The sequence below is a fragment of the Musa acuminata genome, chromosome BXJ2-3 (genome assembly GCF_036884655.1).
Source record: "Musa acuminata AAA Group cultivar baxijiao chromosome BXJ2-3, Cavendish_Baxijiao_AAA, whole genome shotgun sequence".
Taxonomy (NCBI): Eukaryota; Viridiplantae; Streptophyta; class Magnoliopsida; order Zingiberales; family Musaceae; genus Musa; species Musa acuminata.
The window spans coordinates 10861664-11105456 of record NC_088340.1 but is presented as its reverse complement, the minus strand read 5'-3'; the positions used below and the strand labels follow the sequence as shown (position 1 = coordinate 11105456).

Here is a 243793-nt window from a genome sequence, read left to right as displayed (position 1 = left end):
GAAAGGAAACATATATAGATTTAGCATCCATTGCCGCGGTCAACCATCAAGGAAGAAGGCTGAAGCACCTAACCAGCTAGTTTAAGTCATATCTAACCTGTCAAATATCCCTCTCTTTACATCAACAAGTGTTATCAGAAAGTGTTTCGCATGGAGTCAACTTTCGTTCTTTCTTAAGAAAAATTGTGGTAGGATACAAAGGGAATTTAGTGTCGAGGAGATTTGGTTCCCATTGGAAGGTCACTCACTTGCAGAGTTTGTTTTCCGATGAGGAAAAGTATTAGACAGAGGTTTCTGTAGCACTTCCACTGCAACCATCACACTTAAATAAGCATTTGGATTCTTCTTTAGATTGATAAATAATTTCTTGAACTGGAGAGATGATGATGTTGATGGTGAATGCCTTACCAGAAGGCTTTGAATTATGTTCCATCATCTGACAGATTCAGTCCCTCTGTGGACATGGCAAAGTTCTTTTGTTCCCAATCCAAGAGCCAACCGAGATCACCTACCATGTTTGTGTTCTCTCCCAAAAAAAAGAGGCTAAAACATTCCACCTGATGGCTAAACCAATGTCTAGGTTTTCCAACCCAAATGCATGGATCAGTTCTTGCATCTGCTGGCACCTCCATCCACTACTTAGCTAAAAGTTGCCTTTGTTCTAGTGATTACCAATTACAAGTAGTGGAGCAAATTCTTAGGTAACTGCGAAGAGCAGACACAAACTGCGAGTGCGGTTGGTGGGCGACCGTAAACAAAATGGCCTCCCAGTCTCCTCCTCGTTGCCAACTCACTTCCTCTGTTCAGCCGTTCTCTACCATCTCCACTAGGGGGCTCGGTGGTCGCACCATGAATTCCAGCGGCGGTGGACCGTAGTTTGACCGGCGTCTCCTGTGACTTGGCTTTCCCACCTAAATGCTGCTGTGACTACTCTTCATCCAAGACTTTCAACCCACAGGAAGTCAAGCCGCTGCCTCCTCCAAAGCACCCAAATGCAACCTTCATCACTTAGCCCACCATTTAGCGGGCCTGTGAAGCTGCTCGAACCTGTGAAAGCCCACCTGCTTGCTTTCATGGGCAGATGTGCTTGCTTTGATGAATGATGTGATGATACGGTCTAAGAGAGGCCGCGTCGCCCATCAATGGTTACCGCGTCCCGGCTGATGTGTCACTCCTTTATTGAAAATGTACACAGTAGCTTTTGTGGGACCCCCACTTACAGGGTCCCTTCCGGTCTCTGCCAAATCTTCTGGATTCTCTCACACTACACACGCACACACGGATAAAGCCATTTGGAGGCCGGAGAAAGAGTGCGCCTCCTGCCGGCGAACGCAAGGCAGGGCCTTTCGACCAAGTCGGTAACCTCCAACTTCTCTACATGTTCTGGTCCGGCCGGGTTGCCTGTGCTGCTTCTTCTGCCTCCTCCCCTTGCACACCTGTCTTCCTTCTGCCGATTGGAAACGACCGCCTCCGGCCGAGTCCTGCTATTTTCTGGCGCAAGGGCCGATAAATCGGCCGAAATCTTCCGTCGTCCATCCCCGACCCCGTTCCACGGACACGACTCCGATGCTTATTTCTTCCCCTTTTCCTCTCAGACTCTACGGACTAGCAACATGGAGCAAGCCGCAATCATCCAGGCCCTGCCCATCACCCCTATGAAGGAGAAGGAATCCCAGCGCAGGAAGATGAGCACTGACGCCAGCATTAGTCCTCGGGGGCCGGCGAGTTCCTCTCGGTGCACTCGCTCGCAGGCCGCCGCCGACTGGACCACATACGAGTTGCTCGTCCTCGTGAACGAGACCGCCGCCATGGACGAGGACTGGCTCAGGGCCCTCTCCTCGTACCAGAAGTGGAAGATGATATCCGACAACTGCGTGGCCTTGGACGTCATCCGGTCCTCCTACCAGTGCAAGCGGCGGTGGGAGTCGCTGCTCGCCGGGTACAGGAAGATCAGGGTGTGGGAGTCCAGGCACGGGGAGGGCTCCTACTGGAGCTTGGACAGCGAGGAGAAGCAGCACCTGGGCCTCCCAACTTCGTTCGATCCGGAAATCTTTGGTTCCATGGGCACGATCATTAAGCCGCATGAGGACCAGGCTTGGTGGGGCGACGTCGACTCAGAGAACCTTATGGATACCGCTGGTGGTTCCGAAGACCTGATTGTGACCATGGAGGCAGCAATTCTGGATGCCAATGGTACTCAAGGTACGTTGACTACTTGGCTGTGACTCTCAAAGCTTTTCTTCTTGTTAGGGAAGCTAATGACTGTTGTTCTACATAAGCCATTATGCAGACATCATGCAAATAATTGGATGATACAAATGCATCATTAGTCAAACACTGTTGTTCTACACAAGTTGGATTTTACAATGTCATAAGGCACCAATCGATATCAATAACCTGCTCATACTTTTAATTATTGCCAAGGAAACTGCTTTTAGTTATAATTGATCCAAAATGTATGATGAAATTCAACATATACAAACGCAATTCCATCAATGGACATAATTGGGGAGTATTCCATACATATTATATGTTGATTCATCTTAAGTATGCATGGAAGTGTATAGTTAAAGAAGCATATGAAAACTCTATTCTTTGTGCTCGAAAATTTTTCTGTTGTCCAATTAGTATAGGATAAATATCATGTCATATGTTTCAGCTATGGAGTATATTTTAGCTTTAATCGCCTGTCAATATTGATTTGTCGAAGGGGAGATGCAAATATCCCTATGCAAAAATATGGAAGATGAACTTGTGAAAATTTACTAACAACTAAAGCAGCGCAAAATCCAATCTGATCTCGAGATTGCCATTGCAACATTTTTTTATGCTGAAAGTCAGCTTAACCAAAAATTGCAGGTAATTGCATTTTTAGGAACATTTCTGCTAGTCCGCCAATAATATAATAATATGTTGTGACAGCTTCTCATGCGATGCATGGTACAATGCTAGTATGTTTTGGTGTAGCAAAGTTTTAAGTGCTGTGTTCTATGCCTGATCAGATTGGCACAGGCACAGCAAGTGGCAATTTGCCCTGCTTATGCTGTGCCTTGTCATGATCATGGCTTTCGCATGCTTGTTCGTGTGCCTGAATTTATGTTTGGCCTCATGCCTTGTTCTGCTTCAGAATGGGTATGGCAACTGCATAATCCATGTTTATTTCTTTTTACTTCTTTGTGTATGTCCTGATAATTATACCTTGAGGTTTTTGCGTTTCTTGTGTCTTCCAAAAGGTTAGTCATTACACAAATGGAGTGTATCCTCTTGTTTCTCACATCTTCAGGTGTTGCGTCTTGCCGTCGTTTTTTATAAGATAATGAGAAATGTAGGGATTTTTTAGGATCGGCCTTTAATTGCAAATTTTGATATCTCAAATTTGTAACTTCAGAACATCCTGTTTTCCTATTCAAGTTTCTAAAACTAGCTACTCGGTTGGGTAAAAAAAGGAACATTTGCTAAAAATATATTGTCAATGAAAAGGAGGTTTTAAATTCAGGCAAAGTCATACGAAGTTTTCAACTGAATTACTTAGTCATCTGAGATGTCTGTCGAATGCCGGTAGGACTATTTTCGTGTATCGCTGTTGTTGTAGATAAGTTGTGAATTATGGTGTATCGAGAAACACTTGAATTTCCCAACTATTGTATATCTTTTTATCGACTTTCGACCTCTGCTTCAGCTGTTTGCTAGATATCATTGTTGGTCTTTACTCTGGTGGTGGAGAACAAACATGCAACCAGCTCAACTTGGATTTTGATGATTGCACTCCATGTACAAGGAGAATAACTTAGCCGATCACATCCCACCTTTTCAGGTTCCAAAGAGAATAATGCAGAGGATGAGACTCAGAAGAAGAGAGAAAAGGCAAGAGATATGGCGAGCAAGCTGCAAGACAATGCTCAACGGATACACGCCATACTCAGAGGAGAGCTGGAAGCTGCAGACATAGAGTTCACTAGGCGTCAAGCTGATCAGCTGATCGAAGCTTTGAGGGAGCTTGTTGGCCCTCTGAACCAGTTTACTGAGCTGATCAGGGCTGGCAATTTTGGAGGAATCAGACTCATCTGACTCGATGGCTATGTGATGCCCTTGTTTTCCCCATTTTTGGTTGCATCATCTCAGACGCTGTTAATGAAAAGAAATCCATCGTGTTAAGCATGCTTAGTAGTTTTGTACTGCGTTGCTACTGCTAACTATCAGAGACCTCATCTAAGCGTAGGAAGTACTGTAACTACCGGTTGTTGCGCCTCAGGCATTTGTGTCTCCTTTGCTGATGTGTGCGACGTTTGCCGCCTCGAAACCGCAGCTGTCGTGCCACCGTAAAAGAAAGCTTTTACGAGGAGCCAACTGACAGCGTTAGAGACCGTACCTGGTCAAGGTGTCAACAGAAAAACCACCACCGCCCCGCTATATCCGCGCCACGCCCCATCGACAGAAGAGACACAACATAAATGGGTGCATTCGTGGGAGGAGGACGACAGACCAAGACGAGGGGAGCTGCTGCCTGAGAAGAGAAGAGAAGAGGGGACGAGTACGTCACCTCCTCTCCTAATCCTATGACGCTTGTCTTCTTTTACCTGCTTTGCACGGAGAGTACTCTTCTAAGTTGCTGTATTTGTTTTCCTGTCGCTCGCTAGCAAGCTAGCCGGTCTTCTGGGAAACAATGGCGGAGACAACCAAAGATGCTGCGGCGTTCCCACTGGTCGCGGTGGCCGTCGACAAGGACAAGAGCAGTCAAGCGGCTCTGAAGTGGGCTCTCGACAATGTTGTCACCAAGAACCAGATCCTCATCCTCATCCACGTGAACACCAAGGCTTCACGTAAGACCGACTCTCTCTTTGCAGCAACAGTACTTGCGATCACCTGCTCACTCTCCTTCTGATGCCGTGCAGCGGGGAATCAAGAGGACGCGGCGGCTGCAGTCCATGAACTACTTGTTCCCTTCCGATGCTTCTGCCAGAGAAAAGATGTGGGTAATCGGAGATTGCCTAGTCCACGTGAACCGTCGAATGTTTCTGATACGAACATTTGAGCATTTGACAGGTTAACTGCGTGGATATGATACTGGACGACACCGACGTAACGAGGGCAGTCGTGGACTTCGTCGCACAGGCTGCAATCGAGAAGCTGGTGGTGGGAGCTTCCAGAAGCGGATTTATCAGGTGATCTTGTCATCCTCGGGCACTGGTTTATCCACGGGATAGAAGCATCTCTCATTCGATATCCGCACCATATCAGATCGTTTAGAGGCGCAGACATCAGCACCGGCATCTCTAAAAGCGTGCCTGATTTCTGTACCACGTACATCGTCACGAAAGGGAAGCTCTCCACTACGAGAAACGCTATCCGTGCGGCACCCACCGTTTCGCCTCTGCGGGCTAAACTCCAAAACCAGGCGAATCGACGAGCATCTAATTCCACGGATCATCGGCAGGGTTTGCAGAGCGCAAAAGGTCTCTTTCGTAGTGAACATCGTTGCTGTTGTTCCCTTGCCTTGCCTTTTGCCTCGAGCTATAATCTTCCTTGTTGCCAGGTGATGCTGCATTTGGGACTCACAAACTACGTAAACAGACACAGGCAATCGAGTAGGAGTTCCCACGACAAACATGTTTCCAACCTTCTTTGTGCTCCCAGCTCATCATTTTGCCTTGATGCCTTCAAACAGGTCGCCAATTAACAGGAAAACACGCCTCGGGACCGCAAGATTTAGCGGAGACAGCGACGCGTCGTTTGCGAGTAGCAGCAGAACGAGCACCGATCGATCCTTAGCTCAGAGGTTCTCCTACATGTCAGATGGCACCGATCGCAGCTCTGAGTCGGTGCAGTCGCCAACCAAGTCCTTCGGTGCTTATTCATATGGGACCGGCTTCTCTTCTCTGTCTCACGACAGCTCGTCATCCGAGGCTTCGGTACGTGCATTTTGCCCTCCATTAGCAAAGGAACGATGACATTATTAGCTCAAGAACATATGTATATTTCAAGGATATTTATGAGCCCTCACGTACGTATCTTGGGGACTTGCAGGATTACGTGGAAGCAGAGATGAATAGGCTGAGATTAGAACTCCAGCAGACAATGGATATGTACAGCTCGGCCTGTAAAGAAGCCATCGTAGCTAAACAGAAGGTGATGTTTCCGCGGTTATTACCACCAAAAGTAGAATTCGTTTCCTGATGATTCATCGTGCTACAGGCAATGGAGCTTCATCTTTGGAACATGGGGGAACAGCAGAGACTGGAAGAAGCTCGAGTAGCAGAAGAAGCTGCCTTCGCTATGGTAGGGAAGCAGAAGGCAAAGTGTAAGGCTGCACTGGAGGCAGCCGAGGTCGCCAAACTGATTGCGGATTCGGAAACACGGAAGAGAAGAGATGCAGAGATGAAGTTGGTCGGAGGTTATGAGGAGGATGAGGCCTTGGATTCTTGCTCTGCAGCCGACCTGAGATACAGAAAATACACGATAGATGAGATAGAAGCAGCCACAGATCGATTTGCCAAGAACCGGAAGATCGGAGAAGGTGGGTATGGTCCCGTCTTTAGATGCTATCTCGATCACACGGAAGTCGCCGTCAAGGTACTGCGACCAGACGCAGCCCAGGGGAGGTCACAGTTTCAGCAAGAGGTAATGGATCTTGGAATCATTCCGAACAAACCAAGAAGCGTGTTAACCTTTGTCTTGCGTCCACTGCGATTGGCAGGTGGAAATATTGAGCTGCATTCGGCATCCGAACATGGTCCTCCTCCTAGGCGCTTGCCCAGAGTATGGTTGCCTTGTGTACGAGTACATGGCGAACGGGAGCTTGGAGGACCGCTTGTTCCGGCGGGGGAACACGCCGCCCATGCCCTGGCAGTACCGGTTCCGCATTGCTGCGGAGATCGGCACAGGCCTGCTCTTCCTCCACCAAACCAAGCCAGAGCCACTGGTTCACAGAGACCTTAAGCCTGCGAACATCCTCCTCGACCAAAACTACGTGAGCAAGATCAGCGACGTCGGCCTGGCCCGCCTGGTTCCTCCGTCGGTGGCAGACAGTGTCACGCAGTATCGTATGACCTCCGCGGCCGGAACGTTCTGCTACATCGACCCCGAGTACCAGCAGACTGGCATGCTGGGCACCAAGTCTGACGTATACTCCCTCGGAGTGCTGCTGCTGCAGCTGATCACCGGAAGGCCGCCCATGGGGCTGACCCATCACGTCGAGCGTTCGATCGAGAGGGGAACATTTGCAGAAATGTTGGACCCCTCGGTCCGGGATTGGCCAGTCGAGGAAGCTTTGAGCTTGGCGAAGCTAGCACTCAGGTGCGTGGAGCTAAGACGAAGGGATCGGCCAGATCTCGCGACTATCATATTGCCAGAGCTTAACAGGTTGAGAGCTATTGGTGTAGACAATATGCGCCCGTTTGAGCTCGACAACAGCATCCTCTCCTCACCGGTACACAGTGAAGTTTCCGTGCAGGTAAGATTTTTGTTCTTCCTCTCTTCTTCTCCCTCTACTATGCAGGTTGGTTGGCATATGACAGACACATCAAGACTGGACTGGGTTACATACGGCGTCCAAATCGTGCATGCGGAGTCATTTTTCATCTCTTTCTGTTCGTTCAGGACTTGAGGAGCGGCCCTTTACATCTGCAGTCAGGATATGAGAGTCCAAGAAGCCAACGCGGTGAATTATCCATCTTTGGAAGACGATGAAGCTCCTCTTGGGATTTGGTAATGTCACTTTTGCCTTTGGTTGTTGAAGGCAGCTTCTGAGGATCGATTGATTAGCAATTTCCAGTGTTGATTAGCAATGGATTCCTTCATGTGGAGCGCCCATCGACTATGTTTCGATGCCAACGAACTAAAATGTGAAGCCTTGCAGAACGTGACCTTTGCAGTGTGGCAACAAGTTGTAATATACTGCTTCTGCTTCGTGACAGCAGCAAGAGCGCTTTAGTTAGTGAAAGCTGTATTTGAGCAAAATGCTTCAATGATTGTAGCACCTGCCAAACTGCAACATGGTCATTGTTAGTTTGGCAAGTCCCATAGTCCTACATCGGGAAAATCAGGCTTGTTATCTCCTATTGGAACTATAAATAAAGGCTTGAGCTTTGAAGTCAGATGCACCATAACAAAACCTAAGTATTTACTTTGGTTTAAGTCCATACTCAGTTAAATAGTTTGGACTTATACTTTGGGTTTTTCTTGTTTAGTATTTTCGGGTGTTTTATGGCCTAGGAACATCTTCCTAAGGCATTTGTAATAGTCCCTTTTTCATAATAGTGATTTGCTCCTCTTTCGTCCGTGGATATAGGTCAAAGTTAATTGACCGAACAACGTAAATCTGGTGTTCTTGTCGCTTTTATCTTTTCGCTTTATTGTCTTTGTTGTGTTGCCAAAATTACCTTGTGGTAAATTTCCTGGGGCTAGCTCTAACAAACTAGTATCAGAGCATGGTTCTGGGATCTTTTGGCAACGATGACAATAATAAAGATTGTTGTCGAGAAATTCGACAAAAATGTCAACTTCGGCTTGTGGCAACTCAAGATGGAGGCCATTCTGGTTCAAAACGGAGTTGATTTGATACTATAGGGAGCCGAGAGCATTCCAGATGATATGTCAAAAGTTGGCAACGATGACAATAACAAAGATTGTTGTCGAGAAATTCGACAGAAATGTCAACTTCGGCTTGTGGCAACTCAAGATGGAGGCCATTCTGGTTCAAGACGGAGTTGATTTGGTACTACAGGGAGCCGAGAGCATTCCAGATGATATGTCAAAAGAAGAGCTTGCGGGTATGAATAAGAAGGCCTGATCAAGCATCATTCTAAATCTCTCTGACGAGGTTTTACGGGAGGTAGCTACAGAGACTACGGCTAAGAGCATGTGGGACAAGCTTAAAGCCTTATACATGAAGAGGACAGTGGAGAATCGTCTCTACTTGAAGCAGAGTCTGTATATGCTTCGGATGATTGAAGGCACATCTATACTCTCGCATCTTGATAAGTTTGATTCTTTGGTTATGGATTTGGAGAATATAGATGCAAAAATTGATGATGAGGATAAGGCTTTGTTACTCTTGTGTTCTCTTCCCCAATCTTTTAAGCATTTTCGTGATACTTTGATTTATGGAAAAGAAACAGTTTTGTATCAAGAAATTAAATTTGTACTGAAATCTAAGGAGCAGATAGACAGGAATATCACTAGGGAAAGTAGAGAGAATCAGGCTGAGGGTCTGGTTGTCAGGGGTAGAATGGATAAAAGAGAATTTGACAGTAGTAGATCTAAATTTAGATCTAAATCCAAACATAGAAATTTGGAATGTAGATATTATCATAAAATGGGGCACATTAAGGCTGATTGCTTTAAATTGAAAAATAAATTAAAGCAAAAGGGAAAACTTGTTGAGAAAACTACTGAGTCAGCTGAAGCTAGTGTAGCATCTGATGAGAATGTTGAAAATATTTTCTTTGCTACTGATGACAGGACGATGTCTAAAAATGAATGGATTTTAGATTCGGGTTGTTTTTATCACATGTGTCCCAATAGGGATTTGTTTTCCACATATGAATCTTGTAATGGTGGAATTATTTTGATGGGCAATAATGCCGCATGTGATGTTGTTGGTAGAGGCACAATCCGAATTAAAATGCATGATGGTATTGTGAGGACGCTCACTAATGTTAGACATGTTCCTGATTTAAAAAAGAATCTCATCTCTTTAGGCACCCGAGAGGCCCTTAGGTGTAAATACACAGCTGAAGGTGGAGTTATGAAAGTTTCTAGAAGTGCTCTTATTGTTATGAAAGCTTGTAGGTCTGGTAGCTTGTATATTCTGCAGGGAACTACTGTCACAGGTTCGGTTGTAGTTTCGTCATCATCATTGTCTGATTCTGACATCACCAAATTATGGCATATGCGTTTGGGTCATATGAGCGAAAAAGGTTTGAGCATATTGAGCAAAAGAGGTCTACTTTGCGGACAGAGTATTGGGCCACTGGACTTTTGTGAACACTGCATTTTTGGAAAGCAGAAAAGAGTCAGCTTCACTTCTCTGGCAGTTCACAAAACGAAAGGTACTCTTGACTATATTCATTCAGACCATTGGGGTCCAGCTCATGTTCAGTCTAAGGGTGGTGATAGGTATATGTTGACTTTCATTGACGATTATTCTAGGAAAGTTTGAGTTTATTTTTTGAAGCATAAAAATGATGTTTTTCTAACATTTAAACAATGAAAGGCTTTGATTGAGAAGCAAACAGGTAAACAAATTAAGCGGCTTCGAACAGATAATGGCATGGAATTTTGTGAAGGTGATTTTGATGAATTCTGCAAAAATGAAGGAATCGTTCGACATCACACTGTTAGGATAACGCCTCAGCAAAATGGTGTGGCCGAACGTATGAACAGAACACTCTTAGAGAGAGCAAGGTGTATGATCTCAAATGCAGGGTTGACAAAGGATTTTTGGGCAAAGGCGATTAATATGACCTGTTACATTGTCAACCGCGCTCCTTCTGCAGCACTTAACTTTAAAACTCCAGAGGAAGTTTGGTCAGGTACTCCTGCTGATTACTCTGATTTAAAAATTTTTGAGTGTCCAGCATACATGCATATAAATGAAGGAAAATTAGAGCCTCGAGCTAAAAAATGTATTTTCCTTGGGTATGCTTCTGGGGTGAAAGGATACAGATTATGGTGTTCTGATCCTAAATCCCCAAAATTTATAATCAGTAGAGATGTTACTTTTGATGAATTGTTTATGTTATCTTCCAAAGAGGATTCTACTAGTTGTACAAATGATAGTGCGCAGAAGCAAGTGGAGCTTGAGATTGGTAGTTCAGATTCCTTTAAGTCGAACTCTTCTACTCAAAGAATGCCAGTAGGTGGTCCCGAGGCTACTGACGTAGATGATCCAGAGGAAGAGCAATATTCTATAGCCAAGGATAGACCACGGAGAAATATTCGACCACCACAAAGATATGCAAATTTGGTTGTATATGCTTTGAGCCTACTTCCTACTCAGATGCAGTTTCTTGTGATAATTCCGCTAAGTGGTTGATTGCAATGAATGAAGAAATTAAGTCTCTCCATCGGAATAGAACTTGGTATCTTGTGAAGCCGCCTTCTGGTAAGAAAATTGTTGGATGCAAATGAGTCTTCAAAAGGAAGGAAGGTATTCCAGGGGTTGAAGATGCAAGGTACAAAGCACGATTGGTTGCAAAGGGCTATAGTCAGGTACATGGTGTTGATTTTAATGACGTATTCTCACCTGTTGTTAAACATAGCTCTATTCGTGTTTTGCTTGTTTTAGTTGCCATGTATGATTTGGAATTGGAGCAACTTGATGTCAAGACAGCTTTCTTACATGGTGAACTTGAAGAACAAATTTATATGGAGCAACCTCATGGATTTGAAGTTGATGGTAAGGAAGACCATGTTTGCTTGTTAAAGAAATCCTTGTATGGATTGAAGCAGTCTCCGAGACAATGGTATAAGAGGTTTGATTCTTTTATGTTGGGTCATGGTTACACGAGGAGCATGTATGATAGTTGTGTTTACTTTCGAAAGTTAAATGATGGCTCTTTTATATATTTGTTGCTTTATGTTGATGACATGCTTATTGCAGCTAAGAATTTGTCAGAAATTCACACTTTGAAAATACAACTGAGTAGTGAATTTGAAATGAAAGATTTGAGAGGAGCTAAGAAAATTCTTGGCATGGAGATCAAAAGAGATCGAGAAGCTGGAAAATTATTTTTGACTCAGAAAAATTACCTCAAGAAAGTCTTGGAAAGGTTTGGCATGAAAAATGCTAAGCCAGTGAGTACTCCTCTTGCTAGCCATTTTCGGCTATATGCTGCTCAGTCACCACAGTCAGTTGAAGAGGAAGAATATATGGTGAAAGTTTCATATTCTAGTGCCATCGGCAGTATTATGTATGCAATGGTTTGTACTCGTCTAGATATTTCACAAGCAATCAGTGTGGTTAGTAGATATATGTCTCACCCGAGTAAAACACATTGGCAGGCTGTGAAGTGGATTCTCATATACTTGCAAGGGACTTCAGATGCTTGTTTGGAATTTGGGAAAAATCGTGACACTTTGGTTGGTTACGTCGACTCTGATTATGCTACGGATCTTGATAAACGAAGATCTTTGACAGGCTATGTATTTTACGTTGACAGTTGTGCAGTTAGTTGGAAAGCTTCCTTACAACCTAGCTTTATCTACTACAGAGGCAGAATATATGGCAGTGACAGAGGCGATCAAAGAAATTTTATGGTTAAGAGGATTGTTCAGCGAATTATGTCTGCATCAAAGTGTTACTACAATTTACTGTGATAGTTAAAGTGCTATTCATTTGACTAAAGACCAGATGTATCATGAGAGGACAAAACACATCGATGTGAAGTTTTATTTTATTCGGGATATCATTGCTGAGGGAAAAGTCCTTGTTCAGAAAATTTATACGAAGGACAATCCAACTGATATGCTTACGAAACCTCTTTCGGTTTACAAGTTCAAGCAGTGCTTGGACTTGGTTGGTGTTCATTGTTAGTGATTGCCCGTTGGGGCTGTTACGAAGAAGGTGGAGCAAGTTTTGTTGGGACATGCCAAGGTGGAGATTTGTTAGTTTAGCAAGTCCCATAGTCCCACATTGGGAAAATCAGGCTTGTTATCTCCTATTGGAACTATAAATAAAGACTTGAGCTTTGAAGTCAGATGCACCATAAGAAAACCTAAGTATTTACTTTGGTTTAAGTCCACACTCAATTAAATAGTTTGGACTTATACTTTGGGTTTTTCTTGTTTAGTATTTTCGGGTGTTTTATGGCCTAGGAACATCTTCCTAAGGCATTTGTAATAGTCCATTTTTCATAGTAGTGATTTGCTCCTCTTTCGTCCGTGGATGTAAGTTAAAGTTAATTGACCGAACCACGTAAATCTGGTGTTCTTGTCGTTTTTATCTTTTCGCTTTATTGTCTTTGTTGTGTTGCCAAAATTATTTTGTGGTAAATTTTCTAGAGCTAGCTCTAACGGTCATTGCTTCAATTTTCACTAGAATAGTATTTTAATTATTAGATTTTTTTCGAAAAAGATGAAGAACATAAATATATATATATATATATATATATATATATATATATATATATATATATATATATATATATATATATATATATATATAATAGTGACAGAATAGAGAAATACTTCAAAATTAATGATATGATAACTTATAGTCTCTAAGATCTGCCTCTAATCTTTCTATCTCTTGTGGCTCTACTTTTATCTCTCCTTGGTTTAAAAATATATTATACTAGATTTTATTTATAGATGGATAAACTTAAGATTTTGACTTTGACTATAACAGGAACTTCTATTTGGATTGAGATTGCTAGGCCAAAATTACATGTGATCACAATGTTTGATATAATATCCAAACATTCATAATCTCATTTCCTTACAGAATAAAAAGGAACTTAAACATATTTTAGGTTCAGAGATATGCCGATCAGTAGATGTGCACGTTCATTTAACTGTAATGTCTTATGGTTTCATTGACTCATGCAAATATGACACTTTTTTTTTTTGCTTATATATATATATATGTATATATATTTATATGAGAGAGAGAGAGATGATGTTTTATCTTATGCTTATATTTTTTATATTAAAAATAAGCTCATTAATGCCCTACAATTACGTATTATATAATTTTTCTGATTAATCACAGCGCACCTGCTCAGCTACCTGCTTTCTAATTCGAGGCAACGTGGGGCCCACAGGAAGGCGACTGGCATTGATAAGCCATTAATAAGGTAGGAGGAGGAGGAGTTAGATAGTCTATTAAATGAACGCGGGGTTGCGTTTACCGCCAGGAAAACGTGGCCCGCGCGGTCTCCGACGGCGGTTGGACGTCCGTCGCCGACTTCCAAAGGTAGGTCTGACCACGTCACACGGCGTATGACCACCCGCGGACTCGTCATATTTAAGGTTCCAAATACGTGCATCTCAGTCATAGGGCCATGTAGGATGAGAAAGAAACACACACCCACCCGACGAACCCGGTCCGGGTTCCCGGCGATGGGCCCCGCATCCGACTTCCTCGTCACGCGGTCGGCGCTTGCGGCACTTTAACGGAGTCCAGACTGTCGAAAAGGGTGGATCCAAACACCAACGCGCCGAATCGACGGGAACCCGGCCAGGTTCATTGTACCGGATGCACCGGAAGAATCGTGGACGCCATGACCAAGCTAATCTAGGGCAGCTTAGTAATTTCGAACAAGGCACGGCCGCTATAAACCGCAGCTCAACCCCGGCGTCGCTTCGTCACCGCTGAAACCATCGCATAGCCCACTGACGCCCTCAATCGAGCCCTCTGCTGTCTCCCGGTCGTTCTCCATTTCGGTTCTTATTCATCTGCGTGATCGAGGACTCGCTTGTGTGTCTCCATTCCAAGAGGAGGATCCAGCTCTGCTCCTCCTCCCGCCATATCCTTCTTCTTCTCATTCGCCTTGCCTCGGATCTCGTTCTAGGTGAGTCCGTTGTTGCTTCATTAATGCCGGCGTTTGGCTTTCGTGTTCCTTTTTATGTGTTTTTTGGCTCCAGGATTGACCTTTATTAAGAGTTTTTTTCTTTTTCCTGTCCGGAAGATTCATCGGATGTCGATAAGATGATGGTTCGCCATGAATAATGCAATCTTTGAGACTTTGCTTACTATTCTTTTGTGAAGACAGACGATTCCTTCTTCTTTTTGTTTTTGTTCGAATATGTTGATTCATAGAATTTTTCCTTTGATACTGCAAATACAAAGGCAGATCAATTTTGAAGTTCCCCCCTTTTGGTGAAGTAATTCGTGTTATATCCTAATCTTACCATTGTTCTACAAAAGGCTAATATAAAGCTAATATAATCTTTGGAATCGTGTTTTCGTCCGTTTTAATGGCTCTATCTCGCAGATCAATTTGTGATTTTTAGTAGACCATTTGTGAAACGGCCTATTCGTCATAAACACGATTTGCTTCTTGAAGCCATTAGCGAGTTGCTGCTAAAAAATATCTTGTATGGATCCAAAACGCAGGGGTTCGACGATGGTTCTCTGGGTTTTTGGCTATGGATCTCTGGTTTGGAATCCAGGGTTCGACTTTGATGAGAAGATAGTAGGCTTCATTAAGGGCTACAGGCGTGTGTTTGATTTAGGTAAGGTTTTTAAAGAGGATAGCCAGCTCTTCCATGTGCCAGTTTTGTGGGAGCAAATAGGTCAATGCCTTGTGACGTGAATCTAAATCAAATTTTTGGTTTGCCAGCGTGCATAGATCACAGGGGTACACCAGAGAATCCAGCAAGAACCTGCACATTACAACCTGAGGAGGGAGCAATTTGCGTAAGTAGATCCGATGTATTTAGTTCTTCCATATGTAGTCAATCAATCATGAATGTCTATTGCTTAAGCATAATCTACGTTCAAGCCACATTCTCCTAGTCGTCTTCATTTTGGGTGCATGGTGCAGTTATTCTTTAGATTATCATAATTACATTCTCTTGTTCATAAAAGATCCCCTGTTGCAAGAATGTAAAAATTTGTTAGGCATATGTTCAATTGACAATTACACTCTTTTGTTCTCATCAAGTGGCTAAATTTATTGCAGTGGGGTGCTGCTTATTGTGTTAGAGGAGGCATCAAAAAAGAAAGAGCTGCAATGAAGGTAGAATCAAGCATCGTAATTGAAACTTTGTTACCTTACATTGTTCGATCTCCTACTGAACCTTCATTTCTTTTTTCCAGTATTTAGAGAGAAGAGAATGTGAATATGACCAGAAAACTTCAGTTGACTTTTACAAGGTACATAAATACATTGCTGTTCTCATCTAGCCGAAATATCATCTTGAGTTATATTCTTTGGTTTTTGTTCCTTCTTCTCATTCCTCGTTTTTGGTACTTAATATTTTAGGAGGGGGAGACTTCTGAGCCAGCTGTAACAGGAGTATTAGTGTAAGATACCCAACCATTTGCCATATATGTTTCATATGTTTGGAGCATTTTATATTGGGGTTTGTTTTTTTTGAACTTCTTTAGTTTGACAATTTTTATTGGTGTGCAATTAACAAATATCTTAAATTTCAGATTCATATCAACAATGGACAAAGAAGCCAATAGGTATTACTTGGGCCCAGCTCCATTGGTTGAGATGGCAAGGTGACAGATGATCTTCATAGCTTTTCCTTTTCTTCCCTTCCCTTCCTGCCTGATGTCTTTATTGGTTATTAGTTTGTATGTGCTTGATGTTGAGTCAACCTCATCCTTCTTTTTCAGACAAATTGCTACAGCAAGCGGTCCCTGTGGGAACAATAGAGAGTATCTCTTTTTGTTGGAGAAAGCAATGTCAGATATAGGTAATCATACCTTGAGGACTTGCTTATTTAGATTATTTTTCATGGCCATTCTCTGCAAAGCTGATGCTCATATTTTTCTAAAATTAATCCGACTCGGTGACTCTGCATATAGTTTCTGTCTGAACAATTTGTTTCTCCTATTCATTAGAACAATCGGAAATCTCGAGTTGCTCATTTGGAGTATTTGCCAAATCTCACTTGTTGTGAGGAACTACTTGAAGTAATCTGTAGTTTAGGTCATCGAACTCCTGAATCTATAGGAAGAAACAAAGGCAAAGACATGTCATTCCAACTAGAAAATCAAATAGCTGACAATTTCCCTTATCGATTGCAGGGCACGAAGATGATTACGTGATCGAGCTTGCAAATGAAGTGAGGAAGGTGCTTGAAAGTTTGAAACAGAGGGCTCCTGTGATGCATCTGCCCCTGCAGTCCCACGCGCCGTTTCTGCATATCAAAACACTCCCAGAAACCACAGTTGCTGTTGACTCCTGACCTTAAAATCATCCCGAACAAGTAGAAGACAACAGTTGAAGCAATTGTCAACCCAATAATACACAAGGCAGAAGACATTTAAAGCATTTAAGAAAGGATTTTTTTTTCCCCACTGTCCCTTTAATTCATCTCTTTTGCATGTAGCACCACTAATTCGGAACCTAGGGTACCACCCTTGGATAAATCTCTGTTCTGTAGTTGAGAGGGTGAGAGATGGACGATATATACTTTTGACTCTATTTGTCATTGGAGTAAAAAGCAACATCTTTACATGATCTTCACATTCTTCTGCAAAATGATTACATTTACAACTGTGTGGCACTGCATGCCAATGAAAGACCTGCACAAAGAGAAAACCAAAGGATCATCTTTAGCATACCATTCTTGTCTCCTAAAACCAAAGGATGGTCAGATGTAATTGATAGCGTATAAAATAGGTCGATTCACGGCGTCCGGTTGGGCCGAGCACGAGGCAGAACTCTCCTTATCATCGAATAAGGACACCTAGCAATTGTTCCCTTTCCGTCTCTTTCCTTACTCTTTGTACAACCCTAACTTACACTGAGATCCTCTTTTTTGTTTTCATCAAAGTTTTCTTTTTTCTTTTCACTTTGTAGTATTTCTCTCTTTGCTGCTCGCACGTCTTTTGATCTAATTTTGCGATCTTTTTGACGTTAGAAATCATAATGAGAACATCATTCATCAAAAACAAAGGTTTATTCTTGAATTCCTCTTCCTCGAAGCACTTCTTTTTACATTACACTATTTCGGAAACCTAAGGACTCGACCGTATGGATATGTAAAATACAGGATTTCCAATCCTAACAAGAAAAGGAGGGAAACGGTATGTGAAAGAGCTTTCACCTTTACAAATCACCATATAGGGCATCGCTAGTCTAAAAAGAAAGGTTTGTTTTTGAGATCCTCCTCGATTTTTCTATATAAAAAAGGTCTTTAATTATTGTAAATCAATTTAACAAAAATATTTACAAAATCTTTATAAGGAAATCATTTATTTTTTATTTACACCTACTGTAATACCTATATAATAGCACTATGACTACCAATTTGACTTACAATTAATTATTATCGAGTTGTTTTAGTCTTTGAACTGTAAATCTAATGAACTCAATTGCCTCGTGAGTCCACTCGGTATAATCGATCGACTCATCTGAGTCGACTCGAGTGTTATATAAGAGAGATAAAAAAAAAGAAGAGCAAAGTAAAAGTTATGTGCATGGTTAATGAGGGCATGAATGTTTATTCCCTTTGTGTCTCTCTCCTTCTGGGTGGGGCTTAGTAGCTTTCATACAACTATTCCTTCCACTATGATCCTCCTCTGCTTTGCGTGTAGTTTTTTTCTTGATCTTGACTCTCTTTAATTTTGTTTCTTTTTTTTTCTCTTCAGCACTCGCTCTTCTATCATTAGTCAAAAAAAAAGAAAGGTTCATTCTAGAGTTTTTTTCATCTTTAGGAATCACTTTGAGAAATCATTAGTCTAAAAGAAATGTTCATTTTTAAAATCCTCCTCAATTTCTCTATATGAAAGGAGGTCTCAATTTTCATAAATCAGTTTAATAGGAATATTTATAAAAATCTCAATAGGGAATTGTCATAAAAGCTTCTTTTTCAAATTTTCATTAGTAAAAAAAAAATTTATTCTTGATTTATTCCTTATATGGTACATAATATATAATAACACTATGACTACCGATTTGATTCATAATATGAATCGATCTTACGAGACTATTAAGTTGACTTGGCCTTCTAAATATAAATCCAATAAGCTTAGATTGATTTACAAGTCCACTTGATCAATATGTCGACTCGTTCGAATCAATTCGAGTCTTATATAAAAGAAAAGAAAAAAAAACAAAAGTAATATTCATTTTGTTTCTTCTTAGTTTCTCCTATTCTTAATCTTCACATAAGTCTTCCTTACGCTATAATCCTCCTTTTTATTTGTTTTCATAGTTTTTCTTTTCTTGATTCTAACTCCCTCTAACTTATTAATTTTGTCTATTCATGGCTCCCTCATATTTTTAATTCCAATTTCGTGAACTTTTTTTATGTTAGAAATTACAATGAGCACATCGTTTGTTAAAAATAAAGGTTGGAATTCCTCTTTGCCTTATGTATGCGAAGGAGTTTTCATCTCTAAAATCATCATGAGAAATTACTAGTTTTTAGAGAGGTTTGTTTTTGAAATCCTCTTCGATGATGACTTTTTGAAATCCTCATTGATTTCTCAACCTTTGTGAATCAATTCAACAAGAATATTTATAAAAATCTCAATAGGAAATTATTAAGAAAGTTTTTTTCTTGAATTCCTTCTCGTTTGAAAGAGTCATCTTTAAAAAACAACGAAAAAATCTTTCATTAATAAGAAAGATTTCATTATAGATTTACTCCTTGCGTGTTATATATATATATATATATATATATATATATATATATATATATATATATATATATATATATATATATATATATATATATGTGACAGTCGATTTAACTAACTCACGATTTGGAGCATAGGATCGTACAATCTTACGGTCCGGAGTGAGATTATCGAGATGGAGATTACGGACCATAGGACTCGGGTTGACTCGCGAGTCGACTCGGTACAATTGGTCGACTCGTCCGAGTCTGACTCGAGAGAGCCCTAGCTTTTTGTCTGCTGTCGGTAGCCAGGGCAGGAAAGACGAGAGAGCCCTAGCTTTTTGTCTGCTGCCGCTGCCAACATCCCGGCCGAGCCACCTCCTCTCGGCCACTAACGCAAGGCGGCGCGACCTCCCGCTGCCGTTGTCGCAGGCCAAGATGTCTCCTCGCGTTGGTACTCCCTCTTTTGTCTCTTCTCCTTCCATCACCTCTTCTCTTCTCTCCTCCCCTATCGCCTCCTCTCCCTTCTCCTCCCTTCTTCTCCCTCTCCTTCCCTCTCTTGTCTCTTCGCCTCCCTTCTCTCGTCTCTTTTATTCCCCTCTCTTCTCATGTGATCTCCTCTCTTCCTCTTTTTCTTTTCTGTCATCTCCTCTTTTTAATTTATCTAATATCCATATTCAATTGTCACATGCCTTGCAATAGCGGTAACCCTTGTAGTGTCAGTTGTTCTTGATGCAAATTTTTGATATCATCATTCGTTTCCTTTCCTTTTTTTTTCTTTTCTTATGATGATGATTTGATGCAAGGGCTTCTGTTGGCCTATTTATTTCTTTTCTTACACGATGGTTGGAGGTCTGGTGCTGTAGTTGATTGATATGAACTTTCTTGTAGGACACAAGCGGCCAAAGACATTAGAGAAGTGCAAAATTATGAAGCATTCTAGAAAGAAGCTTCTTGGTGATAAACCAAAGGATGGTCCTTTGCCATCTTCCACAGGTCTGATTCTCTACTTTTTTATTTTTGTGTTTTCTCTGAATTTCTAACATTTGATTCAATTAGTCCGTTCGAGAAGTACAAATGACTCATCTATGCCTGTTAAATAATGTCTACAGGAGCAGACGATGTGGTACCTAAACTATTTGAGTTTGAGAATCTATTCTTAGTAGCACTTGTTTGATATTGTGAGCTGAACTCACCACATCTATGTCACACAATTCTAAATAAAGAACATCTGTGGGACCCTTTAACACTTGTAGAGGACATTTGTGTTTTCTCAATTATGGGTTTACCTTTTGAGCTAAACATCTCCTTTTAATCCTTTATCTTTATTTGATTTCAGGACATTCTCTTGACAAACCTTTAAGTGATGTTGGTCTAGAGGACGACACCAAGGATGCATCAGTATTTGACAACTTGTTGAAAATATTGGGATCCAATAGCAAGAAACTTGCCTCTATATACAGGAAGAGGTTAGTGGAAACTAACTATTTTTTGTTTGGTTACAATGGGATCAAAGCTAATGCAGATGTCATTCTTATTATACTCATTATTCTAGTAGTGTACTGCAATTTTTTCTAATTATAACTTCTGTTTTGAACTTGGTTATACACATTGTATCTTGTTCATCAAACTTAGATCAGATGATGACATGACCTTGTATATATTCAGTGAGATATAGAAATATGAGAGCAGCACAGACTACAAAACACTCTTTCTGGTGGCTAATAGCTGGAGTGCAATGAAAAAAGTAAATAGGACATTGGTCCCTCATATTTTTCAATAAACTATCATGGAAAATATATTTTATCTTTAGAGGAGCATCCATAACAATTTTCTTTTATAATTAACATTAATGTTATGATGGCTTCTTGGAGATAATGAACATTCAAGTTGAATATTTTTATGTTAAGAATCTTTTTAATTTAGTGCTCCAGAACTTTATAAATGGACATTGTATTATGATCCCCAATTAATATTAATTCATGTTCTCATTCTATTTAATTAATTCTATCCTTAATTAATGCATAAATGTTCTTAGTCTACTAGAGAATATACTAAACAATGCCAATTCTGGCTTAATGCTAGAAACCATGATGTGCCATCTGAAACATGTTACCATTTTAATGTGCAAAGATGGTGTTTCCCACAATTTCATGGTTTCCGAATGAACTAGACAATCAGTGCTATGGTAGCTACCACAACATAGCTCACTGGTCAACTATTGATACTGATTTTTCCATCAGGGAGCAATCTATCAAATACTCTTGTGCTTAAGTTGGACTGGTTCAATATTTGCATTACTTCTTAATGGTGGAATTTAGTGTGGTAGCTAGTTATAGTTTTCTTAAATCACCATGGAGCCTTTGAGTTAAAGTAATGGCCTCCATATCTATGGAAAGACATTTCAGAAAGGTTCGGTATCACAAAATTACATACATCATTTAGATGTGCAATACTTTAAGAACTACAATCAAAATGATCCTACCGGAGATAAAAAAAAGAGATACTTCATTTGTACGACAAGGGCATTCTAATTGTTTGGATTGAAATGAGATGCTTGACTGATGTGTTCAGAGTTCAGACATTCATTAATAATTAACTGTCATATTGATACAGGTACTTTTGTGATTATTTTTTCTCTTAATTTTTGGACTGCTATATATGTAGCATACTCATAACGGTACTTTCACTCTTCCTATTTTGTTATATTGTATGCTTTATGTAGGCAAAGAGAACAAGAGGGTAGAAGTGATACCGAGGAGGAAGATGATAGTGGATCTCAATCTTCTAGTTTACTTGATGGGGCGGATACTGGTGCAGGTTTCATTTACTTAACCAAACCATTTGCATTGTGCATCTTGCTCATCTACATTTTCCTACAATATAGTTTCTACTTTGTTTAGTTACTACCCTTTGGAATGATTATTATTTTGTCCTACTAGACAGGGTTTGGATTCACATACACATAGGCCTTCTGATTTTCTAATGCTGTAGATAACTTCCTACTACTTTGGCTTATCAGCCATTCTGATTTTCTTAAAGCTTGATATGATTGGCAGTTTGTGAACTTAGATGCAAGTAGGTTGATTCTTGTATCTGCTTGCTATCTCTTTGTAATTTATGCAAAATGTTCTGAATGAAGACATATTGTGGTTGTTCTCAATTGCATGCTGTAAGAGAACATGAGAAACTTTTGCTGGTGGTTTGAACATTTGAATAACATTGTAGTTTGCTTTTTTTTGTCCAGTGCTTATATGATGGCAAGTACCAAGAAAATTCTTTATTTTCAATGAGCAAGCTCTACTTAAGTGTCTTCATGATAGCTTTCTTCTAGAAGAATATATTATAATTATATATCGAAACAATGTCTGGCATTTGAAGTCTTTTGGGAGAAAAGAGAACCATGTCAATTATATTTCTATCTCACAATGTGAAAATTTCACTATATTTCTCCTTCACATTGGCCTTTCAACAACTTGTATTTGCACCTAATATTTGGATCCATATGAATAGAACATTAAATTCAAATCAAACTTTTAACTTGAATTATATATGTATTTAGGGAATAGAATTGTGAGATAAAAAATTTGAATCACTTTTATATGAGTTCATTAAGCATTTCTTTCCCAAGCAGAAAAGTGATCGGTTGTTTTTCTTCTGCTATTGATTCAGTTGTAGTAGTTTTGATGATATCTTATGAATCCATAGAGGCTATTCTGAAGTTCAAAACAATTTGTTTCTTACTCCTTTTGATTCAAAACCACCTTAAACCCTGACACACACATACAGAAGGCTTCAAAGCCCTTGAACCACTTTCCTTCTCCATGTGTGACTTGGGAATCAAAATCGGTTTATAAACTGGGTCTTTAGAATATTGTCAAATATTTGGAATTTCTTGATTCGTTAAAAAGTTTTCTGATAGAATTTAGTGCATATACATGGAAATTAATTTGTTGTGGATCAGAAATACTAGTACATTGTCTTCTTTGTGTGAACTGGGTCCTGACACAGATCAATTGCTTTTTGGCTTTGCTTTCTTTTTTTTTTTCTATGACTATACAAGTGAAAGCAGTCTTGACTTATTCTTCCTTTCATTTCCAGGATCTGGCACCGAGTCTAGTTCAGAGGCAGCTGAAGGAGATGATGTACAAGATGCTGTTGTCAATCACTATCATATAGATGAAGATGGAGATGAGGATGCAACATCTGATGCCAATGATTTTCAGGACATGGAAAATGAATACAGGATAGATGGTGAAGCGGCATGTACAAGGTTAATTTTACTTTGCACTTTAGTTGCTTCTCTCAGGTCTTGCTGTGCACCTACACAGCAATGAAAGATTCACCTACACAGTATTTACAATGAAAGATTGTTTAAAATGTCATCAGTTATGCTTCGTGCTTCCTTTGTATCATGTTTTAGGTGATCATAAGTCGAGGTGGTTGTAGGGACAATCCTTGATATTGTTGTCTTCATTACTACATGGCGTGGTTCACCTTATCATTATGTACCGGTGTACCGATCAGTTGTTGGTATGATATGTACTGAGCTGTATTGAGTCGTACCGAACGTACCGACACATGATACATGTGGACATACTGATGTATCGCACATACCGGTCCCCTATCAGGTCAATACGTACAGCTTGTACCGAGTGGTATGCCGTGGTATGACGAACTTTGCTACATGGTTGTTATGGGTTTGACACATAGGGACAGCTTAATTGCATACATGGGAACAAGACTACAAAGATAATAAGGATTTCTCCGTTTTTTATTTTTTGCTGCTTTATAGTCATTGACATTTGTTTATCTTTAAGTACCAATGATATTTCCAGCTAAAAGTAGCCGCATAGCACAGAGCAAAAATTGGATTGATATTAAACTTATGAATTCGCCTTAACTATTCTCAGCTCTTTTCATGGTCATTTGGGGCATGATCTTACAAATGAAGAGGTTGAGAAGTTGCTGAAAAAGCAGTGGAAATTTAAGTGGGAGATGCCTGCTACTGAGATGCCAATGTCCAAATGGGTTGGAACTGGAGACCCTATCACAATGGTACACATGCTTTCTTATAAAAAATTGAAATTTTGCTATCTTGACTCTTAGATTTTTGTTCGTGCTCATCATCTGTTACAAATTTAAAAAAGTAGTCATAACTGATTCTTTTCTGGTTTCTTTAAAGCTGGCATGTGCTATTGTCGTTGGTGGTGCGATTTTTTTGGTCTTGGAGTAGACAAATTCTAGATTTTAAGACCAAGGTTTAAACATCAAAATGATATCGGTATCAACAATCACTCGCACCAGTATGGTGACTAGATATTGAGCGATATACCAATTTGTACTATCTTGTGTCACTGAAAAATAGTTTGTAAGGTGATGTACTGAGTGCTGTAATGTTATTTGGTTCATTACTGGTGTTTGGTTAGACCTGAATATGCTGGTTGGTGTGTATTGCTTCAATTGATATTTTAAAGAATGATTCATAGTTCATACTTTTGTATCACTATAATGATGTTAAATTTTAGGACATTTTATATAGAGTTTGAGATGTGCATGTCATCCTATCAAAAGCTAATTTGGCTATCTACATTATTGCTGGAATGTGTGAGGTTGATAACTACTTAATGACTTGATGATCGTAACCTGTATTTGATTTATCTGTTGTAGGATACTAGCACCGATCTAGTTTATGGGCTTAAGCAGAAGCTGTATAACAATTGGCTGAGCATCTGTAAGAATTTTGGATCAAGTGACTTTGGTTCATCTAGGCAGAAATTCTTCTCCCTCTGTAAGTTTTGGTGCTATTCTTGTTGACATATGTCAAAACAATTATTTTCTTGTTATCTTTTCTGTTGAATAATTCACTATAAGTGTGGGTGATATTCTATCGTTGATTAAATGCTGATGAATTAGATCAACTAATTATAGTAGAACAGATATGTTAGAGGCTTAGAGCTTATGCATGAAAGAAATATGGAACTCAATGGCCTTTGCAGTTTTTAATTCACTATAAAGTTGAATCCATCATTTGGTAGGAACAAATTAATAAAAAAATGATTTGTATTTGCTGAGGGTCTACCAACTTTGGGCAAAATCTTAAAATGATTGTGCTTTGAGTGTCATGCTCTGTATTTTCTTTAAGGATCACAAGAGTTGTCTTGTCTTCCTGAACCTGTGCTTTGGCAAGCTGTCATATATCTGTTTTAAACATTTTCCTTCCATTTTATGTAATCTAGTGCTAAATCATTTTGATACAGCCATACAGGAAAGGTAGGTATGGCAAGGTAAGGCTAACTCAAAATGGTGAGATCAATGTGGAATCCTTCATTTTTGAAGTATTGGGTGTGAGGAATTTATACCAAAAGATAAAATTTTGATTTTTCTGTTGCTTAGAAGTTTACTGCAACTTGGAAACATTCATTACAGAATCTGGCATTTCTGGGATGTTCTGTTTCTTCTTTTCTGATTGTTTTTGACTATTATCATTTGGCTTTTATCCCATCTAGTGGGTAAATGCCTAGAAATTTGATTTTTTTTCTCATAAGTGATATGCCAGCTTTGTCAGTAAAACAATTCAGTATGCATTTGTGCCCTTCTCAAGGGCCAAAAAGAGGATAAGAGGTGAAAGCAATAAAATCAGATTAGATAATTTAGGTTCTTGAAAGTTAAAAAGTAGAAATATAATGTTCCTTAGATCGATCTCATTGGCAGATCTTTTACAGTCTTGATACAGTGGATGTACCCATTTTATTTGCAGTGTCTCCCACTACACTGTAATAGTGTATATAAGACCCATTTCATGAGCTTCATCATTGAATCTTGCTATTGATTATGTGCATGTCTCTTGTTGCAGGCCATACCTATCGAGATATACTGCACTGCAACAAGAAGCCATTTTATCTCAAAGGCAACGAAGAGGATTCAAGTATCATGGATGCATATATTATTCATGCTGTAAGTGCAGATATCTTGTGGTTGTATTGTTTTGTAGATACATTTTTCTGTACTACATAAGCCACCTTCGTTTGTGCTTTTTATATCATGATATTTGTTTTTCAGTTGAATCATGTTTATTGGACTAGAGATCTCGTCATTAAGAATGACGCAAAGCTGACCAAGCAACAGGAAGATAAGAAGGAAGAGATTCTTTCTAGTGGCACATACCTGGATCAAGGTTTCACTCGTCCTAAGGTAATTATGACTAACAATCAGGAAGCTTCTTGAATGTCTCTGTATCATAATTAATTTCTCATGTGAACTCCACTTGGCATAAGGATGGCATTTGCTAGGTATCCTGCTGTTGACTTTTTAAGGATATGTTGTTGACCAGAAAAGTTTAAGTGCACTTTTGATTAATTTAATTGTTCTTACCGAATAAAATTTCTGGAAATTTTACTTTCAGCCTGTGTAAATGTCATTTTTTTTGTTGATTCAACTCCGAAGAATCTAATGTTTCTTTGCAGTTGGTTTTAAGGTTGCTATGACTGACCTTTAATTTTGTACAGATAACTTATCTTTTGAGTACCTGGCATACTTATATTGTGTACTTATCTTATTTATAGTGTTTGAGATACAATTACAGATGTTTGTAACTTGTGTCTTTAACAGTTTAAATGTGGAGTGCGGTTGTATGGATGTGTGATGTCACAACCTGGCCTCTGATGGGATAACTAACCCATTAACTTTGTTGATGGGTTAATAGTAGCCTGAACTACCGGTTCAAAATGCTTAAGCTGAAGATAATAATAATATAGTTATCAGATCTTATAAGTAATTCTAAGTCTTAGCACGTGGGACTAAATTAGGATGTTACAATCTCACCCACTTAAGGGGCTTAAGATCCAACTTAACTTAGAATTAAACCTTAATATGGTGCATGTGAGGTATATCCCAATGATGGCTCCACGTCACATGCCCTCTAGTCCCATTCACGGTTAGTCCTTTTCTACTCGAGCCTCTCTCTATGCTTAATAATAGGTCGGCTCTTATATCAATTATCATGACCCAATTTAATATGATAGATCTGTTAATTTCGTTGAGCTTGAACCACTGATTCGAAATGCTTAAAACCAAGTTAACGGTAGTACACATATCAAATCTTTATAAGTTAATCTTAGTCTTAGTCAACTTCCGATGTGAAACTATTATCAGGGTGTTACATTATAGGTACACTTTGCAAAAGTCATTGTGGATTGATTAAGTCCTCTGATTTTGGGTGTGGGCGGATGTATGAAGAAAGTTTTAATGATCTTTTTAAATGTTTGAGAAAGTTCTTTAAGTACTGTTGAATGTTGGCATGGAATTGGTTCTTATTGTTGGATTTAGGAACATATATTCATTTTTGTTTGTGTTTGATTTTCCTGTATGTTTTGAAATATATTGTAGTACATGTGGTCTCATATGCATCATTTAGTTTCAAGGATGACACTAATTTTAATTTAGTGTACTTGCAATATATGCAAGGAAGGATTCAGCTATGTTATTGTTGATAAATGATTTCTATAAATGATGTTCTAGTTATTTTTAACTTAACAGTGTTCAAAGCTCTCTAGCTTACACTAAGTCTCATGAGCTTGTGCCAAATGTCAGTAACCTGCCAATGCAGTGCAGCATGCTTGGCTATAACTGTTGACCTTTGATTATAATTTTAACTATTTCATTTTTATTGCATCTGATGTGTCTTTTTCTAGTCATCATAATTTCTTATTAACTAATTTTTGACATGCAAAGGTTATGTTCTTACTGCCACTTGGGAGCATTGCGATGCGTGTTGTGAAGAGGTTAATTGAACTTACTCCACTAGCGAACAAAGTATGTATCAACTCTTTAGTTATATGTTGTCTTGTGTTCTGGTCAGGAACTTAGTAAATATAGAAAATTTGCTTCACTTAGATTCTGTTGTAGTTCATTCTCATGGTTATATAAACATATGAATTATTTCTTATTTTGATTGTTATGTTTTTGTCATGTGGTGAGTCAGCTTATAGTTGATGAGATATATGCTTATTATGTCTAAGGATCTTAAGTATGCAAGTATGAACAGTTCATTCAGTTGGTAATTTGGAGCATCTGAATGTTTGGATGGTTTTTATCAACTTGTGAGGATATTGATTTTGTCGAACTATGAACTATGCTGATTTTCATTTCATTTAGTTTCTTTTAGATGCATGAACATTGTCTCCAATGTGATAAACTAATTTCAGTTTCTCTATGTAGCATTAATTTCTTATCTTCTTTGTTTGCTGAAGATAATTATTAAAGTTATTGTTGTATTGGTTGGTGATCCCCGTTGCCAGACTATATAGGTCATTGCCAGTTGATATTTATTTATTTATTTTAATTCTTTATAACTGGGTGGTATAGATTTGTGTATCACCCAATATTGCACCAGTATGACCAATTGTCGGAACCAATATCTAATATGTGAGAATCGAGAATCATCTTTTAAGAAAATGTTGCTTTGTTATTTGAATGAACTGCCTTTATATGACTATAGTAGTTATCAAGGACTATCGTATCGTCCAAAGCGGTATGAAATGAGTAGTATGATCGGTCCGAGCATGGACTGGTTCATAGGCCGCTCCTGTTTCAGGTGGTCCGTTCCAACTCATATAAAAAAAAAACCTAAAATAGTGATTCGCAAGCCCTCTTCATACAATGTCAATTGTCATAGTTCGTGAGCCCTCTACTTGTTGTTGACCTCTTCGACAACGTCGCTATCGCAGTTTGTGAGCCCTCTTCTTGTGACACCATTCGCAAGCCCTCTTCTCGTCGTTGACCTTTTCTCACAACATTGCTGTTGCCATTCACAAGTCCTCTTCTCATGACGCCCTACCATTGTTCGTGAGTCCTCTTCTCGTGATGCTATTGCCTCTATCACCCTTGGAACACCCCTTCTCTTCTTCTTTGTCCTCCACCACCTTCTTTTCTGCCTTCCTCTTTCTCCACCGTCTCCTCTTCTTCCTTCTTCCTCCTTCCTCCTCCTCCACAATGCCTTGCCCTTTTGCTTCAGAACATTGATATGTACCTTGTTGGTACACTGGTACCGACCAGTACATACCAGTCCTCCAGTAATCAATATGGATCTGGTACATGATATGGCAGTTCTTGGTAGTTATCATACTAAATTACCTTTACTTTGTGAAGCTCATTAGATCCCTGCAGCTAATATTATTCCTGAAGATATGTTCTGTAACATATGAATAGGTTTTTGTGTACTTGGATATATGAGAATGCTTTTAGTCCAGTATGGATTTTTTTTGTTTTCTGCTTTTCTTATCTCACTCTTTTGTTCTTCTATAATGATTTTTTAGGCTAATGTGGAGCACATAAATCGTTTTACTGAAGAGTTTGGAACTGTTGATGAAGAAGATGAAGGGGAAGCTGCGAATTCAAAATCTCAGAAGCCTACAAAACCTTCAGACTTTCAAGCTTTGTTTGGTGGAAACAATAACGATCACTTTATGCTAGGCATCAAATTGACAAAGTACAGATTTTTCAGATCCTCCTACTAATTATAAAATTCCCTATGGATTTTTTTCTTGTTCAAGCTTTTGATTTGTGTGACTACTTAACATCATGGTCATTTTCTCTATGAAGCTTCTGATTTCCATTTGTTCCAAACTTTATTGTTTCAAGAAGCTGTGTTGCTTTAACTTATGAGACCCATTTTATTTGACATACTGGCAAAATTTTATTTAGAAACCTCAAAGGAAAAGATAATATTTGATATGAGAGAGATGAACTTTGAGATGAACTTTTTTTTTTCATCGCAATGGTCCATGTAGTGATATTAGTATTATTTGTTATGCATATGCCCTATATGATATCCTGGGATAATTATATGAAAATATTGGGGAAACAAGGAACGAAGTATTTTATCTAAAGTATTATGTAAGATAGTCTCTGACTGGCTCTGTAGTTGCCAACATATATTTAGTGTTGCATTTCAATCTTGATCTGGGATAATTGTGAAAGTTAGTTTGGATCATCTCCTTGAACATGGATTGGGCTCTGGAATAAGCATCTGGACTGGCTCTTGTAGTCTTATTCCTCCAAACATGGTTCTCTTTTGCAACTTATTCTGGGAATATAATAAGTGAAGATGCCTAATCTTTTATCAACCAATTGTATTATAACTCTAGAGTAACTTATATAATAGTTGCTATGTTTCTTATTCCTTTGTTTTGTAGAAAAAATAGATGATTTCCTTTTCTTCACTAGCGACAAGCTATTTTTTCTTACAAGATAATCACTTTATTATTTCAATATTTGAACCAAACAAGTCCTAAAAGATAACTTAATTGTTGATATTGCAAGTTAGATTGGATGACCAACACACCTTTATTTTCATTTGATGAAAGTTTGGCCTCTAATAAATTTTGTGCCCTTAGTCATTTGACTATTTGTGTTTCTTACAAGTCATGTCTGCATTAGGTATATGATAATTCTTTGTTTTTCTTGTAGGCGAACCATAAAATTGTACAGTGACTTCTATTCTTCAGATATCATTGTTGCATCTCCTCTGGGACTTATAACTGCAAGTTCTTTCTCATTATATTTTTCTTCTTTAAAATCCCCATTTATCATGGACACAGTAATCTTGTTTACTGGTAGTAACTTCAACAGTTGATTTCTTGATTCTTTTTCTCTCCTCAGAAAATTGGGGAGGCTGAGGTTGATAAAGAAAAGGATGTTGATTATTTGTCATCAATAGAGGTGTGTATATATCTTTTACTTTCATGATATTAATGATATTTTCATGCTGACTTTTCTTCATTTTGATGTGTATGTTTATGCTGTGATAACCTTTATCGCTAATTGTGCATGAACAGGTGTTGATCATTGATCATGCTGATGTGATATCAATGCAGGTCTAATCATTACACTAAAACCTGACCTATTTTGCTTGTTGTGGTATTCAAAACATTAACATACTAAGAATGACATGCAGAACTGGTCTCATGTGAATACTGCCGTGGAACAATTGAACCGTATACCTTCCAAGCAACACGGAACTGATATAATGCGTATAAGGCAGTGGTAGGCTTTATTTATAAGTCTGAATATTCCAAAATCATTGAACTTTTTTTCTTTTCTGTTATATGAGAGGCTTTAGGCTTGTTTGCAAGCTCCACAGGGTCAGCAGTTGGTAGTACTTGAAATAGACGTGCGTAGATATCTGTTTGTTCTGCTAAATATTTTTCTTATCCACCACAAGAGAAGGAATCTGTTTATTCTAGCCACCTTGATTCACTTCTGTGCAATTTTAAGTTATTGTTCAAGTTGTGTGAGCCTATGATTGTAGTACAGCACTACAGTTGTATTAATTCAATTGAAAATGTGCTTACAATTGTAATGAAGTTCACTTTGCTTGTCGGCCTCTCTTATATTTCGTCATTTCATTATCGTCTAGGTATCTGGATGGGCATGCACGCTTTTATCGACAAACAATACTCTTGACTTCTTTTGTTAATCCAGGTACTAGAACTCATGAGTTTTTAGCTCAATCACTATGGCCGAAGAAACCAACTATGCATTGCTTGTTATTAGGTTACAAGGTTCTACATTTTGTTTTGGAATTATGATAATCTGCCAAAGCTTGGTCCATATTCGGATTTGTTGTATGACTTAATAATTTCTTGTTAAGTTGTATCTTATGTAGAGTAAATGAAAGCTTTTTTTCCTTTCATTTCAACATTTATGCTTACAACTGTCATGTTAGTAACTTTATTGATTTGTTCTGAGAAATGGAACCTTCATACTTCTTATGTATATGTATAGTATGGAGCAAAGGATTATGTATGCTAACATTTTCTAGTTCTTTTTTGTTTTCAAGAAGAAGAGAACCTTTACACTAGTGATAGATGGGAAAGGAGGAATAAAATGCTGATTTTCTTTAGAAAATGGTTTTGTATATTTCCAGGACTTTACAAGTGTGACTTCTGTTGGGTATTCTTTTGTTTTGTATATTTGATATTAAATGAAGCTAAATTTTGGAAGGGTTTATCAATGAAATAATATTCTTTGGTTTATTTAGCTTTGCAAATCCATTATGTTACTGCACTGTACCTGCAAATGTAGTTCTACCAAGGACAAAGGGGAACTGTTCGTATGATTAAAAGTTTTTTCTTCTAGCTGCAGATATGATGTCTGTGCAGCCTTTTCTTCACTTTAAAATCACCTGCATAGTGTTTGTCAATGTTTACACCTTTTTATTTAAGTGGCTCAACTTTGTCTCAGAGGTTGCTTTTCTGGATAATGCACTGCATTTTTTTATTCTATCTCCTGTATACCTAGTTCTCTCTAATTTGCACATTTTTTTAATTTTAAAAATTTTGCAATCTAGTTACAACTTTCTTGGTTTGAGAAAATCAAAATACCTAATGATTAATGCTCATTTGTCTTTGTTTCAGAGATGAATGCTTTATTTAATCGATCTTGTCTGAATTACGAGGGGAAGGTAAATTGATGAATTAATTATTTTTTTATTATGTTTTGATGTTAAGGAGTTTTTGTTTCTTCTCCAGGTTAAGTTAATAAGCCAATACAAAGGTGTTCTTCCTAAGATATTGCTACCAGTACGGCAGGTGCGTTACTCCCTATACTACATCAAAATTGTAGATGCCTAAGTTCATTTCAACATAATGCTTCTGCTTATTCACTAGCAGATTAAGGATATGCCATAACTTGTGCAGACAAATTACTGAAGTGGCAATAAACTTTGTTAAAGTATTTTTTTCTCTACATCTAGATGGTCCACAGCATTAGTGGTGCCTAACGAAGATTTCTGCAGGTTTATGAACGATTTGATGCTAAGTCAGTTATGGATGCTGATGATGCTCGCCTTGATTATTTCTGTAAGAAGGTAAGTTTGTGTAACTTTTTTGCAGCTAATTTTTAGTCTATAGTTTGCAAAGGTATAAAAATGATGAAGTAAACCAATTTAAGTTATTCATAATTTGAGAGTGTTTGTGAGGCATAACTATGTCTAGTAGCAAGTGTTTGGTTAGATTTGTCTCTAAATAAATAAATCCTCTTTGTACTCTTAAATCTTAATGCAGTCTCAATGTAGGCTTTTGAATAAGTTACTAGTTCCAAATCGTGTAATATGACATATATGTGATGAAAATTGTCTCCTTTATATCTGAAGTTAAAATGAACATTGCTTGCAAAGGAAACAAAAACATTAGATGTTTATTTTTGACTGCCAGCATTTATTTTCTTGTGTCCCTTTATGAAATATGTCTCAGAATTCTAACTGGCACTGCATCTTTTTTGGCTAATGTTGTTTATTTCCTTTAATTTGAGCTGCATCATAACTAAAGACCAACTTATTAATTGTTCAGTGCCATCATTAATGGGTTAAATAAACTTGTCTAACATGGAAAACAATAATGAAAACTGTTCAATCCTTGTGAAGAAGCATAACTTGCACATTTTTGTTTATGAGACATGAGAAAAAAATTTGAACTGGCAGTTCATGTCTGCTACTATAGTAATTTGGATTTCTTCATTGTGACTTGGTACCATGGACCTAGTGTTTTTGCTGCCAACACTACTGAGTTTGCCTAGGAAGGCCGCTTGTTTGTCAATTTTTGCACCCTAGCATACATTACCGCTAAGTTTTATTTATTTTGATTGTATTTTTTTCTCTTTCTTCTGCTTAACTTTTTTTTTAAAAAATTGGTTGATGTAGTTGACTATCTTTTTCAGGTATTTCCTAAATTGAAGGATTCAATTGAGGTATGCTTTTATCCAACATCATGAGAGATTGCCTCCTAATTTGTTTCTTTCAAGCTTGTTGATTCTCTACGTAATTGCATAATTCATGAGGTTTTCAATGGCATATCAGCATCTGAAACTCATTCAGTATTAGATTGAAATATAATTTTGATGAAATATATTCCTTATATATATTTGTAAGTTCATGTTATAGCATTTGATCTTTGTAGTTTGATAGTCTATATGCATAGATTATCAGGTAGTTTTTAATTTGTGAAACGGGTTCTGTAAAGTTGATTTGACTCTCTATTTGCATATGGAATTAATATTTTAGTTTTCATGGTGATCCTGTTTGTGTGTTGCTATTAGTTTTATCTAAAACAAACCATTGTAACAACATTTTCTTTTTATTTTTTTATCATTTTTTTGCATGAGTCTATTGTGTTAAACTTTGATGACGAAGCATCCTATTTAAGGTGTGACTATATGTATGGTTTGCTGCATGCAAGCCCTTGAACTTTGCATATAGATTTATGTCAAATATGTTTAATGTATAATTTATTTTTCATGCAGGGTGGAACACTGCTATTCGTGAGTTCTTATTTTGAATTTGTGCGTATAAGGAACTTCTTAAAGTCTCAGAATGCTTCTTTCTGTTTACTTGGAGAGTAAGAGCACTTCTATCATTTTTACTGATATCTCGTGAGGTCTTATTTTGAATTTGTGTGTATATGGAACTTCTTAAAGTCTCAGAAGGCTTCTTTCTGTTTACTTGGAAAGTAAGAGCACTTCTATCATTTTTACTAATATCCTGAAAATTAATATGATTCACATAAACATTAGCATAGTTAATATTTTACGCATTTGGGTTTGCTGCTCTAAATATGTGTTATTTTATGTGATTTACAGTTGTAAATATTGTGTAGGTACACAAAGCCAAGTGATATATCCCGTGCACGGGTTTGGTTTTTTGAAGGCAAGCGGAAGATCATGCTTTATACTGAAAGGGCTCATTTTTATCACCGATATAAGGTTTTAACTGCTTAAGTTTCTAATCGTTTATTGTAGGCGCTTGATGGAAACCTGTAATAGGAAGAAGATTAGTTCTGATATTTGCAAATTTTACTATGTAGTTTCAGTTAAATCGCATCTCCTGTCACCGAGTATCCTGATGTCGATCTCTTCTGCTAACCTCTGTATATTATTGTAGATTCGTGGAATACAGAATATAATTATCTACTCTCTACCAGAAAGAAAGGAATTCTACCCTGAGGTAACCTTTAAAGTTTGTGAGTTCTCTGTTGATGCTGTGGTTCATTTTGTTGGGAATACAACAATTGTAACTCATGTGCTAGCGTTTCTGATTTTTGTGCCATACTTTTCAGATAATCAATATGCTGGATGAATCCAAGAACATGATGTGCAGCATACTTTTCTCTCGTTTTGATCAATTCAAGGTAAGTTAATGATTATTATTAAGTTGTTTTTTGATACTTCTTCTCAAGTTGTATGAAGTTAGCATGCCTGCAGAAGTAAATCACGGTGAGTTAGTAGCCTGTGTTGCAACTGTGTTAACTTTGAGTTAATTGTCAATTTAAGTGGGAAGCATAGGAGATGGAAATACGTAATTTATATGAAATATCTAGCGATTACTGCCACTGTATTCCATAAATTTACACTATTTGCATGAGTAACCTCATCTTCAAATAAGTTTTGATATTGATGTACTTTGTCGTCACATATGGGATGATCTTGTTTCCACACTCCGATTAGCAATAGTGATTCTCAAAACATGCAGGATGGGCTAAAATAACTAGTGAACATAAACATATCAATGTGTACATGACAAATTATCGATTCTGTTTACTGGTTCCATTTCACTCGTTGGCTTCCATCATCCATCCATCCATCCATCTGCATAACTAAGCTGTTACACCCTTTGTATTGCCATTTACTCCTTCCTACCACCATTAACTAAGATCCAAAGCTGTTTGATTGATTTGTTTGAATGGCTTGAAGTTTTCAGATCTCAAGATCTTCTGTTTTGGATGCTTTTAAGTTTTCGTGCCTCTTGATGGGTTCTTTGATGCATTTGGTCTGTTGTAGCATCGTAATCTACTACTGCCTTTTGTTTGCCCACATTTTCTAGTTGACTAACGTGCAGTATTGTCTCAGCTAGAAAGGACCGTGGGAACTGTTGCTGCGAAGAAGATGTCGTCTTCCGAGAAGGGCATCTTTGTCTTTTGCTGAACCATTGTTGCTGCTTAAGCGTTCTGTGGACTTACAGACATGCCTCTCCATATATAATTATGGGGTCCAGTTTTGGTAGCTGCATTATACATTGTGTAGGTTTCTTTTTCGCATAGCGTTGTTCAGCAACGGTTTGTGCGGGGAATGCAATTGGCTGGTTTTCATTATTGGATTTAAAGTTTAATTTGCATGCTCGTGTTATCTTCACAGGCACTGATCTTTCATCTCACCATCTTTCCCCTCCTATTCGACTGCTTTTAGGTGCCATATGCAAGTAGTAAAAGTGATAGGAGCATTTGATTTAGAGGAGAGGCACCACTCTACCAGCATACATTTCAATGCATCACGATGCTTAGTAACGATTCATCGAACGAATGCTTCTCTTCCCCATCAGCACTACAATTGATCGTGTAGGACATGCAAACCCCCTTTAAACCAAGTAACCCTTACATACGCTAGGCTCGTCCTATAGATACACATGACATCGTTCCCACATACAATATATAGAGCTAAGACATCGATCTACTTTTAGGAGCACTGACCTGTGTACATCAGTTCACTGCATTATAAGAGACGTTGGTTCCTTCTCATGAACCAGTGCACCAGCAGCAGCAGCGGCAGCTTATGGGGTTCATCTCAGGGATTCAGCAGCGTTGCCATGCAGCCAACTTTGCTTCACATTTCATGATTCTGAAAAATCTGGACCGGCCATAAAAGAGCAAATCACAAAAATGCCCAATACCAAAAACAAGATAACTGTGAATGCAGAAATGTTCTTTGAGATGACATCCTTTTCTTCATAATGAATAATTTCTACGACCTAGTGAGTTGAGCATGAGTCCACACCTTCACTGCATAACTGTTCAACTCGTGCAACGATATGTTTCCCGTAGGTGTATTTCTTCAAAGCCTGCAGATGAACTTTTATGCGATCGAGCAAGATTTGACGCTGATTATCAGTGCATGTTTCAAGACTCTTCTGAACCACATAATTTGCAAATTGATCCTTCATCATTACCTGAAAAAGGAGAAATGCCAAAGTGCAAACATCAAATTACGGGAGTGTATGCTAAAGACTGGTAAGTCAAATCCCCAGTATCCTCTAGACCCAAACTTCATGGATATCTTGTAGGGTATATATCACTCGGTCCAGAAAAATATAACCAAAAGAAAATTCTAAAGTAATATTCTGCCAAATTAACTGTAATGGAAACGAACTTGTATCAACCTCGATTGCTACTGCTAGGCTTCGTCAATATTTTTCATAATTCTTTAAAAATATTTAATTGCTCCAAAAAAATTTGACAACATCATAAAGGTTGAATGTTCTATCATACGCATGAGCCAAGAAAATACCATGTTGCCTCTGGTAAATGATTCACCAAGGATTATGTAAAACAGAATGCATTAAAAACACAATAGACCATAGAAAATGATATCGTATACATGCTAGACATGTTCAAATTTAGAAATATTATAGGATGAGCTCATGTTACTTAAACTGAGAATGAACAAAGGAGCAGATGTGACTACAAGCATGAACATTGTTTCTTGAACTCATGTTGAATAAAATACTTTGAAGTTCATAACAAGATCTTGCCAAAAAGCTTCGGAATGCCTACGGTACCATAAAAATAAGTTTCCTACTACTAGATGATAAGCTATTGAGCTATTGAGCATTAGCTTATCATCACGCAATAATGAAAAATCACCTAGAGTTCTAGCCCTAAATTAAGAAGATGCACAACCTATTTGATCTCTTCCCCTTTTTTTTTTTTTCGTCACAACATATGGCACACTACTGGTTTTCGTTTCCCAGTTATGGAACTAGGAATGACTTGAGCAACCAAACTACAAACGAAATTATGACAAAAAAGTCCACTCATCAATTATCACCAAAACAAGTCCTGATTTGGAGAATAAATCATCAAAAACTACTAAAGCATCTCATTTGATAATTTATTAAGGTTTTGCACAAACCAGTAAATTGTCATTTCCTTCAGTTTGTCCAAGTATTTCCTTGATCAAGTGATCTCTTTCTTCAGTATTGCCATACTCCAAACACTTCTCAATAACATTTGAGGCAAATTTGTGCTGGCTCATCTGTACAATCTGTCCAGATAATTTGCTGATGATCTGGCTTCTTTCATGTGGTTTTTCCCTCTCCAAAACATGCTAAAAACAATATTATTAAGTTAGATGTGACTGTAGGTAACAAATAATATCAACATGGAAAGTTTTACTAAGCAGAACACAAATCAATCACAACTGAAGATGTATAAGTGGTTCCCAGCGAAAAATATTGTCATAATATATAGCGTTCTAATTCCTCTACAACACTGCACTAAGATAAGATACAGTAATTCAAGATCAGGGCCTGTCTGGAATTAAGATACCCCCTTGATCATACAGTTACTACTTAAGAAACAGGGAGAAGTGAGAGAAACTTACTGCATAAAAATTCCCCATTTGAACTGGAGATCATCTATATAAGTGAAGTCAATTACCATGTACATTATTCAATCATGGGATCAAAGGCTCTAAAAAATGGTCCCTTATTCTTCTGCCTTGTCTCTAGTCAAGCATGTAAACCATGTGAAAAGTATAAAATGGGTAATCCATTGGCTGGTCGAAAAAGAATCCATCAGTGTGGTGGCCTTTCCCACTATCAGCCATGTAAACTGATGCACCTTCCAATCCATTTGCTGGTCAAAAACGAAATCATCAGTGTGCCGGCCTTTCCACTATTGGACATGTAAATTGATGCATTTACCAATAAATGAAGTATTGAGGGTCATCATGATGGAGCTATGCCTAACCCTAATTAGCTACGTGCAACTGAGCAGGAGGGGAACCACGTGGTTCTGCAGACTCGTCAAGAAAGAATCACAGGCCAAGCCAATACCCAACTTCATGATCAAGTGAATATATTTGCTCTACAAGAGATTATAACTTAAAGGGCATTAACATTTTCAATTGGACAAAAATACTTGTGCAATTAAAGCCTACTGCTCAGTGTGATGCTGTCATTCAAATAACACAGTACGGCACCACCGAGGTATTTGCACCATGCTGGCATGACAGATAAACACATGATTTGAAGTTAAGCATGACAACTCAACACATGAAATTGAAAACTAAGCATAAGGTGCTGAGTTTCCAATTACCTCAAGTGATAAATGATTATCAAATACATCACTCAAATAGAAGAATGAGATGAACCGTTGCGCAAGGTTGAATAACATACCTGTGTGACATAATTGCCATACTGATCTTGTGCAAGCAGGCAGGCTGACTGCAAAATCTCATCCACGATCCATTGACTTTGAGATTCATCTGTACAATGCTCCAAGACTCTCTACAGATAGGAGAGGATATGCTTTAGTTTAGAATATTAAAAGCAGATTGTATAACTGTTCTCAGAACCAAAATACCACCTAGAAAATAGCAATTTCTAACCTGAATTACTCGGCAACCATAAGGATGTGTAGAAAGTGTTGCAATTTGACCATGAAATGCAGATATTATAAATCCAATTTTTTCTGTTGGTATACACTCAATGCACTTTTGAATTACATGGTTCCCATTCTGATCTCGAACACACCTCATAACATTTCCATCAAGTTCTTGCACAAGCTGTGTTTTCTGATCAAGCTCAATAACCTCAAGTGCCTACAATCAGAAGAAAACAAGAATTAAAGGATCTGCAAGGAGATGAAGTCAAAGGGAACCAGAAAGCTTATAAAATGTCCCCACCTATTGAAAGTGTTACTTCTGGGAGCCTGAACATATGGCTCAATAACCTCAAGGGATTACAATTTTTAAAACAAAGACTTAGCCTAACTGCAAAAACTTTGTTAATTTTAACCATATATGCAGCAGGTATAAAATTTTAGGCACAATAATCTCTCGCTGAAAGTAAGTGAAAAGGATACATTAGTCTTTACATGTGCTAATTCGGTAACCTTCTACAAAGATAACTAGACAAGACTCAGACAAACTGCAAAAACTTGAGCATTAGATGTCTCAATGTCAATGAGTATCTACACTAACGCTTGAACACAAATTACATATATCTAAAATTGTGCATCAGATATGAACTTAAAAAGAATAACTGCACAAATTCATATGTGCAAATGATAAAATATTAAAATTTATCAATAATTGGAGATACATCATGTTTTTGGGACAAACACACAATATAAGCACCTAGAGGATGAGATTTAGCATCAATGCTCTTGGAAAATCATGCATGATGATGATGATGATGATAATTGTCCCTAGTAACAGATGAAAAGAATGGTTGGAAATGATCAAGAAGTTCGAGTTGACCAGAATGTAACTGGAATTGGAAAAATTGTACCAGATTCTGTAGTTAAAGGTTCCCAAACTGAAAAGAAGACAAGTGACTTTTCAGAATCAATCTGACAAAGTTCGCATTCTCGAAGCAGAATAAACTCGGCCATCTGTTGGCAGAAACATGTTCCATCTTTGCATCCAAACAACATCATGCTAAATCTAGTTAACACAATTCAACGCTGCTGACATAAAGGTCACACTGGCCATTTATGATATCTCACACGGAAATATGATAATTAGAATTTAAACTCCAACAAAGAAAATATATAAGATGGCGTAAAATGAACCTAAAGATAGCTAGAAGAAAGATATACCTTTTGAATTACACGACAGCCATACATCTGAAGGCTCAAAGGCAAAACATTGCCAACCAGCTTATTAGCAAGTTCTCTCCTCTGTTCAGGACTCCCATGCTCAAAAAACTGCAAGGACAGAGCAATTAATTGAAAAAAAATCCTCATCACATTAATGACAAGTCTCAAAACTAAAACAAAATTACAGATTACAATTTACAAGTTTATGATAAAATTGATCCCAGAAATAGAGAGTGACATGTTTAGATCACCATACCTTTTGAATTACATAATTCCCAAAAACATCAGTCATTAGTGAAGAAGCATGCGGAAGAACTTCCTTGAAAACTGATGCTTTTTCATCAACACTACAAGTCTCTAACTTTTGCTGAATAAATCGACTCCCATGTTGATCAGCGCTGATGCAAAAAAGTACAGCAATGATATCAATACATCATATAAAAGCTCCAGTACCACAATTAAAAAGGAGGCCAAAATCAGGAAAAAGAGGATTGACTTGCCTAAATTCAACAATACGGCCAGCAATATCAGATAACTCATATCTACGAGCTCTGTTGGACTTTAGCTCTTCAAGGAAAGAGTATGATTTTGGTTCATCAACCTTATCACGTCCTCTTTGGTTTTGCCACCCGGATAAAGAACCAGCATTTCTTTCAGAGCCGAATGGAAATTTAATATTGTCATTTTTCCTTCCTGAAAAGCTTGTTCCAGCAACTGTTGATCCTTGAAAAACAGGACTGGCAAGCGAGGAGCTAGGAAATTGCATCAGGACACTGTTGTTTGGAGAGCTCCCATAGTAACTGGGACTACCTGTGCCTCCTGTTATAGCATTGAGATTGAGAGTGTTGACACCACCAACTCTCATGACTTGGGGCCTCTGATCAGGTAAATGCACAGGACCTGGAGCTTTTTGTGGATCATAAGTACCTGGTGAGCTTCCCACAGAACCTCCCCTGGAGATTGTTGGATCATATTGACCTGCAGCAGCATATGCATCCAAAGAGGGATAATTATAAAAAGGCACATACAAAGGATCTGGAAAGGGAGGCTGGATAGCTAGACCCAGCTGCCCGTATATCTTATGCAAGTGCTGCATGTCGATTCCAGAAACATTTCCCCCATCAGAAACTCCAGAAGCCCTAGCACTGAAGTTTGGGCCCACAGCATTCTCAAAAGGCACTGGAATACCACTACGATGATGAGGATAAGCAGTAACAAGCGGAGGCACTAGTGAGGGATTCAACGCATATCCACTTATGCCAAACTGGGAAGGAAGTAGGCTAGAAGATTGCAAATTGTGGTAATATGGAGTTCCATATGCAGCTGCTGTGACATACAATGGAGCAATGCCAGAGGATTGCAACAAAGGCTGAACTTCAACCGAGGGTAACTTTGGTTGGCCATGAGAAAAACGATCCCCGGTACTTTGAGGATAATGTCCTTGGACAATAACCTGAGACTGACCAATCTGAGCATGAGAAGATGAGCTTTGTGGGTAAATGCCAACTTGCTGCATGTATTGCTGTGGTTGATGCCTTCTGTGGCCATCAGAAGACAACCTTAAGTTCTTCAAATCATCTTCAATATTACCACAACCTGAAAAAACCAAACTACCATGTAAAACACTGTTGTCTAAAGTAGTGTGCCACTGACTGATTCATTTTCACCTTGGTGTAGGTTCACTGTCTTGTCAGTGGATGCTGAGCATGTAACTGGCGTGCCACCAAGATTGTCATTCAACATTGATTGAACTGAATGGGAGCCTAGATGAGGAATACAAGCATTGGCAGCAATACTGGGTGATCTTGTCTCTGGGTCAGTAATGCCCATTGAAGATTCTTGTAGAGGGTTCAGAAAGGCACCTTGATTAGGTGCTTGTTCTAACATTATGTGACTCGAGGGATGAGAATGATCAGCATACACAGGAGATGAAGTCTGGGGAAAATCTTTCTGGAACATTACAAACCACCAAGTTTCAAGAGGGACAGTATCCACATATGACATATTAAATATCAAAAGAAATTTATGCACACCAATCATAAATCTCAGAATACTTCTGAGAGGACCTTATGTCCACTGGACTCAGACAAAAAGTAGTAATAAAATCACTTGTCACTATATGGATAGCTAATACAATATTTATTTTTGAGACCCTAACAGGACCAGAGTATTATCACCAAAGAGATGCTCTCTCACCCTACCAAACAGTTTCTATTGGGCTGAGGCGCCCATATATACTGTTTATCACATGCATGAGCACAAGACTGGATTAGGCACATTATATTGCGAAACAAGGCGCAAGTCACGTAGTTCCATTCTAGGATCAGTAAGCTCAATACCAGCAACAACAATCCACAATATATCACAATAAGTTCCAAAATCAGGCCTCCCAAGATGTAGCAATATTGTCCTACTTTAGTTTTTTCTTGATGCATCCTAATTTAGGAGTAAAGTATTTAGGTTATTTGAGTCTAGTTTTCAGTTTTTAAATTTTTATTTATCATAAAATATTTGTATTAAATTTTAGATGTTGGATTTGTGTAGGATAAATCTTACATTATCATTATCTTAGGCTTACATCTGAAACGATAAAAAGATAACATAATTTTAGGATGTAGTAGATGAGTTCAAACTGGAAGCAGATGAGGTAAAGATCTTACTAATCTTGATAGTGGTTGAATTGTTAATCTATAAATAGACTTTAATGCATAAACATGTGTGGCAATGATGTTAACATAAATTTTTGGATAAAAGAAACTATGCGTCTTTAGATCTTCTCGTCTAAGTAATGTTTCTTTTGGATAATATTTTTGATTTGATAAATAATTTCTTTCAGTTTGTAGTCTTCTACCAATCCACAGTCTCCTACCTTCTCGTCCTTTCACTCTGATGTTACAAATTTGGTTATCATTTAGTTATTTGTTGCTCTAGTTTGCTACCATAGTCTTGTGATGGTTGTTGCCATGCCATTCCATTGAGTGTCACCTCCAAAGGACAAGTCAAACAATTTCATGATCCATTATTGATCATAAGTGTTATACCAAGCATTATGATCCATTACTGACACCAGTCTGGACTTCCTATTCTGACCAGTATTTTAAACCATTGTTTAAGAGTCTTTAAGATTACATAACTAAGAAACAAACTCCAAGTTATGTAATCATAGACCAACAACAAATCATTGAGCAGGGGCCAGCTAGGAAATGCACCGAAAACAAAAGACAAGGTTCTATGAAAAGGGCAATATTGAGATGCAAATGCTCTTTCCCCACCTACAAACAGGAAAAAAAAAAGCCAACAAGCCATCAGTAAATTCAAACTATTTAAAACAATTACCTGAGCTAAATGTCCTGGTGAAGGAGTGAAATGCCCAGAAACAACATCAGCCTTCATCCAGTCAGTATGTTCCACTCTAGGTGACCTATCATCCTCAGGTTCCTCATCGTGAGTAGAGAGGGCAGGTCGAGAGACAAAGAAAGATGCCTTGTTGCTGTCATCAAATGAGGGCATTCTCCTATTGTCCTCAAATCCACTATTGTGTTGCATCAAATGCCGATTCTCCCGAGAGATAAGAGGTGGAGGAAGCCTCGGATTTAAATTCACATTTGAACAGTAGTATGCTAAGTAAGCTGGATGAGCACAGAGTTGCTCTTCAGAATTACAATTTTGAGCTGCATTGCTCAAGTTTTCCAAGCTGCCATCCAAGTCAGCAGTCCGGTCTTCCAGGATATCAAACGCTGCACGAGAGCCTTCCATGCTAGGAGGTGCACTTCCACTTCGACTGAGGCCAGTGATGCTATTGTTCCCATGGAACCTTTGCCCTTTTAGAAGCGATCCCAACTCTTCTGAAACTATATTGTCTGATGATGCAAATTGTGATGTGTCCTTATTAAGGGTCCAATTTCCAGCTCCATTATTCCCTATGAATCTCAAAGGATTCTCTGTGGCCATTTATTTGATAAGCTGCTTGTTTCTGCACAGGGCATTCGGACCCTAACACAATTCCATATCTCTGAAAGCAAGCATGTTATTTTCACCCTTCCAGAACGTACCAGATGGGAACTCCAACCGAAACTTTAGTTGGAAGGATATTGCAAAAGCAGATGCATAACTTCAGTGAAGCAGCTACATTTCAACTAACAAATTTAAAAACAAAAATCAGCTTTATGGTGAAATAAGAAAATACAAACAAGATGAAACAAACATAAAAATTCTATTCAAATAAGGTCAAGTATGGAACCAGCAAATTACGTACAAAGCAATACTGAAAATTGCTTCAACTTTACCTATTGATATTGTATTCAAAAGCATTCATTCAGAACATACATGTATGAACATAAGAAATAGGTAACTGCAGGTAGATAAGGGGAAAACACCTATAGAGAGAAATTTTCTTCCTTTCGCAAATGACAAGTACAGAGTCAAAATTTGTGCAGAATATAACTATCTACCAGACTTATTTATGTTAACTTACTGTGTTTTTTTTGACCTAAGTCAGATTGGTACAAAGCAAGTGACCAATCAATTTTACAAGTTAAAGCAGTTCAATCGATTCAATGACAGTTGGCACTATTGAGGATGAGGAACACATAGAGACATACGTATGATTATCTAGTATAACCGGATATTCTAAGACACAGAATCGGCAAGAACCTGCTTACAAGTTTAGCTCCAAATTTCACTAATATAATGAGCAAAAATGCAGGGAAAAAAAATACAATAGAAGAGTGAAAAACACTTGAAACATCAAAAAAAATCTAAAGAGGGAAACATCCATTTTATTTATATTATTAATTTAGCACCTGAATATCATTGCCCCGTGCTTAAGTAAACCAATAATATAAAGAAACAGAAGAAGCTGTAGCTACATCACGGAACATGGGCGATACCAAGATCCAAGCCACAAATTAACTTAGTCAGTCATGTGTCTCATAGTAAAGATAAAGCTTCAAGTAATAGGACCTTTTCGTTCTCGGTTCATTGTCAAGAAAACACGAAGGTTGCAACTTGCACAGTTATATTCCCAGTAAACTTAGAAGCCCATACCTTCAAACAGCTCCAAAATTGAAAAACCCAAATCCAAGAATCGAACCGAAATCCCACCGTCCTAAAAGTATCATAAAAGAAAGCATAAAGAAACCAATATCAGGGATGAAAGACCACAAAACTTAACCCTCCGATCACAGACATAACCCCGGAAGAGGCCATTAAGGCAGATCAAGATCCCAATTTTCCGGTTAGAACCAAAAAACGGTAAACCGAACAAGATCAGGAGATGGCCGTCAAACCCTAACGCAAGAACAACAAGGAGACGGGAACCACGACAGATGATTCTCACCTGCTTTCACACGTCACCAAACCTAGCTTTCCCGTACCACAATCCAAACCAAGAACCACGATTCCTCGGTTGTCTCGGCCCAATCAAGAGAGAAATCGTTCCGGAGGTAGAGAAGAAGGCGGCCTCAAGAACAACTCGTCTCTCTCTCTCTCTCGCCCTGTCCCCTAAAACCCACAAATGCCGGGCTTTTGGAAATTTCTTGCGACCGGGGAGGCTCCAAATGACCTAAATGGCCCTGCAGGCAAACCCTGACTCGGGGCCCTTGCTAGTACACCCGCCACTGTGGGTCCCGCTGATGCGGGCTGCGGCACGCTGACACGAGGGTACACAGCAGAAAGGGCATTTTGGGCATAACGTGGCGGAGTTTCCTCGTATTTGGGCGAGTGTTGTTATCTCCGAGCGAACAGATGCCGCTCAATTAATCGGGGAAGGTTGGACGCGCAGGAAAGATTCGAGTGCTCCGAGATGACCTTCAAACCGCCCCTATCTATCTATCGTGCTTTTTGAAAGAGATAAACGCAATACACGATCGAGCCTTTTTTATTTCGTGCTTTGATCAACATTCGCTGTGAAGTGAGGTCTCTGTGGACTTTGCATTAAGGTGAATCTGATGTCCGGTTATGAAAGAGGTTATCATATCACTCAAGTCCTCGGGCACTTACCTGCTCCGTCATCGACGACAGTGATGGGCCCACAAGACGGATCCTCGGAGATCAAGTAAATGAGCGGCAGTGGCATCCGAGGAGCAGGTGGTGGAGACGGGAAGGGGTGGGCGATTTGGTAGTTCTACGTGGCAGCGGTCTCCGCGTTGACAGGCAAAAGAGGGACGGCGGACCAGATCAAACTGTGACGTGGCGATGCAAAATCGCACGACGTGCCGCAGGCCATACGCTACCTCACGTTTCTTTTCCCCTTTTTTTTGCTTTGTTCCTCACTGTCGCGTAGACATGTCGCGGGACCCACTAGACGCAACGGAGAGTCCCCAGCGTCCCGTTGAGGCTCGATGCGGCTGACGGCTCGCGTCCCGCGAACGCGCCCCCCCCCCCCCGCACGTGCAAATGCGCGCTTATCGTGTCGTCTCCTCCGACGGAACGCGACGACGGCCGAGTCGCGGTCGGACGAAGGCTGCACGAAGTAAACAAGTGAGAAATCGGACGCGAGACACCAAAGTGTTGTTAGAAACCTCACTGCGAAGCTTCCTGTCTCCGTGAATCATGTGAACGTTCCTTCTGTTCATAGTGTGAAATGAGAGTGCTTTCTTTTTCTTTTCTTATACAGATTATACCGGGAGAAGGAAAAGTAGATTCCAAGCCACATTGTGGACGGGGTAACGCGTCAAAACGGAGGAGCTAGCGAAAGGGGAAAAGTGGCATCAGGCACGACCACACTTTAGGTTAAAGATTTCAAAAACCGCTTCGGATTAAAGTTCTCAAGAACCACTTTGGATTAAAGATTTCAAGAACCAATTCAGAGAACACATAGAGAAACGAAGAGATTATGAACTGCAAGAGTGAAGCACCGCAGGATGGAAAGACGCACTGGAAGGCAAAATGGTGCAAATAAAGTTCGTGAAGCATAGGAGATCAAAATTGTATGAAAGGGGATTTGGAATGCGAAAACCCACCTCGGCATCGTTGCCAGATCGAGCGCCCATTTCCGCCGGTTGACGAATTGAGGCCGTGAGGCCCGTAGTCGAGGCCGGAGAAGGATGAGGCGGACGGCGCTGGAGTGCTCCCGACCCAAGAACGTTCGGAGCCGCTCCCGCTTCTTGGCGATGGTGCGGTCGCGAAGCATCGCCCGTAGCAAACCTCGCGGCAGCGTCCGCCATCCCGATCGAAACCCGCAGGAGGAACAAGAATCTCCCTATCGGCCTTCTCTTGCTGCTCGATCGGAACCCGTCGCGTTGGCGGGATCTTCAAATGGGAGCGGATACCGCGTTGAAGTAACAGCGCAAGAAGGGTTTTCTCTTTATTTTATTTTATTTTATTTTCTTTTCTTTTCTTTTCCTCTATAAATCTTAAGTTAAATTTGATTAATTTGTTAAAATATAAAATGTCTAAAATAGTGCCTTTATTAAAGATTTATGATTTTACTAAAAAACAAAACAATCTGTTTTATTTTGTATGAATTATATATATGTATATATGTATATATATACATATATATACATATATACATATATATATACATATACATATGCATATAGATATATGTATATATGTATATATGTATATATATATATATATATATGTATATATGGAATGTAATAATTTCCAAGTGGAATATAATTTTCCAATATTGCTTAATGTACAAATGTCATATATATTCGAACCCGCATTCATTTGCTATTTTGCTAGGGTTTCCCCGGTGACGTTGTCTCCATCTCCTTCGAGTTTGCTCCATGGAGTCCCTCTGCGGCTCCGGTATCACCTCCGGGTGGATCGAAGCCTCTGTCGCTCACCTACCCGAGCGCTTGTCCCGCGTCGGAGCCCCGACCTTGCGTCTTGGGCTCCATGGGGACAGAGGAAAGTCCGCTTCTTTGATGCTCTGGAGCCCTCCGCCGAGCCCTCAGAAGTGGGGGAGAAGGTGGCGGGTCCTCGCACATGAAGCCTCCGGTGGTTGTGGGGAGAACAATGGTGTTCCGACGAACGGGTTTAATGTCCTGATCAACGATGGCCGGGCGTTTCCCGAGGTATTTTGCGACGACGGTCTCGATGACTGTAGTTTTGTTTCTGTGGCATGTGAGGTGGCCTTTTCTGCCATTTTTCCATCACAGATACAACTTAAATCTCTGATTAGATATTCAAAATCTGTGATTGAAAACCTTATATCAATAGAGCCAGATAATTACTGTGCATAATTTTATGTCCGTAGTCAACATATTGGTAGGTCTATATATCAACCAACAAAACAGAGGAACAGAAGCGAAGAATAGATTAAAAATTCTCCTTTTTTTTCTGTTAGGAGGATTGGTGGGGGCATTTTTGAACTCACGAGAGCGGTCCACAATCAGATTGGTGGAAATGTATCTGAGAATGCTACAGAAAATAGTATCACAAACTAATGTAAACGAGCAATCCTTACCACAATTTGAAGACCGTTATTTTATTTTAATCATTTGAAAGAAAGAACAAACTGAGAAACCTTGGAGTCAACGATTAGATTTTATGTTTTTGGTTTAGAGTGATCTTTATCGACATCAATCCCGGCAAGTTGTTATAATTAGTTGCATTGTCAGCTTTAAAAGCTAGTATGCCTAATTTCTGTCGTTAGCAGAATCATTTACTAAAAAGCAATTGTGATAGAAGACACAGCTTTCATGTCCATGCAGAAAATCACCGTACTTGATTCTTATTGGTCACCTTGCACATGGGTGTTTTCTTTTTTTATTTTCTTTCGCCCATGTTATTGATGATGGGATACGAAGAAACGTATTTCATGTTAAATTTTAATGCTAACCATGAGACTGAAAAAAAAAAAATAGCAGAAATAATTTTGATGTTTCTTTGGCCATTTTTAGAATGACTCAGTTCAAGATGGAAGCCATGAGAGTTGCATCAGCGAGAAAAAGGAGATGGTACAACCTGTTGCTGTTGGAAGTGGAACAACTGGATCCAAAGCTGGGCTTTTCAGGACACCAATTTCTGGTGGTGTTCAAAGTGCAACAACAGTCCATGGTTTACCTCCACCAGCCTTGGCTGTTCGCAATCTAATGGAGCAGGTATATTTAGCCAGAAATATAATAGTGAGGGATTATCGAAATATTTTTCTTCTTCCTTCTTTTCATGGTTTCCATCTGCATTTGGTTTTCTTGGGGATGTGTAGATCAATGCAGATGACATTCATTCTTTTTTCCTTTGCTCTTCATGTCAAAAAACCAAGGCCAAATTTGGACAACTATGCACTATAATGTCAGGGATGCATCATCACCGTGCTGGTTACCCAGTTGGTTCATTGGTTGATTTTGCACCTGATTCAATGGGGCGTAAGTATCATCGATATCTTAAAATTACATCCAACTGTACTACTTCAACGAAATTCAAAGCTTATTATATCTGTGTCATTGCACAGATCCTATTTTTTCATTCTCTCCATTAGCAATCCACACAAGGAATCTGTTGGCAAATTCAAAATGCTCGCTTGTAGTGCAGGTGCGCCTTAGCTTAATTGATATGGACATCTTTTAAAGACTTCTAACACAAGTGATGTTTTTATCTTTCCTGCTAAATGCAACTTTTGGCTGTAGATACCTGGATGGAGCTCTCTATCAAATGCACGTGTCACAATATTTGGTGATGTTTTCCCACTTGCAGCTGATGAGCAGGTTGTTGACAAGTTATATGAGTATTCTTTCTTTCCATTCTTTGCTAATTTTCAGAATAGTATGCAGATATGTTATTTTACAATATATGAATACTCATATTATTCGCGACAGAGATGGAGATACTGATGCAGCGTAATGTTCTTGGTTTTTATTCATGATAAAAAGAAGCCCTCTATGTTAGATGCACATTAGGAGGGATACTGATGCAGTATTATGGGAATTGGTATGACTAGTCAATTGGTATAGGTTTTGCTAGGAAAATAAGGACTTGAAGTAGTGACAGAGTTTTGTTGCTCACATAGGTAAGGGAAATTTTGTTCAGAGGGTATTATGGTAATTGGCATGACAAGTCAATTGGTATTGGTTTTGCTAGGAAAATAAGGACTTGAAGTAGTGATAGATTTTTGTTACTCACACAGGTAAGGGAAATTTTGTTACTGCTTGGACATGGAAATTTTGTTCAGAGGGAGGAATGTTGGTGTTTGATTCCTTTGATAATGCAGCCTCATTCGTGGTGGAATTTTCTTTCAGTTTTTCATGTATCTCATGGCTGCTTCCAAGCAATCCACTGCTGATGCTGTCAAATAATCTGAGGCTGCTGATGGGCATAAATATCTGCATTTTCAGCAGTAAAGGACCAAAGCCTAGGAGTGTAATCAGTCACATGAGACGGGCTTTTAGGCAAATCCTAAAACCATACTAATTGTAGATAATTGGTTCTCCCATTTATCATTCTTCCTTTGATTTACCAAATGAAAAGGTTAGTTGGAAGATTTTCTCTCCTTTTTTTTTTGATAGATAATTGGAAGGACTTTTGTGAATCAGTTTCCCTTTCTGTTTTGTTTTGTTTTTTGTGGCATTAGTGCTGCTGACACTGGTATTATGATGTCATTAATATTGCTAAATGGTTTTAAAAACCTTGAAAATTAGTATACTAATGAAAATTAATGATGAAAATTTTATTGTATATTTATGCAATCTTATGTTTTATCAATTCCTTTCCAATTGACTTGAGCAAGATGGAGGGTTCAGATCGATACTTACAATATATACATTTGAGTAGAGCCTAAAATATTTGATTTTTTGTGGCTTTCTCTCATACCGCCACAAATGATTCCTGACATATTTGACTGGTGTGAAATCTTCAGACAGAACATGCATACTCCCAATGGGAGCTCTTTTGGTTATAAATGTTACTCAGAAAATCCAGAAGTTTCTTGTGATTGCATCAAGTATATCCTGCAGAGTAAACTGGTTTGCTTGAAATCAGAAATTTACTACTTTGTTGTTGCATGGAATTTCTTTCTTACGTATTTTGTCGAAGTTCCACTGGTTACTCTACATTTTCATGCTTAATTTGACACAATGTAGCTTAGATTCCTCAAATATTCTGATGAAAAATACCTTTACCTTTGCATTTTAGATAAGTAAAAGTTTGTTCCTAAAAACCTCAGGTTTTCTTTTCTACCTCAGGAATGGGCTCGTCAGCAGTTTGTTGCAAAGCACCAACAATGGGCATCCCAACAATGGGGCAACTTCTATTATTACAGGATGCAGAATATTAGGTTAGGCTTCAAACATTTTTTTCCTGCTGTAGCTTGAGTTTCTATATATATATATATATATATATATACACACACACACACACACACACACACACAATCATATGTCAGTGTGTTCATTTATCAGGAAGCTCATGAATATAGTAGATAGTAGACAATATGCTCAGTGGCATACTACAAGGTTTGCAATTTCGGTTCGTATCGGCATACCGAGCTATATGCCTAAAATAGCTGAAAACACTAATACATATTGTATTAGTGTTTTCAGCTATTTTAACTTAATTAGCTAAAAGGTCGGTAATAGTCAAAATTGATCAGTAACGCTTGGTACAGGTTGGTAACGGTCGAAATTTCGACTGTTATCACTCGATACAATCCCGTATCATCCGATATGGGGCCAAAAATTTGGTATCGCCCGGTAACAGGCGGTCCGCGTGCCAAGACGCTCTCGAATTGGTACATACCTCTCGTACCGAGTGGTACACATCGAAATTATAAACCATGGCATACTAATAGGCTGGCTCCAACACAAGCAACTTCTATGATGTAATGGTTATTCTTGTAGTAGGAAAGTAGCGAGAACTTTTGGATCCAAGAAAACATCATAACATTTGCCGAACTTTTAGAGATGTTTGACATTGTTTAAAAAGCACTTCTGCAGTCTATAAATAAAAAGAAAGAGAAAACAGCTGTTTGTCATTTTTCAATTAAACTACTTATCAGCAAATATGTTGCTGCCCATTTTTATCAAGGAGAATATTTGCCGAACTTAAATTGTGAATAAGTTAATACCTTTTAGGAAGAGTCTTGTGACTTGTTTAAACACAGACGCAACATCAAACATACCCTTAAACCACACCTAAAATTCCAACGTACCTATTAATTGTTTTGCATTTTCAGATTTTAAATTCGGAGCATTTGTCTTGTCCAATGGCCCTTAAACCACACCTAAAATTCCAATGTACATATTGTTTTGCATTTTCAGATTTTAAATTCAGAACATTTGATTTGTCCGATGGACATTGTTATGTGAAGTTGTTCCAAACTGTAATGAGAATATATTAATTTTTAAGATTTTGTACCTTTAATATTTTTTGGTATTCTTAGCCTTTTCCCATCTAACAATGCAGGAACAGATGCAAAAATGCACCTGTTCTTTTTTTTTTCCTGAAACTTATATTCTTTTTCTGCTCTCTCACGCACACACATAAATTTTGGTGCTTTATTTCTTATTGTCTTCCCTCTATGCTTGCTAGATCAGTTCTTCACTTACGTGATATTCAACTGATGAATTACTTCTGCATGACTGACGTCACTTTTGACATGGCACAGTGACATATACTTCATTGGAGGATTTGGCACTGTTGCATGGGTAGATGTCAAGGAATATGAGGGCTTGAAACCCGATAAGATTGCTGCTGACAGTGGAGAACAAAATTTGAAGGTCAGCTTTACAAACTGCTGCATATTTTACACTAAATGGCTGAGTTTTAACTTTATTACCGGTTTGATCTTGAAAAAGGTTTCAGTAGTGATAAAAAAACCTGGCCCTCTTTTTGGCATTTGACTTAACATTTTCTTCATAGGAACTTAATGCAATCTTTTCAAAACCAATCAAGGATATCTTATCAACAGAAACTGAGATAGATGATGCTGCTTTTATATCTGTAGACAGCAAAGGTACTGATGTGCGGGTTAGGCAAGGTGCACAGGTAACTGCTGTTTCCCTTAAGTGTTGTTGAAGATATCTAATCCTTGTGATTGGCAGATCCAGTGTCAGTTTAACACCTTAACGTTTTATAACATTTAAATGCCTGTTTAACCAATATGGTGTAGAAGGTGGCTTTAAAGAATATATCCAGCTTTGCTTGTGCTTTTATTACAAGGCAACATTGAAGGGGAAACACATGCCTTGGTTTGTGGATGCATCATTTCGCCTGGAACTGTCCCTTCATTAATTTCTTTTTGTGCTCTTTAAATTTGTTAGATCGCTTTATTGCTGTTAGCATTATAGTGCTGACAATTGTTTTGCTTATTGCTTAGTCTCTCGAAGCCTCATCTCTGGAAAATATTATAAAAGCTTTAGTTGCTTGTAGTTTCAATTTTCACACATGCTCTTTGAGTTTCCTTACTCTCTTGATTGTCTGCATATGGTTGGACACGCGAATGATATAAAAGCAGCTCCCCTTTTCATAATATTCTAGTGGAAGCATCTTTCTTTCCTAGTTTTATCACTCTGCTTTTCTAGTTATAACAGACAGATGCTCTTACTGTTTCATGGACATTCAACCTTTCAACTATTTTTCCCTCCTATACGAGAAACCTGAAATAATGGTCATTTCTTATTTTGAATTTAGGTGGTCAGTAACTTATAAGGTCAGCAGGAAGCTAATCTTTTATAACAGTGTTTCATTATGTTTTAGTTTCGTTGTAGCTTCAGTTGTTTTTGATTGAGCTAATGTGCAAACCCTATCGCTTATGAGACCTTAGGTTTGTATATGGATGTTGTCGGTATTGAAGTGTGCTTGCTGAGGACATGTTTGTACTCCAATGCAGTTTAACATTCAAAGGATATCATTTGAAGTCGAACATGAAGTGCAGACACTGGATGAAGCAAAAGCAGCTCTTCAAAAGATAATAGACAGGTCTTGCAGTTCAATGTCACAAAAAGGGAACTGAACTATATCTTCGTCATTTACGACAGTAACATCAACTTGTCATGAATATTGAAATGATCCAGGGACAGGCCATGCAATTAAAGGATTCTCTGGAATGACTTGAATAAAAGAAAAAACAAATTTGTTCTTCTTTCTGCCCTTGTTTTCTTAACCTTCAAGGGGCCATGAAGATCTCCCTTTTCCTAGTCTTGAAAGTATGTGTTCATAATTGTGGGCATGTAAGGAGGCTGACTCTGCAAAAGTTGAACCAAACACTTGCTTTCATGAATTTGAATCTCTTGTGGGTAGTGACCCGAGACACAAAGAGCAGCTCATGTATCAAAAGTATAAATAAAATTTAAGCACCATACCAAAGCATGATGGTATGAATTCGATCGTTGTTACCTACTGTCATGAATCTGTCTTTTTGTAGTGTGGTTTATTGTGTCGTATGTTCCTGAAACATGCTTGTTGTATTGCTTGTTTACACTATTTGTGAATGTCCAATGATGTCTACGTTCCAATGGCGGAGACAATTAATGTACAGTCCCCTCGTACATGCTCTTGTTTTCTTGTTGTGTTCATGCATGCATGGATCTAAGAATTGCTAGTGATTTAACCTTTGAATGCATGTGGGAGATGAAATGGGAAGACGAGGAATCTGAGGAATTCCTACCACCACCAAGATTTTCTCATTTCCAAGCTTCTTAATTTTCTGTTCGCCTTTTCTCCAAGCTGACATTTTTTGCATCACATCCAGAAAGGAGTGGAATTTCAATGAGTTATATGCAAATTTAAGCTGAATTTGAAGTAAATTTGCTGAGCAATAAGATACAATTTTAAACAGAATTTTACGTGCAATCACGCTATGAACCGAAGATATGGAATCTAGTAATTGTCCGAAGAGTAAGCCCGGGAAAAAATAATAAACAACAAAAATTTTGGCATCCGACCTACAGGAAGATTTCTCAACATACAGGATTTGTCAAGTTTCTCTTCAAACATCATCATAGTGATCCTTTACACCATCTTTCTTACAAAATTATCCATTCTAAATTAACAAAAAGGGGGGAACACAAAGCTATACAGACTCAAGATACCAAGCCACCTCTTTAAATTGATAGATCACAATCTCTTCCAAGTAATACTGAAGCTAAAAACCAAACATGCAAATTCCAGAGAGGGCATAAGTAACAGCAAATATTTGGACATTAAACTTGTCCGTCACACCGGTATGACGTCAACATTTGAAGTGTCTTCACATCGTAAGACTATTCCGTTGAGGTTCGCTGGAGCTATGCACTTTGCCCACTGGCATCCTGTAGAAATGGGCTCAGACGGAGGAACTATCATCAAGACATTGTCGTTCTTTCGAACAACCCCCATTACACTTACAGTGCTGCCCTCTTTGACATAACTGCATCGAAAATGATCAAGTGATTAACCTAATGAATCCTGTAGAAAAAGATATGTAACATGGTAATCCCTTCGCTCATCAGTTCCTATGAATAGTTTAAAACATGGGTTTGTGAAAAGGGATTCTGATGAGAAGACAATACTCCAACCAGAAAAGGGAATTATTCACCTATCAGAACAAAAAAGATAATCCTAGCATCTTCCTTCTTTTTGTCTACCACAGAAAGACCATGCAAAGAGCCAAAACAATAACTATCTGGTGATATACTAGCAACTATAATTTCAGATTACCCTTCTTTCAGGCGCATCTCGCGGTCGTCACTAGAAAGGCTCCTCTCTTGCAACCACCTGAGAAATTCAGGAGACAAGTCCTTGTTGTTTGGGTTGATGTCGACAATGAGGGACTCATCAACATATGGGGTCACCTTAGAACCATAACCAGCTTTGACCAGAGCTCTTAATCCAGATTGAAAATCAGATATATAAAAGTCAACCACATGCCTCTGTATCACATAAGATGACTGAGAGGGTCAGAACAAAATAATAAAACTAGAGCAAACATGATTATTGTTTAGTGTAAAAATTTCCAAATTATGATGGTTAAAATTTTCTCTGTTTTCTTTATTTCATATATAATTTATCTCTAATAAGTTCAGTTATTTTAAAAGGTGGCATACCTCCACTGTTCTTAATCCCCAAGTAAAACGTCGATGCTGGGGATTGGCAGTCTTCGAGTTCCAGCCCCTGTATTCATATAGGCCAGTAGATGTGTACACACATCTTGGAACCTTATGGTATGATGACTCGAGAGGAAAATTCCCACATGTAACAACCTGCAATAAGCTTAAGTTAAATATATAGAATTGCACCAAAGAACCATAAACTAAGGCAGGTAGGCAAACAGACAGACAACAGATACGCACACAGAAAGGAGTACTGGAAGTACATAAGAAATGTATTTAACAATATGCAGATTGCATCTTGAACTGAGAATTGGTAAATGAAAGGAAGGTTATAACTTAAACAAAAAAGGCATGTTTAGCAATACTTCACATATTAGACCATCAATAAAAATTCCACAGAAAGACAAAAGAAATAGTAGTTAAAAATTTTCATGGCATCTGCACTAAAATAACAGAAAATCCAAACATGCTAGTGAGTTCATAGGCAGCCTAAAGGGCACTGCTTGCAAGAAACTGAGAGCAATTCTGATCATCATATGCAAACTTGAAAAGAATAAAGGTAATTACTGAATGCTCCCTTTCACGATTCTAGAGAACAATAAAAAAAAATATATTTTTCAACTTACATACCCCGGAGACCTTGACATATTGCCCATCTTTTGCAGTTCTCAAATCAGCATCAGGATATTGGGCAATGAATCCTATGATTGCTCTTCTTCCAAAACAAGTATTCCAAAAGGAAAGCATGACAACAACTCCAAGTATAGTTACAACAAGAAGAAGAAGAATGGGATTGTGAACAGCACCAAGAATAAAGCCACCTGCAATAAAACCCATCACAAACAACAAAATCACAGACCAAAGGATGGGCTTAGGAAAGCTCCCCTTGAACAACTGATCATTCTCTTGGCTGAGATTAGTGACGGCTTGGTTATGAACAATGGAGGCATTATGTAACTTCATCGATTTAGTGGATTCCAGAGGTCCTGATAGTTTCCGGGGGGCGCCAGATGAATTAAGCGGCCCAGAGGAAATTGGGCCAGAAGTGATGAGACCTGTAGTGGGAAGCAGAGGGCCAGAATTTTGGCGAGCCATTTGGGTGACACCTCCAGATTGAGGCCCAGATGACTTCTTAACTGAATCTCCATGTTTAAGTGGCCCAGAGTTGGATTTCTGTCTACCGGAACCGCCAGTGACTAGTGAAGAACCAGAACCTGGAGCTGCATAAGAAAGAGAACCAGGATAGCTAGACTGACCAGAGGCATTAGGCATAATGGGCCCCGAGTTGGAAGCAGCACCACCAAACGATCGATTTCGTGAAGGGGCATTAGCAAGGGGACCAGATTTTCTAGACTTTTCCACATGAAGTTCAAACATCTTCCCAATTTCTCCAGACTTTTTAATATCTCCACCTGTATATGGCATGGCTGTGGAGCAAATTGTTGGAGGTTTCTCCTTGGGTTGCTCAGGTCGGCCTGATACATAGAGGCCATTGCTGAGCTGGTGTGATGGGAATCTGGAACCCATCAGGCTTCAAATGACAATAGATCTCGGAAGGCAGATGGCAGATAGTTAGTGTAGTCCACAGGGATCAGCACTGAGATTTAATATTTGAATCATCATGAGGCTCAAATTGCAAGTTAAGCACAAATCCACAACTTAATCTTCAAGCACTCTGTTAAAGCACCAAGAAACCATGTCAGAGATGAAGAAAGCATGTCCAGGCACACTCTGACATTAATACTAATAAACCAACATGCTAATATGTTCAGGTTTCTTACATCAGTGGTGAAGAATACATGCAATGCAATTAGCCCATTAGGACATTATGAAGTGATTAGAATTTGAAAAGAACAAGCAACTTTTGTAAACAAAGCAAGGCGTCTCCAAGCCAGAAGAGAATTTCAACATTAAATACGAATTAGGAAAATGACAGCAGAGGATGATAAGTGATAACCTATTCGAGCAAGAAAATTGGGTTATATCCAAAAATTAGCATTAATTCCATTTTTAGCATTGCATCTAAAGACAAGCCGTTGCATGTGAATCATAAGCATAGGCAGGGAATTTTTCAGAAAGGAGAACAATTACAAAGCACAAGGGATGGAGATGACATAAAAAATTTTCAGAAAGTCCTTGTGCATCCGTCTCGTCTTCCAATAGAAACTGTATCTAAGCCCCGTACTTGCACAGTAATATCTTTCATACTATGAATGTCGTCCACTTCAAAAATTTCTTTCCATGTGAAGTTAATGGGAAAAGAATCCGCGGCCTAATAGCCTCGTTTTACCATAACTCCCTAGCCAGAGTTGATCTCTTTATTTCAGTAATATATCACCTTCGAGTAGAAAAAGGCATCTCAATAGATTGATTGCCTTTGATTCAGTTTTCAATCTTTCACACTGGTTTAACCATCCTTTTATAGCTACCTATGGGTCATCATTAGAGATCTTCAAATTTATGAGTTCACATTGAAACCAACATCTGCAGAAGAGAGTCAAGAAACAATTGAGGGTGGCCAGAGAAGTTCTACTGAGCTTCCTATATTGAATTGCAAACCCAAACTATGATTTTCTTGAAGTCAGGATGGAATATTTTTAATCATGACAACATTTTTTGCATCCGGAATACAAATGGAAGATTCAGGTTCCACATCCAGAATTGCAAACCCAAACTATGATTTTTTTGCATCCAGAATACAAATGCAGCGCTAAAAGTTCCACACATCCATTTAGTCAATCCCATGATGTTAAATTGCTCGGGTGGTAATAGTTGGAGACTGCTTACAAGGCTTAAGTGGAAGACCTAAAATTAATAGTCGACACCTAGAAAAGTTACCTTGAAAATGATATAGATTATATGTGCATATAAAAATTAGGTGCAAACTTTTTCAATACGCATATTTTTTTATAAAACACATGAACATCACATGCGGTCTTCTTAGAATCACTTTCTGAAGGTCAGGTATGTTCTGATTACCACCCATGCCGCATTACTTAAAACGATAAGTATTCTTGTGTTTTTACCCTTTTTGAACTAAATCCTATTGCCTATTACTAGTCATTATTTATGGCCACTTACATACTATTAGGTGCTCCGTCAATTACTTGGCTAGAAACCGAAAAGCAGTGAGGCTGAGTGGATGTCAAAAGAAAAGGTACAAAGAGTAACACTCGATGCTTGCTCTAAAATAAGCTATTAAGCCTTGCGAGGATTCAGATTCTTGACGAACCCATAGTTACCATTGCCTATGAACCAAATGCAGGATCAATTAGAAAAATGAACACATCTAGAATCGACCTAAGTCACCAAAAATTGGGAAAAACATGTACAAAAAAAGTAGCATCTTTTCAGCACAAGTCTCCAAAATCATAACCAGATGGATCACAGCGAAAATCCAAGATTCGAGCCTTTGCACCATTTCCAAGAATCAAGCTTTTGACAGATCGCAGTTATCATTTGCATCAATAATTTCTTCCCATTCCAAACCCCCCTCGAAATTGACCTCACGAGGCAACTAGAACTCATAACACCTCAATCAGCGCCTACCAATGAGACAAAAGAAACACTTTTACAGGGGTAATGAACTTAAACGAAAAAAAACCCTGCTCGCTTGATTCCCCTCTCTCCGCCTCCGAAGAACTCACACTCGGATCCATGTCTCGGAAGTCGCAAAGAAAGAAGACCAACAGTCTAGATCCAAAACTAGAGGGAGGAATCAAAACCCGCACTCCCCATACTAATTAGAACCTAACAAGCAATACCCAATTACAAGCGGGGACTCGAGATGCTGCTGTCAACGCCCCCAACAAACCACTCAAAAGGAAACCAAACAAGAGAGAGAAAGTCCCCTACCTCGACGAATTTCCGCGCGCGTTGGATGAACTTAAGAGCCTTCGGGCGGATCATAAGCAGGCGGAAAATGGAGCTAAACTGCTACAAAATCGCCGCAGAGAGATGTGGACTGACCCAAACAGAACCTCGACACAGAGAGAGAGAGAGAGAGAGAGAGAGAGCGTGGAGGCAGAGCAAGAAATAACAGGGGGGAGAGAGAGAGAGAGAGAGAGAGGAGTACAGCTTCCAGCTTCACTGTCTCACCTGGGTATTGGGCTGTAACTTTCTAATGGATACTCTTTTCATGAAATGACCATAATAGCCTTAGGGTTTTCCATCACACTCCTCTTCCTAATGTTTTCTAAGAAAAAAAATATTATTATTATTTTTTATGCCATTTGCTTTATGAAAATAAGTGAAAATGGATAAGAACATTTTAAGCCATTCTTAAAAAAAAACAATTTTGTAATTCCACAACTAAGGATGTGTGTACTTCCAAACAAATACCATTTAATAATACTAAGTAAGTGTCACCACTTTGTCTTTGTTTAATCTCAAACCATTTTAGTCATTTGGTCCTCAGAACTATTATTTTATATCATGGAGAGCGTGCATCTCTGTCGGCTGTCCACAAATTGCAATTTATATGTATCACTGTCATTTATTTTCCTTTATGTTTTTTTTTTCTTTTTCCCTAATGTATCTTTGGTTAAATTGTTATTTTTATTAATATTTCCTTGTCTTTTCCTATATAGTATAATAATAATAATAATAATAATAATAATAATAATAATAATAATAATTTGATGGTTTTCATTATATACACAGAGAGGAAGGAAAGTATAATTTTGTCCTTACGTTATCTCATCCATATAAACTTCAAACTGAAAACTTAGGCTTACTTATTCTATCACATCGAGTTCCGATCCGACCACAAATACAAGTCTCGTGTTAGGTGGCCGCATTCAGCTGCGGCGGACAGAGTTGATGGTGTTGGGTGGCGTTGCAATGAGAGCAATCACCACCTCCTTGCATGAGGACTTCTTTTTGGAATCATTGTGCGTGGTTGGGGATTAGAAAAGACTAAGGAGGTCAATCCAGCTAAGTATCTTTAATCTTTGTCGATCCAGCTAGCTAAGGAGATTAAATATAATGGGGTTAGAAGGAGGAGCTACTGATGTGGCTGGCTTTCAAGGAAGGAAGGAAGGAAGCAGCGAGCATGGTCCTGTAAAGCAAAGCAGCATGATGTGAGTCACATTATTTTGTGCCAATGGCTGCAGCTACTCCCAGCAGTTTGTACTGGCAGCAGTGTCGTCATCACATGGCCTCCTCATGGTTTTGGTGATACCATCACCTGGTTTGCCATCTGCAGGTTGCCCCCACCGAGAGACAAGCAGAACTGTGCTGCTCTGGTCTGCAACCAGAGCTCACAGTTTTGGGGGAGGGATCAGTTCATGTGGCATATGAGGGGTCGTGATGGCTTCGCTGACAGCAGGTGGATAAAAATCTTTTGAAGCTGAGGCTTACCCACCATGAGCTACAGTGTTTGACACCATCACTCGGGGGTTCAACTCATCAATGCATGCGTTGCACCGGTTTCTCTGCCACCTTGATGCATGATTGGACTGCAAAACAATTTGAGAAACACAACATCAGCAAAATCAAAGTCGGGATACTGTTGTGGTAGATGAGGAAATATAAGTTTCAGAGTCGATCAACCAGCTGGGGAGAACCGATGCAGGGGAGAAATGGATTAGGTAGAACCTTGTGGTCAACGAAATTATAAATTTCAAGAGAGACAAGTTTGATCTGTCGTTGCTCTCACAAAAAACATTACTTGCTCCATCTAGTCAAACATCCTGTCAAACAACCATTCACAAAATGATATTTAATAATTTGATCTCTAGATTCTTCCTTTAGAAAAAGGAAGGAAGAAAGAGAGGGAACAAGCATGTCTGCTATTGACAGAAGGGGAGGGGGAGGAGGTATCAGTCTAAGTTTAGACTGGGCCAAGGATGTCTGCATTCACAAAGTGTAAGCTTTGGGTAGAATCAAGTTTATTTATATACAAAAAGACTGTGTCATCTTGTATATACATATACAAGATTATGAAGTTTCTTTTTTACTAAGAATATTAGTTTGTACTAATATCAGTGACCAAAAAAAAAAAAGATACGCAGAGTGAAGTCCAAATAGTTGAGATATTGAAGTTTGTTGTTGAACAACTTGCATCTCATAAATATCCAAGATTGTTAATAATAATGAAGTTTTTCTTTTACTAAGAATATTACTTTAAACTAATATCAATTATGAAAAAAAGATTCATATAGTGAACTCCAAAATCCAAATAGTTGAGACATTATGGTTTGTTGTTGTGTTGCATACATAACAAGTGTTTTCCCATTATCAGCAGGCTTTCCTTGAAATTAATCTTGAATCAGTTGATGAAAAGCTATAATTGGATGGTGCACATTAATTTCTTGTTACCAACAGATGCAAAATGCAAGTGAATACAATGCCTTTAAACGCAAAAGCTAAGAGAACTCAGTTGTTTCTTTCATCTTGTAAGAGAGAGGAAGACCATTAATTAACCGATATGCTAACATAGTTTTATGAGGTCTCTGACATGTTTGCTTAAGATAGACTTTGTAAAGATTGTGTCTCAACTGACCTGATGTTTGCAAGTTTGGGTTCCAGAAATGTTCAGAGGACATTCTACCATCTTGGTGGTGATGTATGCCTTGCTCTGGAATTCCTTGTATTGTGTTTGAGTCTGCAAAGATGTCAATATACAACACAGAAATAGTACTAAGCAATAAGCATCCATTGCAATTTGATTAGTTTAGTTCCAAATAATTAAATCAAACTCATCCAGCAATCCCACCAAAAAAAAATAGTAAACACCTAGAGCTAGCAGAAGACAAGAAATATTAACCGAAACAGGAAAGACAGGATAAAAAAACAAGAAACAAAAATGAAGTTTTTTAATGTTTCTAAAATAATCATCCATGAACAACAGTTTTCATTGAGGAATGAGTGACAATAATTGGCTGCAAGAAACAGGCTATGGTTTGCAAAATAAATCTGGAACATTTTTTTCTCCTTTTGAATCTTCATCTAACATACCACAGGCAAAATGACTATATGGAGACTCAGCTGACCCCTCTTTGTAACCAGAGCATATCTTGTTCACTAAGCAGCTTGTTTTAGGTGAGGGGAAAAAATAAGAAAAATTCTTTTTTGCTCTAAACTTTCAACTTGATGAGACATCCTTCTCATCATGTTTATTGTCCTTAATCAAGGGAGTCTTGCAGATATGTCATGCCAGATTTCAATGCAACTAAAGCGTTATGTTGATCATAGTTGTCCTTGATGTAGTTTACTGCTTTTCATGTTTTAACATAAATCAAATGGATTGTAAGATTATTTGAAACTACTGAAAATATGCATTCCCTCTCTCGGCTTCCAGGGCAATATTACAGATATTGACTCTCTCCAAGTCCTACATCAGGAAAAGTACGACGTTGCTCGATCTTATCTTGCCTTCTCATTTGCACAAAGATTCGCCCATAAGTTGGAGACAAGCAGAGAATATATTCCTAGACCACTCTTCTTGGAAGCCATGTCCTTACCTCATAAGCATTTTATATTGTTCTTGTGAACTGTTTTCTTTTCCTCTAGTAAAATAACTTCCATATTCCAAAAAACACTTCAGGGAGATCCTGAGGTTAGATATCTGAAACCAATTTCTAAGATTTTAGAAATTCCTAAGAAACTAATCAGAAGATGCATGACTGCAAAACCATTCACCAGCTTCTCCATAACTCAAAAAACAAAGTTAGCTGCAAATTTCTTTGAGCAGGTGAAAGATCTATAAAATGAAAGTTGCAAAGAAAAGCAAACATAATTTGTCCTTGGTACAAAGGAAACATAAACATCGTTCATTGTGTTTCTGAATTTAGATCAATTGACATGCATATTTCTGGTGGAGCATGAATTCATTCACAAAATTGTATTATTAAAGTATCAAAATCTCCACAACTCTTTTTCTTCACCACCAGTCCTCAGCAGGTTGGTCGCAGAACAACCAATCAATGTAGCACTCTTTTTTATGTTTACTGAACTGCACATAATGGATGTTTGGACCTCTTCTGATGAAGACGAAACACTAACAAGTAATATACAAATTCTAATGAACCAAAGGACAAATTTCTCAGCTATCCTCGTCTCAGAAAGACAAAGAGTGAACCTCTTGATCCTAATCCAAGCCTTATTTTCTCATCAATATATGTTATTTGAAGCTTGACCTCGCTTTCACCACCGTACTGGAAGCCCAGTGATCCTACCTTCAGTTGAGGGGGTTCAAATATGACTTGAATCCATTTACCATCTAATACCTTCAGCTTACCTGGAAAACCATAAGGACTCCATATTATCTCGTGAATAGGACAAATTCTTCACAATATCCAATTTGCATATATTTATCATAAAAATGTTATCTTGGTTGTATTCCAGCAAAGTAGAGAGAAGTTTGAATCATCACAATAAGCAAGGTGAAAACAGAACAAAGTGGAAGACGGAGATATCAGTGCACAATTACCTTTCAAGGACACTTCTCCATCGAGGAAACCAAAAGCAGAGAAGGATACTTTATTCCTCACGATATCAGGGGCTTCCACGACCTGCACCATTTCATTTGTCTTGAAGACAAGTCGTCCAATTGCGCTCCTGTAACCTCCTCCAGGTGATGTCGGCACCGAGCAATAGACCACATCCCAATCTGAGTTATATGACAAGACATGAGCTTGCTAAACCAATGACCGCAAAGTTCAGGCGAGAACATGATGATTTCATCACTGCCAATTTTTTCTAACTGATGGTGTGTAAAGGAGAGCTGCCACAAATCTTACACGACAAACTGGAGTTTCTAATAGCTTACAGGCAAGTCTCAGCATCTGAAATCCACGAAGGAGAACGATGGTTCAAGAGTCAATTAAGAGTCCTTATCTTGGATTCGATGCATGATGGTTTGCTGAGAACTTTAGATATGTAACTGCTGGCTTAATTGGATCTTGGTCTTTACCTCCAAATATGAGAGGGCACTTAACAGGCTCATCGACGCAGTATCCTGCAAGCTGACTTGCCACACTGGCCACCTCTTTGTGCTCGTCCTTCGTAAGCGAAACTCCCCGATCAGTTCCCTTCACCTACAGCAAGATGTGATTTTTTTTTGCTACACACAACGATTGATCTGGAAATCGTACCTTAAAATGCAGATAATAATCATCAAACCTAACAGGGGAAATTTCAATCCAACTCCAAGCTCCCAACCAAAATGTTGTGGAGCTGATGCATATTCGATACTCTTCTTTCCTCCTAGATCTTCATTTCTTGCGCAAAAGGAAAAATATCTGAGATCGAGAAAGAGGACCGAACCTTGGAGAGGATGGAAGCAACGAGATCGTCCGGGGCCGCCACGAAGGGCTGCGCCGAGACAGAGGCGCGGACGATTGGGATCTTGCAGCGGTGCGTTTGCGGAAAGACGACGCGCTGATTGGAGAGCGCAGGACGGGAGACGAGGGTCGCGGGGGTGAAGAGAGCGACCGACGAAGCCATTGTCGTGCCCGCGTTAGCTCCTCGTCCCCCTTTGTGTCTCCTTATATATCTATTTTTTCTTCGTTTTGTGATTGGCTATATTTAGATTTTGGATAGGGGGCGTGGGGCCAGGAGCTGGGAACATGAGCCATGTGGCGAGATCTGTGGCCCCGATTGGACCATGTAATATTTGATTAGTGGCCATTGGATTGTAGGATGGACTGGCCTTGAACGTACCACGGCGTCGCTTAAGATTCGACTTAGGTTGCGACCTTGTATCTTGGATTTACAAGGCAGGAGCCGGAGGAGGGCGAGGCGAAGGGTGCGGCAGACGGAAGGAACGGACGGGTAGCCGGCGATGGGACGCAGCGGGCGGTCGAAGGCGTGGCACGCGTCGCAGTTGACGAGGCGGCCACGAGGAAGTTGGCGCCGTGGAAGGCGACGTCGAAGGCCTTGCAGAGGAACGCGTCGTCAGGCTCGCACTAGAGGGAGGCGGCGCCACCGCAGAGATCGCAACGCTTGTTCGTGTCCGGTGCACCTGCCAAGCGGCGACGACGGAGGGCGGGTTATCTTCGATTCGGAGGGGTCAAGGACATAAGAAGACATCAATCACACGGTGAGACCAAATCTTTTAATGTGAAAAACCCAGCGGAAAAAATCATGGGACCGTAGTCCACCTCAAACTTCCACTATGATAACAGGTTTACAGTAAATCTTCTCTAGAATAACCAAATGATCATAATAATATCAAAAACATAGATCTTAGTTCAAGAATAGCATATCATCATCACATAGGATGGATCTAAGAATTCTAGATCTCACAAAGTAGGTATAACAGAAAAGTACCTCAGAGATGGTAAACTGCAGATCAACACCTTTATGATTGTAAAGCTTCCTGCAAGGATTCTCTGTATAAAATTTGAGTCAAAACTGATAATGTTTGGCTATTGATCGTCAAGCAAAAAACTTAAGATCCTAATCTTTCTCTCTCCTTACGTCGTCGCTTGCTGCACGTATTCACTGTGCGCTCGTTGCCCTCTCTCTCTCACCCTTTGCTACCCTATATCTTTTTTACCTTTTAATTAATGATTTGGGCTCTAAAGGTCCAATTGTCCAAGCCCACATATGGGCTGGACCCAACAATTCTCCCCCTCCAGCTCATATGGTGGGTTGTACTATGCCCGCTCTTCGCCTACATGCTTCAAGCTTCTCTTTAGGCAAAGACTTTGTCAATCCATTCTCATTGGTATGTACTTTTTTCAATTATAATTCTTTCAACTTAAGCACATCATGAATCCAGTGATATCTCACATCAGTATGCTTGAATCTAGAATGGTATGTTGAATTCGTAGAGAGGTGAATGACGTTTTGACTATCACAGTAAACAGTATATCCTTCTTGTTTTAAGCTCAATTCCTGTAGAAACTTTTTCATCCATAAAGCTTTCTTACAGGCTTCAGTAAATGCAATGTATTCTGCTTCTGTGGTTGATAGAGCAACATAATTCTATAACTTAAACTGTCAAGAGACTGCTCCCCCTACAAATGTCATTAGGAACCTCGAAGTGGACTTCCTAGAATCAGTATCACCTGTCATGTCTACATCTATGTAGCCTTCTAACATAGGTTCATCATTGTCAAAATATAAACACAACCTAGAAGTACATCTTAGATATCTTAATATCCATTTCACTACTGCCAATGTTCCTTTCTAGGATTAGAGAGAAATCGGCTGACAATTCCAACTGTATGAGCTATATCTGGCCTAGTACAAACCATAGCATATATCAAACTGCCTACTGCAGATGAGTAAGACACTCTGGACATTTCTTCTTTTTCTTTCTCACTTGTAGGACATTGATTCAAACTAAGCTTGAAATGACTTACAAGTGGAAAACAAACTGCTTTGACTTTACTCATGTTGAAACTTTTACAAACCTTTTCAATGTAAGTCTCTTGAGATAGCCAAATCTTTCTTTTTTTCCTATCATAAAGAATCTTCATGCCAAGTATTTGTTTCACCGATCCCAAATCTTTCATGGCAAAAGACTTACTTAGCTCTCTTTTAAGCTTTTCAATTTTACCAACATCATGACCAACAATTAGCATATCATCAACATATAGCAGGAGAATAATGAAATCATCATCTGAAAATTTCTTAATAAACACACAATGATCAAATGTGGTTCTATCATACCCTTGGCTCATCGTAAAGGAATCAAACTTCTTGTACCACTATTTAGGTGCCTGTTTGAATCTATATAAGCTCTTCCTAAGCTTACACACCACAACTTTGAAACCTTTTGGTTGCTCCATATAAATTTCTTCTTCTAAGTTATCATGAAGAAATGTTGTTTTCACATCAAGTTGCTCAACTTCTAAATTCAAGCGGGTAGCCAAACCAAGAACAACTCGGATAGAGGACATTTTCACCATAAGAGAAAATATTTCTTCAAAGTCAATACCTTTCTTCTGACTGAATCATACCTGGTATCTTTGTTGTGAGCTATTATTTTCGGTCTTCAATTTGTAAACTCATTTGTTCTTGAGAGCTTTCTTCTCTTTAGACAATTTTACCAAGTCATTGTTGAATCTCGGATTTTGATGATGAAGTCAATTGTCATTTGTTGTCTAATCTATGTGTTGAGATAAGTGTGCAGGATTAACTACGATGAAAGTTAGACAAGCAGCAGGAGTTGCGCCGGAGTCAAGTTCATGATCACGTTGGGAGTTCGAGAGTTCGACGGAAGTTCGGACGGTCGTCGGAGGTTCTACGAGAACAGATCCGAGAAGTCCAGAAGCTTGCCAAGCGAAGCTCGTCGGAACTCGCCAAGTGGATCGTCGCAAAGTCCAGGAGTTTGCCGGAAGTCCGCAGAAGCATCACCGAGGGTTCATCGGATGATCGACGGAAGTTCGCCGGAAACTCGCCGGAAGAAGCGATTGACGCACCGAAGCAAAGCTGCAGAAATTATCTTAGATCTAATCGTAGTTAGCACATTGATTAAGTTGGAAAATGGGAGGTGATCCCATTAGCTTAATCTTGGGGCAATTGAGCCCCTGAAAGACTGAAATTGGGCCGAATCTAACCATTCGGACCCTGATTGCACCAGGAGGTGCAACCGCCTAGGCCAGGAGGTGGCACCGCCTGGGCTAAGCCTCCCAGCGAGACTGGGCGGTGCAACCTCCCCAGCCAGGAGGTGGCACCGCCTGAGCTCAGTCTTCGAGCAAGACTGGGCGGTGCAACCTCCATGACAGAGAGGTGGCACCGCCTGAGCTCAGTCTTCGAGCAAGACTGGGCGGTGCAACCTCCATGACAGAGAGGTGGCACCGCTTGAGCTCATTCTTCGAGCAAGACTGGGTGGTGCAACCTCCCTGACAGAGAGGTGGCACCGCCTGAGCTCGGTCTTCGAGCTCTGGCAAAGAGGTGCAACCGCCTCAGTCAAGAGGTGGCACCGCCTGGGCTCAGTCTTCGAGTTCTGCCAGGCGGTGCAACCTCTCCAGTCAGGAGGTACAACCGCCTGATCCCGGAATTCCGGGATTTGATCGTTTTGAGCTCCAAATTTGAATTGGGTTGGGGCCTATAAATACCCCACCCATTCAGCACTAAAAAGATATAGACCTACACCGAATTCTTGATCTTTTCTGTGATTCTAAGAGCTCAAATTTGTGTAAAGTCCTAAAGCTCTCCTCTTTCTGTTCTTCAAGTCTTGAGTTGTAAAGAGAGGAGAGAAAGGTCCTGTAAGGGTTGTCTCCTGAGCCCATCAAAAGGAGTGAATCTGTAAAAGGGCAGTTGGCCTTCGCCTATTGAAGGAAGGCCTCTAGTTGACGTCGGTGACCTCGTCGGTGGAGGAAGCCAAAAGTGGAGTAGGTCAAGACTGACCGAACCACTCTAAATCTCTGGTTTGCGTTTATTTTGAGCACTTTATCATTACTGCAAACCTCCTACATAGCTACTGCTCTCTGCGCCTTTACGAACAAGTTTCTAAGTGCTGATCTTTCCGAATCTGCATTCAGACGTAAATCGTATTTTCATACATTACAGTTTACGATTACGTTTTGTAACTGCAAACTGTCTTCTGCGCTTTTACGAACGAGTTTCTTTGAAGTTTACATTTACGTTTTGATTCTATTTATAACTGCAAACTGTCTTCTGCAATTTTACGAACGAGTTTCAAGGTTTAGACGAAAATCTGCATTCAGACATAAAACTGCATTTAGACGTAAATCGGCTTTCCTCGTATAATCATCAGATTTCATATTACGTTTACGTCTTGAACTGCATATTGCCTTCTGCGAGTCTACAAACGAGTTTCAAAGTTCAGACGTAAATCTGCGTTTAGACGTAAATCTGCTTTTTGCAGATTACTTTTTGGGCTGTACAATAGCAGAACACTGTCTTTATACTTTTGCTTAAACTGCTTTTGATCTAAACAAGTGATTTACGCAATCTGAGCTTAGACGTAAACTGCGCTTAGACGCAAACTGTGTTTAAATGCAAACTGCGTTTAGACGCAAACTGTGTTTAGACGTAAACTGCACTTAATCATAAGTAATCGGCTTTTGCATCAAAATAGTTTTTATCGAACGAACGCAGCTTTCATTTTTAATCGCTGAAAGATTTTCGCTGCACTAATTCACCCCCCCCCTCTTAGTGCTCTCGATCCTAACAATTGGTATCAGAGCCCGGTTAACTCTCACACGAATTAAAATCCAAGAGAGATGGCTTACGCCGGAAACCAAGAGGGCCATTCCATTACACGTCCACCCATATTTAATGGGACGGACTACACCTATTGGAAGACCCGAATGAGGATCTTCCTTATTTCTATGGACATAGAACTCTGGAATCTTGTTGAGAATGGTTTTTCAAAGTCTTCTCTTCCAATGATCGATTGGAACGATTCGGATAAGAAGGCTTTCGCTCTTAATGCAAAGGCTATGAATGCCTTATTTTGTGCACTTGATAAAAACGAGTTTAACCGTGTTTCAACTTGTGAGACTGCATTTGATATTTGGCACACACTCGAAGTGACCCATGAAGGCACAAGTAGAGTAAAAGAGTCAAAAATCAATTTGCTGTTACATTCTTTCGAACTTTTCCGGATGAAACCGAGTGAAACCATTGGCGACATGTTTACCCGTTTCACGGATGTCGTCAACGGTCTAAAAGGACTCGGAAAGAGCTTTTCGGATTTTGAGCTTGTTAATAAGATACTAAGATCCCTTCCTAAGAGTTGGGATCCTAAAGTCACGGCTATTCAAGAGGCAAAAGATCTGCGAAATTTCCCTCTTGAAGAACTAATCGGGTCATTAATGACCTACGAAATGACTTGCAAAGCTCATGAAGAGCAAGAAGACATCCTTCCAAAGAACAGGAAGGATATGGCACTTAGAACTTTGGAAGATCACTTGAGAGAAAACTCAAGTGATGAGGACTGTGACGATGACTTGGCACTTCTAACTAGAAAATTTAAAAAATTCATTAAAAGAAACAAGTTTAAGAATGATACTAAAAATAAACTTGAACTCAAGAAGGATCAAGTTATTTGCTATGAGTGCAAAAAGCCGGGACACTACAAGAGTGATTGTCCCTAAGCCAAAAAGATAACAACAAAGAAGAAGGCGCTCAAAGCAACATGGGATGATTCGAGCGCATCTGAGGAAGAGGAGTCTAACACCGAGCAAGTTGCTCATTACGCCTTAATGGCCATCGGAGAGGAGGTAACGAATTCATTAAATGCTGATTTATCCTTCGATGAATTATTAAATGCTTTCAATGACTTATTTGATGAATGCAAGAGTATCAGTAGAAAATACAAATTGCTGAAAAAGGTGCATGATAGTCTTACCTGTGATTTTGACAAGTTAAAAATTGAACATCATGATAGTTTAAATTCATGTATCAAATGTCATGATTTAGAAACTTTCCAAAAAGAAAACCTGCTACTCAAGGACACCTTGAAGAAATTCGAGGTTGGTAGCAAGTCATTGAACATGATCCTTGCAAACAAGGGTCACGTTCCAAAAAGAAGTGGAATTGGATTTGTGAGAAGTCCTCACCTAAATCCAACCACTTTTATAAAAGGCTCCATCTTACATGTTCAACACCAAGCAAAATGCAACTTTTGTTGCAAAATTGGACACAGGACACATTATTGTCCATTCAAGAAAATTAGTCCAAACAAATTGATTTGGGTTCCTAAAGGAACCATGATAAACTCTATGCAACATGATAAACAATGTAGATCTATCTTTGAGGCACCCAAAAGCAAATGGGTACCTAAAAATTATCCTTTCTTGTAGAAACCCACACCATCCCAAGCTAGGAGCAAGAGATGGTACCTTGATAGTGGATGCTCAAGGCATATGACCGGAGATCCATCTCAATTCTCTAAGCTCACTAGCATAGATGAAGGCTATGTTACCTTCGGAGACAACAACAAGGGTAAAATAATTGGCAAAGGAACCATAGGTAACAAATCCAACTTCTTTATTGAAGATGTTTTGTTAGTTGATGGTTTAAAACATAACCTCTTGAGCATTAGTCAATTATGTGATAAAGGATACATTGTTAAATTCGAATCCAGTGCTTGTATCATTGAAAAACCCCATAAAAACATGTCTATGATTGCATTAAAACAAAATAACGTATATACTATTGACATCAATGATTTGTGTAATGAAATGTATTTTTCAGTTTTAAACGAGGATGCTTGGCTATGGCATAGAAGATTAGGTCATGCTAGCATGAAACTAATCACTCAAATATCATCTAAAGAACTTGTAAGAGGAATTCCTCATATCAAGTTCATCAAAGATAATGTATGTGATGCTTGCCAATTAGGTAAACAGATTAAGGGTAGTTTCAAAACTAAAAATCAAATAAGCACCTCTAGGCCCTTACAATTGATCCATATGGATTTGTTCGGACCAATCTCTTCATCAAGTCTAGGAGGTAGCAAATATGCCTTTGTCATTGTTGATGACTATAGCAGATATACATGGACCTACTTCTTAAAACAAAAAAATGAATGCTTTAGATATTTTACCAAGTTCTGTAAACTTGTTCAAAATGAGAAGGGTTCTATGATTTCGTCAATAAGAAGCGATCATGGTGGAGAATTTTAAAACCACGATTTCCAAGAATTCCGTGAACTCAATGGATATAATCATAATTTCTCTACTCCAAGAAATCCTCAACAAAATGGGGTAGTAGAAAGAAAAAATCGAAATCTACAAGAAATGGCAAGAACCATGTTGAATGAACACAGCCTACCCAAATACTTTTGGGCCAAAGCCGTAAACACTGCATGCTATATTTTGAATAGAGTACTAGTAAGACCCTTACTCACCAAAACTCCTTATGAGTTATGGAATAACAAAAAACCCAATGTTTCATATTTTAAAGTCTTTGGGTGTAAGTGTTTTATCTTAAATGAAAAAGATAACTTAGGAAAATTTGATGCTAAATCCGATGAAGGAATCTTTCTTGGTTATTATTCGGTTTCTAAAGCTTTTTGTATCTTCAATAAAAGAACTTTAATTATTGAAGAATCCATTCATGTTGTTTTTAATGAGATTTCTGAAATTAAGAAAAATGATCTTGATGATGATGTTAATTTTGATTCCTTAAATTTAAATGAAACCCCTTCTCCATCTAGCAACTTGGATGCATCCACTTCCGAAACATCCTTACCCAAGGATTGAAAGTATGTAGATGCTCATCCTAAGGAGCTAATATTAGGAGGCACATCAAAGGGGGTTCAAACACGATCTTCTTTTAAAAGTTTTTGTGCCAACGCCGCCTTTCTCTCCCAAATTGAACCCAAATGTGTTGATGAAGCCATGAAAGATGATTCATGGATTATCGCAATGCAAGATGAATTGAATCAATTTGAGAGAAATGAGGTGTGGACGCTTGTTCCTAGGCCAAATGACCATTTAGTAATTGGTACTAAATGGGTTTTCAGAAATAAGCAAGATGAAAATGGTATTGTGGTTAGAAACAAGGCTAGATTAGTGGCCAAAGGTTTCAACCAAGAAGAAGGTATCGATTACGAAGAAACCTTCGCACCTGTGGCTCGATTGGAAGCCATAAGGATGCTCCTTGCCTACGCTAGTAGTAATAATTTTAAGTTATTTCAAATGGATGTTAAAAACGCTTTTTTAAATGGCTTTATTTCCGAAGAAGTTTATGTTGAACAACCTCCTGGATTTGAAAATAATAGCCTCCCTAATCATGTGTTTAGATTAACTAAAGCTCTCTATGGTTTAAAACAAGCCCCAAGGGCTTGGTATGAGAGACTTAGTTCTTTTCTTATCAAAAATAACTTTACAAAAGGCAAAGTTGATACTACATTATTTATCAAAAATTTTGAAAATAATTTTCTCATTGTTCAGATTTATGTTGATGATATCATCTTTGGCTCTACAAATGAATCTCTTTGTGAATCTTTTGCTAAAACTATGAGTCTTGAATTCGAAATGAGCTTAATGGGAGAATTAACATTCTTCTTAAGTTTATAAATCAAACAACTAAGCAATGGCATCTTTATTAGTCAAACTAAATATATCATGAATTTATTAAAAAGGTTTAATATGAACAACTCAAAGGCTAGTAACACTCCTATGAGCACCTCCACTAAGTTAGAAATTGATGAAAGTGGAGAAAGCTTTGATCAAAAAACTTATAGGGGGATGATAGGAAGTTTACTTTACCTCACTGCCACCAGACCAGACATCATGTTCAGTGTAGGACTTTGTGCTAGATTTCAATCTAACCCTAAGATATCTCATCTCAAAGCAGTTAAAAGAATACTTAGATATCTTAATGGAACCACAAATCTAGGATTATGGTACCCAAAATCAGAAAATTTTGAGTTAATAGCTTATGCTGATGCGGACTTCGCTGGCTGTAGACTAGATAGAAAAAGCACATCAGGATCATGTCAATTTTTAGGACATGCCCTTGTTTCCTGGTCATCTAAGAAACAAAGCTCGGTTGCTCTATCAACAACCGAAGCTGAATATATTGCAGCAAGTGCATGCTGTGCACAAGTTGTATGGATGAAAAACACTTTAGAAGATTACAAAGTTAATCTTAAAGATATTCCCATTAAATGTGATAACACGAGTGCAATATGCTTAACTAAGAATCCTATACAACACTCAAGAACAAAACATATTGATATTAGACATCACTTTATACGAGATCATGTCACTAATCATGACGTAACCATAGAGTTCATTGATACTAAACATCAACTAGCTGACATTTTTACAAAACCTCTAAGTGAAGAACAATTTGATTTCATTCGAAGAGAATTAGGAATGTTGATGTGTCCGAATAGATAAATTTGTTAAAATTATTTTTCGGACTATATTGACAGATCAAATCACTTGATTGCCATGTTTCTATATGTGAAAATCTGCAACAAAATTTTGTCCGAATGCATCTTATTTATTCGAATGCTATAAAACAGATTTTCTCGTACACTTTCATGAAAAATAAGTTTCTCAAATAGATTTGATGAAGTGATTCATGTGTATGTATTCCATTCTGCAAAATATTTACATAGACAATGAATTATAACAAAAAGGGGAAGAAGTATTTAAAGCAATCTGTGTAAAATTCCTCTATAAGCTTGCTATTATTATTTTCCTAGCATCATAATTATTATGCTTTTTGTTGATGACAAAGGGGGAGATATATGAATTGATAAACACTGCTATGATTATGCCATCCTTGCAACACAAGAGATATATGAACATGTGCTAAAGTTTGCATTATGTTTGCATTATGCCCTGAGTTGATATCTTATCATGTGAAGAAAATGCAAAACTTGCTAGAATATTTCAAATGTGTGCATCATGTAATAGTGCTTCACAGCTTTATATGATAATACATGATGAATAGTTACAATCACAATCATACAAACTTGATGATGTATGTCAAGCCTTGACATCATCTTTGAAGAGATACCTCATGATGAGTATCATGATGGGAGTATTGATAAGTTTAACTGATCTAACTTATCAATACGTCACTTGAATTCTTAGGTCTTGAATTCAAGGTTGACTTATCTCAACTATGGCATATAGACAGGGGGAGTTAAGGATAACTCAATTATCAATTGATTGTCATCATCAAAAAGGGGGAGATTGTTGAATCTCGGATTTTGATGATGAAGTCAATTGTCATTTGTTGTCTAATCTATGTGTTGAGATAAGTGTGCAGGATTAACTACGATGAAAGTTAGACAAGCAGCAGGAGTTGCGCCGGAGTCAAGTTCATGATCACGTTGGGAGTTCGAGAGTTCGACGGAAGTTCGGATGGTCGTCGGAGGTTCTGCGAGAACAGATCCGAGAAGTCCAGAAGCTTGCCAAGCGAAGCTCGTCGGAACTCGCCAAGTGGATCGTCGCAAAGTCCAGGAGTTTGCCGGAAGTCCGCAGAAGCATCACCGAGGGTTCATCGGATGATCGACGGAAGTTCGCTGGAAACTCGCCGGAAGAAGCGATTGACGCACCGAAGCAAAGCTGCAGAAATTGTCTTAGATCTAATCGTAGTTAGCACATTGATTAAGTTGGAAAATGGGAGGTGATCCCATTAGCTTAATCTTGGGGCAATTGGGCCCCTGAAAGACTGAAATTGGGCCGAATTGAGCTAACCATTCGGACCCTGATTGCACCAGGAGGTGCAACTGCCTAGGCCAGGAGGTGGCACCGCCTGGGCTAAGCCTCCCAGCGAGACTGGGTGGTGCAACCTCCCCAGCCAGGAGGTGGCACCGCCTGAGCTCAGTCTTCGAGCAAGACTAGGCGGTGCAACCTCCATGACAGAGAGGTGGCACCGCCTGAGCTCAATCTTCGAGCAAGACTGGGCGGTGCAACCTCCATGACAGAGAGGTGGCACCGCCTGAGCTCAGTCTTCGAGCAAGACTGGGCGGTGCAACCTCCCTGACAGAGAGGTGGCACCACCTGAGCTCGGTCTTCGAGCTCTGGCAGAGAGGTGCAACCGCCTCAGTCAAGAGGTGGCACCGCCTGGGCTCAGTCTTCGAGTTCTGCCAGGCGGTGCAACCTCTCTAGTCAGGAGGTACAACCGCCTGATCCCGGAATTCCGGGATTTGATCGTTTTGAGCTCTAAATTTGAATTGGGTTGGGGCCTATAAATACCCCACCCATTCAGCACTAAAAAGATATAGACCTACACCGAATTCTTGATCTTTTCTGTGATTCTAAGAGCTCAAATTTGTGTAAAGTCCTAAAGCTCTCCTCTTTCTGTTCTTCAAGTCTTGAGTTGTAAAGAGAGGAGAGAAAGGTCCTGTAAGGGTTGTCTCCTGAGCCTATCAAAAGGAGTGAATCTGTAAAAGGGCAGTTGGCCTTCGCCTATTGAAGAAAGGCCTCTAGTTGACGTCGGTGACCTCGTCGGTGGAGGAAGCCAAAAGTGGAGTAGGTCAAGACTGACCGAACCACTCTAAATCTCTGGTTTGCGTTTATTTTGAGCACTTTATCATTACTGCAAACCTCCTACATAGCTACTGCTCTCTGCGCCTTTACGAACAAGTTTCTAAGTGCTGATCTTTCCGAATCTGCATTCAGACGTAAATCGTATTTTCATACATTACAGTTTACGATTACGTTTTGTAACTGCAAACTGTCTTCTGCGCTTTTACGAACGAGTTTCTTTGAAGTTTACATTTACGTTTTGATTCTATTTATAACTGCAAACTGTCTTCTGCAATTTTACGAACGAGTTTCAAGGTTTAGACGAAAATCTGCATTTAGACGTAAAACTGCATTTAGACGTAAATCGGCTTTCCTCGTATAATCATCAGATTTCAGTTTACATTTACGTCTTGAACTACTTATTGCCTTCTGCGAGTCTACAAACGAGTTTCAAAGTTCAGACGTAAATCTGCGTTTAGATGTAAATCTGTGTTTAGACGTAAATCTGCGTTTAGACGTAAATCTGCTTTTTGCATATTACTTTTTGGGCTATACAATAGCAGCACACTGTCTTTATACTTCTGCTTAAACTGCTTTTGATCTAAACAAGTGATTTACGCAATCTGAGCTTAGACGTAAACTGCGCTTAGACGCAAACTGTGTTTAAACGCAAACTGCGTTTAGACGCAAACTGTGTTTAGACGTAAACTGCACTTAATCATAAGTAATCGGCTTTTGCATCAAAATAGTTTTTATCGAACGAACGCAGCTTTCGTTTTTAATCGCTGAAAGATTTCCGCTGCACTAATTCACCCCCCCCCCCTCTTAGTGCTCTCGATCCTAACAGTCATAAGTGTGGTTATCATACAAAGATATCATCTCTTCTTGCATGGCTTTAACCCACTCATTCTTATGATCATGTTGAATAGCTTTTTGGTAAGTTTCTGACTCTCCCCCATCAGTAAGTATAACATACTCATGTTGAGGATATCTGGTAGATGGTTGTCGCTCTCTAATGGATCTTCTCAATATAATCTCAACTGGTGGTGGAGGTGCTTGTTTAGTTGGTTCAACATCATCAAATGTAGGAGTATCATCACTGGCATTCTCACCACAATCTTCTTGTTCATCTCCCCCATGATCATCATGAACTACAGATGAAGGAACTAAACCCAAACTCCAAGAAATATAAACAGAGATTTTTGGCTTCTTAACATTATCACCATCATCAAACAATTGGTCTTCAAGAAATACAACATCTTTGCTTCTAATAATCTTCTTATTCACTGGATCTCATAATCTGTAACTAAACTCTTCATGACAATATCCTAAGAAGATACATGCTTTTACCTTATTATCAAGCTTGGACCTCTTATCTTTGGGAATATGAACAAATGCTTTACACTCAAAGACTCTCAAGTGATTATAAGATATATATTTTCCTTTCCATATTCTCTCTAGAACATCACCTTTTAGAGGAACTAATGGAGAAAGATTTATGAGATCAACTGTAGTTCTCATAGCCTCCCCCAAAATAACTTCGGTAACTTGGCGTGAGAAAACATATACCTAATCTTTTCTTCAATAGTTCTATTCATCCTTTCTACCACACCATTCTGCTGAGGAGATATAGGAACTATTTTCTCAAGGTTGATACCATGGAACCTACAATAATTCTCAAAAGGACCCCTGTACTCACCAGCATTATCTGATCGAACACACTTTAGCTTTCTACTAGTTTCTCTTTCAACACTACCATGAAACTCCTTGAAAACATTAAATACATGGTCTTTAGATTTCAAAGCAAAAGCTCGTACTTTTCTAGAATGGTCATAAGTAAAAGTAACAAAATAAAGAGCACCTCCAAGAGTTCTAGTTTGCATAGTACAAATATCAATATGAACTAAATCAATAACATCTGATCTTCTGGATGATGGATATGTATGAAATGCAACTCTATGTGTTTTTCCAGCTAAACAATGAGATTTAAGAGATATACCTTGCAACTCTGGTAAGAATTGCTCTCTAGCAAGAGTTTGAAGTCCCTTCTCGCTGATATGACCAAGCCTATTATACCAAAGATCTATACTTTCACCCTTCTGAATTACATTAATCTCTCCTTTTTGTAGCTTAGCTTCTATGACATAAAAAGAGTTAAGCTTCTTTCCTCTTGCCATAATTAAAGAACCTTTAGTGAGTTTTCATTTGCTTTCACCAAAATAATATGCAAAGCCCTCATCATCAAGTCTGCCTATAGATATTAAGTTAAGACGAATATCTGGAACATGCCTTATATCTTTGAGTATCAATTTGCTCCCAATACTAGTCTCCAAGCAAATATCTCCAATACCTACAATCTTAGATGTACCACTGTTTCCCATTCTGACATTACCAAAATCACCAGCAGTGTAAGATATGAAGAAATCAACATGAGAAGTGACATGAAATGAAGCATCGGAGTCAATTATCCAGTTACTATCCTGAGCTACAAGACTGAAACAATCGTCATCACAAACAATAGTGATATTACCTTCAGTAGCAACTGTATTGGTCTATTTCTTATTTTTCTTCATTTCATTCTGATCTCACTTCCAAAACCTATACTCTTTCTTCATGTGACCTGGTCTGTTACAATGGAAACATTTGATATCTCTTCTAGACTTGGATCTTCCTCTATAACCATGTAGATTTCTATTATGACTTTTTCCACGTCTTTCTTGTTTTTTAGTAACAAATGTAATAGAAGAAGATTCATCATGTTCTTTCCTTCTAGCATCTTCATTTAGCATCTTATATCTCTTTATGAATATTCATCATGCTAGAAGAAGATTCATCATGCTTTACACTCAAAGACTCTCAAGTTGGGAAACTGTGGCTCGCTGCTCTCTCTCTGACCCTTTGTCGAGCTATATCTCTTTTGTAATGATTTGAACTATATCTATTTTGCATTTTAACTAATGATTTGCACTTAAAGGTCCAATTGTCCAAGCTGGACCCAACAAATTGAACCAAGGATGATCGAGTATATGGTTCACAACATCAATTTGTCGATCAAAGAATGAGTCATGAAAGAGAAACACAACTATGATGAGAAAAATAAGATTTCAAGACGAAGAACGGGTACACCCTCCGTTAAATTTCAGTGGAGTATGTTGCTGCATGAAGAATTACATTAAATATGCAGCATATTCTATCTTTTCTCTCTCTACCTCAGTTCAACTGATATTTAATCTTTTTCTGTTTCGACAGACCAATCGATAATTGATTCCTCAAGCTCTTCTTTTCCTTTTTCCTGCACATTTATAATCTCTTCAAGCTCTTCTTCCTTGCATCTGTCTTCCTCTTATCCGTCTGCACTTTTGCAGCGACTATGCCTTCCTTCTTTGGAATTGCGTGCGCTCCAGCAGCTCCTTCCGCAGGAGGGGGAAGGACATTCTGATCTTGACCCTTCGGTCCTGGAATCTTGGAAGGTGGAGTTGATGGCGCGGAAAGCAGAGGCATTTTACCACCGGAAACCATGTTCGACTGATCCACATTCAGAGCCGTCGTGGATTCGGAGATGCCTGCCTGGCACTTGGGTTTAGGTTTAAGTGCATGAATTACCGTGTACAACCTGCATTGATGATCATATAAGGAGCCCATTTTCTCTCGAGGCAAAAGGAGATCATACTCGTACATATTTGTCTACCACATTGCGGATGCAAAAGATAATTTTGAATTGCAGCCGAGGTGCCCACTCAATTAGTAGACAAAGCATCGGGGAGAGTGGGAACGAAAAAGAACTTTACCTTGCATGCCTTGCATACTCGTCATAATTTTCAAGAAGCATCTTGCCTGCCTGTTCATTCAGGGCAGACTCAGGGAATGGCTCTATCAGCAGGCATCTGATAACCTGTCATGCAAAATTAACAGGCAAGGAACTTGATTAGCCCGAGAGAACTTTTTCTTTTTGTTGCCTCTTCAAGAATTCATTAAATGATCATTTCATATTAGCACAAGACCATAAGAGGTACCCCGATTAAAAAAAAGATGTCATCGGTGACGATGATACCTAGTTGCTCATGGAAAACGAAAAACAACAACAAGGTCTTAACCCAGTAGGTTAGTGCCATGATAATGCGCTCAAGAGTGTGAAGGAAAAAAAAGACAAGAATCGTTGGTTGTCATGACCCCTAAAAGATACCGGCCTATGAGTTGGTGTTTTACGTATTCGGTGGAAACATTTGAACTTACAAGTAGAACATGTCTTAGTCCAAGACTCGGATTCCAATCCTTCTTCAGTGTGTTGACACAGATTTCACCATTCGTTGCAATATTTGGATGAAATATTTTTGTCAGGAAGTAACCTGTGGAAAACAGAAGAATGTTAATACTTAGCAAGTATTCAACCCGAACCAAGTATTTTTGGAGATGGAAGAAAGAAGAAAAAGACACTGCAGCTTAGTCTTTAGTGGATTACCCTTCGGTGGCAACTGAGGAAAGTCATGAGATAATAACAGCTTCATGTGGAATACACCATTCTCATACGGTGTTCCAGCTGCAAAAAATATGTAGCATAAACTTGTCAAGAATTAGATGCATTGTTCAAGTGAAATAACACTGTATTTTCACAATCACCTACCAGGACCCTCAATATAAGCAAAAATAGTAGAAAAGTCATCATCATTTAGGACCACTTTTATTCCTTCTGGAGGTGTTTCATCTAGGTTCTTCAGTTCCTTTGCTAGTTGTTTGATGACATTTGGTGGCAGATTCTCATTTGTTGCCTGCTCACAGTAACAAACATGCAAGCAGCAGTGACTTCATCACAAGAACGTATTAACAAAAAAAATAGTCTCGAAAATTTAAAACTGAAACTGTATTTACCATTGTTGGAGAAGAAGCCTTCACAGTCAAAACTATGTAGGGATCTTTTTTTCCTCACTTCGAAGTATACTTGCACCCAGTTTACTCTTTATCCAGGCAGTGTTTGTGACTTCAACTCAGATGCAGTTCCAGAATTATATTATGACCAAAATATTCAAATTTGCGAAAGACAAACCTGCAGAAACACTCTATAAGCATTAACTTGACTACTCTTATGAGCATACAGAGATTATTCTTCTTATGATACAGCAGGCACTTAGTAGGAAATGATGTATGGTCTTGAGCTGCAGCAGTTTTTCATAACAACTTACGATCAAAATTAAATGGCAAAAAAACACTCTTCACATTGTTTCTTGCTAGACATAAATCCAACTAATTTTATAAGAGCCACAAACTGAAATTCTTACAGAAAACATCCACAGCTTCTGATACTAGATACTATTTAGACTACCAGTACTAGCAAGAATTTTTGTAGACTCATCAAATTGGGCTATGTTGCAGAACCCTTAATTTCAACAAACAGGAATGCAAGACCAACCCATTCTCTTATTTATGTGGAAGAGCTATAAAATTATAAAACTCATTCTCTATATGTCATACTGCTGCCTTGACTTCTCAATGAAACATCAGAGACACAATGTTGCAGGAAGCAACAACATCGTCTATGCAAATTTACAGTATCCAACAGTTCTTCTGAAAATTATCATTTTTAGTGGTTCTGAAGGTACCAGTATTTCTTTTCCAAATACTGTGATAACCAGCATCAAACTGACTACTCAATCTCGAACCACGAGATTACCAGAGCTCACCCCATATTCCAAAGTAATTAACAGCCAAATCTTTGTATAACAAAAAGGGTCAAAATGTCCTAAATTTTAAAACACAGTATGAGCCCCAATTTCCGATGAGGTCTGCCAAGTGCATTTTCATGACTAGCGCGAGAGAATCATGATCCTCCGAAGCACAAGAGAAAAGAAAATATGTACCCACAAAGGAACCTTCTATTAGAAAGTTGAATGCTTATGACTTCAAGTGCTTCAAACTTGAGAAAATATCTCAACAATTAGTTAAATGAAAGATTCAGCAATAACTAGCAAATCAAGATTTAATGCTAACTGGTCTACGTTTTACTATAGTTTCTTTAACATGCACAAAACTTCTTTGCAATTTCCAAACAGATATAAGGGCATTTACCATTAGCCTCCTTCACAGACACTTCACTTGATCAAATAAATGATTAAGCCAGTCATCTCATCGAAAATCTTTCCCTCCCAAGAACAGCATTCCACGTTTTCCTACGGCCTTCAAACCCTTTACTGCGAAATACAACAATCCAGATACTTCTTGGGAGTCTGAATAGCCTAACTAAATAAAGCCCTAATTTGCTGTGAGATCCATCTCTCTGAACTACCCCAGTTTAAGAAAAGCAATCCAAAGACAAGCGCCTAACTTGCTCGTGATACAAGAAACAAAAACCATAAATCGAGGAAGGTATCGCCCTGAATCACAAAGAACCAAAAAGAAACCCAAATCCTAACGAGAATCGCACCTTCCACGTACGCATCACAATAAGAACCGCAAGATTGTCGCTTTGGTCACTGAAAAGGGGAAAAAATCCATCAAGAAAGCTTTTCTTTTTGGGCGTCGCAACAACAAGAATGCACATATCGTTCTTCAAATCGCACATGAAAGGGTAGAGACATGATGGAGAGTCAGACTCGGAATGCTTAGAGTAACAATTAGAGGAGAAGGAGACGAGATCGCTCACCCGAGGGGATCGAAGTTGGGATTTCTTGAGACCAAGAATGCTCAAGATCCCGAATCGAAAGACGTTTGGATGAGGTAATACGTGGCCCCATCGCTGGTGGCACATTTATTCGTTGTGGATGTGTCGGCATCGGACATCGGATCTGATCTCCTCCTCTATGACAATACTACCCCTTACTCTTACCAATATACTACCCTACTCTTACAAATATTCTTTCTATTGACTATAATACCCTTATTTTGCGATGTGATCGCACGTAGATAGCAGTGAAAGGTCGATAAATTTAAAGAAGAAGGGTGGTTTGTTCGGCATAGAAATCGATTGACGAGAATAACCTTCCAGATGGACCGTTGGGGCGCGTTCTTGGCTAGCCGTTTACAATTTTGTTCTCTGGATTTGGACATCTTTCATGATGCTGTTTGACTTCGGACTAGTCAACGCGTAGATTCAAACTGCCATAAATAGGAATTTGTTCAATTTTTTTTTCCGACTTACTATTTTTTGTTTGTAATACTTAACCAAGTGTGAGTTGTTCATCATCTAATAATCCCTGTAATTTTATTTTCCTCTTCAACCAAGTGATAATAAAAAATATGACAATAGTCTCTACTAATCAAGACTATCATACATCTTATTTTTATCATTTTTATTCAAAAAATTATTTTCAAAAAATTCCCCTCGTCTAATATCAACTGACCATTAAAAAGGTTTCATCGGTTATGTTTTTGATACAAAATTTTTTTTATATATTGATGATGAGATTCGCTAAGTAAGAGTTTTCACATCAAGATTTACACTGCAAATTTAAATGTTAAGCGAGACAATATTTAGAAAATAATAAGTTTTATAAAAAAATTTAATTTTTTTACTTTATTCTCTTTTCATTTATTTTCGTAAAGTATTTTTTATTTTTATAATATAAAATTATCTTTTCATCCCATCGTGATCACATTGGTGGTCGATGTGATCGTCTCGAGAATAAAATAAAATAAAAAGTATTTTATAAAAAAATAAAGATTTTTTTCTTTTAAAAAAAAAATTGTCTTGAAAAAAAGGATATCATATTAGATAATAAAATTAAAGTGCCACATCCCACTCACTCCCAATGTGATGGTCTCTTTATCATCGTCCTATGACCGTGACACCAACGCATTGCCCTCCCCATCTCACGCCCTTTTGGCACGGCGGTCGGCGATGGCTTACGAGGCGCCATGCAAAGCTTGCAGGCAAATCTTAAAATTTTAATTGAATCATATCGCTCATGTCAAGATCACGCAGCCATTGATGACTCACTTTGGATTCACCCTCGCTCGGTATCATTTTGATTACCGAGTACGCAACATTTTATGATGGCACCGTCATCACGTTAGCAATTAATTGATAGGACACTGTCACATATAATAATAATATGTTGCAAAGATGCTTCACGTCTGGAGTTGGTAATTAGCTGAAGTTGACACAAGTTTTCTTATCATCTGATGCTGTCTTCACACAAGCAGAACTTGCAATGTCATATGCGTGTCTCGCTCATCTTTCTCTATGTTAGCTGAATGGTATGGTGTTCGGTCAACCTTCTCGGAGCAACAAGTGTAGGAAGTCTCCCAGGAAAGCAAAAGAAGACATCTTGACAACCAGCACCTCGTTGGCCTCGTGAAGGCCTAGTGTAGTTTCCGTGAATCCAGCTTCGTCTTCCGACGACGAAGCTTTTGGACGGGGGAGAGATGACTCGGGCCTGTGAGCACAAGTATTTTGATCAGAATATTGATGATGTTTCTTGTATGATTATACGTGCATGTACGTGTATATAGACAGACATCCAATGGGACAGGCGTCATCATCCCTGCGGATGTACCATGCATGCGTTGGAAGCTCGCTCCTGTAATAATGGCCGCGGTGGGGAGGAGGAGGAGGAGGCAGCGTGTGATGCTCGTGTCCGAGTGTCATATTCTGAGGACGCATCACTTTGGGTCCCAACTCCGCTGGATCCTATGTCGCAAAAGTTGGACGTCGACAAGGCTCTTTCGGTAAGAAATCGACACGCTATTTCTTATCGCCTTCCGCTCCTTTTGCCTTTTTGACTTCTTTCCCTTCCTTCACGGTAAAACATTCTCCCTAGTAATGTCATGTCACTCCGGTGAAGAACGGTGCGTTTGCTTTGCACTATATAAAGTGAAGCAAACGAAGCGGACTTGCTCCGGTAAAGAACCGAGGTTTGTGAGATCTTTCCGCTTGCTAACGCTGCCGCTGCCGACGAGGTACGGCCTCCATCTTTCTCCTCCCGCATGATATATATATATACCATCGACGCCTGCTACTCCTCTGTTGTACTACGTATGTGGCCGATCTATATTTCCATGATTTAAAAGTAGATAAATGTTGTTATTTGGGTTCTCAAAGCGCATATTATAGTGGGATGCTGTCATGTATATTTCCATCATTAAATGTATCATATAAAATGCATTATGCAACAGGATACAGTTTTTCTATTTTAACTTTTTTTACATATATTTCAAAAAAAAAAATTTTAAGCTGCACTTTTAGAATTCAGAAAAATTACTTATAAGATCGTACAAAAATAAACTTCTTGGAGGCAAATGTAATGTGGCGAGTCCATCACTAACCGCTCTAACCGGTTGATCGGCATCTCCTAAAGAACATAATGTGCTCCTCTGTTGGTCCGCAGGCTTGACGAAGCAGAGGTTGGGGACGCCGCAGCAGTCTCCACCTCACTCTCCTCAACTTCTCCGGCCAGTCACCGGCATCGAGGCAGTGGAAGCCAAGAAAAGATACATATCCACGTAAATTAAACAACAGAGAAAAGGAAGCGAGGAAGCGGCCGGAAATCCCCTTCGGTGCTTCTACTAGTGGCTGACGGTATCCGACATGACAAGTATAAAGACAAAGCCTCCACTTCCCTACTGCTTTTCTGCTCGCTTCTTGTTCTTGAGATCTCTCTCTCTTACTTGAGACCCTCGCTTCTTTGTCTGTTAACAGCCCGGCGTCATCTATCCGGCGGCAGCATGACCCCCTCGCCCACCCCGCACGTCCGGCAGCGGGACGAGGAGCGCGGCAGCGCCGATGACGGCAGCGGCTCGCCCGGCGATTGGTTCGACATCCCTCCCAAGAACGCGCCGGTGGAGCGCCTCAGGCGGTGGAGGGTACGCTTCTCTCGCCCTACAGCCCGCGTTCTCGATGGTCCTTTTAAGTCTCCGTTTGCCGCACGGAGTTGGCACGCCATGACTAGGAGAGCTTCAAGATTGTTAGTTCGTAAATGCTATGAGAAATTATTGAAATGGGGATATCAGCAGCCAAGAAAGTACATAGAAAGAAATGGCAGATTTGTTGTGCATGAATTGAGGTGAAAAGAAATCCCTGGTTTTCCAATTTTCTATATGTCTTAACAATCTAAGAATCCAAGTGCATTATCAGGTAGGCACCTTGAAAGTTTAGAGGTTGGAAGGAGCAACCAAGGGAAATGACAGCTAAAACTTAAAGACACCCTTGAATGAAAAGGTGAAACAACCAAATGATAAATTAGACAAGATGTATAAGTATTCCTTATCTGATATTAATTCTTTAAGCAATTTGGTACCCATAATCGTTGAAACCCAAGCAATTTGGTCTTCAAACCTATATAACTTATAATGTTGATGTTGTTCAGTAGTTCTAACACATAAACATGGACTTAAATAGCATACAATGACTGCTATTTACCATTCTACCCTGTACTGTTATGTGATCAACTGATCGTACCAAGTAATACAAACACTTTTGTTTCTTTTTTTGTATACTTTTCTTAGCAGCACCATGGTATGGCATACTGTATTGATCTCTGACAGTGGCCTGATACTGGACTAGTATATGATACAGAACAGTTTTTAGATTTGCACACAAGCACCCTAATTAATCTACATATTAAACTATTATGTGAAGTGAACGCTTACTGCAGTTATAGATATTGTTGAAGAAAACTTTACTGTAGATTCTTTTTTGTGTGTGCTACCATAATGCTGTGATTATGTATAACTTGTTCCTTTAACTGATTGTGGTTTTGATTTTATTTTGATTTTAACAGCAAGCAGCACTAGTGCTGAACGCTTCTCGTAGGTTTAGATATACGTTGGACTTGAAGAAGGAAAAAGAAAAGGAGCAGGCGAGGAGTAGGATCCGCGCACATGCTCAAGTCATTCGGGTATAGCTTTGGCTGTATTTAGGCTTAGTTCTTGCATAAATAAGCTTTTCCCATATGCTAATTGACTTTTGACTTATCAGGCAGCACTTCTGTTTAAAGCAGCAGTGGAGAGGGCGAAACCAGGTACTTTTGCCGCAATCCGTTTGTAACATCTTTGCTTTACAACCAGTTAAAAGATAGTATGTGGTTTACATGGATTTTCCTTGACTATAGTATTGTTCCGATTATCAATTTGTGCTTCAGAAAAAAAACACACTCTTGAATGTATGCCTTTGACTATGTTTCTTTTACCTCAAATTTATCAGGGAATCTCTTCTTTTTTGTCCATGAATTTTGCTAGTTCTGGTTGTTATTTTTTGTATCTGATACATTGGAATTTGGATTTTCCAAGTTTCTGATCATTTTTTATATTTTAAATTTATATTTAGTTTTTTCATCTATTTTTCGAAGTGTTCTCATTTCTGCTGATCAAATATCCTTTTTTCATCTGTAATACAGGTACTCCCACTATACCAGTACTTCCTTCTTGTGGTTTTGGAATTGGAGAGGAACAGCTTACTAAAATGACGAGGGATCATGATTTCTCTGCTCTACAAAATTATGGGGAGGTAGGTAAACCTTTTGAATTGTTTTTTGTTGATGTGTATCTTTTTCTTCGATAATTCATCATTTGGCTATTGCTTTAGGTCAAAGGTCTCTCCAATTTGCTAAACACAGATTTAGATAGAGGAATAAGTGCAGATGATGTTGACATATTGCATAGGAGGAACATGTTTGGGGCAAACACTTATCCTCAAAAAAAAGGAAGGAGTTTTTGGGTAAGTTGTGTTCTGATCAATCAACTGATTGCATGAGTCTTCCAAGCCTTTGTATTTATTTCTATATTTACCTTTTTCCTTTAGGTTTTCCTTTGGGAAGCTTGCCAAGACTTAACTCTTGTCATGCTTATGGTAGCAGCGGTATTATCATTGGTCCTGGGTATAAAGACAGAGGTAAGATTGACTTTGTCATATGCGGAGCTGGTAGTTTGGAGGTTTCCCCTAAGTTTTCATCCACTAATATAGTATCTGAATAAAGCCTTTTTTTGCATACTTCTTTCCTCGGTTATTTTTGTTACAATTTTTTGCTGCTATGGTATGGCACCATGAACTATAATATAGCCTGGTCTAAATTCATTCAAGTACCAACTTCAGCAGGAAGATATAAACTCTAGATATTAGGTGTCAATCTAAAGATATATGCATTAGTTGCCCTTTCTTCTGCTTAAACCTGTTTTAGTAGGTCTTAGTATACTAATTGCACTTCAAAGAATTTCTGATGAGTATACATTAATGAACATATGTGGGTTGAGTTTGTTTGTCACTCATTTATTTATGTTCTATTTATGACACTTAATTCAGGGTATTAAAGAAGGTTGGTATGATGGTGGTAGCATTGCCTTTGCTGTTATTCTTGTTATCGTGGTAACAGGTAAATCCTTGCACTTTTAGATAATTTTTTGTCTTATTTGTTTGGTCTGGTCGTATTCATGGATTACTGTTTTCTACCATGTGTCGATTGCTTATTAACATGGCATAGTATCATGCTGTGTATTGGTCAGTATGCTGCTTCACTAGCCAGCACTTATCGAAAATTGCCTTAGCCATGGGTTGTCACTGCTGGTACGGCTAAGACAGCATGTCTTGCTACCTTTCTAGCAAGACACATGTCAATCGCCATGCCAACCGGCTTAGCGATCTTTGACGGTAAATAGCTAGCAGTAAGGCTGCCGCAAAAAATTACATGTCATAATCTTCTAAGGTTGCAGCTTGTTCATATATTTTCTTATATACATGTTTGTAAGGCAATGATTTTCTAGATTCTATCTGTTCTTTTAAGACAAAAGTAGTTTGTTTTTTGTAACGATGGTGTTTTTTTTTTTTTTTGGACAACAGCATCTATTGGCATCTCTTAAGCTTTTTTTTTCTTTTGCATTCTTTCATCTTCTCTAGCTGTCAGTGACTATAGACAGTCACTACAATTCCAGAATCTCAATGAGGAGAAGCGAAACATACAATTAGAGGTTAGTTGGTTTTACTGTACAGTAAAAATGTTCAGGATTTTTTTTCCTTTTCATCTACTTTAATGTTTTACTGCATGATTTCAGGTGACTAGGAGCAGTAGAAGAATTAAAGTGTCCATTTTTGATCTTGTAGTTGGTGATGTTGTTCCTCTCAAGATTGGTGATCAGGTAGCCATGCAGCAATTACTCCTCTTTTCGTCATGTTTTTCCTTCATCTTCATTGTTAAAGGGCATTATGAATGCCTATTAGGTCCCTGCTGATGGGGTTCTAATAACTGGTCATTCTCTTGCTATTGATGAGTCAAGTATGACAGGGGAAAGCAAAATTGTAAGTATCTCCGTATTGTCTTCATTGTGACGATCATTCAATTGTAGCATGCAAAACCTCCTGTTCCATATATCATTTTGTTCCAAGCTTTTTGAAGTTATCCAAATTCATAGAGAAGGTATTATATTCTTTTTGTTGTCAAAAGAATGTTCCCGTAGGACTTCACAAAAGTAAAACATTATAAGCTCAATGCCCAACTCCCAAAACAGAGACAAGCAATTGATATAATATAGTAAGAAATCATTCAAAGTTAGATTTTTTGGCTTATAATTTTGATATATAAATGTATTGCCACTTTTTTTACACTTTTGGATATTTCAATATAACTTTCTTGAAAAGCTTAACATGTACAATTTTAAAAATTATTGAATGTATTTACCTTTTTATTTTGTTTGGGATGGTTCCTCAATGTTTTAGCTTGTTAGAATATTTCAATGCTCTGTTGCAGGTCCTCAAAGATAAAAAAACTCCATTTTTGATGTCTGGATGCAAGGTTGCTGATGGTTATGGTACTATGTTGGTATGTATTTTCTGTGCTGGCACCTTCCTTTTGGATTTTTCATCTCTTTTCTGATCACTATATTGTCTATGATGAGTTATTGTTGGTGCTACATGATAAAAATCACATAACTTGTACTTTCTGTGCTTTTAGAAACATAACTTGTTTCAACTAACTTCAACAACTACATACCTAAAGATAAACAGATGCATAAATTGTCAAATGGCTTCTTAAATTAACGAGTTACTGCAACACAGTTTACCTTCTGGCTTATATGAAGATGCATTTATGAAGGGACAGATAAGCCTCTTGATGAATCTCAAGTTTTTCCCTTCTTGTTCCCACTTGATAACAGGGCACCTTATTTTATTTCCTCTTCCATCGATTTATATGCCAAAATCAAATTTTGAGTCACAGAATGGGTAGCTTTTATATAGATTGAAATCCTGATTGGTGGTCTTTCATAGACAGACACCTGAAAAAGGTTCTGATATATTCTTGAGTATCTTAGGTGGCATCAACACTAAAGGGAGATAAATGGACAAGTAGGAGAGAAAATTTTGATAAGTGAAATAGATACTTGTTGCGACTTTTGAGAACGAAGTGTCTCAGAAGTTATGTTAATCTTTTTGTAACAAGCCTCATTAAGTCCTAAAGGTTCAATATCACTGTCACCATTTCAGTTCATATTTAGATCATTAACCTGAGTTATGGAGATGCCTAATGATACATGACCAGCACACAGGTAGATGAGCTTTTAATCTTTTATTGACTGGTAATAATAAACTTGTGTTGGGAAATTTTTGAACTCATAATATTTCAACTGTGGTCGATATATCTAAGTAGTCAAATTCAACATATATCAGAATTTTATAACATTAACATGGTACCCGCAGTATGATCTTATTCATATTGCATTCAGGTAACTGCAGTTGGGATAAATACTGAATGGGGTTTGTTAATGGCCAGTATTTCAGAGGATGCTGGTGAAGAAACTCCACTGCAGGTTTTCTTTCCTAAAGTATTTTATATCCTGTTTTCTTGTCATTCAAAACTGTGATTTTTTATTGTTTAATGTTGTTTATTTGTGAATAGGTACGCTTGAATGGAGTAGCTACTTTCATTGGCATAGTAGGGCTAACCATAGCTGCTGCCGTTCTTGTGGTCCTATTAGCCAGGCAAGAAGACAGTTTATTCTCTGTTTGCCTACAATATTTTCAAATTCTTATAAAGTGTGTTGGGAACTTTTCAGATACTTTACTGGACATACAAAAAACCCTGATGGATCAGTTCAATTTATAAAGGGACAAACGGGTACAAAGACTGCTATAAATGGAGTCATTAAGATCTTGACGGTTGCAGTATGTTTAAATATTACCACCTTTTATTTAAACCCCTTTTGTTTTTCCTTCCTCTCCTTTTCTTCATTTCTTTGCTTTCATGAGCTATATTATCCTTTTCGATTGAACTTGAGTAGGTGATAATTGTGGTTGTTGCGGTACCCGAAGGGCTTCCTTTGGCTGTTACGTTGACGTAAATATGCATAACCTTATTTCATCTTACATAAAAAGAGCTTGTATTTTCTGCATTCTATATTTTTCTTATTTCTTTAAACATATCAGTCTGGCTTACTCAATGCGAAAGATGATGGCAGACAAGGCTTTGGTAAGTGTTTGTGTTATGTTGTATTGCAATTTTTTTATTGTTCTCTAAATAATTCTAAGGTGACAATTCACAGGTGCGTAGGCTTTCAGCATGTGAAACTATGGGTTCAGCTACAACTATTTGCAGTGACAAGACTGGAACCTTGACCTTGAATCAGGTCTGTTAATTTTATCATGGATTCAGTCTTTCCATTTGTAGCAGTGGTGATTGCACATAGTGATTAAGGTAGTATGTGCTTTTCAATTCTGAAAATAATTTTAACTTCTTAGATGACTGTTGTTGAGGCATATGTTGGTGGAAGGAAGATAAATCCTCCAGATAATGCTGAATTGTTATCTTCCACCGCATCGTCTCTTCTAATTGAGGGAATTGCTCAGAATACTACCGGCAGTGTTTTTAAGGCAGAGGTAAACTTCACTGTCTTAGTATGATGAAGTGTATTGTCCTTATTTGTGTGCTCAGACTTTCAAAATGGAGTTTTATATTGAGATTCATTAGTGTCAAATTATGTTTTTTTTGTTTTCCTTGTCATTATTTGATGTCATTTGACTTGTGGATATTAACTGAAAGTAGAAGGATACTGCTATGAAGGTCTTGCTGAAATATTTGCTGTCATTTAGGTGACTAGCTGAAGGGATAAAGAAGCAGGGCAAAATTGAGATCTCAGATCTTATTATGAATACTGGAACCTAAGTAAATTTGTAGATTTGAGGTGGCAAATAAAGGAACAAGCAATAAATTTTCAAGGTGACTAGCGAATTTTAATGTATTAGGTTCCTGGTGTGGGAACCTTGCAGGAAAGACAAGCAGTACCAATTATATCAGTATTGGAAATTGATGGCGGGTCTTTAGCTGCATGATTTCTCTCTCGATGAATTTTGTTGGTACATAAATAGATTAAGGATAGTCTTTGGTAAGGATTGCTTGTTGTTTAAAATCAACTTAGCAAGTGGAACCCTACTATCTAATGGCTTAGAACAAGTACAGGAGGCTAAAGTAAACATAATTGATTCTGATGGTGAAGAGGGTACAGGAGCAAATTCTTCTGTCAAATCTGATGAATAATGGAAACTAATTGGTTCAGGTGTTCTTGTATTGTCGGCATTCCTTTTGCAGACATGGGAGTTCTAGGGAGTCCCCCTATTATTTGTTATGATTGTTATATATACATATATATTTAAATTCACACCGTGCAGAATTTATTCCTCAAGTTGTTGCTTTGTTGTGCCAGAAAAATATTGAACTTTTTGCCCTTAAATTTCTCTCATTTTGCAGTAATATTGCTTTCTTTATTCTGATGAATGCGAATGATCACCTGAGTTGGAAGGTATTGGCACATACTGTCAGTGTACTTTTGCACGGGAAGTTCTTGACTTCTTGTATTTATTTTTATGAAGATAAAGAGAACATTTTAGGGGAAAAATGCTAGGAAAATATACAATAGTTAATATACAGTTTCAGGGAGGTTTTTTTGTGGGTGGTAACACAAGGTGAACCAATATATTTTAGGCATCTTGATGACTGAGAGAGGAAGATTGAGTGGGATATCATTTTTAGATGAACCTCATAATTTATATTTGTTGTGAATAGCTTACTTTTTGTTGGAGGGTGGCATTCCTTTCTTAAGCTTCTTTGTCCTTAAGCTATCTTCCGCAATTCTATAACTTTATAGATACCAACTTTTTCCTAGAAAATTAGATGTTTGGTCTCTTTATGGGCTTTTTCTGACACTTCTGTTGGATATTGCAACATTTTGATGAAAAAATTGCTTTATAACATGCAAGTTTCCAATTGATAGACTGGAGCTTTTGAGGTCACTGGCTCACCCACGGAAAAGGCCATCCTATCTTGGGGTGTTAAGGTATCTTAATAAGTGTATCTGCTATCACTTTTGGCTTTAGATTTTTTTTTATCGTTTGTTGACTTGTTGCTCATCATCGAAAGCTGGGAATGACGTTCAATGATGCAAGATCAGAATCTTCGATTATTCATGTCTTTCCTTTCAACTCTGATAAGAAACGAGGTGGTGTAGCGGTACATCAGGTATTGATGGTTATCACCAATACAAATGTGGAATTGGTAATACACCTGTTAAATGTGATTTATGATTTCTTCTCTTTATACCAGAAAGCCTGAGACGTTTTCTCTCTCTTTTTGTATGGATTTGTCTGTTTTGTTTGGTTTGCAAATATTTTGAATAGTTTTGAGGAAAGTATTTTAAATATCAGATGGACCAAGGTTTTTTTCTTTTCACGCAATCATATATGTTAAGAGTTAGGACTTAGGAGACTAACAAATAAGTGAATAACAATTATATGCTATATGTTCACTGGCCTTCATACTCATCACAGGCAGGTGATGACATTCATGTCCACTGGAAAGGTGCTGCTGAGATTGTCCTGGCCTCGTGTACCAGTTGGCTTGATGCGAATGGCTCCAAGCAACCATTGACAGCAAATAAGGTTAGACTAAAGTTCTGGCCTCTTACAAGTGAAGCAGATTCTGACTCATCCTGTCATTACAGGTTACTGGATTCAAGAAATTAATTGAAGACATGGCAGCAGCTAGCCTTCGTTGCGTTGCTTTTGCATACAGGTTTTATGATTTGGAGAGAGTCCGAAATGAGGAACAGAGAGAGAGCTGGCAGTTGCCTGAGGATGACTTGGTTCTGCTTGCCATTGTGGGGATTAAGGTGCTTGTTGTGAATTGCAAGTGACAGTAATTTAGATATCCTGGAAGATGCCACTTGCTGATGTTAGCAAATACCTGTAGATAATTTTTTGTCATTTATTTAGGTTATATGCTTATATAGAAGGGCGAAGTATAAATAAATACAAAAATAATTTTTAAAATGAACCAGAGACATAATAACATGGAATGCCTAACATGAGTAATGATCTTTTATGTGGTCTTGAAATTCTGTATAAATGTCATGTGATTTTCTTCTTTTTTTTTCTTTTTTTGTTTGTTTCTCTCTGGTATGTCTCACATTGACAACATTCTTCTGGAGCCTTTCAATGTTGGTTGTAGGCCATCCAGTAAATAATGCATCCCTTGTATCATCCTCATCCAAATTTTATTCCAAATGAAGACCTCTGCTAATTAATGAGCCGGTTATATTCATGTCCTGACTCTATAGTGAATCAATTGGTGATTGTGACAAAGCTATTATTCATTTACCCTCTCACAATCATTATATCCTGAGTCTTAGCATATTGCAGCAGTAATACATCTTGGATGACAGAGAATCTGATGACATGCATTTACCTCTCATCTCATTTATTTTTATAGAAACTGATTATAACCTCCTTTGTTCTTTTAATTTGATGACTTCAGGATCCTTGTCGACCTGGTGTAAAAGAGGCTGTAGACTTGTGTACTCATGCGGGTGTCAAGGTACTTCCAATGATCCTTTTGATGGCTTAATGCAATTTAATCAAGGTTTAAGGGTGGCATGATATGCTCATGCCAGTCTGCTATTGACATGGTATACAAGGGCGTGCATCACACTTTGTGATTTCTAATACCAGACGCAAACTTAGTGCTGGCTCTATAACTGGTGCTTCCTGCCATTTTTGACCTTAGTGGATATCAGTCATAATATCATATTGGTTTCTTATGATAATGGGTTTTATATGTAACTGACATTGACTGGGTAGCTCTTTGCACTGACAGCATTTGGTCTTCTTCTTAATAATCTTATCTAAATTAACTATGAAGATAGTCTTTAATCATCCAGAATGGATGTGATCGTATTAGAAAAAGCCTGGTTTTGACATCAAATTGTCATGCTTGGGTGTGGTTAACTTGAAGTTGCTGTTCATGATGACAGGTTCGCATGGTCACCGGAGATAACCTTCAGACTGCCAAAGCCATAGCCTTAGAGTGTGCGATACTTGAGGATGCCAATGCACGAGAGCCAACTATTATCGAGGGAAAAACATTTCGCACCAAGACTGATGCAGAAAGAGATGCAATTGCTGAGAAAATAACTGTAAGTTGAAAATATCCTTTCTTTATATTCATGACAATCTGCTTTAGTTTTCTCAGAGATGATAGAAGTAACAAAATAGATAAATTGTTTTATTAGACCTTTCAAAATAGGATTCATTGTTAATAATATAAGGCATTAATTAACATTTTTATTGTTATGTCACTTGATATGTAAATGGAGTACATAGCAGATATCACAATAGTTTATTTTGCAATTCTTGATGTTTTTTCAATGTAGTTATTATATTATTTTTAAGATGCTTCCTAGATCCTAATACACGTTACTGTCCTTCTATGCCTTTCTTGTAATTTCTTGCTAGTGTGCCTTTGTTTTTCTACATTTTTTTTCGTTTGATAGAAACAATATGATTCTTACCCAACTTATTCCGATGTTAAAATTATTTACTTTCTATTCTATTTTCACATTTCATGAGCCTTTTCTTTGATTGTTGACTTGGCAAATGTGTGATGCTAGATGTGTGCTAATACACAGGATTTGTTAAAAACTTTTAAGGATTTTCTGCTTTAGTTATGTAGGATGTTTTCTGAAATTGTATATAAATATAATTTTTTATAAAAAATTCACCAGAAGCGGTTTGGTCATTAAAAACAACTATTTGTTAGTATATTCTTCTATGCTTATTTATATAAAGCACATCTTTTCGTATTGTGACTGTTTTGTGCTGCCAACCATGACTTCCAAGTCCTAAGATGTTTATGCTTTATGTATTATGGTTATTATATGAAAATAACTAAGAATGTGAATTTTTTTAGCATGTATCTCACTTTTAACTTTTACTACTAAACTAGAACTGTAGAACTCATACTGTAATCTAATGATCATAAGATGTGTTAATCTTCTCAATCTTTACTAGGTTTTTTCATTAGTTATGCTGCAATATCTCGGTTATTTTTTCTCCTTAAATCATTCCCTGGTCTATTTCAGTTCCCAATGGTGCTTTGAAGTTGATTTAGTGTGCCTCTCAATGCTGTTTCTTCTGGGCGTGCACCTTTACTATCATTACATGACCTGTAGAATGGATATTTATTTAAATGTCCTTGTGTAGGTGATGGGGAGGTCTTCCCCCAGTGACAAGCTGCTGCTTGTTCAAGCATTAAGGAGAAGAGGTCATGTGGTTGCTGTAACTGGTGATGGCACCAATGATGCCCCTGCATTGCATGAGGTCTGCATTTGTCTTTGAGGTGCTGAGGTTGTCTTAAATGACCACTGATTTTCTCGATAATTTTGGTGTTCAGGCAGATATTGGTCTTTCTATGGGCATTCAAGGTACAGAGGTAGCTAAAGAGAGCTCAGATATCATTATTCTTGATGACAATTTTGCATCAGTTGTAAAGGTACTTGTGGTTAATCTTGACAGCAAGGCGAAATCAAGAGAAGTTCTGCTTCAACTTATGTTGAAGCTTACGTTATCCCATTTTAATCATTTTTTTTTCACCTTCTCCTTTTCTTTCACCCGTTCTAGGTTGTCCGTTGGGGCCGCTCTGTGTATGCAAATATCCAGAAATTTATCCAGTTCCAGCTCACTGTCAATGTTGCAGCAATTGTTATTAATGTCATTGCTGCTGTCTCCTCTGGCAATGTTCCCTTGAATGCTGTCCAGGTTGGCTAATTTTCGGCTTCTTGCATTTAGATTGTTTAAATAATGCAAAGTGCATGGTCAATTAAAATTAACCAAAATAATGCCAACTTGTGTAGGGCATTTAAGCTTCTAATTTGATATAAAAAAATGTTGCCATTTAGTTGCAAGTTTTACTATTGTTAAAACGAGAGACAATTCTGACTTATATTGCAATTCCTACTTTTTCACCTTTTTTCCCCTAAAAGTTTGATCGAGTCGGATTCCATCTTCCTTAGTGTTGTCATTATTACAGACAGCATAACTGCTTATTTTGCCTAAACAGCTACTGTGGGTCAACCTCATCATGGACACACTTGGAGCGCTGGCATTGGCAACAGAACAACCAACAGACCACCTAATGGATAGACCTCCAGTGGGGCGGTGGTCAGCATTATCTTTTTAATCTGCACAACACTTGGTTCTCTATATGTCTATCGTAAATAGTATTTGTTTTATTTCTCGTTTCTATCCATCTGTTCTTGAATTCATGCTTTGGTTTTTCTTAGATGGAAACTTTTTAGGATGATGCTGCTAACTTGGCGCATATCAGTTTGGTACTTTGGTTTGTAAGAAGGATGTGAATTTATATTCACATGAATGCATATAACAATTTTCTACAAGGTAGGTGACATGCAAGATGGCTGCGGCTAGCATGACACCAATATTCAGGGTGGTTCACATCCTAAGAGCACCTTTAAAACAACTAAATTTAAAATTTGTGAAGGTAAATAGGTAAAAGCAAACAAAGCAAGCATAGAATTTCATGCTTGTTAAGGATTTACAGTAACTGTGTAAGACGAAGAGATGTGTGATCTGATTGGATGAAAGCATGATAGAGAATGAAGTTCAAATTATTTTTATCCGTTTATTCTTAATTTGTTGATTGAATCCTTTATCATATTTCCACTGCCACTGCTACAGATTTTGTGACCGCTATTCTTCATTCAAATTTATCTTTGATTTTTTACTCCTAATTATCAGATATTGCTTATTTATTCACTTCTACTAAAGATTATTTCTTTCTCTTCCAAGTTGTAGTTTAGCTTATTAATACTATTCAGTATTCACACATATTTATAAATTTAATTCACTTGAAACACTCTACCATGATTTTGTGAAATTCTTCAAATTCTTGTTCTCTTCTTGATAGTCATATTTGCTGTGGCTGTCATCATGCTCAACTTACTTTGTTTATGCTATTTCATGTACCAAATATTATTTTTATTTCTGAATCTTCCACCTGTTTCTCAGGGAACCTCTTATTACAAATGTCATGTGGAGAAATCTCATATTTCAGGTGATGGATGTTCACTTATATTGATTTTTATCTAATACTTGCACATTTCTTCCAAGTAGATCCTTACATTTGTTTTTATGTGATTAATTGCAGGCTTTGTATCAAGTCACAATTCTTCTTGTGCTTAACTTTGGTGGCAGAAGTATTCTGGATTTGAAGAACGACAACCGTGCGCATGCAGACCAAGTGAAAAACACATTGATATTTAATACCTTTGTCCTATGTCAGGTAAATTAGTTCAGACTTCTTATGCAGTTTGACGATGTATATTGTCAACCAAACATGAAATGCCAAATTCATTTCGATCTATTCAAACATTGGTTGGTGTATCTCTAGTTCAAATGATTGGAATTCTCCTTTCAGATATTCAATGAGTTCAATGCTCGAAAACCAGATGAATTCAATGTATTCAGCGGAGTCACTAGAAATCAATTCTTTATGGGAATAGTAGGCATAACCATTGTGCTTCAGGTAATTTGGGTATCAAAAACATTTTGGAGTCGTACATCCAGAGTGCTTCTGTATACATGTTTATATAATGTCATCTGCTGAGTAATGGGTTTTCTTTGGTAGGTTTTGATCATCGAGTTTCTTGGGAAGTTTACTTCTACTGTCAGGCTCAGTTGGAAATTGTGGCTAGTTTCAATTGCGATTGCGTTTGTAAGGTAAGTTGCGCTTATGCCGGAGACCAAGTTTAGTTCCTTTTGTTTGTAGCTCAGACGTAATTTTCTTTCACATGGAGATTGGTCCAATTCATAATGCCAAGCTCGCTATTGCTTTTCCTCTGTGCTATGTTTTCTGGTACAATCCGCGGTGTAGTAGTTTATCTATCCAGAAAGTTTTTATGGAAGACATGATGCCTAATGATTTCTGTACTCATCTACTTCTCAGTTGGCCTTTGGCACTCGTCGGAAAGCTTCTTCCTGTACCCACGACACCTCTGCGGGAGTATTTTGGCCGATGCTTTCGGCGTAGCAGGAAAGAAGGTAAACAAACACGTGTCTGTCAGTACCATACGTTGGCTTTCCCCACGGCTGACCCATGATCTTTGTGTCGGTCTTGCAGATGATGCGGGCTCCGGTGCTCGCCCTCCGATGAATGGTTCCTAGGTGTAACTTGTATCTTCTTTGCCATTATCAAGATTCCCATGCTGGATCAAACCATATATATATATATATATATATATATATATATATATATATATATATATATATATATATATATATATATATATATACACCATAAAGGATAATGTTGATTATTGTGTAGTCTGTGCTTCGGGATGGGTGGTTATGCCATCGTTGTAGTTGGACATTATGATTGTCATCTTTGGTGTCAGGACGACTCAGTCAATCTCAAGCTGTTAGATATCGGGTTGATATTTTAGAAGTCCAAGTGTTATCCTTGCTTGTATAATACATGAGAATTATTCAGTGGTTCTTTCTTCAAGTTTCAAAGATTTGGTTATATATATATATATATATATATATATATATATATATATGAAATGTTTGTGTGTTGTGTCTCTGGTTCAGTCTTTGTCTAGCAAAACTCTACCCTCTCTCGGTCCAACCCCGTCTCTTTCAGGCGTAGCCCATCATCGTGGTTCATACCGAGGCGCGCAGCACGACGCCCATTAAGAAACTAAAAGAGGACGCCCTCCTGAGGGTACGGTACAATTTGGAGATCATCACGGACGATGGTGCATTATCGGGAGACTGATTCATCCTCCTCCTCCTACTTTCCACAAAAGCATCACCCTTCTCTCTCTCTCTCTCCTCTCTCTGCATAAGCGGACACTAAAAATGACCCAAACGTTGCTATCCATCCACGCATGCATCAGAAGTAGGCCTCAATCGATCCAAGTCCCGACGATGCTAATGAGATCACAAACACGCTTTGGTAGAAGCCGAGCATCTGAAGCTTTTTGCGCCCAAAGACGTAGTTGATTAGCCGACCCCCCCCACCCCGCCTTTATTTCTACTTCGCATCAGAAGGCCAGTTTCGGTCGTTGGAGTAAAACGACGAGCGCCTCGAAGACTTGACATGTCGAATCCAAACACTCGCCAATAATAGCGAAACCATCAAGCGAATGTAGTTGCCTTCACCGCAGAGATTTCCAACCAAATCCAACAGCTGCAACATCACAACACGTCCCCTTTCCTTGCACCTTACGACAACCTCTTTTCTCCTCCATCTGGATAAGACAAGCAGTGACGAGGATGCGAGCAGCAGTACAGCTAGAGAACAGGGGCAAAGCATGGCCACGTGGAAACGTAGAAGAGCAAGCCAACTTCGTCTCCTGATCGATCGAGGTTGCCGTTTTGACTAAACCAACGTGATAAGACATGGCTTCAATTTTCTCTCATGTCATCCTGTGTCTTTCAAGTTCTTCCTTCCTCCCTCCCTCCCTCCCCTTTCATACATGAACCGCTCATCCATGCGTCTTATCCTTATCTCAGACTCTTAGCGAAGCGCTGCATTGCGACTACTTTTGTCTTCTTCTTCTGATTTCTTATTCCGAACCGATATTATTATTATCAGAAACAAAAAAAAAAAATAAAGGAAAGAAATGGAACATCCATCCCTCATCCTGTGATCGTCAGAGGGGTTTGATTATTCATAACCGCACACTTTCAGCATTATTGAATTCGTTTTTAAAGATCAAGTGGCGTGCGTCAGCAACGTTCGTTGACTCGCTCGATCATGATGAAAGGACGGAGAAATATAGCAGCATGAACTCCAGAAAATTCTCACCAGAAAAAGAAATAATAGTAGGAAACACACCCCCATGTGTTCTGGTTTCAGACGCTGCACTTTGTTTCCTTGTCCGGCTCGCAAGTCAACCGTCCTCCTCGGCTGCACGAAACCATCGGTACCATTTCTCCGAGCAGGTACGTACGCGGGCGATGGCCCGCCGCCACCTTCGTACGTGGACTTACTGAGCACTCCTTTCGAACATGTCATGCTGTCCTACGCTGCACCACCCCTCGTTATGATTGCCCAAATAATGTAGTTAATGTCCTCGTCGCGCCACTCGAGGTTTTTCTATGCTACAGCGGCGATGGTGGGAGGACCCATCATGAGAAGCTAAAAATCTTGGAGGAGAAGAAGAAGAAGATGATGGTGATGGTGGTGGCACATGCAGGCAGTCTAATAATTCTCGATCCACCTTTTCCTTCTTTTTTTTCTTCTTCTCCGCCATGTGCTTTGCGAAGGAAGCTTCGTTATTTTTCGCTTTCCATTGGCTACCTACCGATTCATGCTAGTTTGCCGTGACTTTTGATTTCCAATCATTACGTGCGATCAACAACAACGAAAGCAAATAAATTCAATTCTGATTCCTGTTTAAGAATTTTAATATATTCAATTTGTGTAAATCTCAGCTATCCATCCAAGTTGAGGTCCGAAATCCCATTCGATTATCTATTTCTCTAATGTACTCGATCTAAACTCGATAAAAATGTAGTATTCTTTTGATCCTACATTGGACTTTGCTTTCATCACATTAACATAATTGATTAGTTGCCTCGAGGACTTCCTTTGGTGTTGATCATGCCGTCCTGAAACCATCATAATTACGTAACTCATGCACATGAATTGTGTTTGGTTAATGCAAGAATACGTAGGCATCCACTGATGTCGCCGTTGGTAGGCAAAGAACTCCATCACCGGATGAACAAAAGGACAGTGGGCACCACCGTCACCCTAGCAATCCGTACTCCTATAAAGAGAGTTGACATGAGCAGTAGTTGACTCGAGAAGCACTAGAGATAACCTTTGGTGATGGCATTGCTTTCATGGCTATTCTCCTTATCTTTTTTTCTTTTTCATCTTGAGCTATATGCAGCACATCTGAATGGCTAAAAAGTCGCGTCAAAATGATGCTTGCTTTGCGAGTTGCTGTGCAGCAAGCAGTGTGTAAGGCAGCCCCATCTTTCGTGGGCAAGAAAGCTCAGTAGCACCACCACCCTCCCTACAAGCGTATGCATTGACCACCCTAACCTAATACCAAAGAAGAAGAAGGAGAAGAAGATGAAGAAGTCATGCCAAGTGACAAGGATTGCCGACTCCGGACGTCCAATCCATCTTCTCCTCCCGCATAAACTATTCAAACATGTTTTGCTGCCCACAAACGTGACCTTGTAATGGTCTTCACATGAAGTCGCTGCATCGAAGGAGGCTATTGAATCTTCCCAGTTATTCCACGGTTCCAAAGAACTCTTCGTTTGCAGACGCATGCAGTAAGCTAATCAAAGCGGACTCGTTAAAGCCAAATCCTAAGAGCTGCTAATGTCAAACAACAAGCACAAAATGAAAGCATATATGTATCAAGACACCTTCTTTCGTTGTAAAGAAACAATTACACAAAGAAAAAGAAAACCTATTGTTGGATCGTAATAGATGATTAATTTTAGACTTCACAGGAGCATGCATGAAGCTTATTTTCTACCTTTAGGAGGATGACTCTAAATTATCTTAATATATGCAGATTTATGAATGAAATTTTTTCTCCAAAAACGCATTTCCTGAACTAAGAAATACTTTACCTTTTAGTGTGTGTATATATATATATATATAGATAGAGAGAGAGAGAGAGTAAAAAACCAGCGGTAGCCGTTCACTTTTCAACGAAAAAGGGACGGGGGCCGTCCCGTTGACTTTTCAACGAAGAGACGGTGGCCAGCCAGTCTGATGTCATGCACGCGTGACACGGGACACGGTACATCCGTACGTACCCGGTGGCAGAGTGGGCCCGGTCGATTTCCCTCACTGCCCTCGGCCGTTGGACCTTTCTCCCTCCCCAGCATTTATTGCGCGCCCCTCTGACGCCATTTATATCACCCTTCCTGGTTTCGCTCACTGCATTCCAAGGCTCCAGTTGGATACCGGCAATCCCTCGGTAGGTTTCCAAACGCCTCTTCCTTTGGTCATCTGTTTTACGTTTGCTAGTTGTCCTAGGATCGATCGACCGATTTGATCTCTCTGTGTTGTTTTTGTTTGACTTGTTGGATGAAGGGAAGGGAAGGGAAGGGAAGGGAAGAGATGAGGATGGAAGCGAAGACGAGCGAGAGAGCGGAGTCCGAGTCGGATGGTGTCAAGAAGGAACAGGAGTTGGACTTGAGTGGGATGTCGTTGGACTCGCTGCCGAATCCTTCCATCAATCTCGGCATCATCACCAAGCTTGATCTCTCAAATAATGACCTTCAGGTCAGTTCTTCGTGCACGCACAGAACTGCTCTTCATCTTACCAAGTCGATCGTATTCCTTGTTTCTGAAGCGCGATACATTAGGAAGCTTTTTCTTTTTCCGATCAATTTTGTTTTGGGCTTCAGATTCGAGTGCATGCGTCAACATTTTTGGTAGTATTCCTTTTTCCCGTTTCCCGAGTTCATCAATCGGTTCGGCAGAAAGTAATTTCTAGTTAGCAGAAAAGAACAACATTGGGACATTGACGCTTGTTGGGAACAGCCAAATCTGCTTGGTTAATGCGTTATTCTTGATGGCATGCCATTTTTGCTCTTCTCTATTCTCTTCGGTTTCTGCTGGTGGAAGGAAGGAAGGATAATTAGCTGATGGCTCTCTGTTTCCGTTTTCTGTCTTCTTTGTGCTGATGGGCTGGAGAACAGAGCATTCCGGAGTCGTTGACGGCGAGGCTGCTGAACTTGGTGGTGCTGGATGTGCACTCCAACCAGCTGAGGGCGCTGCCCAACTCCATAGGCTGCCTCTCCAAGCTGAAGGCCTTGAACGTCTCCGGCAACCTTATGGAGTCCCTTCCGAAGACCATCGAGGACTGCCGGTAAGCCTTCTACTCGCAGCATGTCACTACTCCACTTGGTGGATTCTCGAATAAGTGTGTGCAAGCGCAAAGGAGTCGTCTTTGGCCAAAAGGCACAGACGAGAGCCTCGTGGAAGAATCCCCAGGGAATACGTTCTCTCTCTTGAGCGAAGGAAACATTACCATCCGATGCATGTTCGATATGGTAGAGAAGAGAAGTGCGATACCGAGTAGTAGAGCTTCGATTCTTCTCATGTCTCTGAACAGGGCTTTGCAGGAGCTGATTGCCAACTTCAACCAGCTCACCAAGCTCCCAGACACCATGGGTTTCGAGCTCACCAACCTCCAAAAGCTGGCCGTCAACACCAACAAGCTCGCTTTCCTCCCCTACTCCACCTCGCACATGACTTCCCTCCGAGTCCTGGACGCCCGCCTCAACTGCCTGCGCGCACTTCCCGACGGCCTCGAGAACCTCATCCGGCTTCAAGTCCTCAACGTCGGCCAGAACTTCCAGTACTTGCAGTCTCTTCCCTACGCCATCGGCCTCCTCGTCTCCCTAGTCGAGCTCGATATCAGCTACAACAGCATCACCGTCCTCCCCAACTCCATGGGGTGCCTGACCAAGCTTCGGAAGTTCCAAGTCGAAGGCAACCCCCTGGTGTGCCCGCCCACGGACGTGGTCGAGCAAGGCATCGACGTCACGCGGGAGTACCTCAGCGCGAGGATGAACGGGAGCGAGACGGGTCCCTCGTCGAGTAAGCAGTCGTGGATCAAGAATCTGGTCAAGTGCGGCACCTTCAGCGGCCGCATGATGTCGAGCAACATCAGCGTCAGGGATGAGAAGGACGGGCTTTTGATGTCAGACTATCGTTCCATCGATGGGCTTGCTTCGCCGAGGTACGTTGGCATCTTCTCGCCTCGACGACTGTTCTCGCCCCGAAGGGCTTCGCCGCGGAAGTAGCAGGAAGAGTTCAACAACAGTCGCAGCAGCTTGTTGGGGTTCAGCGTCGAGTTGATCATACATGACAAATAACGAGTTCTCCGTCTATAGAATAGCTGTTTAGAAGCGCATCTGTAAGATACCACGGACTCAAAAACTTCCTCTCCGACATGTAAGTCACTGTGCAGTCCGGTCGTGATCGATACGATCGTAATGCATGAGCGAAGGAGATGTTCTCCGGCCGCCTCAATTCGTAGCTTCTACACCAGCGGTGAAGCGAACATGCCAACGGAGAGAAAAGACGAGACAGCGGGCGGCCAAATACCTCATCGAGGCATTTAGTCGAACGGACCGTGCTCAAGTTATGTGGGCTTGGGTTTCCCAAAACCATGGTCCATTCGGCCCGATTTAGAGCTTGTCAACAAGTATTAGGATCCCTTTTATAACCGATGGAAATCAGTCATCGATCATTTCAAAAATGAATATTAAATATTGCTAAAAATATTAAGATAAATGTTTTTTGTTTGTGATATAAAAAATATAGATATTTAATGACCTCTAATATATTCCATACTGGAAATTAAGAATGTGATTCCAAGTCAAACAAAATTTTGGAGGCAGTAAGGGGGAATGTTGATATACGAGGCATGCACCTTCTCCTTCTCGTGTAGGCTCGAAGGAGGAAGCGTCAAGTACTTCTTCCTGTCAGTCGAATCATTCTTCGTTATAAATGCGAGATTCCGAAGCTCACAAATGCTCACCGACCGAGGGCAACTTTTATTGGAACCCAACCAATACGCAAGGACGAATCGAGCGTCAAATATGAGATCCAGCATCGATCGATCACGTAACAAGTTCGACTCAAAACAATTACTCTCTCAGATCGATGACCGACGCATGACGAGCGGGAGACCGCGATTCTCATGAGGTCTGAAACCTTCTCCTCTATCGGACGAGTCCCGTCGATCGATCACAACAGAGGAAAAGAGCAAACACTATGCTGAGTAGTTGCTGTACTCGTTTCATAATTGAACAAACCTCTCGGGTGCTACGTATCAAAGAAATCTGTAAGTTGACCGTCGAGTTCTACGTGCAGTTGAAGTTTAGATGTTGCATTCGACCGAGGGGAGTAAGTGAGGTGTCAGATCCAATCAACCTAAGGTGTTTATAGATCAACGCCTTTGGGGCGCAAAAGCTGAGTGATATGATACGTTGACACTGACCTAATCATCATTATTTTACGACTCCTCCCTCTTCACATGCATGTCTCGATGATGCTGAGCTCCAGGAGAAATAGTTTAGCTGGTGATGCCTTTTTTCTATGAAGATTCCCTCTTCCTCGTGTTGTTTGTCTGCACGCACGCAGAGAGCTACCGGAGGAGGAGGAGGAGGAGGAGGGGATGGAATAAGCGGCTTCTGTAACAAGCTCGGGTGTTGTATATATGTACACGCTAGTGCTTTTTGCGACCCCATGTGCGTCATGACGTTGAGCATGTGGAGGAGGAGCTCCGGTTGCTTCTCCGAGGGTGGAAGGACGGAGTGCCTCACCTGCCATGAAGGCACGAGGCAAAGGAAAAAAGAGAGGCAAGAAGGCGACAGCGATGCTCGTCTTTCTTCCTGACCTAAAGGCTGTGCTGTGCAAATATTTATATGAAGTCAGGCAGTCAGATCAGAGGGCGCATGCAGAGAGCGAGAGAGAGAGAGAGAGAGAGAGGGTCACATTTTAGGGCGTTCACTTTTTCTTTTCTTTTGTGATCAAGGACTTGGTTCTGCTATTTGGGGGGGTACTGAAGCCACCTCTCACAAGGCTCGAGTGGGGGCTCCTTTCGCTGCACACTTTCTCTGTCTTGTCTTGCTCCTCCCACACCCTCCACATGCCTCTTGTACCATATCCAAGCCATCTCTGAATATTACAAGGGATACGCACAAAAGAGATTGGATCGAAGCTAAATTCTATTTACCTGAACACGAGAAACTAATCCGGTTGGACTGATGCATGATCACAGCGATCAAGGACTGATGCATGGTAGCGTCGCTTAGAACAGCCCTTCTCTTCCGACGTTGCCTTTGCATGCGGTGCTCGTCCCATGTGCTTCCTTCCTTGCCCTGCACTCGTCCGTTACTCCTCCTCCTCCTCGCATGCAGTAGCATTCATGCATCAGCTCTGAACACAATGAATCCTTCACCTTTCACAGCATTGATTGCTCATTCCTGCCTGGCGCTCGTGGAGAACGCTTGCCGCGATCCTGCTTGCGAAGACACTATCACTGGAAAGTTCTCCACCGAGTTACGGCTGATAATTAACGAAGACATCTGAGGAACAATTCAGGTCAGAGATCACAACATGTACGTATATTTATATTACTTTTTTTTTTCTTTCCGTTTTGAGTAACGATGACTCATCGCAATTACTTCTGCAGAGTATGCCGCTATTCTATTTAGTCTTTGTACAAATCTCGTAATATAATCACATCATATGATCAGGCGGATCACGTAGGCGCTGAAACTGATATATAGCCTATAAGCCTTGTGGCTGCCATTACTCTTTTCTCGAATCTGGAGCTTACCTTCGTGCCTTCCAAGCGTTGACTCTGTGCAGGGTGATCGATCCTCTTCTCTCTTTGTCTTCATGGTTTCATTTGAGGTCTGAGCTTTCCTCGTCTCTATTTGGACAGGGTGCAGATGCATGCTCTGGGGAGGGGTTATTCCAGCTACGATCTTTAGAAAGTGGTCCTCGGATCACCCAACATATTGGTACTTCCTTAAGCAACCACCATAAAATAATAATTTGGCACCGTGAAATAATGTGGCCAGTGATCAGATGCCTTTGCAACTCATTCATTGCGGTCTCTGCATCCCACTGAGATTTATACATCTCCGGAATGTTATGTGCCATTCCTGGCTTTCTCGTAATCTTACAAGGGAAGTTAACCCCTGCAAGCCCAAGAAATGCCGTGAGTTAAGTAATGGCTTCTGCCATTGGAGTCAACCAGACTGCAGCATGTGTCATGCAGGAGATGACAAGAAGAAAAACAAGGGAAAAGAGAGATATGGAATTAATTAGAACAAAACTGAGAGGACTTTGATGTGATGTGGTAGATCACGGTGACATATCAAGAGTTTTCGATATGCCATTTGTGATCTAGCCAGCCAACGGGGCTTCATGGGCTGGTGAGGGAGGTGATAAGGTAAAGAGATGGACAGCTGAGATTTATAGCGACAGGACAATGTGTGGTCGACAAGGGCCCCTGTTCTGTATACCACACGAAACAGCTATGGTTTAGATCCTCTCTCTCTCTCTCTCTCTCTATCTATCTATCTATCTACATTCCATTGACTATTTAACAGCTTTGCATTGCCTTCCCCTGTAATTTTGTTATGCTTTTCTTTCATCATCACCACCATCTCATGCGTCTCCCCGCCAGCCCCATCTCTCCTCCTCCTCGAGAGCTCTTAACTCAAGGCTGAATTCTGGTGATCTCCTCCCCCTCTTCGGTCACCGAGTAATGGGATGGGAGCTCGTCAACCGGGAACTGCCATCTCTTCCTCCAATTCGGACTTCCGGGATCGACGCCAACGCTCGCGAAGAAGATCCGTCGGAGTCCACAGGCAATGAAGAAATAGGCTGTTGTGTTACGCCCAAGTCGGAGGAGACTGTGCTGAAGCCTGCGTTAGTGTGCCCGCCGGCGCCAAGGAAGCCTCGGCCACCTAAGAGAAGGTACGGCTCTTCGCCGAAAGGCTACTTTCCGGTCCCCGATGACCTCACCCTGGTCTTCACCCCGGTCTCCCGCCTGGTGATAAAAAAACTTAGAGTGGATTGATTGGATTTTTCTTCATCTCTTGTAACTTTCTTCTTTGTATGTGTGTGTGTGCTTTGTATGATATATATTGAGATTCTAAGTCATCTGTAACTCGGTGAGCTTGAAAAGTGTCATGCCATAATTCACGGCTTATATGTTGGTCTTTCATATTGATTTATGTCACCTTATTCCACAAATTCTCTTGAATTTAAGGCCCAAATATGGCAAGCTTGTTTCTTTCGATTGCTTAGAATTTGATTTTCCATGCTAATAGTTACATACCTTGGAATTGGAACCTGCATTCATCTTTCATACTCCCTCTCTCCCCAAAAGCTGTCCTCTTCCACCCATGATCAACGTGTCTTATAATACAGTTAAGTCGTGTAAGGTTCCACCCGGAGGTGTGTCATGGAAACTCAGCGAATTCTTCCATCCGAAGGGAAGGGGATGGGGATGGGGATGGGGACAAGGGAAGGGAAGGGTGTTGGTAAAGATGGTGGAAGGCGAACGATCTGAGAAAACGCAAGAAAGCAGATTGAACACTTACCTGCACTTCACGCTGGCACATATGACTTTATTGACTGCAAGTCGACAAGAATGACTGCATCCATCCAGAGAATTACCGTCAGAGAATCTCAAGTTAGGCTGTCTGAATTATGCCACCGAATGGTATAGCATATGATAGTCATGTCATCCTCCTTTTCTAAGAAGAAACAAAATGGAGAAATCTCCATTGCTGTTCTCGCTACACACTTCTCAGAGTCTCAGACCAAAGTTGATGGACATTAAATATCATAGATCTGGGCATAATATCACATGGTTGGAGTAGTTAATACGGTAGACAGTGTGCATATGCTGTGGGGAATAAACACACATACATATGACCCACGTTGTCTTCTTCAGCTCACTCATTACTGCTGCGGTGTTTCCCCGGTAAAACTCATTCATCCAAGCTAGTGATCATCTATCTAAGACTTCGTTCGAAACCTCTCCGAATAGTTGCTGGGTAGCAAACAAAACTTCCTTTGAACACGTGGGATGGTTGCGTGGTGCCAACTAATGGCGTAGCTCCGAAGTGTGTCCAAAGAGAATTTAATGTCCTCTGAGCAAAGGCCAGAACGCAGTGACTCGACAGCTTCAGCTTGCAGTCCAAAGTTACTCGGCGGGGTGGTGTTTGGATTGGAAGAGGGCTGATGATCCATGTTGCCGTGGGATAGATAAATACGTTACATGGGTTTCGAGATCTAATGCATGCTTACCTGTTACTGCGAGACTCAGCGGTGTGAATGTGGCGTCTGCAGCTGTGACAGAGAGAGGTCGGAGGCGATTCGATTGGAGACCGAGGCATGTGGTGGTGATGGTCGAAGGATGCAATGATAACATCGCAGCACTGGCCGTGGTTACTTTGGTGGTGGCTCGATCAGTGATGAAGCAGAGAGAGGGTGACAAAGTGATGATGATGATGTTGTTGTTTAGAGAATACATACCATGTGATGATCACTCGACTAACTAAGTTAGCATCGGACCTAAATATATCAGTCCACATGTGGAATTCGAATCATCTTTTTTAGAGATCACAGACAACAACAAGATACTATTCATTAGCATGAAATAACAATATAGTTCCAAAGATGTTGGAACAACAAGATGTGCAATAAAATGCATTGTGTTCTTTGCAATTTTTCTAACAAAAATTCAATTGTCAAAAGAACCAAGTAAATACACACTTCACTCATCTATGTGTCAGTACTTCTCTTGTCCCATCTGACTCCTCCAATGCTTTCTCATTTTCACCGTCTGAGTCCTTTTGTATTATTGCATTTCTCTGGTGATAGCCAATGATAAAGTCACAGTACCATTTTCTTGACATTATTTATTGGGCAATCGATGGTGAGTGAAAAGGACATCCTTTGAAATAGACAGATCACCACCACAAATTAACATGAAATGTTCATACATGATTGATAGTTTGAATCGCACAGGAGGAGGGAGAGGTAAAACAAACAAATAAATAAATAAATAAATAAAATTAATGGCGGTAAAAGATTAATGTACGTGTTTCTTAGTGTACTTGTGGACAATGTCTTAGGATTCCCTTCTCCCCATGCAAGTGCAGCCAAAAGAGAAGATAGCAACAAAAAAGTTTGACCTTAACCAACAACTCTGCAACTTTGTGTGACAAGAACTGGACGCATGCATTGCCAAGATCCAAATTACAGTGAAGTTTTCCTGTTCTATCTCTTTGATATCAATTTTTTGTTTTACTTTTCTTAATATCAATTGATGTACCGACACTCCAAGGCAGTATGATCCGTCGATTTCGACGCATGTGAATCGTAGAATACGACAGCACGACGGGGTTGACTACAGGACATTCCACGAATCGACGTGACATGTAGATGGTCCTATTTGGACCCGATATGTGTTGCTAAGATGGATTTGGGATCGATTAGATCGTGTTCGACCACAGTAATTCGAGCTTGGCCGTGCGAATGATGGGCAAAGCAACAAAATGTGCGACGATTCACCCACGTCGTTGCTTCTCCTTCCATTCCCTCGCCCTTGCATCCGTGTATCGCTCTCGAGCCGAAGACAACGTGTGCATTAGATGGGCCGGATCTGAAGAAGGCCCATTCCTCGAGGATCACATGTGTATCACATCACCAAGGCTGGGGTTCATACAGGGTGGCTTCGGACCAACCGAGATTGGATGGACTTGTACCAGACCACGTTATGGTGGGTTAGGTCGCGGCCAATTTGAAATAGCTTCGGGTCAAGCTGACTTCGAGTCGAATCAATTGAAGGTTGAGCTTAATCGGTCGTGACAATGCTCAGATCGAGTTTATGCGCCCAGACAACCGCTCCAGTCACGGTTTTGGCAGTAGCGTTCGCTCGGCGACCGAGCCCACCTCCTGCGGAGGCGTGACCACTGACTGTCACTGAGAGCCAATCCAGACCGAAGCAGTGTCCGGTTCCCGTCACCCTTCCTTCCCCGGAATCCCGTCTCTGTTGGCTGCTTCTTCCTCCGTTCTAGGGTTTCCCTACGTCTTCTCTTGCTTCCCCTTCTCTTCTCATTCCGAACCGTTCTCGATCAAAGAAGACAGAACACAGTCTCTCGGCCTCCGATGGCGTACGTCGACCACGCCTTCTCCATCTCCGACGAGGACATCATGATGGGCGACTCCAGCCACGCCATCCAGAACCGTCCGCCCGTCAAGGAGATCGCCTTCGCGGTGTCCCTCCTCGTCTTCGGCTCCCTCGCAATCGTCGTCGGTTCCGTCATGGCCGCCAACCGCGTCGGCGGCGATCGAGCCCATGGTAACTAGTTTCTCTCTCGGATTTTCGTGAACGACTATTTAGGCTTTCTTTTCCCCCTTGTATCAATTTAATATTTCGGTGGTTTTGAATGGATTAGGGGTTTTCTTTGCGGTCTTGGGGTCGGTGTTGTTCCTGCCGGGTTTCTACTACACGAGGATAGCTTATTATGCGTATAAGGGGTACAAAGGCTTCTCCTTTGACAATATTCCCTCGGTCTGAGGGCGGTTTCAAATTTTCCAAGATGCGTTATTCGGCTTTCCAGTGCCTCTGCTGTATAGATTTGTTTGGTGAGACTTCTCCTAGGGTTCTTTTTTTTTTTTTGTCTTGATCCTTTTGTTCTTCTTGAACAGCTTGCTATGTATACATGCTATTGAGTTATGATGGTCGTGTTATTGAAATACCGTGTAGCTTGTTAGGTTTTTGAGTTGGTCAGACTATTACTGGATTGATAAAACTGGATCAAACTTTTTGAGGATTTTGTTGAGAAGTAGAAATAAAAGGGTGATCGTTCTTCTTTGAGCGTGAAATCAACTATAAACTATAAAGTACAAATATGCTTCACAAACTGTTGTTAGATCTGACTTGGATTTTGTTCAATCATTCTATAAGATATCTTTCTTTATTTGTGATTTGTCTTTTGAGAATCCTTCTCAACTGATCTTGCAATCTACAATTGACTTGATATTTTATTGTCAATTAATTTGCATCATTTGAATGTTCTTAGAAACAAAATATATGATAAGCCCACCCGGTGACTGAATATATATGTTTCTGAAAGAAGCCCCAACTCGGGAAACCGCAGTAGATCCTTGGCAGGGAAAAAATCTTGACGAAGAACTCAGCCTATTTTTAACGAATATATCTTGCTGAATTTCAAGTTCCTGACAAGTATCTGCAATATAAAATGAAAGTTATCAGGTTGCATGAGACTCCATATTCTTGTGCATCATTAGTGCATACTCGATATGCCTATAATTATTGTACTGCACAAACCTAATCTCTTCTTGTTACAAGTGGCATTTGTTGGAGGGAGCAAAACATTTCTTGATACTTTTTTCTGTGCCACACATTGTTTCGATGCTTCAAGTTCAATCTTATGTTCTAGTAATGCACTCAATTATTCTGGTGGTTTCACTGTTAGCAGATTGTTGATTAATCACTTTGATTCAGTATTCTCTCAGCTGCCCAACTCAATGCTCTTGTTTTGTTCTTCTCATGGATCCCTTGATTTCGTAAAAATGTACATGTAACCAATTTGTTATTCAGAGTTCTAAAACATTCAATGCAACAAATGAATCTTCAAGTTCAGAGTTCATTAAAACCCTACATGTATTTGTTCCTTTCAATTAGGTTGTTTACACAAGACTTCTGTGTTCGGTTGGATCTAAAGTTTTCTTTGGTGAAGTTGCTGACGAAATAAGATGCCACGTACAAAATTTTAGGAATATATCGTAATTTCAACTGATGATTCTCCAACAAAATGAACCCAATTCGACCATTTCTTACACCTGCCACCATGCTAAGTTGTTACTAGGCCACCTTATTGTTCACCAATATCTCTTTATAACTGTAATTTCAAAGAGATGTGTCTTCCATCCACACCAATCTAGATGATAACAAGGCACATGCACCACATATAATTATAAGAAACTTTGGAGTATTGTTTCGAGGTATTCCAACGTCCACTATCCTTTCAGAAGATATGATAATCGGCATATGTTACTGCACAACTGCATGTAATTCTTATTCAAGTATTGATTATATCTTTCCACAAATCAATGGGATTTGTCTCTGGGATCTTCACTTTGGAAATCCATGCTTTTATTTTGACTATAGTAGTCAAGCCAATGAATGGTTTCCTGGTTCTATCTACCAGGAGGAGGCAACCATGAATTTGAGCTTGTTGTATTAGCTCCTAGATTAGACTAATAACTCCTCATATAGCAACATTTAGTATAGATTGAGAAAGATGCAAATCAGTTCTCTTTAGAAAATTATCAGGTGGTAACCTTTTGAGTGAACTTGAAGTTAGTGCTTGTGTCACTTTCTAGGAGTTAAGCTCTTCAGATTTCCGACCTGTACATAATTGAATTTTTTTCCTAGTAATTTTGTATTACCGTACCATTCATTAGCTATCCTTGCTCTGTATTTTTCTCAAAGTACTTCAATATTTGCTTTATACATTTGGCGATGTGCAGAAAGTTTATCATGTGGTAGCTATTCTTGCTTTTAAATCAGAGGGGCATTGTGGTTCTTTAGAAAGGCTACATTGCTCATGGCAAGGATGCAAATTTAGATTGTTGTTCTCACATTTGAATCAGTTTTAGTTCTGCTGATCCTGCAGGCTTGCTGATAAAAAATTGCATACTTTTTTCAATTCAAACCGTAAACCTTATTTGATGACCACACCTTCATGGGCTTTTTCTCTTGTTTTACCACATCAAAATCATTATTTGTGTCTCATTGGTACTTGTTATGTTTAAATTGCCTGCAAAATCTCACAATTAAAATTTTGGATAATAAAGACTAGCAACAAGGAAGTGAAGTAGTTTCTAGTTTGCCAGAGCAATTTTTTTCAGCTAAACAATGCATGTACTTGCAACAAAATAGAAATGCAGGCTCTGGAAGAATCTTAAGATGTCAAATGCAGATACTCGAAGTTGGTTGTGCCTAAAAACCATGTCGAACATTGCATACCGTCTAGTTTGTGGGTGGATCATAATGAAATGGTGAGAGACATCTTCAGGGATCATGCTCTTTCTTTCTTGTGATAATGATGGAAGGAGATTGCTTCAAAATTCCCAAGCTGTAATCTGTTCTTTCTTGCTGTGATAAATAGACACTGATACTTATTGCAATAATGTGTGCTTGGGGGAGGATTTGAGAATATCTTACCAGATACCATGATGACTAAAAACCATCCTTGGAGATTATGTGAAGGCAATTCTTTTTAATCATCTTAATCTCTTCAGTGGTCACTGTGCCATTACCACAAATTACTATTTGAAGAGCATTCTTGCAGGTGAAAATATTAGAAGCTCAAGTTCCTCTATATGACTTGGTCTGGTCCCTGATGATGTGGTTGTGGTTCCAAGCAAACTCAAAAGAGGAAAACCACTGATGTGTTCTTTTGAAGAGCCTTGTATGTGTAGAACTAAAATATCATTTCGTTGGTTCGAGTCCATTGGATTTCAATGGGAGAAAAATAGAAGCAAAATTGTGGATGTTGGTATTTATTATATTTAACTGATTTGTCTCCATAATCTATTGGACACAAAGCAGCCGTACCAAGCAGACCTCCCCTCAGCAAGACGACAAGTCTTCCATTAACGTTAACAAAGAGCGGAGAAGCCAAGCCTACTGTACATGCCGAAGTCACGGAAGCTGAAGCGCTTCGGTCGACGCCACCAAAGAGCTAAACCAGAGAAGGTAAACAACTCCCGAGTGCTCTGAGGAGATCGCAGCGCTCGCAGGCCCGGACGGTGCCTCTAAGAAGCCAAGAACGGGAGAGAAATCGATGTCCATGAGCTCCATCGATGTGGCTGCAGGTCCAAGGAAACAAAAACTGGCCGGCCACGGAGGCAAGGAGCAGGTGGCGGGCGAGCGGCTGGAGTACAAGAAGAGGGAGGGAAAGGCGGTTGACGAGGGTCGCCGCCCGCTTTCAGCGGCGTCGCAGACGTGGCGGCCAGGAGGAGCAAGATGAAAGCGGTGGTGGGGGCGTTCTATACCGTTCATCGCGTCGCAGAGCAGCGGAGGGAGCCCGTTGACCGACGTAAACCATACCCATGTGGACGCCGCGTGCAGCAGCCACGTGCACTTATTCGCGGGTGTAGACGACGCCACTTTCTTTGCTAATAGGAATGGGACCCACTCGGATATCACTAAGATTTAAACTTATCCCAGTCCTTTAAGTTCACAATAAGATGTATAATACTGTCTGTGCACACAGGCCTTTCTTTTCATTCTCTTTTCACTTTAATATCACCCACACAATGGAACCTTTCATCTTACAATATATCATAGTGGCAGGCAAATCTAAATACATAATGTGGGATTTAGCGGGAACACTTTAGCAGCGTGAGGAACTTAATTACGCCTACATACAGTGTATATGGTGGCTATGGTTAGAAAGGTGACGTTTGACCGCCATCGCACCCTATATAAGAGCTTCGCGTGGGTGACAATACCACCCTTTAAAGAAAGACGCGGGCGGAAAGAGGAGGAGGAGAGGAGGGTGTGGCGATCAGATCAGCGGAGGAGGAGAACCGGCCGGAGGGAGGTCCTGGTGCTGCGGCGGAAGGGAGGAGGAGCGAAGGTGATGGCTTGGTGGAACAAGAAGGTGGTGTTCCCGGTGAAGCGCGCCTGGGTGGCCGTCACCGCCCGGGTGAAGTCCCGGAAGCACGGTAAAAAGTGGTTTGATCCGTTGATCTTCCTATCGCTCTGTTCTTGGTTTACTGAACTCAGCTCTGGCCTTGTGATACTTCTCTCCCTCTGAGTGACAAATATGATTATATATTCAGATTGAATAGCAGATGGAAGCCACCATTTAGGATAGCTTGACATCTTTTGTTTCTCATTTTAAGAACAAAAAAGTCGGGAGGAGATGGCAGAAGATTCTGCTGCATGCATGGGCAACTGCAAAGTGTGTGCAGGGTGGCCGTATCGGAGGGTGCATGAAGGTTCAGGCTGTGGGCAGGCCACTTTGTGCTCCTTTAGATTATGACCATGGCTTTTGGGCATCTCACGTACCCATGCTTTTAGATTGTGGACCACTCGACATTTGTGCGTGAGAGTGAGAGAGAGAGAGAGAGAGAGAGAGAGAGGAGGACGAGGTTTCCTTTTACCATTTTTCCTATGCGTGAATCCTTCTCATGCCTCAATTATCACCTGGATATGCTGTCCCCACTCGGACATGTCGTCTTTGACTGCTTTACGGTGCCTCGTGACCGTAAGCAGACAACGGAGTCGATGAACAGCATGCGTCTTAGCAAAGAAGAATACCTTCGTAGGGGTGTGAATCCATCAAACTCTGGTTGCACCTGCAGGTGATGGAATCCTGAAGCTCCGCGACGACGTCCAAATGTGTGGCTATCAAGATGTGCAGGTGATGTGGGAGATGGTGAGGAGGTCGGAGACGGAGGTGTCGCAGGCCACCAAGCGACACAAGCGCCAGTTCTGGAGGCCATCGGCCTGCTCTTCACGAACATCCGCTTGTGATGATCCGACGGAGCCTTCTCATCACCATTGAAGACACACATGTCTATTTATCGTCGGCTCTCCCTATCTTGTGGTTCTAATGTACATTATAGTGCCTTCAAGAACCTCTTCCTCGGTTGACGGTGGTGGATCATCTTATGCTCTGTTTTGGATTTGTCACAGCCATTATTGCTTCTCGGTGCAATTACTTGAAACAACTCGATCGGCCCAATCTTTTTTGCTCGCTCCATCGTCGGAGCTCTTTCGACTCAAGATTGGGCTCGAGTTGCCTTCGAAATGGCCCATACATCCAAACCTTAGTTCGCATAGATATAGATTCGAACAGTAATATTTCCTCCCCATGGGATTGACGATCAAAATAATGATAAACATTCTTATCCATCCATGTTTCGATGCTAAGATCATTTGATGTTGATGGAATCTGTAAAGATGCATTCTGACCAGTCTACGTGCTTGTAGCTATTGATCAAATAATTCGGGTCACAAAGAAGCCATCAACTTCTACTGCTACTGCAGCAGCATCGTTCAGGAGATAAGGAACCAATCATACGTTCTCACAGGTGGCAGCTATAAGCTATCCATTCCGACTCGTTAACATCGGCAACTTGGCGAGAGGGAGAACGAAGCCATCAACATGGCGACGTTGATGTCTTGATACCGACAAACGAAACGGGGACAAAGGAAGCATCAGATAAATCCTTTGCGTCCGGCAAGCTGAGATGAAGATGATGATGCTGTATCCACTGGCTACGTGTCCTTCATGGAGCACGAGCACTTTTGGTGGTGGACAACAACAACTGCTCGCCACAGTTTCGAGTGTCCGTGATTTTATTTGGGAAGAAGATGAGTCTGAGGCCACCAACAGAGAGCAACTCTGGAGGAGGATAAAGAAAGGGACGGTAGAAGACGGTGCATGCCTTCCAACCACAGACACCAACCTATGGGCACCACAAACATGATTAGTGCACGACTTCTAGCCACCGTAAGGCAGTGTATTATTATTCTACTTGAGCAATGCCTAAAAGAAAGGTATGTCGAGCTGGATCGAAGCTAATGGTTTCTTCAACTTCATAGTCGCTTCACGAGAACAGAGTCGTGAAGGGTCTGCAAGCCAACATGCACTATTCCATCTTCTCCGGCACTTAATTCTGCCACGAAACCATGTGAGGTTGTGCATGCAGCACGTCATGTCTCACACACACGCATATTTCCAGGAAAAGAAAAACAAGAAAAAAGGGTTTTTGGAACGGGGAATAACCAGAGTAAATGTTAAGTGTTGGTGCAACCAACCTGCGAGCCGTGGCCTCGGGGCCGATGCGGCTCGGTTCAGGTCCGGATGACGGGGATCTCCCGGGGCGTCCCTCGAGCCCGCGGGGTCGGTCCGGTGCGATGGTCCGATCGGGACGGGGTCGCCGTTTCCTCCGGACAGGGACTCGTCATCCGCGCGTCCGACGGGGACCCTCGGCTTCGCACCTGCACAAAGGTCGGGTCGGGTCGGGTCGGGAAGCTCGACCCGACCCCTCCGACGATCAAGTTAGAAGATGTGGAGGGGGTTTCAGATGAGGAAGTGTTTTAGAGTGTCTCTCCCCCCAGTTCTGTTCAGAATGCGAGGGTATTTGTAGGGAAGCTTACTGTTGTTTGATATGCCCGCCTGCAGGAGGCAGGCTGGTAGCGTCTGACATGGGCATTGGCGTGACGTGAAGAACCGAGCCTGAGTAGGCGTTAATGCGCCTAGGCTGGTGTTCCGGTTCGGTTGACCGAGTGCAGTCGCGTCGATCGAGGCATGAGGCGTCGGCTGACGTCAGCCGAGTCTTATCATAATTACTATCCTCATCATATTCCCCCTCGGAAAGAAGTTATGTGTCGGACGTTGTAACGGGAGTCCAAGGCATGGCTTTAGCCTTCAAACGGGCTGGCCGCGCAGGCGCGGTCTCAGGGAAAATGGAGCCGAGGAGCATGACGCAGGCGGGCTAGTCGCGCGGGTGTGATCTCGGGAAGCATGGAGCCGAGGAGCACGACGCAGGCGGGCTGGCCGCGCAGGTGTGTCTCGGGGAGCATGGAGCCGAGGAGCACGACGCAGGCAGACTAACCGCGCAGGTGTGTCTCGGGGAGAATAGAGTCGAGGAACACGGCGCAGGCAGGCTGCAGGCGTGTCTCGGGTCAAAGGGCCGAGGAGCCGAGGAGCACGACGCAGGCGGGATGGCCGTGCAGATTTGTCTTGGGGAGCATGGAGCCGAGGAGCACGACGCAGGCGGGCTAGCTGCGCAGGTGTGTCTCGGGGAACATGGAGCCGAAGAGCACGACGCAGACAGGCAGGCCGCGCAGGTGTGTCTCGGGGATATGGAGTCGAGGAGCACGACGCAGGCGGGCTGGCCGCGCAGGTGTGTCTCGGGAACATGGAGTCGAGGAGCACGACGTAGGCTGGCTGGCCACGCAGGTGTGTCTCGGGGAGTATGGGGTCGAGGAGCACGACGTAGGCTGGCTACCCGCGCAGGTGTGTCCGGGGAAGCATGGAGCCGAGGAGCACGACGAAGGCGGGTTGGCTGCGCAGGTGTGTCCCGGAAAGCATGGAGCCGAGGAGCACGACGCAGGCAGGCTGGCCGCGCAGGTGTGTCTCGGGGGGCATGGAACCGAGGAGCACGACATAGGCGGGCAGGCCGTGTAGGTGTGTCTCGGGAAAAATAGGGCCGAGGAGCCGAGGAGCATGACGCAGGCGGGCAGGCCGCGCAGGTGTATCTCGGGGAAAATGGCGCCGAGGAGCATGACGCAAGCGGGCAGGCCGCGCAGGCGTGTATCGGGGATCATGGAACCGAGGAGCACGACGCAAGCGGGCTGGCCGCGCAGGTGTGCCTCGGGAACATGGAGCCGAGGAGCACGACGTAGGCGGGCTGGCTGCACAGGTGTGTCTCGGGGAGCATGGGGTCGAGGAGCACGACACAGGCGGGCAAGCCGCGCAGGTGTGGTCTCGGGCATCATGCGGCCGAGGAGCACGACGCAGGCGGGCAGATCGTGCAGGCGTGGTCTCGAGCGCCATGCTGCCGAGTAGCACGACGCAGGCGGGCAGACCTCGCAGGCGTGGTCTCGGGCAGCAGGCCACCCTAAGGGGGGCTCAACAGTCTACGGTCGAGGGATGTAGTTCGGACGGGAAGGCCGCCCTGAGGGGAGCTCGGCAGTCTACGGCCGAGGGATATGGCAAAGGCCGGGGGACTCGACTCAGGCAGGCAGGCCGCGTTGAGGTGGACTCGGGCAATCTATGTCCGAGGGTTCTAGCAAAGGCCAAAGGATGTGACTCAGGCGGGCAGGCCATGTTGAGGTGGACTCGGGCAGTCTATGTCCGAGGGATCTGGCAAAGGCCGAAGGAGGTGACTCAGGCGGGCAGGCCGCACTGAGGTGGACTCGGGCAGTCTATGTCCGAGGGATCTGGCAAAGGCCGAAGGATGTGACTCAGGTGGGCAGGCAGTGCTGAGGTGGACTCGGGTAATCTATGACCGAGGGACACGGCTCAGGCGGGCAAGCCGTCCTGAGGTGGGCTCGGCAATCTATGGCCGAGGGGCGTGGCTCGGGCCGAGAGACACGACTCAGGCAAGCAAGCCGCCTTGAGGTGGGCTCGACAGTCTAAGTCGTTCGGGTGATCACACGACATTCCGAGCCCTCCTTCTAGTGCCAAAATATTGGTGTAACCAACCTGGGAGCCGTGGCCTCGGGGCCGACGCGGCTCAGTTCGCGTCCGGACGACGGGTATCTCCCGGGGCGTCCCTCGAGCCCGCGGGGTCGGTTCGGTGCGATGGTCCGATCGGGACGGGGTCGCCATTTCCTCCGGGCAGGGATTCGTCGTTCGCGCATCCGACGGGGACCCTCGGCTTCGCACCTGCACAAAGGTCGGGTCGAGCTTCCCTCGGCTTCGCACCTGCACAAAGGTTGGGTCGAGAAGCTCGACCCGACCCCCTTCCCGACCTGACCCCTCCGACGATCAAGTTAGAAGATGTGGAGGGGGTTTCAGATGAGGAAGTGTTTTAGAGTGTCTCGCCCCCCACTTCCGTTCAGAATGCGAGGGTATTTATAGGGAAGCTTATTGTTGTTTGATGTGCCCACTTACAGGAGGTAGGCTGGTAGCGTCTGACATGGGCATTGGCGTGGCGTGAAGAACCGAGCCTGAGTAGGCGTTAATGCGCTTAGGCTGGTGTTCCGGTTCGGTTGATCGAGTATAATCACGTCGATCGAGACGTGAGGCGTCGGCTGACGTCAGCCGAGTCTTATCATAATTACTATCCTCGTCATTAGGTCTTTTGGATTCGGTGAATCGAGGGAGGCAAAGGAGGTGAGGATTCGGCTTGATCGACGGGGAACCGCTGCATGTCCCTTTATTTTGGGAACATGGGTCGGACCCCGTCGATAGGATCAGCGGAGGAGGAGATGCAGCAGTTCCTCATCAACGGCCAATCGGCATCGGGTCACCGTCCGATCCGGTCTTCGCGCGCCATGGGTCGGACCCCGACGGCCGAGATCCGGTCTCGATGCCGAACCGGGAGGCGTTCGGCCGGCTCTTTGACCACTGTTCCTTTCTGGTGCCCATCGGCTGGTTTGCCTTTTGGGTATTAAAGCTTCGCTCCCCGCCGTGTCTCAACTCGATGCCGAACGATTTCTTCGGTCGCCGAGGAAAACACGAGGTTCTCTTTCTCTTCTTCCCTCTTTCGGTTCTCAAATTTGTAAACGATCAAGTTCTTGCGATAAAACTACGATCTTGTCCTCCCAACTAGAGAAAGAATTGATCTTGAAGCATAAGAAGTTGCCTGTTTTTTGGGGTTTTGAGCGTCTTCTCGGCCAAGAAGGGCGGATTGTTGTTGCTTCTTGTGTTTTCATGGATTGGCGTGTGCTCATGCAAGCTTTTATTTGCTTTAATCTCCTCTATACCCAGGAGTTTTGCCTTCTGTGATAATGACCTGATTCTTGGTTATCGGTGTATCTACCTTATATCTGTATCTTGATTCTTGGATATCTTTTAGTTGCCGTAGCAATTTCTTCTTGCGTTTGTTGCTGCTTTTGGTGAATCTTGAATCTTCTGTTCTGCGCTTGTTGGTCGTGATGAATTTGGATTAGATGGAAGATGAAGATGCTCCTTTTCGCGTCGAAGAAGAACAGAACGATTCCTTTGAACACCAAAATAGAAAGATCTATCCACGATGGCCTTTGGCTTCTAATTCTGCTCTAATGTTACCATCATCGTTTTTCTTTTTTTTTGATGTCCTGTTTGATGTCTTTTACTAAAAGAATTGATTTGATGGTTGAATTTGAATCCTCGGAGCTGTGTTATGCTACTTGCTGATCTGTATTTCCATCCATGTCCTTACCTGCTATATCTGGTTTGCTTATGGCCTTAAAACAACCATAGTGCATGCATTCTTTTCTCCCAATCAGTGTTTATTGGGAATATGATTTCTCTGGATTTTTGTTTATTATTAGCTCTACATATCAGAAATTTAATCTTTATTTATAGTCTTTTCATCGATTTCAGAAATTTTTTGAAGGTTCCTCCTTCCAAATGGGCTCTGGAAGTCGTAAAGCAGGGCCCTATCTTGCCTAACTTTGCTATGGCATTGGTTATTAGTGAGTTGTTGATAGGCTGATATCTTGGTTACTTGGATTCCGTTGATCTTTTTTGAGTTAAAAGTTATTCTTTAGGTGACTACACTTGGTAAGAAAGGCTACAGCCATGATGACAATATGTTTCTAGGGGTAGTTTTTGTTCTTCCTGCCTAGAAAATTTTCATTCCCATGTCATGCTGAGAATTTAATTTGTTACTCTTTATACAGAAAATTTGTGATGCTGATGGATTAAAGTAACTTGTTTTTTTGTTTTCGTTTCCTACAGGTGTTTTCGCTGTGGCATGGATGGTTCCAAGGGTAGAAGGACCGCTACCGGAATAAGTTTTTCCAGAGGTGGTTGCATTATTACTCTTAGAGAACAAAACTACCATGATAGAAGTGTCCGATGCTGTAGCCGGTTGGGATGTAGTGCTAGTCTCTATGCCATGAAAGGCACCCAGGTAGGAAAACAGGACAGAGCTTCCTTCCACTCAGGACCGTGTCAATCATTATCTGCTAATGGTTTTAGAAAGCCTCAACGAGGACAAAGATCCAGTTGTTCTCGTGAAGAAGCAAATGTTGCAGAAAGCCGTAATACCCGAAGAGATAGTGATAAACCCAAAAGTGGTAGAAGATTCACAGGTATAAAAGATTCAGACTCCAACCGAAGAGTAGAGAATAAAAAAGACTTGCACTCTGTCCCGTTAAGTCCATTAGTTGGATCTGCAAAGCTTCCCTGCTCATCAGATAGTGCAACTGGAGGAGTGGGGTCCAGCAGGATGAAATTGAGATCAATAACATCTAAGGAAGCCGCTAGACAGTCTAGATATCGTTATATAGAAAATTCGAGTGCATCTGGTAGCACCAGCATGACTCATGGGGATGCTTCACATGATATGGCATCCAGGTCAGAGGTCTTTGGTGTGGAAAATCCTAGAGGAACAGACATATCCAATGTTCTTGCACCAGAGTGTAGCTCTGCTGATTCCAGAAGTAGCAGAGCAGATAATAATTTAAGAATGAGATCCCTCAAAAGGGGAAGTTCATCTTTCAGAGGCAGAGGCCGAATCCCATCCTCAAATGGATCAAATCCAGGTACTTCAGACCTGAGTGTATCTCTTCCGGAGCATTTAATATCTTATCAAGCTACAAGAGGATCCAGAAACCAATCTACCAATAAGGTTGTTGTCTCAGTCAGAACAAGGCAGCCACCTAGGGGTGATACTAGAATAAGACCAGTAGGACAAGTAGATGAGTCCATTTTGGCACCAATGCCTCTAACTGTTACCCAACAGTCACAATGTGAATCAGGAGCTATTCCTCAAAGTTCATCGAGATCATCCGCAGATTTTCATCGTTTTTACCAGAATATACATGGAGATCCTGGAACCAGCACTCAGATTGCTCCTAGGAGACAAATTCATGAATCTGCAGCCAATCGCCTGCATATATTTGATGCTCTTTTACAAGATAGAGATGGCTATCCACACTTAAACATGGGAGGAGTTGCTGAGGTATTACTGACTTCTACATCGTAATGCTTCTCCTTTATAAACTTAGTCTACATAATTTATACATTGAACACTGGGTGCGTACAGTTGCAATGCAAGCAATGTGTGGAACAAGCAAAATCCTTTTGGGCATTATGATGTATAAATGCAGCTGTTTCTATTCATCTCAGTTTCTTCTTCTTAATTTATTTTGGATCACAAAATATTTTATTTGAGGATGTACTTAGTTTCTTCTGTTTTCTTTTTATGGTTTTTTGAAAATGCCTGGTGTAGAATTACCTCTAATAATTTGAAAGTTACTCAGATGTCTTTTGACATGCAGGTGTTATTGGCAATTGAGAGGATTGAACAAGATGAAGGGTTAACACACGAGGTTGTTATCTGCGTTCAGCTCCACAGATAGCATGCTTTTAATTATAAGAGCTATTTTATAAATCCAAAAATGCATGAAAAATCAAATTGGACTTTCTGGCAAAGTATTTATTTTATTCTTATTATATTATGCCATTAACAGCTGTGACATTATCCTTGCAGCAATTATTGGCCCTTGGCAATCATTTGTCTTTGGATAGCCGAAGTTTCCATGACCAGTACAGAGACATGAGAATGGACATAGATAATATGTCATATGAGGTTTGTTCTACCTTTGAGCCATGTGTAGTATCATGAAACTTGCTGATGAATATTTTCTTGAGTTCTCATCGACGGAAGAGAAATTTTTTTAACTTTCATCCGTAAGTCCTAAATATGTTTAATGTTGGGTGTTCACGATTCAAATTACAGTGGTTTGGTGATTCCTTTGGGAATAACTATTATGAGAATGTCATTCATTCTTCTGTTGTATCTGCATTTCTTTGCTAGTACCAAAGTGATTCAAATGAAAAAGTTGCTCGAACAAAGTGTGATCCACTAGTTCTTTACATTGCACCGATAGTACTCTCTTATCTGCAATCAACAACAAGATGGTTTATTGCACTACATTAATTCAAATGTAGCTGTTTAAGGTCAAGCAGCTCCATATTTTTATTGTCATCTCATCTGTGATAAAAAATAGAGCAGTTAGTGGCCCAGAAATATCATTGTTTTCATTCTTATTAGTCTCCATTTTTCTGGGAATTTTTGAGGTATCAGAGTTTGTTATGAATTTACAGCCAAGCATATCTAGTAACTCTACTTCCTTGAGCAGGACTTGTTAGCCCTGGAAGAGAAGATGGGTACTGTGAGCACAGCTCTCACAGAGGAAGCTTTATCAAGGTGCTTGAAGAGAAGTCCCTACATGTCTGCCTCTTTGATCTCCGGGATCTCTGGACGTGACGAGGATGAAGTCAAATGCAGCATATGCCAGGTACAGTCAGTCCTCTTGGCCAGACTTTCAAGATAGTTCATATCGAATTTTATTTGCACCATCAAAATTGTTTTTTTGCCGCGGAATGCACAATCGCTTGCTCTTGAGCTTTTCGTTTCTTGTCGTAGACAAGACACTTGTTTTTCTACAGTCCGGTAATACCATAACAAGAATAAACTGTAGAGTTCTAATTATTAGATCCATAATTTTACTCGAGAGTTACAAGTATTTAAATTTTTATTTATAATTTTTAAGTAAGATATTTCTTTATCTCTTCTGGTACTATTGACACTAAATGGATTTTTGTGGCTCTCCAATACGTTATATCCATCTCAGCCACAGCAATCAATCAAACTGAAATCCTAAGTTTTCCCAGGAGGAATTTGTTATGGAAGACGAGGTGGGGGAGTTGGTGTGCAAGCATACGTACCATGCAGCATGCATCCGCCGATGGCTTCAGCTAAAGAACTGGTGCCCTATCTGCAAAGCCTCCCTCTTGTAATAAAGCCTGCCCTCAAGAAAAGATGTGGTATTTATTCTTATGCATTGGCCAACGAAAGCTTGCATTTCTTCAGCTTTCAATGGGGACACAATAAACCTTGTGTGTGTGCGTGTGTGTGTTATGGCCTTCTTCACCAATCCGTTCCTTTCTTGGTTGGCTGGAAAACCATACTTACCGAACAGAGTATATTGCAACTTTCTTTTTTTATATTAGAAGTTTATGTGTCATTGGGACTGCTCGTTACAAAGGTTAATATCAAATTATCTCAATATAAAATTTCCACGAGTCAAACAAATACCGGATATTTTATTTGGGATCAAAGCTTGCTTATCGTGAAAGAAACGTAAGACAATCTGATCGTGGATTGCCACCTGGATGATAACATCTGCGGTAGAACCTATGCCTCTCTCTTGCGGTTGTCAGCAGGAGCATGGTCCTTTAACCCTTGCTCACCTCGATCTTCGAGAGGGTTTATAACGAGCTAGTCATAGGGTGTATTAATCTCCGGTAGTGAGATTCATTCTTTGTGAGTGCTTTTATTTTTTTGTTTTGGTCACCTAATGCAAGTAGCATGTCACCCTTGTCAATCATGATTTTGGGAAGACTTACACATTCGATTGCAAAGGGTATTAAACCCTGTGGTCCAGTTCATCTTTTCGAATGCCTGGTACAAGGGATCATCCCCTGTTCATCCTAAATAAGCTTCGGTCTTGATAAACAATACTCTTGCAATTGTCCTTTCTTGGTACCACCCTCAAAGAGATGAGCTCATCAATTGTCGACATAAATGAACCTTTGGACGATACGAAGGGCACCCTAACGAGCTATTGGCTACATTTTATCGATCGCTCAAGTATAAAAGTCAACTCCAAAGCCTAAAAAAACAAGCTATCTCAATTATTTTTACTTCTCAACTAACTTAACTAATGGAAGGGTCGGATTAAGAATATTCCCCAACGTTGGCCACTTATATAGGATCATCGACGAGGCTAAGGTGTATCTTTAAGAAGCAGCTACTCCAAATCCGCCTCCGACAAAGAAGCAGCTACTCCACGGTCTAATCTCATCCCTTGTAGGCCCTGAATTAGCTTGCACTTCTAGGACTGACCCAAACTGTGACTACTCCACGGTCTAACAGCATCCAGGCAATAACAAAACACAAGATGGCACATCGATTCCACAAACAGTATCGGATCGCAGTTAAAGATCCGCATCCGGGGCTACGCTTCGGATTCAGATTCGAATTCGGGTTTTGGAGCCCCGCCCCGTTGCCGTTTTCTAGCGAATGGAACAGAGAGAGAGAGGAATAGGGAATCCGACCCGTTTAGCATTTCCAAGGGCCTCTTATACCGACGCTGCGCACGCCGACGATTCCATCGCTTCCCGTCGCCTTCTCCCTCTCCCTCGCGAGTCGGGCTTCTTAGGGTTTGGGTCCTTGGAACTACTTCTTCGGTGGCCTGATCTATTCCACTACGATAGCAATCTCCCCAGAGGACACGGTTAGGTTTTTCTTGCTCTATTGGGATTTCGATCTATTATGATCTCTTTTTTCGCATCTTTTGTGGAATTTCTAGTTAATTGCTTGACTTAGGGCCTCTCGTTTCGTCCGGATGATTCGTTGCTGACGATGATGATGAATAACGATGATAATTGTTTAGGGTTTGGGTTTTCTTGCGCTTGTGATTGTGGGTTCCGGGATCATTTAAGTCGGAATGAGTTAATTTGGGTTGGCGCTATATCTGTTGGACTGATTTTCCTGCAACTTGGTTCTGTTTGGTATAAAAGAGTCAATTTTGCACTCATCGGAGTTAACAACCACATCTTGTCTTTATTGACAAGTGTTTTGTCGTTTGATAACCAAGTGGGTCTTGGAACCGAGGAAGCTGACGGGTTCTTTTGATGCTGCGAATTAGGCTTGTGATTGTGTTTTCTGTTAATAGAAGGCCTATCATCACAAGATGTGTGACGTTTGGCTTATACTTGGATAGTTAATATAATGGGTAATTCTAACCTATACATATGCATTCATTATAGCAAGGTATAATAATTATTAATTTGTTGTTTTTTTTTATTGTGCATTCCACTTCTCTCTTCTGTAGTTTTTTTTTTTTCACTTGCACCGACCTTCATTGATTTATGAACACTAGTAGAAAGGACTAATGCAATTATAATTTAATGCTAGCTTCTTTTTGTTTAAATAAAAATATTCTTACCAAACTATGGAGATAGCTACAGTTATGGTTGTTGTGCAGGACCCCTCAGCTAAACATGAGCTGTTGAATCTTTTACCAGTATAGTCCTATTTAACTCTTAATAACCTAAAGTGGGTAGGTTATAGCGAGGGATTCAACGCACACCTTACAATGTATGTGATCTAAGCTTACATGGAGGAAAAGGGGACCTCAGTCAATTGTCTTCAGTTGATACATCGTAATACTGACTCCACCGGACTCGATATGTCCAGTGTGCACATGTCTGTGTTGCATGGTCATAGGATATGTGGACTAGCTAACAGTTGTTTTGTTTCACAAAGACGTTTGCATAGTCGCATGAAAAAGTTTGCCTTATGCTGTACCAAATTTGTTCATTTGCTTGTTGGTCCCACCCATTATTTGGTGTCTGAAGTTACAAATAATGTTGCATGATATTCTCCTTCCATGCATAAATGCGAGTTTATGGCATCATTGAAGTTCAGATGAATGGACGTTGACTGTTTTGATGAAAGTTTTGAGAAAGATGTAGTTGTTAAGATGTGTAAGCTCCTGCTGAAATTAGTTAGGTCTTTGTTGGAAATAGAAGCCTTGACAGAAGAAAGTTGATGATAGCCAACTTTTTGGTATTCTATGGTTGAAGCAGTCTCATTGGCATCAGTGATCAGATGTACTAGATGGGGTTGTCCTGTGCGTGAGTGAAACTTGCATAGTAAAAGTTGAGAAAAAGACTGAACATCTAGGATAGCATATGTGGAAGATTGTTGGCATCGAGGAAGCTTGCTTAGTTAAGAAACGTGACTCTGATTTTGACGAAAATGTCAATTGAGCATAATTAACATAGCTGGGTAAAAGGTTCTGGTCACTTTTCTCGCTTTTGTCTGTATAATAATAAGCAATCATTATCATGCACAACTTCCATGATCTCCGTGTTAACCCAGTATATATATATGCATTACCTGAAAATGGTGCATTATCATCAATCGACATGCAGGCGTTTATAGTCATACCCTATGAAGATCATTATCTTCTTCATCAGTAGTTTTCTTTATACAGGAAGAAGACTGCCATGACTTCAGAAACCTCTCTCGAAAGTGAGAAAAAGATTTATCTGACCTTAGAGGATACACAGTCTAACATTAACTGGGATGATATCGTTTGCCCTATCTGTTTGGATGTTCCGCACAATGCAGTGCTACTTCACTGCGGTTCATATGATCGAGGGTGTAGAGCATTCATGTGTGACACTGATGATTATCACTCCAACTGTCTTGACCGATATAAACGTGCACATGGTTTGCCTACCATCACCACGGTCTCCTCAACTACAACCGGGACACCCACTCAAAGCATTCGAGTAATTCCTTTGGGTTCTGGCAGCAGCCCTACCTGCCCGTTGTGTCGAGGGAATGTGACAGGGTTGGTCGTAGTTGATGAAGTCCGCGCATACCTTAACATGATGAAGAGATGCTGCGAAGAGAAGCAATGTTTATATGTCGGCAACTACATGGAACTGCAACGGCATGCCAAAGAAGAGCACCCTCATTCTCGGCCATCAAAAGTGGACCCAGATAGACAACAAGATTGGGAGAATTTTCAGCGCTCCTCAGAAATGATAGATGTCTTGAGTACTATTCACTCAGAAATGCCACATGGTGTTTTGTTTGGGGACTACATCATTGAGTATGGGGATGAGAGCAGTGATGAATTTGAGGATTTCCCTGGAGATGACGGCAATTGGTGGACCTCTTGTATTCTCTATCATGTCTTCGACAACTTCAGGTCAACGATAGATCGGCAGAGATTAAGAAATGAAGAGACAAGTAGAGTTCAAGCTAGATCATTCTATGATGCTCATATGGATGATGGTTCAACGTCATCTGCTGACATGCCAGAATACCATTTTGATGGAAGTGATGAGGAGTTTGGAGAAGCAGATGATGGAGCAGCATCCAGGGGAAGCCAGAGTCACCGCAGGTAGTTCAAAAATTCATCTCATCAGTGTTTCTCTATTTCAGACTTAAAATTTACTCTGACAGCACCATTCAGTTCCTTCTGCTTGTTAAGCTATTTTCAGACATGAATTTAGATTGCACATGATGATATTGTTTTTCCTTGATTTTGATGACCAAGAAGAGCCGATCATTATCATTTCAAACAAACGAAGGGAACATAAACCTCAATTGACATACTAGGGCTGCTTTTTGTGTGTTGCAAGATATTTAAAAGCAGAAATTAACTAGATCCCATTACTTGTAAGAGCTGCACGAATGCGTCGATGGTTTCTGCAAAATCTCAAACTGGCTTTTTGTTCATACAATTTTCTATCAGTTTATGGTAGATCTGCTTAAGACCTTTTTTTGTTTTTTCAGCATCTCGTCCATCTCTTGCAAAACCACTGACATGATTTGCAGATTCATAAATTTGTATCACAAGTTTCTATTGGTGTTTGGAAACTATTGGCTGTACCACGAGAAGAGGGGGGGTGTGGTGTGGTGTTGTTGTTGGCGTCTGATTGCCCGGGGGCTAATGTTTCTTCCACATCATCCTGCAGCTACAGGAGGCGCAGGTCTCGATTCCAAGAACACTAGCGTGTTACCGACCGCAGTCAGTGGGAGGTGCCTAACCTTCGTCTCTTTATGGTTGTTGGCCAAAAAGTTCCACGACTCTGTTACCATTGTAAATGATTCCATGCTGCTCGATGCTCCATGTTCCTGTTTGAAACAAAGCTTGGTTATATAACAATCCTATTAGTTCTTTTTGTTGCCTGCCAGGTGCCTAATTCCTGTAAGAAAGACTCTGGTCATTCGATGCTTTTTCATTTTTCTAGGTCACCGTTGTTCTCAAGTGTGCCAAAAAAGCTTGTTTCTTTTACAGTATCGGTGGCCTGATAATAATAATAATAATAGTTATTATTACAGGTTACGATTGTACGCGGGAATTAAAGACTGTAGAGAGTTGCACTGCCATCAAAAGTCAGATGGCAGTCATCCACTGAAGGGTGCAACAAAGGACGCTAGAAGTAGCCATCAATGCCTGACTGACTTCATTATAATTCCCCAACCTGCCAAGTACTCAGTGATGCTAATGATTCATTCCTATCCATTCTCCTCGCCCTCAAAAAACAGGCACGCCCTCGGTCTTGTTTGCTGACCGCGGCTCTCACCTTCGCAGAGCGACGATGGACCATTGCCCGGTACTTTGCGATCCAGAATGAAACTGTGCAAGTACGGAGAGGCCACGATGAAGCTAAACACCACCGGCTTGTTTCCTCCACGGAACTACAACATGAACAGTAATCTCGTACTCGAATCTAGCTCATTCAACTGAGCTACTGATCATCGCAGTCTTCAAACGTTGTTGGAAGAATAAGGTTTTGCATCCCAACAAAACGAGAACGATGCGGCCAATAATTATCCATATATATATATATATATATATATATATATATATATATTTGTGTGTGGGGCGTACGTTTGTCCTTTGAAATGTGTCAAAAGATTGGTTCCTTAGGTGCAGAAAAGAAAGAAATATAAAGCTACTGTTTACAGCTGCATTGATGATGATATCACAGTGAAACGTCAGCAAAAGGATGAGCACTCAAGTAAAAGAAACATGACCAGGGGAGCTTTCGAGTCTCACGCCGAACCACCGAATGCACCATGTCGGCTTTCGCATTCTCGTATTCTGCGTGGAGCAGCGGTGGCACCTTATGTCCCTGTTCCCCTCCATCATTCCGTTCCATGAAGAGGAGCATGCAAGGCTGCCACACCATGCTTTGCGTCCTGGTGGTCGTAGTAGGAGTCCGCTGCTGGTGTCCCGGTGGGCGCAGCACAAGGAAAATAAGCGCAACCATGCTCCTGATGCTGACTGCTACCACCCCTCGCTTGACCCACGCCGCTGCCAGCCGCAGCGAAGTCCAAGGTACTGCCGGATCTGAACGATTCAAACACTGACGGCGGATGGCTCCGCTGGTGCTGCTGCTGCTGATCCAGGGCAAGCAGGGGCAGGAATTCTTGGTGTTGCACCAACGCCAAGGGTTGTGATCCGGGACAGTAGGACGCCGGCGACGGCGGCTCCGGAACCCTCGAGGCCTTGCTAGACGCCCCGCCCACCGGAAGGTCGCTGTTGAGGATGCGCTCCACGTCGTAGCGGCTCATGTCGAAGTTGGTCACCGCGTTGAGCCCCCGGAACTTGATCGCCGCTATGTCGTAGGCCTCTGCCGCTTCCTCCTGCGTGCCTGCACTCGTCCATGTCATCCATCTCCACATCATGTGGGAACGATCGCTTTGATGATCGCGCACTTACTAAAAGTTCCGAGATACAGGTCTTTGTTGCCTGCGACTCGCCCTATCCTCGCCTGCCATCGCCCGTGTTGATGGTGTCTTGCAATTGTTCGGATTCGAGCATTAGTTTTACAGGATGAACAAACCTAATCAACCTTCTTTCTCCAAATATGATGAATCTGACCAACCTGGTGACTCCTCTGTACATGGAGGCTCCTCTGGAGAAGCCACTACTCCTCCTGCTCGACAAAGCAAAGCCGAAGTCGTATGTGACTTGAATCCCACACCAGCATGAGGACGTACGTACGTCTGCATGGCGTTGGTACGTACGTGCCCATGATTCATTGATTGCTACTACGATAGATATCTAGAAACAGAGACGGCCCAACCTTCGGAGTGCCGCAACGAACTCCTGTCGCGTCATGTTCTTCATCTCCTGCAACTCCTCCTCGTAGTCCGACACCTACATGTAAGTACGCATACATAAGGTGTGGTGGTATGTAAGACAAAGATGGCCCCCATGATCACCTACCGGGAAGTTGGTGGTGGTGTTGGGACCCCAGTATTTGAGCGCCGCCAAGTCGTACGCCCTGGCCGCCTTCTCCTCCTTGTCATACCCTCCTACATGTTATTGTTCCGAACAGATGAAATGATGATGTAATGTTAATTTGCTCTACGTATTTGGCCCTGATTGGGACGAGAAGAACTCACCGAGGTAGACTGTGGCATGCAGAAAAAGACAGTCCATCTTCCAGTGAAAACATGCCACGTGCGAAAAAAGAAAATAGAGAGAGAGAGAGAGAGAGAGAGAGAGAGTGAGTGAAGATGAGATTTATGGCAAAATAGAATGGAGAAAATTTAGGCGGCGGCGAGAGCTCAGGCGCACCTTGACGGCCTTTCCGGCTTTGACCTTCCCGGCGGCAGCTGTTGTCCCACAGGTGAGCTTCGTACCTCCCCGTCCACCTATGCCTTACCCAAAATGCCTCCATGTTAACCAAAAATACGCTCCCGAGTTGCGGCTGCTCACATCCATGCAAGCCAAGCATCCAGCTTGCATGATTTCGGAGCCATGCTAAATGGCACTACGCTATTGGCATTGCAGTACCTCGTGACGCCACGGTAGATGGACGTCCTTTGGCCGAACGTGTCCATCACTTTCTTCGGGTCCGCCACGGCTAAGGAGGTGGACTCTGGCTGCTCTGCTGGAGAAGCCCGTACGATTCCAGCGGCGATGCTCCTCAAGTCCGAGTCATAACCGCCATCAAATTGTTCTCCAAGTGGATGATCTCCGGGGCTGCTGAGGAACTCCTCCAGCTTCGGCGCCTCCGCCGCCACAGTCTTCATGTCCACACAGTCGTTGCCACCCTCGTCTCCACCTGAATCCGAGACGAGTTCAACACAAAACGAAAATAACAGCTTAGATCAGCAAGCCCGCAAAGTTTCGTACTAGCAATCACAAGAAACAGTGAAAGAAAGAGAGAAGCAGGGTGTTGGGATAAGAGACCATGGAGAGCAGAGGCAGAGAAAGCTTGGAAGAGAGAAGGGTGTTGGGAGAGGGAGAAGGCGAGCCAGGGGTGAGAAGTGTCCATTCTTCGTTACGAGGAAAGCGCAGTGGCTATTCACGGTTCAGATATAAAGAAAAAGAAGGGACTCGGAGAAACACAGATTCAAAAGGAGCAATACGGAAGAAAGACCAAAAAGGAGAGAGAGACAGAGTGAGGGGGAACACGAAGCACGAGGTTCCTTTAATATACCATGCTACGCTGGTGATGTAATCTTGACATAAAAATAGGGAGGATCGAGTATGAGTGGGATAAGGGTGGGGCAAGTGGAGGCTTTTCACGCGCCGTAAGGGCGGCGTTCTTGACCAAACGTAAGAAGCGGAGGAATCAGAGGATGTGATGTTCCTTCAGAGCTCTCTTATGTCGTTCAGCTTCGTTGCAGACGGCCACAGTGTGATGACAGGTTGGGGATTGCAATCATGGAAGCAGGATAGCGTTCGGAGATCGGTGGGGGGAAGGTAACGATGCGTTGTATGGAGTCCGGGGAGCATGTGGAGAGGTATGGCGACACGAGCGGCCATGCTGAGTGGAGTAAACAAGAGGGAAATGCCTGACACGTGACAGAGGATCAGGATATAGATAAATAGGGAATCATAATTTTATATTATATATATATATATATATATATATATTTATTTATTTCTTTAATTAATTTATCATTTGATATATAATTTAAATTTTTTTTCAAATATCTATAAATATATATTACCTAGATGACTAAAATCATCAAACTTTTACGGTAATTCTTGATGAAGTTTCTTGATTTTATTTTTACAAGTAAGAGTAATTGTATTAAGTATAAAGTATGTATAGACTAAAGTCAAAAACCTCTTAAAAGTAATCTAGGAGAGTGCACCCTGGGAGGTGGAATAATCTCACTCCATCAAACTTATTTTCAAGAGTAGTAAAATAAAAATTAATTTTATTGAAAAATCTAGTCATGACTACGTATACTGTATACTATGATTTATTACTGTAGTCAATAGAAAATAAATGCAATGTCCATGCATGGACTACTTGTGAATACATCATATTATTGAAATGTTTAACCACAAAATATATTCCATTGTTCATCATCATTCCTGATATTATTAACTAATGGTAAATTGAATCTTTCTCTCTACTTGTTAAGTACTTAATTTTTGCTCTATACATGATCTAAGTCTAAGAATCTCAATCACAAGTTGAGCAATGTTTTTGTTATGACACTCAAATATTCTGCCACACATCTCCTGCACATCTGAAAGTAACATTTGTTAGTTGTATAAGAAACTTTTTTCTTAAGAAGTTTTGCATGAGTATTTCTAATTCTTGATATAAGTTTAACTATAGTAGCTTATTGAGTTCAAATCTCATTACAATCTTCTTCCATATCTAATTAATATAGTCACAAGCGGGACAGTTAGTACTTTCTTACTTTTACATAGAAAGAGAACATTAGTTTACAAAATAAATACCTCTTCTCTTCATATTGTCCATTGTAGGTAGTTTGTCAAGAAAGACCTATCATGTACATAAGGAATGTCTCTGTAAGCTCGGTCTATCCTATGTCCAACTACTTAGTATTCATTTATTGTTCCTTTACCTAATTTGATTCGATGCAAACGTAGCACTAAATTTATCATTGTCATGAAGTCAAATGATCATATCTAAAGAGTTATTCCTGATTGGAATAGTTTTAATGATCTGCCAAAGTTATAACATTTCAAGGGAAGACACCAGGTGCCATTAGCAATGAATTTAGAAACCTTCCAATCTTTAGAAGCCCTTAAATCTTATCGTACTCTATCATCAAATAATTAAAATATGTTTTTCCCATTCACCAAAGGGTCATACCACATATTAGTGCTAGTCCAAAAGAGATTGCATAAGAAATGTTATTGATTAGTCAATTCCTTGCTTTCAGAATTTCTTTCTAAACAACAAAATGAAATATTTTTACTAAAGCTACCCAAATTGATTCTTGTGATAGGCACCTAGCAGAAACCCGTTTTGAGTATAAGGAATATTTATTTTATAAAATATCCCACAATTGTTTTACCAAACAAGCTTTATTCTAATCTCTAATATTTTTTAGATTCAACCCTCCTTCATCTTTCAGTTTGTAAATGCTATCTTAATTTACCATATATTTTGCCTTACCATTTGTGTCATTCCAAAAGAGGTTCATAAGTAGTCTTTTAGTATCATGGAGAAGCCCAACAAATAGAAAAAATATATTAAATTAATAAATATAGTAAAGAGTTCAATACAGATCGGATGAGCTCAAGTCATACTACTTTAGAAAGAAGTCTATTTTCTTAAGAGAAAATGTTATTCTTTATTTTCTACCAGATAAGCTAACAGAGAGTTTTGTTGATACCAGTAGATATGAGTGGAAGACTTCCCTCACTAACCCCTAAAGTTTGAGCAATATAATCCTTACCTTCAATGCAAGCACCCACATAGACTTTGTTTTTTTGCATAATTTAATTTAAAGCTAGAAGTTATACCAAAGTATTTGAGAATAACAGTCAGATTCCTCACAAAAGTAGGATAACTCTGATGGAAGATAATAAGGTCATCAACAAAAGTTATATGAGATATATGAACGGAACCAACATAGGGTACCTTAATGTTGTCATTAAAGACTGTTTCTTCTAATATACAACTAAGTCCTTCTATTGTAATTGTAAAGAGATAAGGAGATAGTGGATCTCCTTGTCGGACGTCATTCTTGCTTCCAAAAAAACCAATGAGTGTACCGTTGAAGAGAATAAAAAATTTTGGAGCATCCAAGCAACATTAAATCCAATTAACCATTGTTGAGGGAAGCTGAGCATCTTGTAGATAAAGTGTCTATTAATTGAATCAAAGACTTTTCTTAAATCAACTTTAAAATAGATTTTATTCGCTCTTGTTTTTGAGTGCATATCTTTTCACTAAGTCATTAGCAAGAAGAATATTATGCTGTATACTTTGTTAGTCATAGGTGCACTACAAGCCAATCACGTGAGTGATGACACATATGATATGATATACATTTTTTTTTTATTATATTCTTTTATATTTTATCACTTTATATTACTTATTGCATGAATATATATATATATATATATATATATATATAGTGATGTCCACAGATCTGTGCAATAAAAATCAGATCGTAATGAGATAATGATAATGAGACTGATTCGTCTTTAAATACAAACCCTAAATAATCTCGGTCATAGGTTACTCGAGAGGGACATCGAGATAACCAGATAAACTGGTGTACTATATATCCGTCCATATGATGGAGGTAATTGGTCTCATAGTTGTCTGTGTGGGGACATTGGGATACAATGCAAGTGTTCATTGGAGAATGTGTTCATTGATTAATCCGTTCACGGAATGTTAAATGGTTGATTATGCCTTATTGTCATATAGTGATTCCGTAATCCCAATGATATATTTGGTCCTTAGACTTGAGACACAAATAATATCCTGTGTGAGTACTTCACTCTTTAATACCGAACTTATAAGCCCAAAAGTTCTAGATCTAGCCAATCTTACGAGGGCTATTGAGTGTTAATAGAGGATCATCTGCACTCAGTATTATGAGAGGAATATCTCATATATTCTTACTCAGACAAATCCCTAGCCAGGGTCATTCGAATTGAGAGAGAAAGAGTTCTCTAGGAGTATCTGATTAGAGCGATACTTGAATAGAAACCGTATGGGCCTAACATTATTATACCCAGTTATACGGTCTCTAGGGTATTAGATAGATGAGAGACTATAGTTACATGATAACATGATAACTGAGAACAGACATGTCCAATGAATTAGATTCCCTTGTATCATTTAGGGATTGCGGCATAGTGGTTTAGTACGTTTACAATCGATGAGTCGAGTGAATTATTATGAAGATAATAATTCACTGATTCACAAGGAGTTCTAATAGGTATGACTCACGGTAATCTCGATGTTGAGCCTAAAGGGCCACACACATATGATAGGTGTTACGATGAGTAGAGGTTCAGATATGAGATATCTGTTAGAGCCCCTATCTTATTGAATAACTAATAAAACCCTGAATTATTGAATCCTATGGATGAGATCCAAGAAGAGCCAATGAAAAATTATTTTGTAGAGACCCACTAATCTATGTAGCATGGATAGTTGGATGGAGATCTAGTACCCAATATGACAAAATCCATTATGGTAAGTTGATAAGGAGCCTCTATAAATAGGAGGTAACCATAGAGCCATAGGCTAGGTTTTTTTTTGTTGCCTCCTCCTATGCTCCTCTCTCCCTCTCTTCCTCATACTGTAACCCTTATTTGGTGCATGCGAGGAAAATATTTGAACAATGATTTGAGAAGCATTTACATAGCCCTTGCCGTGTGGATTACTGCTAGAGAGGGGGACAGTTGACCTCATTTATTCTCTCCCATATATCTGAGGATTTTCAAGGCTATACGATCTCCCCAAGTAACACATCTTTCTTATACATATAGTTTTTTTGTTTTACGAGTTTTTGCACATAAATCTTTGCACGATGATGAAACCTTATTTTTTTATTGAAATTTTAGGATTTTATTTTATGTTCTTTCATTGTGCATATGATGTCACCCTAGATTTCCTAATATACTTCTCCCTTTAATGAAAGTAGCCTGATTAGGATTAATGATCTTATACATAACCTTTTACATTTTATCTGTTAGCACCTTGGAGATGACCTTATAAATAGAGTTACATAATGAAATGGGTCAATAGTTCTCCAATGAATTAGCCTCTTCGTTCTTAGGAACCAAAGAAATAAAAGTACAATTCATTTATTTAAGAATACGGTCTGAAGAGAAAAAATATTGATAAGCTTTAATCACATCATTGTCTACGGACCATGCAATTTAGTAAAACTTAATTGGAAATCTGTCTAGATTAGGGCTTTTGTGCTTCAATGACTTAAATATAACTCTTATAATTTTTTCATCTATAATTGGAGAATTAAGGATTGAGATAACTTCCATATCAAGCTTTCTAATAGGTTCCATATGAATACTGTTAGGTTGCTCCTCTTGATTAGGGAATAAAAAAATTACACATTATGTTCTTTAATCTCATTCAAATCCTCAATAAGATTATCATCTTTGTATTTACATTTCTTAATGTGATTAGTGGCCCTTCTAGTAGTAATGGTAGCATAGAAAAACTTAGTATTATAATCTCTTAGAGTAAGCCAATTCTATCTAAACATCTATTTTAGAAAGCTTTCCTTAGCTTGCATAAATTTATCTCTAGCTTCTGCTCTTTTATAGATGAGATTCTCATCAAAGGATTGAAAATGCAACTCATGTTACATCGTCATAAGTTCCCTTTTGTATAACTAAACCCAAGTGTTAATATTACCAAAAGTGTTTTTATTCTATTCGTTAAGTACTTTTTTATATTCTTTTAGCTTTTGACATAAGATGTAAGGGAGAGATTCATGCACATTAATATTCCAAGCTGATATGATAACCACTACGAATTGAGGTGAGTACTCCATATATTAACTAATCTAAAAGTTTTCTTGCATTTGGATATTTCTTTGTTTTAGTGTATATACATTATAGAGTGATATGAAAACAACTGAGCACCATACTCAAAAAGTGAATTAGGATAAACTATTAACCATTCTTGGTTAATCAAATATTTATCTACTTTAGCCATAATTTTCTTGTGGGAGGCACCTTGATTACTCTATGACAACCAATCACCTACTGATTTCATATCAATTAATATAACAATATCTATATAATCTTTAAAACTTTGAAGTTAGCTTTCTGAAACTGATCTATCTCTTACTTTTTTTATTTATATATCGAACAATATTAAAGTCGCCAAAAACAATCCAAAGCACTTTAGGATAACCATTTGCAACACTAATCAGATCAGTCCATAAAGCATTTCTTTTATGCATATTGTTCGAAGCATAAATACTAGTAATATTGAATTGACAACTATTCCTTTTGTCCTCTACCTTAAGGTGGATGAATTATTCAGTAGTGAAAATAAACCAAGCACTAATGAAGTTGGGATTCCATAAGACCCATACTCCACCATAAGTGTCACGAGGATCATTAGTAAAAAGTTTTGCCTTATGTTATATTGAATTATTTTGAACACAAATAAGAGGTGTTTTAATTTTTATTTTCATAAGAATAATAATATCACATGCAACAGACCTAATTATTATGTTGAGATCTTAATATTTTTCATGTTTATTAAGTCCATGAACATTCCAGTAGGTTATCTTCACCAAAATTAAAAATTAGGTGGGAAAGGAAGTAAGAGATTCTTCGTAGATAAAAGGAAGGTTGTGCGACTTACGAAGGACATTAACATCCTTTTTCTTATCCTTAGATTTGATATTTTTCTCTTACATAATATCTTTACTTTTTTAAGCCTTTATTTTTTATATTTATCAACTTCATCCATTGCTTGCAAATGTTTAAATTTTAAAGTACTGAGCTAAGAAGTCTTAGTTGGTGGGGTTTGTTGGGGCGTGATAAGTTTGTTAAAGCATAATGTCCTAGTTGGCGAGGTTTGTTGGGGTGCGATGACTTTATTAAGACATAATTTCCTAGCTGGCATGTGAGGTTCATGGGATACTCCTGTTATGGAAGGCTCCAACAAAATAGGACGAGATGAAATTCTTGATTTGTCCTTCTCCTCTCCACATTGCTATCCCTATGAGTTAGAATTATTACCATTTCTCCACCACATACACAATTGGCACTGGAGGAGACCCACCTTGCTCCTTAGTGCAACTATTCAGAATAATAGCAACGACTTCGTGCTGAGGCGCTTAATGTGGCTAATAGACCTGTGCGATCTATTTTTTTAGTTTGCTAACAAGCACCATTTGTATGGCTGAAAGATAAGCAAACCCTACAATGTTGTGGCTTCCAAGAATATGAGACATTCATCTTATGGGTGTTCCCATCAAGATCATGATAAAAGATCTCATTTGGAAGATCACCATCGGAAGAAACCATTACACAAGCTCGTATAAAAGCCAATCTCGTTTGCGCAATTGTTGCCTTATGGATATATAGTGGCTATCCTAGGGTGCTGCATAGCTTTGCAATAAAGCATCGACTCCAAAGATGTAAAGGAAGACCATAGAAGAATACCCATAAAGAAACATACTGTATGTTGTTTAACTCTAAGTGAACATTAGGGAACCAATGTCATAGAATCATTGGATGACCTCGAATAGTCCAAAACCCTTTAAGGATCTAGTGCAAATTTTATTTGGAGTAGAGCTTACTCACAAAAAATTGTTCTCTAGCATATGAAGATCGAATGCTGATGTTTCCTATCTAGTCTTGATGAATGAAGATAGTGGGAAAAAATATATTTTGATACTGACCACGTAGCCAACCAGTGCCATGGACTATGTCTTAATCAACTCTTCAAAATCAACAGTATCATACACATTAATTTTCTAATCAGCCTGGACTTCTAGAGTCAAAAAATTCAAGTGAAGATATGAACTGTCAACCAGGGCCTTGAAGAGACTACTCCAAGGCCACGGATCTCTAGAAATAAGAGTAGGAGATCATGATTTAGAGTGCAATCTACCTCGAGGTTGGGTCGTCGGAGGAGCATCCCATCGGGAAGAAGGTAAAGACTTTTGATTTTCTCTTCCTTGTTGCACCATGACGACGATTTCTTGATTAATGATCACCTTCAAATTTTCAAAAGGTGATAATTATGTATCATGACCAGCATAGTTCATCAACCTTTACTTTTGATATAATTTAATAGGCTACCTTGATAACTTCCTTAATTATCCATATGAAAATATTTAAATATTAAAAAATAATCATAATGGTAAATCCTAATCATAAATTATGGTTATATCAAAAGTGTCTTATTCTATAAGTCATTCAATTCAAGTTTTAGTTATTGGCTCCATAGCACAACTAATCTCTTCATGCAACACTGTAATAAAAGTATGAAAATAGCCCACCTTCGCCAAGTTATAAACCATATTTGCCAATTGCTTTCGCATTCGCATTCGCATGCTAAATTTTTTTATCTATCTTGATAAAGATAACCCAATAGAGAAATACTATTGCTAATTATATATAAAATCTAGAAATTATTATAGATGATATAGCCTTAGTATGTCATCTCTTGAGTGACGAATAAATTATTGTTTATGCTCTTAATGACTTAGGAGATGAATAAAATAAACTAAGAGTAATAATTTAGGCACATGCTCACTAAAGTATTTTGAAAATCTATATAATAAGTTGATTAATCATAAAATATATCTAAAAGAATAAGAAAAGAAGACAAGACCAACTATCATAGCTAAATTCAATTAAAATTTTAAAGAAAAAATAATTAAAGAAATAAAAACTTTAATAAATGACCAAATAAGATGCCTTATAAACATATAGGTAATACAGAGCCATCATCATTTATTACGCCATCAACTTTCCAACTATGATGGCAACCTCAACTCAAATAAGAAGTAACTTTAACTATAATAATCACTACAAGTACTAGTAGCTCAGTGTTCTGACAATAATAATCAATAAAAAATAATATGCTAACTCTAGAATAAAATTGGACACAGCAAAATTTTATCAATCTCAACCCAAACCTATTGTCACACCCAATCGAGCTCATGCAAATATCATGACTACTCTGACGGTTCATCTATGCAATTGGATTATAAACTTTGATGCTTCTTATTATATCACTTCTGATTTATAAAATTTATCTATCCATATCGATTATAGAGACAATGAAAATATCAATGATCATTGGTGATGGTAATAAAATCTCTATCACTCATACTAGTTTATCAATATATAAATCATACACAAACACTTTTATACTCAATGATATTTTGTTTGTACTTCATATCAAAAAAATCTTAATTCTATATTTTAATTCTGTAAATAAAATAATATTTTTATTGAGTTATTTTTTTGACTCTTTTCCTATAAAGCATCTTAGTGTAGGGGCATCCTTGGTCGAAGATCAGAATAAAAATAATATTTACAAGTAGTTGTTAACTTCACAAATCACTAAGTCAATCGCTCTTGCTTCAATTGTTATTTCATTCGATGTATGACATCATTGTCTTGGTTATCTATCATCATTTATTCAATGATAACTTATTTATCATTATTCCTTTCTAACCTTTAAATCAAGTAAAATTATTATTCATTATAATGCTTACCTCAGTAATAAAAGTCATAGACTATCTTTGGAACGACTTTCATATCTTGCTCCAAACCACCTAAGATTATTTACACTGATATCTAGAGTTTTATTCCAATCACTTTAATATTTTTTTATTCCAATCACTTTCTTTAATAATTTTATATTTATATTATTTTCATAGATTATTTTACTAAATATGCATGGTTTCATCATCTTAAACATAAATATAAAGTTATCACAATCTTTACTTATCTTATAAAAGTGATAAGAACTTTATTCTGTCTATAATTAAAATAAATTATTCTAATAAAATAGGTGAATAATAAACTTTAACAACTTATCTCTCGTTACATGGTCTACTATACATCAACTCACTACTACACATCTCAATTAGTTGGTTTTACTGAATAAAAACACCGATTTATAATTGAAATTGATCTCACCCTCCTACATCAAGCCTTCATACCACTCACTTTTAAGTCAACAGTCTTTCAAACTATAATCTACATGATTAATCAGGTGCCCACCCCAATACTATAGCACTAATCATCGTTTGAAAGACTATTAATGACTTTTACTTAAAAACTTCACATATTTACTCAAATATAATCATCACAAAACTTCAATGTTTTAAAAACTCAAAATATTTTATTATTTATATTATTCATGACTATGTTGCTATGCTTCACACAAGGTAATATCAAGATTTAAACCATGCATTTTTATCATATACTCTCTTGAACATAATATTTTTTAGTGTTTTAATTCTTAAACTCATAAGGTCTTTATATCACGTCATATTATTTTTATTGAATCCACATTTTCCTTCCAAAATCTTGCTCCCTCTGTAATACAAGACACTATAATAACCATACATCACTAGGGTCATATAAGTACCCTCTCAAGTGCGTATCATATCACATCAATAAGTAGTTCTTCTATAGACTTTTACTCCTTTATTACTTTGGTGTAGTAACACCTCACTCCTTTTTCATCCACATCTCTACCAACTCACTTTGTAACGCAAAGTAATACTCTCGACACAACAAATGATGTTTTTGTCATCTCTTTAACCAAGAGATATTGAAGTGCATCAACCTGACTCTTTACCAATTCTTATACCATCAACATAATCCAATAATACCACCGAGTATGAACATCATATGATAACATGCTCCAAAAATGATATTTTTAAATCGTGCCAAATCCTTGATCTCCACATTATTATAAGCTCTTTATCCAACCCCTCCTAAACCCAGAAGCATCACCCAAACATGAAAATATTCACACTGGCATAAAGCTATACATGAGGAATATGATGCCTACTTCATAATGGCACATGGACCCTTGTACGATCCCATCTCACATAAAATATCTTCATATGTAAGTGGATCTTTCAAATTAAATAAAATTTAAATAGATCTATTGCTAGATACAAAGCACATCTAGTGGCTAAAGATCACCAACGATTAGGTATTAATTTCATAGAGACCTTTAACCCAACTATTAAACTAATAATAATTTGATTTATCCTGAGTTTGACTATCACTTAAAGCTAGCATATACATCAACTAAATATTAAAATATTATCTTATAGGAGACCTTAACTGAAGATATTTTTATATAGCAAAACCTTGATTCGCTAAGCTCTAAGAGCCAAGTATACCAAACTAGGCTCGTTTTTTATATTAGTCGATTTTTTTAACTCCAAGTCCAATAACTCTTTATTCTTACGATAACAAAAGAGATATTCTATATATTTACTAGTTTATGTGGATGATATTATCATCATAGTTAATAATTTTATGAAGATCAAATAATTCTTTAAATAATTGACAGATCGATTCTTTATTAAAGACTTAGGAACCTTAAGCTATCATTTGACTATGAAAATAATATTTATATTTTCTAAAAATTTTATTTAAAAAAACATATTTGAGATATATTATTAAAGAAAAATATATAGAATATTAAAGAAATTACCACTCCACTCTTCTTCGTAAGACTCAAATTATATGTTAGTAGTTCTATTACATATCTCATACTATATAAATAAGTATTTAGTTTCTTATAGGATTTATCTCTGATACGTTTAGATATTTCATTTATAGTCAATAAATTATCATAATTCGTGTATTAACCATTCACTATACATTGGTCAGCATTAAAATATATCCTACAATATTTTTAAGGATTCTCAATCATGGATTTCTTCTTCGTAAACACTCATCCTATTATCTTCATGCCTTTATCAATACTGATTAAGCTAGTAATACTGATGATAGAACATATATATCAGCTTACATTATCTTTCTTGGAGTAAACTTGATTATTTAGAGTTTTAAGAAAAAAAATATATAATCATGAGATCCATCACTAAAGTTGAATACGGAGTCATCACCACCATCGATACAATTGTCAATCGGGTCATTAATCTACTATACGAACTTGACATTACCTCTCAATCTACTCCAATAATATACTGTAATAATGTTGGTAACACCTAGCTATGGTGTTCTACTCTCGCATGAAATATATTGTCATCGACTTTCACTTAGAAATAAGTCGTTAAAGATGCCAACTTTCACTTAGAGTATTTTAATTATAATATTATAAGATTAGCATCCTTGATGGAAACTTAATCTTATAAGAGCATAATAGACGATCATGATAGAAACAAATATGAAATGATAATTTTATATTCCTTACATATTCTAGTCCTTAATCAATATATGATTTTAGGATCAATCACCATAATATATATATGTATTATTTGAGCATATAATTAAATAAAATCTCTCTTAAATTTATATCAATATATATTAAATTATCAAGCTTTTACAATAAATTTTCAATATGCAATACCTATCATATGTGTTTGGATGCTTTGCCATCCCACTTTTAAGAGGGATCAGATGTATTTGGACGTCTTGCCATCCCACTAATAAGTCTTTTAAGGATTAACTACAGTAGAATATTCTGCAAGCAAAAGGACAATCTCAACCCAGTCTTGCAGTTTAGGGTACCATTAAGTATGAGTCTGGTGGTTGATGATGAGCAGGAGATCCGAGTCAAAGCCGATCATCAATGTGCCTTGGATGACAAAAATGCGAAATAAAACCGTGTCGTTTATCTTCTGCAAAGGTATCATCTACGATCTCAAGATACTACAACAACAACAACCAAAAAAAGGCATGCAACCATGAAAAACAAAATCTATCATGAACATTAGCATTAGAACAACTGAACATTAGATTTGGTCAAAGCTACCAAAGCCTATGGTGTAGGCGCTGCCGGGCCCATGCCAATCCTAGTCAACATGACCCTTCGAATGCTTCTCGATATGAGATTATTGTCACAGTTCATCTTTCTTAATCTTAGAGATATGAATATCTTTATCACTATACCCTATCATATATCTTAAATAGTTATTGCATGTTGAAATGTAAAGCTTCATTTTTCTTTTCTTTCGAACAAAATTAAAAGCATAGATTTTCCTTTAGACAATTCTGTCTTCGTAGAGATGTATGTGAAAATTTTGCATCTTAGAACTAAATAAATGGATACTATATAGAACAACAAAAGTACCAAATATCCCAATCGTTAATACAAAACATTGGCATCAACTGACAGAATAAATAGACTTTCATGCAAAATGAAAAGTATGATAAAGGTATTATTAGGATTTGTAAATATTTTTAGAAGTTTTAATTGTATTCAAATTAGTTAGTAAAGTTTTGATTAATTATTTGTAAGAGTCCTAATCATATCCAAATTAGTCGATAAAATTATAATTAAATTAAAATTCCTTATGACTTGTTCTTATAAATTTATTCTGAGGTTCAGGGATTTAATACTAGAGAGAATCAAGACACTTGGTTAATTTTGACCAATAATCTTTAAAGTTTTTACAAAAAACTTTAAGGAAAAATTCTTTAAAGTTATATGACAGGTGTACTAGAGAGTCATGAGAATAATTTAATATTTTTTAATTGATCCCATATATCAAAGAATTTAGTTTTTTTTAATGAATATAGATATAATTTATAAAACTATGTTATTGAATTTTTAATATACTTATTTTAATTTTTTTATATTTAAAATTTTCTTTTAGTTATCAAAGCTTTTCTCTCGATCTCCCTCTCCCTCCGCAACAGTCGCAACAATCAGTCATCGATGTAAGAAGACATTAAAACTCTTGACTGCCCAAGGATTGTCATGCAGTGTAGGAATTATCAGACACATGTCCATGAATTGCTTGCTGCTATACAAAGTATGAACGTCGTTACACTGATTCCAGAGGTTTCACTGCAAAATTCAAAGTGATCAGATAAACGAGTCACTAACATTAAGCTATACGTATTCAAATATTAATGTGTGGATGCTAAGGCATGGATTGATTCGTGGAGCAGACACAGTCGTTCGCACAAGTACTCCGTGTTGGCGTCTCGGCAACATCGTACGTATAAGGCTGTAATCGCGTGTTACGGTGCAGCGAACAAAAAAGCTGGCCTAATAATGCCAACACGGAGTACTTGTGTTGTTTATGGGGGCATTACGACGGTGGATTGATCGAGAAAGAACTCTGGCCACCACGTACGTACCTTCTTCAAACATTAATCGCAGTGACCACCTCCATGTAAATCAATATTCCGACTGTATCGCAAGTCACTCCTCCATCATCCCACATTCGGATCTTGATGTGGCCCTGTGGCCAATGAGGTGCTTCTTCTTGCTTGTTGTGGGATGGACACAGGCGTTGACGTTGAAGGAGATGGCCGAGTGTCCGTGAGCAAAACCGCACGAGGGCTGACGGTGTTCGGAACACCAACGTGCCCGCACCCATCCTCTCTCCGACTGTCAGTCCAACTTGCCTTGCACAACAAGCATCTCAATCTTATTCTTCCATCCTTGATTTGGTCCAACCTGCCTGTTGTGTTTTCTCATCAAATTTGCTATACATATATACTGATTTTTGATTTATTGCTCCGTATTCAAGTTGAGCACATATAGTACAGGAATTCTGAAAACTCGCTCTCGCAATTAATTAATATTTATTATTGTCATTTGACGATGACACAGTTTTATATGTAGAAAAAAAAAAAAAAGTCATGGTAAGAGTTTTCGGAAGTTAAAAATCATGATCATTCGAGACCTATTAATAATCTCCTTTTCTCGGTGGGTCTTGACATGCAATTTAATTTTCTTTAACATTGATTGGGATAAGATATTTTTCATTTTGAGGTCAAATTAACCAACGTTGGCGTTAAGTCGCTGTAGAACTAACAGGTGTATATGCAAGTGAAATAGGAAACTTGAACGTCACGACATCGTTGACTTAATACCCAATCGAATGTCATGTCAACTGGTCGAGAGAACCACATTATTGGCACAACAGATAATAATTACAATGCTTACGTGTTGGATGACTCGAGTCGAGTTAGGCTCGATAACTTCATGTGAAATAATTTTCTACTAAATAGAAATATATATGGTTATCATAACGTGTATGAAAACATCTCGACTTGGTTGACTCAGCAAACAGCTCTCTCTAAGTTCTGGTAGACGTCCAATCAAATCCACGTAGGTGAAGTGTATCGACACATCAGAAAATCAAATTATATTTTAATAATATATAATTTTAATGTATATATATATATATATATATATATATATATATATATTATATAATATAAAACGTGTAAAGTCACGTTATTGGTGGGAAACCCTCGAAGACAGAACAACGGCGTAGAGGGATGGGGAGATCCTATGCGGGTCCCAGCTGGGTAGATTCCAGTCCACATGAAACTGCTGCCTTTCCTTTGAGGCCGACGTGATGGGATCCGCCGACCGCCTCACCGTATGCGAACACCCGGACGACACATCAACCCATCATCACTGGGTAACCAATTCAATGTGAAGGACCGCTCGCGAGGCCACGCGGCGCACTCCCTAGTCACACAAAGACAGGAGGCAACAACCCGCCGTGACGGCCGTTCGGACGGAGGGCTGCGACGCGCACGGAAACGAAACGGATTTCCAGAAGCAGCTACGGGCCCTACCTGGTTTCCGCAGGCATTTGCTAATGTTTCGGGGTTAATTTGGGAATCCTTCTGTCTCCACGACGCCGTGCTTCTGCCCATTAGTGCCACTCCTCCGGTTTGGTGGTTTGACCACAGCAACTCAGCTGGGAGTTAGCGGGGGGAGGCCAACGCCACCGTTATAATCACCGCCTCGCTCTCTCGTTCGTCTCGGCCACCCACCACACCCTCGCTGCTCTCTTCTTGTTTCTTTCTCCGACTCTCTCCTTACCGAACCTCCACCCCACCCCACCCCCAAGCGAAGGAGAGAGAGAGAGAGAGAGAGAGAGAGAGAGAGAGAGAGAGAGAGATCGAGGCCGCCGATTCGATTCCATCGACCGATCCGTCGTCATGCAATCGGAATCCGCGAAGCCCTCTCCGCTCGATCTCCTGTCGGCCATCCTCGCCGGCTCCCTCGGCGGCGATGGGCTCCCCTCGGGAGCCGGATCCTTGGCGGCAATCGCCGAGAACCGGCAGCTCCTCGCGATCGTCACCACATCGGTCGCGGTGCTCGTCGGGTGCGCGTTGATCTTCTTCTTCCGGCGATCGAGCGGAAAGAAGCCAGCCGAGCCGCCGAAGCCTCTGGTGGTGAGGGTACTGCCGGAGTTGGAGGTTGACGACGGGAAGAAGAAGGTCACTGTCTTCTTCGGCACGCAGACCGGGACGGCCGAGGGGTTCGCTAAGGTTAGGGTTTGGTCTCGACGGGTTCGATTATAAGTTTCCAGTTAGCGTCTTTAGCCTAATTTTCTTTTCTTTATCTCGGTGTCAGGCTTTGACGGACGAGGCTAAGGCGCGATACCAGAATGCGATATTTAAAGTTGTTGATCTCGTAAGATCATCTTCCTTTTATGAGATCATTTGAGAATTCTTATGGTTGATCTTTGACAATTTGATCTTGACTATCTGTTCTTTCCCAAAATCAAAGGACGAATATGCTGCTGACGATGACGAGTACGAGGAGAAGATGAAAAAGGAGACCTTAGCTGTGTTCTTCTTGGCCACGTAAGTTGAGACCATCGAGTCATTAACCCATAGGATATCCGATTCCTTTTAATTTTAGTGTGATCTTTTATATCTCCGCATGGGTACAGGTACGGAGATGGGGAGCCTACTGATAATGCTGCACGGTTCTACAAATGGTTTACAGAGGTCGGGAAACATGCTGATTTCATTGAAAAATTTCACCAGTAACTGTATGTTTATGATATGTTTGTTATTTATCGATTGATTACAGGGGAAAGAGAGAGGGAATTGGTTAGACAATCTTCAGTTTGCTGTGTTTGGTTTAGGCAACCGGCAATATGAGCATTTCAATAAGGTTATCCCTTTTTTTTTTGTGATTTATCATTACATATCACCTATTTCTGTGAAATTCCTGCTGACATATGATTGTAATATATTCACGGAACATTAAAAGGTTGCTAAGGTGGTTGATGAAATGCTCGCTGAACAAGGTACACTCTCTTGACTAGTTACGTCGCTACCCGCTTAAGTCATGTTTGTTTCCTTAGTTGACTTCATGTTGTATATGGTTGATAATGTTTTCTGTTAATGACTAGCTGAATTGGTCCACTAATGTGTATATCCGATTCTTTAGGAAAAGTTCAACTTGCATTTAGAGACTAGTTGTTACTTAAAGGATATAAAGTTTGCTTTTGATAATCATAGACTATGAATATACACTATTCGGATCATAAAAGAAAATGAGACATTTCCAAGCTTACAATTGTTCTTCTTTTTATTTTTAAGTTTCATAATAAATGAAAGATTATATACATGCTAGTTTGTTGTATACTAGTTGTTAGAGCTGCTAATTGAAATACTAACATAGTTGTAAGTATTGTAATAGAAGTTATACTTGAATCGGAATTGATATAGGTTGCAGTTGTTATCACTTATTAGTAATTTCAATAAATTATGATGGTTATTTGATCAAGTGAAGTGGTGATTTATAAAAGCAATGATGCCTTCTCTGTTTATCGTGAATGAAACTAGCTTCCCGTTTTCATTTTAATGTGTGGTAATTACTTGAGATGTGGAACTCAAAGCCGATCACTTGGGCTTTTTACCCTCCCTTTGTCCTATGATAGGTGGGAAGCGTGTTGTTCCATTGGGGCTGGGTGATGATGATCAGTGTATCGAGGATGATGTCACTGCATGGTGTGAAATATTAGCAATACTATATAGACCCTTTATCTCTCTTTTCTGATGTACTTGTTTATTTCATTATTCACTCTAGTGACAGAGAAAATATTATATTTCCAGGAAGGAGATTCTCTGGCCAGAACTGGATCAGTTGCTTCGGGATGAAAATGATGTTTCAGGTGCATCTACCCCATATGCAGCTGCTGTTCCAGAATACCGGGTTGTCTTTTTCAACCCTGAAGAAACTTCTTCCCTGGACAAGAGTTGGAATCTTGCAAACGGCCATGCTATTCATGATATACATCACCCATGCAGGTAGATGCTTTTATTCAGAAGTTCCTTGTAGCAAATTTATGACCAAGTCACGAAAAGCATAATTAACACAAGAAGTGGACCCTTAAGGGCTAATGTGGCTGTGCGGCGGGAGCTTCATACTCCAGCTTCAGATCGGTCCTGTATCCATTTGGAGTTTGATATTGCTGGCATTGGTCTTACGTAAGTTCAACTTTATGTAGTATGTTATCATGAAACTTGGCCTCTTATTAATTTCTATATGGTTTTATGCATTTTTTTTTAATAGCTGAGTATCTTGGGTATGCTATTTTACATGCCAAGACAATAACCAACCTCTATCACTGAATTTTTTTTTTTCATACTTGCAGCTTGTCTGCATAAATGCAAATGTTACCTGCTATTTGTCTGGATCATCCATTGATGGATGTATTCCTGTAATCCATATAGTATTTTCCTAGAGAAAAAGATGGAAAGAAAAGTTCTTTTGATTATTTTGACTATTCCTTTTTCTGTTTTTTCTTCGTTTTTTTGCTTGATGGTTCCAATTCCAACTACTGCTTCTAGAATTTATTATTTCACTGAATGAAATTCCATGTCCTTTGCTAGAGCATTTTGATATTTTTTGTTTCATAACTTCACTGAAGATTGTGAATCATCTCCCATGGTCCTCAGATACTGTTCAGGTGAAAAAAGTATGAGAAAGAATAATCCACAAAAGAGCTGTTTTCTGCTGAAACTAATTGGTAACTTATGTATCTAGAAACGTCCGTCATTCTAGGTTCAACCTCCTGGATCTGGCAAAAGGCACTAGCAAAGACTTATTTTGCTACTTAGTGGTTGTGTATCTTCCATGTCAATGCAATTATAATAAAAAGGTTCTTCCTATTTCTCACAATAGAGGAACATTTTTATGTGTCAGTTAAACAATCTTTATGTTCACTTACAACTGAATGCAATAATCTTTGTGAAGTTAGCATCAGTATACCTACATGCTTAGTTACCTTTTTCCTCTACATTAAGTAAATATCATATGAAACCTATTAGGTTTATCAAACCTATTTGTGTTTGTGAACCTATGTTTTCTGTTGGTTATCAATCAGGCACAAATCATCAAATATCAAACTTCATTATCATAATTACAAACATATGTTTATCTTTTCAATTTGTTTCTATAATGTTTAAAACTGTCAATTCATATAATTTTCCTATTTATCATAATAATGAATTTTAAAATGTTCCTTTCTCTACTGATAATACATTATTGTTTTTGTTTTGTCTCTAGGCTTCTGTTTGAGCAAGTTGCTCTACTATTTTAAGGATGACCAATTGCTAGTTTATGATTAAATAAAATTTTCCAGCTGATCATATCAGGAACTCTCTTTTGTCAGGTATGAAACGGGAGATCATGTTGGTGTATTCACAGAGAATTGTGTTGAGAATGTAGAGGAGGCTGAAAGACTGTTAGGTTATTCACCAGATACGTATTTCTCAATCCACACTGACAAGGAGGATGGCACACCACTTGGAGGCTCTTTGTCGCCTCCTTTCCCGTCTCCATGCACCTTAAGAAATGCACTTACTCTATATGCTGATCTTCTAAATTCACCCAAAAAGGTGACTTTTCCTTTCCTTGAACAAGTTATGTTGGCTTGATCTTTGTTCTTTAAATTTTTTTTCTACATAATCTGCAGAGTGCATTAGTTGCCTTAGCTGTACATGCTTCAGATCCCATTGAAGCTGAGCGACTTAGATTTTTGGCTTCTCCTGCTGGAAAGGTTTGACGTTTCTGAGAATCTCTACAAGTCTTTTATTAGGGGGAAGGAATTTTTACTCAATTATTCTGGTACAGGATGAATATTCTCAATGGATCGTTGCTTGTCAGAGAAGTCTCCTAGAAGTTATGGCTGAATTCCCTTCTGCAAAACCTCCATTGGGAGTCTTCTTTGCTGCAATCTCCCCCCGCTTGCAGCCTAGATATTATTCAATATCATCTTCTCCGAGGTAATAATTGATTTCTGACCTTTTTCTTTGTTAATTCAATTGATACAACAGACTTACAGTCAATTATTTGTTTCTTTCAGGATGGCACCAACCAGAATCCATGTGACATGTGCGCTAGTGTATGAGAAGTTACCAACTGGGAGGATTCATAAAGGAGTCTGTTCAACTTGGATGAAGGTAATTTCCTACATACGATTTTGTTTGGATGGTTGAACTGGAGTGCTGGCAGACTTTGTAGTTCTCTTTCTTCTAATGTCATTTTGATTTCTTCTGATCAGTGCATGTAGTATATTTCTTTCAAGAATGCAAACTAAACCTTCAATCACAGCTTAGGTTGTTATTTTGTGTTTGCTTCTTGGTTTGATTAACTTTGTCTTGGGCATCTTGTTATCAAAGAGAATGTCAAAGTCTTATATTTGTTCTCAAGTAAATGATTCTCCAGCTGGTACACTCAACATAGAGATTAGGAGATGGGTTCATTTGTTCACTTTTAACTGCTAGGATAAGGATTATGCACTGGATTAACCATATTATATATCATAAAGTATAGCATCAATACTGATGATTGTCAATAGATGCTATCATGTGCAACATTAGCAGAAAAGTGAGACCCAACCATATTGGTTTGAACATCTATTTAGAGAAGAAGAGAGTTCTTAAAGCTTTATGTTAGTGTCTATGTATGTCACCTATAAGAACTTACTAAAAAAATGTCCAAATTGGATTCATCGTGCAATACATCTAGGACCTATAATGAAAATCATGAAGCTGAATGCTAACTTGCTTCTGTTTTTCCTGTGTACTTGTGATTTTGTCTTGTTTTCTTAAGGCCTTTAACCAATGTATTATAAAACATTAGCAGCTCGTGCTACTATTTTTTTCTTTATTTTTTTTCATGTTATGACACTTTGGAACTCCCTATTTTACAGAATTCTATTCCATTGGTAGAGAGCCAAGAATGCAGCTGGGCTCCTATATTTGTGAGACAGTCGAACTTTAAACTGCCTGTAGATCCTTCTCTACCTATTATCATGATTGGTCCAGGCACAGGGTTGGCACCCTTCAGGGGCTTCTTGCAGGTTTCTACCTAAGTGTCAAATTTCTGCTAGTACATCTGTCACTTGAATAATGGAAAACTTGTTTTAATGACTTGAATACTTCTGATTTTAGGAAAGGTTGGCATTGAAAGAAGCTAGTGTGGAACTTGGTCATGCTATTCTCTTCTTTGGATGCAGGAACCGCAAAATGGTGCTGATAACATATATTTTATTCAATAAAGTTTCGAACGGCCAAAATATTTCATTTTCTCACTTTATCATCTGATGATACTGTTAATTTTGCAGGACTTCATCTATGAGGATGAGTTGAATAATTTTGTTGAAACAGGTGCACTTTCTGAATTGATTGTTGCCTTCTCTCGTGAAGGCCCAACCAAGGAATATGTGCAGCATAAAATGACTGAAAAAGTTAGATAGACTTCTGCCCCCCTTTTTTCATGTCGTTTTGGAGTCTATTCATCCATTTAATTGTAGTATTAACTTTTGTTTATTTGCCCTAATCGTGAGACAATATTTGCAGGCATCCGATGTTTGGAATATCATCTCCCAAGGTGGTTATGTGTATGTGTGTGGTGATGCTAAGGGTATGGCTAGAGATGTTCACAGAGTTCTTCATACTATCGTCCAGGAGCAGGTACCGCTTTGACAACTTTGCTTGAAGCATTGCATTGTTTTATGAGTTTTGCTGTTGGATGCCATTAACTTGATTCAAATGTTGGCATGGCAAAAGCCAGATTACATTTGGTTGTTCAGGATACCTGCCAGTAAAAGAATCATTCTCTGACCTCAACCTGAATTTAGATTTCAGATACGATAAGTACTTGAAAGCTATTTATTCTAAGTCATCAACCTGGAGCTAAGCTTGTACTCTTGAGCATGGTATGTAGTACCGAATGGTACCGCCCGGTATGGGCGGTATGTATCGGTCCGACGGCATATCGGTACGCGGACCGTTCGGTACTGGATGGAAAGTGCTACAATACTACAGTATTATACTGTAGTAGAGCTACAGTAAAAAAAAAGAAAATATATAAAACTGTTCGGTACACCCTAGTGTACCGCTCGGTACGTCGGTACCGTACTGTATCGAGTCAACCTCGAAATACCGGTATAGTACAGTATTGCCTATCTTGCTCTTGAGCACTGCCCAACTTCAGGATAAGTACAACTGCTCTTTTCCATCTTTTGAATTTATCTTCTTGTGCCAAGAAAACATTGGATTTTGGGGGATACAGTAATTTATGGCTCATGTCAACAAGGTAGCTGCACGAAAATGGATCAACATTACTCTGATTTTTCTTGGTGGTTTCATGGCCGTGCACGCAGCATCATTCTTGGTAGTTTTGGTTTTTTCCTCGGAAAAAAAAAAGCTCTCCATTAAATTACTTTGGTAGTTTTGTTTTGTTTTTCTTGAAAAAAAAACTCTCCATTAAAGTACTTCTGGCTGATTGAAAAGCTTAAATGACAATGCTCGGTTTTTCATCTGCCAACAAAAATGCACCATCTCATGTGGGGGATTCACTTTTTGATGTTTTAATGCTATTTTTCCTTATGCAATGAGACCATCCATCCTTGATTAATGTTCTTTGGTTTCTTATTTTAAAAATGCTTCTCACTCCGCTGCAGGGATCTCTTGATAGTTCCAAGACGGAGAGTTTTGTGAAGAGCCTTCAAATGGAAGGGAGATATCTGAGGGATGTGTGGTAAAGTATACCTTGCATTTTTCCTCTTTAAGTGCATCCCTTCCGCAGCACTCAATCTAGAAAACTTGTACGGGAATTTGGTGGACCAGCAAGTCAAGGTTTCTTAGTCTCCACAAACTGGGTCGATGTTTAGATTATGTTATTCTTTTAAACCTTCTAATTAGAGCGTCTGTTCGTGTATTACATGTATTCATATTATGATTAGGCTGATTCGGGGGGAGGGGGAATAAGTAGTCAATATTTAGTAGAGAATGGAGGAAACAAAAGACTTTCTTAAGTTATACGGGTCATGTACAATCAGACGGACAGGCCTTCCTGTGTGAGCAAAATGCAAACCATGATGTTATGCCTCACCGGGCATGACTGTGGAACTTAGCTACTGGAATTGGGCCCATGAAGACAGGGAGATGCTATGACCTGTTTCGTGATCCCAAAACGCTTATTTACTGTTATATTAATATTGTTATATCCATATATCAGATTCTTGGATGCCTTGCGTTTCGCTGGTAATACTGAGGTTATTGTATGGCTGGCTCGCTACATGTTGTAGGCTCAAAGATCTCAGTGATGAGTTTAGGTTTGAAACTGGCGGATCTGATCTTTAATCAATCAGATGGGTGGATTCAACATCCAAAGCAGACTGGGTTTGACATTATTTTGAGGTGCAATTTTGACTTGAGTTCTAACCAATTCAAAAGAACACTTTAGTTATCAAATTACTCTTAAAAGAACATGGTTTAAAAAACGATATCCTAATTATTTGAGCCATATGATATCCTAAATTTTGATTGGTAAATTGTTTGACCTAATCTATGTGTTGAGATAAATGTACAGGATTAACTACAATAGCAGTAAGGCGTAAAGCAGATGATGGGCCGGAGTTGAAGATTCAGACGATGTATCGGGAGCTCGTCGAGAGCTCGTTTGAAGATCACCGAGAGTTTGTCGGAAGATCGTCGAGAGTTCGTCCGAAGTTCGTCGAAAGACTCGTTGAGAAGTTCGTCAATGGATCGTCGAGAGAAAAATTGATATGCCAGACTAATTGCTTGTCTTAATCGTAGTTAGTACAGTAGTTGAGTTAAGATTATGAGATAATTTCACTAACTCAGATAGGGGCAAACTGGGCCCTTAACAGGGCTGAATTGGGTTGGTTGAACAGCCCATTCAACACCTGAAGTCACGGTCAATGGTGGCACCGCCCAGGACTCGATCTCCCAGGTGCTTTGGGCGGTGGTACCGTTGGCAGTTAATGCTATCAGCGGTGGTACCATTAGCGGTTAATGTTACCAACGATGGTACCATCCCTATCAGGCAGTGGTACAGCCCAGTTTCAGGTGTCAAGCAGTGGTACCGCCCAATAATGGCGATGGTATCGCTAGTACCCCGAAATATAGGGATATTACACTTTTTGGCTTCAATTTTGAAGTCATTGGGGCCTATAAATACCCCACACTTTTTTGCATCAAAGAGCATGAAAGTATTGGCATAATCTTGAATTTTTGGATTGTTGAAGTGTTGTAAAAGTGCTAAAGTCCACCTCCTTCCTTTCTAAGTGTTGAGATCATTGAAGAAATGTGTGAGACTTGTAAGAGTTATCTCCTAAACCCGTGAAAAGGAGAAAGCACTGTAAAAAGTGGTTGGTCTTCGCCTATTAAAGGAAGGTCATTAGTGGACGTTGGTGACCTCGACGGAGGAGGAATTCGAAAGTGGATGTAGGTCACAATGATCGAACGACTCTAAATTCTAGTTTGCATTTCGTCTTAAGCAATTTACTTTTATTGCAAGCTACTTTATCTTCTTACTACTTTCTCTATGCTCTCATAAGCTTTCAAGTTAAAATCTTTACGAAATGATTTTCGTCGAAATCGGGTTTAATCGTAACGAAGACTTTTGAAATCGGTAATTTTTCTACTGCACTAATTTTTCTAATTTCTATGGATTTCGAATTATGGAACATCGTAGAAAATGGCTTTCAAAAGTCTTCTTTTCCAATGAATGATTAGAATGAGTTGAAGAAGAAGACTTTCGCTTTAAATGTCAAGGCTATGAATGTCTTGTTTTGTGCTTTGGATAAAAACGAGTTCAATCAAGTGTCAATTTGTGAAATGACTTTTGATATTTGGCACACACTTGAAGTTACTCACGAAGGCACTAGTAGAGTAAAGGAGTCAAAAATTAATCTTTTATTATATACTTACGAGTTATTTCTGATGAAACCGAGTGAGACCATTGGAGACATGTACACCCGATTTACAGATGTCGTCAATGGTCTAAAAGAACTTGGTAAAAGTTTCTCAGATTTTGAACTTGTTAATAAAATCTTAAGATCCCTTCCAAAGAGTTGGGATCCTAAAGTAACGGCTATTCAAGAGGCCAAGAATTTAAATAATTTTTCTCTCAAAGAACTAATCGGGTCATTAATGACCTATGAGATGACTTATAATGCTCATGAAGAGCTTGAGAATAACCTTCCAAAGAACAGGAAGGATATGACACTAAGAACTCAAGAAGACCACTTGAAAGAAAATTCAAGTGATGAGGACTATAATGATGACTTGGCACTCTTGACAAAAAAAGTTTAAAAAATTTATAAAAAGGAATAAATTTAGAAATAACACTAAAAATAAATTTGAATCCAAGAAAGAACAAGTCATATGTTACGAATGCAAAAAGTCGATACATTTCAAAAGCGAATGTCCCCATACTAAGAAGAAACAACTAAAGAAGAAGAATGCTCTTAAAGCAACGTGGGACGACTCAATTGCATTTGAAGAAGAGGAGCAAATCAACACCGAACAAGTTGCTCACTATGCACTAATGGCTATTGGAGATGAGGTAAGCAGTTCATTATATGCAAATTTATCTTTTGATGAATTACTAAGTGTTTTTTATGATTTATTCGATGAATGTAAATTAGTTAGTAAAAAATATAAATTGTTAAAAAAATAAGCATGCTTCTCTTGTTAGTGACTTTGATAGATTAAAAATTGAGCATGATGATAGTTTAGCTCCTTACACAAAATACGATCAATTAGAAATGCTTAGAAAGGAAAACTTCCTACTCAAAGAAACCTCATAAAAGTTTGAGGTTGGTAGCAAGTCCTTGAACATGATCCTCGCTAATAAGAGTCATGTTCATAGAAGAGGCGGAATTAGATTTGTGAGTAGCTCTCACCAAAATCCAACTACCTTTGTTAAAGGCCCTACCTTACATGTTTCACCTCGAAACAAATACAACTTTTGTTACAAATTTAGACATGTTGCATACAAATGTCCATTTAAGAGATATAGTCCACATAAATTGATTTGGGTTCCTAAAGGAACCTCAAATAACTTAATACAATATGATAAATTATGTAGATCAATTTTTGAGGCACCCAAGGTCAAATGGGTACCCAAAAATCATCCTTTTTTGTAGAAATGTTTATCGTCACAAGCTAGGAGCAAGAGATGGTACCTTGATAGTGGATGCTCAAGGCATATAATCGGAGATCCATCTCAATTCTCTAAGCTCACTAGCTTAGACGAAGGAAATGTCATCTTCGAAGACAACATCAAAATAGGTTCAAACTCGTTCTTCTCTAAAGAATTTTTGTGCAAATGCCGTATTGACAAGGCCTTAAAAGATGATTCATGGGTTATCGCAATGCAAGAAGAGTTGAACTAATTTGAGAGAAATGAGGTATGGAAGCTTGTTTCGAGGCTAAATGACCATGTAGTTATTGATACTAAATAGGTCTTTAGAAACAAGTAAGATGAATTTGGTATTATGGTTAGAAACAAGGCTATATTAGTAGCCAAGGGTTTCAACCAAGAAGAATGTATCGATTATGAAGAAACCTTCGCTTCTATGGCACGGTTAGAAGCCATAAGGATGCTCCTTGCCTATGGTAGTAGTAATAATTTGAAGTTACTTCAAATGGATGTTAGAAGTGTTTTTCTTAATAGCTTTATTTCCAAAGAAGTATATGTTGAACAACCACTTGGATTTGAGAATGATAATTTCCCTAATCGTGTGTTTAAATTGACTAAAGCTCTCTATGAATTGAAATAAGTCCTAAGGGCTTGGTACGAGAGACTTAGCTCATTTCTTATCCAAAATAATTTATCTAAAGGTAAGGTCGATACTACATTGTTTATTAAGAATTTTAAAAATAATTTTCTTATTGTTCAAATTTACGTTGATGATATTATTATTTTTTCTACAAATGAATCTCTATATGAATCATTTGTCAAGAATATGAGCCTAGAATTTGAAATGAGCCTAATGGGGGAACTAACCTTCTTTTTAGGCTTGTAAATCAAATAAGTTAATGAATGTTTTTTTATTAGTCAAACAAAATATGTATTAGACTTGCTAAAACGATTTAATATGGATAATTCAAAAGCTATCAATACTCTCATGAGTACCTCCATTAAGTTAGACATTGATAAAAGTAGAGAAAGCTTTGATCAAAAAACTTATAGGGGTGTGATAGATAGTTTATTATATCTTACTGTAACTAGATCAGACATCATGTTTAGCATAGGACATTATACTAGGTTTCAATCTAACCCCAAGCAATCTTATTTAAAAGTTGTCAAAATGATTTTTAGATACCTAAAAGGAACTCATAAACTAAGATTATGGTATCCAAAATCTAAAAATTTTGAATTGCTTAGTTATGTCGATGCTGATTTTGCTGGTTTCCAAATAGATAGAAAAAACACATCCGAAACATGTCAATTCTTATGACACGCACTTGTCTCTTGGTCTTCCAAGAAATAAAACTCGGTTGCATTATCCACAACCGAAGCTGAGTATATTACAATAGGTGCATGTTGTGCTCAAGTATATGGATGAAAAATACTTTAGAAGATTGTGGAATTCACCTGAAGAATATACCTATAAAGTGTGATAACACAAGTATAATATGTTTAACAAAAAATCCTATTCAGCACTCTAGAACTAAATATATTGACATTAGGCATCATTTCATATGAGATCATTTTAATAATCATGATGTAATCTTAGAATTTATTGATACAAAACATCAATTGGTTGATATTTTTACAAAACCTTTGATTGAGGAATAATTTGATTTTATAAGAAGAGAATTAGGTATGCTAAATTTCTCGGATGCATTCATTCCTCTTTAAATTTTCCTCCGGATTTCCTTATCGAATTATATCTTACAAGATCATGAACTTATGGTATGCGTAATGAGTCATATGAACTTTATCATACAAATTTTATATGATGTTTGCGTATGTATTTTGTATGGTGCATGAACTTATGGTGCGAATTTTATATGATGTATGAACTTGTGCAAAATTTCTCCTCTTACAAGAATAGAATTTATAATGTTTATGTAAGTGAGTGTGTGGACCTCATAATCTTACAAAGGAACTACACAATGTGAGCACCACACCTCAATGCAAGCAGTGCTCACTGCTTGTAGGTGGTGGCACCGCCCAGTTGGTCACGGGTTGTAGGCGGTGGCATTGCCCAGCTTGTCACGGACTTAGCTGATTTTGCCTAAGTTGTGCGGCACCCTTGCGTGTCCGTCCGCAAGGGTCAGCCTCTCCCGAAGCCTCCCATGGTCCCTTAGGACCCACAAAAGAGAGAACAGGACAGAGAAAACGCCTCACTCGGGATCCACAAGCAAACATCTCCGAAAAACACTTTATAGACAATGCAAATTACAAACAGACTTTACAAGCTCTGAACAGTTGCACAACAAAGGGTAAAATGATCCATTATATATCGAACATCTCTCACACGTGTCCACATGACACAACCTTTATTTACAAGCCTAAAGCGGCCACCAACCCAACTAAAATGGGACTATTAAGCCTCCGGTCGTCCCTCTACATGCTGTACAAAGCATGAACATACCAAAAGACATGGACATACATAAGCATTACATCAAACATCCTGTTTAGAAGTTTGTCCGTGACATTCTCCCCCACTTCTTCCTTCGACGTCCTCGTTGAAGCCTTTACCGACACTGCAACTCCTGGCCTTTGCTGAGTCTTCAATCTTCTGCTCCAGCTACAATGCGCCTCTTGGCTCCCAACTGCTCTCCGTTGCTGTTTGTGAGTAGTCAAACCTTTGATCCGTCATGCTGCTTCAACTCACCAATGACTCTAACTCTGGTGTGGGGTTGGCTGAGTTGTGTTGATCCTTATTGATTCCTGCGGATCCTCCAAATGAAGAAAAAGATCATCCTTACTGCGCCAGTCTCTCAAATGTCTCATGCTGCTTGAACTGGGTAGATGCTTGTTGGAGCTTTAACGAGCATCGTCTCGCAAACTTCTGAAATTTTGGGTCCTTCCTCCACAAAATTTGCTCATTGACTCTTCTTTCACTTAGTTGTTACATCCAAGTAGGTTCGCATCACTTCCGCTTTCAATTAGCATTTCGTTAGGAAATGAAGTGAACAATCTACTCTCAGTAGCACTGATCACCGTTGGTGAGGATTTGACAACTATTATCTTCCATTATCTTTGAAGGGTCGTTGAACTTATGCAGATATCTTCCATTATCTTCGAAGGGTCTTTGAACTTATGCAGAGCTCCTCTGCTGGATAGATAAGAGAATTGGGGTACTCGGTTTCGCCCATTCTCTTAAGGGTTGAGAAGGCAAAGGTTACTTGACTTCGCCCGTCTCCTCGAGGTTGTACTCCATGCATCGAGCTGGTTACTGGCCTTCGCCTGCTCTTTGCTCACACTTCTGAAGCACTTGAAGTGTTTGCACTCCTTGCGTTGAGTTAGCTACTGTGATTCACCTTCTCAATGCCATTGAACTTCTGGAATGCATGAAGTTTTCACCCCAACTTGGAGTAATTCTCTAATAGATTTGGTCGCCTCTGGGATTGTACCATCTTCTCCATCAACCCTGCCGCCTACTCCCCTGAGTAGCGAAGGTACAACACCGCGTACTGACTACTTCGTTCCTTGGTCGTGCACTCTTGCATGACCCGAAGTCCTTCACTTTCGGCTATCTTGATGAGAAACTCATTGACACCGGTCTTACGAAGTTCCTTGGCCTCTGCCCTTCAGCCTTATCTCGGTACTTGGAGTTTACCTCTGCATGCTCCACCTCCTCGGCCCCTTTCACGACCAAGCACTCTCCCTCCATGAGAGCAAGGGATCAATGACTTTCACGGAAGTCCCGTCTTTACGGTACCATGGCGCTGCCATGCCCATGGCACAACTATCCGTCGCCTCGCATCTGCATCTCTTTTCTTCACAATCAGTAGATATGCCTCTGTGGCACTCCTCTGAGTCCACCTCCATTCTAACTGATGCTTGATATTGGGTAGCTAAGTCCCTCTGGACTCGTCGTCGCTTCCTCGCCCCTTTCGACCCCCTGCTTCAACACCACTGTGTTCTCCAAGCAGCTCCCTTTGGTCGATGGAAAGACAGACTGCAACTCCCATGCACGGCCTCTGCCATCACGTTGTAGGGTTTGCACCGATTCTGTTCTCCTTAGCTTCCTTAGTAGCAATATTCGCTTACTCAACCTTGTCCTCTGACTTGTCGGGCTCCCTTAAGCGAATATGAGCTCTGGAGCAGTCCAACTCTCCAGCTGCTTCGATCATACCGCTGTATGATCAAGTACCTCCCATGGGACTCACTGGTACTTGCATTCGAACTTTTCCCTTGATGGAACACAGCCCCCATATGCTGATGACCAAGGCTTTCATCCGATGCAAAATTCGATGCACGCACGGAAGACCCGCCTCTGCGGTACCATGGCCTTCACTACTTGAATCCATAGCCCTTTTTGCCGTCGTGTTGTTCGCCGAAGTGGAGCTTCTAGTAGCTCCCGATCATACCTCCGTATGTTCTAGTCCCTCACGGGGCTAGATTGTGTGTATCGCATTGTCACGAACTGTTCCACCACGATCCGCTGCACCATGTCGTCTCCTGGTGACATCTCTATTGCATTCTGATCCTTGTGGGATGAACTCGAATTGTGGTCCCTCCATGTGTGGCCTCTGCCAATACATTGCATGGCCTCTTCCACCTTCGATTTTATTCGCTCCTTTGGCAATCGACCTTCATCCACCCACTCTTGGGTCACACCAAGATGAAGCACCGCTCTAGGACAATCCATCGCCTCGTAGCTCCCAAAGTCCCCTGACTTCGCTGCAATTAGTGCACCATTGTCTGGATCCTGGGCCTCTACCCCTACCAGCACAATCTTCGCTGTGCACCGCTTCCTTTATAGCAAATTGAATGACAACACTATAGCATATTCTTCAAGAGTACCCGCCTCTAAGTCCTCTTGCCCCGTGCTAAGGCCTTCTGAACCCAACTTCACCTCTATAAATTGAGTCGCCTTAGTCCCTCCATCAAATGCTCCTCCGAGATAAAGTGCATGTGCCCAGAAGCTCCCTTCGTCTTTGGCACCATGCAAGATAAGTCCGCTCCGTCAGAATGAATGACCCATGGAACAACATGATCCTGCTCTTGCCTCTGCAAGAGTTCATGTCCTTGACCTCTGTCCAAGGAAAGCACTATGCCTCTGCTCCATGTTCCATCTTCTATGCTGGCTCCCTTCATGCGGCTTGGGTACTTCGCCAAGTTACACCCAAGTTGCTCCGCTCCTCGTTTTTGCATTGAGTTGATGGTGGCCCTCACGTCCACCATTCCACGGGTCAGCCCTCCCTTGAGTCCAATCTCCATATCGACTCCAAGTGTGCCTTCATTTATGTTGTTTTGGGTCGCTCCCCCACTTGATCTCGCAATGCATCCACTAATGCATTCTCTCAAGCGAGATCATGCAACGACTCCTCATCGCTTGCTCAGTCCATTGAGCTTCGTGGAGTTGTTGTTTGTTGAGGTACTCCTCCTCACTTGTGAGGTCCGTCCCATTCCTCTGAATGCCAATCTTCGATGCCCGCTCCTCCGAGCGACTCCTTTTCCCTACATCTCCATGCTCGTTTTCCCCCAAACGGTCGCGCATGTGCTGACTGCTCTCAACGCAGCCCCGCTAGGTCCCCCACGTTTGCATGCTAAGTGTTTCTATGAGTATTTGTCCCGCTCTAATATCATCTGTCACGGACTTAGCTGATTTTGCCTAAGTCGTGCAGCACCCTTGCGTATCCGTCCGCAAGGGTCAGCCTCCCCCGAAGCCTCCCATGATCCCTTAGGACCCACAAAAGAGAGAACAGGATAGAGAAAACGCCTCACTCGGGATCCACAAGCAAACATCTCCGAAAAACACTTTATAGACAATGCAAATTACAAACAGACTTTACAAGCTCTGAACAGTTGCACAATAAAGGGTAAAATGATCCATTATAGACCGAAAATCTCTCACATGTGTCCACATGACATAACCTTTATTTACAAGTCTAAAGCGGCCACCAACCCAACTAAAATGGGACTATTAAGCCTTCGGTCGTCCCTCTACATGCTGTACAAAGCATGAATATACCAAAAGACACGGACATACATAAGCATTATATCAAACATCCTGTTTAGAAGTTTGTCCGTGACAAGCTGGCGGTACCACCGCCCGCAACCTGCCCTATATAAAGAACAAGCTAGGGTCGGCGGTAGAACCAACCCCAACTCATTCTACACCTTTCCAAAGTACTATAAACCTCTTGATCCTTTTGCTCTCCCTCTAGCAACTTAAAGAATCCCCATTTTTCTACTAAATCAATGACTAGGCAGTGCCACCGCCCACAACCTGCCCTATATAAAGAACAAGCTAGGGTCGACGGTAGAACCAATCACAACTCATTATACACCTTTCCAAAGTACTATAAACCTCTTGATCCTCTTGCTCTCCCTCTAGCAACTTAAAGAATCCCCATTTTTCTGTAAAATCAATGATCAATCTCAAGCACCCTCTTGTTGATCATAAGAAGAAAAAACTACAAAGGTCATCTCTAAACCATATTGATTATCCCTTTGCATTGCATATTCTTGCCTCTTATTTGTATTCATAATTGTAGTTTTCATGACTTTTAGAAGATCCTCAAGGGACAAAGGGAAGAGGTGATTAGATGAAAACTATAACTTCCTACTTTTTTATTCTCATCAACATGCCCTTAAATTTTCAAACATAAAATCTAGAAATGTTCATAAGGGTAAATATGTTGATTTAGAAGAATTAAGTGATTTGAAACATATTTAATGGTTTGCTAACCTAGATATCTTACAAATCCTTCAAATATGTGAACATATCTATCCTAGACTTGTTAGATTGTTCTATAATAATTTGCATGTGGATGAACACGATAGAGTCTCCACTTATCTCTTAGGACATCATATACTCATTACGGATAGCGTAATTTGCAACCTTAAAGGAATTGCAGAGAAAAATAGAGGTTGTTATTTTAGATGACAATGAGATGAAGCATCGGTTGGGATCACCTATTCTGAAGTCTTAGGAACCATCTTTGGTAATCCTAACTTGTCTATTCTTCCAAAAAGCTGTGAACATTTACTATCTTTCAATATCAAACTACTTCATCACATCCTGATAAGCATTATAATTCTAAAACAATATCATCACGATGAAGTTAACCAAAGAAAATCGACACAATGTATTGGATTATGAAAATATGTGAAAATTGTTTTGCCTATCTAATACAACAAAATATGATTGAACTATCGAAAAAGGATATGATGCTTCTATATAGTGGCCTAATAATATGATTGAACTATCGAAAAAGAATATGATGCTTCCATATGGTAGCTTGATAACAAGACTAATATATGCTTATGACATAGTTATCCCACCTGATGAAGAAGTTATTAAACTAGATAGATTTAATGTCATAAATAGAAACCTACTATGAAGATTAAGGTGTCTATTCAGAAATGGGATATGGACTAAATTATTTAAAAGGACTGATCTCCTACCTGATTCAGAACCTGAAACACCTATATTTATGGGAAATCAATCTCCTCCTACTAGTCCCTTTGAGGCAACACTTCCAGCAGAGCAAGAACCCCTCTCATCTACCGACGATATAGAGACTCGAATGGACCAATTTGAACAACATCAAAATCAAATTTTAACTGAGTTGTAGCAAATTCATTAATAGCTTAATACCTTGTTTAGACATTTTGACTTGCCACCACCTGAATAGTTGTGTATGTCTTTTTGCTGATGACAAAGGGGGAGAAGTTGATGAAACCCATCTTTTTTAGTGTGCTCACTTTGATGTTGTAATCTTGTGCTCATTTTAATAATGTTGTGATCTCTTAAATTATACGACTACTTTATCATGCCTGAAGTACATTTAATATGGCTTGAAATGTATCGTGGCATGATTACTTGTAAATGTTTTATCATGCTTGATTTGATATCAAAATGCTATAATGAGGTATCATGAACTCAACTTGCTTCTTACAATTGATACCATTGTCATCTTGCATAGATTCCACGTTCGTATCAACTTTCGAAATTTGAAACTAGATATGTAGTATCATATTCTGAATTGGTAAATCATGATAAGGTTTGTATCAACTTTCGAAATTTGAAACTAGATATGTAGTATCATATTCTGAATTGGTAAATCATGATAAGTTTCATATTATGTATGTTGAATATAACTTATCAGTTTGATGCTTAAATTCAAAGGCTTGAATTCAAGAATGTCTCTTCTCAAAGTATAGCATATAGATAGGGAGAGTTAAGGTTAACTCCTTTACCAATTAGTTATCATCATAAAAAATGAAGAGATTATTGAATCTCGGATTTTGATGATAAAATTAATTGGTAAATTATTTGACCTAATCTATGTGTTGAGATAAGTATACAAGATTAACTACGATAATGGTAAGGCGTAAAGCATATAATGGGTCGGATTCGAAGATTTGGACGATGTACCGGGAGCTCGCCGAGAGTTCGTCGGAAAATCGCTGTGAGTTCGTCGGGAGTTCGTCGAAAGCGTACTAGAAGACTCGCCGAGAAGTTCACCGGAGGATCACCAAGAGAAAAAACGACATACCGAACTAATTGGTTGCCTTAATCGTAGTTAGTACAGTAGTTGAGTTAGGATTGGGAGGTAATCACACTAACTCAGATAGGGGCCAACTGGGCTCTTAACAGGGTTGAATTGGGCTGGTTGAACAGCCCACTCAGCACCTAAAGTCAGGGCCGACGGTGGCATCTCATGGGACTCGGTCTCCTAGGTGCTTTGGGCGGTGGTACCACCGACAATTAATGCTGCCAGCGATGGTACCGCCCCTATCAGGTGGTGGTACCGTCAAAACTCAGTCTCTGAGCTTTATCAGGCGGTCGTACCCAGTGTTAGGTGTCAGGTGGTGGTACCGTCAATACCCCGAAATCCGAAGATATGACATATTTTAGCTCCAATTTTAAAGCCATTGTGGCCTATAAATACCCCACCCTTTTTTGCATGAAAGGACACAAAAGTATTGGCATAATCTTGAATTTTTAGAGTGCTAAAGTGTTGTAAAAGTGCTAAAGTCTTTTTCCTCTCTTTCTAGGTGTTGAGATCATTCGAGAGAGATGTGAGACTTGTAAGGGTTATCTCCTAAACTCGTGAAAAGGAGAAATCACTGTAAAAAGTATTTGGTCTCTACCTATTGAATGAAGGTCATTAGTGGACGCCGGTGACCTCGACAGAAAGGGAATCTAAAAGTGGATGTAAGTCACAACGACCAAACCATTCTAAATTTTGGTTTACATTTTGTCTTGAGCAATTTATGTAAACTACTTTACCTTCTTATTGTATTCTCTACGCTCTTGTAAGCTTTCAAGTTAAAATATTTACGAAACGATTTTTATCGGAATCAGATTTAATCAAAACGAAGACTTTTCAAACCGGTAATTTTTTCGCTGCACTAATTTACCCTCTCTCTTAGTGTAGCTGTTGATCCTAACAAAATATTCGTGCCTACTACTGCCAAAATCTTTTAAGTCCGATCTGTAATATAGAGACCATATCTGATTCGTGTCCGAGTCCTTTTAACCAAAGAACACGATTACAATAGTTGTGCGTGACGCTGTGGTTCACACGGCGACCAACATTCTGTAGCAGCTGAATAGAATGAACATTCATTCATTCATTCATTCATTCATCTTGGATACGTATTCCAATCATATATCATCGTCCCGTGCAAGAATTCGATCATTCCCCGAAGAAGCCGGAAAGGAAATGCCCTACCAAAAGGATCTATGATCCCCTCCTAACCAAAGTAAGCAACCAAAGAATTAGAAATCGGTTCGCGCACTGCCTAGCACGGAGGAGGAAGCAATTGTTACGTTTGCTTTTTGTCAGCCATGCATGCGATATTGTGAAAAATATCTGCAACCGGGAAGTTGAGAGAGACTGCCGCCGATTCACTGCGCGCACGCTGAAACATATCAGTACACGATCGAAGTTACACACTGCTGGTGAAGCTTAACATACTGGATCGAGTTCAGTTTAAAGAGCTTGGTGGTGCTCATTGACAATGGCGGATTTGATGGTCCTTAGCATTGCGAAATCTGATTACTTCCTCATTTACACTTCACACAACAACCCAGACAACAAGAGACTAGAATAGCTTAGAGCATTAGAACCCACCAACATATAAGGCACTTACATGCTATAATGCTAATGTGACATCTTCTAAGCGTGGGAAGATTTTTTACAGATGATTGTTACCAGAGGCTTAATACAGAAAACAAAAGCAGAAAGAATCCATGAGAGGAGACTAAATATGGTGCACAGACTCGGCCGATGTAAGAATCTTCTTCACGAGCCCCTCGCTCATCCAGAATAGAACAATCTCTTTGTGGATCAGATCTTTGCCAGCAGAGTAAAATAGGAGCTTTCATGTGGAATAGAGAACGAATGGCACTGCAAACAAAGATAAAACACTGCTGAGTAACGTATCCCTTTCGGCAAAGCTCACAACATTATAAGCAAGATTGTTTTCTTTTGGACATAAATATCCATTACTGACTAGAAGGATACAGATTTCCTGTAAAATCTTTATGGCAGAAAGCCCAAAGTAACAAAAAATCATTCGAACCGTAGTTTATGAAGCCTGGTTTGACTTGATTTATTTTTTGTAGTTTATTCAAGGGCAATCTTGTCTTTCAAATTATTCTACTCACTGTTCTTATGAGTATCAAGTCTCTTTCCTTTTCTGGGTTGGTCACTCTAAGAGCAAGTGAATTAACAAACCTTAAGATGTCGAGCAGAACTTTTTTACTCTAGAATTGGAATACGAGTTGTAGACTTACTATTAGCTTATGCTGCTTTCGACGAATGTTTGGATCATTTGCTTCAACATTCTTAGAAGCCGGGCAATCATTTAAGCTTGATCAAATGCAGGTGCATTCAAGAAATGGATGGGTACAGAAAATCCTATGGTTATACCATTTGAAGAAAAAGCCTCATCTCACAGGTAACTACGGTTCAAACACAAGGAAGGACTCATAAGAACATGGTTTTCATCTTCTTCTTGCTTACCACTTAGTATAGGCATTGACTAGTTTTACCGATCAAGATGTTGAACTCACCAATTAAGATTATACTCAATACCAGCAAGAAAGTGATCCGTAAAGAACGACCAAACTGCATGTAGTACTGTGATCCCGGGATGTGCCTTTGGAATCCACCAAGCCTTCCAGCAAACTGCTGACCACTAGAAAGCTTATATTCTTCCTTGAAGCTATCGAAACAGTTCCTGCTTCTTTCGCTCAACCCGCTAATTCCCTGCTCAAAACACAGTATGACGACAAAATAAGATATTTTACCTACAAGAAAAAATACACTATAACCCTTTTGCAACAACTGTTTCTTAAGAGAAAGAAAATATATAGCTCAAGCTGAAACAAGAAACATGAGATCCTAGTTGAAACAAGATGAATAAGGTACGTATCTAGCATGCATACAATGAAATGCATATATCAGACCTCATGGACTTTGAATGCAGAATGTTATATACAAATATGGTTACGGCATCCAAGAATAAGCTTATTCAAATTAAAATGGCCTTCAATGCCTGAACAGAAGAAAGCAAGAAGCAAAGCTGAATGAAATCATAAAATAGTTATAGTCAACATACTATAAAATCGAGTCATCAAATATAATGTTCATACAGGCGCACGAGTCCAAACGTGGAACCTGACCTGAGCAAGCCGAGAAACCGCCCTAAATTGGAGGCGATGTCTCAACTGAAGATCCTCGGATTTAGCTTTCCAGAAGCTGTTCCTAAACCACCTCAACTTCGATGCGGATTCCACGGTTTTTAGAAGACCGCATAGATTAGATGCATGGTTTGGCATTTCTGATCTTATTTCAACTGCTTTGCTATCTGCACCGACATCGTCAGCAACGACAATCTTCCAAGCACCAACATCCAGCAAACTTGATGCTCTCCTCAAGCCATGCAACTGCTCCACATCAGCACATCCTTCATTGTCTTTCCTTCCGAGAGGTTCTTTCATTGCTGGTTCCACTACATGCCTACCGTCACTGCTACCGATGATTTTATCCTTTAAGCCCCTCACTGATTCAGGCCTAATTATTGCTTGAGACGAGCAATTGTCGCAATCAGATCCTTTAACATCATCCCTTGTCTCTTGCATGTTCAGTGGCACCTCAGAAAGAAAAAGGGCAAGATCATCCTGCTCTTCCGCATCTAATTGCACCCAACGCAGTGGTTGTTTCCCTTCCTCTCTTAGAGCCTTCTCTACACGAGAAATTTGTTCTGCTATCGCAGCTACGAATTGCTTGTGCCTGGTTATGGCATTCTTCTCTGATGGATAACTTCGATGCCTCAGCCTCACAGCTTTCTCGAACTCCTCCAACTGCAGATGCAGCTTAAAGCATTAATGAAGCCGAATTATCGATTTTTCTCTTAATTTGTGATCGAATGTACCAGAAATTGAAGAGTGAGTGACAATAGCAACATAGTGGAGCGAAAAGCCCACCTGCCACTTTGCAGTGCCAAGAGCGGTATGAAGCTCCCCGTGCAATTCATCTGGAGCTTCCGAATCTTTAAGATCTCGCATCCACATTCTGAACAGGGATTCCATTCTGCGATGAACAATTACCATACCCAAAAGAACGCATGAACTCTCAGAAACAAACGATCAAACACAAAGAATCTCTTTTACGAATAGAAATCTGTAATTATACCGCAATTCACAATGAAAATCAACCCAAGTCGAATCAACATGACGAGGAAAACAAATTTTCCTTTTTGCAACGGAAACACAATCATAATTCGATTTTTTTTAAGGAATTCAAACTACGAAATTGGGGAAAAAGGAGAGAGATCGAGTGGCATACACATCCGCTGATTCCTGCACTTCCTCCGCCGCGGAAAAGAACACGTCTTTCTGCCACTGATCGAAGCTACTCGCTACTGCCATCGAGGGAACCCGAGATCCTCGGCCGCCCGTCGGCCCGGGAGCCAGTCAGGGTAATCCCGATTTCACCTCCAAGTACGCGATACTTTCCTTCCGGAACCTAAAGACAGGCGCCAAAAGGAAACGCTCTCTTTTCCTTCAGTGAATAGCAAACGAGGTTGCCCAAGAAGGCAAAAGATAGCAAGGAAAACCCCCTGGAATTCCTCCACGCTTCCTCCCCAGCAACGCGATCGAACCCAGAACTGGAAGCAAGGGAGACGGAGTGAGACAGAGAGACGCAACAAGGAACCCCTCCCTCTGTTGGTCTCAAATCCCTGTCGTGGGTTCGTCGCCACGAGGAGGCGTCGGCGGTAATGTGGCAGGTGAGACGCCCACCTCCACCTCGCATCACAGGCTGTTTGAGCATCTTGTCGCAGTGGGCGAACCACCGGACCACCTGACCGTGTGTTGGACACCACGCCAGCAACTCATTTTGTCCCCAAGAGTGCATCTGTGAGCCCCGCCTGGCTCCGTGTCGTCCACCAATCCACAGTAAGCGGGTACAACTGCGGGTAGAGCAGGTACGAGGCGGGAGAGGTGTTGCTCGGGGCAACTGTACCTTGTATTTTTATGCACGCAACAAATCATCGGAAGGCCGGGGGAGAGCCTGAGCCGCTGTGAGATCCGTGCGATCGAGAATCTGACGGTGTGAGTCTGCTCCGGCTCATCTGTCGTTTTCGTCGCAACCACCAGCGGTGATCTCGTTGGGATGGGGAACGGCCATCTGCCGCGCCCGGTCGAGTTGGGTCCCACCCGAACCACCTCGCTGACCCAACCCAATTTGGCCTCGTGTCTTTTTTATTTGTTCTGGAAAATGCATCCTAATTTTATGTGGTGGCGTCTTTACGTGAGAGGAACATTCTGGAGCCAACGCAATCGTGGCTGTGGTCGCCGACAAATCGAAGAGATGAGGATTATAAACAAATCACTAAATTGATAATTAAATTTTATTTTGTTTCTAAGGGCTTTTTAGAACAAAATAAGGGTTTAGCATTATCATTAGAGTCTAAATTTTAAAATTTAAAAAAATATTTTTATAATCGGTTTGATATTTTATATTAATTCTATTAAGCTAGTTCAAATTCAATCGATCCATGATTGATTCAATTCGATTTGAGTCGAGTCATATTCATGTTGAGTCATGTTTGAATTAAAAAGATAAGAAAACATAAAAACTTTTGAGGATTATATGGAACGAATGTAATCCTATTATAGATCGTGTAATGCCTAGCAAAAAGACGATAATTATGATTTTTTTCGTTGAGCGATAATATTTTTATTCTTATCGCAACAATTATGACCTAGGTGGTAAAAAAATGTTGACAATGATAAGTCACAGTATAATTTGGGAGAAATATATATAAAGGTCAATCTAAGTTTAAATCAAACAAATTAAATAACTATTTTTTAAACCCATTTGATTTAATTCATATCAAACAAAACCAGTTCAAATAAAAAAAAATTAGAGTCAAACATGATCAACAGATATTATTTATTACTTATTAATTTTATAAAAGGATATTTTGGTCCAATCGTTAATAAAAAAAGGAGGTGTTTCATCGAATATTACGTATAGTAAATTGCTGTGGTTCCAATAAGTGGTGGTGGCATTTGTTCCAACCTCTCCACCGTATTCAGCCGCCTCCATCCACTATGCCACCGAAACACACTTGGGTGGCGCAGTTCGCCGGAGGTCAGCAACGATGACATAGAACAACATGGGGTGGCTGTCGAAAGTGCACCTATCAAGCAATGATCCATGACGTGATGAAAGCCGTCCAAGATTAGCTTGAGTTTGCCCCCAGCCCAATAATGTAAGCCGACGAAAGGGAAAGAAAGACTGTATGAGGCCTTCCTTCCATAGCTTCCGCTAAGGAATGAATGGGTATTATAATCTGCAATTTCAATTTCGAGGGACTTAATCAGAGATTTCAAGGAAAGATAAATGGACTTCAAAGCACAACAATTTACTTTTCCGTCGTGGAGGGAGGAACAACACTCGACCCGAAGCAATCGGCATGTGATGAGTTCTTCATATCTATCTGTCGACAACCCTTCGCCATACGGATGACTTTTTCTTTCTTAGGGAACAGCTGAACCATTTTGTCACGTATGAATATGATCGATCTCTCATCATTTACGCTACAAGTCAACGTGTCAGAGGTCAATGGTTCCCAAGTATTTCTTCTACACTATAAGGGTCGATTTCGATCTGGAAGGGTTGATTTAGTCGTGGGAGTGAGCCAATGATGCGCATGCTATTCAAATCATTGTTAATGCATTCTTTACCGAAGGCTTGATAATTAATTTTATTGCACGATGGAGTTTACCAGTCGTTAAATATTAAATACTAAATTAATTATATGAGATCGATGGCATTTTAGAACTACTCGGCTCCGAGAATGACAACTCAATTTAAGAGAGGGGGGGGGTGGGGGGGGGGGCTCTAACCATGTTAAAATCATGATTTAGTATTTAATTTAATTTTTTTAATTAATATTAATATTAGAAATTATTTGAAGTGCCTTTTTTCTATTATTCTCTTGTAAATCATCTTTATATAACTAATTTGTTAATGCTCATCATCAGATTTTTCAAGCAATAGTAATCGGCCGGTTTGGTGGTTGGAAATGCAACCCATTGCTGTGGGGATAAATTGGACCAAAAGTTGCTTTTTATTCAAGCAATTATTATGGGAACATAAAGAAATGACAAAGTCAAACCAACAGCTAATTTCTATCAAAAGGCCGAACGATCACAAGAGGCCACGAGAAACGACAGAAGTTGGACCCTTTTTCTCTCTCTCTCTCTCTCTCTCTCTCTCTCTCTGACACACTTGTAGTTGATAAGGATGGATTAGAAATATAGACAGCCCAGTGTGCTTCTTCTGATGCTTCAGCCATTTCCCGGAGAAGATTGAACACGGAACAACAAGTCTCGTCTCCGAAGACTACTTCCAACCAAACCTTTCGTATTAACGCCCTTCTCTCGGCTTCACGAGAGTGACGCTATGTTAATAATAATCATACGCGGTATTGGGTCTAGAGAGCGACTACCTCCGCCTGTTGATCGGAACACCTGGTTTTGCGTCGTTTACTTTTGCTACAGGTAATTACCAAGTCCATCTTTGGTCCACATCAAATACGGACCATGTCATTCTCAGGCTCACATTTTTCTATTTAGTTAGGCCAATTCTTCGGAATATGACCTTTCTTCTCACCGCTAAACCGTGTGGAATATTCTATTAAGTTAGGACGTGAACGTTGCTTCCACCCGCAATCATGTGAATAACTTTTTCTTTTTTGTTTATTTAAGAAAAATCATCGATGGAGACGGCCAATGATAGCACACTGTGAGGACGAGTCGACGAAACCACCCTACACTATCCGACCCCTCCGATCTCTGCTCGACGGCTCTGATTCGATCCTCGGCATCTACATGGTAGGTAAGACCCGCAGGTTCGGATCCCACGTCACCTTCTCCTTCGCGTGTCCTTGCCCGTCGCGATCCCCAGCCAACGGTTCGGATCGCTCCGGACCACCGAAAACAAAGGGCCACGTCGGCATGGCCTGATGACGCGGCCCCCTCGGGAGGTCACACCAGTTTTGCCGGTTCACCAAGTCAAGTTATTAGGTAAGACCCGGTCGAGAAGCGGTCCTGCCCTAGCCGCACCGCGGAATGCGCGGACGTGTCGTCATCAGACTGGCTGGAGCTATGCCGTGCGAGTCAACCGTTTGCTCCCCAACTCTGCACCCATCTCAGAACCATTTGCTTACCCATCTCACCTCCGCAGCTCATTCTTAATCCCGACCACGTCCTCACCAACTCCCAACTCCCTTCCACTCCACCGGTATATTATTGCCTCCTCTTCGCCGCCCCTTTTCCTTTTCCTCGGGACAGAGAAGAGAAACCAGAAAAGGGAGCAAAAGAACTTCAATTAGAGTTCTTCTCTCGTCTCTTCTCTGTGCTTTGCTCTTTCTTCTCTTTTCTTGCATTGTGTTGTCTTCTCATCTATCTCCGCTCCGTCGCCGTCGGGATGGGTTCGATTGCGCCACCGGAGGATATCATTTTCCGTTCCAAGCTTCCCGACATCGAGATCATCAACGACATCCCCCTACATACCTACTGCTTCGAGCGGATTGCCCAGTTCGCCCACCGCCCCTGCGTCATCGACGGCGCCACCGGCGCCGTGCTAACCTACGCCGAGGTCGACGCCGCCGCCCGCCGGTTCGCCGCGGGACTCCACGGCGTCGGCATTAGGCGGGGGGACGTGTTCATGATCCTCCTCCGCAACTCCCCTGAGTTCGTCATCGCCTTCCTCGCCGCCTCCTACGGGGGGGCCGTCGCCACCACCGCCAACCCCTTTTACACCCCCGGCGAGATCCACAAGCAGGCGGTCGGCTCCGGCGCCCGCCTGATCATCACCGAGTCGTGCTACGTGGACAAGATCCGGGAGTTTGCCCGGGAACGCGGCGTCACCATCGTCACCGTGGGAGACAGCCCCGCGCCGGAGGGCTGCCGCTCCTTCGCCGACCTCATGAGGACGGACGCAGGCGCGCTGCCGGCTGTCGAGTTTGACCCGGACGACGTGGTGGCGCTGCCGTACTCGTCGGGCACCACCGGGCTGCCCAAGGGCGTGATGCTGACGCACCGGAGCCTGATCACGAGCGTGGCCCAGCAGGTGGACGGCGACAATCCCAACCTCTACTTGCACGAGGACGACGTGCTGCTGTGCGTGCTGCCGCTTTTCCACATCTATTCCCTCAACTCGGTACTCCTGTGCGGGCTGCGGGTCGGGGCCACGATCCTGATCATGCGGCGGTTCGATGTCGGACCGTTGCTGGAGCTGGTGCAGAGGTACCAGGTGACGATCGCGCCTTTCGTGCCGCCCATCGTGCTGGAGTTCGTGAAGAGCCCGCTGGTCGACGGCTACGACCTGTCGTCGATACGGATGGTCATGTCCGGGGCGGCGCCCATGGGGAAGGAACTCGAGGACAAGTTCATGGCCAAGCTTCCCAATGCCCAGCTGGGCCAGGTGCGTCTCGAGACCACACATAGCATCCGTTTCTTTTGTTTCTTTTCGACCGAGTGCCTTTGTTGCTCTCTCGTTCTACTCCTGCCACCGGTGTGCTGCTTGGCTGTTGTATCGAAAAGTCCAACGGCCAAAGTCATTCGGATGCCTTCCCCATGAATGAAGTCTCCTCCACCCTTCGCTTTTATCACCAAACTTGTTCCTAATTTCCTGTCTCGCTAGAAGACACTCGATAGGGAGGAGTCACGTCAACATCTGTTATCATGTGTTGCTATTTGCCATCTACTCGCCGTGCCTATAATGACAACCATGACATCTGAAATGATGCTACATCACTGCACAGTTTAAGCATAATCCATGTATTCGTTGCCATCGATGCAGCGTATCGCTGTTCGTCGGTCTGCCTTTTGGATCGAGCCATATTCCTCTCATCTTATTTTCCATCCGCAAACCCCGCCCGCCTCGACGCCGGAATCAAACGGTCCAATGGATCGGATAGTAGTAGTACGAGTCAGTTGCATTTTCATATGTTTACCGTGTGCAAGTCGTTCCTGGCATTCCCAAAATTAATTTCCCCACTCGTTTACCAATATAGAGTGTCGCTAGAAGGACAAGAAAATTACGGTTTGGTCCCTCCAGGTCAGATATCTCGCTTCTCGAATTTCATGAAACTTGTTTCTTCTTCTTCTTCTCCTTTGTTTCTTCTCGAATTACCATTAGTTTTTCGTGTTCGACTTTTTCATCCAAGCTTCCATAGGCAGCATGTGGATGGTGATGAGGAACTAACACGTTGGACCTGCTCCGTACCTTGCAGGGGTACGGGATGACGGAGGCCGGGCCGGTGCTATCGATGTGCCTAGCATTCGCCAAGGAGCCGTTCGAGGTGAAGTCCGGCGCGTGCGGTTCCGTAGTCAGGAACGCCGAGATGAAGATCGTCGACCCCGAGACCGGCGCATCGTTGGGCCCGAACCAGCGCGGCGAGATCTGCATCAGAGGAGCCCAAATCATGAAAGGTGAGTTGACAGCTTCCTCGCTACCACGTTTTACATGCAATCGTGTGATGATTGGTTTGAATCGGCCGCACAACTCGCACATTCATTACGGCACACATCAAATAGGTATCATTACACAAGTTGCTAATGGGGAAAGGTGGGATGGAACCCTATGAACTAGGTAGATGGTCCACACCCAGAGCAAACCTCAGAAAGTAGAAATCGATTGCAGGTTGATGTCCAGGGAGGGAGTAAGAGATACGACTCTTAGGATTGCACAATGAGGTAAACGATGAATAATCACAAGAAATGGTAGACTGGACTTGGTACTTCGGCTGGCACCTGGTTGTTCCACCAAAATTATTATCACAAGAAATGTGTTTCTTAGAAGGCCGGCCAGAATTAGGATCCTTTTAGCTTCTTGGATGGCTACGACGTTGACTCCGCCTGTTCCTGTTCCTGTTCATACACATAGAAGGTGATTCCCCACATAGGTGTGGCAATTAGAGGGTCCCAACTCGATGCACAGTCGCCCAACTCAACCAAACCGACATGTTGTCCCGGAGTCAGTCATCCTCCACTCACCCCGCACCAATAGAAGGTGAGGGGATGAGCTAGTCAATTAATTAATTGTTTATGGCCACACCCAACTAAAAGAAAAAAAAAAGGGTCCATCTGACCAAATCATTCTGCGGATCTGAACAAGCAATGTGGGATGGAACTCAATGAACAAAAAGTCAAAAACTGAAGGATCGAGAGTAAATATTTTGTTCTGGTATGGGGTTTTGCTGCATCGAAGCTGTTCATGACAGATAGTCTTTTTCTGGTCCGCCATTGCTGTCAAATCCGGGCTCAACAGTCTGATCAATGGATCCATCAATTTTAGTGGACAGCTATAATCGAGTAGGAGGAGTTGGCCACATGTTGCCAGATGGATTTACAATTTAGCCCTTCATGCGACGCTGGACAGCTTCTTAGGCTAGTGGCTCGCTAGCAAGGTTAAATAATCGAAAGCTTTGTCTACTTGGGCTTGTTAAATATGCTAGATTAGAAAATAGCATTATGTGAATCACAAGCGAGATGGATCCAATTATGAGGCACAGTCCTTTGATGGCTCCTATTTGGCAAAGTGGCCATTAATATATATACACTACCTGAGGCAGTTCCCCATGTTCCCAATTATGTATTATATGTGTGATTGCTGCACTGTTAGTCAAAATTAGTATCAATATTAGTATGTTTGTGATCTTTATGACAAAGGTTTTTTTTTTCTTTTTTTTGTTATTGAGAAATTGATGAGCCTATCTAGTTTGCTTATTGAGCTTACCGCTAATTGTTGTTATTCCTGGAATAAAAATATCATGTGCAATATTGTTTATAGGACTTTTGTATAGCAAGCTTACCCTTCTTTTTAGGACTATCATCTATGGACCGTAAGAGCTTTCAATAAAATCCGAATGAATCTTGCATTATTGTGATATTTCTGTAGGATTTTCTAGTCTCCTACTTATTATTTCACTCAAGATAAAATTCACGAGATGTATATACCATGAGATTCGTGCTGGTTGGGTAATCACCATGTAAGAAACTAGAGTAAGTACACCGACGGCATGGTTCCCGGGAACATATAGGTGTTGTTTGTGACATGACGTTCGAACTGCAATTGCACACATTTCTGGTGTGCAAAGCTTTGATATGGACAAATAACTATTTGGTTCATGACTATATTCTATGATATGGACAAATAATTTCTTCTCCTTTCTTTCGCAGACAGTTTTCCTTTGGTAGAACGTCGTAATCAATCAGTCATTAGAAGCTCCTGTTTGGCTTCTTCTTTCATGCTCTTGGAAGAGTGCTCCTTCTATTAGAACTTTTGTATTTTTACTGGAGACGATGTTTAATTTTCTCCATCATTAATACTACGGAGAGTGATGCTTCACCTGTGGGTCACTCATCGGGACTGCGTTTTAATCATGCAGGTTACATCAATGATCCAGAGGCGACAAAGAACACCATCGACAAGGACGGTTGGCTACACACCGGAGACATCGGTTATGTGGACGACGACGACGAGGTCTTCATCGTCGACAGGCTCAAGGAGATTATCAAGTACAAAGGCTTCCAGGTAGCCCCGGCTGAGCTTGAAGCTCTGCTTATTGCCCACCCTAACATCGCTGATGCTGCTGTTGTCCCGTAAGTATTACTGCAACTCAAACATCACTATAATGGAATTTACCTTAAATAATTATCTTCCACTACAATGTATGACCAAAAAAATGATACACTAATTTTTTGCAGGATGAAAGATGAAGCAGCTGGGGAAGTTCCCGTTGCGTTTGTTGTGAGGTCGAATGGCTCCAAGATTTCCGAGGATGAGATCAAGCAATACATCTCAAAAGAGGTGAATTTTCGAGAATCAATGACTTCTATACCAAGCATTAGTCAATCTTTTGTTTGTCAGATTGCATTAGTTATTATATACACGAGAACAGGTAATCCAGAAATCCACAAGAGTTCTAGACTAGTTGACACGTTTGTTCTTTCATTTAATCTACGCAGTGAGAACTTACAATTAGTCGAAGAACTAATGTGCTAGCATGAGAGATTAGAAAAGGCTAATACCAATATAACTTTGCTTGAGACGGCTTACATTTTGTGTTTCTGAATTTTTAATCTTTTTTAGGTGGTGTTCTACAAGAGGATTAATAAGGTATTCTTCACGGAAGCTATTCCCAAGTCACCATCCGGCAAAATCTTGAGAAAGGATCTAAGAGCAAAATTAGCCGCTCGATTTCCTATCGGCCCATTTCCTTGATCGTCATCAGACCGTCCGTTATACTCTCCTTGTAACTCTCGTACGAGAGAAGGCGGCTGGAAATTCTTTCAGGACGTGGCTTCTTAGGGTCATTTGGTTTTATATCATCCCAATACAAATTATATGTTTATTTGTTTTAAATTCGTGAGATTGAGTTTGTGATGTTATTGTAAGATAAGACGTGTTTGTCGAGAGGTCCACAGACGCACTTCTCAATGTATGTGGAAAGCAATACTAATTTGTCGTATTTCCCACATCCCATTTGTAGCACGATTTAACACTTATTAGTTCCCACTTTCAGAGTTTCTGCATGACAAGTCATAGCATATAATCCCTCTGCTCAATACAATAATCTGTATTTAACGTGCATAAACTTATGGCCGAGTTAACCTGAGCAAATAATGCGTTACACCGAGCTAGGCGGTTTAATCTGGTGCGGGCAAGTCGGTCGAATTCAAAGAAGCGCCGAAAGTTCGCTCTGGCTCGGTACCCCTCTCATACATAGTACCGGCCGCTGCTCTCCTCATGCTCGCCGCCTTCTCCTTCGCTTCCACGATCATCAGGTGATCTTTTCGGTTCCCTCTCATGCTCTTTATTCCTCGTGACACCTCCAATTTGCCTATGCTTGAAATAGTTCTAGGATTCTCGACGAACTTCTCCGATGATCCATCTCAAGAACAGCACAGTCTTTCTCGTTGAACTGACATTTGCTCCCGTCAGATGAGTTGAATGTCGAGGTAAGTCGGGCCCTCGCGACGGGATGTTGATCAGCGTTCTCGATCCGAGCACCATCTGTGTTGAGCGGCGTCTCTCCGCCTCCATGCTGGTTGGCAGATCGCCTTCGTTCATTGGATGGTAATTCCCAGGTTCAGACGTTCGTGGCTTGAGGATGGTCACTTTCCTATAAAAATGACCTTCGCTCCAGCTAGCAGTCTTTAACCGAGTCACTCTAGCTTGATCCTCGACTTGCGACTCGCCAAATCTCTTTCCCGGGTCGCTCCAGATTGGTTCCCGACTTGTGACCCGTCGGCACCAAAACCTGAGCTTGAGATCAATTACTCGGCCCATAGGCAGTCTTTAACCGAGTCGCTCCAACTCGATCCTCGACTTGCGACTCGTCAAATCTCTTGCTCGGATCGCTCTAGATCGGTTCCCGACTTGCGACCTGGACGACACCAAAACCTAAGCCCGAGATCAGTTACTCGACCCACATATCTAAATCCCTGCCCGGGTCGCTCCAAATCGATTCCCGACTTGCGACCCGCAAGCACCAAAACCTGAGCCCGAGATCAGTTACTCAGCCCACAGACAGTCTTTAACCGAGTTGCTCCAGCTCAATCCTCAACTTGCAACTCGCCAAATCTCTCGCCCGGATCGCTCCAGATCGGTTCCCGACTTGCGACCTGACCGGCACCAAAACCTAAGCCCAAGATCAGTTACTTGGCCCACAGGTCCAAATCCTTGCTCAGGTTGCTCCAGATCGGTTCCCGACTTGCGACCCGCCGATGCCAAAACCTGAGCTCGAGATCAGTTACTCGACCCACAAGCAATCTTTAACCGAGTTTCCCCAGCTCGATCCTCGACTTGTGACTCGCCAAATCTCTTGCCCGGGTCACTCCAGATCGGTTCCCGACTTCCGACCCTCCGGCACCAAAACCTGAGCCCGAGATCAGTTACTCGGCCCACAGGCAGTCTTTAACCGAGCCACTCCAGCTCGATCCTCGACTTGCGACTCGCCAAATCTCTCGCCCGGGTCGCTCCAGATCGGTTCTCGACTTGTAACCCGGCTGGCACCAAAACCTGAGCCCAAGATCAATTACTCGGCCCATAGGTCCAAATCCCTACCTGGGTCGCTCCAGATCGGTTCCCGACTTATGACCCGCCGACACCAAAACCTGAGCCTGAGATCGGTTACTCGGCCCACAGGCAGTCTTTAACCAAGTCGCTCCAGCTCGATCCTCGACTTGCGACTCGCCAAATCTCTCGCCTAGGTCGCTCCAGATCAGTTCCCGACTTGTGACCCGCCGGCATCAAAACCTGGGTCCGAGGTCAATCACTCGGCCCATAGGCACAGTCTCTTACCGAGTCGCTCCAGCTCGATCCTTGACTTGCAACTCGCCAAATCTCTAATCGAGTCACTCCAACTCGATCCCCGACTTGCGATTCGCCAACCTCCTACCAAGTCGCTCCAGCTCAATCGTCGACTTACGACTCGCTAAATCTCTCGCCCGGGTCTCTCCAGATCGGTTCCCGACTTGCGACCCGCCGACACCAAAACCTGAGTCCAAGGTCAGTCACTCAGCCCACAGACATAGTCTTTAACCGAGTCACTCCAACTCAATCCTCGACTTGCGACTCACAAAAATCTCTCGCTCGTGTCACTCCAGATCAGTTCCCGACTTGCGACCCGCCGGCACCAAAACCTGAGTCCGAGGTCAGTTACTCAGCCCACAAGCACAGTCTCTAACCGAGTTACTCTAGCTCGATCCCCGACTTTAGATTTGCCAACCTCCTACCGAGTCGCTCCAGCTCGATTTGTGACTTGAGACTCGCCAAATTTCCAACTGAGTCGCTCCAGCTCGATCCATGACTTGCGACTCATCAAATCTCCAACCGAGTCAGTCCGGCTCGATCCCCAACTTGCAATTTGCCAACCTCTTACCGAGTTGCACCAGCTCGATTCTCGACTTACGACTCGCCAAATCTTTAATCGAGTCGTTCCAGCTCGATCCTCGACTTGTGACTCACCAATCTCCTATCAAGTTGCTCGAGCTCGGTTCTCGACTTGCGACTCACCGGCCCCAAACCTAAGCCCGAGCACAATCCCTTGGCTCACAAGATGTCGCTCCCCAAACTACCCCACGACGAGCCAATCCAGCTTCCCCTCGCAAGCAATCAACACAACCGTGGCATTCCGACCCAAGCATGCCTCTCGCCCCTCAGGCCCCACGACACGTCTTGATTGGGGGGGAGCGATAAGGTATATTTTGGGTCCAAGACACGTCACAACCGATGCCACGTTACACTACAGCCGAGTTAGCAAGGGGAGCACCCCCATGCGCTAAGTCAAAATCCGTATCGAGACGTTGTTTGTCATGTCCCATCCTAGAAGCTCGAGACAGCGGGATCAGCCATCACGCCGAACCCGCGTGCGACCGACCCTCGTACAATAATATAAAAGCCCATGGCCGGCATCCGGCCAAGGGAGAGGACACAAAAAGAAGAGAAAAACAACCACCGACTTGCTCGTCGGAGGGGCCAAAGTCGAAAATCACCCAACGAAAGTCATTTTTGCAAGAAAGCGACCATCCTCGAGCCATGAGCATTTCATCCTGGGAATTGCCATCCAATGAATGAAGGCGAACTACCAACCAGCCTAGAGGCGGAGAGACGCCGCTCAACACAAATGGTGCCTGGACCGAGAACGCTGATCAACACCCCGTCGCGTGATTCATTTGCTCAACCATCTCGTTGTCGATTTGAGCGTCAAAATTTTCAAGTTCTTTTAATCATAGTTTGTGTATTATTCATATATGCCTGTTGAATTCAGGAATATTGTTGTATTTTTAGTATTATTGTATAATTGAAGATTATTACGTGTTTTTGACACACAGTATCTTAAATTTAAATCTAAAAGATCTTATTTGTTATGTATTTTTTTTAAAACATAATGTGCTTTAAAAATATTTTATTAAGTTTAATTTGTGTATTTTAAAAATGTGAAAAAGAATAATAATATTTTAAAGGAGTTAAATGTTGTTTACCGAATGAACTTTTAGTTCACTAAATAACATGTCACTAAGATATTTGATTGTTGGAGATGAATGATTGTTAAATTTGTTTTCTGTTTTAAGATTTTGTTTTTTATATATTTTTAATAGTAGTATTTATTTATCCCACCTAGTCTTAAATTCAACACTATGTTCATCATGTTTATGAAAATCAATTTTGATAAAGTTCAGGATTGTTAAATAGAATGTCTTTTACACTGAAACTTTGTTTAGTTTTGGAGTGAAACTTTAAAGGTGCAAAATGGGGATCGAAATCCATTTTAAATTTGTATTTAATTTATAAAATTATTTGAACATAGTCTTCTCGTAACTAATCCTATTTAAAGTGTCATCAGATAATTCAATACTACACAGCATTTTTCAAATTTTGTCAAATAAAATTTGAAGAAAGCACATAAGGAGTAGTAGTTGTTACTGTAAACAATTGCCAAATATTAACTCAAGAAATAAACAATAAGAACATCATTCTTTTCTGACCTTTTTTTCGCTCCATGAAGTTGCAGCTTAAAGGAACAAAAGCAAACGACTAATCAACCTCTCTCTATGAAAATAAATTTGCAACTTCCATTGCAATTCTGGATCCCTCAGTACAAATTATCGACTGAATAAGGGAAGAATCTCACATGTACCCTCCTCTAAGCTAACAAGTTGAAAGTCTAATTACATCATCAAAGGGAAGTCTTTTAAGTCTCTATATAAATTCATTTGCAACTACTGTAACTCTAAATCTAAATCCCTTTGCGCAAGTATCAACTGAACAAGGGAATTTCACATGTATCCTCTGAGCTAATAAATCCAAGGAATTCCAAGTCTAATACAATAACAACATCAAAGGAAGTTGCATTAATGCCAATTCCTACTGTTGAAATGAATCCCTTTTCTTACTTACTCTACTTGTTAAAATGAAGACCTGAAGCAAACCCCAAGATTCTATTGTTGCAAGCAAACCATCGTTGATCACCATAAAGGAAACATCAGACTGATCAAGAATTCTTGTGTTATGATGACCTACACTGAGGAAAAAGAAGAAACCCTAAGAACGGAGATGCAGAGAGCATGGGTTTTTTGGGGCAATATAAAGTGGGTAACTAGTCTACCAAAACAATTAATATAACAAAAGCATATATATATATATATATATATATATATATATATATATATACACTGCAAAATATATAAAACAAATTAAGAAACAAAGCATCACAATGTTTTTCTAAATAGCCTAAAGTATAACGCAAATCAACGAGCAAACTAAATGCACTTAGATGATGATGTAACAACTTAAGAAACAAATCATCACAATGTTTTGATAATATAATTTTTTTTTTATCTATTTCGCTAGAAGGAGGGCTTGAACCTCCGACCTTGTGGTTAACAGCCACACGCTCTAACCAACTGAGCTATTCCAGCTATTAATTATAATTTCAACCATAAATTCTAAACCCTATTGATAACTAGGCGTAGAAGAATAATGAAACAGTCTAAATAGAAAAAACAACTAGTAATATCCTATTAACATTCTATTTACATTATATGTTGATGAAGCCAACATCCTAAGCTCCTCGGTCAAGATCCAAATTTTAGTTTTTTAGTGCCCTCTAATATGCTTTAGTTTTACCTATTTTAGTCAAGGACTAAATTAGTCATTAATTCTCAAAAGAAATACATGAACGACAGAAGGTTAAATATTACACTGTGTTCATGTATTCAATTTTGATAAAAAACGAATTATCACTAACCATGATTATGAAAATCAATTTTGATAAAGTTCAGGGTGGTTAAACAGAATGGTCTTTTACACTGAAACTTTTGTTTAATTTTGAAGTGAAACTTTAAAGGTGCAAAAATGGGGATCGAAATCCATTTTAAATTTGTATTTAATTTATACAATTATTTGAATTTTAAAAAAAAGGCGAAAAAGAAGTCAGATCTTTTTACTGATTTGCATAACGTGGGAAATATGGTCACATAATAATATTAATATGAAATATGCTTACCTTTTGTTAAAAAAGTAAAATATTTTGAATCATATTTTCGCCACTTACCTTTTGTTTGAAGAATAAAAAAAGTGGACATTTTTTTAGTTCCCGTTCTTTTAACGGAAAAAAAAAAAAACTATCGGCGCAGAAAACTGAAATAACTTTGCCAACGAATGCAAAAAAAAAAACCAAAAGCAAAGAAGAAAATATTAAATAAAAACTGAAATCACTAATTGCAATTCATAACTTTCCCAGAGAGACTCACTGAGAAACAATCATATGATCACGCGTCCACACGAACTCAAAATGATGAGAACAGTAAAAAATGCCAAACACAATCAATTTGCACACTATCATGCCAGGAAGCGAGGGAAAAGAGCATCAAGACAGAGAACTAGAAAAGGAGAAAGAAATAAGATCACAATTTTCATGTGATCTCTAAAGAACTATAGAAGCTGTCTCATAGAACCATGAAATGGATATAGATTTATGATATATATTCATCAGCAAATACTCCAACACACTATGTACATGCACTTCTAGGGCGACATGGCATGAACATACATGTGTGTCTGTGCACGGTAAAATTGTGATAGAAGGAAGGTTAGTTCGATGTGTGTGAAAATATGCAAGGAAAAAATAAAATCATTCCCATAGTCTCCCAAAAATTTCTCCCATAGGAAGAAATGGTAGATTGTAGACGAGTGCCAAAGATGTTCATTCAGCAAGCACATACCTGAAACAGAAGATCGAGGATGATGCACTCGTGTGACAAAGCGATCAATATTGATTTAGCAGCCACCGTCACCCCTCCCTCATCTCGTATGCTTCCAGAAACTACTACCGGAGTTTGGCTCAACATTGCACTATGTATCAGTACATGTACCAACATCCTATTAAAACTAGATTGAAGCATTTGGGAGTTGGTGCGAGTTGTCAAAGAAAAGAAAAAGAAGATAGGTAAAGAAAAAAAAAACATGAAATTACCAATTACACCAATGGGACAATAAAATAGGGTCTTCGGTTATAAAATATCATCTTTCTCAGATTACGGAGCCCATAAAAAAGCGGATAAAGGATAATATGACTGGATCATCTGATGACACTTTAAATAGGATTAGTTACGAGATGACCTACACTGAGGAAAAACAAGAAACCCTAAAGCACGGAGATGCAGAGAGAATGGGTTTTTTGGGGCAATATAAAGTGGGTAACTAGTCTACCAACTTAATATCACTGCCGTTCATTTTAAGCAACGGTGCTGATGCAAAAGCACAGCAAGATCTGTAACTATAGCCGTTGGATCATGTCGAGAGGACATATCATCAGCTGTGTTTCTTCTTAGTTACCCTTTTTCATCTGTTTCTAGCAACCACACAAGTAGGTCCCTTTCTCTTCGAAGACCCCTCCGTGCAAAACGATTGGCATAATGCAAGCCAAACTTAGCAGGTCAAAGCATCCAGCAGCAGGGCAAAACAATTAATATAACAAAAGCATATATATATATATATATATATATATAGAGTTACACACAGAGATGCAAAATATATAAAACAAATTAAGAAACAAAGCATCACAATGTTTTTCTAAATAGCCTAAATTATAACGCAAATCAACGAGCAAACTAAATGCACTTAGACGATGATGTAAGAAACAAATCATCACAATGTTTTTCTAAATAGCCTAAAGTATAACGCAAATCAACGAGCAAACTAAATGCACTTAGATGATGATGTAAGAAACAAATCATCACAATGTTCTGATAATATAAATTTCTTTTATCCTACATGGAATGCTTAGATAATAAAACTGATAATAGAAAAGTCTAAATAGAAAAAACAACTAGTAACATTGTGATAATTAGGCTTAAGAACAATAATAGAAAAGTCTAAATAGAAAAAACATCCTATTGACATTCTATTTACATTATATGTTCATGAAGCCAATATCCTAAGCTCCTCCGGTCATGATCCAAATTTTTGTTTTTTAGTGTCCTCTAATATGCTTTAGTTTTACCTATTTTAGTCAAGGACTAAATTAATACTGACTGTCATTAATTCTCAAAAAAAATAGTCCATATCCATGAGAAGATGGAGGGAAACAATATACGAGAGGATATAAATTTATATATATTATCAACAGGATGAGGGAGAAGGATAATCTATGTTATGTATTCTCCTTCATCCTGTTGATAATATAAAAGATTTTAGAATGATGTGATAGAGAGTAGCAAGAAATTTCATACGCCAATAGATATAACCTGTATGCTAACTGTTAAGGGTGGGCGACGTGAATATATATATATATATATATATATATATGTATATATATATATATATATGTATATATATATATATATATATGTATATATATATATATGTATATATATATATATATATGTATGTATATATATATATATATGTATATATATATATATATGTATATATATATATATATGTATATATATATATATGTATATATATATATATGTATATATATATATATGTATATATATATATATGTATATATATATATATATGTATATATATATATATATGTATATATACATATAAATATACATATATGTATACATATATATATACATATATATATATGTATATATGTATATTTATATATGTATATATATATATATATGTATGTATATATATATATGTATGTATATATATATATGTATATGTATGTATACATATACATATATATATATACATATATATATATATATGTATATATATATATACATGTATATATATATCTATACATATATATACATATGTATACATATATATGTATACATATGTATACATATGTATACATATATATGTATACATATATATGTATATATGTATACATATATATGTATATATAAATATATACATATATATGTATATATGTATATATATATACACACAGAGATGCAAAATGCATAAGCATATACATTAACATTACGCTAGAATATGAAGTAAATCAACAAAACCTTGTCTGTAGAATATAATAAAAACAACACAAGTACTCTCACGCGTCAGACAGGACCTGTACCGAGGCACTCCTCGGCACATCCCATCCCAGAAAACTCGCGACGATGCCATTTACCTCCGGCCCCGGAAAGCTCGGGATAGTGCTGCATGGCGTCATTCCACGCATTCCGAGATAGCGACCATACGAAGGTACCATCTTGTCCCTCGACCAATGACTCGTTAGTCAAGCCTAAGCTTGAGTTCAGTTCCTCGGCCCACAGTTCCAGTCTTTACTCGAGTCACGCAGCTCGATCCCTCAACCAGCGACTTGTTAGTCAAGCCGGAGCCCAAGTTCAGTTCCTCGGCCCACAGGTCCAGTCTTTGCTTGAGTCGCGCAGCTCGGTCCCTCGACCAGCGACTCGTCAGTCAAGCCTGAGCCCGAGTTCAGTTTCTCGGCCCATAAATCCAGTCTTTGCCCGAGTCGTGCAGCCCGGTCCCTCGACCAGCGACTCATCAGTCAAGCTTGAGCCCGAGTTCAGTTCCTCGACCCACAAGTCCAGTCTTTGCTCGAGTCGCGTAGCTCGGTCCCTCGACCAGTGACTCGTCAGTCAAGCCTGAGCCCGAGTTCAGTTCCTCGGCCCACAGGTTCAATCTTTACCCGAGTCGCGCAACTCGATCCCTCGACCAGCGACTCGTCAGTCAAGCCTGAGCATGAGCTCAGTTCCTCGAACCATAGGTCTAGTCTTTGCCCGAGTTGCGCAACTCGGTCCCTCGACCAGCGACTATTAGTCAAGCCTAAGCCCGAGTTCAATTCCTTGACCCACAAGTCCAGTCTTTGCCCGAGTCACGCAGCTCGGTCCCTCGACCAATAACTCGTCAGTCAAGCCTGAGCCCGAGTTCGGTTCAGTTGAATCTCAGATTTTGATGATGAAACCAATTGATAAGTGTTTATGATTTAATCTGCGTTTTGAGTGATTGATGCTTCGATCTAGAAGAGACAATTAAAGTAGGAAAAATCATGTTGGGCCGGAGGAAAACATGTCAGAAGATTGGACGTCGGGCCGGAGGATCGGTCGACGTATCGACAGAAGGCTTCGGGCCATGGATTCAGGCATTGGGCCAAGAAGAGTAGATATTGCACCAAGGATATCGGAGTTACGGAGTCAACTAACCGATTGGGCAAAAGGCCGCAAGAGAGGACGATGCGTCGAAGAATCGGATGAAGCGTCAAGGGACCAATGACATGCCGGACAACATGATTAATGCTTAGTATTAATTGTCTAGATCGAAGTGTGTTTTACATGTGTAGGATTAACTATGATAGCAAGGCATGAAGCAAAATGAAGTCCCGGAGTCAAGGACGTGATTTCGTTGGGAGTTCGAGAGTTCATCAGAAGTTCTGGCGGAACCAATCGAGAAGTCTCGGAGCTTGCCAGAGAAGCTCATCGGAACTTGCCAAGAAGATCATCATGAAGTCTAGGAGCTTGCCGAGAGTCCGCCGAAACATTGCCGAGAGATCGTCGGAAGTTTGCCCGAAGAAACCAAGACATAGGGACTTATTTAGCTTAGCAAATATCTTAGGAATCGTAGTTAGCACGTAATTGGGTTTGGATTTGGGCCAACCTAATTAGGGGCTAGCTAGGCCAATGTAAGGACTGTGTTGGGCCTAATGAGAGGCCCAAACAGTGCCCCAAGAGGTGACACCATCATGGCACAATCTCTGAGACTATGTCAGGAGGTGGTACCGCCCAGACATAGCCTCCGAGAGGCTACAAGCGGTGGTACCACCAGTTTGGGCAGTGGTACCGCCCAGTGTTAGGCGGTGATACTGCCCAACGCAGTGTCAGTGTCAGACTGACACTGGCGGTGGTACCGCCCAGCGTAGGCGGTGGTACCACCCGTTGCTCGAGAAACCCGAGATGAGATGTTTTTGGGCTCTAAGTTTGAATCAACTTGAAGCCTATAAATACCCCTCTCATCCCTGGTTAAAACACACAAGCACTGAGAGTTTAAAAGTGAAGAAACGCTGCTGCAATCTCTTTGGAAATTCCCTCCTCCCCTCTAAGTTTAGAATTCTGTAAGAGAGGAGTGAGTGCTTATAAGGGTTATCTTCTAAACCTGAGAAAAGGAAAAGAAGGGTGTAAAAGGTGATTGGCCTTCACCTATTGAAGGAAAACCGATAGTGGATGCTGGTGGCCTCGACAAAAGAGGAAACGGCGAAGTGGATGTAGGTCACGATGACCGAACCACTATAAAATTTGGTTTGCATTTCCTTATTGCAATTTACATTAACTGTAAACTGTCTTTAATACTTTTACGAACACGCTTTCAAGTTAAGTTTCCGAAATAAGTTTTCAACATACGAAGAAATTTTCATAACCGACGTGATTTCACTGCTACACTAATTCACCCCCCCCCCCCCCCCCCTCTTAGTGTCGACCCCGTTCCTAACAATTGGTATCAAAGCCTCATTATTTCTCATTTGGTTTAACACTCAAGAGAAATAACTCTTTTCGACTTTCAAAATGGACTTTCTCTCATTCGTCGTCTCTTTTTCAATGGGATGGACTACACTTATTGGAAAACTCGAATGAGAGTTTTTTTGCTTTCATTGAATCTTAATTTATGACATATAGTCGAATCAGGTTTAAAAATATCTTCTCTTCCAATGAAAGATTGAAATGATTTGGAGAAGAAGACTTTTTCTCTAAATACTAAGGCTCTGAATGTCTTATTTTGCGCCTTGGACAAAAACGAGTTTAATTGAATTTCTATGTGCGAAACGACTTTCAAAATTTGGCATACTCTCGAAATCACACATAAAGGCACTAGCAAAGTTAAAGATTCAAAAATCAACTTTTTAATGCATGATTTTGAACTATTTCAAATGAAACCAAGCGAGACTATTGGAGACATATACACCCGTTTTACGGATATCATCAATAGTTTAAAAGCTCTTGGTAAAACTTTTTCAAATTTTGAACTTGTTAGTAAAGTTTTATGATCACTTTCTAAAAATTAGAATTCAAAAGTAATGACTATTCAAGAATAAAAAATTTTGAATATTTTTTTGATCGAAGAACTCATCGGGTCTTTAATGACCTACGAAATGACTAATGTTGCACTTGACGAATATGAGAACTACCTTCCAAAGAATAGGAAGGATTTTGAACTTAGAACAATTGAAGACCACTCGAGCATAAGCTCAAGTGATGGTGAACTTGAACTACTCATGAAATTTAAAAAGTTCATAAAACAAAAATTAAAGAACAAAAAGAACGCAACTATTTGCTATGAACGTAAGAAGAAGAACACAAATTAGAATGAATCGAGCTCATCCGAATATGAGGAGAAAATCAACAAAGGCGAGGTGGCAAACTACGCCTTAACGACTTTCGACAATGAGGTAATCAAAATGCCTTTAACTTATTTCAAAATTACATGATATTTTTCATGAGTTATTTTTAATTTAGTTTAGAATAATTATTTTTCTTAAAAATTGTATGTTTAATAATGTAATGAAAATACAAAAAATTAGGAATCATGCTTATCATTCTGTAATTTCAAAAATAATCATGAAAATTGAATGCTTTATGATAAACAAACAAAATGATTTTGAATGCCTTAAAATCATGTTTGATGTTTTAATGATGAAAATACAACTAAATATTAGATTTAAATCTAATGATTAATCCTATGTTTAATGTGTTATTTTGTCATGATGATTTTAATTGAAGATGATTTGAAATCATGTTTAATAGTTTTATAATTTGAAATTATGCATGATGAATCTTGGGATTATCAATTTTTACGGTAATGAAAGTGGTTTTTTTGGTTTTTAAACGTTGATGCATATTTTTGGCATAAATGAAAAAGGCATGCTTCTATGAAATAAATCACATAAATTGAAACAACTAAAAAGAGAAAATTATTTTTATTAAATTTTTTTTCTCTATCTTATCAATTTTTCACTAAGAGATTGATAAAGTTGTTTATGTCATTTTGAATCTCATGAAAATGATTTTGATTAGTTGAATTTGAATGAAACTTATCTTGATTTTTCGAGATTTATAACTTGAGATTTGTTATGCATGAATCTAAGATATTATATCATTTGATATCCTATGTTTCTTTTTGCTATTTATAAAAAGAAAATATTTGATAAAATAAATCATGTCTTTTGTAATTCAAGAGGTCTTATCTTTCATCATATGATGTCTTTGTATTTATGGCTTGTACGCATTAAAATATTTTACACTATTTTGTTCTTCCCTTGTTCTTTCTTGTTTGCAATGATAAAAGTGGGAAAGTTATGATCATGCATGGTAGGATGCAATTTGACAAATTAATACCATCATGATTTGAAATACTATGATTTGTTGCTAATATTGATGTAATTATGAATAATGAGTTGGAATCATGTATGTAATGATGATTTTATACTTTGAAAATATACATGATAATTTGGTGTTATGCATACAATGCTTATGCTTTTTAATTATGATGATGTATGTGATGTATTGCATATAATGTGTATCATGAATGCTCTAAATGAATGTTTGGTATCATGATCAAAATATTGATAAATGTTTAAAAATTTTAATATTTTAATATCATGTATGATATGCTCATAATGATGATTGATTTATATTTCGGTATCGTGCATGAAAAATAAAATGAAAGTTTTAAAATTGTGCATGTTGTAAATTGAAACTATAATGATGCACAAACATATTGAAATAAGATTGATACTTTACCCTTGTCATGATTTGAAGATTATAGTAAAGGAAAATGAATTACACTATTGTATTATTATTCCCTTCTATTTGACAATGACATAGGGGGAGCAAATTTTGCTAGCTTGCTTGCATATTTTAAGAAGAAGTAAAAGTACTATCTTGCAAATCTCAAGAAAAGTAATGTGTGCTAAGTTGCACATTTCAAGAAGAGGCAAAAATTGCTATCTTGAACATCACCAAAAATTACTATCTTGCCGATCCTAAGAAGCAAAACACGCTAAACTTGCATATCTAGCAAAATTTATAAACTTGTATATTTCAAGAAGCAAGAGTTGCTTGAACATCTCAAAATTGCTAGCTTGCATGTTTTTAAAATATTGTAAAATTATTGATAGCTTGCATGAAATTTTCTAGCTTACAAAATTGCATGATGATAAAACTTGATATTATATTTTTCATGCAATGATTTGAACTTATATTCCAAACACATGGAAGATACACTTATTTTTGTTGATGACAAAAGGGGAGAAGTATGATCATGTTATGCATTATGACGTATTGTAAATATTCTTGATAAAATTTACAATGACTTGAATTCAGCTTAAATTCAAGGTTCTATCAAGATGACATATTGATAGTGGGAGTTAAGGTTAACTCTGTCATCAATTGGTTGTCATCATCAAAAAGGGGGAGATTGTTAAATCTCGGATTTTGATTATGAAACTAATTGATAAGTTTTTATGATTTAATCTACATTTTGAGTGACGTAGGATGCTTTAATCTGGGAGAGACAATTAAAGCAGGAAAAATCATGTTGGGCCGGAGGAAAATATGTCAAAAGATTGGACGTCGGGCTGGAGGATCAATCGACGTATCGACAAAAGGCTTCGGGCCATGGATTCAGGCATCGGGCCAAGAAGAGCGAATATTGTGCCTAGGATATCGGAGTTGCGGAGTCAACTGGCCAATTGGGCAATAGGCCACAAGAGAGGACGAAGCACCGAAGAATCGGACGAAGCGTCGATGGACTAATGACATACCGGACAACATGATTAATGCTTAGTATTAATTGTCTAGATCGAAGTGTGTTTTACATGTGTAGAATTAACTACGATAGCAAGGCATGAAGCTAAATGAAGTCCCGGAGTCATTGCCCAAGTGCTGACCCCCTCTCCCCCCCCCCCCCCCCCCCCCCCCCCCCCCCCAGTGCTGACCCCGTTCCTAATAGGTTCCTCGGCCCACAGGTCCAGTCTTTGCCCAAGTTGCGTAGTTCGATCCCTTGACCAGTGACTCGTTAGTCAAGCCTGAGCCCAAGTTCAGTTCCTCAGCCTATAGGTCCAGTCTTTACCCGAGTCACACAGCTTGGCTCCCCGACCAACGACTCGTCAGTCAAGCCTAAGCCCGAGTTCAATTCCTCAGCCCACAAGTCCAGCTTTTGCCCGAGTCACGTAGCTCGGTCCCCCTACCAGTGACTCGCCAGTACCATCCTGCCCGAGCTTAGCCACCCGGCCAATAGTTCCAACCCTTCTCAAAGCACGGGGCATGGCCCACCGTGTAGCCCCGTGATGAATCAGCCCGACTTCCCCTTACAAGAGACCAATACATGCGTAGAGCTCCGACCCAGGCACACCCCTCGCCCTCTTGCAAGGACCCCACGACGCGCCTCAGTTGGGGGGAGAAGTGATAAGGTATATTTTGGGCCCCAACCACATCACCACTGACGTACACCACTCCCTTGCTAAGTCAGCACAAGTACTCCCACGCGCTAGATAGGATCCATACCAAGGCACTCCTCAGCACATCCCATCCCAGAAAGCTCAGGACGGTGTCGTCTACCTCCCGCCCCGAAAAGCTCGGGATGACGCCGCATTGTCATGACCTTAGCTGGAATTGCCTAAGGCGTGAGGCACCCTTGCGGCCAAAGACGCGAACTTAGCTTGCGTTGCCTAAGTCGCAGGTTACCCTTGTGGTAAAGACGCGAACTTAACTTGCGTTGCCTAAGTCACGCTTCGCCCTTGTGATATTGCTCCGCAAGGATCAGCCCACTTTGTAACATCTCGCAGGTCCCGAAGGACCTGTAAAAGAGAAAGATGGTTAGTTCGAAAGAACGAGCAATGGACAAGTCCCGAAGTCTCGCGAAAAGGGGAAGCTTTACAAGCAATTCGACGAACACCTTGTGTGCACAAGAGAAAAGAGGGAGAGGGAGAAAAACAAGGCTTTCAAGGATGAACGAACAGCTGCAAGCCCACAAACAGCCGCTCACCTAGTCCCGGGCGCGAAGACAAGTTCCCGTAAAGGTCACGTGCGAACTTGCGAAAGAGAGTTCAACGCCCGGTATATAACCGAAGCCCCATCCAACCCTGTGCCACCCGGGTGGTTCTAGGGGTCTGAGATGGATGACATTTTGGTGAGCGGAGGCAGTTCTCCGCAACCCTCCCACGGCACGCGAAAACGGAGCTGTTTTGGGGCTGTTTTGCTCGGTTCGGTGAGCGGTCGCTTTGCAACGCTGCAGCTTGTTCGAACTTACATATTTACAAGCAAAATGACCCAAAACCAAGAGAAAATATGCTGTCAAGCAGCTATACATGCAGATGTAAGCGACGAACGGTTCGTTGAATGGAGTTATTCCGGGTGCACGATGATCGTTCATGACATTCTCCCCCACTTAAACTGTCGACGCCCTCGTCGACGCTTGTTGGTAGTTGTTGATGACTTCTTCTTCATGTCGCAGGGCGTCTTCAGGCTCCCAACTGGCTTCAGTTCGGGGAAGCTTTCACCACTTCACCAAGTACTCTGTCAGCTCAGCTCCGTTGGATAGCTTTATCTTGCGGTCCGCCAGAATGGTTTCCACTCGCTTCTCGTAGGAGGCTGGGATGGGAAGTAGCCGAGTTGGAACACTTCGGGAAGCATCTCGCGGATCCGAGTGGTAGGCTTTTAGGTTGCTGGCGTGAAGAACGTTGTGAATTTTGAACCACGCCGACAGTTGCAACTTGTAAGAGACGTTGCCTACCCTACTGATAATTGGGAAGGGTCCTTCATACTTGCGCACCAATCCTTTGTGGACTTTGTTCCTAAAGAATTGGAGTGATGCTGGTTTGAACTCTTACGGTCGCCTTCCCAAGTCTGCCCACTTCTTCATCCTTTTTGCTGCCTTCTCCAAGTAAGCCCGCGCAATGTCTGCATTTCGATGCCACTCCTTTGCGAAATGATAGGCTGATGGACTACTCCCAGTATACCCAATCGCCATGGTGTGCGGAGTCGACGGTTGTTGTCCTGTGATAATCTCGAATGGGCTCTTGTTGGACGCAGAGCTCTGCTGCAAGTTGTAGGAGAATTGGGCAATGTCCAACAGCTTCACCCAATCTCGTTGATTGGCACTCACGTAGTGCCGAAGATATTGCTCCAAGAGCGAGTTTATCCTTTCAGTCTGGCCATCCGTCTGGGGGTGGAGTCTTGTAGAGAAGTATAACTTCAACCCCAACAATTTGAACAGCTCGGTCCAGAATCGTCCTAGGAACCGAGCGTCTCGATCGCTAATGATATTGTGCGGGACTCCCCAATACTTCACTACATTCTTCATCATTAGCTTGGCCGCCTCCTCTGCTGAACAGTGTAGGGGAGCAGCAATGAAAGTTGCATACTTTGAAAACCGATCGACCACCACGAGTATCGATCCGAGTCCCCCTACAGGTGGCAAGCTTGATATGAAGTCCAAGGAAATGCTGTCCCACGGCCTTTCTGGTACGGGCAACGGCTCCAAAAATCCCACCGGCTTCCGCTGCTCCACCTTGTCTTGTTGGCAAGTAAGGCATGTTCGAACATATTCCTCCACATCAATCCCCATCTTCGGCTAGTAGAAGGCCCTCTCCACGAGAGCCAACGTTCTGTGAATGCCTGGGTGTCCAGCCCAAAGGGAATCGTGACACTCTTTTAAGAGCTCACGCCTTAAATTGTCCACTCGGGGAACATAAACCCTATTCCCTTTTGTATAAACAAGTCCCTCCTGGACCCAAAATCGTCGTGCCTTGCCTTCTTTGATGAGCTGCATCAGGATAACTGCCTGGGGATCACTATACAGCCCATCCCTGATTCGGGAAAGGAAGTTGGAGTGCAACTGACTTGCTTGGCCTCTGCCCTCCAGTTGTACGGCGTTCACGCATTCCACCTTCCGACTCAGTGCATCGACCACGACATTCGCCTTCCCGGGCTTGTACTCCATTGCCATATCAAATTCAGCCAGGAAGTCCTGCCATCGCACCTGCTTTGGGGAGAGCTTCTTCTGAGTTTGGAAATAGCTCAGGGCGATGTTGTCTGTCCTCAGCACAAATCGCGACCCGAGGAGGTAGTGTCGCCAAACTCGTAGACAGTGGATCACTGCTGTCATCTCCTTCTCATGCACTGGATACCGCCGCTCGGTCTCGTTAAGTTTGCGGCTCTCGTAGGCCACCGGATGACCCTCCTGCATGAGTACTCCCCCAATAGCGAAGTCCGAAGCATTTGTATGGACTTCAAAGGGCTCTCCATAGTTCGGCAATTTGAGCATCGGTTCTTCCAGAACAACAGCCTTCAGATCTTGGAATGCTATCTCACATTTGTCCGACCACTTCTAAGGCTGCTCCTTCTTCAACAACTCCGTCAGTGGGGTTGCCCGCTTCGAATATCCTGCAATGAAGCGTCGATAGTAATTGACGAAACCAAGGAAGGATCTCAACCCTGGCACCTTCTTTGGAGTTCGCCATTCCGCGACTGCTTGCACCTTCGACTTATCCATCCGAATGGAGCCATCACCGATTCGATGCCCCAAGAATAAGATCTCAGTTTGAGCAAAGTAGCATTTCTCCCTTTTCACGAACAAAGTGTTCTCCCGGAGAACCTTGAAAATCGTCCGAAGGTGCTTGACGTGCTCCTCAAGCGTTTGACTGTAGACGATGATATCGTCTAGGTAGACGACCACAAACTTATCCAAATACTCCTTAAATAGCTGGTTCATGAGAGTACAGAATGTGGCCGGAGCATTGGTTAAGCCAAAAGGCATCACCAAGAACTCAAACGCTCCATACCTGGTCACACAGGTAGTCTTCGCTTCGTCGCCTTCAGCAATGCGCACCTGCCAATACCCCGATCGAAGGTCAAGTTTTGAGAAATACTTAGCCTTGCCCAATTGGTCGAACAAGTCTGCGATGAGCGGGATGGGATACTTGTTCTTCACTGTTACTTTGTTGAGGGCTCGGTAGTCGACGCATAATCGGAGGCTCTCATCTTGTTTCTTCTGGAAGAGAACTGGAGCTCCGAAAGGTGCATTAGAGCTGCGGATGAGACCGCCGCTTAGCAGTTCACCTAACTGCTTCCTGAGTTCTGCCAACTCTAGCGAGGGCATGCGGTAGGGTGGTCTCGCTGGAGGCTTCACTCCTGGCTCCAGCTCGATACTGTGATCCACGCCTCTACGTGGTGGAAGATTCTTCGGCAACTCGGGTGGCATAACATCTTTGAACTCTTTTAGGACGTTCGCTACCACAACAGGTTCTTGAATTGCCTCCTCGTTGAGTGGCTCTAGCTTCATAGCAGCCACGAATGTCAAACTCGCCTTTTCGCACCCCTTTCTTCAATGGTAATGCCGAAATGTGTTGGGGCTCCTTAGTTCCTCTCCGAGAGACGGGAACCACGCAAGGGTCATCGCCTCCCATCATACATAGGGAGTTCAAGAACGACATCGGCACCAACTTTGCCGCATGCATAAACTCCATTCCAAGAATCACCTGGAAGTCGTCTAGTGGCACGGCCATCATGTTGGTGTTTCCGCTCCAAGTCCCAATTTTGATAGGGACTCCCTTCGCCAACCCGGAGATTCGCCTGGCCTCCGAGTTCACCGCCTTCATTCGGCTTGGGCTCTTCTCCAAGATCAACCCAAGTCATTGTGCTTCACGATCGGCTATGAAGTTGTGGGTAGCGCCCGTGTCCACCATTGCACAGGTCGTTTGGTCATTTAGCTTGATGTCCACATACATCAGCTCACTACTTCCTGCTTTTTGTGCCTTTGTCTTCATGTTCTCCCCCACTTGACCCCGCATAGCGTTCAACAAACGCATTGCTCCCATTCGGGGTCCTTATGACTCCTCCTCGTCGCTGCTGGATTCTGAACTGCTCGAACTAAGAGCAACAGCTTTGCCCTTGTCCGATCGAGGGGGGGGGGGGGGGGGGGTGGGTGGATGGAAGCCGTCAAAGCATTAAGTGTCTGTTTTTGTGGGCACTCCCTTACCATGTGCGGTCCTCCGCACAAGAAGCATCCTCCAAGTTTTGAGGCCTTGCCTTTCGGGTTCGGCCCTTTGTGGGAGCTCTTCTTCTTTTGTTCGCCCCCGAGCTCCTTCCCTCGAGAATATTTTGGAGGGCAATTGCCTGAAGATTGTTTCCTTCTTGCTGGGTCTTCAGAGGAAACAAAGTCGGTGAGCCTTTCTGCAGCAGCAATTGCCCCGACCACATCGGTAACATTCCTTCGATTTAGCTCCTGTTGAGCCCATGGTTTCAAACCATCGAGGAAGCTGAACAACTTGTCCTTCTCGGACATGTCTTGTATGTCCAGCATTAGTGCAGAAAACTGTTTCACATAGTCTCGGATGGTGATACTTTAGCGGAGTTGTCTCAACTTCCTCCTTGCGACGAACTCTGTGTTCTCTGGTAGGAACTGAGTTCTCAACTCCCGCTTCAAGTCCTCCCATGTGTCGACTCGATACCGATCTTGTTCGATTTCCTCCCAACGAGTTCGCCACCAAAGTTTCGCATCTCCGTTCAGATACATTGTTGCTATAGAAACTTTGGTATCTTCAGAATCGGGCCTCGTAGCTCGGAAGTATTGCTCCATGTCGAACAGAAAGTTCTCGAGCTCTTTGGCATCTCTGGCCCCTCCATATCCATGAGGCTCAGGTGCCCTCAAATTTTGTGGTGGTGCAACGCGGGTGTTGCCTCCTCCCGCATTTAGGGTTCTTGTGAGCATTGCCACCTTTGTAGTGAGTTCCGCCACAACATCCTGTAAGTGTTGCACGGAGTCTTTGGTGTCATCAGACAGTCGGTCGACTAGGGCCTCGACCTTGTCGATCCTAGACTCCACTTCCTCTTGCGAGCTCTCTATCCCAACAAGTCTTTGTTGGCCATGGTAGAGTTCCTCCATGCTCGCTTCCAGAACATCCAGGCAGGTTTCCGCCGTCGTGAGTCTCTCCTTATGACTCTTTTTCCCAGTTAGTGCACCAGATTGCGCTTCCTCCGCTCGCGGAGAGTAGCCAACTTCTCGCTCATCCTGTTCGCTGCCGCGCTCCTCTTGAGCGGCTCCAACAGCATGAGAGCGAGTGTGCACGTGCAGCCCACCTACGGCTGCTTGGGGCAAGGGTCCGGCTTGCCCCGTCTTGCTTGATTCGCCACAATGCTTTGCCATGGCGAAGTTGCGAAGTTTGTTCGCTGTTCGCTCGAAGTGTTTGCCCGCTCTGATACCACAATGTCACGACCTTAGCTGGAATTGCCTAAGGCGTGAGGCACCCTTGCAGCCAAAGACGCGAACTTAGCTTGCGTTGCCTAAGTCGCGGGTTACCCTTGTGGCAAAGACGCGAACTTAGCTTGCGTTGCCTAAGTCATGCTTCGCCCTTGCGATATTGCTCCGCAAGGATCAGCCCACTTTATAACCTCTCGCAGGTCCCGAAGGACCTGTAAAAGAGAAAGATGGTTAGTTCGAAAGAACGAGCAACGGACAAGTCCCGAAGTCTCGCGAAAAGGGGAAGCTTTACAAGCAATTCGACGAACACCTTGTGTGCACAAGAGAAAAGAGGGAGAGAGAGAAAAACAAGGCTTTCAAGGATGAACGAACAGTTGCAAGCCCACAAACAGCCGCTCACCTGGTCCCGGGCGCGAAGACAAGTTCTCGTAAAGGTCACGTGCGAACTTGCGAAAGAGAGTTCAACGCCCGGTATATAACCGAAGCCCCATCCAGCCCTGTGCCACCCGGGTGGTTCTAGGGGTTTGAGATGGCTGACATTTTGGTGAGCGGAGGCAGTTCTCCACAACCCTCCCGCGGCACGCGAAAACGGAGCTGTTTGGGCTGTTTTGGGGCTGTTTTGCTCGGTTCGGTGAGCGGTCGCTTTGCAACGCTGCAGCTTGTTCGAACTTACATATTTACAAGCAAAATGACCCAAAACCAAGAGAAAACATGCTGTCAAGCAGCTGTACATGCAGGTGTGAGCGACAAACGGTTCGTTGAACGGAGTTGTTGCGGGTGCGCGACGACCGTTCGTGACAGCATGGTGTCGTTCCATGCATTCCGAGATAACAACCACACGAATGTACCATCTTATCCCTCGGGTACCGATCGCCACACGAAACCCACGGTGACCGACCCTCATACAGTAGTATAAAAACTCCTGATCGGCATCTGGCTAGGGGTGGGAAAAAAGAAAGAGAATGAGGAGAACTGACTCATTCACCGAGGGGCCACTATCGAGAACCCCCGGTGCAGGCCTTATGTGCAGGAGTGCGGCCACCCCTGGAAGTCTGACCATCTTGACCAAGAGACACCAACCAGCATCCCGACGCCAACGTCCCGACCCACGGGTGTGATCGACCTCGGCAACCCGTTCAACCGAGCAAAAACTCTCGACATCGACCCATGGACCAGGTCGTGTTGACTCACCAGCCACGACGCATCTGTTCACTAACATATAGAAATTTGTTGATCTAGGAGGGCTTAAATAATAAAAACATATTAGAAATCATCTAATTTGTAAAAGAGCACGTATTGCGATAATGGCGAGGAAAGAAGAGAAGGATAAAAAGAAACCCAGTGAATGGTTGTGATATAGCAAGCCAACCTCTTAACAGGTAAAAGAAATACTAAAATCAGCAGCTCAAAACAATTAACTTATGCTAAGAGCATATAGATGTAACAATTTTATCAGATGCCTCCCGAAGAGTTTATCAGACGCCTTCGAAGAGACATTCGATAAAATTAACATAACTTTGTTGGCAGAACATTACGTCAATTAGCAAAGCAAACTAAATACACAATAAAACAAATTAAGAAACAAAGCATCACAATGTTTTTCTAAATAGCCTAAATTATAATGCAAATCAACGAGCAAACTAAATGCACTTAGATAATGATGTAACAACTTAAGAAACAAATTATCACAATGTTTTGATAATAAAAATTTTTTTATCATAAAACAGATAATAAAACAGATAAATGCACATAGATGATGTAACAAATTAAGAAACAAATTATCATAATGTGTCTATAACATAATTTTTTTAACGTAACCTAAAAGGAAGGCTTAAATGTCTAAAAAAAATTTTAGCATAACCTAAAAAAAACTTAGATAATAAATAAATCATAAAAATAACTATTTCGCTAGAAGGAGGGCTTGAACCTCTGACGTTGTGGTTAACAGCCACACGCTCTAACCAACTGAGCTATTCCAGCTGTTGATTATAATTTCAACCATAAGTTTTAAAACCTATAGATAACTAGGCTTAAGAACAATAATAGAACAGTGTAAATAGAAAAAACAACTACTAATATCCTATTAACATTCTATTTACATTATATGTAGATGAAGCTAACATCCCATGCTCCTCTGGTCATGATCCAAATTTTAGTTTTTTAGTGCCCTCTAATATGCTTTAGTTTTACCTATTTTAGTCAAGGACTAAATTAGTACCGACTGTCATTAATTCTAAAAAAAAATACATGAACGATAGAAGGTTAAATATTACAAGTACTTCAAAACTCAAAAGAAATAGTCCATATCCATGAGAAGATGGAGGGAAACAATATACGAGAGGATATAAAATTTATATATATTATCAACAAGATGAGGGAGAAGGATAATCTATGTTATGTATTCTCTTTCATCCTGTTGATAATATAAAAGATTTTGGAATGATGTGATAGAGAGTAGCAAGAAATTTCATACGCCAATAGATAATACATTCACAGAACAAAAGGTTTAAAAGGTACTTGTCAACAGATATAACCTGTATGCTAACTGTTAAGAGTGGGCGTCGTGAAAATTTCCCCTATTATAACCGTACTAAGGGTGAAATGTTGACTGTCGACCACTCCAAGCCTGTTATTCCCTTCTATAACAATTATTTGTTCTCACATCCCCAAATACTTTACTTCCTATAGAAATTTGTTCTCCCGGTCACAAGTTGCTTTCTACCACATCGTCTCAAACAAAGTTTTACCATGATAAAATTGAAAATATATGTAATCATGAATCGTCATTAATTCAATGATAGAGGAAGCCTCAACAATGGATAACTTAGGATAATTATCAAGAGAAACTTAGCAACCGACTGCACAACTTAACTACATAGTTAAGGAACCGATTTATAAAACAGATAGAGAGAGAAAAAAAAAAAAACTGATCTTTGATGAACCGGTTGAGATCAAAATGTAACCACAAACATTATGATGATGAAAAGCGTAGCCTCCTCCATGAAAAAAGAAACATGTAGATATCCTTCAAATGAAACAATACGTGAATCATGCAAAGTGATACAAAAACATATAATGTGGTGCAAAGATTAATAAATAAATATGCTTTTATCTCTTTTAAATGGCTTTGATACTTGAACAGAATCTCATATCATTACCAATTTACATAGTACCAATTTGGCTAACATAATTGTATGAAATAATATTTGTTTTTGCTCCTCCATGTTCTTTCAAACAATGTATGTTTTGCTCCTACTTAAGATAAAAAAATGTTGGGTTTGACAAATAAAAATATCTGATGCAACAAAAGGCTATAATGCTCTCTAAGAATAAACCTGACAGTCAATTGTATATAATGCTTAAATCATCTGAATCATCAAATTACAGTGAGATTTTTTTTCCCAGTAACAGTTGCTTCAAAGGTTTTCTTTTTTCCTTTTTTAACTTTTGCCACAACCTATTTTGCTAAGAGCCAACTGAATGTTCTAATTTTGGATGTATTTTCCTTCATATTTATATTTACTATTTTAGATAAAGTTTGAAGGCAGATTTTCAGTTGTAAAGATAACTCATAAGTTATCTGATCATCTTGTATAAACAAGATTGTGTCATATTTTTAAACAGAATTTGGCATTCTGAGATTGCCAAGCAAAGATAACTCTTCTCCCATAAGTTATCCTAGTTTATTATATAAACAAGGCTATGTCATGAGATTGGTTTTCTTTTATACAAAAATATGTAAGGCTATCTCCTCTCTTATTATTTTTCAGAGGCTTTCTAACAGTTAGAAATGGTAGCCAGACATGTTCTGGACAAAAAAACAACTTACAAAGCCCTTTCCCTGTATTGTGCCACACTTGGAATGTTGAAAAACATAAAGTTTGTAAACTAAAGTTTCATTAAAAATACTCATAAGACAGATCCCAACACCTGAGACTCATCCCTCGGCTGAATGTTCAAAATTAAAGAGTACCATCACATTTCAGGCAGCCCATGGCTTATAATGGATAGTTGAGAGGCTGCTCTGTAGATTTATTTTCTTACCATGATTGTCATAACTAAACTGACAATACCCATGAAAGGATAAATGTATGTCTTTTCTAATGCCCAATCCAAGTTTGTACAGGAGCATCATAAGACTATGCCAGCTTTCTAGAAAATTATAAAGATTGCGAGAACAAGTAAATTATAAAGAGCTCTTCTATCATGACATCATAACTTGAACCCTTGTATCCACCTTCTTTTTATTTTCACACAACTTTACAGTGTAAGTCTATGATAACTCCTAATGGTTTATGTACCTTGGTTGACATAAAAATGAGGCCCTAGTGATATTTTGAACAATATTTGTAAAGAAACAACAGGTCCGACATCCATAAGATAATAAAATCAATGCATCATTTTTTAAAAGCCAATGTAAGATTGTATCCATCGTAACGGGGACACACAGTCTGTAGGTTCATGTTCATTGAATAGCGCCACTATATAAACGAAAACATGGTTAGATGTCCTCCCGTTAGCCATTTTGTACCATCATGCTACTGCATTAATGTATCATGCATGCTTTATCATCATAAAATGGGCATAATATTTTCAGAAAAATAAAGTTCACTGTCAGACAAATAGGGGAACTCTGTTGCAATTCAAACAAGTAAAAAAGAACATAACAATCCAACAAGAGCAACTGTTGGAATCCGATTTGGCAATCATCAATCATAATTTAGATCGTGAAAAAAACCCTTACCATTATGATTTCAGATGAAGAAACTTTTCGACAGTAAAGGAGAGGAAAAGCAGGCAGCACCCTTGTTGCACCTAAAATCCACTTTAAGCTTCGTTGCTGATGTAGGATCATCAGGGAGCAAAAGTAATTACATCTTCTGTCTGCAGACCATCGAACAAGATTGATCATGGGCGTTAGCATTAGGTATTTCAACAATAACAAAAAAAAAATTCTTGAAATGGAATAGAACTTGCAAACACCAATTAGATCATAGTTCTTCCTCAGATTAATAGACAGTAGACCCACATAAGAAAGAACCTACCGAAGAACTAACAAGTATTTGCGTTCTGGGCCAAGAAAACTGAAAAAAAACGAAGAAGCTCACGATGGATAAATACTGCAAACATATCATCAAACAAGATAACAATAAACGTGGATCACTCCTGTTAGTGTAAACAACTTTGAGCCGTGGCCTCGGGGCCGACACGGCGTTCTTCGAGCCCGCTGGGGTGGCCGGTTACGATGGTCCGGGCGGGACGTTGCGTGGGGAGTAAAGCTTTTCCGCGACGCTGGGAAGACGCAACCTCGCCCTTGTACCTGCACACAGGTCGGGTCGGAAGCTCAGCCCGACCCCTCCGACGATCAAGTTAGATGATGTGGAAGGAGTTTTTTAGTGAAGAAGTGTCCTCCCCCTTGTTTAGAACTCGGGGGTATTTATAGGGCAGTTGAGTTTTACCTGACGTGCCTACCTGCAGGAGGCAGGATCGTACCTCTGATCGTACAATAGGAGGCAGGACCCTCTTATCGTTAAGGGACATCCAGGCGGTCGTCAAAGGGGACGTCCTCGGGCATGTCCACCTCCAGATCCTCGGGGTGGGGAGTGAAGGGGTCCTCCTCTACTTCAAGGCCAAGGTGACGAGCACGAAAGCGGGACGTTGCAATTCGATATCCATACTCAAAAGATACCCGCCCCGTCCGCGTCAGCCCAAGTTCGAACCCCTCGGACTTCTTGTACGCCTCGATGAGCTCCCTGTCCTTGACGGGTCGGAGACGCGCCTCCTCCGCCAGCGTTTCCAAGGCCGCTCTCATCTCCGCCTTCGCCTCATCTAGCTTTTTGCTGAGGGCGCTCGCCTCCGTCTTCAGCAGACGGAGCTCGGTCCGCTCCACCCTTAGGATCTGCTGGAGCTCCTCGCTCGATTTCTTGGAGGCCTCGAGCTCTGACCTAAGGCGAGCCGCCTCCGCCTCCAAGTCCGTCGCGCGCTTCTCGGCAACCGCCACAGCCTCCGAACCGACCCCGACTCGGGCCTCCTCGACCTGACGGTGGAGCTCGGCATTACGGCTGACGAAGCCCCCGATGACCCGGCCAACGTCACGCACCCTATCCATCAAGGTCATCGTGTAGTGAAGGCCCTATAAGAAAAAGACGGGTCAGGAAGAACAGCGTCGAGAAACAAGCCCAAACGGGAAGAAGGAAAAGCACTTACCCAGGTCAGGGACTGGGCGGACTTGCTGAGCAGAGCCTCTGAGGGTAGGGTGTATAAATCCCGAGCCATGTCGGGATGAAGCGCACCTCGAAGGAAGGCCGCGGAGGAATCTCCTCCGGCCCACACTCTGTCCCCCCGGGACAGGCCTCCCCAGCGGACGACCAAGGGGTCGCTGGCCTCCCCGATCGGGATCTCAGCCACCAGCCGCGCTAGGAACGGCTCCTCATCCCCGGCAGGCAACCGGCATAAGTCACGTACGGAGAAAGGGCGCGGACCCTTCCCAGCCGTCCGCCGACTAGGCCCGGCCTCAACCCAACGAGGGCCCGCTTCGGCCCCCTTTGAAGGTGTTGCCTTTGCCTTCTTCCGAGGGCGCCCGGCCTCGACCTTCAGCGAAGCGTCCTTCGAGCCGAGCTGTAGGTCGGCTGGCAGTGCTAGGGGAGGAGCTGGCGACGCATTACCCCCCAGAAGCGATCGGAGGTTCACCATTTCTACAAGAAACAGGAAAGATATTAGTACCAGGAGTAAGCCGCGCAAACACCCGAACCAAACGTTACTGACGTACCCAGAGGCATCGGGCTGAGACCCGCCTCGACTAGCCACTGCTCGGTCATGTTCCGGAGGGCCTGGGAGCTGGGGAGAATCTCCCTGAGCCTCCCCAGGTCTTGGCGCTCTGCTTCACTCAAGCTTGGGGTGGTGTTGTCGACCGCCCTCGCGGACCACCGAACCCCAAAACCCTAGTCCTTTGTGCGGCTAATGTAAAAAAAACCTCCCCTTCCACCCTTTATTATTGGAAAGAGCCCCCTCGACTCGAAAGCCCATCCGGGCAGATAGGAAGTAACCCCTTGAACCTTTGGAGAGGCGATAGCAGGAGAGAAATATGTTGAGGGTAGGGGTGATGTTGGCATGGTGGCATTCCCCCAGGAATACCACTAGGTAGCGCCAGGAGTTCGGCGCCACCTGGGACGGTGAAATTCGCCAGGAGGAGATACAAGATACGATGAGGGGGTGGAGGGGAAAGCGCAGACCCGCCTCCAGGGCATCTAAGGTCAGTGCGAAACCCTTCGGGACCGGGTCATACGCCCGCTGTCCTGGTTCAGGGGCACTAAGGATGTGGTCCTCCGGAATGCTATAACGCTCCCGGAGTCCCCCCAACAGTGACCCACTCACGGTGGAGTCATTGTCGTGCGGCCACATCAAGGCCTCCAAGGCCCGCGCCACTTCCCCGTCAGAGGATTCCACGGGAGATGTCGGAGGACATCCCCCGTCAGCTACACAGGAAGGGGAAGAAGGAGAGGGAGAAGAGGACGACATCTCAACTGACCTTAGCAGGGAGGAGCTACGAGGAAAGGGAGGACGACCCAGGAAGCGGGGAAGAAAACTAGAAAGGGGACGGCAAGACCTGAAGGAGGCTCAACGGCGAAAGATAAAAGCGAAGCTGGGCGTTCGCTATTTAAAGAGGATATCCCGCCAGAACCAGCGCCCCTTCACCTCCCGAGAATGGGCGGCAGCCCACCCATGCACGCGCGTAACCGTCACGTCAGAAATGCCAAAAGACGGCCCGCCTTAATGAGAGCCTGACGTGGCAGCCCCGCTGAAGTGGCAACGCCCTGGCGCCTCGATCTCAATGCCCGAAAGCATGCGGCAAAAGTAACCAATCCCCTCAGAAAGGAAATCAAATACATCAGCTTTTCGACTCCCGCTACTGCTAAGTAGGCAAGGAGGGAAAGAAACGCAAGTGGCTTCTCGGACCGCCAGACCGTGTCGTGCTACTCGGCCGCATGACCCTCGCGACCACACCTGCGCGGCCTGTCCGCCTGCGTCGTGCTACTCGGCCGCATGACCCTCGCGACCACGCCTGCGCGGTCTGCCCGCCTGCGTCGTGATCCTCGGCCGCATGATGCCCGAGACCACACCTGCGCGGCCTGCCCGCCTGCGTCGTGCTCCTTGGCCCCATGCTCCCCGAGACACACCTGCGCAGCCAGCCCGCCTACGTCATGCTCCTTGGCCATATGCTTCCCGAGACACACCTGCGCGGCCAGCCCGCCTGCGTCGTGCTCCTCGGCCCCATGCTTCCCGAGACACACCAGCGCGGCCAGCCCGCCTGCGTCGTGCTCCTCGGCCCTGTGCTCCCCGAGACACACCTGCGCAGCCAGCCTGCCTGCGTCGTGCTCCTCGGCCCTATGCTCCTCGAGACACACCTGCGTGGCCAGACCGCCTGTGTCGTGCTCCTCGGCTCCATGTTCTCCGAGACCACCTCCCTCGCCGCGGCTTGCCCGCCCGAGAAGTGCACGACCTCATGTCGCCTGAGACTACTGCGGCACCAAAGGACAAAGCCATGCCTCGGACTCCCCCCTTTTATTGCAATAACCGACGCATAGCTTCTTTCGGGGGGAGAATATGATGAGGGTAATAATGGCGACATGACGCGCTACGACGTCAGCCATGACTGGACGACACTCTGCCCGAAAGAGGGCAATAATGCCGACGCGATGTGCGCTGACGTCACCCGCTCTCAGACGACGACCTCGTCGTTGTCTGACCCAAAGCGCCTGACCCGGGCAAAGGGGAACGACCACCGAGGCACGCCCATACCCTGCGACAGTTCGGTTCTCCACGCAACGTCAATGGTGACGTCAGACGCCATCAGAGGTACGATCCTGCCTCCTACAGGCAGGCACGTCAGGTAAAACTCAACTGCCCTATAAATACCCCCGAGTTCTAAACAAGGGGGAGGACACTTCTTCACTAAAAAACTCCTTCCACATCATCTAACTTGATCGTCGAAGGGGTCGGACCGAGCTTCCGACCCGACCTGTGTGCAAGTACAAGGGCGAGGTTGCATCTTCCCAGCGCCGCGGAAAAGCTTTACTCCCCACGTAACGTCCCGCTCGAACCATCGTAACCGGCCACCCCAGCGGGCTCGAAGAACGTCACGCAAGATCCCCGCGCATTCGGACCCGAACCAAGCCGCGTCGGCCCCGAGGCCACGGCTCAAAGTTGTTTACACTAACAACTCCCGTGTAAATTTCGATTCATCTTGACTCCAAATAAAATGTTCTTGACTAGGGATTACGAGTGACATCACTACGAGCTTCGGCAGCAACAACAACAAGAACTTGATCCAACGAACAGAAACTAGTGCAATAAAGACGACGCGTAAAGGGAGAAGGCGAGGCAGTCACCATCTCGAGCAACCCCGGAATGCCGGGCTCTTCGACCCTCGTCTTGTACTTGGCCACCATGTCGATCGCCGCCGTCTGCCCGAATAGAAAATCGGAGACCTGCGGCCGCGGAGGAAAAGCGAGAGTGGCGGGACGATCAAGGGCAGCACGGTTGCGGCCGTCTCGGATGATAAAGGGCCGCGGGAGCCGATGTCTAGGGTTTCGGTCGGAGCGAGGAGGTCGGTTTCAACGTTTGGGGGAGGGGAATCTGCGATGACCGAAGCGGGAGTGCAGTCGTCGTCACGCGGGAACGATTCAATTTTCATCTTATTAAAGAGCACCTAATCAAAAGATATTTGAATCTTATTTAAGAAAACAGCGCATTGCATTTCCCATTTGAAGTGGGTATCGATCATCATCGGCCGGCGATGGGTTTGACACGAGTCTGCCCACACGAACGTGACATCTTAATAAGAACGAAAACGATACATCATCATCTCCAGGTGGCACAGTGGTCGACGTGGGTTTAGTCTGTTTCGCCACGTGTAAGTACATGGCGACACCCTACCTGCTTACGTGAACAGACGATTTTGTTGACTTTGTCAAGCGATAGAAGGAGACAATGATATCGTGGCGTTGACTTTGTCAAAGAGATGGTTCGCGGCAAAATCGTGTCATCAACGGGACCTGATGAGGATAGGATCGGCAAAGCACAGATGCTGCTTCTAGAACGCTGCAGAAAGCGTCCAACAAGAAGACATGACAGCATGGAATGAATGTGCGAGCGCAATAGTTGATGGCATGATTAGGCTTGCTTTTGGGCCTTTGGAATGCGAGGTTAATTATAATTATAATGATCCAAAAGTGCTTAGGCTTGTAGCGGTGTCGGGTTTAGGCAAGCCGTAGATGATGGGCCGGTAATGATTGTGCGTAATGGAGAATATAATTATCATTGGCCTTTCAGGGAAGCTTCTATGTCACACGCACCTTTTGTTTTAATGTGGCATGATAACGTTGTGTTCCACCCGGCGAACATGAGAGGACAACATGACTTCACCTGATACGATTTCATGGTGCGTAACTTCACCTTAATCGGACTTAAGAAGATTATTAGCGTTGCATAGTGAAACTTACATCTCTATTATTTTTATCGGTGGAAAAGAACAAAACACAGAAACAGGTGCCCACAAGGTTGATCAAGAACTAAGAAATCAAAAGGGTCGGATTCCAGGAGAGCACCGCGGAGTGAAATCATATTATATTGTAATAATTTAGGATATCAAAGTCTAAGAATACGGCTGAAAAATAGAATCTAAATCCATTTCATGATATATCGAATCGAAAGAGACATATCGAAAGAGACTAAAGATGCGATGATGAAGACCAAGGTGTGAAACTAGTAGTAGTTTGATTCGATGCTGAATAGTTATCGATCAAGAAATAAAATATCATCGAGAATGAATAAATATATTTGATTAAATATGAGTTATACGTTTTATAGTGTAAAATTATAAGACGTAGAAGATTAGTTTCACCAACTATGTCGACAATTCAATAAAAATATATTTAAAAATAGACTTAATTTTAATAATTTTTAATTGATAAAATAAATTTATCGAATCTAGTCTTCATCATTTATTCTTAATCAAATATTATTATGAAATAATATCATTTGCATTCGACGTAAGAAATATAATAATTCCTCCGTATTTTACGGAGCTAATAAGAATTTTGAATACGCAGAGAATCAAAGGCGAATTACGTGGAAAATCCCAAGCTTTCGAACAATAAAGTTTTCGATCAAACGCTGGCTGGCTGGCTGGCTGGCTGTCGATCGGAATCCGATCCGATCGGTCGGAGCTCAAAGCGGACGACTCCTTAACGGAGCAATCCGGATGATGTGGGATTGGCTTCCGTCAAAGAGAGCGACTGACATCGACATTTTCGCCGACGCACATGCCAAGAACTGCAACGGTCTGACCGCTAGACTCGAAGGATCAAAACGGGCCACAAAATTGAGATATCTCGTTTGATTGCCGATTTTTTAGCCCCTTATCCGGATTCCAAGATTAAAAAGATTCCATCGGACCCTTTGCAATACTGATCGGCCGTAATTTGTTTAGAGAAAGAGAGAGAGAGAAGAAGAAGAAGAAGAAGAAGACCAAAAATCTCATCCAGATTTCATTAAGAAAAAACATGGGACAGAATCCCACTCTGTAGTTATATTCTCCGACAATTTCGTGGGAAGGCCGACCGAAAGGAGAACAAAATCGTTCATGCGATCAGTTCAGTTGGGAACATGTCGTTGTATCAGATGCCAATTTGTAGTACGCATGCATGAATCTACGTATGCTATTTATAAGGAGAAGAAGAAAAATAAAAGGCCCTTGTCGACTCCCATCCAACACGAAGGCCATCACGGAGATCGTCGTCCCTTCCCCCGGCAGGGAATCTACTTCGAGGTGGCGAGATAAGCTAGTATGGGATGCTCGTGTCAGCTTCTCACCAACCTTTCGTCTGTAGAGCGCGGGCTCCAAGTTCCCATGCCCGACACTTGCTCTCATCCCCGTGGGAGAGCGGCTACAAACTTCTAAGCGTCGAATTTACCGACAGGCGTTCGATCTTCGGCCGTGCGCACCGTCACGCCGTGGACAGAGACGCTGTTCCGAGTAGACAATCCTCGTGACTCCCCCACTCAACCCCTCGGCACATGTCTCGCACCGCGCGATGCCCACAGACCTTGTCTTCCTCCGTGGAGTCCAACAGTCGATGCGAGCGATCAAGATCGGTCAGGCGCGGAGACGCATGTGATGGGATCGTTTTTAATATTGTAGTGGTGAGACGACGATGATGGTCGTGGGCACTGTTGTCGTCATCTGGGACGACGGTGAATCGTTGATGGGGTGAGTCGATGCCCTCGGAATCCAGGCATCGGAGATGCGTCGAGGTAAACGGGCGGAGATCCCGGACGGTGGTTGAGACTTCGCTTTCAGAGCATTAATGGCGACATTTGATTCGCTCGAAACGTGTCCCGGCGCGGGACCACGAAGGCGGCCCGGTGCACCTCGTTTCGAAAGCTACCATTCATCCCCCTCTCCTCTCCGCTGCCGATGAAGCTTTCGTATCGATGGGGTTCCCTCTTTCCTCGCGTAGCAAAGAAGGTGCGAGAGTCGAATCATTGGGTTCGGGGAAGTTGACGGAGAAACCACGCAATCGCTGGACCATCCAAACCGACCTCCTGATATAGATGGGAGTGTAGCGGAACCCATGCTTTGGGTCAGAATCCCGGAGACCTACCTATAAGGTTACGACGACGGTCGTTGCTTCTAGGCAGAGATAGTTGGTTTTTGTTGTTTACTGAGAAGCTCGAGGTTATCGGTCGTTGAGTCTGCGTTGATTTCTGCAGCAGGAGGGTCAGAGTCCTCCGATCTGTAATGCGAGGGAGTTGGGTGTTGTTAGCACACAAGTGTCATTAATATGAATCTGGAAACGCTTTGTTCTCATTCCGAGGCGAAGCCAAACAGAATGACGTGGAGCCTCCAAGCACAAGTGTGCGAACAGCTTGCGCCAGAAGTTTGACAGGACGCTGCAGCTGGAGTTACCGACCTTTTTTTTTTGTTGGGGGGGTGGGGGCTCCGAGGCTGATGCCGATTCATTCCCGTCCGTCCGATACAACAGAAGGAAGGCAAGGGCAAAGTCGACGTTATATACACAGCATATGAGATATATATAAATATAAAAATATATGACGGTATGTACGTCGCAAATCGAGTGCGAGCGAGGCGAGATGCATTTTGCGTGGTGTGCAGTGAGGCCCGCAGTCCACTGATGATATAATAATGGCACATGACATGAGTGTACGGCCTCCTCCCGATTCCTGATGCCCACTAGAGGGAAAAAGGAGGGGAGTGCTTGAGGCGACTCGTGGGACCCGCCGTGGCGTAGCCCACAATCCATAATCGGCGTCTGCCACCCCGCACCTGTGTGGCCCCTTTTTCTTTTCTTTTTCTTTTTTTTTTACCAACGGTGGGCCCGGCGGTGCGCCACACACCGAGCCAACCGTCTTTTTACTCCCCATTCCCATTCCCATGCCCTTTTTTATTTTTTCTTTTTTGAAGACTATTTATCATTTGGTGGTGGAGGGCTATATATAGAGTCCCCAAAACCAACTCCGAAGCCCCTCTCCTCCTTCCCCCATCTCTATGTTGGTTTTCTTAACCTGACTGAAAAAAAAAAAAAAAAAAAAGTATCCTAGTAAATATACGAGCTGGGGTTTGAGAGGGTAATTCCCAATTCGACGATCAAAGTGGCGATGCCTCCGCGGTCGGAGCCGATAGAGACGGCCGCAGCAGAGGAAGAGGAAACACGGGGAGCCGAGCCCAAGGTGGAGGAGATGGAGCCGCTCATCCCCGGGTTGCCGGACGAGGTGGCCGAGCAGTGCCTCCTTCACCTGCCGTTCCCTTACCAGTCCCTCGCCCGCTCGGTTTCCTCGTCCTGGAACCGCGCCCTCTCCAGCTCGTCCTTCATCCGGTCCAAGGCGAAGGCCGCCGCCGCCCTCTCCCTCCCATACCTGTTCGCCTTCGCCTTCGACCGCTCCACCCTCCGACTTCAGTGGCAGGCCCTGGACTGCCGCACCAGCCGCTGGTTCGTCCTCCCCCCCATGCCGCTCCCCGCCGGGGGCGACGGCCCTCTCTGCCCGCCGGCCTTCGCCTGCGCCGCCATCCCCGGCCGCGGCGAGCTCTACGTGCTCGGCGGCATGCGGGCCGACACCCAGTCCCCGCTCCAGACCCTCCTCGCCTACCGCGCCGGCACCAACTCCTGGTCCGCCGCGGCGCCGATGCCCACCCCGCGGTGCTTCTTCGCGGCGGGGGCGATCGGGGGCCGGATCTTCGCCGCGGGGGGCGACGACGGCGGGATCTCGGCGGTGGAGTGCTACGACCCCGCGGCGGACCGGTGGGCACCGGCCGCGGGGATGCGGCGGGGGATGGCGCGGTACGACGCGGCGGTGGTCGGGCGGCGGATGTACGTCACGGAGGGCTGGACCTGGCCGTTCGACTCGTCGCCGAGGGGCGGCGTCTACGACGCGGATCGCGACGCGTGGGAGGAGATGAGGGTGGGGATGCGGGAGGGGTGGACGGGGGCGAGCGCGGTGGTGGGCGGGCGGCTGTACGTGGTGTCGGAGTGCGGGGACGGCCGGGTGAAGGCGTACGACGAGGGGACCGACCGGTGGAGGGCGGTGGCGGGCGGCGCGGTGCCAGCCGAGGTGAAGCGGCCGTACGCGGTGACCGGCGGCGGGGCGGCGGAGGATGGGAGAATCTACGTGGTGGGGAGCGGGCTGGACGTCGGGGTGGGGACGGTGGTGGCATCAGCAGCAGCGGGGGGCAGGGGGGCGGCGGAGAGGGTGGAATGGCAGGTGGTGAAGGGGCCGCCGGCGTTCGCGGATCTGGCGCCTTGCAACGCACTCGTGCTCTACGCTTGATAAGGTTAAATAATGAGGAGTTAAAAAAAGGGTTTATTACGGGTTCCACTCCCTCTCTCTCTCGTATGTACTCTGCCTGTGTTCGCTTCCTTTTTCTTTTTCCTCTACTAGTATTATTAGTATTATTATTATTATTATTTCACATGAATAATAATATACATACTTCTACTCCGCTCCCACCCACCCGTGTGTGTGTGCGCGTCTCTCGCTTTGGTCGACCGGATTAAGAATCATGGATGGACGGGCAATCAAACAAAAGCATTCTTCCGCTCCTGATGTGACCGTCGAAGACAAAAGTTACTCGGAGAATGTGATTCCATCACTGTTGAGAGACGATAACTGTTGCCGACTGCACTGTGTAAATTATGCTTTGCATAATTTGTGGAATCCATTAATTTTGTTTGTGTAAGGCGGGATCGAATAGGGCCTCATCTTTTGAATCAAATCAATAATAAATAAGTAAAGGGTGGAGGTTTTTTCTTTTTTTCTTCTTTGGCATTTATTACCAACTTGTGGGTGGGGGGCTGCGCGACTCGTGAGCTTATCTATTCGGCGATGGTCGGTGGGACCCCAACTCCGAATGGACAATTTCGTCAGGTAGTGCAGCGGGATCCACCGCCTCGTTGCCGTCAACCCCAAGCCACAATTATATCGGCGGACTGTGGGCGGCGAGTGCCATCTGAATCCAACAATTAAAGAGAGAGAGAGAGAGAGAGAAAGAGAATCCCAAGCTAACTGGCGAGTGCTACATTGATCGAACCATTTGGTGAGAAGCGAAAGAATACTAGTTGCCACTTGCAATCAGAGGCAAATTTGGTTTGTCCAAGGATAGGTTGGGGATCTACCGCCACATTACCCAGGAAAAAGTGACGAATTCCCGGAGTGACAAGGACGGGCTGAGAGGGACACCCACCTCCGGTGGCCATCGGGTCTGCGGGAATCAATGCATGCGAAATCACAGCGCTGTTAAGCGTTATCAATCCATTCCCAGCATACCTACTTTTTCTAGGCGACATTAATACCCAACCTGGAGAAGAATTAAAAAAAAGGAAACAAACCCCCCAAGCTTTTTTCCCTATGCCACCTCCGCACACCCCTTGGGAGAGATGTCTTTCTTATCGCCGAGTTGGGTTGCTTCGGCTGATACAAAAGTTGCAGCAAGTGGGCGGAGATGGGCGCCACGCATTAACGGGTGAAAGCTGCAGAAAAGGACCGACTGCCGGGTGCATCCTTTTCTATCAAGTTTCTGGCGGCGACTCAATCGCACGATACACAGCCTACTCGATCCAGAGGGTTACCGGGTCCAATTTATCTTCGACAACTTTGACCTACTGCTGCTGAAGGATACAGCACGACTTACCACCAACCGTCCATTCAAGCATCAGTGGAGCCAACCCATCATCCTTTATCTTCTACACTTTGAAGGAAGCAGCACGGCAGCACAGCAAAATTCCATCGGGGAGAGTCATCTCATAGCGTTTCTGATAACATAGATATTTCCTCGATTGCAGAGATTTTCTCGACGAAAATCTGACTGCTCTGAGAAAAATCTTCTCTTTCATCGTGTATAAATAGACATTAGATGACACTGATTAAGATATATTTTTTTTCTTATCTTTGTAATTTCATTCTTTATTCTATCATTTCATCGTGGTATCATAGCATTATTCAAAAGATGTCCGTAAACTATATTTGTTGTATCGGTCTAAGATCGATATCCTTGATAGGAGTTCGATCTTACGGGGGCATGGTAACATAAATATTTCCTCAACTGTACAAGGAAATCTTATTGTTCAATTAAAAAAAATCTTTTCTTTCGTTATATGACATTGATTAAAATATACTTTCTTCTTTACCTTTATAATTTCATTCTTCATTCTATCATTTTATCAATTTTACCACCATCCCCCTGAATACCCTGAGATACTACGGGCCTTCACACTACACAGAAAGCATATAATTGATGCTGATGATGCTCAATGGTATTCAAACGAACAAGAGAACCAAAATGACTGGTAAAGAATGCAGCTCATAGATAGGCAAAACATTCCCATTCCAAAGGAAACTCGAAGCAAGTAATCTGCGAGTCCCTAAGAGCACGCATAAAGTTCCTTGGGGCTCCTTTGTTTGTTGATGGACCTTTGCGTCGTTGGCCTTCCTAAAAACTTCATTGGTTACCTGAAGCAAAAAAAAACCCATGCGGTTTACATCTTTTACTACCAGCGGTAGCTGAATTTAAATGAAAATGCTCGAAATTAACACAGCAAATATAAGAAGAATAAGCATCACAGAGTTGGATTTTACAATCACAGAGTTGGTAATACTGAAAACCACAAGGTTAGAGCATAGTCAAAACTGGACCTCTGTGCCAACAAACAACCAAATCACACACACCATGGCTGGTGTCCCCACTGTTGCAATCGGGGCAAGTAGGCAATCAGCCGAGATTGAAAGGTTGAGACACATATGGAGGTACCTCCCCCTTGCCATTAGCTACAGTTAAAGCTGGCCCTGCCATGTTTTCTCTTTTTTGGTTTCTGTGAATGGCCTTCTTTTGCATCATATAACAATTTTAATGCTGCTACCAAAGAAAAACACAGATGCTTGCAGTAGGGACCGATCATTCCTGCAGCCAAATATTATTACACTAATCAAACATCTATTAACTGACCCAAATTATTGTTCAATATATACATATGAATAGAATAAACACTACCCTTTAAGACTCCGAAGGTGATTATTTTTATGCATGAGTAAGCATTTAAGATCTAGCATAACACTCGAGCCCAAAGAAAAGAAAATCGTATCGAAGAGCATGCACCAAAATTGAGGCTAGAAGCTAAACCAACAGCCACTCTCAAAGGCATCCTAATGAAAATGGTTGAGGCCATTATAACTATGTATTCCACATTCTGCACATATTTTGAATACTGTCCACTAAATAAAATAATATTTTAGTGATAAACACTACAATATATTTTAACAAGTTATTTGCTATATAAATGTCTCTTACTTTCGTTGTGTGTTCTTTTGAAGCGAGCAGGCCTGCTTATGAACAGATTGCCATGATATCATCCCCAGAAAACTCATCCTCTTATGAACAGATTGCCATGATATCATCTCCAGAAAACTCATCCTGATAGTAACAAAATTCTTCGAGGTTAATATCATCCACCAGTGTCAATCTTATAGGTATGTATCTAGAAAAACCAACCAAAACTGAATTTAGCAGGTACCTGAAAAATATGTCATCATCCTAATGTAAGTCAGAGGAAATTCAATCTTCCCAAATGGCCAGGCCAAAGCGAAGCTGGATCAAAGGCTTTTGATTCTTTAAAGGCAACAATCGATACGACATCGTCTCTCGTGTCCAGCGGTTCAGCAATTCTGACGCTGTTCTTTGAATTTCAATTTCTCCACCAGAATTGACATCGTATCTAGAATATCCCCAAAGTTAACATGTTAATCAGATTAAGCATCATTAAAGACGAACAAAAAATTGGCCATATATAACCACTACCTTCATTCAAGCACCTTTTAGTCCCATATGTATCGATCTCATCAATAAAGTCTACAAGGAGAGTCAGAATTGGTGCTCTAAAGAGTTCCTTGAAAAGTTTGTAACCATCGCCCAAATATTTCTGAATCAATTCACTACCAACAACGCACACGTTGAGTTTGCCACAGCCTAAATTTGAAGGACTTCATACTTGGTCATGAAATTGGATTGCTGTATAGAGTAGACTGTCCCTACAGCAGCATTCTAGTAACAAAAAAGGACAGTGGTGCACAAGATGAAAGATGCTTTACATGACTAAAATTCACGGGTCAATCATCCCAAATACTGAGACATGAATTAACTTGTTTGGACTATTCGGGCAGGCCAACTAAACCTTTACAGGTTGGTGAAGGAATTGGGGCAAGCATCACTGGACGCTTGAACAGTTCATTCAACTTGGTCTCGAACTCTGCCGCTGAGATTAAGAGGTGAACTTTTGTAATGTAGGAAGAACAATTTTTAACTGCTTTACGAGGAAAAATAAAATTACATGTCATTTGAATATACAATTACATAGAATCTTATTCTATATCTGATTTATATCCCTCTTCCCTTTTGAATAAATAAGTTTACACCAATCAATATCTCGATATATTTGCAGATTAAGGGAATGTTTAGTGAGCCCCATCCAATTCTCTTCTTATTTGAATTCATGGACTATAGTTCATCAGTGGGACTGCACCAATTACAGTCCGCTGAAACTCCACCAGTCATGGATCCTAGTTTAAAAGCATGCAGTCTTCAATTAATCTACCAACCATTATACATGTGGACCTTGCATTTGACAACACGTATACTAGGGAGAACGACAAGACAAATCTATTCAACCCAACACAACCCAATCCGTTGCCAGCGCAGGAATGAAATCCCTTCCCATCCCATCCCATCGGGACCGCGTGATATGTCCCAAGTCCTATTCCCCACGCGCGTCCCTTTCTCCCGACCCACTAAGACCCGACGCCCTGTGACCTGTTCAACGACCAACTGTCGGATCCGCTGCGATCATCTCGGAGTGTCGCGTGCCCGGAACCCGCATTCCCGTGCATCTACACGATTGATCCACGCTACCCCTGAAACGGATGACCAACACGTCACACACACCGGGCGGACACTTTACCACCTATCCTGTAAAGGATCCCGTTGCAGTAGCGCGACGGCAACCAAATCACCAGACCGAGTGTGAAACCCTTGTGGGACATCCGAGTCCCACTCACACGCAAAAGGGACGAGCCCAGAGAAACTTGAAGGAAATAAAAAACGATGAATGTTGATGAGGGTAATAACGGCGACATGATGCGCCACGATGTCATCCACGTCTAAACGATATTCTGCCCGAGGAAGAGGGTAATAATGCCGACTTGATATGCGCCGACGTCACCCGCTCTCAGACAACGACTTCATCGTTGCCTGACCCCGCACGCTTGGCCGAGGCAGAGGAGGACGACGACCGAGGCTCGCCCATACCCTGCGGCAGTTCGGTTCTCCACGCAACGCCAATGGCAATGTTAGACGCCATCAGAGGTACGATCCTGCTCCTACGGGCAGGCACATCAGGTAACACTAAACTTACATATAAATACCCCCGAGTTCTAAACGAAAAGGGGAGAGCACTTCTTCACTCGAAACTCCCTCCACATCCACTGACTTGATCGTCGGAGGGGTCGGGTCGAGCTTCCGACCTGACCTGTGTGCAGGTGCAAGGACGGGGTGCTTCTTCCCGGCGCTGCCGAAAAGCTTTCCTCTCGACGCAACGTCCCAACCGGACCACCGTGAACGGCAACCCGGACGACCTCGAGGGGGGCCGTGCCAGATCCCCATCATTCGGACCCCAACCAAGCCGCGTCGGCCCCGAGGCCACGGCATAAAGTTGTTTACACTAACAGATTGGCGCTAGAAGGAGGGCCTGTCTGAATGTCGAGCGATCAGCAGATCCACTCTGACAAACCCGCGGTTGTTGGATTGCCCACGATCAGCACCCCGGGAGAAAACCCCTCGCGTGATGAATCCCGAGACGAACGCCCCGCCGCAACGTCGGAACGCTACTGGCGGTTGTTCAACGACCTGGGTTTATCGCCACCTGACGGCGCCCCCGCCGGCCCGTCGCCAGTATCGCCCGAGGCCTTTCACGACCTCGCTCATCAAGTTTGAGCTCTTACGGGCGTGGTGCAAACTATCATCCCGCTCGTCTCCCAACCGATGCCCCCACCCGGACTCATGCACCACTTTCCGAGCTCTCCGCTTCGCCTCGAAACCGAATAGCCCAGCCCGGGAACCGAGAGGCGGAAGATACGCCGAGTCGCCCAGAGCCTGAGGCGCCATCTGCGGACTCAACGAACACCCTACGAGCCCAGTTGCGCCTTGTTAGTCAACGACTCGACGAAGTACACTAGGAGGTTCGCAGGTCAAAGGGAGAGCTCGGGGCGGACAGACACCAAGGGTCCCCGTTCGCACCCGAAATACAAGATCAAGCGATCCCACCGCACTTCCGGCTCCCTTCGCTGGACGCCTATGACGGCGCTACTGACCCAGCGGACCATGTGGTCGCTTTTCACGCTCAAATGGCGCTATATGGGACTTCTGACGCCTTGATGTGCAGGGTGTTTCCGACGACTTTGAGGGGGCCAGCTCGCGTGTGGTACAACAGCCTAAAGACCGAGACCATCACTTCCTTCGAGCAGCTCGCCAGAGACTTCGAGCTCAACTTCCTGGCCTACGCCCGACCAAAGCCGTCCGTGGCGTTGCTCCTCGGACTCAACCAACGGGAGGACGAGCCCCTCTCCCATTTTGTGAACCGCTTTACGACGCAAATTCGGGGGTTGTCGGATGCTCATCCCTCTTTGTTAATGTAGGCATTCATGATAGGTATGCGGCCTTCCAGGTTCTTTTGGTCTCTTATGGAGTGACCCCCCACTGCGGTACCCGAGATGCTTCAGCGAGCAAGCCAGTTTGTCGCCGCAGAGACATGGATGGCCGGGAGGCGCGAAGAGCACAAGAGGGTCAAGCCGGAGCCACCCCGACAGCAGCAATCCGCTGCATCATGGCGTAGGTTGGACAGATCCGACCCGCCGACACCGAGGCCCCCTCTCCTCGCCTTGAGCTCGTCCCAAACAGAAATATTTCTCCACACAAGGGAGAAGGGACTACTCAAAGATCCCTACTCGATGAGGAGTCCGCGAGAACTTGCAAACCGGTCGAAGTATTGCCGCTTCCACTGGCAGCATGGGCATGACACTGAATAGTGTCGGGAGTTGAAAAGGCAGATCGAGGAGCTTATTCGTAGAGGGCATCTTGGCCAGTACCTTCGGCCGGACAAGGAACTTTCGCCACGCCCGGAGGGTCCCATCGAGCGACACATCGACGTGATAGCTGGCGGCCCCGCATCTGGCGGGGATTCCATGACCGGAAGAAAGGCATACGCCCGAGCCGCCCCGGCCGAAGCTCCCAGGCACGGGCCCGAGCCCAAGGTCACTTTCCCGGTCGGAGCATCCGAACAATTCGAGCATGACGATGCGCTCGTGATATCGGCCAGGATCGCCAATGCGTAAGTAAGAAGGATCATGGTCGATACCGGGAGCTCGGCCGACATACTCTACTTTGACGCCTTCCAAAAGCTCGGCTTGTCCAGAGACAACATGAAGCCGATGTGCTCAGCGCTCACCGGATTCACCGGTGACTCGATCTCACCGCTGGGGGCAATCACTTTGCCTTTGACCCTAGGAGCCTCGTCGAGGTCGAAGACAGTAATGACCACATTCTTAGTGGTTGACCTCCCCACTGCATACAACGCTATTCTCGGCCGGCCGACCCTCAACAAAGTCAGAGCCATCGTCTCAACTTACTACCAAACTATGAAGTTCCCGACCCACGCCGGGATCAGAGAAGTCACGGGAAGCCCCCGAGAATCCAGGCGCTACTACCTGACCGCCGTCTCGTTACACAAGATAGCAAGGGTCGAACCACCATTAGCGGATCCTCGGGAGGCAAAGAAGCCAGCCCCCCATCCTGAGTCGAGGGGGTCCACCATCGACTTGCCGCTACTTGAGGGTTAGCCAGACCAGACGGTCAAAATCGGGTCGGAGCTACCCGAGCAGGAACGAAAGCAGCTCGTCGGCTACCTACAGGAAAATGCCGACGTCTTCGCCTGGTCGCTATCTGACATGACGGGCGTCGACCCGAAGGTCGCACAACATCACCTCAATATTTCACCCGACGCTCGCCCGGTGAAGCAAAAACCCAAACGGCAGGCCCCTGATTGGCAGCTCGCCATATGAGAAGAAGGGGATCGACTTTTAGCGGCAGGCTTCATAGAAGAAGCCAGATACCCACGATGGCTATCCAATGTAGTCCTCGTCAAGAAACCCAATGGAAGCTGGAGGATATGCGTTGATTACACCAATCTTAACAATGCATGCCCAAAAGATTGCTACCCCCTCCCAAAGGTCGACCAGGTGGTCGACGCAACGACCGAACACGCTCGCCTCTCATTCATGGACGCCTTCTCGGGATACAACCTTGTCGATCTAGCCGAGACATTCGCCACGCTGCGCAAATTCAGCATGCGACTCAACCCCGCGAACTGTGCCTTCGGCGTCACCTCAGGAAAGTTCCTCGGGTTTATCGTACACGAAAGAGGAATCGACGCCAACCCGGAGAAGGTCCAGGTAGTCATCAATATGCAGTCACCTCGGACAATCAAGGACCTGCAATGCCTTAACGGAAGACTCGTCGCCATGTCTCGTTTCCTTGCCCGATCCCTCAATCTCTCCTGGGGAGAAGCTAGGCCTCTACCTGGCTGCCTCCTAGCACGCAGTCAGTTCCGTTCTGGTCAAAGAAAACTCCGGCGAACAGCTTCCGGTCTACTATGTCAGCCACGTCCTGAACGGGCCCGAGGAACGATACCCACCGATTGAGAAATTGGCACTCGCGCTCGTGCTGTCAGCTCGTGTCACGACCTGGGTCTGATGAGCTAACTGGCCAATAATTCCATTTTGGTCCTCAACGGCGGACCAAAATGCTTAAGCGGGAGGTAACGTAGTACACTCATCAGGCCCTTATAAGCTAATCACACACATTCCCCACTTCCGATGTGGGACTAATGGGATATTACATTATCCCCAACTCAATTAGCTTGACGTCCTCGTCAAGGCCCGACATATCCCAGATCGAACCCTAGCATAGTGTATGTGAGTTTTAACTCAGTGGTGGCTCCACGCCGTGATGAGTTCTCTGACTCCATCCACGGGTAGCCCTTTCCTACTGCAGCCCTCTCACCCTGCCCTAATAACTCCATTTTGGTCCTCAACGGCGGACCAAAATGCTTAAGCGAGAGGTAACGTAGTACACTCATCATGCCCTTATAAGCTAATCACACACATTCCCCACTTCCGATGTGGGACTAATGGGATATTACAGCCCGGAAGCTACTCCCCTACTTCCAGGCTCACCCGGTGGAAGTCATCACCAACCAACCACTTCGGCAGATCTTGTCTAAAATTGATGCTGCAGGATGTCTTCTCAAATGGGCGGTGGAGCTCGGCGAGCATGACGTACAATACGTGCCCAGGACCGCTATCAAAGCCTAGTCCGTGGCCGACTTCATCGCAGAATTAACCCAGATCGAGGACGTGGATCTCGAGCAACCTCCCGAAGCATGGGTCCTGCACGTCGACGGATCGGCCAACTCAAAAGGCGCCGGCGCGGGGCTAGTGCTGCTAGCTCCCGACGGGCGGTCGTTCGAGCGTTCCCTCCGCTTCGGGTTCCAAGCCACTAACAATGAGTCAGAATACGAGGCGCTCCTATCAGGACTCAGGTTGGCCCTCGAGATGCAGGTGGTCGCTATACGCGTCCTCACCGACTCGCAGCTGGTAGCCGAGCAACTCAGCGGGGGATACGAGGCTCGGGACCCGATCATGGCGAAGTACCTGTCACAGGTAAATAACCTGACCGCCAAGTTCCCTCATTTTACATTATCTAATGTCCCGAGGGGAGAGAACGAGCGAGCCGACGCGCTAGCTAAGCTGGCGTCAAAGTCAGCCCCCGAAGCCCGGCCCGAGGTCGAGGAGCTCCCTGCCCGTGCCATCGAAATCGCAGCGGTGGCCTCGAGCGGCGCGCCAATCACATGGGTACAAGAGTTGTTACGCTTCAAGCGGGACGGGACCCTTCCTCCCGACAAGGCTACGGCTCGGCGCCTGCGTTGTACGCATGCGTGGTGCTCCTAGGTGAGTGGATGGCTCTATAAGCGGTCTTTCACATACCCTCTCCTACGGTGCTTGGAGCCCGACGAAGCTCGGATGGTTCTGGCTGAGGTCCACGAGTGAGTCTGTGGGGAACACATCGGCGGGCGAACCCTGGCACACAAAATACTTCGCCAAGGTTACTACTGGCCGACCATGTGCCGGGACGCGAAGGCTTATGTACAGCGGTGCAGTTCGTGCCAAGAACACGCCCGCACGCCCCGGCAGCTCGCGGTCCCGCTCACCCCCATCGATTGCGCATGGTCGTTCGCGCAGTGGGGTTTGGACCTGCTCGAACCTTTCCCCCCAGCCTCGGGACAACGGAAGTACATCATCATTGGTGTGGATTATTTCACAAAGTGGGTCGAGGCCGAACCACTATCGACGATCACGAAGCGACAAATGGAAAAGTTCGTGTGGAGGAACCTGGTGACTCGGTTTGGCTTGCCCAAAACCATCATTACAGACAATGGGCCTTAGTTCGCCGATAGAAGGTTCCGGGAGTTCTGTGCGAGCCACGGAATCCAGCTAAGGTTCAGCTCGTTAGCTTACCCTCAGACGAACGGGCTAGCAGAGGTAACCAATTGGTCCATTCTAGACGGGCTCAAAAGAAGAGTGTCCGCAGCCCGATCAACTTGGACGGACGAACTCCCGAGCGTCTTATGGTCGTTATGCACCACCCCCAAAACCGCGACTAGAGAGTCCCCCTACAGTCTCGCATTCGGAACTGAAGCTGTCTTACCGCCCGAGGTAGCTATTCCCACCCTTCGGACAAGAAACTATGACGAGAACAACGCGAGCGAAGGACTTCGAGCCGGCCTCGACATGCTCGAGGAGTGGCGTGCCGACGCATACTTGAAGGCCCTATCTTATAAAAGAGCTGTCGCGAGGGTCTACAATCGGAAGGTACAACCCCGACCAGTTAAGTTAAACGACCTGGTCTTACGCAAGACCGAAGTCGGCGACCCGACCCGAGCGAGGGGGAAGCTAGCCCCCAAATGGGAGGGACCTTATCGGGTCGTCGAGGTAATCCGACCGGGTACATACTGGCTCGCGACAATGGATGGTTCTTCTTTGCCGAGAACATGGAACGTCCAGAACCTTAAGAAGTTTTTCGTCTAAGGGAAGAAGAAGTTTTTCGTCTAAGGAAGAAGAAGTTTTTCGTCTGAGGAAGAGGAAGTTTTTTCGTCCGAGGAAGAAAAAGCTTTCCGCTTAAGGGAAGAAGAAGAAGCTGGGCAAATACACGAGAGAAGAAAAATTTTCTTTCATTTAAAAAACCAAGGTTACAGGACTCGACCCCGACTTACAAAATTGACTAGCATGTCTACCTTCTTTATTACAATGGGACGTCCAAGCGGTCGTCAAAGGGGACGTCCTCGGGCATGTCTACCTCTAGATCCTCGGGGTGGGGAGTGAAGGGATCCTCCTCTACCTCGAGGCCGGGGTGACGAGCGCGGAAACGGGACATGGCGATTCGGTATCCGTATTCAAAAGACACTCACCCCGTCCGCATTAGCCCGAGTTCGAACCCCTCGGACTTCTTATACACCTCGAGGAGCTCCTTATCCTTGACGGGTCAGAGACGGGCCTCCTCCGCCAGCGCTTCCGAGGCCGCCCTCATTTCGGCCTTCGCCTCCTCCAGCTTCTTGCTGAGAGCGCTCACCTCCGTCTTCGACAGACGGAGCTCGGTCTGCTCCACCCTTATTGTTTTCTAGAGCTCCTCGTTTGATTTCCTGGAGGCCTCGAGCTCTGACCTGAGGCGAGCCGCCTCCACCTCCGAGTCCGCCACGCGCTTCTCGGCGGCCGCCACAGCCTCCGAGCCGGCCCCGGCTCGAGCCTCCTCGATCTAGCGGTGGAGCTCGACGTTGCAGCTGATTAGGCCCCCAATGACCCGGCCGGCGTCACGCACCCTGTCCATCATGGCCGTCGCGTAATGAAGGTCCTGCAAAAGGAAAGACGGGTCAGGAAGGTCAGCGTTAGACAAACGACCCCAAACGGGAAGAGAGAAGTACTTACCCAGGTCAAAGATTGGGCGGACTTGTTGAGCAGAGCCTCCGAGGGCAAGGTATACAAATCCTGAGCCATGTCGGGATGAAGCACGCCTCGGAGGAATGTTGCGGAGGAGTCCCCTCCGTCCCACACTCTGTCCCCACGGGACAGGCCCCCCCAACGGGCAACTAGGGGGTCGCTGGCCTCCCCGATTGGGATTTCGCCCACCAACCGCATTAGGAACGGCTCCTCGTCCCCGGCTGGCAATCGACACAGGTCACGTACGGAGAGAGGGCGCGGACCGTTCCCAGCCGCCCGCCGACTAGGCCCGGCCTCGCCCCGACGGGGGCCCACCTCAGCCCCCTTTGAAGGCGCCGCCTTCGCCTTCTTCCGAGGGCGCCCGGCCTCGACCTCCAGTGGGGCGTCCTTCGTGCCGGGCTGCAAGTCGGCTGGCAGTGCTGGGGGAGGAGCTTGCGATGCCTTGCCCCCCAAAAGCGATCGGAGGTTCACCATTTCTACAGGAGACAAGAAAAAATATTAGTACCAGGAATGAGCCGCGCAAATGCCCGAACCAAACGTTACTAACGTACCCAGAGGCATCGGGCTGAGACCCGCCTCGACCAGCCACTACTCGGTCATGTTCCGGAGGGCCTGGGACCTGGGGAGAATCTCTTTGAGCCTTCCCAGATCTTGGCACTCTACTTCACCCAAGCATGGGGTGGTGTTGTCAATCGCCCTCGCGGACCACCGAACCCCGAAACCCCAGTCCTGTGCGCGGCAAATGTAAAAAAACCTCCCCTTCCACCCTTTATTATTAGAAGGGGACCCCCGACTCGAAAGCTCGTCCGGGCAGATACGAAGTAACCCCCCGAACCTTTGGAGAGGTGATAACAGGAGAGAAAGAGGTTGAGGGTGGGGGTGATATTGGCATAGTGGCATTCCCCCAGGAATACCACTAGGTAGCGCTAGGAGTTTGGCGCCACCTGAGACAGCAAAATTCGTCAGAAAGATATACAGGACACGATGAGGGGATGAAGGGGAAAGCGCAGACCCACCTCCAGGGCGTCTAAGGTCAACGCGAAACCCTTCGGGACCGGGTCATATGCCCGCTGTCCCGGTTCAGGGGCACGAAGGATGTGGTCCTCTGGGATACTATAGCGCTCCTGGAGTCCCCCAGCAAAGACCCACTCACGGTGGAGTCATTATCGTACGGCCACATCAAGGCCTCCAGGGCCCACGCCGCTTCCCCATCAGAGGATTCCACGGGGGACGTCGGAGGACATCCCCCCCGAGTTACGTGGGAAGGGGAAGAAGGAGAGGAAGAAGAGGGCGACATCTTAACTGACCTCAACAGGAAGGTGCTACGGGGAAATGGAAGACGACACAGGAGACGAGGAAGAAGACTGGAAAGGGGACGGCAAGACCTGAAGAGGGAGACTCAGCAGCGAAAGATAAAAGCGAAGCCAGGTGTTCGCTATTTAAAGGAGATATCTTGCCAGAACCAGCGCCCCTTCGCCTCCCGAGAATGGGCGGCAGCCCACCCGCGCACGTGCGTAACCATCACGTCACGTCAGAAATGCCAAAAGACACCCCGCCTTAATGAAAGTCTGACGTGTCAAACCCGCTGAAGCGACAACGCCCTGACGCCTCGATCTCGACACCCGAAAGCGTGCGGCGAAAGCAACCAGCTTCCCCCCCTAGAAAAGAAGTCAAATATAGTAGTTTTCGACCCCCGCTGCTGCTAAGTTGGCAAGGAGGGAAAATAACATAAGCAGCTTGTCGGGCCAGCCCGCCTGCGTCATGCTCCTCGGCTCCATGCCCCCCGAGACCACAGTTGCGCGACCAGCCCGCCTGCGTCGTGCTCCTCGGCCGCATGTTGCCCGAGACCACACCTGCGCTGCCAGCCCGCCTGCGTCGTGCTCCTCGGCTCAATGCCCCCCGAAACTACACCTGCGCGGCCAGCCCGCCTGCGTCATGCTCCTCGGCTCCATGCCCCCCGAGACCACACCTGCGCGGCCAGCCCGCCTGCGTCGTGCTCCTCGGTCGCATGTTGCCCGAGACCACACCTGCGCGGCCAGCCTGCCTGCGTCGTGCTTCTCGGCCGCATGTTGCCCGAGACTACACCTGTGCGGCCAGCCCGCCTGCATCGTGCTTCTCGACCGCATGTTGCCCGAGACTACACCTGCGCAGCCAGCCCGCCTGTGTCGTGCTCCTCGGCTCCATGCCCCCCGAGACTACACCTGCGCGGCCAGCCCGCCTGCGTCGTGCTCCTCAACTCCATGCCCCCCGAGATCACCTCCTCGACACGTCCCACGCGCCCAAGGCATGCTCCTCGGTCTCGTGTTGCTTGAAGGCCAACTCGGCGCGGCCTGCCCGCCCGAGACTTGCTTGACCTCATGTCGCCTGAGACTACCACGGTACCGGAGGCTGAAGCCATGCCTCGGACTCCCCTCTTTTTTTACAACAACCGACGCATAGCTCCCTTCAGGGGGGAGGGGGGGGGGGGGGGAATATGATGAGGGTAATAATGGCGACATGACGCGCCACGACGTCAGCCACGCCTGGACGACACTCTGCCCGAGGAAGAGGGCAATAATGCTAACTCGATGTATGCCGACGTCACCCGCTCTCAGACAACGACTTCATCGTTGCCTGACCCCGCACGCTTGGCCGAGGCAGAGGAGGACGACGACCGAGGCTCGCCCATACCCTGCGGCAGTTCGGTTCTCCACGCAACGCCAACGGCAATGTCAGACGCCATCAGAGGTACGATCCTGCTCTTGCGGGCAGGCACATCAGGTAACACTAAACTTACCTATAAATACCCCCGAGTTCTAAACGAAAAGGGGAGAGCACTTCTTCACTCGAAACTCCCTCCACATCCACTGACTTGATCGTCGGAGGGGTCGGGCCGAGCTTTCGACCCGACTTGTGTGTAGGTGCAAGGACGGGGTGCTTCTTCCCGGCGCTTCGGAAAAGCTTGCCTCTCGATGCAACGTCCCGATCGGACCACCGTGAACGGCAACCCGGACGACCTCGAGGGGGGCCGTGCCAGATCTCCGTCATTCGAACCCCAACCAAACCGCGTCAGCCCCGAGGCCACGGCATAAAGTTGTTTACACTAATAAAGTTGTTTACACTAACAAATGTGACAAGCTCAAAAACAAAAAGGGATAAAAATCCCACGCGACCATCTTCTAACCGAGCTTTCCAGTGGTTTAACAATCGGATCACCCACTAATGGAAAATCACATCCGATCCTTTTCTTTTCTTTTTTTTTTTCCCTTTGCGACTCACTAAATAGTTTTTTAGTTTTTCCGTACATATTTAATTACGGAACGTATCTAAGCGATGAATAGAAACATGAGGTTTCGCTCGACGATCAAAGCATGACCTACGTAACACGTTCACTAATGCCAACCGTCCTGGCCATCCGCGCGCCACCACGTGATCCGTACGGGAGCAGCCGAACTCGGTGTTCTAACTTGTGGGCCCCGTGATGGTGAGGGCCGACTGGCCAGGGCCCACCCGGCGACAATCCAGTTTGGTTTAGCTAAAATATTTTCGCTTATTTCGTGGCTCCTGATCTGGACACGTGGCCCGCCTCGCCTCAACACCTACCCACTCTGATTCCCACAAGAACTAAAATGACGGGCTTAATTTAAACCGAAACCAACAGGAGGAAGACGAGAGAGAGGGAAATGGCGAGCGAGAAAGACGGGTATTGGATCGCAGTCGGGGCGCGGCGGTGCGACTCTTGCAAGTCCGCCCCGGCCCTGCTCTTCTGCCGTGCGGACGCTGACTACCTGTGCGGCGAGTGCCACGCGCGCTTGCACGGGGCGCGGCCGCGCCACGGGCGCGTGCGGGTGTGCGAGGTCTGCGAGCAGGCCCCCGCCAGTGTTACCTGCAAAGCCGACGCCGCCGCAATCTGCGCCGCCTGCGACGCCGACATCCACTCCGCCAACCCCCTCGCCCTCCGCCACGAACGCGCCCCCGTCTTCCCCTTCCTCGAGCCCCTCGCCTCCGCCGCCGCCTCCTGGCTCCTCCCCAATCTTTGTGCTAATGGCTTGATGAAAAAGCCGGACGGCAAACAGGTGGACCACTTCTTCTCGGACGTAGAAACGTACGTGGATCTGGATCATGCCACCTCGTTGGACGAGCGATACCAGCAGGGAGACGGCGTCGTCCCGGTCCACGCCAAAGCTACCGTGGGGGACGGCGGTGCGCCGCCTCCCGGGCCGTTTCTCCCGCCCGATGGCGTTTTCGAGCTCGACTTGGTCCGATCCAACCCCTCCTACAGCCCCTACACCGCCGACTCTCTCAGCCACACCGTAAGGCACAAACCCTAACACAAAGAATCGAAACCAAGTTACCATGTCTTTACGAGATTTGATGTCCGTGTGGCGATCGGCGCAGGTCTCGTTCTCGGAGTTCGGGGTGGTGCCGGATGGGAACGGCGGCGGAGCCAAGTGGGCGACGGTGGACGTGGCTGGCGGAGTGGGAGGTAGGGCAGCGGATCGGAAGGCGAGGGTGATGCGATACCGGGAGAAGAGGAAGAGCCGGCGGTTCGAGAAAACTATCAGGTACGCGTCCCGGAAGGCGTACGCGGAGACGCGGCCGCGGATCAAGGGGAGGTTCGTGAAGCGGTCGGAGATCGAGGCGTTGGAGGTCGGCCGTAAGCACTCGTCAGAGATGCGGGTGGCGTTCATGGTGGATCCCGGCTATGGCTTGGTGCCCTCGTTTTGACGACTCTCTCTGGGCCTGTATTATGTATTTGTCGATGGTATTAAGGGGGTGGGGGGTTATGTTTAGCTCTTTTTTGCCCCCTTCTCCCCTGCATTAGGTGTATATTATTACCACTAATATGTCTCTAAATGGGGTTCTGTTATTTCATCCACGAAGCGGATGCCTGCGTGCGTGCTTTTGCTCCCCGACTCCGGTGAGTGCTTTCGGCCTCTTGAGATCTATAACTGGCAGCCTATTGGTGCCGAATAAAAGACCGATGATCGATCCTTTTAGACTGGGGGTTGCAACAAAGTAAGACTATTAGTCACATGCTCACCACTATGCTAAGCTTTTGGGTTCCTTTTCCGTGGAAAAGAAGATAGAAGATATGACACGGTGTTTAATATGAGGTTTCCTCCAAGTGAACGACGGAGAGATGATTGATTCCAGTCCTCGGAAGCCACTGGACCAATCCCTGACATGAAATTTTGGATTAGGCAATCAGCTGACTAACGAAGTTTAAAAGCAGTGTTTGTTCAAAGTGTGGTCTAATAAAAAAGTGCGGCATGGTTTTTGTTTTGGTGTTTTTTTGTTTTTGGTTTGTGATTCGAGACACCTATCCACGAGGCCCAAACGACCGGAAACGACGGCCCATTAATTAGCCATTACACAGATTTGGGCCTGCTGACGTACAACTGCTAAATAGGTCAGAACAGTATATGTTAGGGCACAAACTTATAGAGGTCCCCATAACGCCGTTAGCGTTCCGTTTTAATTGTAGCTGTGGGTCCTCAGCGTCTTTACGAACGACCTTTCCAGCCGTCGCATGCCCCAGTTATTAGCATGCACCTTTCTGTCGGCCACCATCTGCCTCGCTATCTCCTTCGCCACCAACTCTCCAATACCACCAAACCAACCATCAGCAACCCGCTTAACCACGCGTCTCGTTCTAATCCATAGGATTTGGGGCGCATTTATTGTTAGGACATCCTGTAAATAAATTACTGTGGGTTTCGACAGAGGATTTCAAGTGGGGAATTCGGGCCCACGGGAAATGGTTGAGCGAGGCGGGCGGCCCAAGATTTGTAACTGACGCAACATTGCTTTCAATATTTGTCGCGTCCCCCCACGCATCCGCTGCATGCACCCGTCTTCGCTACCAGAAAGATAAGATTTGCATGGCATAGGATAGCCGCTTTCACTGCATCAGTATGCATGCATTGTCCGACCAAGCACCGATTTCCGATCGATATGTGCCGACGATCGTTTTATACACATATGCTTAGTTACATTATTTATATCTCGATTTGTCACGCGAGGTGACATCGTCCTGGCAATTAACAGCGAAAGAGAGACGTTCACGAGGCCACACGGGAGTGAGTCGAGACACGTATCGCAATGACACTCGACACGATCGCTTCTCCGCCACGCGGAGCTTTCCACACCCCAACAAATGTAACAGCCTGTAAAAGGCATTCTTTCCTGACGACAGCTGCACGCCCTCGTCTCTCCGCATCCGCACGCCAAACGCCCTCTCCCCATCCAAACCCGTGCACGTCACGTGGCGTGCAACCCCCTCCCCTCGTCTCAGCCGAACAACGGCGGTGAGCATAACAACGGGAATATTCGAGGCTGTTTCCACCCTGCGCAATCCAAAGCTCGGTTCTCGCTCGCAGTCAGAAGGCTTCGAATGATCCACACATCGTCTCTTCGCATAGAAGAGAAGGCCTTCGAATGATCATGGAACAAATGCTCATTCAAATATCACTCTAGAATTTACACTCCCGACTCATGCAGAATACGCCTAAGAAGACGCTACAAACAAACTCAAATCGGTCAAGGACAACAAAGCAAAGAACACATCTCCGGCTACTGTTCTTGGTTTTGGCTTCGGCGTGGGCTGCCGTCACCTTCCATCTGGATACGAACACTGATGGGTGAAGGTACCGCTCCCTCCTGCTGCTTGTTTTCTCCGTCGATGTTCTTGTCGGCATCAGTACGGTTGTCCACGGCGCGGCTGGCGATGGGGATGGCGAGGAAGGTGGGGGTGCAGTCGCCGGCCATGATGACGAAGAACCGCTCCTCGGGGAAGGCGGGGTCCTTCCCGGAGGAGGAGTCGTCGTGCTTCTCGTGGTCAGATTGTTCGGTGCCGTCACCGGACTCCAGGAAACTGGAAAGCTTCCAGTAGGAGCAGGCAAGAATGAGTAGGGCTAGCGCTACGAGGCCCATCATCGCCGCCAGCCCGCCGAAGAGGTAGGGAACCGGGGAGTGCCATGCCGAGTGAGGCACCCCGTGGGCGTAGGCCGGCGCTGCTGCCGTCGTTGCGCCGTTGTTCCCATGGAAACCGTCTCCTGTTCCCATACTGCTTGCTCTCTTTGATCCCCCCAGAGAGAGAGAGAGAGAGGCGGTGACTTGGGGATGAGGAAACCCGGGAGGATGGACCGAGGAATTTATAAGTCAGACCTAGTGCTGCGCAATATGTGGCTAAACGAGGAAGGGACCTGTTTCTACTTGGTTTTACTGATTCCCTTATCTATCTTTCGATGATATTTGGCCTTTATATGTAAGCATATTTAGTTGACAGCAACATATATATATATATATATATATATATATATATATATATATATATATATATATATATATATATATATATATATTTGTATTACGTTAAAAAAATATAATCTAAATATCTTGCAACAGTTAGCACTTTCAAAGTATGTGGTAAATAAAAGAAGCATTATTATATTACAACATATAATGGTGAAACAAGTAATAAGTAAATGGGCATGGGCATATAAAAGTAAGTACCTTTTCTTCTCTATTTCTCTGTGTAATATCGTGACAAGTAAACTTAGGACACTTATTATTACGGATGACATTCGTAGCACAGGTAAACTTAAAAGGACATGCAGCCAATGATGAGGAAGCGTATGGTCAAAGAATGCGAAAAAGTTGTTCGTGAGACATGAACCGTGCCGGTAATCCTTGCGGCATGCATACAATTAAAGGACGCTGGAAGCAGCAAACATATGTGCCCTTCATCGCGTAGCACAAGATGAATCACTTTGTGGATACATTAAGTTAAGATATAGGGAAATCTTCGTGCGCCATCATGGCCAGGTACGGTGGGATGATGGAACGGGGTGTCGATGGAGGGAAGGGACGAGAGCAGATAAAAGGAGCCAACACAATGATTCAGCCAAAGGGACGGTGGGCTCGCATGCTGTCTCTGTCTCATCACTACTCGGACTTCCTTTTGCCGATGGAGTATCTGAATTCCCGGGAAGCGAAGGCATTAGAGTTTGCTGATTGCACGGGACGATGTGAACAAAGAGGAGACGGACTCCACCACATCTGGCCTCATTAATGGCGAAACGGAAGCCCATGGCTCGGAGCCACACCTGGCCGACTGTTGTTGGAGCTCACATTTCCTCATCCCTCTCGAACTCTGCCTGCTTTTAGGTTGGGTAGTTGCGTGTAGATATGGGTATGAAGCATTGACCACCCTCACCGTCACCGTCACCCTCACCCTCATCCTCACCCTCACCACCCTCTCTCAGATTTGCTAATCCTCGTCAGCTTTCCACTGGTTCTGAACTCAAATCGAAGGTGGGATAAGCTTATATTGCCATCCTCGCGGGCCCCACAGCTTTATCGTTTGCCTGCCACCCAAGTCGAGCGTCCACGCAAGACAATCACTATGAGACCGGGGGACGCCATCTTCGCTTTCTCAGGTCTATCAACGAAAAGGGTAGGCAGAGAAGACAATTCAAAAGTGACATCCTTTTTCTCATCGCGGGGACGACACACTTCGTCCTGTAATAATCTATGGGATCTCAGCATCTCGACTCTGCAATAATCGATGGGGTCAAACAGTACCGTGGCAAATTTGGACGACACAGCGTTGCCAAACTTTATGGGACACCTGAGGCCACTTCCTGTGGTTGCTTGTTGCCGCAACGCTCGACGTGGAGGATAAAGGAAGTCGAATCGGAAGTCACTACAACGACTCAATCCAATTTCTTACTGGCCTTCTTAATCTTTAATTTCTGGCATATATTTTGAGCTTTTCAGATGTGAAAAAGCATATATATATATATATATTGAGATCCATAGGATGATTCTTAAAGAGTGCGAGGCATTGAACATACCTTCCAAGAACTCTTATAATACGTGACATGAAGATAAAAGAAATATTTAATTAATGGAAATTGACAGGATCAGGATCAGTTAATCCTCCTCCCACTTTCTAGGGGACTCGGAATGAAGTGGAATCAAGCTGGGGTGTGTGCATTATGTACAGCGTATATCTTTTGCCTGTGAGTGATGTGATATATGAACAGAACTAAAACAGCTACTAAAATTTTGATGTTCATCATCATGCAACTCGACAGTGGATTGGATTGGACAATCCAGAGTTGGATTATGATCTAGAGTTGGGCCACATGTTGATTAGTTGGATCAAGTTGGAGTTGGGCCATATGTTGATTTGGAGAATTTGGTGGCTCAAACCTGCAGTACGTCAACATCATCGGAGAGAATGAAGGATCACAGTTTCATGCTCTTCTAATTGACTGACCATACTAATTCGTGTAAATTATGCATTTAAAATGGGAATAATAGAGGTCTCATCCAACCGAAGCTAATGTTATGTGATGGAGTCACCACCGTTCCAATGGGGTTTACTGTAAAAGCTTCGACTATACGAGTTATTATCCGCCTTCGTATTATGAATCTCTGTAGCAGTTTTACGTGGTTTGGCCGACACGACAATCCGCCAACTTTGCCGGCCATCTCTTGCAAAGTGATTATTAGTTCTTTAGCGTCCATGACAGGACGTCGAGGACGAGGAGGACACGCATCCCTTTCCAACATCCAATTATCCTGTTTTAATTGGTCCATCGTCTGAGCTCACCTCCTCCGTACCTCTCCATGTGGGTTACAGAAGAAACATCCAAATCCACGGAGAGGCAACCTTCACATGGGACGGCCATACGCTTGCTAAGCGATGGGCTTTGCCTTTTATTGAACCCACCGCCCCCGTCAACCTCAGGCTTCACTGTAACCCCTTGTTGCCATGTCTCCCTTGGCTGCTGCTTCTTCCTCCGTCCTTCCTGTCCTCCACACACAGTTGCACTCCCCATGGGATAAGTAAACATCAGAATGAAGCTGTAACCACACACCAAGATGTGATCAAGATTCTCTTTTCCGACATGGCTGCTGCCCATGCACTGTGGGAAGCAAGCATAAAGGCAATGGATGGAAGCACATATACTACAGATCGGAGCAGGTCATCCTCTGCTCATCTTGAAATGTCCGAGGGTCTCGTCTTGTTGGGAAGGAATCAGCCTTCCTAGATTGTGGTGGTGATGCACGTTGCCCATTTAAACTACTATTTATTTATTTATTGATGTATGGACCCAAGCTCATCGCTGTGGCCAATGCCCACTGTTCCAATCATACGTAGAAGGGGCCATGGAGACGGAGAAAGACGGTTCTTGGTTGATTCCAGTGTTCAAGCCTCGAAGATGTTGTTGCTGTTCATGAACTTTGAGCTTATGCTGAAAGGTCTTGGGATGTGTCTCTACCACCATCCTTCTCTTTTCCTCCCAACTCTTCACAAAAAACTATACACATAAATAGTGTTTGTAGCGATTTCTTCTTGTTGATTAGTAGCTTTGGTAAGTGATGAAGAGTCCATTACACATCTTGTTTAACACTTGAATTCTGCAACAACAACACAAAAAAGAAAACACTTGACCACTCTCTACCCACACTTAGATGTGTGGGGATGAGTTGATTGATCGAGGGTGGTGTTACGGTAAGTAACTTTTTAGCCGTGACCTCGGGGTCGACACGGCTGGTTCAAAGCTCCAAATGGCTAGGTTCAGACGTGGTTCCTCCTTGGGGTCCTGAGATGGCGGACGCAGTGGGCCTGGCTGGGAAGCTCCGCCATGCCTAGAGGGCTCTGCTACGGTCGCGTACCTGCACACAGGTCGGGTCGATAGCTCGGCCCGACCCCTCCGACGATCGAGTCAGTGATGTGGAGTAGAGTGTTGAGTGAGAGAGCCCCCTTCTTCGTTAGGAATCAGGGGGTATTTATAAGCGGGTTCGACATTACCTGATGTGCCATACTGCCAGAGCAGGGTCGTACCTCTGATGGCGTCTGTCGCTATCGTGGTCGTTGCGTGGAGGACCGGGCTACCGCAGGGTATGGGGGGTGTCAGCCAACGCCTCCCCCTGTCTCGGCCGATCATGGGGGTTCCGCCGGGGGGGTCGTTTGGGTACGTTCGATATGGGCGTGTGTCGTGTCGTTGTTAATGCTCGTTCTGGGGCAGTGCGCCGCACAAGACCTCCGTCGCAGGAGGTGTGTTACGTCGAATCCGAGGTGTTATGTCAAATCAATTAACTACCCCTATCATATGCTCCACCCGAAAGGAGCTATGCGTCGGTTTTGCATGTAGGGAGTCCGATGCATGGCTTCCTGCTTCAGGAGGACTGTTCAGATGGATCTGCGAGGCGCGCCGCAGACGGGTTGGCAGTGCCAGGTCGAGGCGCGCAACTCAGTCGGGAGGCCGAGTAGGGTTAGATTCGGGGGCGATGGAGCCGACGAGGGCCGAGGAGCACAACGCAGGCGGGGTGACCGCGAGGGTGTCGGGATGGCGTAGAGCCGAGGATCGAGAAACACAATGCAGGCGGGGTGACCGCGTAGGCGTGTCTCGGGATGGCGTAGAGCCGAGGGCCGAGAAACACAATGCAGGCGGGGTGACCGCGCAGGTGTGTCTCGGGATGGCGTAGAGCCGAGGACCGAGAAACACAATGCTGGCGGGGTGACCGCGCAGGCGTGTCTCGGGATGGCGTAGAGCCGAGGGCCGAGCAACACAATGCAGGCGGGGTGACCGCGCAGGCGTGTCTCGGGATGGCGTAGAGTCGAGGGCCGAGCAACACAATGCAGGCGGGGTGATCGCGCAGGCGTGTCTCGGGATGGCGTGGAGCCGAGGGCCGAGCAACACAATGCAGGCGGGGTGACCGCGCAGGCGTGTCTCGGGATGGCGTAGAGCCGAGGGCCGAGCAACACAATGCAGGCGAGGTGACCGCGCAGGCGTGTCTCGGGATGGCGTAGAGCCGAGGGCCGAGCAACACAATGCAGGCGGGGTGACCGCGCAGGCGTGTCTCGGGATGGCGTAGAGCCGAGGGCCGAGCAACACAATGCAGGCGAGGTGACCGCGCAGGCGTGTCTCGGGATAGCGTAGAGCCGAGGGCCGAGCAACACAATGCAGGCGGGGTGACCGCGCAGGCGTGTCTCGGGATGGCGTGGAGCCGAGGGCCGAGGAACACAATGTAGGCGGGGTGACCGCGCAGGTGTGTCTCGGGATGGCGTGGAGCCGAGGGCCAAGGAACACAATGTAGGCGGGGTGACCGCGCAGGTGTGTCTCGGGATGGCGTGGAGCCGAGGGCCGAGGAACACAATGTAGGCGGGGTGACCGCGCAGGTGTGTCTCGGGATGGCGTGGAGCCGAGGTTGCGGGGCCCGACCGGAATGGAGCTGAGGCCTTCGCCGTAGGAGGGCTGCGGCCGAGGCGGTGCTTGGCCCTTGGCCGGCGATCGGTTGCGGCCGGGGATCGGCTGTTCGAACGTGCGTGGGCGCGGGAGGCCAGGTCGCT

At 42.0% G+C, this 243793-nt stretch overlaps 21 protein-coding genes and 1 non-coding gene across 34 annotated transcripts; 14 read left to right on the top strand and 8 right to left on the bottom strand.

Moving 5' to 3' along the window:
• Positions 1 to 1230: 1230 nt before the first annotated feature.
• LOC135606471 (trihelix transcription factor ASR3-like) lies at positions 1231 to 4177 on the top strand. Of its 2 annotated transcripts, none has more exons than XM_065097502.1 (3): positions 1231 to 1358; positions 1596 to 2202; positions 3815 to 4176. In XM_065097502.1, exons 2-3 carry the CDS (start codon positions 1614 to 1616, stop codon positions 4066 to 4068), a joined length of 843 nt encoding a protein of 280 aa, XP_064953574.1. In that variant the 5' UTR covers positions 1231 to 1358; positions 1596 to 1613; the 3' UTR covers positions 4069 to 4176. The 2 variants fall into 2 exon arrangements, with proteins under 2 accessions (XP_064953574.1, XP_064953575.1); XM_065097503.1 differs by having other exon boundaries at positions 1288 to 1354; positions 3815 to 4177.
• Positions 4178 to 4643: 466 nt separating this feature from the next.
• On the top strand, positions 4644 to 7960 carry LOC103973150 (U-box domain-containing protein 52-like). Its single transcript, XM_065099465.1, has 10 exons — positions 4644 to 4820; positions 4893 to 4969; positions 5044 to 5162; positions 5239 to 5435; positions 5534 to 5585; positions 5666 to 5915; positions 6025 to 6126; positions 6193 to 6618; positions 6695 to 7450; positions 7597 to 7960. The coding sequence occupies exons 1-10, from the start codon at positions 4664 to 4666 to the stop codon at positions 7684 to 7686; spliced, it is 2226 nt and encodes a 741-aa protein (XP_064955537.1). The 5' UTR covers positions 4644 to 4663; the 3' UTR covers positions 7687 to 7960.
• A 6339-nt stretch (positions 7961 to 14299) lies between these two features.
• Positions 14300 to 17147, top strand: LOC103973129 (gamma-glutamylcyclotransferase 2-1). Of its 2 annotated transcripts, XM_009387614.3 has the most exons (9): positions 14300 to 14513; positions 15059 to 15177; positions 15285 to 15361; positions 15627 to 15683; positions 15764 to 15820; positions 15930 to 15970; positions 16103 to 16174; positions 16292 to 16371; positions 16706 to 17147. In XM_009387614.3, the coding sequence occupies exons 2-9, from the start codon at positions 15069 to 15071 to the stop codon at positions 16864 to 16866; spliced, it is 654 nt and encodes a 217-aa protein (XP_009385889.2). In that variant the 5' UTR covers positions 14300 to 14513; positions 15059 to 15068; the 3' UTR covers positions 16867 to 17147. The 2 variants fall into 2 exon arrangements, with proteins under 2 accessions (XP_009385889.2, XP_064955233.1); XM_065099161.1 differs by lacking the exon at positions 16706 to 17147 and having other exon boundaries at positions 14315 to 14513; positions 16292 to 16699.
• Positions 17148 to 19537: 2390 nt separating this feature from the next.
• LOC135607385 (protein NUCLEOLAR FACTOR 1-like) lies at positions 19538 to 36419 on the top strand. The gene is made up of 25 exons (XM_065099160.1): positions 19538 to 19702; positions 20140 to 20244; positions 20588 to 20717; positions 21974 to 22068; positions 23350 to 23521; positions 24162 to 24306; positions 24919 to 25039; positions 26105 to 26205; positions 26311 to 26442; positions 27982 to 28062; positions 29565 to 29737; positions 30718 to 30790; positions 30910 to 30969; positions 31086 to 31124; positions 31205 to 31293; positions 31667 to 31731; positions 32667 to 32713; positions 32781 to 32840; positions 33047 to 33118; positions 33967 to 33996; positions 34549 to 34643; positions 34902 to 35007; positions 35186 to 35248; positions 35361 to 35432; positions 36151 to 36419. The coding sequence occupies exons 1-25, from the start codon at positions 19687 to 19689 to the stop codon at positions 36223 to 36225; spliced, it is 2217 nt and encodes a 738-aa protein (XP_064955232.1). The 5' UTR covers positions 19538 to 19686; the 3' UTR covers positions 36226 to 36419.
• Positions 36420 to 36758: 339 nt separating this feature from the next.
• Positions 36759 to 46431, bottom strand: LOC135607384 (pumilio homolog 5-like). 2 transcript variants are annotated; one of them, XM_065099159.1, is made up of 10 exons: positions 44235 to 44988; positions 42566 to 42848; positions 41399 to 42494; positions 41155 to 41296; positions 40899 to 41006; positions 39685 to 39897; positions 39473 to 39583; positions 38206 to 38400; positions 37072 to 37243; positions 36759 to 36924 (listed from the first exon to the last, which is right to left on the bottom strand). In XM_065099159.1, the coding sequence occupies exons 1-10, from the start codon at positions 44847 to 44849 to the stop codon at positions 36908 to 36910; spliced, it is 2952 nt and encodes a 983-aa protein (XP_064955231.1). In that variant the 5' UTR covers positions 44850 to 44988; the 3' UTR covers positions 36759 to 36907. The 2 variants fall into 2 exon arrangements, 1 of the variants encoding a protein (XP_064955231.1); XR_010485164.1 differs by lacking the exons at positions 36759 to 36924; positions 37072 to 37243 and adding exons at positions 38677 to 38930; positions 46237 to 46431 and having other exon boundaries at positions 38264 to 38400; positions 44235 to 45034.
• Positions 46432 to 48578: 2147 nt separating this feature from the next.
• On the top strand, positions 48579 to 55193 carry LOC103973132 (uncharacterized). Of its 2 annotated transcripts, none has more exons than XM_018821292.2 (9): positions 48579 to 48928; positions 49757 to 49957; positions 50062 to 50221; positions 50308 to 50387; positions 50483 to 50560; positions 52034 to 52125; positions 53455 to 53566; positions 53709 to 53834; positions 54679 to 55193. In XM_018821292.2, the coding sequence occupies exons 1-9, from the start codon at positions 48638 to 48640 to the stop codon at positions 54799 to 54801; spliced, it is 1263 nt and encodes a 420-aa protein (XP_018676837.2). In that variant the 5' UTR covers positions 48579 to 48637; the 3' UTR covers positions 54802 to 55193. The 2 variants fall into 2 exon arrangements, with proteins under 2 accessions (XP_018676837.2, XP_009385893.2); XM_009387618.3 differs by having other exon boundaries at positions 48580 to 48928; positions 50119 to 50221.
• Positions 55194 to 55753: 560 nt separating this feature from the next.
• On the bottom strand, positions 55754 to 60970 carry LOC103973133 (uncharacterized membrane protein At1g16860). Its single transcript, XM_009387620.3, has 5 exons — positions 60734 to 60970; positions 57509 to 58553; positions 56873 to 57028; positions 56487 to 56698; positions 55754 to 56196 (listed from the first exon to the last, which is right to left on the bottom strand). Exons 2-5 carry the CDS (start codon positions 58403 to 58405, stop codon positions 56004 to 56006), a joined length of 1458 nt encoding a protein of 485 aa, XP_009385895.2. The 5' UTR covers positions 58406 to 58553; positions 60734 to 60970; the 3' UTR covers positions 55754 to 56003.
• A 3739-nt stretch (positions 60971 to 64709) lies between these two features.
• LOC135607383 (probable plastid-lipid-associated protein 8, chloroplastic) lies at positions 64710 to 66356 on the bottom strand. The gene is made up of 4 exons (XM_065099158.1): positions 66149 to 66356; positions 65796 to 65919; positions 65313 to 65492; positions 64710 to 65120 (listed from the first exon to the last, which is right to left on the bottom strand). The coding sequence occupies exons 1-4, from the start codon at positions 66326 to 66328 to the stop codon at positions 64930 to 64932; spliced, it is 675 nt and encodes a 224-aa protein (XP_064955230.1). The 5' UTR covers positions 66329 to 66356; the 3' UTR covers positions 64710 to 64929.
• A 14477-nt stretch (positions 66357 to 80833) lies between these two features.
• LOC103973136 (ubiquitin-conjugating enzyme E2 22) lies at positions 80834 to 84478 on the bottom strand. 5 transcript variants are annotated; one of them, XM_018821295.2, is made up of 9 exons: positions 84383 to 84453; positions 84164 to 84212; positions 83809 to 83930; positions 82615 to 82789; positions 82370 to 82514; positions 82208 to 82285; positions 81982 to 82094; positions 81537 to 81640; positions 80834 to 81361 (listed from the first exon to the last, which is right to left on the bottom strand). In XM_018821295.2, the coding sequence occupies exons 4-9, from the start codon at positions 82615 to 82617 to the stop codon at positions 81049 to 81051; spliced, it is 756 nt and encodes a 251-aa protein (XP_018676840.2). In that variant the 5' UTR covers positions 82618 to 82789; positions 83809 to 83930; positions 84164 to 84212; positions 84383 to 84453; the 3' UTR covers positions 80834 to 81048. The 5 variants fall into 5 exon arrangements, with proteins under 5 accessions (XP_018676840.2, XP_018676839.2, XP_018676838.2 ...); XM_018821294.2 differs by lacking the exon at positions 83809 to 83930 and having other exon boundaries at positions 84383 to 84451; XM_018821293.2 differs by lacking the exon at positions 83809 to 83930 and having other exon boundaries at positions 84164 to 84286; positions 84383 to 84448.
• Positions 84479 to 86502: 2024 nt separating this feature from the next.
• Positions 86503 to 101507, top strand: LOC103973137 (calcium-transporting ATPase 5, plasma membrane-type-like). Of its 2 annotated transcripts, XM_009387628.3 has the most exons (36): positions 86503 to 86637; positions 87066 to 87272; positions 87377 to 87540; positions 88458 to 88574; positions 88655 to 88697; positions 89073 to 89182; positions 89261 to 89392; positions 89477 to 89566; positions 89975 to 90044; positions 90566 to 90636; positions 90721 to 90804; positions 90887 to 90964; positions 91413 to 91484; positions 92386 to 92469; positions 92559 to 92641; positions 92716 to 92824; positions 92941 to 92996; positions 93086 to 93128; positions 93202 to 93285; positions 93398 to 93535; positions 94927 to 94989; positions 95073 to 95171; positions 95480 to 95590; positions 95653 to 95820; positions 96465 to 96524; positions 96961 to 97122; positions 98189 to 98305; positions 98379 to 98477; positions 98606 to 98743; positions 99045 to 99145; positions 100013 to 100058; positions 100152 to 100286; positions 100422 to 100529; positions 100632 to 100723; positions 100950 to 101044; positions 101124 to 101507. In XM_009387628.3, exons 2-36 carry the CDS (start codon positions 87266 to 87268, stop codon positions 101165 to 101167), a joined length of 3273 nt encoding a protein of 1090 aa, XP_009385903.2. In that variant the 5' UTR covers positions 86503 to 86637; positions 87066 to 87265; the 3' UTR covers positions 101168 to 101507. The 2 variants fall into 2 exon arrangements, with proteins under 2 accessions (XP_009385903.2, XP_018676860.2); XM_018821315.2 differs by lacking the exon at positions 90887 to 90964.
• A 3399-nt stretch (positions 101508 to 104906) lies between these two features.
• On the top strand, positions 104907 to 107332 carry LOC135607381 (plant intracellular Ras-group-related LRR protein 1-like). 2 transcript variants are annotated; one of them, XM_065099154.1, is made up of 4 exons: positions 104907 to 104961; positions 105078 to 105269; positions 105689 to 105858; positions 106105 to 107332. In XM_065099154.1, exons 2-4 carry the CDS (start codon positions 105105 to 105107, stop codon positions 106796 to 106798), a joined length of 1029 nt encoding a protein of 342 aa, XP_064955226.1. In that variant the 5' UTR covers positions 104907 to 104961; positions 105078 to 105104; the 3' UTR covers positions 106799 to 107332. The 2 variants fall into 2 exon arrangements, with proteins under 2 accessions (XP_064955226.1, XP_064955227.1); XM_065099155.1 differs by having other exon boundaries at positions 104924 to 104961; positions 105083 to 105269.
• Positions 107333 to 113437: 6105 nt separating this feature from the next.
• Positions 113438 to 114411, top strand: LOC103973139 (uncharacterized). Its single transcript, XM_009387631.3, has 2 exons — positions 113438 to 113895; positions 113993 to 114411. The coding sequence occupies exons 1-2, from the start codon at positions 113703 to 113705 to the stop codon at positions 114112 to 114114; spliced, it is 315 nt and encodes a 104-aa protein (XP_009385906.1). The 5' UTR covers positions 113438 to 113702; the 3' UTR covers positions 114115 to 114411.
• A 9213-nt stretch (positions 114412 to 123624) lies between these two features.
• On the top strand, positions 123625 to 128280 carry LOC135582153 (probable E3 ubiquitin-protein ligase RHG1A). Of its 3 annotated transcripts, XM_065099152.1 has the most exons (7): positions 123755 to 123779; positions 124625 to 124716; positions 124982 to 126209; positions 126529 to 126579; positions 126741 to 126839; positions 127393 to 127551; positions 127928 to 128280. In XM_065099152.1, exons 3-7 carry the CDS (start codon positions 124998 to 125000, stop codon positions 128051 to 128053), a joined length of 1647 nt encoding a protein of 548 aa, XP_064955224.1. In that variant the 5' UTR covers positions 123755 to 123779; positions 124625 to 124716; positions 124982 to 124997; the 3' UTR covers positions 128054 to 128280. The 3 variants fall into 3 exon arrangements, with proteins under 3 accessions (XP_064955223.1, XP_064955225.1, XP_064955224.1); XM_065099151.1 differs by lacking the exon at positions 124625 to 124716 and having other exon boundaries at positions 123625 to 123779; XM_065099153.1 differs by lacking the exon at positions 124625 to 124716 and having other exon boundaries at positions 123625 to 123779; positions 127888 to 128125.
• A 1118-nt stretch (positions 128281 to 129398) lies between these two features.
• LOC103973141 (uncharacterized) lies at positions 129399 to 133031 on the top strand. The gene is made up of 3 exons (XM_009387633.3): positions 129399 to 129552; positions 131320 to 132240; positions 132818 to 133031. The coding sequence occupies exons 2-3, from the start codon at positions 131333 to 131335 to the stop codon at positions 132852 to 132854; spliced, it is 945 nt and encodes a 314-aa protein (XP_009385908.2). The 5' UTR covers positions 129399 to 129552; positions 131320 to 131332; the 3' UTR covers positions 132855 to 133031.
• Positions 133032 to 133771: 740 nt separating this feature from the next.
• LOC103973153 (AP2-like ethylene-responsive transcription factor AIL5) lies at positions 133772 to 136138 on the bottom strand. Its single transcript, XM_009387644.3, has 9 exons — positions 136054 to 136138; positions 135655 to 135925; positions 135436 to 135518; positions 135261 to 135269; positions 135082 to 135170; positions 134939 to 135012; positions 134738 to 134788; positions 134572 to 134648; positions 133772 to 134503 (listed from the first exon to the last, which is right to left on the bottom strand). Exons 1-9 carry the CDS (start codon positions 136136 to 136138, stop codon positions 133995 to 133997), a joined length of 1248 nt encoding a protein of 415 aa, XP_009385919.2. The 3' UTR covers positions 133772 to 133994.
• A 15321-nt stretch (positions 136139 to 151459) lies between these two features.
• LOC135607379 (NADPH--cytochrome P450 reductase 3-like) lies at positions 151460 to 159076 on the top strand. Its single transcript, XM_065099150.1, has 18 exons — positions 151460 to 152070; positions 152156 to 152215; positions 152312 to 152388; positions 152478 to 152535; positions 152621 to 152704; positions 152804 to 152840; positions 153477 to 153546; positions 153652 to 153846; positions 153934 to 154026; positions 155214 to 155439; positions 155517 to 155600; positions 155675 to 155826; positions 155907 to 156003; positions 156756 to 156905; positions 156997 to 157074; positions 157170 to 157292; positions 157405 to 157518; positions 158511 to 159076. The coding sequence occupies exons 1-18, from the start codon at positions 151738 to 151740 to the stop codon at positions 158589 to 158591; spliced, it is 2112 nt and encodes a 703-aa protein (XP_064955222.1). The 5' UTR covers positions 151460 to 151737; the 3' UTR covers positions 158592 to 159076.
• A 13027-nt stretch (positions 159077 to 172103) lies between these two features.
• Positions 172104 to 175375, bottom strand: LOC135607378 (uncharacterized). Its single transcript, XM_065099149.1, has 5 exons — positions 174856 to 175375; positions 174495 to 174600; positions 173691 to 174371; positions 173079 to 173274; positions 172104 to 172410 (listed from the first exon to the last, which is right to left on the bottom strand). The coding sequence occupies exons 1-5, from the start codon at positions 174936 to 174938 to the stop codon at positions 172385 to 172387; spliced, it is 1092 nt and encodes a 363-aa protein (XP_064955221.1). The 5' UTR covers positions 174939 to 175375; the 3' UTR covers positions 172104 to 172384.
• Positions 175376 to 178754: 3379 nt separating this feature from the next.
• On the top strand, positions 178755 to 184067 carry LOC103973145 (4-coumarate--CoA ligase 1). Its single transcript, XM_009387636.3, has 5 exons — positions 178755 to 180009; positions 180821 to 181019; positions 182978 to 183191; positions 183297 to 183399; positions 183682 to 184067. The coding sequence occupies exons 1-5, from the start codon at positions 179011 to 179013 to the stop codon at positions 183811 to 183813; spliced, it is 1647 nt and encodes a 548-aa protein (XP_009385911.2). The 5' UTR covers positions 178755 to 179010; the 3' UTR covers positions 183814 to 184067.
• Positions 184068 to 188940: 4873 nt separating this feature from the next.
• TRNAN-GUU (transfer RNA asparagine (anticodon GUU)) lies at positions 188941 to 189014 on the bottom strand. Its single transcript has one exon. It is a non-coding gene; the product is annotated as a tRNA-Asn (tRNA).
• Positions 189015 to 218318: 29304 nt separating this feature from the next.
• LOC135607377 (F-box protein AFR-like) lies at positions 218319 to 219792 on the top strand. The gene has a single exon (XM_065099148.1). It carries the CDS (start codon positions 218455 to 218457, stop codon positions 219619 to 219621), a length of 1167 nt encoding a protein of 388 aa, XP_064955220.1. The 5' UTR covers positions 218319 to 218454; the 3' UTR covers positions 219622 to 219792.
• A 15282-nt stretch (positions 219793 to 235074) lies between these two features.
• Positions 235075 to 236299, top strand: LOC135606470 (zinc finger protein CONSTANS-LIKE 5-like). The gene is made up of 2 exons (XM_065097501.1): positions 235075 to 235733; positions 235819 to 236299. The coding sequence occupies exons 1-2, from the start codon at positions 235104 to 235106 to the stop codon at positions 236146 to 236148; spliced, it is 960 nt and encodes a 319-aa protein (XP_064953573.1). The 5' UTR covers positions 235075 to 235103; the 3' UTR covers positions 236149 to 236299.
• A 1563-nt stretch (positions 236300 to 237862) lies between these two features.
• LOC135606469 (protein GLUTAMINE DUMPER 2-like) lies at positions 237863 to 238591 on the bottom strand. Its single transcript, XM_065097500.1, has one exon. It carries the CDS (start codon positions 238486 to 238488, stop codon positions 237997 to 237999), a length of 492 nt encoding a protein of 163 aa, XP_064953572.1. The 5' UTR covers positions 238489 to 238591; the 3' UTR covers positions 237863 to 237996.
• Positions 238592 to 243793: the final 5202 nt, after the last annotated feature.

Bases quoted from the DNA above. Each gene is read 5' to 3' on its own strand.
- LOC135606471 (XM_065097503.1), top strand. From the start codon at position 1,614: ATGGAGCAAGCCGCAATCATCCAGGCCCTGCCCATCACCCCTATGAAG. The intron at 2,203-3,814 runs GTACGTTGACTA...CCACCTTTTCAG, and splicing joins GGATGCCAATGGTACTCAAG to GTTCCAAAGAGAATAATGCA.
- LOC103973150 (XM_065099465.1), top strand. From the start codon at position 4,664: ATGGCGGAGACAACCAAAGATGCTGCGGCGTTCCCACTGGTCGCGGTG. The intron at 4,821-4,892 runs GTAAGACCGACT...GATGCCGTGCAG, and splicing joins CGTGAACACCAAGGCTTCAC to CGGGGAATCAAGAGGACGCG. The intron at 5,586-5,665 runs GTAGGAGTTCCC...GCCTTCAAACAG, and splicing joins AAACAGACACAGGCAATCGA to GTCGCCAATTAACAGGAAAA.
- LOC103973129 (XM_065099161.1), top strand. From the start codon at position 15,069: ATGGTTCTCTGGGTTTTTGGCTATGGATCTCTGGTTTGGAATCCAGGG. The intron at 15,821-15,929 runs GTACATAAATAC...TTAATATTTTAG, and splicing joins CTTCAGTTGACTTTTACAAG to GAGGGGGAGACTTCTGAGCC. The intron at 16,175-16,291 runs GTGACAGATGAT...CTTCTTTTTCAG, and splicing joins CCATTGGTTGAGATGGCAAG to ACAAATTGCTACAGCAAGCG.
- LOC135607385 (XM_065099160.1), top strand. The intron at 31,294-31,666 runs GTAGGCTTTATT...ATTATCGTCTAG, and splicing joins ATAATGCGTATAAGGCAGTG to GTATCTGGATGGGCATGCAC. The intron at 35,249-35,360 runs GTAACCTTTAAA...CATACTTTTCAG, and splicing joins GAAAGGAATTCTACCCTGAG to ATAATCAATATGCTGGATGA.
- LOC135607384 (XM_065099159.1), bottom strand. From the start codon at position 44,849: ATGGCCACAGAGAATCCTTTGAGATTCATAGGGAATAATGGAGCTGGA. The intron at 42,849-44,234 runs GTAATTGTTTTA...GTAATGTTCCAG, and splicing joins CACCAGGACATTTAGCTCAG to AAAGATTTTCCCCAGACTTC. The intron at 41,297-41,398 runs GCAAGTCAATCC...TTTTTGCATCAG, and splicing joins GGCCGTATTGTTGAATTTAG to CGCTGATCAACATGGGAGTC.
- LOC103973132 (XM_018821292.2), top strand. From the start codon at position 48,638: ATGGAGTCCCTCTGCGGCTCCGGTATCACCTCCGGGTGGATCGAAGCC. The intron at 50,388-50,482 runs GTGCGCCTTAGC...TTTTGGCTGTAG, and splicing joins AATGCTCGCTTGTAGTGCAG to ATACCTGGATGGAGCTCTCT. The intron at 53,835-54,678 runs GTAACTGCTGTT...ACTCCAATGCAG, and splicing joins GGGTTAGGCAAGGTGCACAG to TTTAACATTCAAAGGATATC.
- LOC103973133 (XM_009387620.3), bottom strand. From the start codon at position 58,405: ATGGGTTCCAGATTCCCATCACACCAGCTCAGCAATGGCCTCTATGTA. The intron at 57,029-57,508 runs GTATGTAAGTTG...AGCTTATTGCAG, and splicing joins AATATGTCAAGGTCTCCGGG to GTTGTTACATGTGGGAATTT. The intron at 56,197-56,486 runs GTAATCTGAAAT...TTTTCGATGCAG, and splicing joins GAGATGCGCCTGAAAGAAGG to TTATGTCAAAGAGGGCAGCA.
- LOC135607383 (XM_065099158.1), bottom strand. From the start codon at position 66,328: ATGGCTTCGTCGGTCGCTCTCTTCACCCCCGCGACCCTCGTCTCCCGT. The intron at 65,493-65,795 runs GTAAAGACCAAG...CATATAACTCAG, and splicing joins GTGCCCTCTCATATTTGGAG to ATTGGGATGTGGTCTATTGC. The intron at 65,121-65,312 runs GTAATTGTGCAC...ATGGTTTTCCAG, and splicing joins TGGAGAAGTGTCCTTGAAAG to GTAAGCTGAAGGTATTAGAT.
- LOC103973136 (XM_009387623.3), bottom strand. The intron at 82,095-82,207 runs GTAATCCACTAA...TGTTTTCCACAG, and splicing joins TCCTCAGTTGCCACCGAAGG to GTTACTTCCTGACAAAAATA. The intron at 81,362-81,536 runs GTAAAGTTCTTT...TCATCAATGCAG, and splicing joins GAGTATGCAAGGCATGCAAG to GTTGTACACGGTAATTCATG.
- LOC103973137 (XM_009387628.3), top strand. The intron at 95,172-95,479 runs GTATTGATGGTT...TACTCATCACAG, and splicing joins GTGGTGTAGCGGTACATCAG to GCAGGTGATGACATTCATGT. The intron at 98,478-98,605 runs GTACTTGTGGTT...CACCCGTTCTAG, and splicing joins ATTTTGCATCAGTTGTAAAG to GTTGTCCGTTGGGGCCGCTC.
- LOC135607381 (XM_065099154.1), top strand. From the start codon at position 105,105: ATGAGGATGGAAGCGAAGACGAGCGAGAGAGCGGAGTCCGAGTCGGAT. The intron at 105,270-105,688 runs GTCAGTTCTTCG...GCTGGAGAACAG, and splicing joins TCTCAAATAATGACCTTCAG to AGCATTCCGGAGTCGTTGAC. The intron at 105,859-106,104 runs GTAAGCCTTCTA...GTCTCTGAACAG, and splicing joins AAGACCATCGAGGACTGCCG to GGCTTTGCAGGAGCTGATTG.
- LOC103973139 (XM_009387631.3), top strand. From the start codon at position 113,703: ATGGCGTACGTCGACCACGCCTTCTCCATCTCCGACGAGGACATCATG. The intron at 113,896-113,992 runs GTAACTAGTTTC...TGAATGGATTAG, and splicing joins CGGCGGCGATCGAGCCCATG to GGGTTTTCTTTGCGGTCTTG.
- LOC135582153 (XM_065099151.1), top strand. From the start codon at position 124,998: ATGGATGGTTCCAAGGGTAGAAGGACCGCTACCGGAATAAGTTTTTCC. The intron at 126,840-127,392 runs GTTTGTTCTACC...TTCCTTGAGCAG, and splicing joins TAGATAATATGTCATATGAG to GACTTGTTAGCCCTGGAAGA. The intron at 127,552-127,927 runs GTACAGTCAGTC...AAGTTTTCCCAG, and splicing joins TCAAATGCAGCATATGCCAG to GAGGAATTTGTTATGGAAGA.
- LOC103973141 (XM_009387633.3), top strand. From the start codon at position 131,333: ATGACTTCAGAAACCTCTCTCGAAAGTGAGAAAAAGATTTATCTGACC. The intron at 132,241-132,817 runs GTAGTTCAAAAA...ATCATCCTGCAG, and splicing joins GGAAGCCAGAGTCACCGCAG to CTACAGGAGGCGCAGGTCTC.
- LOC103973153 (XM_009387644.3), bottom strand. From the start codon at position 136,138: ATGGACACTTCTCACCCCTGGCTCGCCTTCTCCCTCTCCCAACACCCT. The intron at 135,926-136,053 runs GTCTCTTATCCC...TCTCGGATTCAG, and splicing joins CTCTGCCTCTGCTCTCCATG to GTGGAGACGAGGGTGGCAAC. The intron at 134,504-134,571 runs GTAAGTGCGCGA...GGACGAGTGCAG, and splicing joins CCTGTATCTCGGAACTTTTA to GCACGCAGGAGGAAGCGGCA.
- LOC135607379 (XM_065099150.1), top strand. From the start codon at position 151,738: ATGCAATCGGAATCCGCGAAGCCCTCTCCGCTCGATCTCCTGTCGGCC. The intron at 155,601-155,674 runs GTTTGACGTTTC...ATTCTGGTACAG, and splicing joins TGGCTTCTCCTGCTGGAAAG to GATGAATATTCTCAATGGAT. The intron at 155,827-155,906 runs GTAATAATTGAT...TGTTTCTTTCAG, and splicing joins TCAATATCATCTTCTCCGAG to GATGGCACCAACCAGAATCC.
- LOC135607378 (XM_065099149.1), bottom strand. From the start codon at position 174,938: ATGGCAGTAGCGAGTAGCTTCGATCAGTGGCAGAAAGACGTGTTCTTT. The intron at 174,601-174,855 runs GTATGCCACTCG...TGTTCATCGCAG, and splicing joins GTGCAGGAATCAGCGGATGT to AATGGAATCCCTGTTCAGAA. The intron at 174,372-174,494 runs GTGGGCTTTTCG...CTGCATCTGCAG, and splicing joins TTGGCACTGCAAAGTGGCAG to TTGGAGGAGTTCGAGAAAGC.
- LOC103973145 (XM_009387636.3), top strand. From the start codon at position 179,011: ATGGGTTCGATTGCGCCACCGGAGGATATCATTTTCCGTTCCAAGCTT. The intron at 181,020-182,977 runs GTGAGTTGACAG...TTAATCATGCAG, and splicing joins AGGAGCCCAAATCATGAAAG to GTTACATCAATGATCCAGAG. The intron at 183,400-183,681 runs GTGAATTTTCGA...AATCTTTTTTAG, and splicing joins AGCAATACATCTCAAAAGAG to GTGGTGTTCTACAAGAGGAT.
- LOC135607377 (XM_065099148.1), top strand. From the start codon at position 218,455: ATGCCTCCGCGGTCGGAGCCGATAGAGACGGCCGCAGCAGAGGAAGAG.
- LOC135606470 (XM_065097501.1), top strand. From the start codon at position 235,104: ATGGCGAGCGAGAAAGACGGGTATTGGATCGCAGTCGGGGCGCGGCGG. The intron at 235,734-235,818 runs GTAAGGCACAAA...CGATCGGCGCAG, and splicing joins CCGACTCTCTCAGCCACACC to GTCTCGTTCTCGGAGTTCGG.
- LOC135606469 (XM_065097500.1), bottom strand. From the start codon at position 238,488: ATGGGAACAGGAGACGGTTTCCATGGGAACAACGGCGCAACGACGGCA.